At 43.7% G+C, this 240,384-nt stretch overlaps 2 protein-coding genes and 1 long non-coding RNA gene across 15 annotated transcripts; 1 reads left to right on the top strand and 2 right to left on the bottom strand.

The window, feature by feature from the left end:
* Positions 1–1,177: 1,177 nt before the first annotated feature.
* On the top strand, positions 1,178–31,866 carry mrpl37 (mitochondrial ribosomal protein L37; the record flags this gene model as incomplete). Its single annotated transcript, XM_085978064.1, has 7 exons — positions 1,178–1,358; positions 10,192–10,375; positions 17,762–17,877; positions 24,431–24,616; positions 25,058–25,212; positions 30,691–30,894; positions 31,515–31,866. Coding segments are annotated over 7 exons (1,104 nt in total), but the record flags the coding sequence as incomplete, so codon positions are not given.
* Positions 31,867–59,415: 27,549 nt separating this feature from the next.
* Positions 59,416–226,555, bottom strand: LOC147121931 (single-stranded DNA-binding protein 3). Of its 13 annotated transcripts, none has more exons than XM_085982501.1 (18): positions 226,288–226,555; positions 225,903–225,975; positions 225,617–225,678; positions 221,258–221,342; positions 97,685–97,774; positions 87,427–87,507; positions 84,678–84,737; positions 79,247–79,313; positions 79,092–79,165; positions 77,132–77,196; positions 76,731–76,779; positions 73,314–73,349; positions 72,293–72,347; positions 69,953–70,023; positions 69,414–69,492; positions 69,019–69,047; positions 62,570–62,671; positions 59,416–60,899 (listed from the first exon to the last, which is right to left on the bottom strand). In XM_085982501.1, the coding sequence occupies exons 1-18, from the start codon at positions 226,341–226,343 to the stop codon at positions 60,870–60,872; spliced, it is 1,164 nt and encodes a 387-aa protein (XP_085838627.1). In that variant the 5' UTR covers positions 226,344–226,555; the 3' UTR covers positions 59,416–60,869. The 13 variants fall into 13 exon arrangements, with proteins under 13 accessions (XP_085838627.1, XP_085838625.1, XP_085838624.1 ...); XM_085982499.1 differs by having other exon boundaries at positions 77,132–77,220; positions 226,288–226,547; XM_085982498.1 differs by having other exon boundaries at positions 59,416–60,845; positions 226,288–226,543.
* Positions 137,831–145,455, bottom strand: LOC147121932 (uncharacterized). The gene is made up of 2 exons (XR_015077650.1): positions 139,172–145,455; positions 137,831–137,943 (listed from the first exon to the last, which is right to left on the bottom strand). It is a non-coding gene; the product is annotated as an uncharacterized LOC147121932 (long non-coding RNA).
* Positions 226,556–240,384: the final 13,829 nt, after the last annotated feature.

The raw sequence follows: 240,384 nt of genomic DNA, 5'->3' as shown, positions 1-240,384 counted from the left end.
CTCGATCTTTGGCCTCTTACACTGTTCCAACAAAGGTCAAGGAACAGCACCTCATCTTTTGATTAGGCACTTTACAGCCTTCTGGACTCAATATCGAGTTCAACAATTTCAGACCATAACCTCTGCCCCTATTTTGTCACATGGCAGCTGTTGATTATTCTGCCATTCCCATTTACACCTCTTCCAGACCCATCTTTTGTTTCTTTACTTGTCCCATTACCATCTTCTTTTGCTTTGTACTATCATACCTTTTAATCACTCCTGCCTTCCACCCGATCACCGCCCTTCCCTTTTGTTCTTTCCTCCCCTCCCCCTTTCCCTGCTCTTGGTTAAAGTCTGTTACATCTCTAAATTTTTCCAGTTCTGATGAAAGGTCATCGACCTGAAACGTTAACTCTCTTTCTCTCTCCACAGATGCTGCCTAACCTGCTGAGTATTTCCAGCATTTTCTGTTTTTATTTTCACATTTCCAGCATCCGCAGTATTTTCCTTCTGTAACAATGAGAATGTAACTTTGGTATAAAGAGCTCGTCAGTTGGGTAGAGTAGAGTTGCAACAGACTGCCAAGGATCAGGTGAAGCATGAAACTGGAGAAAGATGACTGGATGAGGAAACTGAAGTTACTTGCAAACTATCCCTAGAAGTATTTGTTTTTAGATAAAAGCATATCCCGTGTTCAGTAGGCACAATTGTTGCACCATGCTCAGAAAACATTAATATAGTTGTGTGGAGTATGTGTGTACTACACTGCAAATATGTATTGCAGTAGACCAGGGATGCCCAACCAGAATCTCCCAAACCACCTGCAGCTTTTTTTGTGTCTAAATATGGTCGTTAAAGGTCTTTGTAATCCGCTGTCCAGTTCCCTGATGTTTCTCTGCAGTTTGCTCCCTGATGTTTCTCTGTAACCTGTTTCCTGATGGTTGCTACTATACTTAAAACTAAAATTATCGATCAGGTAGTATTTCTGCTTGGAGAAATCAAAACTGAACGGAAACATCACTTAAGTAGACTTCACTATATTAGTTTCAGGAGTTCATATAAGGCATTAGTTTCTCTTGTCCCTTCTGTATTTAATTGGAATAACATTATTGTAAATTGGAAAAATTTTGATCTCGAATAAATTTTACGATATTCGTCCCAGACTGTACCATGATTTAAATTCACCACCTTCTCTCATTTCAACTTAGCGCTTCTACTGTATTTGGTGGAATGCTCATTTTTCTCACTGAAGCTGTGCCTTTTGAGCAAACTACGTGGTGCCAGGGTCAAGGATGTCGCCGAGCGGCTGCAGAACATTCTGAGGCAGGAGGGTGAACAACCAGAGGTCGTGGTCCATATCTGTACCAACGACATAGGTATGGTGTGGAGATGCCGGAGTTGGACTGGGGTGGACAAATGTAAGAAGTCACACAACACCAGGTTATAGTCCAACAGCTTTATTTGAAATCACAAGCTTTCGGAGCGCTGCTCCTTCTTCAGGTGAAGTGGAGAAATGCATAAAGACACAGCTTATATAGTCAGAGAATCATGTCAGATGTTTACAGGTAACCTTTCCAACTGCCATTTATCGCACCTCGGCAGAGAGATAATCACAGCAGTCAAAGGTGTGAATGGTGTCCAAACAGGTCAGTCAGGGAAACATTACATCAAAGAACAATGAGGTGGGGTCACAAGGGGTCAAATATTGCAGATGCTGGGGTCTGTATGAAAAACAAAAAAAGACAAAAAACATTTTTTTTGGCTGGAAATCACAGCAGGTCCGGCCGCATCTGTGTAGAGAGAACAAGCCAATGTCGACTCGAGTCTGGATGACCCTGCATCAGGTGGGGTTACATGTAGCGTGACATGAACCCAAGATCTCGGTTGAGGCCGTCCTCATGAGTGCGGAACTTGGCTATCAGTTTCTGCTCGACAATTTTGCGTTGTCGTGTGTCTCGAAGGCCACCTTGGAGAATGCTTACCCGAAGATCGGAGGCTGAATGTCCTTGACTGCTGAAGTGTTCCCCGACTGGGAGGGAACACTCCTGCCTGGTGATTGTTGCGCGGTGTCCGTTCATCCGTTGTCGCAGTGTCTGCATGGTCTCGCCGATGTACCATGCTCCGGGGCATCCTTTCCTGCAATGTATGAGGTAGACAACGTTGGCCGAGTCACATGAGTATGTACCATGTACCTGGTGGGTGGTGTCCTCACGTGTGATGATGGTATCTGTGTTGATGATCTGGCATGTCTTGCAGAGGTTGCTGTGGCAGGGTTGTGTGGTGTCGTGGTCGCTGTTCTCCTGAAAGCTGGGTAATTTGCTGCGAACGATGGTCTGTTTGAGGTTAGGCGGCTGTTTGAAAGCGAGTAGTGGAGGCGTGGGGATGGCCTTAGCGAGGTGTTCGTCGTCATCGATGACATGTTGAAGGCTGCGAAGAACATGGCGTAGTTTCTCCGCTCCGGGGAAGTACTGGACGACGAAGGGTACTCTGTTGGTTGTGTCCCGTGTTTGTCTTCTGAGGAGGTCTATGCGATTTTTCGCTGTGGCCCGTCGGAACTGTCGATCGACGAGTCGAGCGTCATATCCCATTCTTACAAGGGCGTCTTTCAGTGTCTGTAGGTGTCCATCGCGTTCCTCCTTGTCTGAGCAGATCCTGTGTATTCGCAGGGCTTGTCCATAGGGGATGGCTTCTTTAACGTGGTTAGGGTGGAAGCTGGAGAAGTGAAGCATCGTGAGGTTGTCCGTGGGCTTGCGGTAGAGTGAAGTGCTGAGGTGTCCGTCTTTGATGGAGATTCGTGTGTCCAGGAATGAGACTGATTCTGAGGAGTAGTCCATGGTGAGTTTGATGGTGGGATGGAACTTGTTGATGTTATCGTGTAGTCTTTTCAGTGATTCTTCGCCGTGGGTCCATAGGAAGAAAATGTCGTCGATGTATCTGGTGTATAGCGTTGGTTGGAGATCCTGTGCAGCGAAGAAGTCTTGCTCGAACTTGTGCATGAAGATGTTTGCGTATTGGGGTGCGAATTTGGTCCCCATGGCTGTTCCGTGTGTTTGGGTAAGGAACTGGTTGTCGAAGGTACCAACGACATAGGTAGAAAGAGGGATGAGGTCCTGCAAGCAGATTTCAGGGAGCTAGGAAAGAGATTAAAAAGCAGGACCTCAAAAGGTAGTAATCTCCAGATTACTACCGGTGCCACACGCTAGTGAGTATAGAAATAGGATAGCGCAGATGAATGCGTGGCTGGAGAGATGGTGCAGGTGGGAGGGCTTTAGATTCCTGAGGCATTGGGACCTGTACAGGCCAGACTGGTTGCATCTCAACAGGACCAGAACCAATATCCTCGTGGGGAGGTTTGCTATTGCTGTTGGGGAGGGTTTAAACTAATTTGGCAGTGGGATGGGCACCAGGATGTAACATTAAAAAGGGGAAATAAAGTGCTCCAAGGATTGGGAGAGGCAGAGAGCACTAAAGTAAGAAATTGTAAGGTATAAGGTGGGGTCAAACTAAGAGAATACAGGATGGTCTAAGATGGGTTTACAGTGTATGTATGTGAATGCACGAAGCGTAGTAAATAAGGTAAGTGAGCTGCAGGCACAAATAGCCACATGGGAATATGATGTGGCAATAACTGAGACTTGGCTCAAAAAAGGGCAGGATTGGGTATTAAATATTCCTGGTTGTAAAGTGTGAAGGAAAGATAGGAGGTGGTGTGACAGTATTGGTCAAGGAGAATGTTACAGTGCTGGAGAGGGAGGATGCCCTGGAGGGGACAAAGACAGAATCTAGTAAGATAGCAAAATACTGCAAATGCTGGAAATCCGAAATAACAACAGAAAATACTGGAAAAACTCAGCAGGCCAGGCAACATCCGTGGAGAGAAATTGGTGTCGACGTTTCGGGTGAACCCTTTTTCAAAACTGGAAAGGAAATGAAATAGATCGAAGGCAGGGCTGCGATAGAACAAAAGAAGTAAAGAGACATTAAGAGGTATTCAAAGCCAGACGAGATGGTAATGGGACAAGTGGAGACAAAAGACGGCTCAGATTAGGTGTGAAGTGTGCTGGCAGAAAGAGAGACAGCTGCCATGTGGGAGAGAGGGGGGGAAAAAAGGAAAGTGGGGGGGGGGGGGGGGGGGAGAGAGAGGGGGCCTTCCGGACTCAATATCAAGTTCAACAATTTCAGATCATAACCTCGGCCCCGATTACATTTTTACTTATATATTTTTTTCCACCTCTTTGTTTTGGGTTTTCCCTCCTCCCCCCTTTTCCTTTTTTTTCCCCCCCTCTCCCACATGGCAGCTATCTCTCTTTCTGCCAGTACACTTCACACCTAATCTGAGCCGTCTTTTGTCTCCACTTGTCCTATTACCATCTCGTCTGGCTTTGAATACCTCTTAATGTCTCTTTACTTCTTTTGTTCTATCGCAGCCCTGCCTTCGATCTATTTCATTTCCTTTCCAGTTTTGAAAAAGGGTTCACCCGAAACGTCGACTCTAATTTCTCTCCACGGATGTTGCCTGGCCTGCTGAGTTTTTCCAGCATTTTCTGTTGTTAAAGACAGAATCTATATGGCTAGAGTTGAAAAATAATAGAGGTGCCATTACACTACTAGGTATATTCTATAGACCACCAAATAGTGGGAAAGATATGGAGAAGCAGATTTGCAGAGAAATTAGAGAGGTGCAAGAACTATAGAGTAGTAATAATGGGGGACTTCAACTATCCTAATATAGACTGGGATCGTAAGAGTGTTAAGGCCAAAGAAGGGAAGAATTTCTGAAGTGTGTTCAGGAGAACTTTCTTGATCAGTATGTTTCTGGCCCGACGAGGGAGGAGGCATTGTTGGATCTGGTTCTGGGGAATGAGGTAGGTCAAGTGGAGCAAGTGTCAGTAGGTGAACATTTAGGGAACAGTGATCATAATATCATAAGGTTTAGATTAGCTATGGAGAAGGACAGGGAGCAAGCGAGAGTAAAAATGTTTAACTGGGGGAAGGCCAATTTCAATGGGATGAGAGCGGATCTGGCCCGGGTAAACTGGAATCAAAGATTGGCATGCAAAACTGTAATGGAACAATGGGCTACCTTTATAGAGGAAATTGTTGAGGTACATTCCCACTAGGGGGAAAGGCAAGGCAACTAAAGTCAGGGCTCCCTGGATGATTAAAGAGATAGAGAATATGAAGAAGCAGAAAAAGTGTGTATGACAGATGTCGGGTTGCAAATACATCTGAGAATCAGACTATATATAGAAAGTTCAGAGGAGAAGTGAAGAAGAAAATAAGAGGGGCAAAGAGAGGGTATGAGAATAGAATGGCAGCCAACATAAAAGGTAATCCAAAAGTCTTCTAAAGGCATATAAATAGTCAAAGGGTAGTAAGAGGAGGGGTGGGGCCAATTAGGGACCAAAAAGGAGACCTCTGCATAGAGGCAGAGGGTATGGCTGAAGTACTAAACAAGTACTTTACATCTGTCTTCACCAAGGAAGAGGATGCTGCACTAGACATAGTAAAGGAGGAGGTAGTGGAGATACTTGATGGAATAAAAATTGATAAAGAGGTATTAGAAAGGCTGGCTGTACTTAAAGTAGGTAAGTCACCAGGAGCGGATAGGATGCATCCTAGGATGCTGAGGGAATTGCGGGAGGAAATCGAGGAGGTACTGGCCATAATATTCCAATCCTCCTTAGATATGGGGATGGTGCCAGAGGACTGGAGAATTGCAAATGTTGCACCATTGTTCAAAAAAGGGTGTAAAGATAAACCCAGCACGGATTTGTTAAAGGCAAATCGTGTTTAACTAACTTGATTGAGTTCTTTGATGAAGTAACAGAGAGGGTTGACGAGGGTAATGCAGTTGACGTAGTGTACATGGATTTCCAAAAGGCGTTCAACAAAGTGCCATATAATAGGCTTGCCAGCAAAGTTGAAGCCCATGGAATAAAAGGGACAGTGGCAGCATGGATATGGAATTGGCTAAGTGATAGGAAACAGAGAGTAGTGGCGAATGGTTGTTTTTCGGACTGGAGGAAGGTATACAGTGGTGTTCCCCAGGGGTCGGTTCTAGGACCACTGTTTTTCTTGATATATATTAATGACTTGGATGTGGGTGTACAGGGCATAATTTCAAAATTTGCAGATGACACAAAACTTGGAAGTATAGTGAACAGTGAGGAGGAGAGTGATAGACTTCAGGAAGACAGACAGGCTGGTGAAATGGGTGGACACGTGGCAGATGAAATTTAATGCAGGAAAATTGTGAAGTGATATATTTTGACAGAAAGAATGAGGAAAGGACATACAGGAAACTTTGTGCTATCCGGCACCGACGAGACCGAGCTACTGCCGTTGCCTAAAAAGTGCCGTACACTCCAGAGTTAATGTTGAGAGATACGGAGATTCCGTATCTGACAACAATCACTGTTGCTTAGCAACAGCTTCTAAACACTGGTGTGTGGCTGCAAGGGTCTGTAGCTAAAGCTGTTGCTATAGCTACAGACCTTGCACTGCTTGACTGGAGAAAAAAAAGCAAAGAAAACAAACAAGAAGAATAAAAAACGGCACCTGATTTCTGCCGGTGGCTCCAGTTTGCCGGATAGCTTACCTCCGGATAGCACAAAGTTTCCTGTATAAACTAAATGGTACAATCCTGAAGGGGGTGCACGAACAGAGAGACATGGGGGTATGTATGCACAAATCGTTGAAAATTGAGAAAGCAGTTAAAAAGGCTTATGGGATCCTGGGCTTCATAAATAGAAGTATAGAGTACAAAAGTGTGGAAAATATGATGAACCTGTATAAAACACTGGTTCAGCCCCAACTGGAGTACTGTGTCCAATTCTGGGCACCACACTTTAGGAAGGATGTGAAGGCCTTAGAGAGGGTGCAGAAAAGATTTACAAGAATGATTCCGGGAATGAGGGACTTCAGTTACGTGGATAGACTGGAGAAGCTGGGATTGTTCTCCTTGGAGCAGAGAAGATTGAGAGGAGATTTGATAGAGGGGGTCAAAATGATGAGGGGTCTGGACAAAGTAGATAGAGAGAAACTGTTCCCATTGGCGGAAGGGTTGAGAACTAGAGGTCACAGATTTAAGGTGATTGGCAAAAGAACCAAAGGCAACGTAAGAAAAAACTTTTACGCTGCGAGTGGTTAAGATCTGGAATGCACTGCCTGAAAGGGTGGTGGAGGCAGATTCAATCACGGCTTTCAAAAGGGAGTTGGATAAGTATCTGAAGGAAAGAAATTTGCAGGGCTACGGGGAAAGGGTGGGGGTGTAGGACTAGCTGAAGTGCTCTTGCAGAGAGCCGGCACGGGCTTGGTGGGCCGAATGGCCGCCTTCCGTGCTGTAACCATTCTATGATTCTATTCTATGATGCGTAGACATTTCTTGGAAACGTTCCCTGCTTTTTCTAGACACCACAATGAAAAGTGTAATGATGTGTCCTTTGTTTTAGTCTGCATAATAAATTATTAATTTACCTGATCACTGAGTTGTAAACTCAATTTAATAGCTGCTACTGTGTGTAGGTTGATACAGGATGCTTCCTGTATGAGGTGGGAAATGCTCTCACGGTATTGTTTTTGTTGCTGCCTACCTACATTTTCATAGATTAATCAAAATTAAGTAAAATAAATTTTATGTGCTTTGCAGCAATATTTTCTGATTTACAATAATTAAAGTAGGGGTTGCTGGATTAAGTGACATTAATGCAGTACTTACTGCATGTTCATATAAATTAATTTACAGTTCCATTTAATGCCTATTATCATGGTGCACTTTTGTAATTTAAACACCATCCTAGAGTAGGTTAATAAAACATTGAGACAACTAATCATCTTGGGAAAGAAATTCATTGAATGAAATGTGGGAGAATGCTTGTTTTTTTTCTAGTTAATGACTTGCCAACAATCATGGGTACGCATACTTTGAAAAGCTGAATTTTTAAGAATATGACCTTGTTAAGCTGTTAATTATGGAGGAAAATGAGCATTCTCCTGTTATTCATAGTGAATTTCAATATTGTGAGGTGGGTTAGTGAGAGCAGTGGAATCCTTCTCTACTGGTTACTTGCTCCAAAGGCTGCCCGTCACTTCGGTCCACCTGCCCCAGACGGAATAGCCATTGCTTTTTACTTACCCGAAAGTAATACTTATGCTGATGCACAATGTCCCACTGTTTGGGGCCAGAGAAGGGTGGTTTGGATACCAGAATGCCCAGCTACAAATGTCACTATGATGGTGGTGGAGATGTTTTGGCAGACTGTACTGTCTGTCAGCACTGTAAGAAGCTGTCCAGTAGCAAGGAATTCCATCAAGGAAATCCCAGCTCAAATTTGGAAGTAAAACAGTGGAACAACATTATTTATAACTGCATGTCATAGAGTCATAACAGCACAGAAGGAGGCCATTCGACCCATTGAGTCCATGCCAGCTCTCTGTAGTCTCTCTCCCATCAGTCCCGCTCTATCCCTGTAGCCCTGCAAGTTTATTTCCCTCAAGTGCCTATCCAATCTCCCCTTGAAAACATTGAGTGTCTCCGCGTCCACCACTTCCGTTGGCAGCGAGTTCCAGGTCCTCACTACTCGCTGCGTAAAAAAGTTTTTCCTCACATCCCCCCTGTCTCTCTTGCCCAAAACCTTAAATTTGTGTCCCCCTAGTCCTTGTACAATCAACTAGTGGGAACAGCCTTTCCCCCATCTAGCCTATCCAAAGCCGTCTTGTACACCTATCAAATCACCCCTCGTCCTCTTGCTCTAATGAAAACAAATCCAGCTTCTCCAACCTGTCCTTGTAGTTAAGATCCCCATCCCTGGAACCATTCTGGTAAATCTCCTCTGCACCCTTTCAAGGGCCTTCATATCCTTCCTAAAGTGTGGTGACCATTCTGCTAACCTTTCTAAGTCCTGTTGCAGTCGATTGGTATCATCCTCACTGTTTGCCACACCCCCAAGTTTGGTGTCATCGGCAAATTTAGAAATTCTACTCTGTATTCCAATGTCCAGGTCATTTATATAAAAAAGCAGTGGCCCCAGCACTGACCCTCGGGGAACACCATTGTCTACCATCCTCCAGTCTGAAAAACAGCTATTTACCACAACTCGCTGTTTTCTATCCTTAAGCCAATTCCTTATCCAAGCTGCCACTGACCCACCTATTCCATGAGCCTCAATTTTGTTAACCAGCCTTCTATGTGGTTCTTTGTCAAACGCCTTCCTAAAATCCACGTAGACAACATCCATTGCAGTTACTTCATCAAAAAATTCAATTAGATTCGTCAAACACAATCTGCCTTTTACAAATCTGTGTTGGTTCTCCTTAATTAGCTTAAACCTCTCCAGGTGCCTGTTAATTTTTTCCTTGATTATTGTTTCTAAAACTTTACCCACCACTGATGTTAGACTAACCGGTCTGTAGTTACTAGGATTGTCCTTACACCCTTTCTTGAACAATGATGTTACATTTGCCATTTTCCAATTCTCGGGCACCTTCCCCGCATCTAGGAAAGATTGGAAAATTATGGCAAGCCTTTCCACTATCTCTTCCCTCAATTCCCTTAGCAGCCTGGGATGCAAGCCATCTGGACCAGGCGGCTTATCCACTCTAAGCATACCCAACCTTTCTGGTACATCCTGTCTATCAATTTTCACCCCTTGCATTGCTTCTACCTTTTCCACTTCTACTGATATTTAGTAAACACCGATACAAAGTACTCATTGAGTATTCTAGCCTTGCCCTGCACCTCTAAGCATATATCACCTTCTTTGTCCCTAATAGGCCTCATCCCGCCTCTTACTACCCGCTTACTGTTTACCTGCCGGTTGATAATGTATGTATCATTAAAAAATCTTGTATAGGACACGCACTTCCTGTCCATAAACCTTACTTCCTGTTGTAAAATTTTTTGGCCATTTTATGCTACTGCAACTATTACAGTTGTAAATTGCTATGTCTATATTTCCCATATGTCAACTGTCAGTGTAGTTGTAGGCTCAGGCCACTATGTGGCTCTGTAGAGCAACTTTTTGAGTCTCTCTGAACTCTGTTGCCATTTTGTGTATAAAAAGAACCTTGTATTCATTACCTGACTGTGGGCAATGGTATGGGCAATTTACTGGTATTTATATAAGTAAAAAAAAATTGAGTTTACTGTTCCACTACAGTAATGTTACCTTTAAATTTGCACACATTAGAATTTATTTGTGTTTCCAGGTGTTAAACAAGCTCTTTGGCTGACCAAGTCTAAACTGATAGAGGGCCTTCCTAAGCAGATATTAAGCATAGCTGAAGATCCTGCGAATCGCATTGAAGACCAGGACGAGCGCGTTAAGGCAGCTATCAGTCATGCTCGTTTTTGGATCACCACTGAAATTCGTCCCAAAAGAGATCGGTTTTGGTGAGCAGACGTGCAGCTGTTAAACTTGTTAAAGTTAGGATTTTACTAGTACTGTTCTTGAAAAATGCTGCATGGTAAATGATAAAAGGATTTCATCTAAAGTGTGGAAAATATTAGGATACCTTTTTAAGAAAAATGAGATATTGGCCCAGAAATTCCAGAACGGGGCTTGCAGCGCGTGCAAGCCCCGTATTTACACTTACCCCGCGCTACTGACGATCAGCTCCAGGGACGCCTGGACTTGGTGAATGAAAAAGAAGAATCCCGGGCAGCGTATGACGTCACGCCGCCCAGGAGTGCAGCCAGCGCGAAGCCAGGAGCGTGCAGTGTAAGTGAGACACGCCCCTTGAGGTCTCAGTTTCACTGGACACGCCCCCAATGTTTCTGTCAAGCTGCTAAGGATTTTTACATGCAAAGCAGCAGTTTAAATAGGTTTTTGGAAGTTTTCTGAAGATTTTGGTAACTTTTATAAACTTTTTAAAATGTTTACATTATTTTGAGTAATCTGAAGTAGTTTTAAAGAGAATTAAAGCAATTTAAAGACTTTTAAAAGCCCTAAAAGAATTTTTTTAATTCCATTTATTTATTTAGCAATGTCGTCGTCATACGTGTCTTCACACTGTTCCCTTTGGGGAACTGTATGAAGTGGTGGAAGGATTTATGGCCGTGATTAACGCTCATTCCGTGACCGTAACCATCTTTGAACCAGCCATTAGGGCGGTTAGTCCTATGGCGGGAGGGTTTTACGGGCTCCCACAAGCTATACAAGGAGGGGGGGCCACCCACACCCACGGACGCAAATATCCCACTGGATGTCAACCCAGAATTTAGAGCCGGAGCTCCGACTCCACTTGCCGGGACTGTCTGGAGCGGGGTTCGAAACCCTACCCTGATCTGGTCCAGCGGCGGGGATCCTACCGCTATGACAAAGGCCCAATCCGATTAGCAACGTGAAATGGCAGCATAGGGCTCCAGTCACGGGGAGGGAAAAGGCGCAGGAAATGTATGGGTGTCACCTTTTGTGCGGAGTGGGCCTTTTGCGTAGCAGTAAGCACCCCCGCCGCTGGGCCAGAAGGAGTAGGGTTTTGAACCCCACTCCAGACAGTCCTGGCAAGTGGAGTCGGAGTTCCAACTTTAAATTCTGGGTGGACATCCAGCGGGATACTTGCGTCCGTGGGTGTTGGTGGCCCCCCCCCCCCCCCTCAGATGGGTTGTGGGAGCCCGTAAAACCCTCCCGCCATAGGACTAACCACCCTAATGGCTGGTTCAAAGATGGTTACGGTCACGGAATGAGCGTTAATCACGGCCATAAATCCTTCCACCACTTCATACAGTTCCCCAAAGGGAACAGTGTGAGGATACGTACGATGATGACCTCTTGCGCAATGCACCTCCTTGGACCCTCAGTCGCAGATGCGAGGGGGCAAGTCGTGCAATTGTTAAATTTTTCATTTTATTGACATGTAAAATGTTGGCCCAGTAATTCCCTTCCAACTGCGCGAGTACGGTCGGGGTACTTACGCATCTGGCCGGATGAAATGCCGGTTTTCAGCATGCACAGTGCTTTTGGGGAAAACCGGCATTTCCTGTCCTCTGAACGAAGGGGTTCAGAGGCAGAACGCGTGCGACTGCACAGGCAGCGCGTGCGCAGTATAATTCGCCGCTTTCATTACTGCTTTCAGTGAGGTCAAGTCCTTACAACTTACACATGAAAAAAGCATGGGTACAGTTGCTCCAGAGGCTGCGGAGGAAGATATTTCTTATCGTGGAGCTTCTGAAAGTATGTATGTCTGTATATATTCCTTTGCGTGTTATGTATATATTCCTTTACTTATGTGTATGAATGTATTATTTAATTATGACTTTCAGAGAAAGTAACTTATTTGAAAATCATAATTAAAAACATACATACATATACGTAAAGGAATATATGTGGACATACATACATAACTCATTCTCACATTCCATTCACACAGCCACAATTGCTCCTTCTACCTACCGTTCTGAAAATCCTTTTTAAAAAAAAAAATTTAACTTTAAAACTTACTTAAAATTTCTTAAAATAACTTCCCTCCCTTTCCCAAACAAAAATATTGCATTTCAGAAGCTCCACGATAAAATGTTTCTTCCTCCGCAGCCAATGAACCACTTTACACTTGCTTTTTTCAAGTGTAACTTCTGAGGACTTACCCTCACGGATTTCATGAATGAAATCTACGAAGTTCACTGCGCAAGCGCTGCCTGTGCAGTCGCACGCGCTCGAGGTCTGGAAATGCCGGCGTTCCCCGCATGCGCTGTTCATGCTGAACGCCGGCATTTCCAACGGCCAGATGCGTGAGTACCCCGAGCGCACTCACGCCTTTGGCCGCGAATTTCTGGCCCATTACCATAGTATTCGAAGATGGACCAGCCTGCAGAACCTTACTTCATCTCGAGTCAACACCTTCAAGAGGGGAAGGAGAAAACTTGGAAAGCAAACCCAAAGTAATACTCACTGTAATATGTTTGCAGTGCAAATTAATTATAACCTGGATGGTTTGATAGAAGTTTGGGTCATTTGTATAGATCATGTAAATTAAAATAGAGAAACTAGGGAGTTAATGATGTTATAAAGCTTAATATTGCATTAGGAATTCTTAACCTACTGCAGCTTCCCTATTCCACTCGAATACCTGCATTTAGCCCATTATCAGACTGTGATATTAAACTCTAACAAGATTAGTGTCTGATTGTCCAATCAGAGGTTGCCAAATGTGTAGTAATTGGTCTATCAATTAAGCATGTTTTTTAATTATGTATAGTACAGATTGTGAAACCTGAGCTATGGCATGAATATAGGTTGCGCTTGTATTTAAAATGTTAATTCCTTTTTTATGGTTCCTCATGCTGCACTATACCCCAGCCAAGAGAAACACAGATGGCTGATTATGATGCCTATGTTCTTTATCTTGCTGCTCACGGGGAATCAAGCTGCTTTTATATTGTTATAGTGCCACTGGCAATATTGTTAAACTAACCTCATTGAATTTTTAAGACTAATGGCCAGGAAGACCTTCCTTTTATTTCCTTACTGGGTCTTCTGGGCAGCTCCATTTTGCAGTAACTGCGCTGTTGTAACGACATCATTGTGATCCTGGTAGTTACGTCGTGACTTCAATATGTATACAAGGCACTTTCCTTTTGTGGTAGCATGGCCTTAGTTGTTGCTGACAACGGCAGTCTGTGAATGTGCAAAATGCTGGAACCCACTTTTACAGCGAGACCAGCTACACTTTTCAGACAGAAAAGAGTGGTACATGTGGGTTGCTCGCCCAAGACCCAATGACAATTTAAAGCAGCTATAAGCCAAGTCTGGATCCTTGCTGCCCATGGTACACGGCACTCCTCCACATCTTGGCTTGGATCTTTACGTTGTTCCATAATGGCACCAGTAAATTAATTCACCTGTAGGAATTCAGACTGATTAAAACTGTGCTTCTGATCATTTCTTTTGAATCTTAAATGAATAGACTTCTCAGCAAACACTCTGTAAATGTTAAAACTGGAAGGTTTTCCAGCTCAATAACAATTTTGAAGTAGTAGCAATAAATTGCTGCTGATTTTTTTGTTGTGGTTTATAGTGTCACAATACTTATGCTGGATCTCATTATATGTTCTTAAAAGACTCTTTTATTCTTAATAGATTTTATATATTAACAAATGTACAAAAACAATTTGAAAATAGTGGCAGGCCCATTAGTACACACCGTATCCACTTGGTCAGGGTGGCTTACCTTTCAAATTTAAGAGTGAAACAAAAATTCTATCTGGCAAACAGCCACAAATGTTCAGGCCCTTTTTACGATACAACTTGGGTTCTAAAGAACAACCATAAAAGTGGGTCTTGCTGCAATCGACTCTATAGAGATTGGGTCATTCATGTTCAGGGATATTACGGTCAGCATGATAACCACACATCTATAGTTTGTGGCACTCCAATATAATAGCCCGGAATTTCTGGCTGTAATGACAGCAAAACTGTCAGCGTTTGCCGTCATTACTGTGTAAAACTGAACAACAACAGCTTGTATTTATATAGTGCCTTTAACATAGTAAAATGTCCCAAGGTGCTGCACAGGAGTATTTTAAGACAAAAAATTTGACACTGATCCACATAAGGATAAATTAGGGAAGGTGACCAAAAGCTTGGTCAAAGAGGTAGGTTTTAAGGAGTGTCTTAAAGGAGGAAAGAGGGAGGCGGAGAGGTTTAGGTAGTGTAGGTCAGCGAGCACAGGGGTGATGGGCGAGCAGGACTTGGTGCGAGTTAGGACATAGGCAGCCGAGTTTTGGATGACCTCAAGTTTACGTAGGGTGGAATGTGGGAGGCCAGCCAGAAGTGCGTTGGAATAGTCAAGTCTAGAGGTAACAAAGACATGGATGAGGGTTTCAGCAGCAGACGAGCTGAGGCAAGGACGGAGATGGGTAGTGTTACGGAGGTGGAGGTAGGCGGTCTTTGTTATGCTGCAGATATGTGGTCGGAAGCTCATTTCAGGGTCAAATATGACACCAAGGTTGCGAACAGTGTGGTTCAGCCTCCGACAAATGTTAGGGAGAGGGATGGAGTCAGTGGCTAGGGAACGGAGTTTGTGGCGGGGACTGAAAACAATGGCTTCGGTTTTCCCAATATTTATTGGAGAAAATTTTTGCTCATCCAGAACTGTATGTCGGACAAGCAGTCTGACAATTTAGACTCCGTGGAGGGGCTGAGGGAAGAAGTAGTGAGGTGGAGCTGGGTGTCGTCAGCGACAGCAACTTCTGGCTTCTGCACATGCGCAGTTAAATGCAGAAATCCAGAAGTTGCTGTTAATGATGCCCTACTCCTCCATAGGGTGTGCTGTTGCAGTCTTCTCGGATGCAATCAACACAGAATCAGTGAATTGACCTGAACTTCAACTTTTTATGCACTATTCTCGCTGTAAAAATCATTGAAAATGTTGAGCCTTGTTGAATGAGATGTAACTGAGTTTTAATGTCATAATTAATACTGAACAACCGCTCTGGCCCTGAAAAACTAATTTTATAAGTGGGGAGTCTCATTTCCTCAGAAAAACATAAAAAATTCCATGATTTTTAAAATAATTAATTTATATTTTATTTTTAAACTTTGATATTTCAGCTTCTACCTTAATCCCAGGTTTATGTCCCAATCTTTATTTCGCTTTCTGTAAAAATGATTAAAATTTAAATTATAATCTCTGCTTTTTACTTCTTGCTTTGCTATCTGTGAGAATTCTTCAATCTGAGTGGCTGATCAGCCTGCCTGCACTGTTGTTAGACGCCACAGGTGGTGCCAAATTCAAAGTCAAGTCAGAGATAAAAGAAATCCACGTTCTATAGCCCGCTAAATCTTTGTGAACAGCTTTTTCGAGGTCCGCGGCGAGTGCCATCCCTTTACTGCAAAATCCAGGCCATTGTGTCTTAAGTTAAAATACTACTCGATACTGTTACTGTGACAGAAGTAGGGCTTTGTCTTGTTTCAACTTTGAACATTTCTGTTCTATCATTTCATTTAAATTGTAGTGAGGGCAGTACTCTGGAATTTTTAAAATGGAAAATATGGCTGCTTTGTTTTCTTTTTGTTTTTAGTTTGAGTCTAGGCAAAGCAAATATGTTTCTGTCTTGCTTCTCCCACCCAGGTCGTTCCCTTCTTATAATGTACCTCTTTGACTGAGCTTTGTCACTCATCTTAATATCTCCTCCTTTGGCTTGGTGTCAGTTTTCGTCTGATTTATGCTCCAGTGAATTGCCTTGGGATGTTTTCCAAAGTTAAAGCTGCATAACTGCAAGTTTCTGTTGTTATAGAAGCATTATATCTATTCATTCTCTTGTATGCTTTTATAAAAATCTTGTACACTTCCTGTCAACAAATATTACTTCCCTTTGTCATGACTTTTGGTAACTTTTATGTCAACGCTTACATTTATAATGGCAATTCTGTATTTAAACAGTTGCATGGCGCTGTGGATTCGCAACCTCCCACCACTTGTGGAGTGAGTCATTTCCCTTGAAGATTGTGTATTTTTCCCTTGTTTATTGGGTGTTTAAAATTCAATTTCATGTTTTGCTCAATAAATGGGGAACTCAGGACCCCCTTTGTAGGGGAGGCCTGCAACTGCCTGATTTGAGGCTGTGGTCCACCAGTCCCGTTTGCTTTCCTTTGTGGCATAGTGCAGAGATGTCCAATTGGAGACACGTGGAAAAGCAGTGAGTGGGCTACATCTGTTAACACAATAATGCAAGCCCCAGCATAAAGTGACACACCACGTACACAAAAGAAAGAGACTTAACAAAGACCCCGCCCTCCTTTCTAGCTCATCTACCTTTTATTTTTTGCCACCCACCCACTCATCTTTTTCCTCCATCCTCACATTCTCCTGCAGCACAGTTCTTTTACTTTTTTCTTTCATCCTGCTCCTTTTCTGGTTCCTGGTGCGTGTGATTTTGGCTGGCTATAGGCACAACACCATTCCTTGAAGGATTTGAAATTGAAGAATTCAGTGGTGCAGTGAGTTATTGCACTGTCCTTTCACATCGGTGGGCTGGGCTAGAGCCCATACTGCTAGAAGAAAAGACTTGCATGTATATAGAACTTTTCATGAACGCAAGACGTTCCAAAGCGCGTTACAGCCAATGAAGTACTTTTGAAGTGTAGTCACTGTTGTAATGTAGTGAACGTGGCAGCCCATTTGCGCACAGCAAGCTCCCACAAACAGCAATGACCAGATAATCTGTTTTACTGCTGTTGGTTGAGGGATAAATATGGGCAAGGACACCGGGAGAACACCCCTGCTCTTCTTCAAATAGTGCCATGGAATCATTTCTGTCCACCGGAGAGGGCAGACGGGGCCTCAGTTTAACGTCTCATCCAATAACGTCACCTCCGACAATGCACTCCCTGTACTGTACTGGAGTGTCAGCCTAGCTTTTATGCTCGAGTCTCTAACGTGGGACTTGAGTCCACAACCTTCTCAGGCGAGAGTGCAACACTGAGCCATGGCTGACAACTGATAATTAAACACTCTCTGCTAGCTTAAACTATGCGAAATAAGCTTTCACAGTCTCACTCTAGTTGCTAGTGGGTGTGAGCCTACAGCACAACACTGTCCCCTAATTGACACACGAATTGTTAAGCTCACTTCAAGAGGTCATAAGGATAACTTACGTACAACGTATAAAATTTCACATTGATGTTGTTGGGGATGCTGTTGAGAGTTTGGGACAAAGTGGAAGAAGCTTTCACTCTTCAGCTGACTGGACATATTTGCTCTTGGAATGTATACTGACCCTGAGTGACAAAATGGAGGGGAAGAGAGTAATAGTAACTTTTGTGGTGTTTTTACTTTTCAGCCCTGTGCTGATGCAGGACCTCTTACACTTATGCAGGATCCTGCAGCCTCGATTTCCCACACTTGGAAACAGAATGCTGGCTGAAAATTACCGTGTGGCAGCAATATGGGAGAGAGGTTAGTCAGCAGGACTTCCGTTTAAGTAGCAATGTGTAAAAATGTCTTTGCTCATGGACCAGAAAAGGAAAAGAGGCAATCCTTTTCTAGGATGTATTCTCGTCCACTGAAAATGCAACACTCATCAGCTTCATTTCTAACCAAAAACTAATCTGGTGTTGTCCGTTCATGGAAACTGCCGACAATATATAATCATAGAATCTTACAGCACAGAAGGAGGCTAGTCGACCCATTGTCCATGCGCTGGCTCTTTGAAAGAGCTGTCCAATTTAGTCCCATAACCCTACAAATTAGTCTTTTTACAGGTACATGTCCAATTGCCTTTTGAAAGTTCCTATGGAATCTGCTTCATCCACTCTGAGGTTGTGCGTTCCACATCTTAACAACCCTCTGTGAAAAGGTTCCTCCTCATTTCCCCTCTAGTTCTTTTGCCAATTATTTTAAATGCAAGACCTCTGGTTACCGACCCACTTGCCAGAGGAAACGGTTTCTCCCTACTTGCTCTATTAAAACCCCTCATAATTTTGAATACCTCTATTAGGTCACCCCTTAACCTTCTCTGTTCTAAAGAGAACAATCCCAGCTTCTCCAATCTCTCCACATAACTGAAGTTGCTCATCCCTGGTATGATCCTGATAAATCTCCACTTACCCTCTCCAAGGCCTTGACATCCTTCCTAAAGTGTAGTGCCCAGAATTGTACACACCATTCCAGCTGAGGCCTAACCAGTGATTAGTGATATTTGCAAAGTATCCCATATGCTTTCTTAACCACATTATCAACTTGCCCTGCCACAAATACATTTGCCTACATGAAAATAGTAATTGTACTTAAAGTATTACTGGGAAGCTCAGACATAAATAAATACAAGATTATAATATGAACTGATTTTTCTCATGAGATTAATGTACTAAAAAGAAAAGAAATGTGTTTGTGCTTCATATAAGTTATTTCTATTTTTAATGCTTTGAAGTAAAACCAAAAAAAAGCAATGAATCTCTAAGGAAAAGGTTGATTTGGGCTGTATGTTTATTCCTTTGCAGTGCTTGTAGGTATTTAATAAAAAAAACAATTAGATCAGGCAGTTAGGAAATCTTTATTTCCTGCTTAGGATTCCTGGTTATGTTCAACATAAGTCATTAGTTAATGTAACAGAGGGTACCAGGAACAGCCAGCTAATGATAATTGATCAAATATATTTTATATATATTTTGTAAAAAAAAAGGTTGAACCAGAAACTGAGAACTTAACACCTAGATTTGAGTATACCCTATGTATTAACCATTTGAAGATTCCAAAAGCAATTTTTTCATCAAAATAATTGGATGGGAATTGGATATATACTCAAAGGAAAATTTTGCAGGGCTATGGGGCAAGAGCTAGAGAGTGGAACTAATTGGATAGTTCTTCCAAAGAGCCGGCTGGGCCACATGGCCTCCCTCTGTGCTCTATGAATGTTTTTTTAAAAACTTTGAGCAAGAAGTATTTAATGCGTTTACTGGGCCAAAAAAATTAAATGTAGGACTGTAGATAGGGCTTTAAACTAAAAAGGTAGGAGGGGGCGGGGGAAATGTAGTAATCTAAAAGAGAAAAGTCAAGGCAATAGAGCAGTGTAGTGAATTGGGTAAAGATAAGCAGTGACATAGAAGGGACATAGCGTTTAAAGGTAATAGTGCATCAGCGAATAAGGTGAAAGCAGGGAATAATGGTAAAAAGTTAAAACTAACGGCTCTTTACTTGAATGCACAAAGCAGTCGTAACAAGATAGATGAATTAGTGGCACAAATAAAGATAAATGGGTATGACGTAATAGCCATTTCAGAGTCGTAGTTGCAAGGTGACCAAGATTGGGAACTAAATATTCCAGCTACTTGACGTTTCGAAAAGACAGGTAGCATGGAAAGGGGGGAGGCGGGGATAGCCCTGATAATAAAGGATGACATAAGGACAGTAGTGAGACAGTAGCTCAAGAAGTAGAATCAGTATGGGTGGAGATAAGAAATAAGAAGGGGCAGAAAACAATGGTGGGAGTAGTTTATAGGCCCCCTAACAGCAGCTATACCATTGGACAGCGTATTAACCAAGAAATAATAGGAGCTTGTAACAAAGGTAATGCAATAATCATGGGGACTTTAATCTTCATATAGACTGGGCAAATCAAATTGACAAGGGTAGCCTGGAGGATGAGTTCATGGAATGCATTCAAGACAGTTTCCTAGAACAATACATCATGGAACCAACCAGGGAACAGGCTATTTTAGATCTTGTTTTGTGTAATATGACAGGGTTAATTTGTAATCTCATAGTAAAGGATCCTCTGGGGAAGAGTGATCATAATATAAGTGTCACTCAAACTCAATGTGAAATTCATAAGTCCGAAACTAACGTCTTAAACTTAAATAAAGCCAATTACGTAGGTATGAGAGGAGAGTTGGCTAAGGTAGATTGGGAAATTAGATTTAAAAGGTATGATGGTCGATAAGCAGTTACAAACATTTAAAGAAATATTCCAAAATTCTCAATGAATATACATTCCATTGAGAAATACAAAATTTATGGGAAAAGTGATCCATCCATGGCTAACTAAAGAAGTTACGTATAGTATTAAATTAAGAGGTGGCTTATAATGTGAATAATAGTATTAAGCCTGAGGATTGGGAGAGATATAGAAACCAGCAAAGGATGACCAAAAAATTGATAAGGGAGAAAATATGAGTAAATTAGCAATAAATATAAAAACACATTGTAAGAGCTTCGGTAAGTATGTAAAAAGAGTGTAGCAAAAGTAAGCATTGAGCCCTTGGAGACAGGAGAAATTATATTGGGGAACAAGGAAATGACAGAGACTTTAAACAAATACAGGAAACTCTTTGGTGACCGGGATGGTGCCGGTTGATTAAAAATTCCGGATGACGGAGAGGGTTATCTACTGAGGGTATTTGTTTTTATAAAAAAAAAAGTCAGACTCCTGTTAGAGGTGTTCGGACTTCCGACAGCGCCAAGAAGCCGAGTAGTGGCAGTTTGGAGAACTACCCCCACTGACTAACTCGGCCACCGCGGGAGACTCGGACTCGGCAACATTGCCGGTTATTGAGGTGTTGTTTTCGCAGTATGAATTTTGCCGGTTAATAGAGAATTCCGGATATTTAGGTGCCGTTTAAACGAGAGTTTCCTGTATGTTGTATCTGTCTTCACAGTAGAAGACACAACAAGCATACCAAAAAGTGGCTAATGAGAATGAGGAACTTAAAGTAATTAAGATCAGTAGGGCAAAAGTACTTGAGAAACTAATGGGACTAAAAGCTGACAGATTTCCTGGACCTGATGGCCTACATCCTACGGTTTTAAAAGAGGTGGCTGCAGAAGTTGTGATCTTCCAAAATTCCCTAGATTCTGGAACAGTCCTAGCATATTGGAAATGTAACCCTGTACAAGAATGGAGGGAGAGAGAAAACAGGGAACTACAGGCCAGTTAGCCTGACATCAGTCGTCTGGAAAATGCTGGAATCCATTATTAAAGGAAGTGGTAACAGGGCACTTAGAAAATCATAATGGCCCAGAAATTCGGGTCTCCACTGGTGAGTACGCGCTGGGTACTCACCCGTAAGCCCAATGGAAGTGCCGGTTTCCTGCATGCACTGCGTATGCGCGGGAAACCGGCACTTCCGTTCCCCTGAAAGAAGGGGTTCAGAGGTCGAACGCGTGCGCAGGAGAGGCAGCGCGTGCGCATCGAACTTACGTTTTTTTTGCAGGTTTTCCCGGGAGGGTAAGTCTCCAGAAGTTACACACATAAAAAGCAGCCTGCTTTTCACAAGGTAAGTAGTGAATTAATTAAAATTTAAACTTTTTTCCACAGGTTTATTATTTTTAAATACTTTAAAGAAAGGTAAGTTTATTTTTAGCCCCGTTAAAAAATAAAATTATTTTTTTCCAAAAATTTAAATTGTTGAAAATAGTTATTTAATGTAATTTATAGTTTATTTAAAAAGTGATGTTTTTTAAAAATTTATTTGGAGATTTAGTGATGTTTTGGGGCTTATAGTATTTATAAGTTTGACAGCCCTTCCTGTCAAACTTATGAATGAAGCATTCCCTGCTCCGATTGGCTCCCCATGGCCCACATGATCCCAGGGGATGCATCGAACTAACTGCGCCCCTGGGATGCGCAAGCACTGCGCGCCGGCAGTTGGAGGAGGCCCAGGATCGCAGTTCCAGGGGGGCCCACAGCACAACGGCCGGCGCACAAGGGAAGTGCAGGTCGGGGGCTTACACCCGCGGGTGTAAGCCCCCGACCTGAATTTCTGGGCCAATATGATTAGGCAGAGTCAGCATGGTTTTATGAAAGGGAAATTGTGTTTGACAAATTTTAGTTTTTTGAGGATGTAGCAAGCAGGGTAGATAAAGGGGAACCAGTGGATGTGGTCTCATTGAAACATACAAGATTCTGAGAGGGGATTGACCAGATAGATGCTGAGAGATTGTTTCTCCTGGCTGGAGAGTGGAACTCGGGGGGCATAGTCTCAGGATAAGGGGTTGGCCTTTTAAGACTGAGATGAGGAGGAATTTCTTCTGAGGGTTGTGAATCTTTGGAATTCTTTATCCCAAAGGGCTGTGGACTTTCAGAAGGCTTTCGATAAGGTCCCGTATAAGAGGTTATCATGTAAAGTTAAGGCACATGGGATTGGGGGCAAGGTACTGACTTGGATAGAGAACTGGTTGGCAGACAGAAAGCAAAGAGTTGGAATAAACGGGTCTTTTTCCGAGTGGCAGGCAGTGACTAGTGGGGTACCGCAGGGATCGGTCCTTGGACCCCAGCTATTCACTATATATATTAATGATCTAGATAAGGGAACTAGATGTAATATCTCCAAATTTGCAGACAACACAAAGTTGGCTGGGCATGTGTGCTGTGAGGAGGATGCCAAGAAACTCCAGGATGATTTGGACAGGTTGGGTGATTGGGCAAAAGCATGGCAGATGCAATATAACGTGGATAAATGTGAGGTTATCCACTTTGGTGGCAAAAACAGGAAGGCAGATTATCTGAATGGCAATAGTTTGGGAGAAGGGGAAGTGCAACGAGACCTGGGTGTCCTTGTGCACCAGTCGCTGAAAGTAAGCATGCAGGTGCAGCAGGCGGTTAAGAAGGCAAATGGCATGTTGGCCTTCGTAGCGAGAGGGTTTGAGTACAGGAACAAGGATGTCTTGCTGCAGTTGTACAGGACCTTGGTGAGACCACATCTTGAGTATTGTGTACAGTTTTGGTCGCCTTATCTGAGGAAGGATGTTCTTGCCATGGAAGGAGTTCAGCGAAGATTCACCAGGCTGATACCTGGGATGGCAGGAATGACGTATGAGGAGAGATTGGGTCGATTGGGCTTGTACTCGCTGGAGTTTAGAAGAATGAGGGGATCTCATTGAAACTTATAAAATTCTGACAGGACTGGACAGACTAGATGCAGGAAGGATGTTCCCGATGGTCAGGGAGTCCAGAACCAGGGGTCACAGTCTAAGGATAAGGGGTAGGCCATTTAGGACTGAGATGAGGAGGAATTTCTTCACCCAGAGAGTGGTGAACCTGTGGAATTCTCTACCACAGAAGGCAGTAGAGGCCAATACATTAAATATATTCAAGAAGGAGTTTGATATATTTCTTAAGGCTAAAGGGATCAAGGGGTATGGGGAGAAAGCCGGGACCGGGTACTGAATTTGGATGATCAGCCATGGCCTACTCCTGCTCCTATCTTCTATGTTTCTATGATGCTCAGTTGTTGCGTATATTCAAGGCTGATATAAATAGATTTTTGGACTCTAGGGGAATCGAGGGATCGGGCAGGAAAGTGGAGCTGAGGTCAAAGATCAGCTATGATCTTATTGAATGGTGGAGTGGGCTCGAGGGGCCGTATGGCCTACTCCTACTCCTAATTCTTATATTTTCCTGCTAGCTCTGTTGACAAGTGCACTTTCTAATGTGGAGTTGAGCCATATCACCAGGAAAGGTCTAGGTATGAACCCCCATTTTTGCTGATTCTGATCACTGCCAGACAGGCATTTTATTGGCCACAACCCAGTTGAAAAACAGCAAAGATTCCTGTCATTCAGCAATTCTAATTGTAATTTAAAAGCAAAGAGAAAAGCTAGGTTCAGTTCTGATGAAGGGTTTATACCTAAATTTATGATCTGTCCTCTTTTCAGATGTTGATGGACCTGCTGTGTATTTCCAGCATTATTCAGAGTTTCACAATTTGCGGTGTTTACTTGTTAATCTGGACTCGTATTGGAAAATGTGTGTGGATAATGGGTATGGGGTTATGGTTGGTTGCAATGTTTCCTACAGTCAAATGATATCTATAGGTTACCGCATGGACAGTGGACCTCTGTGCAAGATGCCTAAAGATGACTATCACCATGAAGCTGTACCCAGCAAAGAGTCAGCATCCTCAGGAGGGGGACTCTGGATGAGGGAAAATTATGGGGCTGCTGATTGGACAAGACTGTAGCCTAAGTCCTTCAGTCAGTGTGCTGTTTAATGAGCATTTTATTCTCTTTGCAGAGTCTGATATATTCCGGGTTTGTGGTTTGAATGGAATCCTCTTGAGTAGTAAGCAGCCTTTACCAGCAGTAGCAGGAAAAGAAGAAATATTAAGCACTGAAAGCCAGGCCCTCCCGACCTTCTATCCAATCTCTCCTAACATTGATCTGCAGCAAACACATGTCTATGAAGTACGCAATGACACAGGTGGGTTTTTTGATAGGTTCTTTGGTACAAGTCCTGTAGTGTGACTGGCAGGACTCAGTTTCTTATCCATGATTCACCAATTAATGGGGAAGGAGAAAAAAAAAGCAGTAGTCTACCAGCACGATACATGCAACTTAGTACCCATTTAGAGTTAAATTGGCAAAACCCTGAGCACACCTTGCTTGTTCGTGCTGTTAATGGGGTGGTGAAAGGACTGAAGGAAGGATAGATCTCAAATGGTGCAGAAAAGGGATAAATGTCAACTAAAATTTTTTGAAAATTCACTTTAATGGAATGTTATTTGTGATGTGTATTTTAATTTTGGGGCATCAAGCACTCCCAAGTCAGTGGGGTTTACCTGCAGTGTTCTTTATGTAATTAGCAATTCTACTTTTGTAATCCTCTCACTCATTTACAAATCTCTTAATTGTTTCTACACAGGTTTCTGTGATAGGTATCCTTTTCCTCACGCGCACACACTGTATATTACAGAGTCTGCTGCTAACATGGCAAGGTTCAGACCAGAACCACTGAGGGCCAAGATGATCATGTTCACATTTGCAAATGCCCTTGCAAGGGCCAAGCTGCTTTATGGTGTAAGTGTCGGTGTCTCTGGTACAAATATTGCGATGGGCATCTGTTGAAGTAGAAATTCCATTTACACTTAATATGTTTGTGGTTAAATGTACTTGAATTTTATAAAAAGAGAAGTGAAAAAGGAAATGTGGGGCAAAGAGACAGTACGAGAATAGATTGGCAGCTAACATAAAAAGGAGTCCAAAGGTCTTCTATAGGCATATTAACAGTAAAAAGGTTATAATAGGAATGGTGGGGCTGATTAGGGACCAAAATGGAGCTCTATTGGTGGAGGCAGAGTCATAGAAATTTACAGCACAGACGGAGGCCCATCGTGTCTGTGCTGGCCGAAAGAGCTATCCAGCCTAATCCCACTTTCCAGCTCTTGCTCAGTAGTCTTGTAGATTACAGCACTTCAAGTGCATATCCAAGTACATTTTAAATGTGATGAGGGTTTCTGCCTCTACCACCCTTTCAGGCAGTGAGTTCCAGACCCCCACCACCCTCTGGGTGAAAAACATTCTCAACTCCCCTCTAATCCTTTACTTTAAAACTATACCCCTTGGTTATTGACCCCTGAGGTACTAAATGAGTACTTTGCATTGGTGTGTACCAAGGAAGAGGACTTTGCCAAACTTTGGTAAACAAGGAGGTTACCAGGATACTGGATGAGATAAAAAAATAAAGAGGTACTTAAAGTGGATAAATCACCCGGTCTGGATGGGATGTATCCTAGATTGCGGAGGGTAATAATGGTATAAATTGCAGTAGTGCTGGCTACATTCTTCCAATCCTTCTTAGATACAGGGATGGTGCCACCAGACTTAGTGGATTGCAAATGTTACATCCTTATTCAAAAAAGGAGTGTAGGATAAACATGGCAATTACAGGCGAGTCAGTTTAATGTTGGTGGTGACGGGGGGGGGGGGAAGCTTTTAGAAATAATAATCTGGGAGAAAATTAACAGCCACTTGGACAAGCATGGACTAATAAAGGAGAACCAGTATGGATTTGTCAAGGGCAGATCGTGTTTGACTAACTTGATTGAGTTTTTTGATGATGTAACAGAGAGGATGGAGGAGGGCAGTCCAGTTGATGTGTATACGGACTTTCAAAAGGCATTGGTAGCAAAATTGAAGCCCTTGGGATAAAAGGGGCAGCAGCAGCATGGATATAAAATTGGCTAAGGGAAGAGTTGTTGTGACTGGCTGTTTTTTGGAGTGCGGGAGGTATACAGTGGAGTTTGCCAAGGTTCAGCACTAGGACCACTGCTGTTTTTGATATACTTTAATGACTTAGACTTGGGGGTACAGTGCACAATTTCAAAATTTGCAGGTGATACAAAACTTGGAAGTGTAGTAAACAGTAAGGAAGTTAGTAATAGACTCCAAGAGGACATAAACAGGCTGGTGGAATGGGTGGACATATGGCAGATGAAATTCAACAGTGTGAGGTGATACAATACATGCTAAATGGTGCAATTTTAAAGGGGTTGCAAGAAAGGAGAGACCTGGGAGTGTTTGTGCACAAATCTTTGAAGGTGGCAGGACAAGTTAACAAAGCAGTTAATAAAGGATATGGACCGCACGGACTGCAGCGGTTCAAGGCGACTCACCACCACATTCTCAAGGACAGTTAGGGATGGGCAATAAATGCTGGCCTTGCCAGTAATGCCCACATCCCAGGAATGAATAAAAAAAAATTCTGGGCTTTTTAAAGAGGCATAGAGTACAAAAGCCATGAAGTTATGCTAAACCTATATAAAACACTGGAGTATTGTGACCAATCCTGGGCACCACACTTTAGGAAGGGCATGAAGGCTTTGGCGAGAGTACAGAAGAGATGTACTAGAATGATTCCAGGGATGAGGGATTACAGTTACATGGATAGACTGGGGTTGTTCTCCTTAGAGCAGAGAAGGCTAAGAGGAGATTTGATAGGTATTTAAAATCATGAATGGTTTAGATAGAGCAAATAAAGAGAAACTGTTTCCAATGGCTGAAGGGTCGATAACCACAGCGCACAGATTTAAGGAGATTGGCAAAAGAACCTGAGACGACATGAGGAAAAACTTTATACAAAAAAAGTTTAAGATGTCTAAAAATGTTAAAAAGACAAATCTAAAGGCACTGTACCTGAATGCACAAAGCATTCATAATAAGGTAGACGAAGTAACAGCGCAAATAGATGTAAATGGATACGATATAATTGCGATTACTGAGACATGGCTGCAGGGTGACCAAGGCTGGGAGCTGAATATCCAAGGATATTCGATATTTAGGAAGGACGGGCAAAAAGGAAAAGGAGGTAGGGTGGCGTTTAGTAAAGGATGAAATCAGAGCAATAGTGAGAAAGGATACTGGCTCATAAAATCAGGATGTAGAATCAGTCTGGGTGGAGTTAATAAGCACCAAGAGGCAGAAAACATTGGTGGGAGTTGTCTATAGGCCTCCAAACAGTAGTGGTAGTGTAGGGGATGGCATCAAACAGGAAATTAGAGATGCATGTAACAAGGGTACTACAGTAATCATGGGTGACTTTAATCTACATATAGACTGGCCAAACCAAATTAGCAATAATACTGTGGAGGATGAATTCCTGGAGTGTGTACGAGATGGTTTTTTAGACCAATACGTTGAGGAGCCAACTAGGGAACAGGCTATCCTAGATTGGGTATTGTGCAATAAGGGGTTAATTAATAATCTTGTGCGGGGTCCTTTTAAGGAAGAGTGACCATAACATAATAGAATTCTTCATTAAAATGGAAAGTGAAGAAGTCCAATCCGAAACTTGGGTCCTAAATCTAAACAAAGGAAACTACGATGGTATGAGGAGTGAGTTGGCTATGATAGATTGGGGAGCTTCATTAAAAGGCATGACGGTGAATAGGCAATGGCCAACATTTAAAGAACGAATGCATACATTCCTTTCTGGTGCAAAAACACAAAAGGAAAAGCGGCCCAACCATGGCTAACAAAAGAAATTAAGGATAGTATTAGATCCAAAGAGGAGTCATATAAAGTTGCCAGAAAAAGTAGCAAGCCTGAGGAATGGGAGCAGTTTAGAGTTCCGCAAAAAAGGACCAAGAGATTGATTAAGAGGGGAAAAGTAGAGTATGAGAGTAAACTTGCAAGGAACATAAAAGCAGATTGTAAAAGCTTTTACAAGTATGTAAAAAGAAAAAGATTAGTGAAGACAAATGTAGGTCCTTACAGTCAGAAACGGGAGAATTTATAATGGGGAACAAGGAAATGGCCGAGCATATTAAACAAATCTTTAGTTCTGTCTTCACGGAAAAGGACACAAATAACTTCCTAGAAATGCTAGGGAACCAAGGGTCTAGTGAGAAGGAGGAATTAAAGGAAATTAGTATTAGTAAAAAAAGTGCTGGAGAAATTAATGGGACTGAAAGCCGATAAATCCCCAGGGCCTGATAATCTGCATCCCAGAGTACTAAAAGAGGTAGCCATGGAAATAGTGGATGCACTGGTTGCACTGGTTGTCTCCTTCCAAAATTCTATAGATTATGGAACAGTTCCTGCAGATTGGAGGGTGGCAAATGTAACCCCAATATTTAAAAAAGGGAGAGAAAACAGGGAACTACAGACCGGTTAGCCTAACCTCAGTAGTAGGGAAAATGCTAGAGTCTATTATAAAGGATGTGATAACAGAACACTTAGAAAATATCAATGGGATTAGACAGTCAACATGGATTTATGAAAGGGAAATAGTGTTTGACAAACCTGGAATTTTTTGAGGATGTAACTGGTAGAATAGATAAGGGAGAACCAGTGGATGCGGTGTATTTGGATTTTCAGAAGGCCTTTGATAAAGTCCCACATAAGAGGTTAGTGTGCAAAATTAAAGCACATGGGATTGGGGGTAATATACTGGCATGGATTGGAAAATTGGTTAACAGACAGGAAACAGAAAGTAGGAATAAATGGGTCTTTTTCGGGGTGGCAGGCGGTGACTAGTGGGGTACCTGCAGGGATCAGTGCTTGGGCCCCAGCTATTCACAATATATATCAATGATGTGGATGAGGGAACCAAATGTAATATTTCCAAGTTTGCGGACAACAAAACTAGGTGGGATTGTGAGTAGGATGCAAAGAGGCTTCAAGACGATTTATACAAGTTGAGTGAGTGGGCAAATACATGGCAGATGCAGTATAACGTGGATAAATGTGAAGTTATCCACTTTGGTAGGAAAAACAGAAAGGCAGAGTATTCTTTAAATGATGATAGATTGGGAAATGTTGATGTACAAAGGGACCTGGGTGTCCTTGTACACCAGTCGCTGAAAGCAAACATGCAGGTGCAGCAAGCAGTTAGGAAGGCAAATGGTATTTTGGCCTTCATTGCAAGAGGATTTGAGTACATGAGCAAGGATATCTTACTACAGTTCTACAGGACCTTGGTGAGACCACACCTGGAGTACTGTGTAGTTTTGGTCTCCTTATCTAAGAAAGGATATACTTGCTATAGAGGGAGTGCAGCAAAGGTTCACCAGACCAGGGGGGGGGGGGGGGGGGGCAGTTTAGAACGAGGGGTAGGACATTTCGGACTGAGAAGACGAGAAATTTCTTCACTCAGAGCGTGGTGAACCTGTGGAATTCTCTACCACAGAAGGCTGTGGAGGTCAAGTCACAAATATATTTAAGAAGGAGCTAGATAGATTTCGAGACACAAAAGGCATCAAGGGGTATGGGGAGAGAGCAGGAATATTGTATTGAGTTGGAGGATCAGCCATGATCATATTGCATGGTGGAGTAGGCGCGATGGGCCGAATGGCCTACTCCTGCTCCTATTTTCTATGTTTCTATGCAACGAGTGGTTAGGATTTGGAATGCACTGCCGGATTGGGTAGTGGAGGCAGACTCAATAGTAGCCTTCAAGAGGGAATTGGATAAATATGTGAAGCAGCAAAAATTGCAGGGATATGGGGAAAGAGCAGGGGAGTGGGACCAACTGGGTTGCTCTTAAGAGTCGCGCAGACTCAGGCCAAATGGCCTCCTTCAGCGACGTACTGTTCTATGATTCATACCTGGGCATTCTAGGCACCTAGTGGCAAACGGTTACAGGAAGCATGGCTGCAACCTGCGAGCAGGCTGTGGGTGACTGAAACCCTTTGCCTGCGAGTTGTTAAGCTTGATGGAGAAAGAGGAAAACATTTACTCAGACAGTTCCATGGGGGCAAAAAGAAAATTCAAATTTCCTAAAACCACAAGCTATATCTAACTGTACAGGGTTTTAATGTACTGGACAGCTAAAACATTATGTATAATTCTATTCAATTGTTTATAGTGTGATGTATTACAGGAAACTTTGAGCTAATGTCTGGCTTCTCTTCACAGCATTGAATGTAGCTGAAATGATGTAGAATCTTGTGATTGTTTCATCTGTAATATATCGAATAGAATGAAGCATTGTTTTGCAACAGCCGAGGAGAACGGATATCATGTGAACCTGACCACTTACTGTTTTCTATTTCACAGGAAGAGCCAAAGGTGTTGGACAATCCTATTACAGTACAATGCATTGCTACGAATGGAAGGATTTTCCAGTTCCTGGTGTTGCAGTTAAATACCACAGATCTACAATCAAATGATGGTGTGAAAAACCTAATTTGGTTGGATCAAGATCAGCTGCTGTACGACTATGCAAAGTGTCTTCCAACAATGAGAAAGAAAATGGTCCAGGTAAGTACAAGTTGAACTGTTGTGGAAGCGATGCTTAAGAACATGTAGCAGCAATGGCAGTGAAACGTTTTTCTATCAATGGTTCCCCACCCTGCACGCTGATGTCAGCAGCCTTCCATTACCTCACCCAAATGGATGTGTCTTCTTGTGAGGCTATTCAGTGAATGTCAATGGGCTAGTTCCTATGTGGAGGTAGCACATCCTGTCACACTTTACAGCATGGCCTGCTGAATGGCACTCCAGAGTAGTAACATTGGCTGATTTCTTGTTTTCTCTCCTCCTATCCCACTGGTGGAGAGACAAATTGTATTGTCTCATCACCACAATAACCAAGCTCCGCCTACTCGACTGAGCAAGGATGAACTTGCATTTAACTTAGCAATTTAGGGGAACCTTTTGATCAATTTTAATGATCTACTAAATGTGGACCTTGGTGTAAGAAACTTTCTTCATGACTAGCACCGTATGTGAATATGTGTTGTGCAGTAGATGAGTCCCACAGTAAATTAATTGGATTGTTTGAAAATATTGGATCTGCAGAAGTGTATTTATTTTTTTAAATATTTATATTAAACAACTTACCTGCTTGTGTTCAGAGATTGATGGTTTCTTCTCCCTAGGTTCCTGCTGGGCTGTCTGGATATTGTCCAGCGACATTCAGTAAGTTCCTTGCCTTGTACTTGCACGGAGCTGTATAGAATCATATGGACAACGGTTCACGCTTAACGAACTGTTACTTACCTCGAAATGTCAGGAAAACAAAGAATCTTAGTTCGATACCAGCAGAAGAAATACAGACTGTAAACTGATTTGAAGTACAGTGTAGACATATACAAAATCAATGTTGGTTAGAATTTTATGAAGACTGGAGTGGAGAGATAAATGTATTATGTTCAAAACTATCATTCAAGATGGAGACTTTTTGAATTATTTATGTGGATAATGCTACTTTATTAAATATTTTTTTCACAATCTGTTTAATGTTCATTTGTACCATAATGCTCAGTTTCAGCCCTACAAAACAGCATCTGTACTACAGAAACAATGCACTAACTAAACATAGGAGCAGTAGGCCATTCGGCCCCTCGAGCCTGCTCCACCATTCAATGCGATCATGGCTGATCATCCAAATTCAGTACCCGGTCCCTGCTTTCTCCCCATACCCCTTGATCCCTTTAGCCTTAAGAAATATATCCAACACCTTCTTGAATATATTTAATGTATTGGCCTCTACTGCCTTCTGTGGTAGAGAATTCCACAGGTTCACCACTCTCTGGGTGAAGAAATTCCTCCTCATTTCTGTCCTAAATGGCCTACCCCTTATCCTTAGACTGTGACCCCTGGTTCTGGACTCCCTGACCATCGGGAACATCCTTCCTGCATCTAGTCTGTCCAGTCCTGTCAGAATTTTATAAGTTTCAATGAGATCCCCTCTCATTCTTCTAAACTCCAGCGAGTACAAGCCCAATCGACCCAATCAATCCTCATACGTCATTCCTGCCATCCCAGGTATCAGCCTGGTGAATCTTCGCTGAACTCCTTCCATGGCAAGAACATCCTTCCTCAGATAAGGCGACCAAAACTGCACACAATACTCAAGATGTGGTCTCACCAAGGCCCTGTACAACTGCAGCAAGACATCCTTGTTCCTGTACTCAAACCCTCTCGCTACGAAGGCCAACATGCCATTTGCCTTCTTAACTGCCTGGTGCACAAGGACACCCAGGTCTTGTTGCACTTCCCCTTCTCCCAATCTATTGCCATTCAGATAATAATCTGCCTTCCTGTTTTTGCCACCAAAGTGGATAACCTCGCATTTATCCACGTTATATTGCATCTGCCATGCTTTTGCCCAATCACCCAACCTGTCCAAATCATCCTGGAGTTTCTCAGCATCCTCCTCACAGCACACACGCCCACCCAGCTTTGTGTCGTCTGCAAATTTGGAGATATTACATCTAGTTCCCTTGTCTAGATCATTAATATATATTGTGAATAGCTGGGGCCCAAGGACCGATCCCTGCGGTACCCCACTAGTCACTGCTTGCCACTCGGAAAAAGACCCGTTTATTCCAACTCTTTGCTTTCTGTCTGCCAACCAGTTCTCTATCCAAGTCAGTACCTTGCCCCCAATCCCATGCGCCTTAACTTTATACGCTAATCTCTTATGCAGGACCTTATCAAAAGCCTTCTGAAAGTCCAACTACACCACATCCACTGGTTCTCCCTTATCTGTTTTACCAGTTACATCCCCAAAATTAGTCAAGCACGATTTACCTCTTGTAAATCCATGTTGACTTTGTCCGATCCTGTCACTGTTTTCCAAGTGCTCTGCTATTACATCTTTTATAATGGACTCTAGCATTTTCCCCACTACCGATGTCAGGCTTACCGGTCTATAATTCCCCGTTTTCTCTCTACCACCTTTTTTGAATAGTGGGGTAACATTAGCTACCCTGCAATCCATGGGTAACTGTTCCAGATTCCATCGAATGCTGGAAGATGATCAGCAAAGCATCAACTATTTCTAGGGCCACTTCCTTAAATACCCTAGGATGTAGATTATCTGGCCCTGGGGATTTATCGACCTTCAATCCCATCAATTTCCATACAAATACTGATTTCTTTCTGTTCCTCCCTTTCATCAGACCCTATGTTCCCCGACATCTCTGGGAGGTTATTTGTGTCCTCCTTTGTGAAGACAGAACCAAAATATGTATTTAATTGGTCTGCCATTTCTTTGTTCCCCATTATAAATTCCCCTGATTCTGACTGCAAGGGACCTACGCTTGACTTCACCAATCTTTTTCTCTTCACATATCTATAAAAGCTTTTACAGTCAGTTTTTATGTTCCCTGCAAGCTTACTCTCATATTCTATTTTCCCTTTCTTAATTAATATCTTTGTCCTCTTTTGTTGAATCCTAAAATGCTCCCAATCCTCAGGTTTACTGCTTTTTCTGGTCAATTTATATGTCCTCTCCTTGAATCTTTTGTTAGCCACAGTTGAGTCACCTTTTTTGTTTTATTTTTATGCCAAACTGGGATGAACACATTCTGTAGTTCATCCATGCGGTCTTTGAATGTTTGCCATTGCCTATCCACCGTCAACCCTTTGAGTGACATTCCCCAATCAATCCTACCCAACTCGCGCCTCAGACCATCGTAGTTTCCTTTATTTAAATTTAGGACCCTAGTTTGAGTCGACTACTTTATTCTCCATCTTAATGAAGAATTCGATCATATTATGATCGCTCCGACCCAAGGGGCCTCGTACAAGATTGCTAATTAATTCTCTCATTACATAATACCCAGTCTAAGATGGCCTGATCTCTGGTTGGTTCCTCGACATATTGGTCCAGGAAACCATCCCTTAAACACTCCAGGAATTCCTCCTCCACAGTATTGTTACTAATTTGGTTAGCCCAATCTATATGTAGATTAAAGTCACCCATGATGACTGCTGTGCCCTTATTGCACGCTTCTCTAATTTCCCTTTTAATGCTGTCCCCAACCTCCGCATTACTGTTTGGAGGTCTATATACCACTCCCACTAACGTTTTCTGCCCCTTGGTATTTCTCAGTTCTACCCATACAGATTTCACATCATCAGAGCTAATATCCTTCCTTACAATTGTGTTAATCCCTTCTTTAACCAGCAATGCTACCCCCCCCCCTTTCCTTTTTGCCTATCTTTCCTGAATATTGAATACCCCTGGATGTTGAGTTCCCAGCCTTGGCCACCCTGGAGCCATGTTTCCGTAATCCCAATCAAATCATATTAGTTTACCTCTATTTGCGCAGCTAATTCATCCACTTTATTACGAATGCTTCTCGCATTAAGACACAAAGCCTTCAGGCTTGTTTTTTTAACGCTCTTACACCTATTAGAATTATTATTTACTGTGGCCATGTTTGATTTAAACCGTTGATTTAAACCGTTTATTTCTCTGACTGCCACTTTTGTTTTTCTCCTTCCTATCTTTTGCTTTTACCCTTGTTTCCCTTTCCTCTGTCCCCTTGCTCAGGTTCCCAACCCCCTGCCATTTTAGTTTAAACCCTCCCCCAGAGCACTAGCAAACATTCCCCTTAGGACATCGGTCCCGGCCCAGAACCGGTTCCAATGTCCCAGGAATTTGAATCCCTCCCCCTTGCACCATTCCTCTAGCCACGTATTCATCTGAAATATCCTTCTATTTCTACTCTGACTAGCACGTGGCACTGGTAGCAATCTTGAGATTACTACCTTTTGAGGTCCTATTTAAAAAATTTACCTCCTAACTCCCTATTCCGCTTTTAGGACCTCATCCCGATTTTTACCTATATCGTTGGTACCTATATGTACCACGACAACTGGCTGTTCACCCTCCCCTTCCAAGATGTTCTGCAGCCGCTCTGAGACATCCTTGACCCTTGCACCAGCGAGGCAACATACCATCCTGGAGTCTCGTTTGCGGCCGCAGAAATGCCTATCTATTCCCCTTACAATAGAATCCCCTATTACTATAGCAATCCTCTATTACTGTAGCTCTCCCCCTCTTTTTCCTCCCGTCCTCTGCAGCAGAGCCACCCCTGGTGCCAGGAAGTTGGCTGCTGCTGCCTTCCTCTCGTAAGCCATCCCCCCAACAGTACTCAAAGTGGTGTATCTGTTTGAGAGGGGGATGTCCACAGGGGACCCCCTGCACTACCTGCCTGTGCCTAGTACTCTGTCTGTTGGTCACCCGTTCCCTTTCTGCCTGTCCAACCTTTGCCTGCGGTGTGACCAACTGATCAAACGTGCTATTCACGACCTCCTCAGCCTTGCGAATGGTCCAGTATGAATCCAATCGCAGCTCCAGCGCCGCAATGCGGTCTGCCAGTAGCTGCAGCTGGACACACTTCCTGCGCACAGTTATCAGGGACACAGGAAGTGTGAAGTGCCAAGATTAATGTATTCCTTTTATACATTGCAAGTAAAAAATCCATCTCTAATTTTTAAATTTCAGTTGCTGAACAAGACTACAACTTCGTTCAGGTTGTGTAAAACTCCAGTACCTCGTATAATATCTCATCTATAATAAAATTCATATGTAGGCTATGTGCTCTATTGATTTGCCTTTTAATGCTAAAGTTTCTACTTCAGCCTCTCCCAAAAGACGATTGTACCTTTGCAGCAGCTCTTTATCACTCTGCTGGGCAACAAAACCTGTTCCAAAGGTAGATGATGATGCAGGGCTACTGTGAGGCCAGGAGGGATCGGAACCTAACACAATGCCGAGTTGGCATCCAACCCAATAAGCTGTAGTAAGACCCAGCTGCATAGAGATTAGAAAAATTGGTGGAGTGTGCTGTACAAAATGTCTTAACTAGTTTGATGGAAGGAAGTGGACTCTGCACTGTGTTGCCGAATGGTATTTCGATTAAGATGCTGTAGGCAAAAGGTGAGGGAAAGCAGCAAATGTCTTGGAGAACGACACCAGGAGCCACCAATGTGCATTGTAACTGCCTTTCCGAGGCTCAGTAAGAGTATGCATGTCTCAAACAGTGTCGTTGTGCTTTCATCCCAGTGAGCTGAAAATTACCATGGAATCTCTGATGCAAGATAGGTCTTTGAGTTATGACGCATATCAGATGATTTGGAAGCCTGCCAAGTAATCAGCAAAGAAACATGCTGGATTTCAGTTGAGGAATTCATAAGGCAGGTGGTGACTTTATGCAAGATCACAGAATGTTTTAAGTTTCAAAGGAAACCCACTTTCATCAATTTTTGAAAGGTTTCTGACCTCGTGCCTGGGAGCTATGGGAATACATTGCCAAATCTTGCATTTTATCCAGATATGTACTTGAGCAACCAAGATCTAGCCAAGGGTAGCTGAGACACTCACTGAACCTCTCTCAAGAGGATTGCCTTTCCAATGTAGATGACAGCATAGAGGACAGATTTTCAATTTCCCAGGCATTTCTAGAAATATTCCTTTTCATTGATATCCTCTCAGCTGGGGCTCTGTGGGTGCATACTAGGAGGGACTGTCAAAGGTATGGATGGGATAGACATCCTTGCACTGAGAAGGATAGATATTTTTCTGTTAACGTAGGTTGTTCGTCACATATAGGACATATGTGCAGGCAATTATCTTCATGTTCAAAACTACTGGGTAAGCAACAGCTCATGAGATCCAGGACCAAACTGTGAATGGATTTGTGGTAAAAAGGGGAAGTGGCTCTGGCCTTCACTTGAGTAACCTTGAAGGAAGGGATGGGGGCGGGGGCAGGGGGAAGTCAGTCTGAGGGCAGGTGTTTGACGACTCAGATGAACTAGTTGGTGATGAGCGAACGGTGTATGCACCACCAAACCTGGACATCTAGAACAGAAAGGTGGCTGGCCCAGCACAAGCTGCTTTGTGTAGGTCCTTCTACCAGTGAAGGCAGAAGTCCACTGTATAACTGATGAGGAAACTCAGAGTTTGGACAACAGCTACTGGAAGATATTATCCAGAGGCTGACTATAAGAACATATGCTTAAGGATCAGTACTACTTATAATTGGGTTGCAGAGAGTAAGCAGCTACTGAAACTCCACACCTCTAACTGGTAGAATCACCATGTGATAAAGTAAGTGTGTGCCTATACTGTGGTTGGAAGGCTGCTGGCAATACATCTGCATATTTTATGGTGAGGTGTGCTGCTTATGAGGAGCACTTGGTATCTGCCGTCCATCTATGCCTCCGCCCCCTCCTCCGAGAATACAAACCAGTCGTCGTCTTTCGTATGGTAGTAACAAAGCAAATCTAAGTTGGATATCTTGTAGGCTGCCTGCAAATTTCCTCTGAGGGCAGCACACAATGATGGGCTCCAGGGTCGCATGATGGGGATACTTTAATCTTCATCTATGGAGAAGGTGGCAGCATCTACCATGACCAGTTCTGAGGCAGTTGATGGTTGTCCGCTGTTTGCGAGGAAGGTTTGATCCTTCAGGTTGTACTATGGGGTCCTCTTTAAGGAATCCATTCCGTATGTCACAGTTCTTCCAAGCATTTTGCCATCGGTCATCAAGGCTGACGGAAAGATCGCTGAAGGGCCTTGGCGATGGTCCAAAATGGCCTTCCAGATTAGAGATGGGTTGCTGGTAGGTTGTTCAAGTCGGCCTGGATTGGCATGTCTTTGCTGGTGTAGCGGTTGTGTTCTCTGGAGACTGCACATTCGCGGTGTAGGTGTGGTGGTGCAATGTTTCCAAGCACAGGCAGCCAAGGTGTTGGTGTCAACAAAAGCATACCGATGATGATTCTCCTAGTAGAATTCAGCTGGCCATCAACAGATTTGGAGAGTTTCTGGATCATGTTGACCCTACTTTTTAGTTTCTTCCCAAGGTACTGGAGATGTTCTCTATATGACAGGGTGCGATCAAGTGTGACTCCTAAATAGGAGGGTTTTTTTGGCATGGTTTACCTCTGCGCTGCAAAAGGAGACTTTCAAAGCTTGGTTTGCTTGATGGGTGTTGAAGTGACTGCCTTTCAGTGTTTGGGCAAAGTTGCCATCGGCGGAAGTAGGCCGCCATCCTCTGTAAAGCACTAGTTAGGGTCTCTTCGGTGATGGACAGATTCATGTTTTGCGTGGCCAAGGTAATGTCATCAGCATATACAAACTTGCGGGACTCTTTTGGGCATATTACTGGTGTAAACGTTGAATAACATCGGTGCCAGGACAAAACCCTGTGGGAGTCTGTGTTCAATGCAAAAAAGATGGTAGTTGTCAGTTGTGTAATAACAAACTAGAGCCATCTTTATGGGGAAAGGTGGGGCCTCTTTGGGGTCCAGGATGATATACCTGGCAATGGCAGTTCAGAACCAAGTCGTCCAATACCTGAACCAGGAAGTACTCCAAGGTTCTGTTGATCGACCAGCCAACCTGAAAGGTAGACCCCTTATGGAGGCCAGGATTCCACCCACTTTGCTCCACATAACCCTGCTGGAAAAACTAATCAGTATTATACTCAAAATCAATCAGCTCTCTGGATTTAGTCAAGTGGGGTGACCCTCTCGGGGATTGTTTGTACTTTGTGTACTCAACAGACAAACAGAAATTCTACATGTATATTTCTAAGTACCTTGGTTTGAAAACTCAAACAGGAGGCTAGGTTTCTACATGTATGCTGTCTCTACTACCTTTTCATGAAAAACTTTACAAAACATGAGAGATATCTTTTGTTCCAAAATACAGCTGCTATTTTTGGCCTGTGTGATCTACAAACTGTAAAGTGTCTTTTGTAAGCTAACAGAAAATTGCATTTTACAATGTTAAGTCTGTGAATTATTTAGTTAATTAAGACACAGACTAATGAGTAACAATAAAAACAGGTCTTTACTGGTTGGAGGTCGGGACTATACTGAATACAAGATTACTGCACAGTGCTTATATACCGGTGTGTTCACCCCCGGTATAACGTCTACAGCAGCCTGAGAAAGTAGTACATCTCTTAAGGTGGAACAGGTTACATACACAACATACAATAAATATGTATTAAATATCCAGAGTTAACCAGATCAATGATGTCCTAGATTTCAGGAATAAGTGCTTTTTTTCCTTTCTCCCTCTTTCTTCACCCCCAACCCCCATGCAACTTTCTCATCTTCCCATTGAAGGCACTGACTCAATCTGAGATATGTTTCCACAGGTGCTCGTAACTAGTACCCCATCCAAATGGCAATTCTTCATGTCTGAGCTTACACAGCAAGAACACTCATCAATTGTCCTATTACCACTACCCCATCTGAAGTCAACTAACCCAGCAGGCCAGTGAACCTGGGTCATCCCTGGTCAGTGTGGCTTAACACCACATTTATCCACTAATCCAGCAAGGGAACTGAAACAAGAGGTGCTACATTATACTAATGCTGGTTTGCACCTCAGCAGCATCTGCTAGAGGGTTTTCTCACACAGAATAAGGAAACATATACAGATTTACAGGAGAGGCACCATGTTAATCCAAAGTGAATATTATAGAAATAGTCCCGAGTTTGTCTTTGAGAACCAAGCTACCTTGGTGCATGGTAACTGTATGTTTCATCAAAGCTGCAAAGGAACCTTTGCAAGTCTTGCTGGTGCCATCTGATGTTTGCTGCAGGATACTACATGGTGCCGTGTGTAACCAGCTGCTTTATTCAGCTCCTTTCCTCTTGTCCCACTACACACTATAATCTCTTTAGTTGCTGTCACATTCTGCACCTTTATCCTCTCCAGGTATGGCTAACTTCAATGACATCAACCACTTTGTACAGAAAGCATGAATTTAGGAAGAGAGAAGAAATGCACAACAGTTCATCAACATCTGAAAAGGCTGGTTAATGTTAATCTTCAGAAATGAATGGAAATAACTTTTTAAAGTATATTATAGATATACACACATACATAGAAGATAGGAGCAGGACATTCGGCCTCTCGAGCCTGTTCTGCCATTTAATGAGATCATGGCTGATCATCCAAATTCAGTACTCTGTCCCGGCTTTCTCCCCATATCCCTTGATCCCTTTAGCCTTAAGAAATATATCTAACTCCTTCTTGAATATATTGAATAAGTTGGCCTCAACTGCCTTCTGTGGTAGAGAATTCCACAGGTTCACCACTCTCGGTGAAGAAATTCCTCTCATCTCTGTCCTAAATGGCTTCCCCTTATCCTTAGACTGTGACGCCTGGTTCTGGACTCCCCTGCCATCGGGAACATCCTTCCTGCATCTAGTCTGTCTAGTCCTGTTAGAATTTTATAAGATTCAATGCGATCCCCCCTCATTCTTTTAAACTCTAGCGAATATAAGCCTAATCGATCCAATCTCTCTTCATACGTCATTCCTGCCATCCCAGCTATCAGTCTGGTGAATCTTCGCTGCACTCTCTCCATGGCAAGAACATCCTGTGGTGTATGTAACCGTTCCACCTTTAAGAGAACTATTTTAAGAGTTGCACTACTTTATTCTTGGCTGCTGTATACTGTAATACCGGTGGTGGCCACACCGGTATATAAGTGCTGTGTAATGATTTATTGGGCAGTTCCGCCCTGACCTTCAACTAGTAAAGACCTGTTTAAGTTTACTCTTGTGGTCTGTGTAGTAATTCTCAATATAACACACAGACTTAACAGTGATCCCATCCTCGTCGCCACTGTTAAGTCTGTGTGTTATATTGAGAATTACTACACAGACCACAAGAGTAAACTTAAACAGGTCTTTACTAGTTGAAGGTCAGGGTGGAACTGCCCAATAAATCATTATCTACCTCATGTTGTAGATTTATGTCTTCATTACCCATGGCCTTTATGGCCTTCTTGAAGGTCTGGACAAACCTTTCAGCCAATCCATTGGTGGCGGGATGGTATGGGGCGGACATGTAGTGCTTAACCCCATTGTTTTTTAAGAACTTCCTGAATTCTTCTGATAATGGACCGCAATTTGTGTCCGAACAGATCTGTTCCGGCAGCCCATTCCTGGCAAATATGGTCCTTAATACTGTGATGGTTTTTTCCGTGGTGGTGGAGGACATCTTTATTACCTCCGGCCACTTGGAGTGTGCATCCACCGCGATTAAGAACATTGAGTCCATAAATGGACCAGCAAAGTCGATATGTACCCTTTGCCATGGAGATGAGGGCCACTCCCATGGATGTAGAGGGGCTTGTGGTGGGGCGTTTTGGACCTTCTGGCATCCTAGACAGCTCTTGGTCATTTCTTCGATGTCTCCATCGATACCTGGCCACCACACAAACGCTCTGGCTAGGTTCTTCATTTTTACTCCACCCAGATGCCCCTCGTGAAGCTCCTTTAGCACTTTATGCTGGAGTTTGGGTGGAATCACCACTCTGGATCCACACATCAAAGTTCCTCGGCACACTGACAGCTGCTCTCTTCTTTGCGAGAATGCTGGCAACAGTGGTTCGCCATGTGCTGGCCATCCCTTCACCGTTAAATCGTAGACTCGAGAGAGAGAGTCGGGTCATTTCTCGTTTCCTTTTCGATGGTAGAATTTGTTACTGGCAGACATTCCACTATGGTTGAGTGGAACATGTCCACTGTAGGCGCCTCTTCTACCGTTGGCAATGGTAGGCGCGATAAACCGTCAGCATTCCCATGCTGTTTTGATCCTTTGTATTCTATGTCATATTGGTGTGCCCTAGGAAAAGGGACCACCTCTGTAGCCTTTGCGCTGTCATAATGGAAACGCCCTTTTTAGGGTTGAATATGGATACCAACGGCTGGTGGTCTGTCAGCAGTGTAAACTTCTGGCCCTGCAGGTAATGGTTAAACTTCTTTACTCCCCACACCAGGCAGAGAGCCTCCCTATCTATCTGAGCATAGTTGCGCTCAGCGGAGGTCAATGATCTGGATGCAAATGCGACTGGCCTTTCCGAGCCATTTGGCAACTTGTACGAGAGTACTGCTCCAATACCATAAGGAGAAGCATCACAAGCTAAACGAATAGGTAGCGTTGGGTTGAAGTGAGCCAACACTTCCTGAGGTGATCAATGCCTTGCTTTTGCGAAAGGCCTTCTTACAGTCCTCGCTCCACTTCCATGGTACTTCTTTCTGCAAAAGAGCATTCAGCGGGTGCAGCACCGTGGATAGATTTGGCAGAAACTTATGGTAATAGTTAATCAACCCTAGGAACGACCTCAACTGGGATACATTTTCTGGAGCGGGAGCCTTCACAACAGCTTCGATCTTGTCAGGTGACTTGTGCAGCCCCTCCTGGTCAATGACATGACCACAGTACGAGATCCGTTTCTGAAAGAACTCACATTTCTGGCGATTAACTCGAAGGCCATATTCCTTCAACCTGGTGAGCACCAGTTTCAAATTTGCAAGGTGTTCCTCATCGTCATCTCCTGTAATCAGGATATTGTAACATTGAGTGCTTGGAATTCCCTGTAATACCTGCTCCATGGCCCTCTGCCAAATTGCTGGAGCCGAAGCCACTCCAAAAACCAGTCTATTATATCGATACAAGCCTCTGTGCGTGTTGATTGTGAGATACTGGCGCGACTCTTCCTCAACTTCCATCTGTAAGTATGCTTGCGCCAGGTCTATCTTGGTGAAGTGTTTCCCACCAGACAATGAAGCAAAGATATCCTCAATCCGCGGAAGTGGATATTGCACCGTGTGAAGCACTGGATTAACTGTGATCTTGAAGTCTCCACAGATGCGGACCTTCCCCGGTTCCCCTGGCTTGTTACTCGATGAACGCTTCATGACGGGAACAATGGGCGTGGCCCACTCACTCCAGTCCACCTTAGACAGTACTCCTGAACGTTCAAGCCCTTCCAGCTCAGCTTCCACAGCAGGTCGTATCGCATAAGGTACCGGTCTGGCTTTGAAAAATTTTGGGTTTGCATGTTCTGCAATCTTGATTTTTGCCTTAATTCCTCTCAGTGTTCCCAGTCCCTGTTGGAACACCTCTTTAGCTTCATCCAATATTCTGGACAATCGTTCAGGTTTGACATCTTTTTTTCCGGAATCTACCGTTATTGCATTTAGGGAGTGCCAGTCCATATTTATTTTCCTGATCCACTCCCATCCCAGAAGTGGTGGACCTCCCTCAGGTAGTACATATATGTCCATTCCTTGGTGTTCTTTGCCCTTGTGTACCACCTTGACTTTTATCTTTCCGATGGGGTATACTTTTTGCCCCGTGTATGTCTGCAATACTATCTCCGTCTCCCGTAGGGGAATATGTGTGAATAACTTTTTGTAATCTTGCTTATTCATGACCGTCAACGCCGATCCGGTGTCCAATTCCATCTTCACTTGGACTCCTGCTATCTGAAGTGTGACCCAGATAGTTTGTCAGTCAGCTTCCTTACTCACATTGTGAATTCTCAAACTACCCAGTTCCTTGCTGTTGGAGTCTGAATCCGAATTCTGTTCATCCGAACTCTTCTCAGCCACCTTATGTACCTTTATGCACTTTTCCTGCGGTGACTTTTTGTTGCTGGTCTTCTTTCCTGACCGGCATACTTTAGCTATGTGACCAAGCTTGCCACATTTTCTACATTCTTGGTTTTTAAACCAGCATTGGTTCTGATCGTGTGTTGTCTTCCCACAACGATAACATTTCGTTGTACCCAAAGCCATTTGATCTACGCTGAGTACCGCTGCCTTCAGCTGCATTTCCGCAGTGCCTCTCGCTGCGGCTTCGTGCGATGCTGCAATAGTGACAGCCTTATCCAGTGTAAGATCATTCTCTTCAAGCAGCCGCTTTTGTGTTCCTTCTTTCGACAATCCACACACGAATTTGTCTCTCAGTGCCTCTGTCAGGCTTTCCCCAAACTGGCAGTATTTCGCTAGCTTACGCAGTTCAATTAAATACTCCGTGTTGCTTTCCTCTTTCAGTTGTGTTCTCGCATAAAATTTAAATCGTTCCGCTAACATCAGCGGTGTGGGGTTCAAATGATTTTTCAGGACAGCCACAATTTTAGCGAAAGTCTGATCCGCCGGTTTAGCTGGTGATAGAAGATGCTTCAATAGCCCGTATGTCTTCGCACCCATTGAGTTTAGTAAGGTTAGTGCTTTATCTTCATCTGATATTTTATTTGCCTTACAATATATCTCTATGCGTTCTACATACGTGCCCCAATCTTCAACATCGGGATCGAAATCGTTGATGTTACCACGCTTAGGCATCTTCGCAACCTTCTTGAGAAACACACAGAAATTTTTCTTTTATTTTTTTTTTCAAAATGGTGGTTTCCCACGCTTGCCTTTCTCCCCCGCTGGCTGTAATGGCGATTGCCGTATTGCTGCGTTCGCCCTCCCCAGCGGTTTTCAAATCGTGCCTCCCAGCCCCTCTTGCAGTCCGGTCCTTTCCCCCGGCTGCGGCTGAGTTCTCTGCGGTTTTTTAAAAAATTTCTCCCGCGCCTTACGCTGACCCGGTCGCTGCGCCTCGCGGCCTCGGTAGCTGCCTGGCCTTTTTCACCGGTCGCGGTCGAGCTCTCTCTCGACGCTGTTGCGTCTCCCAGCCCGCTTGCAGCCCGGTCTTTCGCACCGGCTGCACGTACATTCACCGCGGCTCCCGTGCCTTACGCTGCCCCAGTCTCAGCGCCTCTGGCCCCGACTTCTGTCCGGCTCTTTTCCCCGGCCGTGGTCGAGTTCTCCGCCCTTATATTCTCCGTTCTTCCCTCCCCTACTTCACAGTCAACGTTGCCGACTGGCTGCTCGTCGCTGATCGGCTTACCCACCACCGTGATAGAAGGGATGATCACTGCCTGTTGCTGATGGAAGGCTTCATGTCAGAATTCTTCCTTTGCTCTGCAGACCCGAGTCTTCTCTCAGCAGAATGAGGAGGGCGGATGCCTCCTCTCGACGCCCGTTAAACTGCCTTGGATGTATCTCTGCCGCAGGGTAAGATCGTACTCGTCGCCACTGTTAAGTCTGTGTGTTATATTGAGAATTACTACACAGACCACAAGAGTAAACTTAAACAGGTCTTTACTAGTTGAAGGTCAGGGCGGAACTGCCCAATAAATCATTACACAGCACTTATATACCGGTGTGGCCACCACCGGTATTACAGTATACAGCAGCCAAGATAAAGTAGTGCAACTCTTAAAATAGTTCTCTTAAAGGTGGAACGGTTACATACACCACACATCCTTCCTCAGATAAGGCGACCAAAACTGCACACAATACTCGAGATGTGGTCTCACCAAGGCCCTGTACAACTGCAGCAAGACATCCTTGCTCCTGTACTCGAATCCTCTCGCTAGGAAGGCCAACATACCATTTGCCTTCTTAACTGCCTGCTGCACCTGCATGCTTACCTTCAGCGACTGGTGCACAAGGTCACCCAAGTCTCGCTGTACGTGGCCTTTTCCCAATCTATTGCCGTTCAGATAATAATCTGTCTTCCTGTTTTTGCCACCAAAGTGGATAACCTCGCATTTATCAACATCATCATGCATCTGCCCAATCACCCACCCTGTCCAAACCATACTGGAGTTTCTCTGCATCCTCCTCACAGCACACAGGCCCACCCAGCTTTGTGTCGTCAGCAAACTTGGAGATAGTACATCTAGTTCCCTCGTCTAGATCATTCATATATATTGTGAATAGCTGGGGTCCTAGCACCGATCCCTGCAGTACCTCACTAGTCACTGCCTGCCACTCGGAAAAAGACCCGTTTATTCCAACTCTTTGCTTCCTGTCTGCCAACCAGTTCTCTATCCAAGTCAGTACCTTACCCCCAATCCCATGTGCTTTAACTTTGCACGCCAATCTCTTATGCGGGACCTTATCGAAAGCCTTCTGAAAGTCCAAATACACCACATCCACTGGTTCTCCCTTAAATACCAGTTACATCCTCAAAAAATTCCAGAAGATTAGTCAAGCATGATTTACCTTTTGTAAATCCATGTTGACTTTGTCCGATCCTGTCACTGTTTTCCAAGTGCTCTGCTATAACAATCTTTTATAATGGACTCTAGCATTTTCCCCACTACCAATGTCAGGCTTACCGTTTTCTCTCTACCACCTTTTTTAAATAGTGGGGTTACATTAGCTACCCTCCAATCCATGGGAACTATTCCAGAGTCTATAGAATTTTGGAAGATGACCAGCAATGCATCTACTATTTCTACAGCCACTTCCTTAAGTACCCTAGGATGTAGATTATCAGGCCTTGGGGATTTATCGGCCTTCAATCCCGTCAATTTCCCTAACACCATTTCCCTACAAATACTGATCTCATTCAATTCCTCCCTCACATTAGACCCTATGTTCCCTGACATCTCTGGAAGGTTATTTGTGTCCTCCTTTGTGAAGACAGAACCAAAGTATGCATTTTTTTGTTCTCCATTATAAATTTCCCCTGATTGACATATACACATTTATAGAGAGAGAAAAAAAGAAAATGAGAAGGGACAAAGCCTATGGCAGCGCATCATTGATTGGAAAGAGTAAAAACAAAGAAATAAAGAGGAAGTATTGATGAGATGATGTCAAGCTTGTGTTTTAAAAATGATGATTCTAGGAAGAAGGAAAGGGGGTGCCCCCAGGAAAGAATAAGTTACAGTAGGAGACTCTAGAGTTAAACAATAGTAGGAGGAGGGTCAAAGACACTGTATTTGGAGTATAAAGGGAATGAGGGTGGAAAGTTTAGAGCAGCACAGACTACAATAGTACTAATAAAACAGATATGCAGAGGCTGGAAGCTACAGAGAAGGCAGGGAGGGGTCACTCAGACAAGCTTTTTGTTGTATCCTTTCCAGATCAATAAAGGGGTCATAAGATCTTCCAAATATGGAAGCAGTATTTAAATCTTCAGCAGACTTCAGTTTGAAAGTATTTAGCACAAAGGAAAGCAAACTTCTTAGAGGTAGCTGTCGCAATGCAGGAGATGGTGAGAGACCCACAAGAGATATTAAAGGACAAGAATGTCCATCACTGATGATTAAGATGGAGCCAGAGTGTTGAAGAGTTGACCGAATCAAAATTTGACTGTCCCATCAAAGGACATGACGGTCAAGAGGGTAGTAATTCAACATTGCATGGAGGATGAGAATTGCGAGAAGTTGGTAAATGTAGAGCATAAATGAACCAACAAGAGGGAAAAACCTACTTGACCTCGTCCTCACCAATCTACCTGTCGCAGATGCATCTATCCATGACAGTACTGGTAGCAGTGACCACTGCAGTCATTGTGGAGACAAAGTTCCGTCTTCACACTGAGGACACGCTCCATTGTGTTGTGTGGCATTACCACCGTGCTAAATGGGATAGATTCAGAACAGATCTAGCAGCTCAAAACTGGGCATCCATGAAGCGCTATGGCCATCAGCAGCAGCAGAATTGTATTCCACCACAATCTGTAACCTCATGGCCCGGCATATCCCTCACTCTACCATTACCATCAAGCCAGGGGACTAACCCTGGTTCAAAAAGGAGTGTAGAAGAGCATGCCAGGAGCAGCACCAGGTGTACTTAAAAATGAGGTGCCAACCTGGGGAAGCTGCAACACAGGACTACGTATATGCTAAAAAGCGGAAGCAGCATGCTATAGCAGGGCTAAGCGATCCCACAATCAACGGATCCGATCAAAGCTCTGCAGTCCTGCCACATCGTCGTGAATGGTGGTGGACCATTAAACAACTAACGGGAGGAGGAGGCTCCATGAATATCCCCATCCTCAATGATGGTGGAGCTCAGCACGAGTGCAAAAGATAAGGCTGAAGCGTTTGCAACCATCTTCAGCCAGAAGTGCCGAGTGGATGATCCATATCAGCCTACTCCTGAGGTCCCCACCATCACAGAAGCCAGTCTTCAGCCGATTCGAATCACTCCACGCAATATCAAGAAACAGCTGAGCGCACTAGATACAGCAAAGGCTATGGGCCCCGACAACATCCCGGCTATCGTGCTGAGGACTTGTGCTCCAGACCTAGCCATGTTGTTCCAGTACAGCTACAACACTGGCATCTATCCGACAATGTGGAAAACTGGCCAGGTATGTCCTGTCCACAAAAGCAGGACAAATCCAATCCTGCCAATTACCGCTCCATCAGTCTACTCTCAATCATCAGCAAAGTGATGGAAGGTGTCATCAACAGTGCTTTCAGGCAGCACTTACTCACCTATAACCTGCTCACTGATGCTCAGTTTGGGTTCCGCCAAGACCACTCGGTTCCCGACCTCATTACAGCCTTGGTCCAAACATGGACAAAGGAGCTGAGTTCCAGAGGTGAGGGGAGAGTAACTGCCCTTGACAACAAGGCAGCATTTGACCGAGTGTGGCATCAAGGAACCCTAGTAAAACTGAAATCAATGGGAATCGGGCGGGGGAAAACTGAAATCAATGGGAATCGGGCGGGGGGGGGGGGGGGGGGGGGGGAGAACTCTCCACTGGCTGGAGTCATACCTAGCACAAAAGAAGATGGTTGTGGTGGTTGAAGGTCAATCATCACAGCCCCAGGACATCGCTGCAGGAGTTCCTCAGGGCAGTGTCCTAGGTCCAACCATCTTCAGCTGCTTCAATGACCTTCCCTCCAACATAAGGTCAGAAATGGGGATGTTCGCTGATGACTGCACAGTGTTCAGCACCATTCACAACTCCTCAGATAATGAAGCATTCCATGCCCACATGCAACAAGACCTGGACGACGTTCAGGCTTGGGCTGATAAGTGGCAACTAACATTCGCATCACAGAAGTACCAGGCAATGACCATCTCCAACAAGCCAGAGTCTAACCACCGCCCCTTGACATTCAACGGCATTACCATCGCCAAATCCTTCACCATCAACATCCTGGGTGTCACCATTGACCAGAAACTTAACTGGACCAGCCACATAAATACTGTGGCAACAAGAGCAGGTCAGAGGCTAGATATTCTGCGGCGAGTGTCTCACCTCCTAACACCACAAAGCCTTTCCACCATCTACAAGGCACAAGTAAGGTGTGTGATGGAATACTCTCCACTTGCCTGGATGAGTGCAGCTCCAACAACACTCAAGAAGCTCAACACCATCCAGCACAAAGCAGCCTGCTTCATTGGCAGCCCATCCACCACCTTAAACATTCACACCCTCCACCACTGGTGTACCGTGGCTGCAGTGTACACCATCTGCAAGATGCACTGCAATAACTCGCCAAGGCTTCTTCGGCAGCACTTCCCAAACCCGCGACCTCTTCCACCTAGAAGGACAAGGGCAGCAGGCACATGGGAACACCACCACCTCCAAGTTCCCCTCCAAGTCACACACCATCCTGACTTAGAAGTATATCGCCGATCCTTCGTCGTCGCTGGGTCAAAATCCTGGAACTCCCTACCTAACAGCACTGTGGGAGTACATTCACCACACGGACTGCAGCGGTTCAAGAAGGCAGCTTACCACCACCTTCTCAAGGGCAATTAGGGATGGGCAATAAATGCTGGCCTTGCCAGCAATGCCCATATCCCATAAACGAATATTTAAAAAAATCAAAGAAGTGGATAGGGCTAAATGATGAGTTGAGAAAATCTTTGATATGAAGGGTGAAAGAGGGAACAAAGCCTCGCAGAACCCAGAGAGTTAAAGCAACAAGAGCTAAATGATAGAATTCTAAATAGTCATGACCATAGATGTAGTGCTGGCTAGGCCAAATGATGCCAACAAAGTGGATGGTGTCAGACCCATCAAATGCTTTGCAGATGCTGATGGCAATAATAGATTCATCAATATATTCAAAAGCAGAGTAACAAGGTGCATAATACAGGTAACAAGAACACTAGTGGCAAGGTGAAAACAATAGTGGTGATCTTTGATTACACCAGAACATTCAATGCGATACGTAATTGAAAGGGAACGAGGAATCACTTAGAAATAAGGGAACATGAACACATTTCCAAAAATGAAAGGTAAACCAGCAGTAAAAGATTGAAGAGATAGAATAGGGCAATGGTAAATTCAAAAGCACAGATGTTGAAGGTAATGGGGGTGAGGATATGATCAGGGCAGGAGTGTTCCTAGAACTGAAAAAGCAGAGGATCTGATTGACTTGGCAATGATAAAACAATATTTATCATAATAGCAGAACAGAATGGAGCAATGGAGAGGGTTTTTTTTTTTTTTTTTTTTTAAACCAAACTTTGTTTTTTCTTTCAAATACCAATTGACTTAGTTATCTCCTCCCCACTTGGAGCAGAATAATTGCAGTTTTACCCCTCCACTAACCAGTGCTGTACTTGACCTGGGAGTGCATAAAGCTGCCACTGGATGCAAAGTGTTCCATTCCCTACCTTGGTGAGCAGAAAACAATGAAAGTCATCAAGGGCCAGCACAGGCAACAATACACTGAATTCAAGAACATTGGGCCTGGGCCTGAGCTGAAATTGGAGTTTTGACTGATGCCTAAAAATGTAGTTGGCCATCATTTCCAGAGTTTCACCACATGTTAGGTGACTACCAACTGGAGCACTCCATTTTGGGGAAATTAGCTGAAGGGAAGAGATATAAAAAAACTAACTGCAAAGTTGCGCCTTGTGGATGTCAGGCTTTTCGCTGATTTAAGAATAGTGCAGAATAACTGGTGTAGAATCACAGCCCTGATTGCCCATCTGTTTTAACAGGAGAAAACATTGTGACAGGCAACAATGAAGAATTAAAGAGCAAGACAGTTGAGGTGAATAGCGCAGATGCATTTAAGGGGAAGCTAGATAAACACGAGGGAGAAAGGAATAGAAGGTTATGCTGATAGGTTAGGTTAGGTTAGAGTTAGAAGAGGGGTGAGAGGTGGCTTGTGTGGAGCATAAACCCAGCATAGAACAGTTGGACCGAATGGCCTGTTTCTCTGTTGTATATTCTAGGAAATTCTATGTAAAATGTATTGATGATTCACAGCGGGATTAAACAGTAAATTACACAGACCATTACATGACACGACAATTCACGTGAAAATTAGAGGTTGCACAAAATTAAATTTACCTGGACATTACATAGAGTAGGACCTTTTCTCCTCTTTTCCTTTAGCAATTTTTTACTCTTATGAAGGCAATGCCTAGTACTGGGGTAAAGTTTCACAGGCGCCAGTAACCCATCTAGTACCTCACCCAAGTGACCATTCTTCATGGGTGAATCTGGACAGTAAGTGATTCAAATATATGGCAACACAAGGGTCCCTGGGCTAGACAGATGAAAAATCAGGCAGGGTCTTTGCTCCTGAGCTAGACATTGCCCTCATCGGACATCCACACAAACAACTACCAGGATAGTGACCATGAGCAAAGACCCTGCCTGATTTTTCACCTCTAGCTCAGGGAATCCTATGTTGCCATAGGTAATACCTTTACGCTAACCTACATGAGATTAGCTAACTCAGCAGAGACTGGGGTTGGGATATTCCTGTAGCATATGGATCAGTGCCACACAAGATAGTACTTTTACCAACAAAGTCATTGGGGTGCAAGAGTACTATAGCTTCTTAAAACAGGAGCTCTCTCTCTTACACCTGCTCAGAGTGCAAAACGATCAAGCAATGGAGAACTTCAAGGGTGCACAGACAAGACATAAATGGTAAAACATCCTTACATATTGATTTTAAATGGAATCCCTCTTCTCCTTCTCTCCACCGCACAACAAACTGACAAAGTAATGTTCCTAATATAGGACAGAAAATGCTAGTATCTTTTTGCATCCTTGTAACAGATTGCACATTTAAGCAGGTAAATTCACTTCAATGTAAAATTAAAACATTTCTAGACAACTCAGTACTCCGTGCTTGTCAGTTTGTTTGAAATAATTCACTGTCAAATCCAATTTACCTTCAAAAAGCAACTCTAAGTGTTACATAAAGACTTTGACTCACTCCAGCTAAGAGCATTAATTATACAACTGCAGCGCACACACTGTTTAAAATGTCAGTCATCAGTATGCAGCAACTTACTTTACACAATGACATTTGAAAGCAAATGTTGGAGTAGAATTAGGCGGATAATACTCCTAAGTATCACAAATCCACCTGCATTAAAGTTTTATTAAGGAAGCCTTATTCACATATAAAGTGATATATGAAAAGCAGATTTAATCAGTGATTGCAAATTAATATTGGAAGCATGTGCTACTAATGACAACCTTAAAAACACAGTTGTGTGAAAATAACTGCAGTCAGAAGAGAAGAAATTGACGGTGAAAGCAAATTGAATTTTTTATATATACCTGTAATCTAATCATATAATCTAATCAGGATTTCTCAAAAATCACAGATTTATCCAATTTGGATGCAGTTGATCCTATTATGTTTGAGTAGTTTAATAGCAAATATTCTGTTAAAGCATAATGATCCTACCATCCGGTACACACCTTTAGACGTACCTGTAATTAGCTGTAGGCATCACCATGAACACAGCCCTCTTTTTTCATCTGTGGCACTCGCACATTCCTAGGTTACTATTTTAATGCATCACGCAGTCTTGTAATAGATTCAATTTTTAAGATTGGATTCCACAAACCTATCACTATCAGTCCAACTTCCAAACTGGTTTCCTGATGCATTTTTATGCTATTCAATTGTAGCAATGTAAGAATTTTCAACAAGATTCCAGTTGACCCAATAAGCCTGGTGGGAGGAGGCTCTTGTGCAGCAGAAACACCAGCATGGATCAGTTGGACCGAATGGCCTGTTTCACATTCTATGTAATCAACCCCTTCGACCAGTCTTTGCACCCTACTCCTCAATTCCTTCTCTCCAGAAATGCATTAATTATCTGTTGAACAAATTTACATTGTCCCCTTCAGTGTCTTTCACTGGTAATGTATCCTACAACTTTGGATGAATAAATTGCATCTCCTCTCACTCTTCACTTGGCACCTGTTATTTGACCATTTTGCCAGAGAATAATTTAACTGGAAAATCTACTTCTATACAATTACAAATCACACATTTCTGGTGAATTTTCTAAATTAAGTTTTAAACAAAGAATTTCAGGCCCAACACAACATCCTGGTCAGACAAGACTTTAAAACTATTAGGATTACAGGAATCTTTGTAAAGTACATACTGTGGTGCCTTTGATAGCCTGTATCGGTTCTGAATCAACTTATGAGAAACCCCCAAGTGCAGTAAAGCTAATGACTGCTGCCAATAAAGATCAGGATGTGAGGAAACAGCTAATTACAGGAATAGAAGTAACCGAGAGGTAAGAGAGTCTCAGCAATGCAATTAACATTTTATACATTACAGCAAACATTTTAGAACAGCTCAAGTTTCCTTTTTACTTATTTCAAACACACACATACAAAAGGAAAGTTCAGACATCTTAGAACTGAAAGCAGTCCAGTGCCACCTAGATATATTTCTCAATATTTGGCAAGAGATACAAGGGTATCTAGCGTTTGTAGACATAGATAAAATTACAGCACCAGTTATCATTAGAAATTAAATTATTTCTATATAACATATTGGCAATCTCTTCCAAAACAGACAATTCAACACAAGTCATACTTTAGTAGTTCAGGGATAAAATAAAGGATATCACTCGGGTCAGAACCATTGATTGCATCACATTAGGACAAAACATTCTTAAAAGCCTCATCACAGTTTTAAAAATCAAGAATTAGAAACATATATTTGACCTAAATACATATTTTTCCCCCCACTAAAGCTTTTCTGAGTGCTATACCAAAGGTAATTTGTGGGAGAGTTACCAGACACAGCAAGTCTGAGAGACAGACTGTCTGACAACTGACATCTTATATTTATCAGCTCGTACGAGTCATTTTTACAATTCCAGTAAGTTTGGTTTTTTTTTGTAAAAAGACATTTTTCTAGTATCTCATCTCCCTCAGTTAACTTCTCGGTCCCAATAAAAATCAGCTAGCATTTATCATTCTCAACGTACCAATCAGCTCTGCCGAATTGCTAAGTAGTTACTGTGGATAGGTCATGATGGACAGTGAGAAGGTCCCAGGTTTGATTCCTGTTCTGTGCAGAGTTGGCTGATCTCAGCCAAGGTGGCAACTGAGCTGCTACAATTGGGCTTGGCGTCTCTGGGCTAGGGAAGTGGGCGGAAGGGGTTAATAGTAAATGACTGCAATGCTGCCTGCAGTTGAACAACCTCACAGATGCGTTACCCTTACCCACAAGCACCAGCATTAGCTTCGGCCCTGTATAATCCAAGACAAGCACCGTCAAAGGGCAGTTTTGCTACAATAAAAACTTATTTGCCACACATCAAAAATTATCACTGGACAAGTTTCTGGAAAGCTGCCGGCAACCATGAAAATGTACTCAGCATGAGTCAGCATCTTTAGGAGAGGAAAATTAAAAATCACATCGTTTAAGGGTTTACAGCCTATAGCACAACAGCAGAGAGGAGGGACATGGGTTTCAATTTCTTCCACTGCCCAGAATTCCTGATCCCAGCTATGCTGCTATGGGGAGAGAGTTATCGACTGACGGCACATTCATTGAATCCCTAGTTATTAGCTGAAGAGTAGCATGGATAAAGGGCTTGGAGATCATCATTCATTCATGCCATGAACCTCAGGAGAGGCATGGAACGATAAGAGGAAAAAGAGAGGCAGGAAAGCAAGAGAAAATATGATTTGGTATTTTCAAAGAGTCAAAAACTCAAAATCCTATGTAACAAAATTAAACTACATTGTTAAAATATTTCTCCCCTCTTTTAAAAGTTGTTATTTTAAGAACAGTTAATGAGTTTTATTAAAAGACAAGGCAAACACCATCCAAGGGCAACACTGCTATAATACAAATTATTTGTTGCCACATTTATACACTTAATAGTGTAACTATCTTGGAATTTCATCAAGACCAACACCAAAAGGAACATTTCAAATCAATTCTTTCACTTCTAATGATAACACTTCAAAACTGAAACTTCTTGGTCTTGGTACTCTCTTTCCCCCAGTAATCTAACGGTTATTAATACCCAAAATTGGCATAATCTAATTATTTCTTGATTTTTCTTCAGTAATCTAAGAACATAAGAAATAGGAGTCGGCCATACGGCCCCTCGAGCCTGCTCCGCCATTCAATAAGATCATGGCTGATCACAGACCTCAACTCCACTTTCCTGCCCGATCTCCATATCCCTTGATTCCTCTAAATCCAAAAATCTATCTGAGCCTTGAATATACTCAAAAGAGTCAGCATTCACAGCCCTCTGGGGCAGAGAATTCCAAAGATTCACAACCCCCTGAGTGAAGAAATTCCTCCTCATCTCAGTCTTAAATGGCCTACCCCTTATCCTGAGACTGTGTCCCCTAGTTCTAGACTCTCCAGCCAGGGGAAACAACCTCTCAGCATCTACCCTGTCAATCCCCCTCAGAATCTTATATGCTTCAGTGAGATCACCTCTCATTCTTCTAAACTCCAGAGTGTATAGGCCCATTCTGCACAATCTCTCATCATAGGACAGCCCTCTCATCCCAGGAATCAATCTAGTGAACCTTAGTTGCACCGCCTCCAAGGCAAGTATATCCTTCCTTCAATAAGGAGACCAAAACTGTGCACAGTATTCCAGGTGTTGTCTCACCAAGGCCCTGTATAATTGTAGCAAGACTTCCTTACTCTTATACTGCAACCCTCTTGCAATAAAGGCCAACGTGCCATTTGCCTTCCTCATTGCTTGCTGTACCTGCATGCTAACTGTGTTACTTGCATGAAGACACACAAACCTCTCTGAACACTAACATTTGAAAGTTTCTCACCATTTAAAAAACTGTTTTTCTTCCTACCAAAGTGAATCTCACATTTCCCTACATTATACTCCATCTGCCACCTTACTGCCCACTCAGACTATCTATATCCCTTTGCAGACTCTCTTCTCCTCACAGCTTACTGTCCCACCTAGCTTTGTATCATCAACAAACTTGGATACATTACACTCGGTCCCTTCATCTAGGTCATGAATACCCAAATTGTAAATGTTTTGTCTTAAAATACTCCTGTGCAGTGCCTTGGGACGTTTTACTACATTAGAGGCGCTATATAAATACAAGTTGTTGTTGTAAATAGCTGAGGCCCCAACACTGATCCTTGTGGCACTCACTAGTTACAGCCTGCCAACGTGAAAAAGATCCAACTCCGTTTTCTGTCCCTTAACCAATTCTCTATCCATGCTACTATATTACCCCCAACCCCATGAAACCTAACCTTGTGTAATAACCTTTTATGTGGCACCTCATCGAATGCCTTTTGGAAATGCAAATATACATCCACTGGTTCCCCTTTATCTACCCTGCTAGTTACATCCTCAAAAAACGAATAAATTTGTCAAACACAATTTCCCTTTCATAAAACCATGTTGACTCTGCCTAATCAAGTTATGATTTTCGAAGTGCCCCGATACCACTTCCTTAACAATGGATTCCATAATTTTTCCGACGATTGATGTCAGGCTAACTGGCCTGTAGTTCCCCGTTTTCTCTCTCCCTCCTTTCTTGAATAGCGGTGTTACATTTGCGACCTTCCAATCCGCTGGGACCGTTCTAGAATCTAGGGAATTTTGGAAGATCAAAACCAATGCATCCACTATCTCTTCAGCCACCTCTTTTAGAACCCTAGGATGTAGGCCGTCAGGTCCAGGGGATTTGTCGGCTTTTAGCCCCATTAGCTTCTCTAGTACTTTTTCCTCTACTTATATTAATTATGTTAAGTTCCTCACCCTCATTAGACCCTTGGTTCCCCACCAAATCTAATGGTTATTAATACCCAAAATTGGCATAATCTAATTATTCCTTAATATTTCTTCACCTCCTATACTTTCCAACCTTGGTAATGTTCTGCACTAATGGACCGTGGCTCTACAACTAGAGTTCCCCAACAAAATTAAATCTTAGCATCTTTTTGTATTGACCTCATCAAAGGAAATCACCAACATGCCGAACACTAAAGAAAAATCTACTGAATTTCACCAACTTCAACTACACTACTCACATATCCCCAAGTTTTCATTAATTGCACTGTTACAGTGATGGCTCCATTGGGTAACTGAAATTACAAAAGAATGTTTCACCATACTATTACAGTAATCTAAATAATTCCATGCAGCAATGTGCACAGACAAGAGAGGCCCAGGCTTATTTACATTAACTTCAACACTGTCGTCCAGTCTCACACTGCACAGAAAACGTATAAGCTTAACATTTACTCACTTTCCATGTCCATTTTTTTCTTGGCTTCATTATTTTTCATGCATGAGACTTTCTAGCTTTCCGTAATATTTATCTCTTTTGTGTAGATTAGAAGCTAATTTGCTTTGTAACCAGCTCTCATTACTTTAACTCTATTCTTACTTTATTTTAGCATGTTTTGTATTTATTTTATTTTCTGCCTTGCCCTTTTTATACTTTAGACAATTTCTTTTGGTCTGTCTTCTTGTCCATAATTTATTTACCTTTTTAGCCCTTTAAATTCATAAAATATACATACATATATTCAGTGTAGTTGCTGTACAAACTGGTCACCTGCAGGAGAATGCATTGACACACTGGAGTTTTAGTTTGGTTAGCACATGCTATAACAATGCATTATTTTGGGGTCCTCTTTTTTTTATTATATAATCATAGACAAAATATATAGACAACATCTTCTTGTTCACTTAATTCTCATTCCTTTTTCAACTCCCCTATTCTTTCGGACCAGTTCTGTCACATGCCCTTCTCATGGTCGATGCCACTTCATATCCTTGGAGATTTCATTTGTGTATTCTGTCTGGGTGAGGCTCTCCACCTAATACCAAGAGATTTTCAAAGTTATGAAAAGTTGAGGGTAAATGATGGAAGACTGGTTCCACTGGTTGACAAATAATTAATGGGGTGGAGGTTCAGCATAATCACTGGAACAATGAAGGCAGACAGTTAGACGTACTTTTCTTTAAATTAAAACATGGAATACTTTACGACAAGTGGCTATTGAGGCAGAGTTCATAACGTAACTTAAAATGAATTGGATTTGAAAAGGAAGAATATAAAAGGCTACGAGGAAAAGGCAGGGATATTGGATAACAGTAGATGCTCCAGGTGAAATACCAGCACAAATATCGACGTGATAGGCCAAATCCCCATGCAAAAATCTGCATTTCACCCAAAGAATGGGAAATTTGAAATACCGAATGGAACGGATACTAGTTACCAGTCCATTTTAAGCTGGTTTCTATTCCTAATTTCTGTATTTCAATTCATTTTAAATTCTCTTCCAAATTCTGCCTCCCCATTCCATTCAATTGCACCTTCCCATTCAAAAAAATATCTCTGTATTCTAGTTAAGATCTGTTAGCCTTTCACTAGTGTTTTGTGAAATTTTACATTCCAGGTGAGGAATGTTAATGCTCGAGAATGAAATACTTCTCTATTTCAGGCACCCAGCATCAACAAACACACCTACAACAAGCTAGTAGAAAAGGCAAAATGCATTTATATGGCACCTTAACAGATCTCTCAAACATCTCAAAATGCTTCACATAAAATGGATAAAGATTCTGATTACAGCTACTTCTGTTCTGCTCATACCTCTGAACACCATCCCCTACTGCACCAATGTGGGATTTCCATTTCCCATACCATCCTGTGCTCTTTGAGTGTGCCAATTTGTGCTGCAGGCCCACACCCCTACAAATTGAGCCGAGGCTTCCCAAACACTCTTGAGCAGACAGGAAAGGTTTTGATGGCATCATCTTGGTCTGGATTCAAACCCAGGCTACACCGGTACACTGTGCTGACCTTACCCACTGTGCACATACCTGACTGTTCAATCCATGCACTTTCCACCATTTGCTACTTTCATAACTAATTTCCTTTGCCCTCTTCAGGTGAAAGTTCCAAAGAGTTTTCCTGATGTGACACAGAGCCTTCCCATCTTGCATGAGCATCTGACAGCATGCTCCCTTTTCAAACAAACATATCCATCTCTGCCACATTTCACTTTTCTACACAATACAGAAGGAAATTTATTTCAATGGTAACTTCTAATTTTGCTAAAATCCTTTTAAGAGGAAGAACAGCAATTATCAATACTTCTTCAAACAATCTTTAAGGTAGGAAAGGGTCAACAAGTTAGCAGAAAAGAATCAAAATTAAGTTTTATGTTTATATTTATTACAGCGTTGGAGAAAAGAACCGTTTCATTCAAAACCATCCCAATGAAGACAATAATTTAGCGAATTTGTAAAATTACATTTGCCAGACTTGTCTCTTTTCTTTTTTCTCAGTTTAAAATGCACGATTTCCTGGAGACCGAAATCTACAGTAAAACACCAAAATTTCATCAGTATGTTCCAATCTGACTGCAAATAGGAGATTTACATACTCGTTCAGCGACTCTACAGCTAAACAGTTAGAATGATTTTAAACACATCTAAAAAGGCAATTCATTTAGAAAGATCTTGCTATTCCCCAACCCCCACCACCCCCCAAAAAACAAAAACAAAGTATGTTAACATCCCATAACCTGCAGTCAGCACAATAAACACAGTTGACGTTCCTGAAAACTCTGTAAAGGGGTGCAGAAAAAACATCCCTCAATAAAACATTAGCAACAAATATTGAACACAAAACTACAATGTAGAATTTTTTCTTTTTTATAACCAGACTACAAGGTAAGAAACACAGAACAGCTACAATGTTATCAAGAATCAGCACAAGGGTTGTCCAGGCAAGATAATATTTTACATAACTTGATACACATTGTATAGAAGTGGGTTTAAACAAAAGACCATCTACAGGTAGTGTGTAACTGTACAGAGATCCCAGCACGATTGTAGTGCCACTAAAACTGTTTATTTTCCTCTCTCTCAATCACGTGTCTGCAGTTGTCTCTTTCTTGCGTACAGAGTTTTCCTCTGGATCGATAAAGGTAAGTAACAGAGGAATGAACCAATCCAGATTCGAGGTGTGCATGTACGTGTGGGTGCGGGGAAGGGGCGGAGGGGGGATAGCGGGAGGTGGGAGAAAGATATACGATCCTCTCAAACTGGAACCCACTGCGCAAATCATCGTTCAGCTACACAGGTATGGAACAAGCCACTGATTAACACCTTGCACCTGGAGGGGAAGGCTCACAGAAGCAAGAAAAAATAATTTGCGCCACCAAAAAAAAGGGCCTTCGAAAGTAAACCACATTGTGTAAACGTCCCAGATAAAATGGCTACAATATGGACAACATCGGATCTTATACCTAGACTAGCGCCTTATTCAGTTCAGCACAAAGATACACGGGTTCAGAGGATGAAGCGGAGGAGGCCTGTTCGGGTGCTAGAGGCGTTTAAATTGTTTTCTTTGCTTCAAAAAGATGCGATGTGTAACGTACAGTCCTTCCAGGAGAAGGGTATTATGTCTTGAATCTTTTTTTTTGTCCTTCATGTTTATGGAATAAAAGAAGTTCAGCCTTTTTATTGCGTGAAACTCAAAATTGGGGTTTTGCCCCCAGTTCCTCGTCAACACGTTGAACTGCTTCTTGCATACGTTCTTTAATCTTCCAGAGGGCAGCCGTCTCGTCATTCTGGTCCTGGAGAAGGGGGAAGGGGAAAAATCACACGCTCATCGTCATGCTGGGGGAATACTGAAAGAAAGTGACAAAGATTACATGGGTTGGAACCATACATCTTATACCAGACCAATTCAGAAAATCTGGGTTCTATTAAACATGACAGACCTGCAAATATAGTTTGCTGAGATTGGCTTAACCTACTCGACATGACAATTATTCAATCTCCACTGCCATGGAGGGAGTAACTCCATCTTTTCCTCTTTCTTTGTCACCGAGAGAAAGCTGAGCAACCGAGATATGGGTCTCCGCCAATGAGTAGCAAGAGCTCCAAGCCAGCAGCATGAGAATAACTCCTAACCTTCTTATAACCCCCTCTCCCATTCTCTATCCTTCTGCCCACTCACCCAAGGTTGGGTTTCCACTCAGAGCTCCCTGTAGGGACATGCTGGAGATCAACAATTTAGCATATTTTTACTAAAGCACCTGGATCTTCAATTTCTGAAACTAAAAGTCACTTCTTTTCAATTAAAGTTTTGCTCTCCAGCTGACTTGTTTTTGGGAATTTACTCATTTCGACCTACAGCTAAGTAATTCCCAGCCGATTCACCTAGGAACAGTACTGCCTTTTGTGCTTTAAGAAGGGGGAACTAGCAGCATTTAAAGAATTAAAATAAATGCCTATTCATAAAGGAATTTTTACCATCTCCATTTTATTCTTTCCTTACTCTTTCTTCCCAAGGGCAATGACTCAGGTTGGGCTTTGGTTCATCAGGCACCAACAGCCCTCCAGTATTTCATACTTAGTTATGGGAGGTACGATAGAAACTGGGGGTTATTTTCATTAGAACAAAGGTGGTTAAGAGCAAATCTGATAGAAGTGTTTAAAATATTGAGTGGTTTTGATAAAGTAAATCAGGAAAAACCATTTCCACCAGCCAGTCAGTAAGTAAAAGATTACACGGGTTGGAAACATCCATCTTACTTAAGAAAATCTGGGTTCTAATAATCATGGCTAAACTAGAATTTGCTGAGATCATCAAAAGAATGGAGAGAAAGGTTAGGAAACATTTTATTTATGAAAGCAGAATCTGTAATAGCTTTCAAAAAGGAAGTGGTTACATATTTTTAAAAGAAAAAATTAGAAGGGATATGGGGAAAGGGACTAATTGGATGGTTCTTGCAGTGAGCAGACATGGGCTCAATGGACCAAATAGCCTCATCCTGTGCTGTAGAATTCTATGATCTATTCAGTGGTGATGGGGTAACACAACCAAGCCCAATCCTGTTCTTGCCTAACGGCCACACTCACATGCTTTCTCTCCTCTTTAACCTGGGGATTCTGTGGCCGATTGCAGCTCTCCTTTTGTTACCTAGGCTGAGGTTTGCGACCTCTGCACAGACTGAAAAATCAAATCTGGGGCCTTCCTGCTCTGCAACTGCTCAGTTTTAGGTTTTTCAGTTGCAAGAATTTTATATTGGCCCCACAGTCAAGAAGTGTTCAAGGAGACAAATGTTTTGTCACTTCTATCAGCTAATAATTTTGTGTGAAGCCACAGTAGGTATAATCAACCCTCAAACACTGTTATCTTATAACTTTAAAGAAAATATATTTTAACGACTATGCCAGAAAAGGAAATATGAATGATATAAAGCTTTTCTTTTCTTCAAAAGAACACCAAGCAAAACCTGCAATGGTTATTTGTGTTAGCAAGTACTTGTCTATGGTATTTACACATACTCACATTATCATTTTGGAAGGAGTGGAGAAAATTGCCTCCTAATTCACCGTCATCTCTTGGAGTGCCTGGAGGATTAGTAATGCTGCTCATGTTGTTGGGAGAATTCTGGAAATTAAATAATTTCACTGTCAATAAAACAAGGGGAGTTCTCCCCTGTAAAAATACAGGTGTACCAGCTATAGCAAGTGAACCTAAAACCACACAGCTGCTATATGACAACTTTAAATTTCAGTGACTAGCACAACTTGTTAAATTCTAAATTTATGCCTTTAACATGACGTGTGTTGCTCCCGTTGTTCTCAACTTATGGGGTATCTATCGACCTGCTTTAATCTCATCACATGGCACATCAGCTCACAGGGAGAGGGGAGCAATGCCACTCAACATTTGTGTTTTTAATAAGCGGCTGTGGGTGAAAATAAAGGTCGGTGATTTTCAGGCCAAGTTGAGCAGCGGGAGCGGCGGACCTGCGAGGGAGCAGCGGCTGTGGGTGAAAATAAGGGTCGGTGATTTTCAGGCCCAGTCGAGCAGCGGCAGTGGTGGACCTGCGAGGCAGCGGCGGCAGAATTCGAGAGTGACGTCACAGTACAGAAAGTGATGCCGGCACAGGGGAAGCAGCTGATTGGGTGAGTGCGGGGCCAGGTGAGTATTTACACTACTCTATAGTTTGACAGTTAAGGTTAATAGTTTATAAAGTTTAAAAGGTCTTAATTTTGTGGTTTATAGTTGCTAAGGGCTCTGTTGTGTAGCGGGGCGTGCTAGGAAACAAATGTATCATTTAATTGTAGTGTAATTAGTGGTATTGATTTGATTTAATTTAATTTGAATTAAAGGGCAAGTCATGGCAGGACAGCTCAGCCCCATGGCATGCTCCTCCTGCACTGTGTGTGAAATCAGGGACACTTCCTGTGTCCCTGACGACCATGTGTGCGGGAAGTGTATCCAGCTGCAGCTACTGGCAGACCGTACTGCGGCGCTGGAGCTGCGAATGGATACATACTGGAGCATTCGCGATGCTGAGGACGTCGTGGATATCACGTTTAATCAGTTGGTCACACCGCAGGTAAAGGCTGCACAGGCAGGAAGGGAATGGGTGACTGCCAGGCAGAGTAGTAGGCGCAGGCAGGTAGTGCAGGGGTCCCCTGTGGCCATCCCCCTCTCAAACAGATATACCGCTTTGGATATTGTTGAGGGAGATGGCTTATCGGGTGAAGGCAGCAGCAGCCAACTTCCTGGCACCGTGGGTGGTTCTGCTGCACAGGACAGGAAGAAAAAGAGTGGGAGAGCTATAGTAATAGGGGATTCTATTGTAAGGAGAATAGATAGACGTTTCTGCGGCCACAAACGAGATTCCAGGATGGTATGTTGCCTCCCTGGTGCAAGGGTCAAGGATGTCTCAGAGCGGCTGCAGGGCATTCTTGGGGGTGGGGGGGTGGTGAACAGCCAGTTGTCGTGGTGCATATAGGTACCAACGATATAGGTAAAAACTGGGATGAGTTCCTAAAAGCTGAATTTAGGGAGTTAGGAGGCAAATTAAAAAAATAGGACCTCAAAAGGTAGTAATCTCAGGATTGCTACCAGTGCCACGTGCTAGTCAGAGTAGAAATAGAAGGATATTTCAGATGAATATGTGGCTAGAAGAATGGTGCAAGGGGGAGGGATTCAAATTCCTGGGACATTGGAACCAGTTCTGGGGGAGGTGGGATCAGTACAAACTGGACGGTTTGCACCTGGGCAGGACCGGGACCAATGTCCTTGGGGGAGTGTTTGCTAATGCTGTTGGGGAGGGTTTAAACTAAAATGGCAGGGGGTTGGGAACCTGTACAGGGAGACAAAGGAAAGGGAAACAAGGATAGAAGCAAAAGACAGGAAGGGGAAAAGCAAAAGTGGCAGTCAGAGAAATCAAGGGTTTAAATCAAACATGGCCACAGTAAATAATAATTCTAAAAGGTCTAAGAGTGTTAAAAAACAAGCCTGAAGGCTTTGTGTCTTAATGCAAGGAGCATTCGTAATAAAGTGGATAAATTATCTGCGCAAATAGATGGAAATGGATATGATATGATTGGGATTACGGAAACATGGCTCCAGGGTGACCAAGGCTGGGAATTCAACATCCAGGGGTATTCAATATTCAGGAAAGATAGGCAAAAAGGAAAAGGAGGTGGGGTAGCATTGCTGGTTAAAGAGGAGATTAACACAATAGTAAGGAAGGATATTAGCTCTGATGATGTGGAACCTGTATGGGTAGAGCTGAGAAATACCAAGTGGCAGAAAACGTTAATGGGAGTTGTATACAGACCCCCAAACAGTAATGCTGAGGTTGGGAATGGCATTAAACGGGAAATTAGAGACGCGTGCAATAAGGGCACAGCAGTTATCATGGGTAACTTTAATCTACATATAGATTGGGCTAACCAAATTAGTAACAATACTGTGGAGGAGGAATTCCTGGAGTGTATACGGGATGCTTTCCTGGACCAATATGTCGAGGAACCAACTAGAGATCAGGCCATCTTAGACTGGGTATTATGTAATGAGAAAGGATTGATTAGCAATCTTGTTGTGCGAGGCCCCTTGGGGAGGAGCGATCATAATATGATAGAATTCTTCATTAAGATGGAGAGTGAAGTATTTGACTCAGAGACTAGGGTCCTGAATTTAAATAAAGGAAACTACGATGGTATGAGGCACGAGTTGGCTAGGATGGATTGGGGAATGTTACTTAAAGGGTTGATGGTGGATAGGCAATGGCAAACATTTAAAGAACGCATGGATGAACTACAGAATTTGTTCATCCCCGTTTGGCATAAAAATAAAACAAAAAAGGTGACTCAACCGTGGCTAACAAGGGAAATTAGGGATAGCATAAGATCCAAGGAGAGGACATATAAATTGGCCAGAAAAAGCAGCAAACCTGAGGATTGGGAGCAGTTTAGGATTCAGCAAAGGAGGACAAAGGGATTAATTATGAAGGGGAAATAGAGTATGAGAGTAAGCTTTCAGGGAACATAAAAACTGACTGTAAAAGCTTCTACAGATATGTGAAGAGAAAAAGATTGGTGAAGTCAAGCATAGGTCCCTTGCAGTCAGAATCAGGGGAATTTATAATGGGGAACAAAGAAATGGCAGACCAATTAAATACATAGTTTGGTTCTGTCTTCACAAAGGAGAACACAAATAACCTTCCAGAGATGTCAGGGAACATAGGGTCTAATGAGAGGGAGGAACTGAATGAAATCAGTATTTGTAGGGAAATTGACGGGATTGAAGGCCGATAAATCCCCAGGGCCTGATAATCTACATCCTAGGGTACTTAAGGAAGTGGCCCTAGAAATAGTAGATGCATTGCTGGTCATCTTCCAAAATTCTATAGACTCTGGAACAGTTCCCATGGATTAGAGGGTAACTAAAGTTACCCCACTATTCAAAAAAGGTGGTAGAGAGAAAACGGGGAATTATAAGCCTGACATCGGTAGTGGGGAAAATGCTAGAGTCCATTATAAAAGATGCAATAGCAGAGCACTTGGAAAACAGTGACAGGATCGGACAAAGTCAACATGGATTTACAAAAGGTAAATCGTGCTTGACTAATCTATTGGAATTTTTTGAGGATGTAACTGGTAGAATAGATAAGGGAGAACCAATGGATGTGGTGTATTTGGACTTTCAGAAGGCTTTCGATAAGGTCCCGCATAAGAGATTAGCGTGTAAGGTTAAAGCACAAGGGATTGGGGGCAAGGTACTGACTTGGATAGAGAACTGGTTGGCAGACAGGAAGCAAAGAGTTGGAATAAACGGCAGGCAGTGACTAGTGGGGTACCGCAGGGATCGGTCCTAGGACCCCAGCTATTCACAATATATATTAATGATCTAGACGAGGGAACTAGATGTAATATCTCCAAGTTTGCAGATGACACAAAGCTGGGTGGGCGTGTGTGCTGTGAGGAGGATGCCGAGAAACTCCAGTATGATTTGGACAGTTTGGGTGATTGGGCAGATGCATTATAATGTGGATAAATGCGAGGTTATCTACTTTGGTGGCAAAAACAGGAAGACAGATTATCTGAACGGCAATAGATTGGGAGAAGGGGAAGTGCAACGAGACCTGGGTGTCCTTGTGCACCAGTCGCTGAAGGTAAGCATGCAGGTGCAGCAGGCGGTTAAGAAGGCAAATGGTATGTTGGCCTTCGGAGCGAGAGGATTTGAGTACAAGAACAAGATTGACTTGCTGCAGTTGTACAGGGCCTTAGTGAGACCACACCTTGAGTATTGTGTGCAGTTTTGGTCGCCTTATCCAAGGAAGGATGTTCTTGCCATGGAGGGAGTGCAGCGAAGATTCACCAGACTGATACCTGGGATGGCAGGAATGATGAGGAGAGATTGGGTCGATTGGGCTTATACTCGCTGGAGTTTAGAAGAGAGGGGATCTCATTGAAACTTATAAAATTCTAACAGGACTAGACAGACTAGATGCAGGAAGGATGTTCCCAATGGCAGGGGAGTCCAAAACCAGGGGTCACAGTCTAACGATAAGGGGTAAGCCATTTAGGACTGAGATGAGGAGGAATTTCTCCATCCAGAGAGTGGTGAACCTGTGGAATTCTCTACCACAGAAGGTAATTGAGGCCAATTCATTCAATATATTCAAGAAGGAGTTAGATATATTTCTTAAGGCTAAAGGGATCAAGGGATATGGGGAGAAGGCAGGGACAGGGTACTGAGTTTGGATGATCAGCCATGATCTCATTGAATGGCGGAGCAGGCTCGACGGGCTATCTTCTATGTTTCTAATAGAGGCCAGTAGTTCGACCTTTAAAAGTCTGTCACTGGATTCCATCAGCAGCTCTTAACCCGTGGGTTGTGATCCCCCTAGAGTTGCTGGTGCTCCACTCCCCAATCGGATGGTCCAAAGGTACAAAAACACAAAACTCTTGCAGATGCTAGAAATCAAAATAAAGAGAAAAATATGCTGGAAACACTCAGGAGTTCAGGCAGCATCTGTGGCGATAGGGAGGTAGGGTTAACATTTCAGGTCGATGACCTTTCGTCAGAACTAGAAGCGGTTACAGATAAACAGCCTAATAGGAGGAACAGAGGCAGGGAAAAGGGAGGGGGTGGGGAGGGGGAAAAAGGGAAAGAGTGGTCTACGATGAGGTGGAGGACAGGAGATGACAACATGATAGAAGTGATGACGGTGAAAGACAAAAGGAGGCAATAATGAGTGAGAGAAATTAGAGAAACAAAGATAAACAGGAGACACAGAGGATGTGTAAAAGTGGAATAGCAGAGGGGGAGGGAAGCATAGGAAATCTGGTGCTTTACCACGTTAATTCTCTGTCTCACTCCCATTCCGATCTCTCTGTCCTTGGCTGCCTACACAGTTCCAAAGAAGCTCAATGCAAGCTTGAGGAACAGCACCTCATCTTTCTACTGGGCACTTTACAATTCTTCTGGCCGTAACATTGATTTTAACAACTTCAGACCTTTACCACAGCTCCAATTTACTTTCAGACAGTAGGTGCTGTTGATGCAGGGTAGGTGCACCCGCATTTCCAGGGATTGGGGAGGTTGTAGGCTGATGCTCGGGGTGATCTGCACCTGTGACATTTCTCTGCCTTTTACTTCCACCACATTCCTGGGCCACTGGAGCTTTCTCCACATTGCCAGGTTTCCCATGCTTGCCTCCCCTTTACTATTCTGTTGTAATCATTCACACATCCTCTGGGTCATGTATACATCTTTTATTTCTCTAATCTCTCTCATTCTTGCCTCCTTTTGTCACACCATTATCGCTTCTGTCAATTAATCACCACTGCTCCTCCACCTAAATCACAGACCTCTCTTATTTTTCTCCCCACCCCCTTTTGCCGTCTCTGGTCCAAAGGGAATTTTGTGCAGACTTTATACACCCAAAGTCTGCTCCGACTCAGATTACACACGGGAAGCCTTGTCACCAGCCCAGCACGTGGTCAGGGGAAAGGAAGTCAATCAACATGAGGTCCTTTTAGGGGATGAATTTGTTTGCACATTTAAAGAAAACCAGATGGCAATTATATAGGCAACTGTAATGTGTTGGCATGATCTGAAAAATAAATGTATGTTAAAGCAACTGACATGATATCTGCTCTAGATGATGCAAAACAAATAGTAAATTTGCTGATTAACTGTTCAATTCATGTGCATTATCAGCTCTCCCAAATGTGTTTGTTGCACTTAACATTATACACTCATGTAGGAGATTAAATGAGTGCACCCAAGAACCAAACTTCTGCTTGCGAACTTTTCCACAATGTGCAGCCTTTATCAATATGGAACAAGTAATATTTCTCCCCCACCCCGCAACCTACTGATTCCAGATTTGATCAAAGAACCACTTCATCTAGGAGCTTCTGTTAGATTCTTACTTTATATTCAGTATTATACTAAATTAATGATTAAAGCTAGACTCATACCTTAGGGATCCCGTCCATATCTCCTGATCCTGAGGGAAGTAACAAAAATATATTTAGCTTAAAAAGTGCTTTCCCCCCCCCCCTATAAATCACCATATATGTCTGACAATACAAGACCACATTGGAAAAACATTGCTGAAAAATCCATCATTGTTTGCAACTCATCATACACAAGGTTCACTAAGATACACTGTGACTGTACATTAATATTTCACTCTTCCATGTAAATAATTCCAAATTCTTCTTGCTTACTGATTCCAGTACCTCCTTCCTACCCAAGGCCTCGGAAGCCCTCTTAGTTACACTTATTTCTATTCTCCTGAGCAGGCTTCAGTTTGAACACTGATTGTTTAGACTTCCCTTTTATCATTATTTCTGGTAGGAAGGCAACTTACCTAATGATCCATTCATGTGATGTGGCTCAATTCCTCCCATTCCACCCATGGGACCCTCGGAGCCAGGCCCCAGTGGGAACTGGAAGGAAAAAAAATGAAGGAAAATGAAATAAAAATACCTGTTCACTATTTCTATGGCTGATGCAGTTCAGTGGCAAATGGCAAACAATCTGCTTAAGATGGCCACCCAAGAGTACAATGAGACTCTGGCAATAAACAAGGTTGAGGAGCCACAACCTTGAAAGCACAATTAATTGTAGTTTCTGATGAAGAGGCTATACCCAAAACATTCATCTTTTGTCTATTCTCTTTCCAGATGCTAATGGACTAGCTGTGCAAGTCCAGAGTTTTCTATTTTATTCTTTTTATCATTTCAATTCATTGAATTATTTTAAGCCTAAATGTCAATGGTGTGCTTTAGGTCCCATACTTTAAAGCAAAGAAAAAGTTGGCACTTTTGTTTCTGTTGTGACCTGAATTGTGATGAATCAAGGGGTTTTCCCTAGTTGCCGTTTTTTTCCTTGTGGAAACTAACTTACATTTGATCGGCTTCCACCGGGTGGCACTGGATTAATCATTGTGTACATGTTGTCACTGGAATTCGTTGAATCTGTATTTGAGAAAGACAAAAAAAAGTAAACGTAATTAACTCAGCCTCCATTCATTCAGGTTAAACGTGCAACACTTGCATGGGAAGCTCTCTGGGTTTCTTGGCCTCAAGCGCCCTTTAAAACCAAGATTTTCCTTTATCATTTGTTGATAAAGTCATTTGATGTTGAAATAGTTTGTTTTAGTTACTTTGTTCATTACTTAGTATTTACAGCACAGAAACAGCCATTCGGCCCAACAGGTCCATGCTGGTGTTTATATTCCACACGAGCCTCCTCCTACCCGTCTTCATCTAATCCCATCAACATAACCTTTTATTCCTTTCTTCCTCATGTGTTTATCTAGCTTCCCCATAAATGCATCTATGCTATTCGCTTCAACCACTCCTTGTGGTAGTGAGTTCCACATTCTAACCACTCTCTGGGTAAAGAAGTTACTCCTGAATTTCCTATTGAATTTATTCGTGACTCTCTTATATTTATGGCCCCTAGTTCAGGTCTCCCCTGCAAGTGGAAACATTTACTCTACGTCTACGCTATCAAATCTTTTCATAATCTTAAAGACCTCTATCGGGCCACTCCTCAATCTTCTCTTTTCTAAAGAAAAAAGAGTCCCAGCTTGTTCAATCTTTCCTGATAGGTATAACCTCTCAGTTCTGGTATCTTTTTTGCACCTCCTCCAGTGCCTCTATATCCTTTTATAACCAGAACGGTTCACAGTACTCCAAGAGTGGTCTAACCAAGATTCTATACACATTTAACATAACTTCTCTGCTTATCAATTCTATCCCTCTAGAAGTGAACCCCAGTGCTTTGTTTGCTTTTTTAAAAATTGAAGTATTAATCTGCGTCGCTATTTGTAGTGATTTGTGTATCTGTACCCACATAATTCAGCTATTTTCACCACACTTGTAGCTTAAATCTGGTTTAATTAAAGCTTGCCACCAGCTCAGTCTCTAGTTGAATTACACATGATTACCCGTGCTAGTGTACAGCAATGTGTGGATTAACTTTCTATTTAAGGAGAGATCAGGATCTCTCAAAAACGTCATGAATTGTGTTCAATTTTAGCATTTCATTTTTTTTTTTAATTGTTTAACTGAGTGCTGATGATAACTAGCTTCTAATTGTTACTGAGCCCCACAGCATAAGGGAGCGCAGCTAAAAGAACTCAATCAATGAAGCATCTCAAATTACAGTGAACTGCCAAAGCCTATTCATTTACACTTTGACTATATCCTCCTAGCCTCTCTTACTGAGACTAACGGATTTAAAAGAATAAGGCATCTTAAAGTTAATCATAATCCTTGAGGAAACAGAAGTTGTAAAATTCAGTCTCTAATGTAATGGATTGAACTTGGTGTAGCATCTTGTCATTTGTTCCCAATGTTCTTAGTACTGAAATGTTTCAAATAGGTTCGTGGTACAACGAATGAGGGGTGCAGTCTTCCTACCAAATCATTGTTTCCCTACCATATAATTACAACAGATCAGTGGTTAACCAGTCATTTATGAGAATCTCATCACTGAAACCAAGCACCAAAACCCTCATTCATGAATTTATTACATTGAACACAGAAAAAAAGAGACTATGTAAAACCAGGCACATTACACCAAAAGCTCTGGACTTTACAATCTGGTTAACAAAGTGATTCAAACACGCTCTGGTTGTAGAAACCAAAACCCACCCATTATGATTTTTAAAAATAATCTAAATCTAAATGTTCAGAGACTCACCAGAACAATTTCATATACAATTCATTCGGTATAAACGTTAAACAGGCAGCTCCGAGAAAAATATAAAATTTATCAACTCATTTCTGAATTGTGTCAAATTTAAGTGTGATTGCATTGTGCTTTTAAGAAAACATTGCTTATGATCAGAAGGTTAATTTATCCTAACTGCAATTAAACAGGTAATTAAACCATGCGGTGAGTGCTGATGCCACAATTGAGGGAATTAGCTTGGAGTACTTACTGAGTCCAACACATGGGGGAACCCATCAATAGAGAATTATTAATCTCATACTGTTGGCCTTCTCCCAGTCAGTGACAAAATTGTGTGATCAGCACTTAGTGTTTGAAGAAAAACTACTGGGAGAAAAAGCAGGCAAGGCTCTGATTGTTATCAAAGGATTACTGACTGGATATTCATTGGGTTAAAATGTGGCACCTGCACATGTTTTCACTTGAAATCTTGGAAAGTAGTTAAGACTAGCATGTGTTTTAAGATTTTAACATCAGTACTGAGACTCGTGGGTAAAGCTGTACCTGCTGGACTTGGCATTATCGGTGTTCCTGGAGGACCTCCACCACCAGGGGGCCCCTGTGAACAAAATACACAAATCAGCCTCACGATTGAATTATTACAGCCGGCAGTGGGTTATGCTGCTGTAAGCAAACTGGTCCAAGCGCTTGGTGCATGGCTAAATATTCTCAATACAGCGCTAGAAAGCTGAATGTTAAAGGTTTTCTGAGAGCCCAAAGAAAACAGAAGGATCATTCCAAACACACGGTCAAATTTGCCTGCTTCTGGACCATAACCAGCCTTAGTCCCTTGGTCACAGATGGGCTTTAATCTACAATTAAAAATACTTTTGAAACATCCCCTTTTGCTCACTTGTTTTACCTTCATGGCCCCTTTCTGTGAGGCAGACCCCACTGTTTTACCTTCACAATCCCTTCATGCAGGGGATGACACCTTATACCTTTGCAACCTCTCTCTGTGGGAGCCAACTCCAAATATTTTCCAAATTCAGCATTTTGCACATATCACTCACAAAATTAGCAAAATATTAAATGTGCTATGGTCAATTCAAGAATTACGGGTAATTACCTTTGTTTAAAAAATGAATGCAAATTGTATCTTCGAAACTTAACTGAAGCACAGCAGTGTTATATTGTGACAGCTTCTCTTAGATTAAAATAGTCAACATTCAAAATATGTAGTCTTGAGTACTAGGGTATTAAAACTTAAGTGGCAATTTAGGTGCTGGGGCAAAAACCATCACCAAAGCATTCGTTCTCTGGTTTGGGGGGCAGAATAAGCTATCTTCTTCCTTTACCAACTTGATCAATTCCCTCAATACCCAATTCCCAGGTCTGCAGAGAATCCTTTACCAACGGTCCTTCCCTCCGGGACATCCTATAGGGATGGGTCGACACTAACTACAGACACTACAGTTAGAAATTTCCCACAATCATTTCAGGTCAACTCCAGAAGTCTTAACAATTTTTCTTCATCTACAAACATTTGTACTGTGCAAAACATGCCCAAAATACAAATACGCACCCCATATGTACCAGGAGACGAAGAGGAGTATGGAATCTGCAAGTGAAAACATCACATTTTAGAGATTTAAAATTAAATTCACCAACGTTATTAAAGCTGATCTCAAGCTCAAACATTGAATTGCAGGAATTTGCCTCAAAAGCTAAGTTGATAGGAATTTTAAATCTACTTTGTGAATAGAGGTGAATATACTTTCCTTAAGTTTCTTTCCCCCCCCCCTTGTTTTACTCCCCATCTCTCTAGAAGGCACCAATAGCCCTTGTCCATATGGCCATTGTTCACATGCAAGCCTGGCACAAGTATTAGTAAACTATTTAAATGAGGAGGTCTTCAGCGACAATCCCAATCCTGTCATCCACTGGTAAACAGGATTCTCTAGGTAGCAATTAACACACTGATAAAATGCTGACTGATTTTATTTCCCTAACCCTAAACTCTTGGGCACCAAGAAAGAAAGAGTTGCATTTATATAGCCCGAGGATGTCCCAAAGCGCTTTACAGACAACTTTTGAAGTGTTGTCACTGTAATGTAAGAAACTAATGTAAGAAATGCAGCAGCCAATTTGCACACAGCAAGATCTCAAAAACAGCAATATGATAATGACTAGATTATGTGTTTCAGTGATGTAGGTTGAGGGATAAATATTGGTCAGGACATAAGAACATAAGAAATAGGAGCAGGAGTAGGCCAATCGGCCCCTCAAGCCTGCTCCACCATTCAATAAGATCATGGCTGGACTTGTGTCGAAATAGTGTCATGGGATCTTTTACGTCAATCTGAAAAGGGAGACAGGGCCTCGGTTTAATGTCTCATCTGAAAGATGGCACCTCTGACAGTGCAGCAATCCCTCAGCACTGCACTGGAGTGTCAGCCTATATTTTGTGCTCAAGTCTCTGCAGTGGGACTTGAACCCACGACCTTCTGACTCAGAGGCGGAAGTGAGCAGACACCAGGCCAAGTGCAGCATCCTCACTGCCACTCTAGTAAACAAAAACTAACTCAGCAGTGGACCATGGACTGCATCTTCTACTATGTTTTGCTTAATTCCGCCAAGGACATGCATTTACCCACCCAGAAGCAGGGGAACTACCTGAAAATGCTTTTATCTACCGTTACTACTGCAGGAATCATTATCACTACAGAAACTGATGAATCATAAAGGCATTTATTCAACTCATCTTGCAGATAAATGAGAAGCACAGTATGGCTTAAGGAAAAAAAATCAGTTCTTCTGCTAATTGTTATTATGCATTAAATGAACCAAACTTAATGTCCTAGAGCTGGAATATTCAGAACAAGCAGCTCAAAGACATCTGTTATAAAGAGAAGTAATGCTCACAACCTTCCAAGCACGTTATTGATCATTTGGTTTGATAAATCATTCAAAAGTCATCTGACCCACATGTAAATTGTGAACCAAGGAAGCCCTTTGCATAAGGTGTGTAATAGATCACGTGGTTAAATAGGAGAGTGTAAAACATCGAGAGAGATGAGTTTTCCCGCTTCTGAACAAACTAGGCTAAAGGCTCTCCATCCCAGAGATTCCCAGGCAAGTCCCAATTTGAAGCCTGTCAACTTTTAAAATGGGAATAACATACAGATCGACCCAAAACTTTGACTCTGTTTCTCTTTCCACAGATGCTGCCTGACCTGCTGAGTGGTTCCAGCATTTTCTGTTTTTATTTCTGATTTCCAGCATCCGCAGTGTTTTGCTTTTGTACCATACTGGGGGAGGTGGTTGTCATGAAAAAGTGTTAGCTTATGAAAAACAAAACTACGTAAACTGTTCAAAACATGTCATTTCGACAGCTTCCTGAGAATACTTGTGGCTTCCTTCTTGCTTGCAAAAAAAAATTTGCCAGACACATTTTCTTGAAGACAGTGCCCTTTAATTATATTCAAAAAACACAAAGTTCAGGTCATATGAAGCCACAGGTTCAAACGGTCTAGTTTTTTTCCCCCATCTATCTTTCTTCCTTCCCTATTCCAGCAACATTCGATCCTATAGTTTACCAAGCTCTGAAGGTACAACTAAACCCAAATGATTCCACACACAAAGGGATCCTCTTCCCAATTCTTGCAGTAAAGTGGAAAGGTTCTGCAGTTAGTGTTGAGAGGCTGAATACTGGAATATCTAGGACTGTCAAAGTCAAGAGACAGGCCTCCAACAAGAAGGGAGTCAACGCCCAGGTGGAAACATTCCCAAAACATTTTTTTATTTTTTATTTTTATTTTTTTAAACCATTTGCCAGGAACCTTAATGGCCTCAAAGTGGAGACAGTAGTAGTCCTGGCTCCTACCAGAGTGTACTCCCACCCAGTTACTTAGTCAGGCATGGGTCCACAGTTGGCTCCCATCTAGGTTACAACATGAAAGGAGGCCATTGCATCCATTGTATATGTGCCAGCCCACTGCTCTAGAGTCTTCCCATTGCCCTGTGGCTTCCTCTGCTTCAAATGGTTAGCTGCTCTTAAGAGTAGATAAACATTTGGAGTAACTGTGTGTAACAGCTCTAGCTGAGGCACACAGATCAGGACGCCGTTTCAATCCCTTGTCTGCTCAGTTACCAGACTCCAGCCAGGCAGCAATGGTACATGGAAACTAATAAATGAAGAGTTCATCATAATGGGCAGATGCAGGTAATATTTTATTTGTATACACCCTGAATCAATATAGAAAAATGTCCCCAATGATTAATAATCAAAATTTAAGGTTTTTCTACCAAATTCATCAACGACATGCTGTAGACCTAGGTTGATGGTCATCGAAAAAATGTTCATTTCACCATCCATTTTATAAGAGCTAATAAGCCATAAAAAGAGTGGCATCCATTACAATGGAAATGTGCAATCAATACACATGAAATTGTTTAAAAAAGTATGTAGCTCCAAGTTTTCATTCAATTTTTAACTATGCTAACAACTCCTTACTACTATTATAATGGTAATTAAATATAGAACATGTGCAACAAGGAAAAAGACACTCCATACGAGAGGATACTAAATAGAAACAAAACAGAACTTTCCTAGGGGTGATCGGATAGAGGTCTTTAAAGGATTTGATAGGGTAGACGTAGAGAAGATGTTTCCACTTGCAGGAGAGACCAGAACTAGAGACCATAAATATAAGATAGTCACTAATAAATTCAATTGGGAATTCAGGAGTAACTTTGTTACCCAGAGTGGTTAGAGCGTGGAACTCACTACCACATGGAGTAATTGAGGTGAATAGCAAAGATGCATTTATGGGGAAGCTAGATAAACACACGAGGAAGGAATAGAAGGATATGTTGATGGGATTAGATGAAGGGTGGGAGGAGGTTCGCCTGGAGCATTAACACTGTACCTGTTGGGCTGAATGGCCTGTTGCTGTGCTGTAAATACTATGTAATACTATGTAGATTCAGCACTACTTACCGAGTTAGCATTGGAAGGATTAGGCCATGGTCGCCCAGCTCCAGGACCCCTGCAATGAAAATATATTAAAAGCATTTTTCTTGATACATTAACTCGCATAATCCATTTTTGCAGGACTAAATCTTAGTTGTCTTCACTAAATCTTTGTCTTAAAATTCATTACAACTAAAGTCATCCATGGTATTAGAGTTTTAAACTCTTCAAAAAAGCCAAAAAGGAGAAAAAGTCAAAGGAGAAAAACATACTTGGAATTTTTCTCACTTAACATTTAAAAACATGCAACAGAACTCTGCAAAGGAAATCATTATACTTTGTAAAGCAATCATCAGTTTATTACATGTTTAAAACCAACTTTCCCCACTTTTAACAATGGCTTATCTGAACACAGGTAAGAGACTTACATGTTCATTCCAGCCATGCCTGGACCTATTGAATTGGGTGGAGGTCTCATTGAACCGCCGTAGTTCTGCAATGATAACCAAGGATCAGACTACCATTACGAGAAGAAAACCAGAGGAGGGAAGGGAAGAAAAAAAGAATGTTAGTTAGCAAGTTATTGTGCAGGTCCCCAAGACTTGTGCTAAAAAGAAAAGAGTCTCAGTTGGCATCAACAAGCTCGTGCTCAGCTTCAAAAGCATTTTTGGCCAATTTCAAACCCGCTGGATCTTGCAATCCTATGGAGACTATTGTTTCCATCACGCTGCCACCTCCCCCGCCCCCCACCCCAGACATCAGCAGCAGCAGAGATTCAGTTCAATCAGGCACCCAATGAATTAACAATCAGCGCAGCCCATTTTCCTTTAATCCCAAAGTGACTTGTATCTTCCAGGTTATAACACTTGATCAGGTCTGAAAGGGTAACTTGGTGTAAAAGTCAACTAGCTTCAAGATTTGATGCTGGGCATGCCTATCTACAATAAAACTGCATTTTCCAACTCTAAATATGCAATTTCTACCAAATGTTCACTGATATTACCCAAATGTTAAAGGGGTAGCATTGTGGTAATACACATCATTCCTTTTATTCAGGCACTGAATACTTACAAGTGTAAAACAAATCCTAAGAACGAGCAGAATTTAACATTCTTATCTATTACCACTTCTACCCAACAACTTGCACCATATAACACGTTTAAAAACACAAAATGTTCCAAGGCACTTTACAGAGTAGTAGTAAGAGGAAAAGAGCACCAATCCAAGGGAGACATTTTAGGAGGTGTGATTGAAGGTTTGGATGCAAAGATAGGTTTTAAGTTTTTTTTTTAAAAAGGATAAAAAAGTAGAGGTTTGAATAGAATTCCAGAGATTAGGGTTCAGGCATCTGAAAGCTCTGCCACTAGTCATGGGGGAGGAAAGAAGGGTGCACAAGAGGCCAGAGATGGAATACTGAAGGGAGTGGGAAGGGAAATAAGTTTGGAGGAGGTTGCAGAGGTAGGGTGGAGTGAGGCCAGGAAAGTATGTGAAGACGAGGACATCAAATTTAATGCAGACAGGGAACCAGTGCAAGTTTGCAAGGAGGGGCTGACACGAGAATGGGGCTTGTTGCGGCATAGGGTCCGGGCAGCAGCATTTTGGACACTGGAGTTTATGGAACACAAGACAAAGGAAGACCAATAAGGACAGCATGAGCCGACAAACTGCGATGAGATAAATCAAACAGATAATCTGTTTTGGTGACATTAGTTGAGGAATAAATATTCGTCAGGACACCAGGAGGACTCCCCAGCACTTCTTTGAATACTGTCACGGGATCATTAGTGTCCACCTGAGAGGGCAGGTAGGGCCTTGGTTTAACATCTCATCGACAATGCACCTCCAACAGTGCAGCACTGCCTCAGTACTGCACTGAAGGGTCAGCCTAGAATGTGTGCTCAAATTTCTGGAGTGGGGGTTGAACCCACAACCTTCTGACTCAAGCGAGAGTGCTACCCACTGAGCCAAGCCTGAGAGGGGAACACTCATTCTGGCTGATATTTTCTCCCTTCCTAGATTAGGGGTTCTGTGGACAATTGTTGCACCCCAACTCCCGATCAGCTAACTAAGCACAATTTGCAGGATTAAACTTGGGATCTTACTGATCTGTGTGGCTCAGTACCACACTATACGGCACACTTATTAACCAGTGGAGAATTCCAAACACTACTTCATCTGAAAAAAATCAAGTATGTTTACAATTGACCTGCACAATCTAAATGCACAAAATGCAAGACTCATCATGGAAACAGAAAAATTACAAGACAGGAGGAGGCCAATCGGCCCTGCCAGGACGACGCACTAAAAATTAAATTACAGTATTTCAATATAAGAATGTTCCAAGTGTAAGACTAGAAGCTGAAAGGATGCAACCCCTGTGTCGCCTACCTGCTGTCCCATTGGGCCCATTCCTCGTGGAGGAGGATTCATTCTCTGCATTGGCCCACCCATACCAGGGTGCCCTATAAAAGGGAGAAGAAACTCTTAAACGTACACCACAGAAATATTTTTAAAACCTCGGAGGAGCTGTGAACACGTCTCACCTTGCTGTCGTGTGGGATCCAATGTGTTGGGTAGCAATGGCTGTGCACCGGGAACACCACCTGGGGGCTGAAAACAATTGCAGCGTTACTATACAGCATCCAATTTCAGAGCATCTACCATTACTCCAGCTCAGAAGGATGCTCGTGTGCCAGTTGGGCGGTGGGGGAAGGAGGGACGGGGAAGGAGAGACAGGGAACGAGCGAGCATGAGCCTAGACAGTGAGTGTTAGTTGGCTGTTCCAACTGTTGGGAGCATCACAAACCAACCCAAATCCGGTTCTCCTACAATCTCTAGACACACATTTTCCATTAGAGATCACTGGATAGCGATTCGGAGTGGGAATTCTTGCAGGTTTTGTCTCTCCCTCACCCTGGGTCTCTGAGGCCAATTGGAACAGCTCCGGCTGAGATCATTAACTCAAGCATAGACTAGGAATTGAACCTTCCTGGTCTACAGGGCTCAACTCTGCACTGAACTACTGGGGGGAGCTAAGCTTATTTCTTTTGTGTGTTTTGTCATAGTTGAGTTCCACTCTAAGAGAACACACAAATGAAAACAAACTCATGACAAAATGAATAGTTTTGTCTTGGGTTAAAAAATTAAGATAAGGCCCAGGATCAAACATATTCTTCAAAGATGATCTTTTCAAATCTTCGAGTAGTTAAGGTAACACATGAACCATTTATTACATTAATAGAAGACATTTGCCCCACCCACTGTAATTTTGAGAAATTCCCCCCCCCCAAAAACGTTTTTGATTCCAAACCATCGCAAATCAATAAAAAACTGAATAAAGGTTAGAAATTGTGGTGAAAACAATTATTTTGGCGGTATAACAAATAGTGCATTGTTGCAGAATCATGAACTCAGCAACAATTCTGGCTGGGTGTACCTTGCAATTAATACTTTAATAAAAATATCCTCCTATACTACACAACTGGGATTTCCCCCAAATTTGAGGGAGAAAAAATACTTTAATGTTAACCATTGAAAACTGTTTAACCAATTGGCTTTACACAATCACACTGTATAAGCTCCATATCACACTGAGCTCGTCAAGGTCAGTCAGCAATTCTGTTGCTACCAGCCTGTTAGATACACGGGTACACCAGTCAGTGGAGCATGTTCATTTGGGTGCAGTGCAGCAAGGTCATTCCCCCAATGCAACAGCACTCATCATACGGCCTGGAGCCATTTAAGGCTCACCTCAGCTTCACTTGTGGCTCTCAGTAGAATTTCTGCTCCATCTGTCTCGACACCTCTATTCATGGCCTGGCTAGCTATGGGATGGTAGACTGAACTGAAATTCAACACTGCTCCCTCTCCTTTTCTTGCTCTCCAGAAAAACTGAGGCATGGATTATTCCACCTTTTATACAAGGAAAAGGTTCTATTAAAATTGAACTCCTGACTCGGTAATTGCCTACTGTGGCCTGATTGAAATGAGAAGTGCATCATTCAGAGAATCCCATTCTTGTATCCCACCAGTCCACAGTACAGCAAGTTACAGCATTCCAGAATGGCTCTCAAATAAGATATTGGACTGTGGTACTGAACTTTGCTGTTCCAATTTAACAACTAAATTGACAGCAAACCCTTCTGGTTTATACCAGCTTTAGATACTGTTGAGGAGGAGAAACCCATGATATCCAATTCACTTTAGGAAGAAAGAAAAGTGCGGGTTCGAAACGCAGCACCAAAAGTTATTTTATCCTTCCCGGAAGGAGTGTGTTCTCTGGAGATGATGCTCCAGCAATCAGCTGACATTCACTAAAGGAAGAATGAATGAGCTTGGTGCTACACATGGAGAAAATGGAAGCAGCATTTCATCAGGTCATAGGGTGTTGGGAGCAGAGCACATCTCAAAAACTCTGTTCGCGTTCTGGAAATGAAGCTGCTGTCTGACATTTTGGAGAAACCCCCAAGTTAAAAGGATGATGGGAAGAGAGAAAAGCAACATCATTTAAAATCAATTGGGCAAGTTTAATTTCTGATTTGAGTTACTGACAAAATTTAACTTTTCCTTACTGGAAAAAGTTTTCATTCATGATTTTATTTGGGTGGGCAGGGGGTGAGGAGGGAGAGGAAGAGGAAGCTAACTGATTAAAGTAGGAACAGACTAGCACACCCAATAGTCCTGGCGTTAAATATCAAGATAGTGGAGATGAGAGCACTAAAATTGAGCTCGATGCCCCCTAGGCTTTGGTTTGGTGGGAGGGGAGGGCCAAAAAACCAGTGCGATTTCCCACTCCTGATCATTGTGCACACCCAGTAGGAGTCACTGCACAGTGGAGGAGGTAGGACCAGACTCAGTTGTGATGCTGCCACAACTGAATAGCCTATACTTAATGTCTAGGCTCACAAATGAAAAATGGTCACTTGGGAGAGGTACCAGAGGATAGCTGATGCTCCAAGAAACGTGCCTCAGTGAGGGTCACCTGGGGAGGTTGGGGGGTTGAACTGGAGGCAGATAATCCAGGCACTTGGGCACTACAAAGTAGTACTTTAAGTGAAGGAATCGGATGACACTGAAAACCACAAATATCAATACACAGACTTTTAAATCCAAGGTGTACCTGGGCACCCAAATTATTCTCAATTCCCAACTACCCTTCTCAAGGGCAACTAGGGATGGGCAATAAATGCTGGCCTTGCCAGTGACGCCCACATCCCATGAATGAATAAAAAAGTACCATTGCCTTTTTGATGGTTTCAAAGAAATTGTGCATCCAGGGCACATTGTAGAAGCAAATATGCTCTCACTAGCACTGTCCCAAGTCCTAATGAGATGGCAACATCATGCAAGTACTAAAGAGAACCATCTCTGTTACCAGGCGTTCAGCTTGGATTCCCACAGTGGCAGAGATAGGTTGCTATACATTTCAACATATTTTTGCTGTAAGCAATATTCCTCAGTAAAATTCCTGGGATAAAAATCACTACTTTGACAGCTTGTGTCAGAGTTTGAGATTCAGAAGGGAAATCAGCAACACTGATACCAATCTTCATGCAACAGCATGCACAGAGAGCAGCTCCATGTCTCCATAGACCTGACATTCAAACCAACTGAGGTTCAAGCACAATATTTGCACAAGAAGTGCTCTGAGCAAAACTGCACAGGTGGTGTGACACCACGCACAACATAGATCAGCATGTAATACACGAAACCATTAGAACAGTCAATTTTGGACCAATAAAGGATGGATCGAGTATATTTTAAATGGTGAAAAGCTAGGAACAGTGGAGGTCCAAAGAGATTTAGGGGTCCATGTACACAGATCACTAAAATGTGCTAGTCAGGCACAAGCAATAATCAAAAAGGCTAATGGGATGTTAGCCTTTATAACTAGAGGGCTAGAATATAAAGGGGAGGGGGTTTTGCTACAGCTATACAAAGCCTTGGTTAGACCACATCGGAGTACTTTGTACAGTTCTGAGTGACGTACCGTAGAAAGGATATATTGGTCTTGGAGGGTGTGTGGTGCAGAATGTTACCAGGGCTCCAGGGGTTAGATTATGAGGAGAAATTACATAAACTAGGCTTGTATTCTCTGGAATATAGAAGGTTAAGGGGTAATTTGATTGAAGTTTTTAGGATTTTAAAAGGAATTGATTGGGTAGAGAGAAACCTTTTTCCACTGGTGGGGGGAGTCTAGGACAAGGGGACATAACCTAAAAATCAGAGCCAGGCCATTCAGGAGAGAAGCCAAGAAACACTTCTTGCAAAGGGTGATAAAAGTGTGGAACACTCTCCCACAAAAAGCAGTAGATAATTTTAAATCGGAGATCAATTGATTTTTGCTAGATATGGAGCCAAGGCAGGGGGATGGAATTAAGACAGAGATCAACCATTAATAGGACAAAGTCAGCATGGTTTTATGAAGGGGAAGTCATGTTTGACAAATTTGCTGGAGTTCTTTGAGGAAGTAACATATAGGGTGGATAAAGGGGAACCAGTGGACGTAGTGTATTTAGACTTCCAAAGGGCATTTGACAAGGTGCCACACAAAAGACTATTGCTTAAGATAAAAAATCACGGGATTGGGGGTAATATTCTGGCATGGATAGAGGATTGGCTATCTAACAGAAGGCAGAGAGTTGGGATAAATGGTTCATTCTCAGACTGGCAATCAGTAACTAGTGGTGTTCCACAGGGGTCAGTGCTGGGTCCCCAACTCTTTACAATCTATATTAACGATTTGGAGGAGGGGACCGAGTGTAACATATCAAAGTTTGCAGATGATACTAAGATGGGATGGAAAGTAGTGAGTGAGGAGGACATAAAAAACCTTCAAGGATACATAGACAGGCTAAGTAAGTGGGCAGAGATTTGGCAGATGGAATACAATACTGGAAAGTGTGAGGTTATGCACTTTGGCAGGAAAAATCGTAGAGCAAGTTATTATCTTAATGGCAAGAAACTGGAAAGTACTGAAGTACAAGGGGATCTGGGGGTCCTGGTGCACGAAACTCAAAAGGTTAGTATGCAGGTGCAGCAAGTGATTAAGAAGGCCAATGGAATGTTGGCTTTCATTGCTAGGGGGATAGAATATAAAAATAGGGAGGTATTGCTTCAGTTGTACAAGGTATTGGTGAGACCGCACCTGGAATACTGCGTACAGTTTTGGTGTCCATACTTAAGAAAGGACATACTTGCTCTCGAGTCAGTACAAAGAAGGTTCACTCGGTTAATCCCGGGGATGAGGGGATGGACATATGAGGAGAGGTTGAGTAGATTGGGACTCTACTCATTGGAGTTCAGAAAAATGAGAGGCGATCTTATTGAAACATATAAGATTGTGAAGGGGTTGGATCGGGTGGATGCAGGGAAGATGTTCCCGATGATGGGTGAAACTAGAACTAGGGGGCATAGTCTTAGAATAAGGGGCTGCTCTTTCAAAACTGAGATGAGGAGGAACTACTTCACTCAGAGGGTGGTAGGTCCATGGAATATGCTGCCCCAAAAAACTGTAGAAGCTACATCATTACATAAATTTAAAACAGAAATAGACAGTTTCCTAGAAGTAAAGTGAATTAAGGGTTATGGGGAGCGGGCAGGAATTTGGACATGAGTCTCGGTTCGGATCGGTCATGGCCCTGTGGGTAGCGGAGCGGGCCCAGGGGCCGTGTAGCCTGATCCTGCTCCTATTTCGTGTGTCTAATTCTGTTAGATTCAGAAGATGGTTCTGTGATAGTGGATTGGCGGTTAGGATCAGATCAGCCATGATCTTATTGAATGGCGGAGCAGGCTCGAGGGGCCGATTGGCCTACTCCTGCTACTATTTCTTATGTTCTTATGTTCACTTAATCCCGGAACAGGCTCAAGGGGCTGAATGGCCTACTCCTGTTCCTATGTTCCCAACAGTCACTCGGTATTAAACAACCTCGGCAAGCCAGTTTACTAAATACTGTTACAGGATGGGTACAGTACCTGGCTTCCCATTCTGATGGGGGGCCTTGGACCTCCTGCGTATCGCGGTGACATAAAAGGCTGCAATCACATAGAATTGATTAAATCTACAATCTGCTGAAATTATAACATTTTTACCTCGTGCAGTTTGAACTTTTTTCATAAAAGTGGAAAACTTGTAAATTCATGCAACAGTAAAAAATGACCATAGCCAAGGCAAGTGATTTGGTGCTGTGTGGCACAGTATCTCAACAAATCCTACGAATTCCTGCACTTGCTGTGTGTGTAGCACAATTTGCTACCAAAGTGTTGTAATTTTGCATAAAAGGTCCTGGAGGAAATGAAAATAGCGGTTTCGGAGTGATATATCACTTGCAGCAATAAATCACTTGCCCTAGCCATTGCTTGTATGCTGGATCGGGACCAAAATGATGAGGACTTTGAAATGACATAAAAGGAAATCACAACTCACTTTTTAAACAACATGCTATGCTTTTAAAAATAATTCCCCTTCAAACGTCCCAATGAACAGCATCATACTAAAGAAACAAAGTTAAACAGAGACTGGGTACTCTACCCTGCAACTCAACTTCCCTGACCCTCCAAAGAGGGGAGTTTGTAGCCTTAACATTGAACCATCTTCGTTCACACAGTAACAAACCAGTCAAGATAATTAAGCAACATATTCCACTTGCAGTGGCGTTTGAAACAGTAAAAGGGCTCATGCATCGATATACTACAAAATAAGGGATCTGTTCACTGCCGAAGATACTCCTGTTCTGTTGCAGCTACACTTTAGGAATTAGAGACTCGGCTCTGTAAAAGTTGCGGAGAAAAACAGATCAAATGTAACTCAATCGCTGTTCAGTTACAAAGAACTTGTTTCACTTTACAAACTTAGTGGAAACTAAGCAATTTTACCAAAAAAATTATATATTTACACACGTTATTTTCTCCCAGCAAATGAAGCTACGATAAACTTTAAACAAAAGCAAAATACTGTGGATGCTGGAAATCTGAAGCTTAAGAAAAATGCAGGAAAAAATTCAGAAGCCCCTGTTGAAACATTTGAGACATCCACATAAGAGGTAAATCTCATCATATACAAGACCAAGATTTACAATTTCAATACTTGACAATTTTCTTGTGAAATACTGTTTTTTGGAAATACAGTCAGTCATCTCCCAGAAAGGGAAGGGGAAATTTGGAAAGAATTGCCTTGACTTTGCTGGGGTACCTCTTACTGGCTAGTTTGAAGCAGGGGGCGGGGGGGTGGTCAGAAGAGGAAGGGAGCACAAATTTCCAGTCAGAGGGGAAAGGGAAAATCAATATGAAAAATGTCATCCAGACTTTCTTTTGGAATAAAGCGACCATGTTTATTAGTAACTACCAGTATTTTAAAACATTAAAGCATGAATCTTAGCACAATAAATTTGGAGTCTTGCAGGATAACAGGTCGTCGGGAGTATCAACGGTTTTAAATGTTTTCTCATCTGACTTGTGTGTTTAAAGGATTCAATACATTGAGTAAAAATACACAAGTTTGCAGGCAGTGAGCTCACAATATAATGGACGCTGTGACTGAGGACTCGATAGCAAGAGTTTGATGGCATTCCCCAGCACTGCAGTGTAATGTGATAGAACAATCATGCAACAAGGCTATTAACAGGTCTTGCACATTTTAAACGTACGTACAGATATACACAGACACATATACACACACACACACACACACACACACACAGGTAATCACCAATAACGTAACTCAGCTATCAACACTTCCAACACGTGCATTTTTGAAACACAGTCTCAAAGAAATGAAAATGCTCACAGGCCCAGTATCAGGCCAGTGATCTGCTCACTAAGCGGAGTACATATAAAAGCATTTACAACCACAGAAGGAAAAATTACAGAAAGGCTAATCCGGTTATCCCATGAGTGAACCTTCCTAACCCCCATGGATCGCTTAGTTTTAAACATCAGGCCACCACCCTACAAAGATTCCAAACAAAAACTGAGGTAATTGGCCCTTCTAGTTGAAGTTCCACATGTTCCTATGATGCTAACATGCCAATCAAATTGACTTAACCTATCAAGTTTAAGACGGGGGCTTCACCCTGCCTAATGGCTCAGTGGATTAATGCACCATATGGGAGGATACTGAACCATGTGGACACAGAGGTCCAAGGTTCAGCTCATGGTCTGTGCCAAATTAGCCTCTCTCAGCTAGGGCAAAGCCTCAGGTACTACTAGCTTCAGTACTCCTGGACCTGAAAGGGGTGTTTGGGGGATGGGAAACAAAATTAGCCAGGGTTCCTGCTTCTGTTTAATATCCATCGGCTATTGTGGAAAAGTGTGCGCGTGCCTGTGTGGATGGCAGGACAGGACTGGGCTTGGCTGTGATGTCTTCCACAGGCAAACAGCCTCCTTGCATTCACCGACAAGGCTCACATATGAAGAATGGCCACTTGAGCACATTACCAGAGGGCATCCAATACCATGGACCCATACCCCAAGGAGAGGACAAGAGACCATTGGGGAAGAAAACGTGATTTCTAAACAAAGTAGGCGTGAACTGTGGGCTGATAGAAGCCAAAACAAAATCCATCTCATTTAGAAAAAACCTAAACGGAAGTTTCACTGCTGGGGACAACCCGATCAGGAGTCTCGTACATAAGACAACAGCAAGCAAAGTCAAATCATTAGTCAAATGTAGAAACTCTTGCCCCTTTTGAATTAAAGAACCCAAGCAATTGCACCAGCTCATTACCTGATTGTGGGGTCCCATCATGTTGTTAGGATTGTGAGGAGGCGGCTGTGTATGTGGCGAGGGCTGAGAACCTGGGGGTCCCTGCGAGAGGTTAGAGAGCAGAGGAGGGGGGTTACAGCGTCAGTGCATCAAGTTGCAGGAGGCTCGGAGAATTGTGGAGCCACTCAAAAGATTGTTTAAAAAAAAGAAAAGTATAACAGCTGTTGCAGACCTGCCATGTTTGTGCTTTCAACAAGTGTTAGTCTCTAGGCTGCTGCCAGCGACAATGTAGTTTGTTACCACGAGCAATTTTCTTAATTAACAGACATTAATTAGCCATTTAGCAATTCTGCAAAGCAGCTTTACCAAACATGAGTACCACTGTGATAAATAGCACTGATTAGAGGGTGCCCTAATTAACAGCAACGAGCGAGAGAGAAAATGAAATTACGCAAATTAAAAGGGAGTGGAAGTTAATGAAGCCGGAATGCATTTGCACCTGTAGTTCTTTTGTGTTGGTGAGAGCAGAACACACTACAGAATTTACATCTCATCATTTCATTAAAAGATTCATGGTGAAACACAGTAAATAAAGCTTTTGAACCAATTAGTTTGATACTGAGCCAATCATTTCCATTTCTAGACTTACGAGAAAAAGCTTCCCAGTAAGTCACTGCACTCACCGGCAGTTCTGCATTTTTTGAATTCTGGGATTCAGGTTTTACATCTTAAACTTTGTAGAGCAGATGGGAGAGAGAAAAAAATACAAGACACAAGGGAGGACCTTGCTCACAGATACTCCTCGTCAACTAAGCCCAGTTTGCTTTCAGCTTGTGCAAAACCATGAAATACTTCAAAATTAAACATGTTCCACCACATTTTTTATTTACAGGTTTAATTCTGGAAGGTCAACTCATTTAAATGGTGGGTTAGAAGTGGAACTCATGAGCTGAGGGAACAGGAGCAGTCACTGGGCTGCAGGCTTCCATCACCTTCAACAATCACATTAAAACTGCACTGCTCCAAGTTAGTTCAGTCAGGAGTTCTCTGATAATTAGCTGCCTAAAGAAAACAATTTCTTCCTCCTTCTTTCCTCTCATGAAGGCATGGACTTTTCCTGGGATACAGTTCCATGAAGCACCAATAGCATTTCACATAAGCCTGATATGCTATTCAACCAAGAAGCTTAATAGCAAAACTCAGCTCTGTCCTGCCCACACTTTCCATCAGAAATCCCTGCATAGTGTTCAGAAGCAAAAGCCTGATTTTTTTCCAGCGTTGCCATTCTAACACTGCAACTACTGCCCTAACCGAGGTCGACTAAGTCAGCACAGACCGGTGATAGAACCTAGCATATTCCTGACCTGTACACCTCAGTAACACAAGAGCTAGTGCATTTACTCACTGAGCCATTTGAGGAGCAAGTTTAAAAAAAATTATTGTAGTTATGAAAAGGCCAACCTTGCCTATCCCAGTGTAATGGAAGGAAGCCCACTCTTAGAATGAACAGAAGATGGAGAAAAGTGTTCCCACTGAATGGGAGCTGGTTATGTGAATTGAAGAATCAGAAAGCAGAAACATCAATGTAAAAAGTTAATCTCACTCCACCAGGACAGACACGTTTTAACTATCAATGTAACCACAACATATTTTACTTGAAATGTTTTCATCTTCAAAGCTCAAACAGAATACTTTTTTGCTTCAGGATTTATTTTGAGAAACTTGAGTATCATGAAGTACTCTCCAAGACACTTGGATTACAAATAAATTTCCCCTTTGTCTACAGTATCTCTGGCTATGCTCCCATCAGTCAACATGCTCATGTGAGGGTTAACTGACTGGCAGCTCCAATAAACTTGAGGACTTTTCTGCGAGAGCTACTGTAACACTAATGCATCTGCTGCAAGCACTTGGAAAAAACTGTTAAGACACTCCCAGGAAATCCAAGACCTTGCAAAGCCTCCCAATTGGCAGCATTTTTCTCAGACATGAATCAAATCCTCACAGCTACTGCAACCTCTTGCACTAATGCTTCTGACAGATACTTTCTGGATAATGTAACTGCAGATGCAGCATCAATGTAAACATTTCAACAAACATCACAACCCCCTGCCAGCTCGCTACGCAAGAGTGGGAGGGCCCAGCTGTCTGCATAACAAAAGCATTTTAAAACCATGGCTGTCCACTTCCTCCCAACCTCCCTAGAGACGCTGTATTTAAACACACTGCACCTCAATATTCTTGTAGCAACTGAGAAACAGGATGCACGCGAGACAAGCAGATTTTAGAAGGAGTGCTATTGGTTTCACATTACAGGAATATTTGAGATCATAAATTAAGGACAATCTGCTTCTTTTAAAAAAAAAAAAAAAAAATTCTTAACCATGTTTTTAGAAGTTAAGCTAACCCTCCAGTTTGGAATATTGGAATGTGGGGGAGCATGGTCAGAAATACATTTAGAAAAACATTTTAATCCAGGACTAGTGATGGATAGGGAGGATAGCTGGAACTGATCACATGACCCCTGCGTCCATTTTGAAATCAGCTCGGCGTCTAATTTCAAACAAAGTACAGCACAATCTGGCCCATGCAGTAGCTGGGGCACACAGCACAATGTACACACAGAACCCAACATACAGCACAATGTACACACAGAACCCAACACACAGCACAATGTACACACAGAACCCAACACACAGCACAATGTACATACAGCCCTGCATACACAATGTAGACACAGCCCAGCACATAGTATCCAACGGACAACAGGACATACATGTAGCCCTATACTTGCAGTACTAATTAAATTTTAACATCTGTGCCACCTTTATGAAGTGCATTATAGTAAAAGTATGGGGCTGGTGTCAGGTGAAAGTGCCCCAAAGTGTAGTCAATATCTTGCTGGCAGCATCAAAAATAGGTACATCAACCCACTTATTAATTACGGTACCTGTTCAGGTTTGTTTAAGCAGTACTCTATCCTGAAAGGTACAAAGTGTCTTGAAATAATCATATATGGATGAATTGCAGTGTACACTCCTGCAGAAATTCTGCCCAAGCAGTTTCAAATCAGAGCCACTGCTAGCAATAACAAGCAGAGTATTCCAGTCCAGCGTGCTCTGGTACTGTAGTACATTTTGCAGCAACTACAACACATACACAGCATTAATATAAAGTGCAAGCATGTGTGTGATAGTGGAACAATAAATCTTTACGAGGTAACAACTGAACAGTCAAGTAGACCCACTGACCCTTCCTCTAGTGCATGCAGTGTGTATACTACCGAGCATTACATCCAACACCTCTTTCTATAGAAATCATTCTGAAATTCCACCTACACAAGGGTTGGTGCAAAATCTCATTTGAGGATCTGCACAAATTTAGATAATGTATCTATTGTTCACTTTTTAGTAGTACATGCCAAAAAGCACTAGGGGGCAGTGTTGGCACACGCACCTCTCTGCTTTGTTATTCAACAAGCTGCAGAGTAACTGCTGATGCATAGCAAACACAGCAGTGGACATTGATTTATGAGCAACTTTCCATTTCATCAGTGGAGGTTCGAACTCTACATGGCTAGTTTTCATAGAAAAGAAAACCTGATTGCTGCAGCCTAAAAGTTTCCAATTTAAGGTGGAACAGATATAAAGCTTCCATGAATTATAAATGAAAAACTATACCTTAAAAATTAGATAAGTATTTGGTTCATAAAGAATTATCTTTTCGACAAGAAGCGAGATAGAAAGCAATCGCACCTACCTTGCAAGTTTAAAAAAAACAAGCACCAAGACACTTCAATGGTGGGGTGCTACAACTGACCCGAGTGTACGCTTCTTTTTTGGGGGTTGGGGGGGGGGGGGGGGGAGGGAGTGAGGAAATCAGTCAGGGCTCCCACTCCTGATCAACATTTAATGACAGTGTTGGAAGGTGCATGTACACGTGTCAAATGCATCATCTGAAGACCAAATTGTCTGCCGTGCCCTCACATGAATGAATAACTTGTGCCAACCCTGGCTACACAGTGTCAGCTGTGGCTCAGTTGGTAGCATTCTCGCCTCTGAGTCAGAAGGTTGTGGGTTCGCGTCACACTCCAGGGACTTGAGCACATAAATCTAGGCTGACACTCTAGTGCAGTGCTGAGGGAGTGCTGCACTGTCGGAGGTGCCACCTTTCGGATGAGACGTTAAATCGAGGCCCTGTCTGCTCTCTCAGGTGGATGTAAATATCCCATGGCGCTATTTCTAAGAAGAGCAGGGGAGTTATCCCCAGTGTCCTAGCCAATATTTATCCCTCAATCAACAGTTTATCTGGTCATTATCACATTGCTGTTTGTGGGACCTTGCTGTGCGCAAATTGGCTGCAGCGTTTCCCACATTACAACAGTGACTCTACTTCAAAAGTACTTCATTGGCTGTAAAGTGCTTTGAGACGTCCGGTGGTCGTGAAAGGCGCTATATAAATGCAAGTCTTTTTCTTTTCTTACTATTTCTTTTCTTTCTATCTAAGCTCACAAATGAAGAATGGCCTCTTGAGCAATGTGATGCAAAGCAGCCAACACTGCACCACAATACAAGTCAGTGACGTCAGATGAGGAGAGAACAGTAGGAATTCCAGAGTTTTGAAGTACTGAGGAACTAACCCGAATGTGCATGCGACAGCTGAGCTGCTGTGCCTACTGCCAAAGATGCTGATAACTCAATAAATCTCAAATTCTCAAAGGAACACCAATTCAGAGTCCACACTAGCTCGGTGCGTGAATGCACTGCCCATTGTGCTGTTATATCCGTCATATTTGGAATATCAGGTTCCACCTTTGGTTTGTCTGGAGTTGGCTCTAAGCTGAGGTAGCAGTATAGGTACAACTGTCCTTGGTGTCACTCGCCTGGAGGCGAGGATTAAATCAGCAGGATGCCTACTCTATATCACTATCCAATGGCCATTGCTGGAATGAGAACATACACTAGTCAATCTGCTGCACAAGGGGAGTCAAGACCAAGCATTTTCTTAAGGTGAAGCAGAGTTACTCGGGGTGGGGGGGGGGGGGGGGGAGGAAGCGGTGGAGAGAATAATTAAGACCAGGGCGCACACACAATTCAGTCCTCCTTTTAGAGTCATGCATTCTGTCCTTTTTTTAAAAAGATATTTCTATTATGTATTCCTATGTCCATTGTTATAATGGGAACTACCTATGTAAACTTTTCGTGCTTTAACTAAACCTGGCGGTATTACAGCATCTCCACTGGCAGGAGGGTGTAATTACAACACAACAAGTTCACACAGGCAATTTCCATTATAAATGTGAACATAGGAACTTATAATGGAAAGAGTTGACAGGATGTCCGCGCAGACTTAAGATTTTAAAATATATTAGAGAGCGAGATGGATACCTGGGATGGCAGGAATGATGTATGAAGAGAGATTGAGTCGATTAGGCTTATATTTGTTAGAGTTTAGAAGAATGAGCGGGGATCTCATTGAAACTTATAAAATTCTAACAGGACTAGACAGACTAGATGCAGGAAGGATGTTCCTGATGGCGGGGGAGTCCAGAACCAGGGGTCACAGTCTAAGGATAAGGGGTAAGCCATTTAGGACTGAGATGAGGAGAAATTTCTTCACCCAGAGAGTGGTGAACCTGTGGAATTCTCTACCACAGAAGGCAGTTGAGGCCAACTTATTACATATATTCAAGAAGGAGTTAGATATATTTCTTAAGGCTAAAGGGACAAGGGATACGGGGAGAAAGTAGGGACAGGGTACTGAATTTGGATGATCAGCCATGATCTCATTAAATGGCGGAACAGGCTAGAGGGGCCGAATGGCCGACTCCTGCTCCTATCTTCTATGACATGGTCATGCTCCATTACCATGTTCCCCACTGTTGAATAGCCTGCCAATATTTATCACCTAAGCTTGCAAATGGGAGCTACCAGAGTGTTACCAGTGTTCATGGAACTATACTCCAGCATGATCATTCAGCACCTCTAGAGGTGGAAGAAACTAAGATTGCATTCTTTAGTGGACAGTTTCTGTTTACCATGCAGTTAGAACGAGTCAGGCTGCATTTAAATGAAAAACACTTCTCTCAAAGTCATCTATGATCCCTCCTTTAAACCCTCCCACCCAGAAGAATAGGTAAGCAACTTTCTCACAAGGCCTCTGGAAACAGCCTTCAGAAAGGTATCCAGCAGTGGCTGCAGGTGAGAGCAGCTAACTTTCCCTCCCTACAAGGAATAGATATCTCATGTTAAGCAGCTAAAGACTGAGATTGCAACTGTGAATCTGCATACTTCGCCTTCCCCATCACCATTGGTGAATGCATCAATACCAAACAGTATTGTCTCCAAGTTTTAGTCTATGAGCACAAATATAGTACTGAAAAATAACACTTAAGGCAATACATTTCCGATGTGTTAATTTATTACCCTGAATTTCTCCCAGCACGACAAGCCTATAATTCTCGAGAATTACCGAAATATTTAACATACGCGGTATGAATTCTAGATCATGGTGCCCTCCATAAATTATTCTGCTGTTACAATGATGAATTGTTGCCCTCTCTTTTGCTGTAAGGATCGTACAGGAAAGGAGTCTGGGCCAGTTTCTAGTGGCCAGGAGCCACAAAGCAAATTAAGAACTTGCATTTATATAGCGCCTTTTGTGACCTCAGGACGTCCCAAAGCACTTTACAGTCAATGAAGTAGTTTTGAAGTGCAGTCACTGTTGTAATGTAGTACTGTCATCCATGGTGTGGCACCAAGTTGCCAATCTCATTTGGACACTAGAGAATGTTTTATTCCTTCCCTGCTTTCAATCTCTCTGCACATCCATTAGTTTAGACTGAGGAATAATTTCTGCTGGTCCCGGTCCGGGACTAGTGGAATTTCTGACCCGAGTGAGATTAATACCAATTTACATATTTCCTGTGCTTGCATAATTAACACATCTGCCTGCTGGCTTTGTGCTGAATGTCATTTTTCCTTTTCCATTATGTGGCCCTATTAAGCCTGCTCTCTGGTGAGTTGACTGCATGTTTGTTATAAAATCCTCCTGAGGTTCAGACATGATGCCTATCACAACAAGCAACATCTATTCCTTCAAACGTCATTAGGCCGTGATGATGAACATAGCTAAAAGCTGCACAAAGAGGCCCTAATTAAAATTTTCAATTCAAGGAGGAAAATAACATCTTTAACAAACTTAACCCAAACAAACAGTCTACACAAGGTGATGTAATACGGTTCACAAATCACTTCATTTTCCTAATTTTCTTTTCCCTTTTTTTGTTCCCGGATGTCAAGGCCTTGGAGAGGGTGCAGAGAAGATTTAACGGAATGAGGGACTTTATGCAGACAGACTAGAGAGCTGGGATTGTTCTCCTTAAAGCAGAGAAGGTTAAGGGGAGACTTAAGGATATGTTCAAAATTATGAAAGGTTTTGATAAAGCAAATAAGGAGAAACTGTTTCTGCTTGCAGGAGGGTCGGTAACTAGAGGGGACAGATTTAAACAATTTGCAAAAGAACCAGAGGGATGATGGAGATTTTTTTTAAACAACACATTATGATCTGGAATGCACTGTCTAAAAGGGTGGTGGAAGAAAATTTAATAGTACCTTTTAAAAGGGAATTTGATATATACTCGGAAAAGGAGAAATCTATAGGGCCATGGGGAAAGAGCAGGGGAGTGTGACTAATTGGGTAGTTCTTTCAAAGAGCTGGCACAGGCACGATGGGCCAAATGGCCTCCTTCTGTGCTGTAAGATTCTATGACGCAGGCTTATGGAGGAACATGGCTCTATGGACACTTGCTGCTCTTCAATATCTCATCCAACAGGGCATTTTTCATGTGAGCTAAAAGGAAAGTTAATGACTGCCTCTGCGATTCAACTGTGGAGGGCACCATGGCTGAGCCCAAGCTATCCTCTACGGTCATCTACATGTGCAAACTTCCCAGTAGGTGCCATTGGACAGTCATCAGGAGTGGCTGATTTTTCCCCTCCCCAGCCCAAGGGCACGGAGATCAATTATAGCTCTTGTACTGCCATCCAGCTGAGAATAGTTAACAGCACCTACCAGGGATCCAATCTGGAATTTTCCTGATTTCCATGGCTCAGTCACACCAGGCAGCAAGATTCACCCACTAATCCATCTACAGGAAACTCTTGCTTAAACAGCACCTAAATATCCTAAATTAACAGGCAAAATTCATACTCTGAAAACCACATCTCAGTAACCGGAAATGTTGCTGAGGCCGAGTCTCTCGCGATGGCCGAGATAGTCAGTGGGGGTAGTTCTCCAAACTGCCACTACTCGGCTTCTTGGCGCTGTCGGAAATCCAAACATCTCAGTAACAGGAAGTTGAAGCAGTGAAAGTGCCTGGAGAATCTGTTGAAGTGCATGATCCTGATGACCCAGCTGGCATGAATATTCCTGATGAACCAGCTGACTTGGAATAAGTGTACAGTAAACTACAGTACTGTATACAGTCATTTACTGTATAAGTTTTGTTTTACTGTTAAGTAATTAGAGTTATGGATTACCCTCAACTGGCAGTACTGTACTTAATCAAGCATCTTCCACCATCCATTTAACACAACATTCTGTAGGTGAGTACCCAATCACTGTATACTGCACATTTCTTGATTTTTAAATTTTTCTTTGTTAAAAATAGCCTCGGTAGATAACCCTCTCCGTCATCCGGAATTTTTAATCAACCGGCACCATCCCGGTCCCGTCGGTGCCGGATACCAAAGAGTTTCCTGTACTTGACAAAACTCAATACTTCTGAGCTACAGTGACCTGCAGAAACCATCAATGACAGATGGCAACATGCGAGACAACATCTGCATTCATATAGCGCATTTAAAGTAGTAAAATGTCCCAGCTACATAAGGAGATATTAGGACAGGTGAAAGAGGCAGGTATTAAGGAGCGCCTTAAAGCAGGTGAAAGAGAGAGGTGGAAAGGTTTAGGAAGGGAATTCCAGAGCTTAGGGCCTATGCAGCTGAAGGCACACCCGCCAATGGTGGAGCGAAGAAAACTGGGGATGCACAAGAGGCCAGAATTGGAGGAGCGCAGAGATCTCGGAGAGTTGTAGGGCTGGAGGAGGTTACAGAGATTTTTTTTTGGGGGGGGGGGGGGTGGGGCGAAGCCATAGAGGGATTTGAAACAAGGGTAAAAATGTCAAAATTGAGGCATTGACGGATCAGAAGCCAATGTAGGTTAGGATATGGGCAGCAGTGGATAAGCTCAGGTTTACGGAGGGTGAATACCAAACATAGCAAAATACTCTCCTTCCCAACGTTGATGTAGCTAGTGTGTTCTAAATTCAGTAAACAAAAGAATTCATAGGAAGGAAGCGAATCATCACTTTTACCGTACTCAACATACTCAATTCTTTAATGAAAAATAAAATCGGCAATTACTGATCTGGACTGAAGAGGCATATACATGATCACATACCCCTTCACCATGCGCTTCTAAACCATTCGGGACTGACCACACAAAGAGTACATCCCATCATTACAACAGCGACTACACTTTAAAAGTACTTCATTGGCTGTAAAGTGCTTTGGGTCATCTTGCGGTCATGAAAAACGCTATATAAATGCAAGTTCTTTCTTTCTTACATTCAAAGGAAACACTAATGGCCAATAAATCCAAGGGCCCTTGCTCAGATTCGACAGTCACTTCCCCGATATGAGATTCCAATGTGGAATCTGTTGACAGAAATCAGTGTGCAGTCAGCTTTAGCTGGACATCTCCTCTAAACCCATCCGCATCTTTAGAACTGCAAATACTTCACATTCCCAAATGTAGAAATCACAACAAAAAAAACCAAGATTAAAAACCAGCAATTTAAAAACTGCAATTAGACTGTGATTTGGATATTGGGTGCACTCGACTGATAATGAAGGAGTTTATGTTTTGGGTCTGCCTGAAACTCTTACCTGCTCATTTGACTCTGGTCCACTTTATATCACCCTGTGGAATGCAATGGTGCAGCAACGCATGGCTCACCACCTTGTGTGTACAGGGTCATTGGGCAGACCCCCATCTAATTGGGAGCAGGTGGATCAACTGATTAAAAATCAGATGAAGAGCGAGGGGTTCCAAATCTCCCCCAACCCCCCTCCCCCCAAAAAACCTTGAAAGCACAAAATAAGCAAAGAAATAAATCTCACATCAAGACAGTAAGGATGTATTAATTCAAACATTTTTTGCAAATCTGGTACAAATCGTTCAAAACATTTTCAAGTAAAGATAATAGGATTTGTACCTGAAAAAAGCCTGGAGGAATGGGGCCTCCTGATATCCCATCATTGGGAGGAATGTTTCCAAGCACTGGACTTGGAGCAGCAGCTGCACTCTGTAACAGAACAAATACACATTAAGATTCAAACCTCCATTATATCGACAAACTTCATTTGCCTCAGTTAGCCTATGGGCAGTTCAGCTGCCAAAATGCCAAAGATGCAAAGGCTAGGCTCAGTGGGAATCAGTGGCAGAATTCTACCTAGTGTTGAGCTTTTCGTTCAAACTTTCAAATTGCAAGCTCCTCCCTTCTTTGCCCCATCCTATAATCTTCCCATCGTCTCTCCAGAAGGGTCCCAATTCTTCTAGGATACAGTTCACTCCAGTACCTCACATAAGTGGCCATTCTTCTATTTGAACCTGGATATTGTGAGTCTACTGGCTATTTGACCAGGAGGAGCACCACAGCTGATCCCGAGCCTGTCCACACAGGAATTTTCCAGCAGGGGTCACTGGAAATTAATTGATAGCGGGAGCCCCAAGTGATTTTTTTCATCTCTCAGCAGAGAAAAGGATTCAAACCTGGGATATTTGTGGTCTATACAACTCATTACCATACCGAGTGGTCTCCTTACAAAACAGAAAGAGGGATAAATCTATGTCTAATTACCATAGTTCCTTTTCACATTGTTCTGGAAACTCAACATCCACTGATCCATTAGCATATCAGAGTTCTTTTACCCGAATAACTGGCCATTTCCCTCACACACTCCGATGTTGTTAAACCAGTCAATCTTTACCGTGATCCTTTTTTATAAGCCCCTTGGTATGCCAAAAACTTCTGCTCCTCCTCTCCCCACCCCATCACTTCCCAAACTTGGAATGCTTACTCCTTCCCAAATACCCTCTCCGATTCCATGCAGATCTGACAGTTGTGCTACTGAATGGTTCCTAGGAAGTGTGGCAGGTGCTGATCTTCTCTCCTTCGGCTGGTTTGACTAAAGTTGGACTGTCAAGTGCTGAAATGTCTTGAGGACAGCCAGCAGCTGGGCAGAATGAAGGGCATAACTTGAATAGTTTGTGGAGTTGCATCCCTAACACATCACTCCAAGTTCTTAATAGCTCAATGGGCAAAATACTTTATTTGTGGAAGCTCCATCCTTCACATTTCACTCGACATCTCTCTATTTCATCCCCCCGCAAAAATAAATTCTACTGATCTTGGGCATAAACAATACAGGAAACTTCGCGATATCCGGCACCGATGGGACCGAGCTGCTGCCGATCTATCAAAACTTCCGGATAGACCAGCGCTAATGTTGAAGGATACGGAGGTTTTCATCTCCGTATCTGACAACAAACACTGGTGCTTAGCAACAGCTTGTAAACACTCGGCCCGTACCTTGGAAGCGTCTCTGAGGCTGTTGCTAAGCTACAGAGTCGCTTTCCAGAGCCTGACTGTTTATAAAAAAAATTTAAAAAATGCTAGAAGAAAAAAAACCTAAGCAAAACGGCTGCTGATTTCTGCCGTTAGATCGAGGTTTCCGGACATACAACCTCCGGATAAACCGAAGTTTCCTGTAGTTAACACAGAGTACGGTTTAAACAGAGCGCTGCGAGTTGGGAATTGGTTCTTACTTTACACCAAGAAAAGAGTCCGAGAGCGGGAGCAGTCAAACAACAACAACTGCAAAACCGCTAAAGTGACGTCACAACCAGGGAAGGAGCTGGTTGGTAAGTAGGACCTGGTGAGTATTTCTACAGTCCGGTCATTAAAGTAAGATCTCTAGTTTAGAGTAAGTAGTGTTTAAAGGGAAGTAAGGTCCCTAGTGTATTTACTTCCTTTAAATTAAAGAATATTAAAGGGAGTAAGTAAGGGTGGGACATGGCAGGGCAGCTCGGCAGCGTGGAGTACTCCTCCTGTGCTATGTGGGAAGTCAAGGACACTTTCGGTGTCCAGGGCGAACACATGTGCAGGAAGTGTCTCCAGCTGCAGCTACTCGAAATTCGCATTTCGGAGCTGGAGCTGCGGTTGGAGTCACTGTTGAGGCTCAGGTAGGCCTCAGTGCGGCATCGGGTGGAGGCGGAGCAGCGCGACTACAAGAGGCCCCAGAGGCTCAGGTAGGCCTCCGTGCGGCATCGGCAGCAGGTGGAGGCGGAGCAGCGCGGCAGAGCGACTACAAGAGGCCCCAGAGGCTCAGGTAGGCCTCAGTGCGGCATCGGCAGCGGGTGGAGGCGGAGCAGCGCGGCAGAGCGACGACAAGAGGCCCCAGAGGCTCAGGTAGGCCTCACCAATCTCCGGCAAGGAGAGAGGTAAAAAGTATTCAAGGTGTGACGTCACCACAAAACAGGTAGGTGATTGGTTGGAGTATTTCTCTCGTTTTAAAACTTTAAGTCTGTGGTTTATAGTTTTTAAGGTTGCTGTGGTGTACCAAGGCCTTTCAAATCAAATCAAATCAAAATCAAATCAACTTTTGTCATTGTTAGTGCACAAGTGCAGTACAACGAAATGTAGGCTTGCGGCTCCCGAGAGTGTACATTTGGATTAAGACATTTAAACATTCAACATACATTTGGCTTGTAATACATTAACATAAACATAACCATAATAAAGTGCATTGGCAGATGTGCAGGCTTTAGAGTTTATTTGTGGAGTTCAGTAGGATGACAGCCCTGGGAAAGAAGCTGTTCCCAAATCTGGTCATACGGGTGCGAATGCATCTGTAGCGTTTCCCAGATGGCAGGAGGGCGAACAGACTGTGGCTGGGGTGGGTAGGGTCTTTGATGATGGACCGTGACCTCCGTAGACAGCGTTTCTGGTATATATGCTCTATGGTCGGTAGCCGGGTGCCGGTAATGCGTTGGGCAGTTTTGACTACCCGCTGCAGGGCTTTCCGGTGATAGTAGCTACAGCTGCCATACCATACTGTGATACAGTTTGTCAGGATGCTCTCTATAGTGCATCGGTAAAAGTTAGAGAGGGTCAGGGGTGACAGGTTACATCCCTTCAGCCTCCTTAGGAAATATAGGCGCTGCTGGGCCTTCTTCACCAGAGAGGTGGTGTTGAGGGACCAGGAGAGGTCTTCCGTGATGTGGACTCCGAGGAACTGGTGCAGGGTGACTGTTGGTAAACCATTTAACTGGTGTAACTAGAGGGATTGATTTAATTTAAATCCAATTAATTAAAGGGGATACTAGCATCTAAAATCGGGCAGAGGGTGTCCATAACTAACAATAAAAAATTTAATTAATTAAATAGAATGGAACAGGTGATGTGTTACTGTTGCGAGATGTGGGAGCTGGTGAACCCCACTGAGGCTCACGGTGATTACGTCTGTGACAAGTGTCTGCTGCTACAGGAACTCCAGCTCCGTGTTCATGAGCTGGAGTCTGAGCTTCAGACACTGCGACACATCAGGGAGGGGGAGAAGTACCTGGACTCTGTGTATCAGGAGGTGGTCACACCTATGAAGTTAAGTAATTCAGATGTAGCCCATGGTCAGGGACAGGACGGTGCGACTACGAGTGAGGCAGGTACGGGGATCCAGGAGGTAGAGCTGGAGGAGCCGCAGCCCTTGCTCTTGACCAACAGGTTCGAGGTTCTTACTCCCTGTGGGGACAGGAGCAGGGACTGCAGGGAGGATGAGCAACCTGGCCACAGCACCGTGGAACGGGGGGCCATTCAAGAGGGGGGAGTAAATAGAAATGTTGTAGTGGTAGGGGATAGTATTATTAGGGGGATAGATAGAGTTCTCTGCAGCCGAGAGCGAGAGTCCCGAAGGCTGTGTTGCCTACCCGGTGCCAGGGTTAAGGACATCTCCTCTGGGCTGGAAAGAAACTTGCAGTGGGAGGGGGTGGATCCAGTTGCCGTGGTCCATGTTGGTACAAACGACGTAGATAGGACTAGGAAGCCGGTTCTGTTAAAGGAGTATGAGCAGCTAGGGGTCAAATTAAAAAGCAGAACCACAAGGGTAATAATCTCTGGATTATTACCTGAGCCACGAGCGAATTTGGCTAGGACAAATAAAATTAGAGAGTTAAATGCGTGGCTCAAAGACTGGTGTGGGAGAAATGGGTTTTGCTTCCTGGGACACTGGCACCAGTACTGGGGCAGGAGGGAGCTGTTCCGTTGGGACGGGCTTCACTTGGCCAGTGCTGGGACTAGAGTCCTGGCGGATCATATAACTAGGGCTGTAGAGAGGGCTTTAAACTAACTAGTGAGGGGGAGGTTCCTAGAGAGCAAATAATAAAAATGACAACAGAGAAGGTCATAGACTTAGGTAGCAGTGGGGAAATTAAAAACCAGAGCGTGTCAGGAAGGGGCAGAAGGTATGGAGTAAAAGGTAAAGTAATAAAAAGGGCAAAAGCAGGAACTAAGTGTCACAAAACATATTTGAAAGTTCTCTATCTGAATGCACGTAGCATTCGTAACAAAATAGACGAGTTAATGGCACAAATAACTACATATGGGTATGATCTTGTGGCCATTACAGAAACATGGCTGCAGGGTGACAATGCCTGGGAATTAAACATACCAGGTTATTTAACGATCAGGAAGGACAGGCAGGAAGGAAGGGGAGGTGGGGTGGCTATGTTAATAAAAGAAGGAATCACTGTAATACAGAGAAATGATATTGGGTCAAAAGATCAGGATAATGAAACAGTTTGGGTGGAGGTAAGGAATAATAAGGGGAAAAAAACACTAGTGGGCGTAGTCTATAGGCCTCCGAACAGTGGCAACTCTGTTGGACAGAGTATCAATCAGGAAATAATTGAGGCTTGTAATAAGGGAACATCTATAATTATGGGGGATTTTAACTATCATATTAATTGGACAAATCAAATTGGGCAGGGCTGCCTTGAGGATGAGTTCATTGAGTGTATTAGGGATGGGTTTCTTGAGCAGTATGTAACTGAACCGACCAGGGGGCAAGCAACCTTAGATCTGGTCCTGTGTAACGAGACGGGATTAATTAAAAATGTCCTAGTAAAGGATCCCCTTGGAATGAGTGGCCATAACATGGTTGAATTCCATATTCAATTAGAGGGTGAGAAGGTTGGATCTCAAACAAGCGTGCTAAGCTTGAATAAAGGAGACTATGAAGGTATGAGAGCGGAATTGAGTAGAGTGGATTGGGAAAATAGATTAAAGGGTAAGACGATACATGATCAGTGGTGTACATTTAAGGAGTTATTTTACAACTTCCAAAAAATATATATTCCACGGAGAAGAAAAGGGTGTAAAAGAAAAGACAGCCATCCGTGGCTAAGTAAAGAAATTAAGGATAGTATTCGACTAAAAACAAGGGCATATAAGGTAGCCAAATCTAGTGGGAGGATAGAGGATTGGGAAAACTTTAAAAGACAGCAAAAAGTAACAAAAAGATTGATTAAGAAAGGGAAGATAGATTATGAAAGTAAATTAGCACAAAATATAAAAACAGACAGTAAGAGTATTTATAGTTATATAAAAAGAAAAAGGGTGGCTAAAGTAAATGTTGGTCCCTTAGAGGATGAGACCGGGAAATTAATGGTGGGAAATATGGAGATGGCAAAACTGAGTGAATATTTTGTATCAGTCTTTACAGTAGAAGACACTAAGAATATCCCAACACTGGACAAACAGGGGGCTATGGGGGGGGGGGGGGGGGGGGGGGGAGGAGCTAAACACGATCAAAATCACTAAGGAAGTGGTACTCGGTAAAATAATGGGACTCAAGGCGGATAAATCACCTGGACCTGATGGCTTACATCCTAGGGTCTTGAGGGAAGTGGCGGTCGGGATTGTGGATGCATTGGTAATAATTTTCCAAAACTCCTTGGAATCAGCAAAGGTCCCGGCAGACTGGAAAACTGCTAATGTAATGCCCTTATTTAAAAAGGGCAGTAGACAGAAGGCTGGAAACTATAGACCGGTTAGCCTAACATCTGTGGTAGGTAAAATATTGGAGTCCATTATTAAGGAGACAGTAACAGGACATTTGGATAATCATAATTTAATAGGACAAAGTCAGCATGGTTTTATGAAGGGGAAGTCATGTTTGACAAATTTGCTGGAGTTCTTTGAGGAAGTAACATATAGGGTGGATAAAGGGGAACCAGTGGACGTTGTGTATTTCGACTTCCAAAAAGCATTTGACAAGGTGCCACACAAAAGATTATTGCTTAAGATAAAAAATCACGGGATTGGGGGTAATATTCTGGCATGGATAGAGGATTGGCTATCTAACAGAAAGCAGAGAGTTGGGATAAATGGTTCATTCTCGGACTGGCAATCAGTAACTAGTGGTGTTCCACAGGGGTCAGTGCTGGGTCCCCAACTCTTTACAATCTATATTAACGATTTGGAGGAAGGGACTGAGTGTAACATATCAAAGTTTGCAGATGATACTAAGATGGGAGGGAAAGTAGTGAGTGAGGAGGACATAAAAAACCTGCAAAGGGACATCGACAGGCTAAGTAAGTGGGCAGAGATTTGGCAGATGGAATACAATACTGGAAAGTGTGAGGTTATGCACTTTGGCAGGAAAAATCGTAGAGCAAGTTATTATCTTAATGGCAAGAAACTGGAAAGTACTGAAGTACAAAGGGATCTGGGGGTCCTGGTGCACGAAACTCAAAAGGTTAGTATGCAGGTGCAGCAAGTGATTAAGAAGGCCAATGGAATGTTGGCTTTCATTGCTAGGGGGATAGAATATAAAAATAGGGAGGTATTGCTTCAGTTGTACAAGGTATTGGTGAGACCACACCTGGAATACTGCATACAGTTTTGGTGTCCATACTTAAGAAAAGACATACTTGCTCTCGAGTCAGTACAAAGAAGGTTCACTCGGTTAATCCCGGGGATGAGCATATGAAGAGAGGTTGAGTAGATTGGGACTCTACTCATTGGAGTTCAGAAGAATGAGAGGCGATCTTATTGAAACATAAAAGATTGTGAAGGGGTTGGATCGGGTGGATGCGGGGAGGATGTTCCCGATGATGGGTGAAACTAGAACTAGGGGGCATAGTCTTAGAATAAGGGGCTGCTCTTTCAAAACTGAGATGAGGAGGAACTACTTCACTCAAGAGGGTGGTAGGTCCATGGAATATGCTGCCCCCCCAAAAAGCTGTAGAAGCTACATCATTACATAAATTTAAAACAGAAATAGACAGTTTCCTAGAAGTAAAGGGAATTAAGGGTTACGGGGAGCGGGCAGGAATTTGGACACGAGTCTAGGTTCGGATCGGTCATGGCCCTGTGGGTAGCGGAGCGGGCCCAGGGGCTGTGTAGCCTGATGCTGCTCCTATTTCGTGTGTCTAATTCTGTTAGATTCAGGAGATGGTTCAGTGATAGTAGATTGGCGGTTAGGATCAGATCAGCCATGATCTTATTGAATGGCGGAGCAGGCTCGAGGGGCCGAATGGTCTACTCCTGCTCCTATTTCTTATGTTGTTATGTTCTTATGAGCATCCGCGAAGCTGAGATCTTCGTGGATAGCACGTCTAACGAGGTGGTCACACCACAGGTAAAGAGTGCACAGGCAGACAGGAAATGGATGACCGCCAGACAGAGTAAAAGAACTAGGAAGGTAGTGCAGGAGTCCCCTGGGTCCATCTCCCTCTCCAACAGATTTTCCGTTTTGGATACTGCTGGGGGAGATGGTTTCTCGGGGAATGCAGCAAGAGCCAAGTCCATGGCACTACGAGTGGCTCAGCTGCACAGGAGGGGAGGAAAAAGAGTGGGAGAGCAATAGTGATGAGGGATTCTATTGTAAGGGGAACAGATAAGACGTTTCTGTGGCCGCAGACATGACTCCAGGATGGTATGTTGCCTCCCTGGTGCCAGGGTCAAGGATGTCACTGAACGGCTGCAGGGCATTCTGAAGGGGGAGGGTAAACAGTCAGAGGTCATGGTTCACATTGGTACTAACGACATGGGTAGAAAGAGGGACGAGGTCCTGCAACAAGAATTTAGGGAGCTAGGTAGATGATTAAAAAGCAGGACCTCAAAGGTTGTAATCTCTGGATTACTCCCAGTGCCACGTGCTGGTGAGTATAGGAATAGGAGGATAGAGCAGATGAATGCATGGCTAAAGAGTTGGTGCAGGAGGGAGGGCTTTAGTTTCCTGGCTCACTGGGTCTGCTTATGGGGAAGGTGGGACCTGTACAAGTCGGACGGGTTGCACCTGAACCGAAACGGGGAGGTTTGCTAGTACTGTTGGGGGGGGGGGCGGGGGTTTAAACTAACTTGGCAGGGGGATGGGACACGGAGTGGAGCTATAGTAGGGGGTGATGCACAGCCAAATATAGAGGAAAAAACAAGTCAGCCTGGAAGGCAGAACAAATATGTAACGGCACAAGGGAGTATGGCAAGGCTGGATGGCATTTATTTTAATGCAAGGAGTCTTGTGAGAAAGGCAGGTGAATTGAAGGTGTTGATGAACACATGGGAATATGATATTGTTGTTATCAGAGACATGGTGAGGGAGGGGCAGGACTGGCAGTTCAGTATTCCGGGGTATAGAATCTTCAGGCGAGACAGAGGGGGGTGTAAAAGAGGAGGGGGTGTCGCAATATTCATCAAGGAGTCAATTACTGCTGTAAGGAAGGATGATATCTTAGCAGGCTCCTCTAATGAGGCTATATGGGTAGAACTTAAAAACAAAAAGGGGGCAAGCACTTTGCTGGGAGTGTACTATAGGCCCCCAAACAGTCAGGCGGAGATAGAGGAACAGATATGTAGGCAAATCTCAGAAGTGTAGAAATAATAGGGTAATAATAGTAGGGGATTTCAACTTCGCCAATATTAACTGGGATAGTCAGAGTGTGAAAGGCTCAGAGGGTGTGGAATTCTTAATGTGCATCCAGGAGAGCTTTTTGAGCCAGCATGTGGAAAGTCCTACAAGAGAGGGGGCGGTACTGGACCTAATTCTAGGGAATGTAGCCAGGCAAGTGGTAGATGTGTCAGTAGGAGAGCATTTTGGTGACAGTGACCATAATTTGGTGAGATTTAAGGTAGTCATGGAAAAGGACAAAGATGGACCGGAAATAAAGGTTCTAAATTGGGGGAAGGCCGATTTTAATATGTTAAGGCAGGATCTGGCCAAAGTGGACTTGGATCAGCTACTTGTAGGAAAATCCACATCAGAGCAGCGGGAGTCTTCCAGAATGGAAATAGAGAGAGTACAACGCCAACATGTTCCCGTAAAGGTCAAGGGTGGACCAACAAGCCCAGCGAACCCTGGATGTCAAGGGATATACAAGAATGGATTAGGGAAAAAAGGGAGGCTTTTGGCAGATACAAAGGTCTAAAAACAGTGGAAGCCCTAGAGGAGTATAGAAAGCGCAGGTGGGTACTTAAAGAAATTAGGAGAGCGAAGAGGGGGCATGAAAAAACATTGGCGGGCAAAATAAAGGAAAATCCCAAGGTGTTTTATAAGTATATCAAGGGCAAGAGGATAACCAGGGAAAGAGTAGGGACCAAAGTGGCAATCTGTGTGTAGAGCCAGAAGATGTAGGTGAGGTTTTAAATGAATATTTTGCATCTGTGTTCACCATGGAGAAGGACAATGTAGGCATAGAAATCAGGCAGGGGGATTGTGATTTACTTGAACAAATTAGTATTGAGAGGGAGGAGGTACTAGCGGTTTTAGCAGGCTTAAAAGTGGATAAATCCCCAGGCCCAGACGAGATGTATCCCAGGCTGCTGTGAGACAAGGGAGGAGATTGCAGGGGCTCTGACACAAATTTTCAGAACCTCTCTGGCCACAGGGGAGGTGCCAAGGGTCTGGAGGAAAGCTAACATAGTACCATTATTCAAGAAGGGTAGTAGGGATAAACCAGGGAATTACAGGCCAGTGAGCCTAACATCAGCGGTAGGGAAATTATTGGAAAACATTCTGAGGGACAGAATTAGTCTCCACTTGGAGAGGCAAGGATTAATCAAGGATAGTCAGCATGGCTTTGTTAGGGGGAGATCATGTCTAACCAATTTGATTGAATTTTTCGAGGGGGTGACTAGGTGTGTGGATCAGGGTAGTGTAGTTGATGTAGTCTACATGGACTTCAGTAAAGCTTTTGACAAAGTCCTGCGTGGGAGACTGGTCAAGAAGGTAAGAGCCCATGGGATCCAGGGCAATTTGGCACATTGGATCCAAAATTGGCTTAGTGGCAGGAGGCAGAGGGTGATGGTCGAAGGTTGTTTTTGTGACTGGAAGCCGGTGTCCAGTGGTGTACCGCAGGGATCAGTGCTGGATCCCTTGCTGTTTGTAGTGTACATTAATGATTTAGATATGAATGTAGGAGGTATGATCAGTAAGTTCGCAGATGACACAAAAATTGGTGGAATGGTAAATAGCGAGGAGGGAAGCCTCAGACTACAGGACGCTATAGACGGGTTGGTTAGATGGGCAGAACAGTGGCAAATGGAATTTAACCCTGAAAAGTGTGAGGTGATGCATTTTGGGAGGACTAACAAGGAAAGGGAATACACAATGAATGGTAGGACCCGAGGAAGGACAGAGGAACCTTGGTGTGCATGTACATAGGTCCCTGAAGGCAGCAGGACAGGTAGATAAGGTGGTTAAAAAGGCATATGGGATACTTGCCTTCATTAGCGGAGGCATAGAATATAAAAGCAGGGAGGTTATGATGGAGCTGTACAAAATGCTAGTTAGGCCACAGCTGGAATACTGTGTGCAGTTCTGGTCGCCACACTATAGGAAGGATGTGATTGCATTGGAGAGGGTGCAGAGGAGATTCACCAGGATGTTACCTGGGCTGGAACGCTTCAGCTATGAGGAGAGGCTGGACAGGCTGGGGTTGTTTTCCTCAGAGCAGAGAAGGCTGAGGGGGGACCTGATTGAGGTGTACAAAATTATGAGGGGCATAGATAGGGTAGAGAGAAAGGAACTTTTCCCCTTAGTAGAGGGGTCAATAACAAGGGGGCATAGTTTCAAGGTAAGGGGCAAGAGGTTTAGAGGGGATCTGAGGAAAAACTTTTTCACCCAGAGCGCGGTTGGAATCTGGAACTCACTGCCTGAAAGTGTGGTAGAGGCAGGAACCCTCAACATTCAAGAAGCATTTAGATGAGCACTTGAAACGCCATAGCATACAAGGCTACGGACCAAGTGCTGGAAAATGGGATTAGAATAGACAGGGCTTAATGGCCGGCGCGGACACGATGGGCCGAAGGGCCTCTTTCTGTACTGTATGACTCAGTGTAAACCCCGCTTAATTTCCCTACACTTTCTTCCCCACAAACCTTGAAATGCCATTCTCAGCCTTACAATTAATTAGAGCAATATTAGCACTTTGTTGGATTGACGCTGTACATCATGCTGGCCTGCTGGGTAAAGGTACAGTTCTGTTTTCTACAGAGACATACAAACAAAGAGGTCTCGCGTTGGATTCCTGATCTATGCAGAGTTAGCTGATCACAGCTGGGGTATGGTTGGTTTCAGCACCTCTGGGCGAGGGAGGAAAGAGGGCAGGGGAAGAAATGTTCCCTGTTCCTGATTATCCAGTGATCCATTGCTAGGAAGGCACATGTGTAGGAATGGCCTGTTGACATGAAGAATGGTCACTTGGGCGAGTACCAGAGATTTGCCATCAACCCATGGAAACCAGCACCTTTGGGAGAGGAAGAAACTGGAGAAAGAGACTGTTGGCACCTCAGCCCAATGGTCTTTCATGGCTGATCCCAGCGCATGTTGGCAGGCTTACTTGGGACTTGAGAAGTGGTGTCATATTTTTGCACTGAAATATTTTGAAATTGTTTCTAACCAAGTTACTGATATTTAATACCCTCGTACTTCACGCAAAAAAGAAAAGCCAATTCTCTATCAAAGAAAAAAAACCTTTGCTGGCAGCATAATCTTACAATTGGGAGACAGATTTGTTCCTCAATTGATTTTTTATTAAATAAAACTGTAAGCTGGTCAGCAACGTTGCTTTTTTTAAAAAAAAATGGGATGTGGTAAATGTACAGTATTGTGTACTGTGATTCTTTGCTAAATCGGCACCACTGCACTCCATAACTTTTAGAATTACATTCACAACATTAACTCTTAAATCAGTTAATGATGGATTTGATATCTTTTTAAAATGCCTGCTTTGGTTTAGTTCTTGTTTAATGTCGATATTTTTTTCAAAATGCTTAGACCCAACAGCCTAAATGAGCAGAACCAACTTACTGAGAAAGTTAATATTTAAAACAAAAACAAAACGTTATCAACAGAGATATCCACATGATCTACAGAAACCCACAGAAGAAACTTGGGGGGAAAAAATCATAATGACATTGGAATTTGGTGGTGGTGGGGGGCGGTGGTGAGAGAAGAGAATGACATCCTGTACATTGGAGGCCAAAGGTGCAACCATGTATAAGGAGCTACCGTGTATAAGGAGCTTGGTGGAGGGGCGGAAAAAAAGGAGAAAACAAATATTAGGTACAATTTTTGGAAGGGGGCGGGGGGGAGGGAGACATGCAAATGTCAAAAGAGAGAGAGGAGGGTGGGGAACAGGACACACCTTCCTCATTTTTCCATCCAATCCCTGAGTGATTGCACCCATGTTGAAGCCAAAATGTTCTTTTAAAAACATGGCCTCCACCCTTGGTGGCTCAAGTTTGTAAATGACGACAGTCATGGGTACTGAGCCAGATGGATTGGGCTGGGGAGGAAAACAAATCAGCCAGAGGTCTTGGTCTTTGCCATCATCCAGCAACTCCGGCCAAGGACAGCTTCAGGCTCCGCTTGGCTGGAATGGCATCCAGTCAAATAGCTTCACTTTCTAGAATCAAATTTGTGATGGGATACCAGAGAGGCTAGCAACTGTGGAATTGCATCTCAGCAGAGTTAAGTACCTTCAGGAGAGGTGGGAGATGGTTTGTGGGAAGGAGGTGGGAGAATAATGGAATGAATGGTCTTACTTCCACTCTGCGAAACCACAAAACGATCCAGAGATGGATTACAAAGTTAATAATAATTATTCAGGAATCTGTGTAATCTTTTTACACTGTAGTAAAGTCCAAAACAGATGTTTAATTGCAATGAAAGAATATTCCTGATTGATGATCAAACTCAAAAATGAATTGATTAATCTTTCCCTCCAATAACTCAATTGTCACCACAAAAATCAATAACCGATCATTTATAACCTCACAAGCAGCATCTAACTGTAACCATAGCAGCTACCATATTAAGACAATATGCATTCAATCTTATCTTGGTTTAGTGCATACATTTATTTTGTATATAGTTTTTCTAATTTGTCAGGAAAACCTCGTACTTCATTTTTTTTTTAAAGAAAATAAAAATTCTATACTATAGTAAAGAATTTTAAAGACTTTCCCGATGGCTCAGCAAATGTCGCTTGTGAGCAGACAAGACAAGACCACACAGACAAGGAAGATCCCATACACTGCAGATCTGAAGGGCTCCAGCCCCAATTTCTCAGCTGGCAAGTGCACTACCTGGTGCGGTATGGAGTCATACAGACTTGGGCAAGTCCCCAAATCAATCCCTAGTCTCTGTTCAGTTAGCTAATTGCAACTGGGCGATGACATGGTCGCTATAATTTGCCTCAACAGTCGTGGGGTTAAGAAGAACATTCAGACCCTTGATTATCCAGTAATTTCTACGTATTTGGATACTTTGAGGGGATAGAACTGGGCTTGGGTGTGATGACCCTGGCAGTCAAATAGTCTGCCAACACTCTCTAGCATCAAGTATGAATGCCAGCCACTGAGACAAGGTTCCTCAGGCACAGGGGCCCTAACTCAACAAGAAGCCTTCAGGAGAGAAAATACAGTACAAGCTTAAATTTCACATTTAAGCTGAGTGAGATTTCCAAGTAGAGTTCCATTACACGCCACGCTCTGACACGTACTGCTGTATCTGAAGTGGCATTAACAAGTCAAGAGGTCAGAGTGACACCCTAACAGGTTCTCACTGCTCTCAATAAACTTCCAGCAAATGGAGGGTCACCTCCTCCAACTACCCTGCTGGAGGGCAAACCACAATGTACACTCATTAGTACATGCTGAACTTGTACTGAGGTGTCACATCTCAAACTACAGCACAATATAGTAATCCTCATACCGTAAAACCAATTGTTCAATGACTGATTCCTCGCTTCCTTTTCTCTCCCAGGGGTGCAGATCCATGCTAAAGTACAATCTCAGAGGCACCAACAGCACCTCTGGTACCTCACCAAGTACTCATTCTCCACGTGTTAGCCTTGACAGTGAGGGTTGGCAGATTAACCGCGAGTATCACAGTCAACTGCAGGTACTGTGGTGCAGTGGCTATGAGTAGCAAACCAGACATCGGGAGTTCAAATTCCACCATGACAACTTGTAAAACTGAATTCAATAAGTCTGATATGGGCTGGGACCAGAAAAAGTTCCTATGAAAGCTAATGTGAATCTGCCACCATTACGTGTGACCCCAGTCTCAAAGCCCCACTAAAATAGTTGTCAAATAATGGTTGGAACAGCACCTCATCTTTTGATTAGGCACTTTACAGCCTTCTGGACTCAACAGAGTTCAACAATTTCAGATCATAACCTCAGCCCCTATCCTATATATATTTTTATCCACACTTGTCTTTTTTCTTCTCTCCCACATGGCAGCTGTCTTTCATTCTGCCAGCGCAATTCACACTTCATCTAGAGCCATCCTTTGTTTCTTAACCCGTCCCATTACCATCTCCTTTTGCCCTGAATATCTCTTAATGTCTCCTAACCTCTTCTATCCTATCAGACCTTCCCTTTTGTTCTTTCATCCCTTCCCCAGCCCCTAAACTTGCTTAAAAATCTGTTGCATTTCCTGCTTCCAGTTCTGACGCAAGGTCATCGACCTGAAACGTTAACTCTGTTTCTCTCTTCACAGATGCTGCCTGACCTGAGTATCTCTAGCATTTTCTGTTTTTATTTCAGATTTCCAGCATCTGCAGTATTTTCTTTTTTGTGTTAAATAATTGTTACAAGGCCCATCAGAGGCAACTAATGATGGGAATAAATGTAGCCTTGCCAAAGTGACCCACATCGAGGACAAATTAAACAAAAGCACAATCCTGTTCACACATATACAGGAAGCCTCCTTGGTTTTTTTTCTAGCCCAGGGACATTGTGGCCATTGTAGCATCCCTACTGCCATCCTAGTCGAGAGTCAGTAAACTCAGCGCAGACGATGTTTCAAAGCTGGTAGCTTCCTAGTCTGTATGGTTTAGTATTACTCCATGCACCATGTTTATCCAGTGAACCTCCAGCAGAGCTGAGTAGAGTTTTTTTTTTAAAAAGCCACTTTCAGGAGGTGAACAGTTCTAACTGTCTCTTTCTACCTTCCTATTTGTGGTCTGCCTTCAATCAGTCGCTTGTGAGCATTTTTTTTGCTAACTGGCTTTGTCCCTCCATTCTTGTCTGAGAAAGTGCTCTCACTTGTATCTTCGGTCACTCATCTTATTAAAACTAGACGTTTTTAGAGAGTTCCATTTTAGCAGACTACCCATCCCCCATTACTTCCTCTCGGTGGCTTGCAAGAGCTATGATAATCTCCAGCTGGGTCACACATGCCCTCCATAGCTTAGAGGCAATAAAGAACGGAGAGACATAGCCTCTTGTATCAGGAATCAAACTAACCAACCCCACCTTTAAACCAGCTTGCATTCACAAATGTAAAATGTCTCTCAACAGCTACAGTTCTGTTAGCTAGGCAAATAACATTAAAAACTACACAGGAAATTACTGCATCATTTTTTTCTTTGCCTTCCTTTGCAATCTTATAAAGCAGCCAGTACTCAGCCCATTAAATATTAAACACACTTCAGGAGACTGCAGCAGATACTGGAGGTAGAATTCCCAACTGGTCAGACAGCGCATTGCCAAGAACACAAAAAATAGACTCGGATACCAGAACATGCAATTCAGAAACCAAGTATTGCAAAGCTTTGACTCCTTTTGTGAATTGCCATCTTCCTTCCACTCAGTGAATATATTTGAATTTATTAGAGAAAATATCAATTTCACTCTTCATTCTAATAGCAAACAGGTACAACAGTGAGGCATTGGCAAAGAAACTCCAAATGCTTAACGGGAAAAAAACCTTGAACTTGTAAGTACAGCAGACATTGTTGGAGAAATATACAGTGAAGTTAAACAGCCTAAAGTTTAAGATAGTAATTAAGTAAACAATGCCAATCACACAAAGTCAGAACAACCCCCAAAGTAAAGAGAGCAGAGAATCCAGAATTTTCCACCAACCCAACCCAACTTTCGCCTTCCTGTCACTGAAGGCACACGTACCCGCACTGCAGTACAGCTCCATTACCTCACCCAAATGGCCATTCTTCATACCCTGGCAGTGAATGTTGGCAGACTATTCAACATTGGAAGGGATGGGGGGGGGGGGGGCAGGGGGGAAGAGGAGGAAGAGAAGAGGGTAGAAATTACAGCCAAGACCAATCGCATCCTCACAGAATGACCATACATGTGTACTTTCCAGCAAGTGTTAATGGACAGTGACCAGGATCAAGAAACTCAGTAAATGTATTTGCCCCTGCCTACAGCGAGAATACTGAGGCCAATTGCTGCACCTCCATTGCTGCATCACCAGGCTAGTTCAACACAGACACCTCATCAATCATTGTTGGAAACCTGGTTGGAAAAACAATTGGCCTAGTTTTTTAAAAATCTGGTTTTCTGCCTCTCCCGGGAGATTACATGACGACTAGTGAGAGGGAACACTGGGCGTCACTATTCTTTGTTGCATCATGACTGTTTGGGACAGGCTTGATGGACCAGCTGGTCTTTTCCTTTCCATCTTTTCTATGTTCATATACTGAAATAGCTTCAGTTAGTCTCCCAAATAGCTTTGCACAGATCTTAGAGCTGGAGTGCACATCCAGATAAAATCCAAGATGTGACCATGTACTCCCATAGTTTCTGGCCTCAGAGTGTCCGAGGCACAAGGTGGAAAGCCTTATGAATAATCAATGAAAGCAGTAAATGGGGTGGCCAAGCCTAATGATGTCACTTCAAATAAAGCCACAATCTGTCCTACACAATACTCAAATGCCAACAGTCTGTTCATTTTGAATCCCTTCTCTCTTAGGCAGTCCCTCGGAACCGAGGATGACTTGCTTCCACATTAAAAATGAGATCGCAGGTGACTGTCGAGTCCAATGCGGGATCTACAGTCTCTGTCACAGGTGGGGCAGACGGTGGTTTCAAATAGTTCCACCGTCTACCACAGCATTTGTGACATACATACTGCAACATAGAAACATAGAAGATAGGAGCAGGAGTAGGCCATTCAGCCCCTTGAGCCTGTTCCGCCATTTAATGAGATCATGGCTGATCATCCAAATTCAGTGCCCTGTCCCTGCTTTCTCCTCATATCCCTTTAGCCTTAAGAAATATATCTAACTCCTTCTTGAATATATTTAATGAATTGGCCTCAACTGCCTTCTGTGGTAGAGAATTCCACAGGTTCACCACTCTCTGGGTGAAGAAATTCCTCCTCATCTCAGTCCTAAATGGCTTACCCCTTATCCTTAGACTGTGACCCCTGGTTCTGGACTCTCCCGCCATCGGGAACATCCTTCCTGCATCTAGTCCTGTTAGAATTTTATAAGTTTCAATGAGATCCCCTCTCATTCTTCCAAACTCTAGCGAATACAAGCCCAATCGACCCAATCTCTCTTCATAAGTCATTGCTGCCATCCCAGGTATCAGTCTGGTGAATCTTTGCTGCACTCTCTCCATGGCAAGAACATCCTTCCTCAGATAAGGCGACCAAAACTGCACACAATACTCAAGGTGTGGTCTCACCAAGGCCCTGTACAACTGCAGCAAGACATCCTTGCTCCTGCACTCAAATCCTCTCGCTATGAAGGCCAACATACCATTTGCCTTCTTAACCGCCTGCTGCACCTGCATGCTTACCTTCAGCGACTGGTGCACAAGGACACCCAGGTCTCGTTGCACTTCCCCTTTTCCCAATCTATTGCCGTTCAGATAATAATCGTCCTTCCTGTTTTTGCCACCGAAGTGGATAACCTCGCATTTATCCACATTATACTGCATCTGCCATGCATCTGCCCAATTACCCAACCTGTTCAAATCATACTGGAGTTTCTCTGTATCCTCCTCACAGCACACAACATTTCAAAGAACCATCAAGAGCCACCAGTGAGATTCTTGGGTAGTTTTCAGGCTGACTAGGGTTCCCCCCCACTGTGGGCAGACCCACAACTGTGCTCTGGAGCACGGAGGGTTTGTGTGCCTCAAGCAGAATCATATTCACCATTCTCAGTGGAGCAGTTCCAATGTTAGTTGCCAATTTCTGGCACTGTTCTCCAAGGCCAGTGTCATTCCCTACTCCCCCACCTCCAGCTAGAACACCAGATGTCCTGCCATTATTTAGAAATTACAACACGGAAACATGCCATTTAGCCAAACTAGTCCTTTTGGTATTTATCCTCCATGGGTAGTACTCTTAATTCCATATGCCACACTGTTCCCACATCCTTTTATTCCCCTTTCCTTCAACCACTTATCTAAACCATTTTTAAAACGTTAACATTGTCTCTGCTTCAATCACTAATTCCGACAGTGCATTCCACTGCCCCACAACCCTCTGCAAAAGCTCTCTGTCCAAAATCTGAAATTCATGTCCCCTTGTTTCGGGCCCCACAATTACTGGAAAGATTCTTTCTATCCATCCTGTCCCACCTCTTCATAACTTTAACACCTCTATCAAATCATCTCTTAATCTTCCCTGTCCAATAGATTTTTCAAGTCAGTCTTTTATTTGTATTTCTTCACACCAGGCAGCATCCAAGTGAATGTGCATTGCACCCTCTTTACTGCCTCAATATCCTTCCTATAGTGCAGAGCCCAAAACTGCACACAATAATCATCTTACTATGGTCATTAGATAGGTGACAGAGTGCAGAGACCACTTCCTTCTGTCAAACTAGTTCACTAAGGTCTTCAATCTCTGCACCGCCTTTCCCTAACTCCATGCAGATAGGGCCTTGCTTGTGATTGCGTATTCTATTGGTTGCTGTGACTTGGCAGACATGACAGCAAATTCAGCAGCCATGCATTTGTGCTGGCTTCCAGGGTGTCCCAGTTGGTGATCGTCAGAGGGGCAAGTTCTAGCCCAGGCTTTGGATCATCAGCTGTATGAACATTGGTGAGTTGCTTCCAGTTGGTGGGATTGGGGGGGAGATAGCCGCTGTTGAGAGCAAGTTCAGCATTTTTCCTGGTATCTTGGCAGATCCCAGTTCAGGGAGGCAGGTGGCAAAGAGAGCGCGTGCGCCCGAGCCCGCCAGCGAGAGCGCGCACCCGAGCCTGCCAGCAAGAGCGCGCGCGCGCCTGAGCCTGCCAGAAAGCGCGCGCATGCGCCCGAGCCCAACAGAGCGCGCGCCTGAGCCCGACAGAGCGTGCCTGAGCCAGAGCACGTCAGAGACAGAGAGCGTGCACTAGCCTGACAGCGCGCGCCCGAGCCCACCAGAGAGCGCGCGCGCCCGAGCCTGAGCGAGAGCGCATGTCAGAGACGAGAGTGTGCACTAGCCCGACAGAGAGCGCCTGAGCAAGAGTGCGTGTCAGAGGCAGAGAGCGCACGCCAGAGACAGAGAGTAAGAGAGAGAGAGAGAGACAGACACAGACAGACAGCTGCAGTAGCCACTGTACGCTTGCTATGTATGTTCTCAATATACAGGTACATGGCAGTTTTGTTTGCAGCCTGGCAGAACTGAAATAGGCTCCTTCTATTGTCTATGATGGCTGCACTAACTCTAACATGGGTTTGGTTTTGAAGTGGATTGTTAGGGTGCATTTATAATTTGGAACCACTCAATTTCTGCATTCAGTTCATGTACACAGTACTCAATTACGGGAAGTGCTCAGCTCGCAAAATCCCAGCCACTAGATCAGCTGATTTTTTCAAGCCTTGAAACTGCCAGTTGGATTTTAGAAGCTGAATCTTCCCATTTGCAGTGCTCAGCTGGAGAATTGTAATTCATATTAAAGAATACTGTGTACATGGATTGAATGTAAAAATTGAGTAGATCCAAATTATAAATGCGCCCCAAGCAATTCATTTTAAATCCAACCCCAAGTTGGAGTTAGTGCATCCCTCATATACAGCAGAAGCAGCTTTTCAGATCTGCCCGAGGGGAGTATGATAAAACCAGTGAACAAAAATCACGGAGAGGGTGAAAAGCACAGAATCCCTGACTCTTGCAGCAAAAGTACTGCCTTGGTTAGGACTCAATTTCTTGAGCATTAATGCAAATCCTAGTAAATACTTCAGCCTGTAAAGTGATACTAAAAATGTTTAATTTTTATTTTTAAATGTAGACAACAGATGCTGCTAAAACCTAGCAATGATCCTTAGAACAATGCAGTCAGTTTGTTTGGCAGCCCATCTACTGTACCACCTTAAACATCCACTCCCTCCACCACGGCTACAATGTGTATTATCTACAGGATGCACTGCAGCAACTCGCCAAGGCTTCTTCGACAGTACCTCCCAAATCCGCAACCTCCACCATCTAGAAGGACATGAGGACCAGGTGCATGGGAACACCGTCAGCTCCAAGCTCCCCTCCAAGTCGCACACCATCCTGACCTGAACATGCATCACCGTTCCTTCACAGTCGCTGGGTCAAAATCTTGTAACTCCCTACCTAACAACATTGTGGGAGTACCTTCAACACATGGACTGCACTTCAGGAAGAAAGCTCACTAATTTCTCAAGGGCAACGAGGGGATGGGCTATAAATGCTGGCTTTACACGAGGCACACACATCCAGAGAACAAATTTTAAAAAGGTACTAGCGAAATATTTTTTATTGAATTTCCACAAGCAAGATGAAGAAATACTACTTTTTTTGATTATGCTTGTGTGAAATGCATTGGGATGTTAGAGGCACTATTATAAATGCAGGTTGATTTTCTCTTTTTCCCGGCAGTACAAGCAAAGCCAATATGCAGGTATTCCTGTTCCACAAACAGAATTCCAAAGCGAATGACTCAAAAGCACTTACCACAGAGCAACCTTATTTTTTTTTTATAGAGAAAGTCAAGTCTCCAAAGGAATAGTACACCTGGTTGGACTTCACATACATCCGGTAAAAAGGAGAAATTATCTGGCAGCACCTCAATAATACAAGAGCCAAAGTTACTAAATGAATCCACAAAGGAGAACAGGACTATCCCAGATGGACATCCCTTAGCCGTCAATGAACACAAACACCAATCAGAGGCCACTTATAGCCACCATTAATATTTAAAATGTCATGTTAATATTTATAGAGCATTTAATTTAAAAAAAGGAATGTTTGAACTAAAAAGATACAAGCAAAGCCAGTGCACTTTCACTGTGCTGAAACCCTGTTACATGATACTTTGCTCCACTCTGCTGCCACACTATCCACAGAAATGGTTTTATTCACCCCAACCCGAATTTGGTGACCAGTCATGGGTGATCTCATGGTGCTGCAAGGGGTGATGGCTGCAGGGTAAACCATGCAGCAACATCTCCAAACCCATTTTGAAGCTCAAATCAATGGTCTTTATGGTTGAACAGCAGGTCAATTAAAAATGGAATCAGCATCTTTTAGTTGCGTGAACAGGCATGTTCTTTCTTGTTATAGTGATGGGACAATAACAAAATGCTAAAAACTTGCTAAGTTTGTATTAATCAGGAGGCAAAAAAGCACCGAACACAGGAATGGCTCCTCCCACACATATGGAGTAAAGGGGTAAAGTGAAGAGTAGAGTACAGAGGCACAGAAATAGTGCATTCTTAAGCCATTGTTACACATCTCCAAACTGCCAGTTCAGAACAGAGTTGGAGGAAGCTGTGGAGGAAGTAGTAGCTGTAAAAGTCCTGGAGAAGAAAGAAAGACTTGCATTTATATAGCGCCTTTCATGACCACCAGACATCTCAAAGCGCTTTACAGCCAATGAAGTACTTTTTGGAGTGTTATCACTGTTGCAATGTGGGAAATGCAGCGTGCCAATTTGTGCACAGCAAGCTCCCAAAAACAGCAGTATGATAATGACCAGATAATCTGTTTTTGTTATGTTGATTGAGGGATAAATATTGGCCAGGTCACCGGAGATAACTCCCCTACTCTTCTTCGAAATAGTGGCATGGGATCTTTTACGTCCACCTGAGAGAGCAGATGGGGCCTCGGTTTAACATCTCATCTGAAAGTCGAAAGTCTAAAAATAGTATAGAATGACAAAATGTAAAGTCAGTGTAAATTAAAAGGCCAACCACTTCAGTTCTCTGCAACCTCCTCCAGCCCTACAACCACCCCCACCACCCACCCCGCCCCCCAAGATCGCTGCGCTTCTCCAATTCTGGACTCTTGCTCATCCCCGATTTTCATCGTTCTACCATTGGCAGTCGTGCAGTCAGCTGCCTGGGCCCTAGCTCTGAAATTCCCTCCTTACAGACAGCACTCCGCTTCCCTACCACTCACTCCTCCTTTAAGAAGCTCTTTAAACTCTACCTCTTTTGACTGAGCTTTTGGTCACCTTTTGTACTATTTCCTTATGTAGCTTGTTGTCAAATTTTGTCTGATATGAAGTACCTTGGGACGTTTTACATTAAAGGCACTATATAAATGCAAGTTGTTGTTGATATTTGGCAAAGCAGAAGAGATAAAATGTACAAAAATAACAAAGCCTGGAATCTGTGCTGTTATCGAAAGTCTGAACCTTTTTCTCTGATGAAGCAGCGTGCAATGCACCTCTTTTGCAGCTCCCCTTTTGTTGAATGCAAGCTCGATTTTGAAAAGATAACCTAGACAGCTCGCTCCAGTCATAACCTGCACTATACAAGACTGGTTCCCACACATCAGCAAAAACTACTTATATTAGGAGGATAAGTGATTTCGGTCCCTGCAGAAGCCAGTCACTCACTGTGGGGCACACTGTGCTAGAAGCTCTCTAGTACCTTACCAAGTAGCCATTCTTCCTGAGTGAGCAGAGCTAGTGAGAGTTAGCAAGCTGTTTGACATGTTGGGAACGTCAGAGTCAAGTCCAATCCCAACCTCATACAACGTCCATGCACTCACTTCCCTGCAGGGATCACTGGATATAGATCAAACACAAAGCTTGGCCTCATTTTCTGACAGTAACCCTGTGCAGTACATGATGGTATCTGAGGCCATCTTCACTAACTACTAAAGGAGTGATATACAGATCCTGTTGAAATACTGCGTGAAATTTGCAGAGTAGATTCTGCACACATTAGAGTGCAACAGCAGCTCTCTATAAAAAGAGAATTTTTTAAAAAAAGGTTAGAGCATTTGTAATTGAAAATTCAATAATACATCAACATATCAGAATGTCCATTAGTCTAATCAGAACTCAGCCCCACAAAGTGCAAAATGCACCATAGTTTCGTCACAAAGAACGCTACTGTTCCTATGTACAACCCAGTCTCTCAAAGCACATATCTCTTTGGATTATACCACATCAGAATTTTTCAAGGTCCAATTCACAACGAGCAAATGTTTTTACTGGAGATCCCTGAACATCTGCCCATTTAACACAAATTCACATGCGTCAAGGAACAGAGGCAACACAGCTTACCATGTATTCATTAGAAATTTAGTATCAACGTGCAGCTGTTTTGACTTCATACAGATAAAAGTGCGGCGTGTAAATTGGGTGTGAAGGCCCAAACTGACTCTGAAACAAACCAGGGGTGTCATTCTGCTTCCAGTGTCAAACTGGGCCCCCAACACCAGATTCAAGCTGCATTCACACTATAAATACAGCGTCAGTGTAAAATCATTTCCCACCAACAATCAGCAACACAGTTCATTGGAGCCCCAGTACACCACAACATCACTTAATTAGATCGGACTTTATATTTCCGAACTTTCTTCCGTCCTCTCCTGAAGGCATCAAGTCATGATCACGGACAGTTCCAAAGGTGCCAGGCACCCTTTTGTATGTCATCCAAGAAGCCATTTTTTTCTAAAATGTTTAGGCTAGAGAGCACATGACTCCAAGGCATCAAAGCTGAGCCCCTGACAGACATACATAGACAGATTCCAGTAGGGGTCACTGGATAGCAATACAGAACACTGCCTGGATTTCCTATGGGCACCAAGAAAAATTTTAGCATCCCAATCACGAAGAGCGCAAAACTGGGAATTAACCCCGGGGACTTATACATTTTGGTACCTCAGGACCACAACATGCCATTGTACCATTTACCAACTGAGCCAAAAAGATCAAAAAAACTTGAAACATGATTTGATTTTGAGGCTGACAGCAAAGAATGAGTGATCCATTAATGAAAGATAACCCTCCTGAGAAGCAACTTCCAAGTGCTCTGAAGGATGCTGCAAGGTTTAAATGGCACAATTTAACACTTTTCATTGCGTGTCTGTGTGCATGTATTTTTTTTTGATCAGGTTTGGCACGGATGCCAAGTGTTGAGGTGTTACATAGGGCCGTATTTTCCGATCGGAGGCCTCCTGCGTGCGGAGGCCTCCGATCTGGAAAAATCAATGAACTTACCTGAGGGCTCCCGAGTGCTTATACTTACGATCCTGGGCCTCTCCAAACACCAAGTGCGCAGGGCCCACGTATCCCAGGGGCGCAGGCAGTTTGCAAGCGTCCCTAGGATCACGTGGGCTATGGGGAGCCAATAGAAGATGGGAATCTCCCTTCATACACTTGACAGATAGACCTGTCAAATATATGAATGGAGATCACCCCAAAAACATAGTAAAACTTTAAATAAATTTTTAAAAAACCATCACCTTTTTAAAATTAGTTGAAATTACAATAAATTAAATATTAAACAAAAATTAATTTTTTTGAAAAAATTTGTTTATTTTTAGCCCTGAAAAAAACCTAAGTATTTTTAAATGATAAATGAGTCAAATTTAAAAAAAACTTTTTTCAACTCTTATCCTGGTAAAAACAGGCCTTACGCCTGCTTTTACCAGGCGTAAGAATTCCAAGGGTTTTCTGCAGGCGGAGGGTCTCCAGAAAGCAGAACTGTCCGCCTTCTCCAGGGCAGGCAGCCGAGCTGTCAAGAGCATTCTTGACAGATCGGAAATGCTGGTTTTCAGCGCATGCCTGAAACCGGCATTTCCGATGTCCCTACGGGTGTGTACACAGTGCGTACCCACCCGTAGGGATCGGAATATACGGCCCATAGTATTTACAGCACAGAAACAGCCAACAGCTCTATGCTCTTCACACGCCTTCTCCATCTAACTCCATCAACATATCCTTCTACTGTATTTCTTTATCTAGCTTCCTCTTAAATGCATCTATGCTATTTGCCTCAACAACTCCTTGTGGTAGCGAGTTCCACATTCTAACCACTCTCTGGGTAAAGAAGCTTCCCCTGAATTCCCTATTGGATTTATTAGTGACTAACTTATATTTATGATCCCTAGTTCTGGTCTCCCCAGTGATAAGGAAGTATCACAAAAAACATGACCATGTCCTACAGAGTCACACTGATTAGAAAGATGCCTGACTGGCAGTGGCACAGGCAGCAATCACAAAGCCATTCAGATGCAGCCAACAAGTAGCATAAATCTAACGCACCCATCCGCCTTCTGTGAGAAAGGATATATGTACCTTGAAATATAAACAAACATCATGCCCAGTCTTTGGTCAAAGATTTTAGGTGTTCACTGCATCTATGAAGAGGACGCCATAATCAGGATCACTGGTGCATAGTGCACGAACAAGTCAAATGTTATTTTTGTGACATGGGTTTCCAGGATTTTTGTCAGTGTTTTGGGAATCCTCAATTCCACTATTCCATCTATTTTTCATTGAAAACAGTGAATCAGTGGCCTTGCTCAAAATAATTCAGTCTTTACCCAATAATATGAGGTGAAAGTCTGGATTCTACTTCAAACATTTTTGGGTAAAGACAGACATGGATGAGCTATGGTGCCCAAATTTTGCTTCTCAACAGAGAAGCATCTCACCTTCAGATGATGCAGTAACACCCCGCACCCTACCACTCCATGACATCAAAATATTTCACCCCCTCCGACAGGCTCTTTAAGATTTCTTTACATCTCTTAAAACAGCTTCCAATAGTGTGCAAAATTCCATTAACTATTTGATCTCAAGATATGGCATGTGTCATCTGGATGAGTGCAACATCAAAATCCCATCAGTTTACTGCCCTCCTGGCAATGACATTGACACACACTGTTATATGCACCAGCTGCTTTCCAATACCCCAACCAAGGGGCGATTCTTCACAGGTGAGCTTAGTGCGCTAGCAAGCTGTATGACCACGAAGAGCACTACAACTGATTTTACTGGACATCTGCGCACCGGAGTTAGTGAATTGCAAGAGGAGCAAGAAACCTAGACCCTATTGTCTTCCTGGCTGAGAACCTCAGGCCTCCTTGGTTGGTATGGCTCAGTTCCATAACAGGCTAGTACACTTACCCATTGAGCTACTGAACAAGGGCTAAATTATAAATCTTTGATTAAGATAACTAGCCCTATTGCATATTGAAGGAATCCACAAAATTATTCACTGCCTTGTTGTACAGTATATATTTTCCAAAACAACCAGAAGTTATACATTTAGCTACAAAAGCTAAAACGATGTTAATGTATCTTCTGCACTAATCAGTAAAATCCAAACGCAGCAAACAACAGGGATTCTGAGCAATTTGTTCCTCCTCCCTATACCTGAACATAAATTTAATCTCATTACTTTGGCCTTCCACACTCAATAACCCGTTGCCACTAGTGTGGCATTTTTTCTTGAGTAAATGTTTTTGGGTACAAGCAACAAGCATTGCTCACACATTACCATATTGTGTCTGATAGATAGATCACTACTATCCATAGGCTGTGCCAGTTATACGACAGAACTGCAGAGAAAGGTTTATACATTTTTCATTTACGTGGTTTCTCTGTATAACATATACTTTTAAATATTAATTGTAATATGATTCAGTACAAGTGCCACCAACCCAGATACACTTTACTTTGATGAGCGTAAAAGTTAGGTAATTTTACTTCCAGTTTGATTTTTCCTATGGGGTAGGGATCAAAGCTGCCCAGACAGATTGCAGCCGGAGGAGAAAGGAGCCTTCAATTCAATGAAATAGACTGGGGTAGTTTCAACCCTGTTCATAATGAGTGTGAGCCCACAACACACAACTGCCGGTATTTTGGCTTAAAATTGGCAACCTCAGAAGCCACAAGGATTGAGTGGGCATGTGAATGTGAAATCACACTGGTGCAGTTAGGGGACACTCTTCTGAGGCTGTGGTTAAGGGATAGTGTTCAAATACAGTACAGGGAGCTTTAAATTGCATCCAACTTATGTTGTATCTGACATGTTCGTAGCTGAATGAACAGTGCAGAGCTACATCCAGGCCATATCCAAATTGGATAAACTTGAAATAACAGAAAATGCTGGAAAAACTCAGCAGGCCAGGCAACATCCGTGGCGAGAAAATAGAGCAAATTAGATAAATTTGATACAGGTACACGAATGGAACAACCCAGATCCCTTTTCTTCCACGAGCTTAAAAATTAGGTAAATTTTATGTCAAATTTGCTTATTTGTCCGCAAATACACTGTTGTGATGCCACTTTGTTACAGTTCTTTGTGACCCCAGTGTGATGCGACACATGTGTCGTGGGGGCCACTTTTGTTGCATAAATAACATTTGCGAACAGAACTAGGTTCAAGCAGATGCAGTGTAAAGCCTGCATTCAAATCATACACTAATTGTGCTAATTGAGATAACGAGCACTGTTGAGCTCTCTACTCCAGTCAACAAGCGGTCTCTAATATTACTGCAGAGACACAAGCTGTTGGCTTTCATGTTATTGTGTTAGCCATTAAATGATTCAGAGTCATTAATTGATTTATTACTGTTGCCTGGAAGTACAGCATTGCAAATCGAGAATGGTGTAGGTCGCAACTTGGATGAGAAAAATGAGACTAGAACGGTGTACTTAAATTATCTGTAGGACTCCACTCACACAGTCCCTCGACACTAGGGTACAAATGACAGCATGTTGATTTGGCTGCACAGCCAGAAACCTGCTAACTAGACTGGCATGCCAGCAGAAGGAGCAAGCATTAAATGCCAGTTCTTCTTTGCACAGGGAAACCTATCAAGGCCTTCATCTGCGCCAAAGACTAATGATGCGCTCACATAATGCACTGCTCCGACCACAAATGTGTATTCTCTCAATTTTTATTACCAATTCATTGGAAACCCTTTTACCGCAGTCTCTCTGTGCCTGACAGCAGCTGAATGAGGCCAGAAGGAAGGCATCCTCCTCCACTAGGCCCCCATCACACCCTGGTCCTTTCTCCTGTACTCATCGCCTCTGCAAGCCCAGATTTGATTTTAAGTAATTTCTATTTGTTAGTTCCAAGCGCAATTGTTTTTAAATTAACTGACATAGAAGAGAGAAGTTAGATGCAAGACCATATATTCCCAAGCAATATAACATTCAAATAAAATCAAGATAATTATGGATGAGTGAGGCCATTTAGCCCATCTTAATTCACCCATCTAGATGACCCTAAAGTCCCCACATTGCAGTATCCAATTGGTTCTTAAACTATTGCAGAGTTTTTGCCTCTACTAATCTATCCACGAGTCCATTCCATGTGTTGGTTAATTTGTGTGAAGAAAAACTTCTTGATATTAGTCCTTGATGGGCCTTCAATAACCACAAAACTAGAAGTTATAGACTTAAACAAGTTGGCTTTTAATCACTAAGATCAGAGCTAACATCTCAACACGCCGACTGGTTCACAGGAATGAGTCATACAGATCCTGGGATCTTTATGTAAGAGAAGTCAGGGGCGGAGCCAAGAGCCAAGACCTGGAACCTCCCAGGTTAGTCGGGAAAGAGGAAGTGAAACTATACACAGTGGGGGAGGGTAATATACATGAGTGCAAAACGAATACAGGATCAAGACAAACAGATTTCATTACATTCACCCCTTCTATAGATTTAGTCCATCGGGGTGATGTTTCTTAAAAGTTGGTATAAGTGAGTCTGTCAGGAGGTTTTACAGTTCTCAGTGATCGGCGCAAAGCCGGTTGGGGTGCCTCTAGGGGAGTGGATTCTGGTTCCTCTGCTGTCCGGGCCTCCGCAGTGTCTTCCAGGTTATCTGCAGTGTCCTCCAGGTTAAAGTTGGGTATTGATACCTCTGGGCGTCCTGTCTCTTTGTAGTGTAGGTCTTCATCGGGTAGTCTCCCATCGTTCTCTCCGCTCCCCGAGGGAGCGAGGTCTTTTATGGAAACAGTGTCCTCTCGCCCGTCAGAGTATTCGATATAGGCGTACTGAGGGTTTGCATGGAGGAGCTGTACCTTTTCCACAAGGGGGTCCGTTTTATGGCCTCTCACGTGCTTCCGCAATAGTACTGTCCCCGGAGACGTCAGCCACGCGGGTAGAGATGTGCCCGAGGTGGATTTCCAGGGGAAAACGAACATCTTTTCATGAGGGGTAGCGTTAGTGGCAGTACATAACAGAGACCTTGTGGAATGGAGCACGTCTGGGAGGACTTCCTGCCAGCGGGAGGTCGGAAGGCCTTTTGACTTTAAGGCTAACGTGACAGATTCCAAACAGTAGCATTCTCCATTTCCACTTGCCCATTACCCCGGGGGTTGTAGCTAGTGGTTCTGCTAGTGGCTATCCCCTTCGAGAGCAAGAACTGGCGCAGCTCGTCACTCATGAATGACGTCCCCCTATCGCTGTGTATGTAGTTCGGCATGCCAAACATGCAGAATAGATTACAGAGACACTTGATGACCGTGGCACTGGTCATGTCTGGGCAGGGAATGGTGAAGGGGAAGCGGGAATATTCATCAATGATATTGAGGAAGTATACGTTACGGTCGGCAGAGGGAAGGGGTCCCTTGAAGTCCAGACTTAGGCGCTCGAATAGCCGTGTGGTTTTGATAAGGTGTGCACGGTCAGGCCTGTAGAAACGAGGCTTGCATTCCGCACAGATGCGGCAGGCTCTGGTCATTGCCCTGACCTCCTCGATGGAGTGGGGCAGATTGCGGGACTTTATAAAATGGTATAGTCGGGTGACCCCTGGGTGACAGAGGTCGTTGTGGAGACCCTGTAATTTGTCCGCATGAATGCTGGCACACATTCCCCGCGATAGGGCGTCTGGGGGTTCATTAAGGGCTCCCGGCCTGTACATAATATCATAGTCGAACGTGGATAGTTCGATCCTCCACCTGAGTATTTTGTCATTCTTGATTTTCCCCCTTTGTTATTAAACATGAAAGCCACCGACCGCTGGTCGGTGAGCAGGGTGAAACATTTGCCGGCTAGGTAGCGTCTCCAGTGCCGCACTGCCTGCACTATAGCCTGTGCCTCCTTCTCGACAGAAGAGTGCCTGATTTCAGGTCCCTAAAGGGTTCGGGAGAAGAAGGCCACAGGTCTCCCAGCCTGATTGAGGGTCGCAGCTAAGGCAAAGTCTGACGCATCGCATTCGACTTGAAAGGGAATGCATTCGTCCACTGCACACACTGCAGCCCTTTCAATGTCCTGTTTAATACTGGTGAAAGCCTCCCGGGCTTCAGCTGATAGTGGGAAGGACGTCGATTTAATGAGGGGTCGGGCCTTATCAGAGTAATTGGGCACCCATTGGGCATAATACGAAAAAAATCCCAGGCACCTTTTTAAAGCTTTGGGATTGTGTGGCAGGGGCAGTTCCTTTAGGGGGCGTAATCGGTCAGGGTCCGGTCCAATTACCCCATCTTCCACCACACAGCCGAGGATACAGAGACGGGTTGTGTTGAAGACACATTTGTCTTCGTTGTAGGTTAGATTCAGCTTTAGGGCAGTTTTTAAAAATCTCGCAAGATTTAGATCGTGGTCTTGCTGGTTGTGCCCGCAGATAGTGACATTGTCCAGATAGGGGTAGGTAGCTTGTAGTTTATTCTCGTCAACCATGCGGTCCATCTCACGTTGGAAGACCGAGACCCCATTTGTTACTCCGAAGGGCACTCTGAGAAAATGGTAGAGGCGCCCGTTCGCCTCGAAGGCGGTGTATGGGCGGTCCTCCGTTCTAATGGGGAGCTGGTGATACGCAGATTTGAGGTCGATAGTCGAAAAGACTCGGTATTGCGCAATCTGGTTGACCATTTCTGATATGCGGGGTAAAGGGTAGGCGTCCAGCTGGGTATAAATATTAACAGTCTGGCTGTAGTCAATTACCATCCGTTTCTTTTCGCTATTTTTAACTATGACTACTTGGGCACGCCACGGGCTGGTACTGTATTCAATAATGCCTTCCCGCAGGAGTCTGTCCACTTCCGCCTTGATAAAGTGTCTGTCTTCCAGACTGTACCGTCTACTTTTGGTCGCTATGGGCCTACAGTTCGGAGCGAGATTAGCGAATAAAGAGGGCGGGCTGATTTTTAAGGTTGATAGGCCACAGACTGTGAGTGGCGGCTGGGACCCGCCATATGCTAGCGTGACACTTTCGTGGTGGCACTGGAAGTCCAGGCCCAAGATTACATTAACACAGAGTTCTGGCATCACGAGGAGTTTAAAATCCTTGTAGTCCGTGCCTTTTACAGTCAGTGTTACCACACAGTAGCCCAAAATGTCCGAAGTGTGGGGCTTAGCAGCCATAGCAATTCTGCTCCGTGTAGGGGTTACCGTTAATGAGTGCCGCCGTACCAGGCTAGGGTGGATAAAACTCTCGGTACTCCCACAGTCAATTAAACATTTAGTTAAATTCCCGTTTACCTGTATGTCCATCATGGATTTTGTCAACGGGTGTGGCCTGGATTGATCCACCATGATCGAAGCCACTGTTGGGCCCTGGGCGGCCGTTGAGTCGGGAAAAGATGGCGGATCCCAAGATGGCGGCCCGCACGGCACGCACGAGGCGGTGACGGAGTTGGAAATCGGATTCCCCCTGCAGACTTTGCTAAAATGCCCCTTTTTCTTACATTTGAAGCATGTAGCGTCCTTCGCTGGGCATCGTTGTCTGGGGTGCTTGGCCTGGCCGCAGAAGTAGCATTTCGGGCCTCGAGACATTGCCGCTGTAGTAGGACTCCTGGATGAACTTCTGTGTGGGGACTCCGGCGGCGTAGAGCTGGTCTGAGACCTGGATGGGGAAGATGGCCGATTCCAAGATGGCAGCCCCCTCGGCGCGCACGAGGCGGTGAGGGCCGCATGGCCGGAAGAATAAGAGTCAGAGTTTCTCTGGGCCACGTCCAGCGATCGCGCAGTGGCCACTGCCTTTTTTAAGTCCAGGACCTCCTTCTCCAGCAGTCTCTGCCGGATATAATTCGATTTGAGGCCCGTGATGAAGGAATCGCGGACCAATTCGTCAGAGTACGCGTTGGACGTCACAACCTTGCAATTACAGTCCCAGACCAGGTCCTTTAGGCCCTGTAAGAAATCGTCCATTGATTCCTCTGGTCGCTGCCTGCGTGTAGCCAGCAGATGTCTGGCATACACTTCGTTTACCGGCCTCTGGTATTGGGCCTTCAGGATAGTGATGGCCTCCGTGTAAGAGGTGGCGTCCCGGATGAACGAATAAATCCGATGACTTACGCGAGTAGTCAGTAGACTCAGTTTATCTACCTCGCTAGTGGATGAGGCCCCCGCGAAGAGTTCGAAGCATTTGAGCCAGTGTCCAAATTGATTTGATGCTTCAGCAGAATGTGGATCCAAGTCCAGACGCTCTGGTTTTAAGAGTCGATCCATCCTAGTATTCTTTAGTGATTAAAATTGATGGGCCTTCAATAACCACAAAACTAGAAGTTATAGACTTAAACAAGTTGGCTTTTAATCACTAAGATCAGAGCTAACATCGCAACACGCCGACTGGTTCACAGGAATGAGTCATACAGATCCTGGGATCTTTATGTAAGAGAAGTCAGGGGCGGAGCCAAGAGCCAAGACCTGGAACCTCCCAGGTTAGTCGGGAAAGAGGAAGTGAAACTATACACAGTGGGGGAGGGTAATATACATGAGTGCAAAACGAATACAGGATCAAGACAAACAGATTTCATTACAGTCCTAAATTGACCATTTACTAGTAAGAGCCTGTGACTATTTGTCCTATTCTTGCAATTAGATTTCAAGTATACTCCAGATTTACCTTTTCCGTATCACTTACAATCTTGTATACCTCGAGAATAACCACTCTGATGCCTCCTTTTAAGACTCAAAGGACCAAATTTCTCCAGCCTTTCCTGATAACTCAAACTAGGAATCATCCTTGTCCAGGGAGGGGGTTCTTGGCACTGCTTTCAACACTAGAATATTGCCATTATGTCGTGCTGGCCACAACTGGGCACTGTACGCAAGGTGTAGTCTGACCCGAGCACTGCAGTTTGATCATGACTTCCTCTGACTTGTATTCTGCTGCTTTGGCTGTTAGTTCAACACTGTATTGGCTTTGATGATTGTTACTCTACATTAGTTGGGCATGTTGAGTGTCCCCCACCCCGCCAATCTTTTTCAACTTCCTCTTTTTTCAAACACCATTCAGAGAGTATACATGTTGTCCATTTTTCCATCCTTCATCTTTACAGTTGTATTAAATTTCATCTGTCATTGTTTTGCTGACTTGCATATTTAGAATAATTCATAGAATCAAAGAATGGTTACAGCATGGAAGGCGGCCATTCGGCCCGTCCCGACACTCTGCTAGTCCCACTCCCCTGCCCTTTCCCCATTCGGTAGTTTGAGCTTTTTCCTCAATTTCATTTTGGAGCCCAATGGTTTCCCCATTGAGTTCAGCTGAAGCATTAAAGTTTGAAATTGCACAGATGATGAATTACCTTAATTACTGAATAGACTTTGTCCTGACTCCATTTACAATATGGAATGCAAAAAGGGACTGGGGGAAGGAGAGAAACACTATGCTCACAAAAAACCCTCATTTCACAACTGTAGACATCTTTCATTGCAAGAGCAGCTTCTGCCTAGACAACTAAGAGCAGTACTAACAGCTTCTCTGGCGACAATCAATATTTATCATGGGGTGAAATATACAATACATATAAAAGTGGTAACAAGGAAACGTTGGGGAGGATATGACCAATCCACCTTAACTTGCACTGGGCTACCGTGGCAATAATTAACATTTGATTTACAATGTGGCAGAACTGATCACCGGTGATCTGTCCGGTTTGGAAAATAATTTCAACAGAAGAATTAGAAACCAAAATGTAAACAGACTGATCATGGGAGGAGTGGAGGGGGGGGCAAAAAACACCAAAGTGTAGCCACAAAAGTAGTCTTTGATTTACAAACTGGTCATCGTGGCCCGGGATTTGCGGTTGGAGGTGTACCACCTCCGACCTGATAAAAAAATACGCACATACCTTCAGGCTCCTGGGCTTCATAGACTTCGGGTCCTAGGCCTGCAGGTGTACGCCTGCGTAAAGGCCCACGGATCCCAGGGACGCAGGCGGTTCGGAAACGTCCCTGGGCTCATGTGGGCCAGGTCCTCCAATCAGAAAGGAGGATTCCTCATATGAAACAGAAATCCCCATGAGCATATGAGGAATCCCCAAATAATTAAATAATTTATACAATTGGAATAAAAATAAATGTTCCCACTTTCAAATTTAATTAAAAGTCCCTTCAATAAAGCATACACAATAAAAATGTAACTTTTTGAAAAACAACTTTAAACATTTTAATCTAGGTCAAAATTTACATCAACTAATTTTAAATGTTTGTGCATGATTTTTTTTATTTTATTTAATTTTTTTTAAAGATTTATATTAACCCTTACGCTGGTGAAAGCAGGCCCTCCACTTGCTTTTGTCAGGCATTAAGGGTTTCATGGGCATTTGCTGGGCAGTAGTTGGGCAAATAGCCCAACTGCGCCAGCGAAAGTGATTTTTGGGTCGGTGCGGTAGATCTGTCAGGGCGAAGTGCATTCAGAGTTTTTAAGTAAAAGGCCTTGCTCCTGCGCTATCTTGGGGCACTTTCTGGAACTGACTGCTCAGGCCTGTTCTACCGGTTCTCCAGTAAGTGAATCAGTAAAAAAAAAAATCAAGGTCATTTAGGACTTCAGTTTGTACACAGCAACAAGTCATGAATTTGAACTAATATTTTATCTAATCAAGGCAAGACGATTAACAACAAGAATCTCTGTAGGTCTTGTGAAGCAACATTAGGAAACTCCTATAGTCATAGACAAAAAACCTTCTAATCTCTGTCACACAACACTTACTGGAATCAAATGCGCCCTTAAAAAAAAAATCAGTGATAGTAAGGTAACTGATGATCAGCTTGCTCCCTTCAAGAATTTTTCTCAAATATTTTTGCTCAGTATAGGTTCCTCCACTGGTGAAAATGAAACCCAGCTTGATTTCCTGCATAAACAGAGCTACAGGCCATCACCCTGTTCAGCAAGATTGCCGTTTACTTTGGCAATGATAATCAGATTCTTCGATTGCTGACTGAAGGTTAGAGGTTGCTCTGTTTTAATAATGTTTTTCACTTTACAGAACCTTCATTGTATTAAAAAAAAAATCTATCAACCCTGCCCTGACCTTCTGACTTTAAAACGATGTCAGCCATCTTGTATATCGCTAACAGAGTGTACTTTATTACCCACAAGTTCATATCACAATCAAAGCACCAAGACCGTGTCTATTTTAGATACCATCTTTTCATGTTCCTTTTGTCATGTTATATTGAGCTCTCAATGCTGTAATGTTTACCTCCCCATGTGTCTCAGTGGATGTGGTACTGACCTGTAAAGTCCCCAGTTCAATTCTCAGTCTGTATTAAGTAACCACTGTGCTACAATTGGCTTCAGCACAGCAGAGCGAGAGAGGAGAGGAGGGAAATTTGCTAATGTTCCTATTTCTTTGCACTATTCAATTCAATTCAAATCGCTTTATTGGCATGATAAGGTACATCTTATGTTGCCAAGCATCGAAAAACATTTATGGTTGAACACATAAATGCAGATCTATTCATACATTGTATAAACAGATATATCCCTGAGTGTATAAATATACATTCGTACAATTTGTATATACTCTTTTCTTAGGTTTACTGGTTGTCCCTCTGTTTATGGCAAGCTGTAACATAGTGTGCCGCTAAGGTTACACAGTTTCTCTGTTCCCCTAGTAGGTATGGAAGTTTTTGGTCGTCATTCAAATTTCTGAATTCAGGGCATATTTGTGTGAATTTTTGGTAGAAATTCTCCCTGATGCCCTGATATTTTCCACAAGCTGTGAGGAAGTGCATCTCTGTCTCCACCACTTCCTGACTGCAGTGAGAGCATATCCTGTCCTCTCTTGGCAGCCGGGTCTGTCTGTGTCTGCCTTTTTCGATGGCCAGGCTATGTTCACTAAGTCTGTACCTTGTCAAGGTTTTTCTCAGTTTGCTATCCTTTACCATGGTCAGGTATTCAGCCATATTGTATTGTCTGTTTAGGGCCAAGTAGCAATTGAGTTTGTTTTGGGTTTTTGTTGTTTCTGCCCAATATGACAGGTATTTTTCCTTTTGCTTAGTGACAATTGTGTTGGGTCGAATTCTCTGTGCTACGATGTCACTGTCCTGGGGCTGGTTATTGTTAGTAGTGTTAGTGGTTGCTTCACTTAGTCCCAGGACTAGTTGACTGAGGGTAATTCTTCTTTATGGTCCTCTCTTGGCATTTCAGGGCTTCGTAATGATAGCAGTGGAGGTTGCTCATTTTTAGGTGTTTCCAAAATTTGGTGGCTCTTTTTTGGATAGTGATTATTAATGGATATTGGCCTAGTTCTGCCCTGCATGCATTGTTTACGGTTTTCCTTTGAGTCCGGAGGATACTTTTACAGAATTCTGCATGTAGGATCTCAATTGGGTGTTTGTCCCATTTTGCAAATTCTTGTTGTGTTAGCGGTCCCCACACCTCACTTCCATAGAGTGCAATTGGTTCAGTTACTGATTTAAAAATTGAGCCAAATGCTAATTGGGATTTCTATTTGGATTGATCTTTTAATGGCATAGAAAGCCCTTCTTGCTTTCTCTTTCAGTTCATTCATAGCCAGATGGAAATTTCCCGTAGAGCTGATTTTTAAGCCCAAGTATATGTAGTTAGTGGTTTGTTCAATTTTAGTTGTTCCTAGTGTGAAATTTATTCTGGGTCCCTGATGTCTGGATCTTTGCTGGAACACAAGGACTTTGGTTTTTTGGTGGTTTATTGTCAGGGCCCAGGTCTGACAGAATGACTCCAGCAGATCCAGGTTCTGTTGTAGACCCTCCTTAGTTGGTGACAGCAGAACCAGGTCATCTGCATAGAGGAGGAATTTAACCTTGGATTCATATAGGGTGAGGCCGGGTGCTGTAGATTGTTCAAGTAGTTTTGCCAATTCATTTATGTAAATATTAAAGAGTGTCGGTGAGATGGGCGAGCCCTGCGTCACACCACGCCCCTGTGGGAAGTATTTTGTTTGTGTGTCGCCAATTTTAACTGCATATTTATTGTTTGTATGCATTGATTTAATTACATCATATGTTTTTCCCCCTACACCACTTTCAATAAGTTTCAAGAATAGACCGTCGTGCCAGATGGAATCGAAAGCCTTCTGGAAATCTATAAAGCAGGCAAAAATTTTGCATTTGTTTTGATGAACATGTTTGTCAATTAGGGTCTGTAGGGTGAAGATATGATCTGATGTTCTATAGTTTGGTAGGAATCCAATTTGGCTTTTACTCAAGACATTGTGCTCCTCAAGGAAGTTTAAGTCTTTTGTTTATGATACTACAGAAAACCTTCCCCAGGTTACTGTTTACACAGATGCCTCGATAGTTATTTGGGTCAACTTTGTCCCCACTTTTGTATATGGGCGTTATGAGTCCTTTGTTCCAAATATCAGGGAAGTAACCGACACTCAGAACCAAGTTGAAGAGTTTCAGTATAGCCAATTTCATTTTATCGTCCGTGTGTTTAATCATCTCACTTAGGATGCCGTCTGCACCGCAAGCTTTTCCTGGTCGCAGGTCCTTGAGTTTTTCAATTAGTACTTTTTCAGATATTATGGGGTCTATCGGGTTTTGGTTATCTTTTATGGCAAATTCTAGCTTTGCCAGTTTTTCGCATATTTGGTATTGCTCTGGGCTTAGTGTGTTTTTCTGGTATAATTTTTCAAAAGATTTTCCCATGTGTCTCCGTTTTGAATGGCCAATTCGTCGTGTTGTTTTTTGTGTAATGTATTCCAGTTGTCCCAGAAACAATTGGAATCAATGGATTCCTCAATGGAGATGAGTGTATTCTTAATATACTGCTCTTTCTTGGTTCCGAGTGTGTTTTTGTATTGTGTTAGTGCCTGACAATAAGTAAGGCGTAATTCCTCGTTTTCTGGTTGTCTGTGTTTTTGGTTTGATATTTTTCTGAGTTTTTTCCTCATGTTCTGGCAATCGGAGTCAAACCATTTTTCGTAGTTTTTTGTTTTGGGTTTGTTCTTGCGAACTTTCAAGTTCGACATTGATGCCAAATTATCAAAAATATTATTTAGGTTATTCACTGCCCGGTTTACGCCTTCTTTATTGTGTGTGTATGTATTTTCCAGAAAGGTGTCCAAGAGAGCTTGAGTTGTTTGATTGCTAATTGCTTTCTGGTATTTTTCCGTGCTGTTTTTGGCCCGTCTGTAAGATTTTTTAATGTTGTACAGCTTACTGGGTTGTGTTTCTGTGTTGGTTGTTTCTGTCCTTTCAAGATATGCAGTAATTTGACTGTGATCTGACAGTGTTGTTTGTGGTTTGACTGTGAATGTTCTGAAAGAGGATGGGTCCAGATCCGTAATCATATAGTCTACGGTGCTGAAGCCAAGAGGTGAGCAATAGGTGGATCTTCCTAGGAAGTTTCCCAATAACCTACCATTGACAATGTACAGACCCAGGCTTCGACAGAGCTGCAGGAGCTGTTTTCCGTTAGCATTTGTCTGTTTGTCGCAGTTATGCCTGTGTGGATGGGGAGATCAAAGTGGTTATTCCCAAATATGTCTTCCAACAGGGGTCACTATTTAGTGACCCCTGTTGGAAGACTGGAAAATGTGAACATCAGGTGGTGAACACAGAATTAGATTCGTTGGCAATATCTCCACCCCCCACTCCACCCGCCCCCACACCCAGAATTGAAATGTCTAACACTCACTGCCTAGGCTCACCCATGAAGAATGACCACTTGAGTGAGCTACTGGATGGTAGCCAGCAATAATAGTTGCCGTCACTTGCTTCAAGACTGAAGGAGGGAACTTGGGAAGATTTTTAAAAAACCAAATTAGATCTGATCGCTAATATTACAGCAGCATACATTTAAAAGGGAAGGGAAACTATTTGCAAGAGATACCACATTACATTTCTACCTTTTAATTTTTCACAATAGGCAGCCCCACTCCACTGGGTCCCTGATAGGTAGCTGCTTTTCTCTCTTAACCACCTCCACTGAATTACAGCTAATATATACGAACAGCAATCAGTTTACACAACAACTGTAGCATCTGTGCAAAGCAGTTTCCTCCTCTGGGGAGTTTCGCACCAAAATCAGGTCAGGTCCGAGCTCTGTATTTACATTACAAAGCTTAAACTACAGTTATGGTAATAAATGCAGCATAAATCACCAGGCAATGCATAGGGTCAGCAATCACGGAACACACAATGTTCCTTTTCAAGTCTGTGGACAGAACACTACTTTCAAGCGGTCAAAATAATGGGAATGAGGTGGGAGAAATAATGGGAAGGAGGTGGAAGGTGAAATGAGGTGCCAAGATGTCCCATTAGTCGGATCATCTATCCTCAACAGTAAACAATGCAGGCCACTGAACATGGTGACAATTCCTTTTCTCTAGGGTCCTGTGTTCACACTTCCAGCAGGGACACCCAATAATCAGGAGTGGGAACCCAAGCTGATTTTTCCATTCCATAACCCAGACACAGCACGTCTTTATTTCCTTGGTTGAGACTGCCCAAGATCTGCACCAGCCCGAGATCGAACCATGGCGCTTCCTGGTCTATGTGGCTCAGTACCACACTGTGTACATTTACCAACTAAGGCATCGAGGGAGCCCCAATATCAACTCAACCCTGCCTGCTCTTTCAGGCACAGACAGTATGCAGTACAAGAGATAACAAAATTACTTAGAAACGTGGGTGGGGTGAAGAGAAGAAATAAGATCCACACCCTTAAATGTTTGTGGCACCAATCCAGGTAGGTTGCAGTTTTAATAGAGGCTTTGGACTCTGCCCTCAAATTTGCTTGCTGATGTTCAGAATGGTTATGCTGATGTTCACATATCCTGTAAAGACAAGTGGCTTTAAATTTTCTTTACATTGTTTCCAGGTTAACACAAAGTTTTAAATTGGCCCCAGAGGGTAACCAAAGCACTTAAATCCTCAAACACAGACAGGATATATACTTCAAAATATTTTGCTGTCTTGTTGGGTATATTACTGAATTGATACCATGTCAGGGGAGTAAACTGCAGTAGAGATCCTCAGATACAGAGTCCTAGACAGAAGATAAACCTTCATGCTTCAGAATTCAGCAGTTTCTTTTCATATGATCACCAAGATAGTTATGAATGAGAAAAGCCATTCGGCCCAACTTTGCTCATGTATCCAGAAAGACCCTACACCTTCCCCCTCATCCCGCCCCTCTGTAGCACTTATTTTTTTCTTAAATTCCAGGGTTCTGCCTGCATTACTCTGAAGTAAATTCCATGTATTTGACAATTCAGTGTGAAGAATTTCCTGATATCTGTCCTAAATTTACCTTTTACTAGTTTGAACCGTTGTCCTACTCTTGCAATTTGGATGGTAGCATTCTAAATTTACCTTCCCATAAGAACACAAGAATTAGGAGCAGGAGTCGGCCATATGGCCCCTCGAGCCTGCTTGCCATTCAATAAGACCATGGCTGATCTTACACCTCAACTCCAATTTCCTGCCTGATGTTCATATACCTTGATTCCCCTAGAGTCCAAAAATCGATACCATTTGCTATCTTGCATACTTCCATATAGATCACCTCTCCACACCACCTTTCAAAGCTGAAAAGTCCAAGTTTCTATAGATTTTCCTCTTAATTTATTCTTCCAACACTAGGGATCAGCCACATGGCTCTTCTCTATATTGTCTTCAGTGCTCAAGCATCTATCTTGTGGCTTCAGGGACCTGAACTGGGCACAGTACTCCACGTGTGGTGTGACCAGAGCAGTTAGGTCATGATTTTTTTCTGACTAATACTCTACTGCTGTATTTTGGTGAAGTAGTTCACCATTCCATTGGTTTTGCTGATTGCTGCTCCACGGTGATTTGACATACTGCCATAAGCTCAAGTTCTTTCCTTGGCATTCTTCAGGTTTGCATTTGGATGGATTTTGAGGCAGAGTTTTACATAATTCAATCATCTTGGCTATTAGAAGTTCAGCACTGCATCATAAAATAGTGCGACCTTGAGCTGACCACATCACATAGGGACGCAAGAGAGTGCATTTATCATCATATCTCTTAGATTTTCCTTACTTAAACTCAGATGTGGGGAACCCTGACAAGGCTGCAGTTAATGCCCAGCCCTAATTGCCTGGAGGTGGTGGTGATGGGCTTTCTCCTTGAACTGCGGAGGTCCTTTTCCTGATGGTGCTCCTGCAACAGTGGGGAATTCCAAGATCGTAACCAAGCCTGCTAGAAGCATCAATGCAAGACCCCAGTGAGTGACAACAAATTAAACATCTTGAAATGCAGTGACTAATGTAGGCAAACTTTACCAAATTAACATTGATGTTTAAAATATGGTGGCTACAGCCGTTTAAAAGAAAAGTCTAATTAGTGGAGGAAAATAAGTGGGTACTGTTTAATTTTTTATTTGGAAATAACAATTAAAGCCCTTGAAAAGGGACACAGAAGTAGTGATTTTTGTACTGATTAACCGATCTTCAGGGAGAATACCACGTGCCAATTTTAATGATAAAACTTTCTCACAGCAGAAATACTCCAATACCCTGACTCAGTAATTAAGCACACATCAGTTCTGATCAAGGGTGCACACCCGAAGCATCGTGATCTGTCTTTTCTCTTTACTAGTGCAGACTGAACTGCTGTGCATTTCCAGAATTTTCTGTTTTTATTTCAGATTTCTAGCATTTACAAATTTTCCATTTTATTTAAACACCTGCTCTGGATCCAATTGCTGAGGAGAGTGCAACGCTGTCACCAAGCATTTAAAGCAGAATATTGGGCCCAGTACACTTTAAAAGGACAGTAGCCTGACTCACTTTAAATGCAACTCAATTCCAGGTGTACAGTAGCACTCCCGACAGAACTTGCATTAACCAGAAGGTAATCAAAGCAGAGAAAGCCAATGGGAATTCTACAGAGTGGGGTTAACAATGCAATTACACAATGTTGCAGTTGCCAGGAAGAAATATAGATATATTGTAACCAGTATATTAAGTCAGTGGAACAGATACCAATTGAAACTTCAGAATATTTTGATATTTTAAAAAAACTGCTAATTTCAATAGATATGTTTTGAATCCTCAATTAAATTATTCCAGAACTTAATCAGGAAATTAAGAAAAAAATCAGGCAAAATACAAATACCAGTTGCGTGGAATGAGCAACACCACATACACCTATTATTATGCAGTAACCCAGGTCCTGCCGACAATCATGATAGAGATCACAAAAATATAGCTCAATTGCTGGGTTTCAGTAATCAGATCCTCTTCACCGCGCCCCCCCCCACCCCCCTCAACACAAAAAAGATACCTATACAAGTAAACTATGTATATATAGCATACGCAAGGGCAACTATGAATGCATAGCCCATACCAGGCCTGTTAATAGTATGGGACCCAACATGCAATAGTCAATATTATGCATTCCTTCAATGTGCTTTAAACAGAAGTATGTAGCACCACTGCTGCTTCTGCAGGTTGACGGAGTGCAAGCTTCATACTAATGCTAATAGAGCTTACCTATACTGCTTAGCGATAGCGAAACCCCTTAAAGAGCAGTTTCCCTTCTGCTCGTTAGCACGAGTTAACTCCATCTTCTCCAGTGCAAAATTGACATGCTATGGAAGTATCGAGAGAGGCAACAAATTTCAAGAAAAAGACTAGAAAAAAAGTAAAAGGTAATGAAGGGGCTTCATGTTAAGTGGTGACTCCCACTGGGGAGCAATGAGCACCATTACACCATGAGAATCCTCGCCAAATCGGCTCCTCTCGAGTCACTACCAAATTTAACATCTCAGGCTTTCTTCTTCTCTCAATGGAGTTTTTACTACAAATCACCACATTCCAGCACGAGTCAGCACCTTCAGCTGAGTGGGGAGAGAGAGCAGTGAAATTGGAGGGTAAAAGGGAGGGGGAAGAATCTAGCGTAAAGTAGAAACACTGCATATTTACATTCAGTCTCTCTGTCGGAGCCTTCCCTGGGTACAAGTGCCAAAAAGGACTTTTTCTAAAAATGTACTCTTTAAGGTCGATTGTCATTCAGCATCCTACATCAGTACTCAAACAAATAACAGACTCACCCTGCCCCAAAGCAGAAACCTGGTATAAAAGTGCTAACCTTGTGTGTAGAGGCAGCTAGCTCGAGCTGGCAGCAAATCTTTCATCTTTCCTGCAGGTTTCCTGGTCACAGCAATGGAAACCCCTTTTCTCTTTTTAAAAAAAAGAGATGATTTTGTGACCAAAAGATATGGGGCCAGTGAGTAATACAAAGCCTATGATGCAGTAACTAAGGAAACTGTTGGTGGGAGGGATTAGAGAGAAAAATGAGTGTATTTGGAGAACTTGGACCCGGGTCTGTTACCTTCACTGAAACTAACACAAGCTGCTTTTAATGGCGACGGGGAGGGGGGGTGGGGGATGGTAGCGCCACTGGTTCCCAATATGTGGGTCTTGCCCAGCCATCAGCAGCCCCAAAGCAAACTTGCTGATTTGTTACAGTTAGCAGCCTGGGAAAGTGGGTCTGCCTGCCCGCCAGCTTTACTTTGGGATTGCCACCAGCAGGGCGAGGCTCACGCGTCAGGAGCCAGTGGCCCCAGCAGCTACAGAGATAGTAAAATTTGGAATTGCTCTCCAGCCTGCTAGTTAATTACAGTTCACTTCAAGTGACATGCAGGTCACAGAGATGGAGTTCTGATTAACAGGCAGCGATCAACACCTTCAGGGACCATAAGACACTGCTGGTGACAGACACTAGAGAGGCTTTAATAAAGCAGATTACTTAGCCGGCTCAGACTTTATGGACTGTAAACAGGTAAGAGGAGTACTTTAATGTTTAGGATCTTTATCTTGTTATAACTGCTCTTACGGCCTGTATTATTGGTTTCAGTCGGATTGAGTGGCACAGCTGACCAGGTGAGCTGGCTTCCAGTAGCAAATGGGTCACCAGACGCTGGACCTAAAATTGTCCCCATTTCCTCACAAGTTCGACTTTCCTGAAGTAACAGTTAGATTGAACGCTGAATTTCTATTTTGAAAAATGAACAAGGCACCTGAAGCGAAGAGCTCCCGTCGTAGGCAAGACTTGTCACCAGGCTGCCCACACACATCTCCTGGCAGCAGTTAAGAGAAGCTGCCACCCACCCACTGGGCCACAGCTGTGAGCAGTCACCAGCAAAAAAAAACCAGAGGGAAGGCATGCAAAAAATGTACAGCCGAACTTAGTGTTGAACTAAAAGTACTTCACTCAGGGGGGGAAATGCCACACAAAAGGACTATGGCAACTGGAGTATATTTTTACTGAGGGTTAAACTGCTAGCCATTTTGCCCCCTTCCTACAGGAAGCTATCCAGCTGGTGTTTTGATTCATTCCAAGACAACAGAGATGAATTTTTAAATTGACCACATCAGGAGTCAGAGGTAAATCAGTGTCCGATCACCTGCTTAACAATGTCGGATCTCTAAATACAGAACTCACGCTGGGGGCACCTTTGCTGCCCAGCACGTGTTTTTTATGGTGTACGTTACATAATGTTCAGACATGAGTTAGGCAGTTAAAAATTGAAAGCCTCCAACGATCATAACCTGCAGTTATATAGCATCTTTAAACGCAGTAAAAATCCCAAACCACTTCGACAGTTTAAGGACCAGAACTCGAGCACAGGCTGGAAACTTCGCCACTATCTTGTAGAAAAGTACAGCGCTCCACCATAACCAAATATGCAAAAAAGGAAACGTTCAATAAAACAATCCCATACTTATTTATATCAAGTGTGGATTGATAAGAGCAGTGTTAACCATTTTTTTCTTCCTGAAAGCCAACAATTTTTTCCCCCAAGAGGTGCTACTAAAATTGAACACAAGCTATGATTTCCCACAGAGGCACAATACACTCAAAAGGATTATGGACATCAACTCGGTGTCTAATTCACGTCATTTGAAACAAAAGATGGGACATACTTCTCTCCTCCCCCACCCCCAATTCAAGACCCAACAGTGCTGCTGGGATATGACCTTCCGTTGGTGCAGTCACAGCTAACAATGCTTTTAGCCTGTTCCAAGACTTCCTCCCACACCCTGGGTAAGGCTTTCACCACTCGGAATCTTATCAACCTCCCAAAGCTGAAGAAAGGAGAGATCTTCCTGTTTCACAGCCTGTATTTTGGACACATACTTTTAGCAACGAGCAAACAGTTTTACACCATTCTTCACAGCAACTGGATCCGATATCACACTCTGACTCCGATTACACGCACAGCATCTCAATAAAGCTTAAATATTGCAGCTCACAATTCAATAATTTGACAGTTTCTTGCTTTGCCTCTCAAACGTCTACAAAGTGTATGCGTGCGTTTGTGGACAAACCCAATTGATTTTGCAAACAAAGTTTTTCACAATCAATTTCTCTTTTTGGAACAGCTTAATTCTCTCTATTCTAGGTCCCTTCTGGAAAACGGATTGTATATCTGAAGGTATCTTCTGCAAATACAACTAACCAAATGCAGGACGAAGACTTGTGGCCAAAATAAAGAGGGATCCCAGAGTTCAGGGCTTGTTTCTTTTTCCAAGAACAGGGAACCCTCTCCAACAAGTCATATACAAGAGAAATTTATGATGAAGGGTTCAAGTACCAAAGAACAGAAGTTAAAATTAGGAAGTCAACAGTAAGGGAAGTCAGGTTCATTTTTTTTTTTTTTTATAAATACAAAGAATACTAGATCTGGGAATAAGTTATCTGGAAAGCCCACTAACGCAGAGGCAATTAGATGTGTTTCTGAATGGGACTGAGGAACATACTGTGTTGTGACGAAGGGTCCAGACCCGAAACGTCAACTTGTGCGTTCTCTCCACAGATGCTGCCTGATCTGCTGAATGTTTTGAACATTTTCTGTTTTTGTTTCAGATTTCCAGCATCTGCAGTTTTCTGAGGACTATGGTGAGGTGGATAAAGAGGGATTGATCAAAAAGGGACAGACTTGTTGGGCTTAAGAGACCTTTTTCTGTTCCTAAAAAGTTCTTATGTTCCAAGACTGTAAGAACTGCAACGAGGCCCAAAATGTGTGTTCTGATTGGCGAGGCTCTGCTGGTGACTATTACAGGCATTTCACTGCAAACAGATCTTTAATCTGCTGATTTGGCTTAATCTAAATGCATCGCAGTGAAATTGCTAGCCACTACTGCAACATTAGTAAATACTTTAAAAAAGTTATGGGGGGGGGGGGGGGGGGGAAGAGAGAGAGAAAGAGGAACACAAAAAAGCTTACTAAAAGAGCTGCAGCTTTCGTACAGCAAACAGCAAGGTGCAAGAGTAAGTCCACCGCTCCCACACACACACCAGGAGCACGAAATGTGGTCAGCAGCTGTGGTCAACCCAAACAGGCCTATGGGTGCAAACTAGAAGAGGAATTTAAGCAATAGCACCATCGTTCATCCACTCATTCATTTTTGCTCTACCCACATACTAGTAAGTTGCTTGACTATGGAGGCCATCATAACTGACCCTGATCTTGTACTCATTCAATGTGCAGTTTCTAGAAGGGGTCATGGGATAACAAAAAAAGCTAAGCCTGTCTGATCTGGGCCTATCCATTGCCATGTAGTGGCTATGGTTTTGAAATCTAATTGTTTCCAACATCAACACTACAGGCACTCATCCCCAACCCACACACAACAGCCACCAGTCAACAAACTAAAGTATAGAGAAAACAATCTTCATCACCCTGCTGAATGCCTACTCACAATTCTACACTCAATTGAAAAGTGCGGCAATAGCGAGTCAGTTGGGGAATGCACTACTGAGCCAGGAAGTCATGTTTGACGAATTTGCTGGAGTTCTTTGAGGAAGTAACATATAGGGCGGATAAAGGGGAACCAGTGGACGTAGTGTATTTAGACTTCCAAAAGGCATTTGACAAGGTGCCACACAAAAGATTATTGCTTAAGATAAAAAATCACGGGATTGGGGGCAATATTCTGGCATGGATAGAGGATTGGCTATCTAACAGAAGGCAGAGAGTTGGGATAAATGGTTCATTCTCGGACTGGCAATCAGTAACTAGTGGTGTTCCACAGGGGTCAGTGCTGGGTCCCCAACTCTTCACAATCTATATTAACGATTTGGAGGAGGGGACCGAGTGTAACATATCAAAGTTTACAGATGATACTAAGATGGGAGGGAAAGTAGTGAGTGAGGAGGACATAAAAAACCTGCAAGGGGACATAGACAGGCTAAGTAAGTGGGCAGAGATTTGGCAGATGGAATACAATACTGGAAAGTGTGAGGTTATGCACTTTGGCAGGAAAAATCGTAGAGCAAGTTATTATCTTAATGGCAAGAAACTGGAAAGTACTGAAGTACAAAGGGATCTGGGGGTCCTGGTGCACGAAACTCAAAAGGTTAGTATGCAGGTGCAGCAAGTGATCAAGAAGGCCAATGGAATGTTGGCTTTCATTGCTAGGGGGATAGAATATAAAAATAGGGAGGTATTGCTTCAGTTGTACAAGGTATTGGTGAGGCCGCACCTGGAATACTGCGTACAGTTTTGGTGTCCATACTTAAGAAAGGACATACTTGCTCTCGAGTCAGTACAAAGAAGGTTCACTCGGTTAATCCCGGGGATGAGGGGATGGACATATGAGGAGAGGTTGAGTAGATTGGGACTCTACTCATTGGAGTTCAGAAGAATGAGAGGCGATCTTATTGAAACATATAAGATTGTGAAGGGGTCGGATCGGGTGGATGCGGGGAAGATGTTCCTGATGATGGGTGAAACTAGAACTAGGGGGCATAGTCTTAGAATAAGGGGCTGCTCTTTCAAAACTGAGATGAGGAGGAACTACTTCACTCAGAGGGTGGTAGGTCCATGGAATATCCTGCCCCAAAAAGCTGTAGAAGCTACATCATTACATAAATTTAAAACAGAAATAGACAGTTTCCTAGAAGTAAAGGGAATTAAGGGTTACGGGGAGCGGGCAGGAATTTGGACATGAGTCTAGGTTCGGATCGGTCATGGCCCTGTGGGTAGCGGAGCGGGCCCAGGGGCCGTGTAGCCTGATCCTGCTCCTATTTCGTGTGTCTAATTCTGTTAGATTCAGGAGATGGTCCTGTGATAGTGGATTGGCGGTTAGGATCAGATCAGCCATGATCTTATTGAATGGCGGAGCAGGCTCGAGGGGCCAATTGGCCTACTCCCGCTCCTATTTCTTATGTTCTTATGTGTTCCCCTACAATACATGGACTACACTGGCTATAAAGCGCTTTGGGATGTCCCGAGGTCATGAAAGGGGTGCTATATAAATGCAAGTTCTTTCTTGATATTGGGCACTTATATTCCAGCAACGATCATGAAGAGCAGCAATCAGACAAAGACCCACAGCTTGTGTGTGCTGCTCCCCCAGATTTGGCTTACGGCTTACTGCTACCGGAAGGAGAGACCCCCATACTCTCAAAACATCCACAATTTTTACGACAGCAGATATGCCGACTGTGCAGCATACATCATGACACATGGATATGTGGGATGGAACCAACTGTCTGCATTTAAGATAAGTAGAAGAGGCACTGAAATCAGACAGCAGCCCACAAAAATGAGCATCTCCATGCGGTTTGTACGGTGCAGATGGTAGGAACACCTGCTGCCAATGACACCCCTGCAATATAAATTGCCTGTAGAGTAGAAAACAGGAAAGGGGTTAGGTGAGAGTGCAAAGCAAGGTCACTGTACACTACTCCACCCATTAAAGTATACATTGGTGGGAGGTGATAAGGGCCTGTACTGTGATTTCCATGTAAACTTCTGCCCGTCATCCAGCTTTCTAACTTCTCTGGGGGTTTTTTGGGGTGGGGGCTGGGTTCAATTTAAATGCAAAGAGATACATTTTTTTGGCTATGAGCAGTCATCCCAGCTTCCTTATTTCAGGTTTCTTTGTCATTTTCACCTGTTATTAAAGGAACGCCTCTCTCACCGTGAACCTCAAGATACAGCGGTCCAACGCGCAGTGACAAGAGGAGCATGGTTTGTGTACCTGTGTTAAACACAAACCCTAAGAGGGCGTTAGCTGTGCAAAATAACATTCAAATCATCTCCAGTTCTCCACTGGCTGTTACACAGTACTGTGGTGAGCTGGATGAAGAGGAACCAAATCATTTCAAGCCATATGAATGATTCATAGTGTTCTGCACCATTGCTCGAAGCTTCTTTTTTGCATAATTTTAAATATTTGTCATTGTCCTCTGTACTGCTGCAGCTAAATATTAGCGTCAGTTTATAAACATCCTCCACTTTCTGGAAATATTTAGTAATATTGTTCTTCAGAAGGACCAAGTTCCTTTATGAAAATAATTTTAACCCCATTCTTAAGGGCCATCATTACGGCATACAAAATGAGCTTCTTAATGCCACAGTGTATGAATGCACCACCTGTCGGGTATTCAGCTAAACAGACCAGAAGATCCAAGCTCATTCTCTGGTCTTAGTTCAATTAGATGGTCTCAGCTAGGATGGCAGTAGGGACACTATAATTGGCTTCAGTGTCCTGAGGTACAATAGATATATTTATAATCAGGTTCCTGCTATTGATCACCATCCATTGAGCCCTCCTGCAATGTTCATGCAGGTGAACGCTAGGCCACAAGAGGATCGAATCCAACAGCGACGTACCCCAGAGTTGAATTCTATTGACACAATACCTGAAGATCTGCTGCTTAATATGTTCAAAGCTTGCTGGCACCCATGGAACTATACCACAGCAAGGGTCAGGGCCTTCAGGAGAGTACATAAGAAAATTGGATCCCAAAAAAAATCTGTAAACAATTATTGCAAACAATGCAGGAATTAGTAAACAGGAATTCGTACTCTGACTGGATCTTATTTCCTCCAATGCTAACTTGCTGTAGTTTCTTGCTGTAGTCTCCAGACACAGGGGCTTCAAGAGACTGTCTGCAAGTTTCTTTTGGAATGATGCCAATAGCCGATATCACTGCCTAGAGCATTAGTCACACTTGCACAGTCCCACTGGTACAGACAGTACAAATACTGTAAGTACATAACAAATCTGCATTAGGCTGGTCTGTAACACTGTTACTACGACAGCCCACAAGAACATAGCATCTGATAAGGGTAGCAGGAATCGGGGAGCAGCTATTTCTCAGAATGCATTGCAAAAAGTTGCTATACCAGCAGGAAGTGACACAAAGGCTTAAGTACTTTAAATGTGTAGCATTCCCACTGAGGCTTGAGCAGTTCCTTGATAAGACTCCTCAAACCCACGATTACCAAGAGCCCCTCAATATCCCCCTCCCCAGAGGCAGCGACTTTGGTGATCTCTACCTCACCAGCCCTGACTGGATTTGTTAATCATTAACTCTGATCACTTCTCCCTCTAAAGGAATTACACTGGTTGTTTTGCCTTCAGCGATAACGAAGAACCTCCTGCTTTCAGTAACAGGTTACAAAAGGACAAGTGAACTGGAGCATGCCGTCCCTTTTCTTAAATTCTGCTTGAAACTGATGAACTATTTTCAACTTGTCTGCTTAGTAGCACATCTATCACAGGATGGCTGAATATATCCAAACTCACAAGCCAAACTTTGGCTCCCAAAATATAAAATGCCCCCTTTAGACTTTTCTATGCCCCACACGCCAACACCCTGCTTCCCCCATAGCAGCAGTTCGACATCACACGGATACCTTGAGACAGTCACCAAGATGGCAGATGATACTCTTCCCCCATCAATTTAACGCCAAACAGATTATGCCCAAGTACAGTATTTAGCAGCACAATGGCGCTCTACGATAGCATGGTAACAAGCAGCGTATGGCTGCTAACATGTGGTTGGGACTTGCAATTCCCCAAAGGTCAAATTTTAAGACCTCAGCTGTACCATCTGGGCCAAACACCATGCAGCAGTCCTGTTAGTTTTAAGTCCTGGCTCAAGAGTCTTGCTGGTAGAAGGCTGTACGGCTGAGGTAGTTCAAGCAACAACAAAAAATAGTTTGAAAGAAAAAAATTGCCGTACAAGTATAATAGCAAAAGATTCAATGAAGCTTTAGGATTGAGATATTGCCAAGCAACAGAATGCCCACAATCAGGGCTGTGGCATTCCCCTTTGTTGACAGACTGGACAACTATGTGAGGTAGGTGCACTGCACTTTGAGTAGAGACACAGGTCTCTGCTAAGTGCAGTGCACCTACCTCGCATAGTTGTCCCTCTCAGCCAAACCCAAGCTGGTCTTCACCCAAATCCATACACAAGGTATTTTTCAAGCAACAGCAAAGGAGGGGGAATCATAACTAATTTTTTCCCTCTCCATGGGCACAAAGATAAATGGTAGCTTTGCAATTGCTGACTTGCCCGAGATCAGTTAACTCAATGGAGACCTTTGAAATCAACCTCAGGGACTTTCTAGTGGTATTGTGCTTATTACGCCAGGCAGTACCTATACCATTACATCACTGCGTAACACACTCAACAGGTACTATTAAGCTGTAGCCAGATTTAAAAACAAATTCAACTTGTATCCACTAAACTGATTCTTGTGATCTTCGGGTGATATCGCAGCTTCACCATTTTTCAACCCGCCACACCCCTGTTCCAGATTCAGCACTAAACACTCAAGAAACTCTACATCATCCAGGACAAAGCAGCCTGCTTGGTTGGCACTTCACCCACTAGCCTAAACATCCACCCCCTCCACCAGCGCACCGTGGCTGCAGTGTGTACTACCTACAGAAGGTACAGCAACTCGCCAAGGCTTCTTCGGCAGCAGCTCCCAAACACGTGCCACCCACCCACCCCCGCCACCTAAAAGAACAAGGGCAGCAGGTGCAAGGGAACACCATTAACTCCAAGTCACACACCATCCTGACATATTCTGCCATTCCTTCAACAACGCTGGGTCAAAATCCTGGAACTCCCTACCTAACAGAATTGTGGGAACAACTTCACCCCACGGACTGCAGCAGTTCAAGAATGCCCACCAACACCTTCTGAAAGGCAACTAGGGATAGGCATGGGCAATGTAGACCAGCTTTGCCAGCAACCACCACATCCCAAGAATGATAAAGAAAAATGGATCTCTTCTAATTTAGTAAGTTGTGCTACGAAGGGAACTCCAGGATTTTGACCCAGTATGTCATCCTTGGCTCAGTTGTGGATTCAGGACTTGCGCACATAATCTAGGCTGACATTACAGTGTAGCAGAGGATTGGAACGTTAAACCAAAGCTCCATCTGCTCTCTTATATGGCAATATTCAAAGAAGTACTTCATTGGCAGTAGCGGATGTGAAAAACACTATATAGATACAAGTTATTTTTTTAAGTTACTATCTGGTTACTATAGAGGCCAAGTACAAATCATTTATATTTTCACAAATTATAAAATTGAGTTTAATTGTTCGAATGAATTCTCTACTTGGAACAATATCAATGCAACATTTTTCAAATATTTATACTTTAACTTGCCCATGATGCTGCTTATATTTTTCTGCCACCAATTCCTCCATTCTCACCATGACTTTGCACACTCTGACACTCAGCATCAAGTCAAGGCTTGCCATAATTTTCCAATCATCCCTAAATGCGGGGGGGAGGTGCCCGAGGATTGGAAAGTTGCAAATGTGACACCATTGTTCAAGAAAGGGTGCAAGGACAATCCTAGTAACTACAGGCCTGTCAGTTTTAACATCAGTAGTGGCTAATTTGATCCTGTGAGAGACAACATCATTCATGTCCGAGGCCGGGACCCAGGAACGAGGACGAGCCCAGCAGCGAGGTCAAGGCGCAGGAGTGGCGCAGCGTGGACCAACAGCGGGGTCGGGGCCCAGGGAAGGTGCGGCACGGGCCAACAGCGATGTCGGGAGGACCACAATGCATCCTACGAAACCCAAGCAGAGAGGACCTGCGGGAAGGAGGAAAGAGGACAGTAGCAGTATGTTTGTGTGTGTGTGTGCTAGGCCGATATAGTAGAGCCTGGTCTCCAATCGTCTTGGATTACCTTGCCATTAGACCAAGACCTTGCTCTGTCAAACCCGTGTGGTAGCTGGTGTGCAACGGCCACCCCACATTAAAAGAATTCACGCACAGGCATCTTCCACCCTTTAAAATGAAGTTCGGGACCTGGAACGCCAGGACCCTCATGGACAACCCCAACAGTGACAGACCGGAACGCCGTACTGCTATCGTTGCCCGGGAGCTCAGACGCTTCGATATCACCGCCTAAGTGAGACCCAGCGGGCAGGGGAAGGCCAGCTCAAGGAGCAAGGCGGTGGTTACACCTTCTTCTGGAAAGGCAAACCGGAAGAAGAACGCCACCTCCATGGGGTAGGCTTCGCCATAAAAAATGAACTGGTCGGGCGTCTCAGGGACTCCCTGATATACCTATCAATTCATCCAATGAAAAGCGACGAGTTAAGAAAGTAACTATAGGTTTTTATTGGCTAAATAACAGAGCCCACCCTCGTGGGTGATCGGATACAACAAGGAGGAATGCCAGCCAGTCGACTACCTTTATACCTGGGCAGGTAGGTGGAGTCATGGGCGGAGTCAGCAGTGGTCAGCCCAGGTATAGCAGCGTGACAAGAGGCGACCTCGTATAGTGATACAACAGTGTGAACAGTGATAACCATAGAGTAACGATATAACAGTGATAACTATAGTGTAACGATAGTGAACGATAAAAGTGGTTTACCACACTCCCCTAGTGGTATAAACGAGCGCCTCATGACTCTTCGACTCACTCTAGCCCGAAACCAGTGCACTACGGTCATCAGTGCGTACACCCCAACACTGGAAGCCACAGACGAGACCAGAGAGGAATTCTACTCCAGCCTCGAACAATCCCTGTCCCGAGTCCCAACGGGCGACAAGCTGATCCTCCTTGGCGACTTCAACGCCAGAGTTGGAAAGGACACAGACCTCTGGAGAGGTGTGATCGGCAGAGACGGGGTAGGGAAAGCCAACTCCAATGGTACCCTCCTCCTGTCGAAATGCTTAGAACATGGCCTCGGCATAACCAACACCTTGTTCCGTCAGAGAGACAAGTACAAGGCTTCATGGCAGCACCCTCGCTCCAAGCATTGGCATCTGCTGGACTACGTCATCATCCGAGCGAGGGACAGCAAGGACGTCTGCATCACCCGCGTCATGACAGGAGCTGATGACTGCTGGACAGATCACTGCCTAATCCGCTCTGTCATCTCCATCAATGTAGCCCCAAAACAGCAGCGGCAACAGAAACAATGCCGCACGAAAATTAACGCTGGAGCACTCAAGGACCCCGCTAAGAAAGCCCTATTCAGCCTGCGCCTCACAAACAACCTGACAACTCCCAGTGATGCAGAGACACAGAGTGCCCACAGCGTCTGGTCTGCACTCAAGGCCTCCATAATCAGCACCTGTGAAGAGACGCTCGGTCACTCAACCAGGAAACACCAAGACTGGTTCGACGAGAACGACCAGGAGACCCAGGAGCTAATAAGCCGCAAGCGCAAGACCTTCCTGATCTGGAAACAGCAACAGAACTAGAGAGCAAGAAAGCAGCTCTACAGGCACCTGAAAGCCGAGGTCCAACAAAAAACTCGCGACCTAAAGAACAGATGGTGGGTGGAGAAAGCGCAGGAGATCCAGCAGCTAGCCGACAACCACGACGTACGTGGATTCTTTAGCGCAGTCAAGACCATCTACGGCCCAAGCACCCAAGGCCCTTCCCCACTGCGGGCCAAGAACGGAGAGGTACTCATCAAGGACAGGGAAGCAGTCAGTGCCCACTGGAAGGAGCACTTCGAAGATCTCCTTAACCGAGACTCCGTCTTCGACACGAGTGTCCTCAACTCCATCCCACAGCATGCTACCCGCCACCATCTCAGCACAACCCCAGCCCGGCATGAGGTTGAAAAGGCCATCCGACAACTGAAGAACAACAAAGCCTCAGGAGCAAATGGAATCCCCGCCGAGGCACTAAAGCATGGCGGAGAAGCACTACTGGCACGAATTCATGAACTCATTTCTCTTATCAGGAAGGAGGAGAGCATGCCAGGGGATCTCAGAGACGCTGTAATTGTGACCGTCTTCAAGAAAGGTGACAAGTCCGATTGCGGTAATTAGAGGAGTTTCCCTGCTATCTGCCACAGGGAAAGTCATTGCAAGAATCCTCCTCAATCGCCTTCTCCCAGTGGCCGAAGAGCTCCTCCCAGAGTCGCAATGCGGATTCCGCCCACTAAGGGGCACAATGGACATGATCTTCACCGAACGTCAATTACAAGAGAAATGCAGGGAACAGCACCAACCATTGTACATGGCCGCCTTTGATCTCACAAAGGCCTTCGACACTGTCAACCGTGAGGGATTATGGAGTGTCCTCCTCAAATTCGGATGCCCTCAAAAGTTTGTCACTATCCTCCGTCTGCTTCACGACAGCATGCAAGTCGTGATCCTGACCAACAGCTCCACCACAGACCCAATTCACGTACGAACCGGGGTCAAGCAAGGCTGTGTCATCGCACCAACGCTCTTCTCAATCTTCCTTACTGCAATGCTCCATCTCTCCCTCAGTAAGCTCCCCACTGGAGTGGAGCTAATCTACAGAACAAACAGGAAACTGTTCAACCTCCATCGCCTCCAGTCCAGATCCAAGGTCGTCCCATCCTCTGTCGTCGAATTACAGTATGCAGACGGTGCTTGCGTCTGCGCTCACTCGGAGGTCAAACTCCAAACCATCGTAAACACCTTCACTGAAGCATACGAGAGCATGGGCCTTACACTAAACATCCGTAAGACAAAGGTCCTCTACCAACCTGCCCCCGCCACACAGTGCTGCGCCCCCATTATCAAAATCCATGACAAGGCCTTGGACAACGTGGACCACTTGCCATACCTCGGGAGCCGACTGTTAACAAGGGCAGATGTCGACGACGAAGTCCAACACTGCCTTCACTGTGCCAGTGCAGCCTTCGATCGCTTGAGGAAGAGTGTGTTTGAAGACCAGGACCTCAAACCCGGCACTAAGCTCATGGTCTACAGGGCAGCAGTGATACCTGCCCTGCTGTATGCCTCAGAGACATGGACCATGTACAGCAGGCACCTCAAAGCACTGGAGAGGTACCACCAACACTGCCTCCGCAAGATCCTGCAAATCCATTGGCAGGATAGGCGCACCAACGTCAGTATTCTTGCTCAAGCCAACATCCCCAGCATCGAAGCTCTGACCACGCTCAATCAGCTCCGATGGACGGGTCACATTGTCCGCATGCCCGATACGAGACTCCCAAAACAAGCGCACTACTCGGAGCTCCGGCACGGCAAGAGAGCCCCAGGTGGGCAGAGGAAACGCTTCAAGGACACCCTCAAAGCCTCCTTGAAAAAGTGTAACATCCCCACCGACACCTGGAAATCCCTGGCCCAAGACCGCACACAGTGGAAGAGAAGCATCCGGGAAGGCGCCGAACACCTCGAGTCTCTTCGCCGGGAGCAAGCGGAAGCTAAGCGCAGGCAGCGCAAGGAGCGCACGTCAACCCAAGCACCCCACCCACCCGCCCCTTCAACCACCGTCTGCCCCACCTGTGACAGAGACTGTAGGTCCCGCATTAGACTAATCAGTCACATGCGAGCTCATTTTTAATGTGGAAGCAAGTCATCCTCGGTTCCGAGGGACTGCCTAAGAAGCAGTAGTGGTGGGTAAAGTTTAAGAAACAATAATCAAGGAAAAAATTAATGGGCACTTGGCGAGGTTTAAGCTAATTAAGGAGAGCCAACACGCATTTGTAAAAGGCAGATCGTGTTTGACTAATCTAATTGAATTTTTTTATGAAATAACGGAGGATTGATGAAGGGAATGCAATGGATGTTGTCTACCTGGATTTTAAGAAAGCGTTTGACAAAGTACCACATAGAAGGCTGGTTAACAAAATTGAGGCTCATGGAATAGGTGGGTCAGTGGCAGCTTGGATAAGGAATTGGCTTAAGGATAGAAAACAGCGAATTGTGGTAAATAGCTGTTTTTCAGACTGGAGGATGGTAGACAGTGGTGTTCCCCAAGGGTCAGTGCTGGGGCCACTGCTTTTTTTGAGATAGAACCTGGACATTGGAATACAGAGTAGAATTTCTAAATTTGCCGATGACACCAAACTTGGGGGTGTGGCAAACAGTGAGGATGATACCAATCGACTGCAACAGGACTTAGAAAGGTTAGCAGAATGGGCAGATGAAATTTAATACAGAGAAGTGTGAGGTGATGCATTTTGGCAGAAGGAACAGGGCGAGGCAATATACACTTAATGGCACAGTTTTAAAGAGTGTGCAGGGACAGAGGGACCTGGGAGTTAATGTGCATAGGTCCCTGAAGGTGGCAGGGCATATTGAGAGAGCATATGGGATCTTGGGCTTCATAAATAGAGGTATTGAGTACAAAAGTCAAGAAGTTGTGCTGAACCTTTATAAAGCACTGGTTAGGCCACGAATGGAGTATTGTGTCCAGTTCTGGTCACCACACTTTAGGAAGCATATGAAGGCCCTTGAGGGTGTGCAGAGGAGATTTACCAGAATGATTCTGGGGATGGTGGATCTTAGCTACAAGGACAGGCTGGAGAAGCTGGATTTGTTTTCATTAGAGCAAAGAAGGTTGAGGGGTGATTTGATAGCGGTGTACAAGATTATGACGGGTTTGGATAGGCTAGACAGGGAAAGGCTGTTCCCGCTAGTTGATGGTACAAGGACTAGGGGACACAGATTTAAGGTTTTGGCAAGAGATAGAGGGGGGACGTGAGGAAAATCTTTTTTACGCAGCGAGTGGTGAGGACCTGGAACTTGCTGCCAACGGAGTGGTGGAAGTGGAGACACTCAATGTTTTCAAGGGGAGACTGGATAGGGACTCGAGGGAAATAAACTTGCAGGGCTACAGGGATAGGGCGGGGGAATGGGACTGACTGGATTGCTCTACAGAGAGCTGGCACGGACTGGATGGGCCGAATGGCCTCCTCCTGTGCCATTATGACTCTATGATGCCTCTCCCTTGGTGTGCATGGTTCTCTTAAAGCAAAGCTTCAACTCACAACAAAATGAAGTGTTTCGATTCTGATGGAAGGTCATCGGCCTAAAACGTTAACTTTCTCCACAGATGCTGCCTGACCTGCTGAGTCTTTCCAGCCTTTTTTGTTTTTATTTAAAACAAAGTGTTTGCTACCCTCATGGATATTTACTGAGATGCTGATTATAACATGCCAGCTTTGGGGCAGGAAGGGTTACATTAGAAAAAATAAGTCAAAGAACTTGACACAATTCCAGTTTGTACTAAAGCCACAACTTTTCATGGCATCATCTCACTTGCAACTTTTTCCAAATCTTTAAGTTTTGGCTCACATTAAGCTTAGCATGGTCATTTACAGATTCAGCTCAATCCAGATACAATGATAATACATACAACCAGTTCAACAGACATCATTAAAAATTGAAGAAAAAAATTAGTGGCATATACAACAACTTGCATTTATATAGCACCTTTAAGGTAGTAAAACGTCCCAAGACGCTTCACGGGCGTTTTCAAACAAATTTGTCACCAAGTCACCTAAGGGAGGTATTAAGACAGGTGAGAAGTAGGTTTTAAGAGCATCCTAAAAGGAGGCGAGGTAGAGGTTTAGGGAAGGAATTCCAGAGCTGAAGGCCTCGACAGCTTGAGACACAGCCACCGATAGTGAAGCGATGATAATTGGGGATGCGCAGAAGACCAGGTTTGGAGGAGCACTGAGATCTTCAAGGGTTGTAAGGCTAGAGGAGGTTGGAGAGATACGGAGAGGCGAGGACATGGAGGGATTTGAAAACAAGGATGAAAATTTTTTTATATATAAAAATCGAGGCGTTGCTGACCAGGAGCCATGTAAGTCAGCAAGCACGGGGGTGATGAGTGAACTGAATAGGTGCAAGTTAGGAAACGCATGTATAAATGGCGCTGTCAAACTAGTTACAGGTGAAGCTGAAAACAGTGATATTAGTAGACTCAGCACTTAATCCAGTCACAATTGAGCAGCAAACAAAGCAAATACAATGCCACATTATTTTGCTGCATCAGTAGTGTAAAATTCGAGAGACTGTCATGGTAAAGTACTGATCTCTGTCACACTGTGCCTCAATTACCAAGTCTGGTGTTGGTCATCAAGATACAAGAGAAATAATCAAACCCTAGAAGCATTACAAACATGATCCATGAGGCTGAACCCCAGGGTCAGAGGAATGAATTGGGAGGAAGATAAGCTAGTCAGCCTTGAAAGGAGGTGAATAAAGTGCTCCTTATAGAGGCACACCATGTATTGTGATATAGAAAAGGTAAATCAAGAGCAGTAATTCAAAGTAATCCATGAAAAGCAGACACAGGACCATATATCCTAATTGGTGAAAAACACATTTAGCTCTGATGCCAGGAAGCTCTGCTTTATGTCAGGAGTAATCAACACTGGAAGCAAACATACAGGGAGGATAACAGAGGCAAAAACATTGGGAGTTAAAGTTGCTTTTACATTCGTTGTGCAAGTGCAGCCAGCTCCCAACATGTGATCCTCAAACAGCCTGCAGCAACTTCCAAGTAAACTTGCCAGATTTGCCAAGGCCAGTTGCTGGAAAGGCACAGTTTTTACAAAGTGGTACAGGTACAGTACAAAGCAATAACAGCCCGAGAGATAATTGGACGCTGCAATACAGGGGAAAGGGACTGTATGAGTTTCTGGATGGCTGGGCCAAATTATATTTCTCATCTGTATTTACCATGTGACTTTGTGAAGGCTTTATTCAAACAAACATTTGAAAACAAAATCAAAGAAATCAACAACAGCATCTCACAGGTACCAGTGTGAAAGGCATTCAGAGACACGATGATCCCTTCATGGTTTGAAACCGGAAGCGAATACCAAAATTTGCAGTGCTTAAAGATGTGGTAGGATAATTATCCAGCATGCCCACATTAAACTACACCCGTCACCTGTCAGGCACCCTTACAAGTTTAGATATTTGGTAAGATTCATCCCTTCTTTCTCACTATAGTGCAATGACAAGTATGGCCATACCAGGAGATGGGGCTCGGTGTTAATAAGAACATAAGAAATAGAAGCAGGAGTAGGTTATTTGGCCCCTCGAGCCTGCTCCATCATTCAATAAGATCGTGGCTGATCTTCTACCTCAACTCAGAGTCAACATGGTTTTATGAAAGGGAAATGGCGTTTGACAAATGTATTCATTTTTTGAGGATGTAACTAGCAGGGTAGATAAAGGGGAACCAGTGGATGTAGTATATTTAGATTTCCAAAAGGCATTCGATAAGGTGCCACATAAAAGGTTATTGCACAAGGTTAGGGCTCATGGGGTTGGGGTACTATAGTAGCATGGATAGAGGATTGGTTAACGGACAGAAAACAGAGTAGGGGTAAATGGATCTTTTTCAGGTTGGCAGGCTGCAACTAGTGGGGTGCCGCAAGGATCAGTGTTGGGGCCTCAGTTACTTACAATCTATATTAATGACCTAGATGAAGAGACCGAGTGTAATGTTTCCATGTTTGCTGATGATACAAAGTTAGGTGGGACAATAAGTTGTGAGGGGAACACAATGAGTCTGCAAAGGGATACAGATAGACTAAATGAGTGGACAGTATTGTGGCAGATGGAGTATAATGTAAGGAAATGTGAGGTTATTCACTTTGGTAGGAAGAATAGAAAAACACTTTTTTTAAATGGTGAGAAACTTTCAAATGCTGGTTTTCAGAGAGATTTGGGTGTCTTCATGCAAGAAACACATAGCTAGCATGCAGGTACAGCAAGCAATAAGGAAGACAAATGGCATGTTGGCCTTTATTACAAGGGGGTTGGAGTATAAGAGTAAGGAAGTCTTGCTACAACTGTACAGGGCCTTGGTGAGACCACACCTGGAGTACTGTGCACAATTTTGGTCTCCTTATCGAAGGAAGGATATACTTGCCTTGGAGGCGGTGTAACAAAGGTTCACTAGATTGATTCCTGGGATGAGAGGGCTGTCCTATGATGAGAGGTTGTGTAGAATGGGCCTATACTCTCTGGAGATCAGAAGAATGAGGTGTGATCTCATTGAAACATACAAGATTCTGAAGGGGATTGACAGGGTAGATGCTGAGAGGTTGATTCCCCTGGCTGGAGTGTCTAGAACTAGGGGGCACAGTCTCAGGATAAGGGGTAGGCCATTTAGGACTGAGATGAGGAGGAATTTCTTCACTCAGAGGGTTGTGAATCTTTGGAATTTTCTGCCCCAGAGGGCTGTGCATGCCGAGTCTTTGAGTACATTCAAGTCTGAGATAGATAGATTTTTCGACTCTAGGGGGAATCAAGGGATATGGAGATCGGGCAGGAAAGTGGAGTTGAAGTCAATGATCAGCCATGATCTTATTGAATGGCGGAGCAGGCTCGAGGGGCCATATGGCCGACTCCTGTTCTTATTTTTTACGTTCTTATAACTCCACTTTCCTGCACTACCCCCATATCCCTCGAGTCCCTTAATATCCAAAAATCTATCGATCTCTGTCTTGAATATACTCAACGACTTGAGCCTCCACAGCCCTCTGGGGTAGAGAATTCCAAAGATTCACCACTCAGTGAAGAAATTTCTCCTCATCTCAGGCCTAAATGGCCTATCCCTTATTCTGAGACTGTGACCGCTGGTTCTAGACTCTCCAGACAGGGGAAACATCCTCCCTGCATCTACCTTGCCAAGCCCTATAAGAATTTTGTATGTTTCAATAAGATCACCTCTCATTCTTCTAAACTCTAGAGAATATAGGCCAAGTCTACTCAATTTCTCCTCATAGGACAGTCCCCCATCCCAGGAACCAGTTTGGTGAACCTTCGTTGCACTCCCTCTATGGCAAGTATATCCTTCCTTAGGCAAGACCAAAACGGTACACAATACTCCAGGTGTGGTCTCACCAGAGCCCTATATAACTGCAGTAAGACGTCTTTACTTTTATACTCAAATCCTCTTGTAATAAAGGCCAACATACCATTTGCTTTCCTAATTGCTTGCTGTACCTGCATGTTAACTTTCAGTGATTTGTGTACAAGGACACCCAGGTCCCTCTGAGCACCAACATTTCTCAATCTCTCACCATTTAAAAAATACTCTGCTTTTCCTACCAAAGTGGATAACTTCACATCTCTCCACATTATATTCCATTTGCCATGTTCTTGCCCACTCACTTAGCTTGTCTACATCCCCTTGAAGCCTCTTTGTATCCTCCTCAAAATCTACATTCCCACCCAGCTTTGTATCATCAGCAAACTTGGATATATTACATTGGGTGCCTCATCCAAATCATTGATATAGATTGTGAATAGCGGAGGCCCAAGTACTGATCCTTGCGGTACCCCACTAGTTACAGCCTGCCAACCCGAAAATGACCCGTTCATTCCTCTCTGTTTTCTGTCCGTTAACCAATCCTCAGTCCATGCTAGAATATTACCCACAATCCCATGAGCCCTAATTTTGTTTAATAACCTCTTGTGTGGCACCTTATCAAATGCCTTCTGAAAATCCAAATACACTACATCCACTGGTTCCCCCTTATCTATGCTGAGGACATTTAGGGAGTTGGTCACACCGCAGGTAAAGGCTGCACAGGCAGGAAGGGAATGGGTCACCGCCAGGCAGAGTAGTAGGCACAGGCAGGTAGTGCAGGGGTTCCCTGTGGCCATCCCCCTCTCAAACAGATATACCGCTTTGGATATTGTTGGGGGAGATGGCTTATCGGGGGAAGGCAGCAGTAGCCAACTTCCTGGCACCATGGGTAGCTCTGCTGCACAGCACGGGAGGAAAAAGAGCGGGAGAGCTATAGTGATAGGGGATTCTATTGTAAGGGGAATAGATAGGCGTTTCTGTGGCCGCAAACGAGACTCCAGGATGGTATGTCGCATCCCTGGTGCAAGGGTCAAAGATGTCTCTGAGCAGCTGCAGGGCATTCTGGAGGGGGAGGGTGAACAGCCAGCTGTCGTGATGCATATAGGTACCAACGATATAGGTAAAAAACGGGATGAGGTCCTAAAAGCTGAATATAGGGAGTTAGGAGGTAAATTAATAAATAGGACCTCAAAAGGTAGTAATCTCAGGATTGCTACCAGTGCCACGTGCTAGTCACAGTAGAAATAGAAGGATATTTCAGATGAATACGTGGCTAGTGGAATGGCACAAGGGGGAGGGATTCAAATTCCTGGGACATTGGAACCGGTTCTGGGGGAGGTGGGACCTGTACAAACGGGACGGTTTGCACCTGGGCAGGACCGGGACCGATGTCCGAGGGGGAGTGTTTGCTAGTGCTGTTGGGGAGGGTTTAAACTAAAATGGCAGGGGGTTGGGAACCTGTGCAGGGAGACAGGGGAAAGAGAAGCAAGGATAGAAGCAAAAGATAGGAAGGAGAAAAGCAAAAGTAGAAGGCAGAGAAATCAAGGGTGTAAATAAAACACGGCCACAGTAAATAATAATTCTAAAAGGACGAAGAGTGTTAAAAAAACAAGCCTGAAGACTTTGTGTCTTAATGCGAGGAGCATTCGTAATAAGGTAGATGAATTAGCTGCACAAATAGATGTAAACGGATGATATAATTGGGATTACGGAGACATGGCTCCAGGGTGACCAAGGCTGGGAATTCAACATCCAGGGGTATTCAATATTCAGGAAGGCCAGGCAAAAAAGAAAAGGAGGTGGGGTATCATTGCTGGTTAAAGAGATTAACATAATAGTAAGGAAGGATATTAGCTCTGATGATGTGGAGTCTGTATGGGTAGAGCTGAGAAATACCAAGTGGCAGAAAACATTCGTGGGAGTTGTATACAGACCCCCAAACAGTAATGCCGAGGTTGGGGATGGCATTAAACGGGAAATTAGAGACGCGTGCAATAAGGGCACAGCAGTTATCATGGGTGACTTTAATCTACATATAGATTGGGCTAACCAAATCAGTAACAATACTGTGGAGGAGGAATTCCTAGAGTGTATACAGGATGGTTTCCTGGACCAATATGTCGAGGAACCAACTAGAGATCAGGCCATCTTAGACTGGGTATTATGTAATGAGAAAGGATTGATTAGCAATCTTGTTGTGCGAGGCCCCTTGGGGAGGAGTGATCATAATATGATAGAATTCTTCATTAAGATGGAGAGTGAAGTAGTTGACTCAGACTAGGGTCCTGAATTTAATAAAGGAAACTACGATGGTGTGAGGCGCGAGCTGGCTAGAATGGATTGGGGAACGTTACTTAAAGGGTTGACGGTGGAGAGGCAATGGCAAACATTTAAAGAGCGCATGGATGAACTACAGAATTTGTTCATCCCTGTCTGGCATAAAAATAAAACAAAAAAGGTGACTCAACTGTGGCTGAGTTAAAATTAGGGATAGCATAAGATCCAAGGAGAGGACATATAAATTGGCCAGAAAAAGCAGCAAACCTGAGGATTGGGAGCAGTTTAGGATTCAGCAAACGAGGACAAAGAGATTAATTAAGAGGGGGGAAATAGAGTATGAGAGTAAGCTTTCAGGGAACATAAAAACTGAATGTAAAAGCTTCTATAGATATGTGAAGAGAAAAAGATTGGTGAAGTCAAGCATAGGTCCCTTGCAGTCAGAATCAGGGGAATTTATAATGGGGAACAAAGAAATGGCAGACCAATTAAATACATACTTTGGTTCTGTCTTCACAAAGGAGGACACAAATAACCACCCAGAGATGTCGGGGAACATAGGGCTTAACGAGAGGGAGGAACTGAATTAAATCAGTATTTGTAGGGAAATGGTGTTCGGGAAATTAACGGGATTGGAGGCCGATAAATCTCCAGGGCCTGATAATCTATATCCTAGGGTACTTAAGGTAGTGGCCCTAGAAATAGTAGATGCATTGCTGGTCATCTTCCAAAATTCTATAGACTCTGGAACAGTTCCCATGGATTGGAGGGTAGCTAATGTAACCCCACTATTCAAAAAAGGTGGTAGAGAGAAAACGGGGAGTTATAGACCAGTAAGCCTGACATCGGTAGTGGGGAAAATGCTAGAGTCCATTATAAAAGATGTTATAGCAAAGCACTTGGAAAACAGCGACAGGATCGGACAAAGTCAACATGGATTTACAAAAGGTAAATCGTGCTCGACTAATCTACTGGAATTTTTTGAGGATGTAACTGTTGGAATAGATAAGGGAGAACCAGTGGATGTGGTGTATTTGGACTTTCAGAAGGCTTTCGATAATGTCCCGCATAAGAGATTAGCGTGCAAAGTTAAGGAACATGGGATTGGGGGCAAGGTACTGACTTGGATAGAGAATTGGTTGGCAGACAAGAAGCAAAGAGTTGGAATAAACGGGTCTTTTTCCAAGTGGCAGGCAGTGACTAGTGGGGTACCGCAGGGATCTGTGGTAAACCACTGTTTGTATTCCACTGTGTACATGTCTGTACATGCCTTGGCTGACTCCTCCCACGAGTCCAGGTATAAAAGGTGACTGCTCCACAGTCCCTCTGTATTCTGGACTGGTCGACCACTCGAGGCACACCTTCATTCTCTTGTTAATAAGAGCCTGTTAGTTACTCGCTTAACCTCAGTCTTTTGAGTAATTGATAGCGCATCAATTTTATTAACAAGATTTTTTATAATGGAGAAGATCCTCACACCAGCATGCCTGGACTTAGACCATCGGGAGGCGGATGCATCCACCAAGTTTGCTCACTGGCTTAAGTGCTTTGAAAAATTCCTGATCGCCTCCGCTGCAACGGTCAAGTCGGATGAGGACAAACTGGATGTCCTGATCTCCAAAGTGAACCACCGAGCGTACTCGGTCATCCAGGACACGACCTCGTACACGGCTGCTCTCAAGCTCAAGGACCAGTACACGCGCCCAGTGAACGAGGTGTACGCCAGGCACCTCCTGGGGAGTCGTAAACAACAACCTGGGGAATCGACCGAGGAATACCTTCAGGCACTGTCTGTGCTTGGCCGGGCCTGTGGTTGTAAGGATGTAAAGGCCGCCGTGTACACAGAGGAACTTATCCGGGACGCTTTTGTGGCGGGCCACAGGTCCAATTACACCCGAAAGCGACTGTTGGAGCAGTGTGACCTCGACCTCAACAAGGCCTCTGAACTCGCACGATCATTGGACGCAGCCTACCGGGGCATGGATGCCTATTCCTCTGCACCGTGGGCGCCGCGGGGAACGACAGCCTGGGACACGGTAGGACCGTCTCATAGCGCCGTGCCACCCCAGCCACATCCCAGCAACGGCCCAACTACCGCAGCAGTGTCCCAAGGCCAGAAATGCTACTTCTGTGGCCAGGCCAAACACCCCACAGCGTGCTGCCCGGCGAAAAATGCGACCTGCTCGGGCTGCGGGAAGAAGGGACACTACGCCAGCGTCTGCAGGGCCAAAGCCACCCCGAACCCCAGCAGCGCCACGTGTGGGCCGTGCAGGCCGCCATCTTGGGCCTCCCCAGCCATGTGCGAACCACCGGAACAGCAGCCATTTTGGACGCCCCCAGCCACATGGGGATCATGGACGCCGCCCGCCATCTTGGCCCCCAACACCGCCTCATCTGATACCCGCAACGACACACCGACCCCTACGCTGGCCTCCGTTACGTTGGACCAAGCGAGACCGCACCAACTGGCCCGGTCCACAATGGACATTAAGGTAAATGGTCACGAAACAATCTGCCTTTTTGACTCTGGGAGCACTGAGAGCTTCATCCACCCCGACACGGTGCGGCATTGCTCTCTCCCAGTCCTGCCTGCGCACCAGCGGATTTCTATGGCCTCCCGAGTCCCAGTCGGCGGACATTGGCGGCTACTGCGTGGTGACACTCTTAGTAGACGGGACTGTGTACGATAATTTTAAACTTCTGGTCCTGCCCCACCTCTGCGCTGCCGTCCTACTGGGGTTAGATTTTCAGTGCCACCTTAAAAGTGTTACGATGGCGTACGGTGGACCCCTCCCCCCACTCACAGTCCGCAGCCAGCAGCTTCCAAATTGCCCGCCGCGCACCAGGTGCAACCTCGCCACACTCAGTCACCCCCCCCACCACTGTTTGCTAACCTCACCCCCGACTGTAAGCCCATCGCCACAAAGAGCAGGCGATACAGTGCCGGGGACAGGGTTTTCATTAAAACCGAAGTGGAGCGGCTCCTGAAGGAGGGGACTATTGAGGGCAGCACCAGCCCCTGGCGAGCCCAGGTTGTGGTCGTTAAGACCGGCGAGAAGCAGCGCCTGGTCATCGACTACAGCCAGACAATAAATCGCTACACCCTGCTGGACGCTTACCCACTCCCCCGCATAGCTGATATGGTCAACCAGATCGCGCAGTACCGCGTCTTCTCGACCATTGACCTGAAATCAGCGTACCACCAGCTCCCTATCCGCCCTGAAGACCGCCAGTATACTGCCTTTGAGGCAAACAGCCGCCTCTATCACTTCCTTAGGGTTCCCTTTGGCATCACCAACGGGGTCGCCGTCTTCCAAAGGGAGATGGACCGGATGGTCGATCAAAATGCGTTGCAGGCCACTTTCCCATATCTGAACAATGTGACCATCTGCGGCCGTGACTTGCAGGACCATGACGCAAACCTCGAAAAATTCCTCTGCACCGCCCAACTCCTGAACCTGACGTATAACAAGGAGAAGTGCATATTCCGCACAACCCGCCTCGCCATCCTTGGCTGTGTTGGGGAACACGGAGTCATCGGTCCCGACCGGATGCGTCCCCTTATGGAACTCCCACTGCCCCACGGCCCTGAAGAGGTGCCTAGGGTTTTTCTCCTATTACGCCCAGTGGGTCCCCTACTATGCGGACAAGGCCCGTCCGCTGATCAAGTCCACCTCTTTTCCCTTGACGGCAGAGGCCCGTTTAGCCTTCCACCGTATCAAGGAAGACATTGCCAAAGCCACCATGCACGCAGTGGACGAATCCATCCCCTTCCAGGTGGAAAGCGACGCGTCCGACTTTGCCCTGGCCGCTACCTTTAATCAGGCAGGGAGACCCGTGGCCTTCTTTTCACGAACCCTCCAGGGCCCGGAGACCAGACACTCCGCTGTTGAGAAGGAGGCCCAGGCTATTGTGGAGGCTGTGCGTCATTGGAGGCACTACCTGGCCGGAAAACGATTTACCCTGCTCACTGACCAGCGTTCAGTTGCTTTTATGTTTAACAACAAGCAGAGGGGCAAAATCAAAAACGACAAGATCTTGAGGTGGAGAATCGAACTTTCCACCTACAATTACGAGATCTTGTACCGGCCCGGGAAGCTCAATGAACCCCCGGATGCACTATCGCGTGGCACCTGCGCCAGCGCGCAGATTGATAGACTGCGGGCCCTCCACAATGACCTCTGCCACCCGGGGGTCACCAGGTTCTTCCACCTCATCAAGGCCCGCAACCTGCCTTACTCCATTGAGGAGGTCAGGACCATGACCAGGAACTGCCAAGTCTGCGCTGTGTGCAAACCGCACTTTTATAGACCAGACAGGGCTCACCTGATAAAAGCCACTCGCCCCTTCGTGTTGATTTTAAAGGGCCTCTCCCCTCCTCCGACCGTAATGTGTACTTCCTCAACATTATTTATGAGTACTCCCGTTTCCCGTTCGCCATCCCCTGCCCGGACATGACCAGTGCCACGGTCATTAAATGTCTAAACGACCTCTTCACCCTGTTCGGTTTCCCCAGCAATATCCATAGCGACCGGGGCTCATCGTTTATGAGCGACGAACTCCGCCAGTACCTGCTCGCTAGGGGTATTGCCACAAGCAGGACCACCAGTTACAACCCCCAGGGGAACTGACAGGTGGAAAGAGAGAATGCGACAGTTTGGAAGGCCGCCCTGCTAGCCTTAAAGTCTAGGGGCCTTCCGACCTCCCGCTGGCAGGATGTGCTCCACTCTATTCGGTCACTGCGCTGCACTGCCACTAACGCCACCCCTCATGAGAAAATGTTTGTCTTCCCAAGGAAGTCCACATCGGGGACATCGCTACTGCCATGGCTGACGTCCCCAGGGCCGGTCCTACTGAGAAGACACGCGAGGACCCATAAAACGGACCCCCTGGTCGAGATGGTCGACCTCCTCCACGCCAACCCCCAGTACGCTTACATTGCGTACCCGGACGGGCGGGAGGACACAGTCTCCATACGAGACCTCGCACCCTCGGGGGCCCCAGTAACCCACTACCACCACCGCCCCCCCCCCCCCCCCCACGATCCAATATCCAACCCCAGCAGACGGCACGCCTGGGCCCCGCGACCCGTTCGACACCCACGAGGACTACACACCAGTGCCCCAGCCTACGCGGGACTCGACGCCAGAAGCTTCACTACCCCTGCCGTCGCCACGTCGATCACAGCGGCAGACAAGACCTCCGGAGAGACTCCAATACACAAACTTTTAATACACTTCACCCCACCGGACTCATTTTTAAACAAGGGGTGAATGTGGTAAACCACTGTTTGTATTCCACTGTGTACATGTCTGTACATGCCTCGGCTGACTCCTCCCACGAGTCCAGGTATAAAGGTGACTGCTCCACAGTCCCTCTGTATTCTGGACTGGTCGACCACTCGAGGCACACCTTCATTCTCTTGTTAATAAGAGCCTGTTAGTTACTCGCTTAACCTCAGTCTTTTGAGTAATTGATAGCGCATCAGGATCGGTGCTAGGACCCCAGCTATTCACACTATATATTAATGATCTACACGAGGAAACTAGATGTAATATCTCCAGGTTTGCAGACGACACAAAGCTGGGTGGGCGTGTGTGCTGTGAGGAAGATGCAGCGAAACTCCAGTACGATTTGGACAGGTTGGGTGATTGGGCAGATGCAGTATAATGTGGATAAATGCGAGGTTATCCACTTTGGTGGCAAGAACAGGAAGGCAGATTATCTGAATGGCAGTAGATTGGGAGAAGGGGAAGTGCAACGAGACCTGGGTGTCCTTGTGCACCAATCGCTGAAGGTAAGCATGCAGGTGCAGCAGGTGGTCAAGAAGGCAAATGGTATGTTGGCCTTCATAGGAAGAGGATTTGAGTACAGGAGCAAGGATGTCTTGCTGCAGTTGTACAGGGCCTTGGTGAGACCACACCTCGAGTGTTGTGTGCAGTTTTGGTCGCCTTATCTGAGGAAAGATGTTCTTGCCATGGAGCGAGTGCAGCGAAGATTCACCAGACTGATACCTGGGATGGCAGGAATGAGGTATGAGGAAAGATTGGGTCGATTGGGCTTATATTCGCTGGAGTTTAGAAGAATGAGGGGGGATCTCATTGAAACTTATAAAATTCTAACAGGGCTAGACGGACTAGATGCAGGAAGGATGTTCCCAATGGCGGGGGAGTCCAGAACCAGGGGTCACAGTCGAAGGATAAGGGGTAAGCCATTTAGGACAGAGATGAGGAGGAATTTCTTCACCCAGAGAGTGGTGAACCTGTGGAATTCTCTACCACAGAAGGCAGTTGAGGCCAATTCATTAAATATATTCAAGAAGGAGTTAGATATATTTCTTAAGGCTAAAGGGATCAAGGGATATGGGGAGAAAGGAGGGACAGGGTACTGAATTTGGATGATCAGCCATGATCTCATTAAATGGCGGAGCAGGCTCGAGGGGCCGAATGGCCCACTCCTGCTCCTATCTTCTATGTTTCTATATTCTGCTAGTTACAACCTCAACAAAAATAACAGATTTGTCAAACACGATTTCCCTTTCATAAATCAGTGTTTGACTCTGCCCAATCCTATTATTATTTTCTAAGTGCCCTGTTACCACGTCCTTAATAATAGATTCTAGCATTTTCCCTACTAGTGATGTCAGGCTAACTCTAGTTAAACTGTGGTCTGTGATTCCCCATTTTCTCTCCCCCCTTCCTTAAATCGTGGGGTTACATTTGCTACCTTCCAATCCGCGGCAACCGTTCTAGAATCTATGGAATTTTGAAAAATGACAACCAATGCATCCACTATCTCTATAGCCACCTCTTTCAAAACCCTAGGATGTAGGCCATCAGATCCAGGGGATCATTTCTTTTACTAATACTCATTTCTTTCAGTTCCTCATTCTCGCTAGACTCTTGGTACTCCACTATTTCTAGGAAGTTTTTTGCATCTTCTTTCGTGAAGGCAGACACAAAGTATTTGTTTAATTTCTCTGCCATTTCCTTATTCCCCATTATAATTTCTCCTGTTGCAACCTGTAAGGGACCCACATTTATTTTCGCTAATCTTTTTCTTTTTACATACCTATAGAAGCTTTTACAGTCTGTTTTTATGTCTCTCGCTGGTTTACTCTCATTCTATTTTCCCTTCCTTTATCAATTTCTTGGTCCTCCTTTGCTGAATTGTAAAATCCTCCCAATCCTCAGGTTTACTACTCTTTTTGGCAACATTGTAAGCCTCTTCCTTTGATTGAATACTAGCTTTAACTTCTCTTGTTAGCCATGGTTGGACCACTTTTCCTTTGGGATTTTTGTGCCTTAAAGGAATGTATATTTGTTGTAAATTATGTATTAATTCTTTCAATGCGAGCCATTGCTTCTCTACTGTCATACCTTTTAATGTAGTGTCCCAATCTACCTTAGCCAATTCACCCCTCATACCTACTTAGTTTGCTTTGTTTAGATTTAAGACCCTAGTTTCAGATTTAACTAAATCACTTTCAAACTCGATATAAAATTCTATCATATTATGGTCACTCTTCCCTAAAGGCCCCTTTACTACAAGGTTATTAATTAACCCTTTCTCATTGCACAATACTAGATCTAAAATAGCCTGTTCCCTAGTTGGTTCCTCAACATACTGATCTAGAAAACTATCTTGCATACATTCCATTAATTCGTCCTCCACCCTATTACTGCAAATTTGGTCTGCCCAGTCTATATGTAGATTAAAGTCCCCCATGATTACTGTAATACCCTTGTTACATGTGCCTCTAATTTCCTGATTTATACTCTGCCCTACATTACAACTACTGTTTGGGGCCCTATAAACAACTCCCACCAATGTTTTCTGCCCCTTGCTATTGCTTAGCTCCATCCAAACTGATTCTACTTCTTCATTTTCAGAGCCAAGATCCTTTCTCTCTACTGTCTTTATCCCATGCTTTATCAGGGCTACCCGTCCTCCTCTTCCATTTTGCCTATCTCTTCTAAAAATTAAGTATCCTGGAATATTTAGTTCCCATCCTTGGCCACATTGCAACCACGTCTCCGTAATGGCTATTAGAACAAAGCTATTAATTTTCTATCTGCGCTATTAATTCATCCATTTTGTTGCGAATGCTTCGCACAGATATAATGCCTTTAGCTTTGACTTATTTCTATTTTTCCCTGATGTCACCTTAGTCACTGATGCCTTATTACTTTTGTTACTCTATCCCTTCCTGACCCACTCTTGCTTATTTTTACCCAAAACTCTACTCTGCTCCAGAGCCTTGACATTTCTCTCGCTACTTTTAAATTTACTCTTTCCTGAATCCTCCCACCCCCGCTTCATTCCTTTAAAGCCCTGTCTACTGCCCTAGTTATTCGGTTCGTCAGGACACTGGTCCCAGCCCGGTTTAAGTGGAGCCGGTCCCAACAAAACAGTTCCCTTTTTCCCCAGTACCGGTGCCAGTGCCCAGTGAACTGAAACCCCTTCCCCACCCCACACCACTCTTTGAGCCACGCATTTAAACCTTTAATCTGTTTGTCCCTATGCTAATTTGCACGTGGCTCAGGTAACAATCCAGAGATTACCACCTTTGAGGTTCTGCTTTTTAATTTGGATTCTAGCTCCTCAAACTCCCTCAGCAGAACCTCATTCCTAGTTCTAAATTTGTCGTTGGTTCCTACGTGGACCATGACAACTGGATCATCCCCCTCCCACTCCAAGTTCTCCTCCTGTTGTACTGCAAATCCACGAGTCTCCAATGAATGCTGTTCCACTGCAGAGTACAGCAAGTGTCGAATAAAAAGTCTGACATTGCACTGTTTACATTAACAGCAATGAAATTTGATGAATTTAACACAAAGGAATACTGGATTAGCTGGCATAACCACACAAGTTGGTTTTGTCCATCTGCTTAAGAGTGACATGCAACTGATCATTTCTTAACCAAGTTGTAAATCACCTTTGGGCTTTCAGAGCTAGTCCCTTGCAAATGATTAAGATTCAGAGATATGCACTTCTCATGGAATGAATAGGTGGAGCCCTTCCAATTGTAAATGTAGGATTTTGACAGACCAATGATTTAAGTGATTCACAGAACCCACAAATAAAAATTCAGTCCAGCTTAGATTTGGACCATTAAGGATATGCATCTTAAAACACCCTTTCCAAGAAAGTTCAACCAGTTGACCACAACTACATCTATAAACCTTGGAGTCCTGCTCAATATGATCAACTTCCTTCCCTGCATTCATGTAAACAAAGCCACTTATTTCTTCCTACAAAATATTTCTGGCCTCTAATCATATCCTTTTGCTGCCAAATCCTTGATCCATGGCTTAGTCACCTCAAAATTTGATTTCTCCAATGCCCTCCTATCTGGCATCCTTTATCAACTCATCCAAAATGCATCAGTCCATGTCCCCACCCACACCAGGTCCAACACTCTCATCACCCCCAACTCCTGGCTCCATGTCCATTTCAAATTCTATTATTTGCATTCAAATCACTCCATCGCGTCACAGCTCCCTAACTTTTGGTAAACTGCTGTGTCTCCCCTGTATGCACCCTCTTGACTTGTCCTCACCACTTGTTCCATCACCTCCTCTGGCAGTCGTCCATCTAGCCACTGCGCTCCTGCCCTCTGGAATTCTTTATCCGGTTCCCTCCATATTGCCATCTCACTCCTGTGTTCAAAAGTCTCCTCTTTGACTGTGCCTTTAATTCCCCATTCTAGCCCCTTCATTTTTTCCCCCCATCTTATGCCATGCTTTGTGTCCACTGTATCCCTTTTTGCCTTATTGAAAAGAGCTTGTAGATGTCTTACACACAAAGATAAGGTGTGCTATATAATTGCAAATTGTGTAGTGTCTGCTGGGTCTTACTAACAATCTTACTGCACAGCATCTCTCCCCACCCACACCAGTAAATATCAAAGAGAAACTCTTGTCCTTTACCAGCACTATACAGCCTGGAGGCCAGGTGTGCCTGATTCTGCAGTGGAGTACTGACTGCATTCAATTTAATGAATTGATATCCTAATTGTAAACAAATCCAAATTCCTCATAGATGTACTATCCCAAACACATCTGAAAGAATTTCTTACTGATTCCAGTAACCAGATTACTGTTGTACAGGCAATGCTCTAGTTAGCAACCTTCACTATATTCCAAGCAGAGTTTATGAAAGGTTTGTCTATACCTCAACAGAGATGGATTTTTTTTTTTTTAATTACATAAAAGCCCTGGGTTTGTTCAATCCTCATTTGTCCACATGCACATGGACACACTTCACAGATGATCTCTGGAATAGTATGTCATTGGGAATAGAATTTATTCACTCAAAACATTGATGCAAACAACCTAATCGAGCAAAGTGAGCAAGAATAAACTTGCATTTATATAGCACATTTCATGTCCTCAGGACGTCCCAAAATGTTTCACAGCCAATAAATTACTTTTGAAGCATAATCACTTAAACCAATGGAGCAGCCAATCTGAGCACAGCAAGATCCTACAATGTTCCACAAAACAGCCATGACCCAGGGCAATGTCAAATGCAATGGCCCCACTACTAATCTCAACAATGGTCAGCTAATTTTCAAACTAAAGACTGAACCTGAGATCTCCTGCTCTGTGTGGCTTCGTAGCACAAAAAAGATCAACTGTAGTCATTTTTCTAGGTTAAAGGTGCTTTATAAATCCAAGTTCTTGTTGGTATAGCTACACACCTCCAGTTCCCGACAGAGGAGGCAATTCCACTAACAATGGCTTGTTGGGTAGGTTAGTTGGTGGAGCAGAGAAGACACAGGAATAAAGAAATACTTCCAGGAAAAATAAGTTTTTTTTAAATTAAACACACCAATAAGAAAGGTTTTCAAACTACGACAGGAATAGTGATTGGGGTATTCAGATATGTGCCAAGAAATAGAAGTGGCATCAATTCACAGAAAACATACTGTTGTCAGAAAATACAAACCTGGGAACAGATTCATCAGAACTTTGAGAGAAACCCTGGCAGAGTCCAACAGATCTTGATGAGGCTCATGCCATGTTGAAGAAATCAGGAGAGAGTCAATTTATTGAGCACCAACTCTGGGAGGGGAGGGGGATTATGAACACCCTGGAGGCACATTTAAAAGACTGAGCAATTTATTTTTCAACCAAGTTTGAAAAAAAAAAGGAGCACAATGTGAAGTCTCAACCTTTGAGGAATGAGTCAAAGAGGCATAAAGAATCTAACTAGCACCAGATTTATAACCATATAAGAGTAAAAATAAATTTACTGCACTACTTAGAGCAAACTTGACTGTCTCATTCACAGCTTCTATCATGTCAATCACTAGAAGAACAAGACATCTAATACTTTCTGGTTAGAAAGATGGTTGGTAGCTGAAATTGGTTGCCATCCCCAATGAGTGCTGAATGCATCTGCTCAGATACCTTTTGGAAGTGACTGGGATTTATAAATTGTGAAGACTGGGATGGATCCTCTGGTGCTGGTAACATAAAGAAAGGTTCTTATATATATCTGCAACTATGATTCCAATAGAAACTGTAAATGGCCAAGTTGAAGTGTACAGTCAGTTCTAATATAGCCACAACCACCATGGAAACAGTAAATATAGGAAGGGGTACAAAGGACATAACATGGAGTATTCATGGTTCCACCCACCCCCCACCTCTGGAAGTTAGAGTAATGCTGGGTCATGGTTTCATGAGGTACCTCAGCCAGGTGGCCATTCTTGTGACAGCATCAAGCAGACTATTTCACCAGGCATAGCATAACTCTCACCTAACTGCACATGCACTATTTTCCAGTAGAATTATCAGATAGTGATCAGAAGTAGGAATATTGGCTATTTTCCCCCTCCTAGGCCAGAGACACTAAGGACTATTGCAGCTCCCTCCCCACCCTAACTCAATACAGACCCAGGATCAGACCAACAGCTACGGCTACTACAGTAGGGCCTGAATGCCAGTAGGCTTGCCATCCAGGCAGGCATCCCACTCAACTTCAAACAAAATTCAAAACAAAAAATAGTTAGCTTGTAAAGCTGCAGATGTTGCACACCCTGTCTGTACATGCTCTGTGAAAGCTGTGAGACAGAGCATATGAACATTTATCCAAAAAATCACATATGCTTTCTAAAAAGGCAGTTTCTAATCCCCATCATGCCAAATATACATCACATTTAAGCTGGGTAGGTAAATTCACCCGCAGACAGAAAATAATTACAATTTGGCTTGTGCTCACAATAGCAAGAATTTTAGGAACAGGAAAAGGTGCTTAGATCTAACAAGCCTGTTCTTATGACAGAACTCAACCCCACCTACATAACTTCTTACCAGATCCTTCAGTCAATTGCCTCTTGAACCCACAAGTGCTGTCCGCTCCAAGGGCTTTACCTGGTAACTCATTTCACAACTTTAACTCTTTGGGTAAGAAAAATATTCCATCTGATTTCCCTCCCTACTCCGAGCCATCCCATTTTTAACTTGTATCCAACTGCTAATCAATCCTTTGCCTTTCAATTCTTTTCACAATTTTGAAAACTTCAGTTAGGTAACCTAAAGGATCTTCACTTCTAAAGAAAAGAAGAAAGGCTTTATTAGGATCATGTGTTCACTCTCAATCTTAAGGTAAAACAGTACACGCCATCCACTTGCTCATTCATACATCATCGATTCCAGGCAATGTTGAAAATGTACTGTATACAAGTTTTTTTTTTAAAATTTTCACAAATAATATTAAACCCCCCAAAATGTATTATCTTTACAGAAAACTCTGCTTCAAAGAGAAGCAAGTCCTCAGGTTTTGCCATTTACTGCCTGCTATCTCAGGGGCAATGCATGTCAAACAGCAAGGAGCTGCTACCTAGGCATTTTCTAGGCAAATTTTGGGTGAGGGGAGCAAAGGAGGAGGAGGCCAGAGTTGTGTCGTTGGCTAAACACTGCCCTATTACCTCTGGAACCCAAAGTCAAATCCAATCGTCTCCTATGTAAGATAAGCTGTCAAGACTCGACCCAGTCCCCAGTGGATGTGTGCCCACTGCACAAAACTCTGCAAAAGTTGGCAATTACATTCAGAGAAGCCACAGGATGGCTTGTGCTGCTACAGAGGGCGGGGGTGGGGGAGAAACGACATTCTATTTGGGGCAATAAAGAAAGCTTTTTTTAGGCTGGGACCGAATCACTTTGTTAGGATAATGTAGGAGGAGCTTCAAGTTTACATCTAACCCACACTAGTCAACATGCGAGTGCTTGAGACAGTGCAGGGAGGACTTTGCATTGCATCAAACCCACATTCTACTGAACTGGGAAAACTCAATGCTGACTGGGTGCTTAAAAGTAGGAAGATGTTTAACTTCCCCATGCAAGCATCACTCACCTTCATGAGCACCCAAAGGGGAAAAACAAAATAAGGTTATACAAGCACTTCCTGTGTTAAAAAACCCCCCATTAAATATGAAATAAAACAACATTTTGAACACTTCATTTAACTGGCCTAAAATTCATGCCAGCAGGTGTTTGAACTTTCGGACACTGGATATTTTATGAGCAAGTTATTTTGAGAATGATCCAAGTTAATTTGAGACATAGTAGCACAAAATATTGGAGCTCCATATCATTGAAGCCATCTCAGCCATATTGCTCCTTCCTTCCCTCAAAGCAGCACTTCAGGAGGCATGGAAATAGAGTAACCAACCCTCCACCCCCCACGCTCATGTGGTACTTAGCCAAAGCTTCCCTTCCCAGGTGGCACATAATTCAACCCTCCGTCAACTCCCCCCCACCCCAGCTCAGGTGAGGAAAGGATTTTAGCTCAAACAATTAGATTTGCAAGGGGGAAAAAAAAATTGCATTCACTTTTTCGTCAATCTTTCCCAGTCTTCCTGGACATCTTGATTAATGTATCCAACATGAAGATATCTGAAGCACTTGCTTTCCTTCATGAGCACGGTTCTGCTCCAACAAATAAAGCACCGTAATACATTGCTCAAGACAGAGGAGTGCTCCCATCTGCTGTTTCGAGTGCAGTCTCTGTGTCATATGGAACACACAGCCCAGCATCTGTTGTTCTCCACCCCTCACAATCTGCTAAACCGGCAGTTTGACAGGCATCAATCACATGACAACACTGACCACAAGCCCCAGAGGGATGCCATTTTCAAGTCAAATGCAGCAGCCAGCATCAATAAATCGGACTTCAATCTTTTATGGTTCTACAGCTGCAACAAGACAAATCACAGTACACCAAAGGAGGCCAGGAGGGAGCGGGGGCAGCAAGCAACTAGAATGCAATTCTGTTTTTCAGCTGCAATAAGCATTCACGATAAGAAATATTTCCAATGAATTTTAAATTACTGGAAATCCCTTCTTACAAAGGCCAAAGGGGAATTGAAAAGAGACGACAGCCTGACAGTTCACATTCCGTCAAATATGTACACACAAAACTACCACATTTAACCATTCTTGTGTTCGTACTCTTAGTTCATTTTATAGCAGCCTCATGCCGAAGTGCACCAAGAGTTTTCTTTGTTGCAATACCAGTTTGCAAGAATCTCAACTGTTTTGTGATCTTCCTGTCACTCATTGATCTGACGTGGAAAGTACCGGTTAAACATTTAATTCTTTATCTTTAACTGTCACTCCAAAAATACTAGTAAATGCAAATATGGTCTCAGTTGCAGCTGCTCCACTTCTGCCTGTGCCGAGGCTCTCCTTCTTAACCCTTTCGCGGGCACCAAGCAGCAGCTTTCTCTTTGCTCAGTTGGTAGTTGCAGTGATGAGTCAATTCTTAAAATGGTCTAAACTGAGCTTCAGTAACTTGCACAAATACAGTTAAAAGAATACACCATCTTTATTTGAAAAAGTGTTTCACAAACACTCCGATAATGTGTTGAAACGCATTATTGCTCCACAAAAAACATTGACGCAAACGGCAAGCCTGCTGCAACTCCTCTCTCCCTACAGCATCTCCTTAAATAACCTAATGCTTTTTTAAAAAAACAATTAAAATAACCTGAATCCATTCTGTAATATTTACCCACTCACCGACCACCCTTGCTTACCTTTGAATAATGCCAGTTTCTGTTAATAAAGCAGATGTGCCATACACCCAGGCAATAAATTGGGCACTGACCCATTCAATTAGAACAGACTAGGAGTGCTTCATAGAACAGGCAGGATAGCTAGCAAACATGCTCAACAGGATACGGTAGCTGCAAGATCGAGACTATGGAGCACCAAAACAATCAACCCACTAAAAAAGCTGACTGATGTAACGAATTAGTGGTTGAATTCTGACCCACCCCGCTGACACAAAAGCCTATGGGTTGTAAGGTTCCTAAGGGAAATTAGATTGAAGGTGTCACACAGTGGGTGCAAAACGGTTTATAATTTTGCACAAATTCAGTGTCTCAAAAAGGACACCAGGATAATCAAGAATGGGAAAAGAAAATGTCATGGTGGTGCAATAAGGGATGCGCTTCTGAAAGTGGGGTTGAGTTAAAGCTGTGGTATGGGCCCACACCCTAAAGTGGATTGTGTCATGGCTGCCCAAACTCATTTCACATGCAGCCCTTCATCCAGAGACATCAAACCAGGTCAGGACTTGTTCTGAATACTAGTCAGAGGTGACAGGAAAGTATCTAAACCACTGCACCACCCAGTCTCTCAAAAGTCTTTTTCAGTAGCACTGAGGAGGCCACCTAATTTATTCCAGCTGAGCCTCATTACACAGTCGCAATTGCCCAATTTACAGGCTAGAAGATGACTTGCATTTATATAGCGCCTTTCACGACCACCGGACGTCTCAAAGTGCTTTACAGCCAATGAAGTACTTTTGAAGTATCGTCACTGTTGTAATGTTGGAAACGTGGCAGCCAATTTGCACACAGCAAACTCACACAAACAGCAATATGATAATGACCAACTAATATGTTTTTATTATGTTTGTTGAGGGATAAATATTGGCCAGGACACCAGGGATAACTCCCCTGCTCCTCTTCAAAATAGTGCCATGGGATCTTTTACGTCCATCTGAGAGAATAGACGGAGCCTCGGTTTAACATCTCATCCGAAAGACGGCACCTCCAACAGTGCAGCACTCCCTCAGCACTGCACTGGAGTGTCAGCCTAGCTTTATGTGCTCAAGTCCCTGGAGTGGGACTCAAACCCACAACCTTCTGACTCAGAGGCGAGTGTGCTACCCACTGAGCCACAGCTGACACTTGAAGGAAACTCCATTTCCTGCTCCTAGACTTGGTACAGCCCAAAGCCATGAAGACCGTTGGATTGGATAAGGATGACTGATCCATAGCAGTACACTCTCCCCAACACCGTCAGTCTCCTGCTAGGTGATGACTGATGCAGCACCAGTTAACAGTGCTTAAACCAGACCGTTGTATGTGCCAAGAACGCAAGAGCGGTTACAGCTGCACCTCCACGTTCCACATCACTCCCAAGTCGTCTACACGGAATACCAGCAGCCAAGCCTGATGCACAGCTCCTCTTGCCTGTGAAACACTCCCTCATACAGCATTATCAAGGGTTTTGCCCATTACAAGCAGAATTGCAATTATCACTTAGTTTAAAAAAAAGAGTTGCTGGGACAAACATCAGGTTATGAGAAATTTGCAACTTGCCCGCTATAGAAAGTGTACCACATTATTCGGGGCCACTGTTTCCCTAACTGTGCACAAAGCCCTGCAGCCACCATTCCTATACCAAATGCAGTAAAATAAAGACTAAAACATCAAATTTCAGGGCTGAACTGTAGAGGGTCCAGCATCTCTACTCCAACATTAGCTGCAGCAACAAGAAAATGAATGGAATAAATATCCTCCCACCCATATATATTCCAAGTAACAAGATGATCAAAGGATTTTCAAGCAAAACACATCTCACTGCTCAAATCTTTAACTGCTGCTCTCATCACCATTTTAAAAGTTACCTGAACCTGTGTGTGTGTCAGAGCTTGTGTCCTTCTGTACAGTGGGTGCTTGTACATAAATATCAGTGCCAAGAAATACAATATTTATCCAGGTACTGAGAATGCTGTTAATTCTATTGGAACATTTGCACTATATATCAGTAACTTCCCCTTACTTGGGCAGGGGGAGGGGGGTCAGTCAACAACACAGCTGGATGTGATGCATTGCTTAATTACGCTCAGGCAATATAGGTCCAAGCATTTTTCAGCATTATTTCAATGGCATAAAAGTTTATTTTGCTGAGCTTATGTTTTCGGAGTAGAATATTTTATATGTAGCTGTTTTGACATGCATCGTTAATCATCAGTATTTCAAACACTACTTTTATTTAAAAGGACAAATCTAAAGTTCACCCTTTTCTGATCTAAACTACAGGAAATAATTATACAGACACTGAACTGAAATGCCTGGAAAATTAATTTAGGCCAGCACTTTATACATTCAACTCTCTCTCTCTCGGCTTGGAGCAGAGAATCCTTCCGATAGCTTGTAGTTTAGGAGATGTTCTAACAAACATTATTGATTCAACATTTCTTGTGGTTAAAAGGTGGCAATTGTTATAGCTCCAATGTGAACAGGAATGATCTGTCAACCTGTAGTGTGGTTTAACATATTTCAACTGGTACAATTAGCATTAGGCTGTTGAGCTAATGGCAAGTCTTGATCTGGATTAGTTTCCCCCTCCTCAACCCCCTTCCCCCGAAGGTCATGTTAAGATACATAGAAACATAGAAGATAGAAGCAGGAGTAGGCCATTCGGCCCCTCGAGCCTGTTCCGCCATTCAATGAGATCATGGCTGATCATCCAAACTCAGTACCCTGTCCCTGCTTTCTCCCCATATCCCTTGATCCCTTTAGCCTTAAGAAATATATCTAACTCCTTCTTGAATATATTTAATGAATTGGCCTCAACTGTCTTGTGTGGTAGAGAATTCCACAGGTTCACCACTCTCTGGGTGAAGAAATTCCTCCTCATCGCAGTCCTAAATGGCTTACCCCTTATCCTTAGACTGTGACCCCTGGTTCTGAACACCCCCGCCATTGGGAACATCCTTCCTGCATCTAGTCTGTCTAGCCCGGTTAGAATTTTGTAAGTTTCAATGAGATCCCCTCTCATTCTTCTAAACTCTAGCGAATATAAGCCTAATCGACCCAATCTCTCCTCATACGTCATTCCTGCCATCCCAGGTATTAGTCTGGTGAATCTTCGCTGCACTCCCTCCATGGCAAGAACATCCTTCCTCAGACAAGGTGACCAAAACTGCACACAATACTCAAGGTGTGGTCTCACCAAAGCCCTGTACAACTGCAGCAAGACATCCTTGCTCCTGCACTTGAATCCTCTCGCTATGAAGGCCAACATACCATTTGCTTTCTTAACCACCTGCATGCTTACTTTCAGCAACTGATGCACAAGGACACCCAGGTCTCATTGCACTTCCCCTTTTCCCAATCTATTGCCGTTCAGATAATAATCTGTCTTCCTGTTTTTGCCACCGAAGTGGATGACCTCGCATTTATCCACATTATACTGCATTTGCCATGCATCTGCCGAATCATCCAACCTGTCCAAATCATACTGGAGTTTCTCTGCATCCTCCTCACAGCACACACGCCCACCCAGCTTTGTATCATCTGCAAACTTGGAGATATTACATCTAGTTCCCTCGTCTAGATCATTTATATATTGTGAATAGCTGGGGTCCGAGCACCATAAGTGCTGGCATCCCTCTGCTGCCTTATCCAGATAGCTTTTCTCGTCTTCACCTGACATAGAACCTGCACTGGTGTCAGTGGGGTGCTTGCACTAGTTATTCTCTACCTATGGGTCTCTCAGCTGGCAACAACCTCACTTTAAACACACAGGATTGGCTGAGACTGGCTAGTTTTCCCTCCACACCCACCCCCCCCTCCCCCCAATCGTCTCTTTCTGTACACCTGCCTTAACAAATCTGGCAGGTTTACAACACGGCTGCTGAATGAGATACATTTGGGGAACCAGCAGTACACACACCCCCCCACTGACACCAACACCTATACACATCCACACAAACTCCAGCAAGAGTTGGATAGCAACCAGGAGCGGGAACCCCTGCTGCTTTTCCCTTCTCCTGAATCTGGATGCCAAAGCCAATCTTTGCACCCATATTGATACCTTAGTTGGTAACCGCCAACACAGCACAGACCAAGGATTGAACCTAGGATCTGCCTGCTATACACAGAATCACAATGATATAGCGCGGGAGGCCATTCAGCCCATCATATCTGTGCCAGCTCTTTGGTAGAACGATTCAATTATTCCCACTCCCCTACTCTTTCCCCATAGCCCTGTATTTTTTCCCCTTCAAGTATTTATCCAACTCCCTTTTGAAAGTTACTATTGAATCAGCTTCCATGACTCAGTACCACAACAGAAAGACACATTCACCCACCTACGGATGAGGGGAAGCTGCCTTCATATTTCTTCAAAAGGTGCTGAATTGCTGCTGCTGTCGGAAATGTTACAAGACAGAACTTTCTCTTTGCCTACTTCCTCAGCCAGGTGACTCTGCAACTACAGCTCTCAGTATCTTGATCACGTAAGCTTCATTGATCTCTTGCTGGATCTATTGTTCTGGACAACTACTCGTCACGTATATTCATACCACAAACCACCAGAAGTAACCTGCTGAATACTGAAATTTCTTGAGACAAAACTAGAATTGCAAACTATTCAGGGCTTCTGCTGGGGAAAAAGAAAAGGGAGCAGAAATGCTTCAAGGCCATAGGATGCCCTGCCAACTCTTTATTTCTGTCTTAACAGGAAGCCTGTGCATGTTTGTGGTTCTGCCTTTATTTTTTTCTTGGGGGGGGTGGGGACTAAGTTTTCTAAACTTCTTCCAATCCCGAATACAGGCACCGGCAGAAGATTTTTTCCAGAACAGGAACACACCAACAAGCCTGTCTCTTTTTGCTAGCTTTCAACCTCATCTACCTGTTTTCTCACCATAGTCCTCAATGCTCGTTCTCTTCAGAATGTCATCCAATGGTCCCTTGAACCCATTTATACTCCAATAGCCTTCTGTTACATTTTATTCCTTGGTTGGAAAGGCTCCACCCAACTTCCCTTTGCAATTCTCCCAATTTATTTTTCAATTCAAGTCACGTGGTATTTTAATCTTTTGCCATAGTGAACAATTTCCCGGAATCAACTTGTTCAATCCCTCTTCACATTTTTGAAACTTTCAATTAAGTTACCTGGAAGTCTCCTCTTCTCCCAATGAAAATCAGCCCAATTCCATTATCTTTTCCTCATAACTTAAGATCCTGATACCTCATAATTGCTACTGCTCACCTCTATCCCCTCAATGTAAAAACATCTTTATGATCAGGTTATTAAATGGAATATATACTCTGGCCTTAGTAACTTCTGATTTGTACCAGTCTAATCCGCTGCTAATTTAATCCAGTACCTTATTTGCTTTTTTAACTACAATTAAAGCATTACAATGATTGATTCATAAATGTATCAACTATAACCCCTAGATCGGTTTCCTGAAGCACACCAAATATCTCTAAACGGAAAATAAAATTCTAATATTCCTGCAGAGGTTCTAGGACTTTACTATATAGTAGAAGCAGCTCACTGTAGGCAACTTGAGACTGAGAGATGCATTGGAGTATCTGGTTAATGGAATAACCAGAATTAAGGGTCATTAAACTTGCACGCTGATTACTACGTCTTGTAGTAAAGGCAGAGAGGGATTATTTCCCTGAAATGATAGTTAACTAGTTTTGTTACTAGGTTGGTACCTGGACACTATAGGCAACACATTTAACTGTGGTTCAATATTCAATTATAAAACAGGGTTGTTTTACCAATGTCTGGGCCAACATTCATCTTTCAACTAAACATCACCAAAATCAGATTAATTGGTCACTCATGTCTCAACTGCTTGTGTGACTTTGATGTACACAAATAGGCTGCTACACTTGCATACATAATGGTGACTACACTTCAAAACTACACTGTGAAACACTTTGGAACATGCTGTGGACATGAAAATGCTATATAAATGCAAGCTCCTCATTATCTTCATCACTATCACTGATAGGCATGCAACCAATATTTCATCCTACTGTTATATGGCTCAAAGTTCTCGCAACACAACCTAGATTTGGAAAGACAAAACCTAATAATACCATTGAATGTTTTTTCCCATAGGTCAAATCGACAACAGTATAAACATTTTTACACACCCACCATTACGTCTTTACTGAAATCCTAGCATCAAGAGAGGCATAATTCTGACATTAATCCTGTGTGCTCATAAATGTGAATGAGAAAAATAGGGAAAGGAGGCTCTATTCTATTTTACATTCAGTTATTGTTCGAATAACAGACAATGCACCACTTAAAAGATCAATACCACCACTGAACTTAACTGAGATGATACCGCTGTTCAGGTAAAGGGAATGCAAAGGTACATTTGAATATCATTTAAAATTGAAGTTGAACCTTTTGTACAGTGTTAAGCATGCCCCTACTAATTGGACAGAGCAAGACTGCAGTCCTAAGGCTGCCTACCCGGTTTCTACTGTACCTCAGTAAAATCACCAGGAGACATCACAGTAGGGGGTAGCAATAGGGGCTCTATAATTGGCTTTGGTGCTTTGGCGGAGGGGAAGGAAGAGAGGGAGGTCACATATCAACCACAGTTTCCACTTTATGACCCCAATCGGAAAGTGTATGCCTATGGATATTGCATAAGGATGGGATTAAGCTAGTTTATTATACCCTCCACCTCCCCCCACAGTCAAGCAGCCAGCTGATCTCCATCTAAGCACACATGAATAGCCCACCAGAGAACCTTAGTAACCATTGTTCTATACCCCAGTAAAAGGAACCACCTTCAAGAAGAGAAGAAAATATTTATTAAAAAGGTGTGCAATTGGAGGAATAAAAGGAATAATTAACACATTAGAAACACTACAGATGAATTTTAATGTAGGTCAATCATAATTCAGTTCCTAAATCAACCCAGGGTAGGGATGGTCCAGCACACTCAAAACTGAAAGGAACTGCAGAGTCCAATTTTCTGTTTTGTAGGAACCCAAAATAATTGAAGCGATGAGTTCACAGACAACAGCAACACAAATCCTTGCCTGTGGGCCAGCAACACTTAAAAAAAGTGCGAGTTTTTTAAAAAGTACTTATTTACAGTTTACTCCTTTCTGTTCCTTGAGCCTCATTGAGGGTTGCACCTGGAGTTTGTGCATCTAACATTGAATTGCCTACAAGGTTCAACAAAACAATATTCTCCACTCTTGCCCCTCAATTTCCTCCCTCCATCACAAGGGGTGGGTAGATTAAGCTTCTGATGACTCCCAGTGGCGATACAGTGGGTTCTTCTCCAAAAAAGGGCACAGCACTTCCCTAATAGTGGAGAGCTTCTTGGTAGGAGAGGTTGAGTGCTTTGAATTTTAGGGACTCACTTGTGCAATACAGCACAAAAGCTGAACAGCAGATCCAGAGCTCAAGCCAGACCTCCAATAGTCTCTCTTCTTGGCAGCCACCAAGTATTCTTACTAAACCCATTGGCTTCAAAATTCTATTGGTTCTGTTTACACTACCCTGGGTGCTGGCAACTGTCTGAAAGACCAGTGCTCCCATCATGTCCTTTAACCACCACATGTTCTCATAAGCATGGAAAGGCCAACTGATCTAAGAAGCCCAGCACTTTTTGGTCAGGTCAACCCTACTTCTCATTGCAAGATTAAATTCTTTCTCCAGAAAGGTATCCAGTTGCTCCTTAACACTTCTTTTATTTCTCCAAATCATCCACACACCACCAACCACCACCCCCTCCCCCTGCCAGGACAGTGACTCGTGTTGGAGTGCAAATCCACATGTGCCAGTAACTTTCCAGTGCTTCACCCATGGAGTTATTCATGACAATGAGCCTAGGTAACAAGTGTTGGCAAGATATTCACGGCCATGACAGCAAGCCTGTTCCCACCCACTCCACATGTATGTCCAGCAGGGAGCCACAGGATAGCGATCAGGGGAGGAAGAAAGTAAACATCATGAATTTAGGATGAACAACTTGTAGATGGATTTCACACAAGCAAGTGATGATTAACATGGGTAGTAACACCCACACCCCACCCCTATTCTGTCCCAGCCACCCTACAAGTGTATTTAAATAAGATCTATATCTAAATAACAGTTTTTGCTGGCATGTTTGGAGAAAGCTGTAGAAGAGATTTACTTAAAATAAGAACTGCACGCTAATACCCTCAACACCTGCTTGCTATAATTTCTGAAACGTACACAATCAGCAACTTGGGTAGAAACTGGGGAGAATTTGCATGATAAACTGAGCAGCCAGTTTATGAAGCTAGCTGGCTCCTCCAATGGCAGAGTGTCTAAATGCACAGGTTAAATGGACATTCAAAAGGAAACACCAAAGAGTGGCGGGAGTACATGGAACTATATCCTAGCACAGTAAGAATTTTTGGTGGGAGGTGGGGGTGGAAAGAGACAGCTAGAAAGCCAGACAGAGAGAAAGAGAAGATAGGAGAGAAGGCTAGAGGACTGGAAAAACAAAGTACACAAAAAACTTCCCTCAGGGCATTCATACCAAGACTGAATTGAAATTCTACCAAAATCTGGCAATTTTAATTCAATGAACAGTCACTAAAATATTCAAAGTCAACATGAATGAACTGCAGGTTGAAAATGAATTTACAGAAACCAGCAGGGCAAGGGTTATCAGTCAGTGTGCGGTGGGATCGGTGAGGTCTTCCTGCTGCTTTGTACAGCTGGGAATCTGAAGTGAATTACACATTCCATCAAGCAGGATACACATCTCACCTTTACCCAGTTCTAAGCACTTCTGATCGTTTCCATGTCCAAGGATTCACCTCAGATCTGCAACATACCAGGCAGCTTGTGCTCACATCTCAAGATCCATCAAATCAAAGCTAGTCTCAGAATATTACATTCAATCTCACATTTCACAATAAAATAGGCTCATCTTGAAGACTAGTTCCTCTATTACACATTATATGAATGTAGTCAATCCCTCAGAAAACTTCTACAACCTTCCATTATCAATTTTACAATCTCATCTGCATGTTTACACTTTCCATAACCAGTAAGTACACACCCGCAAGACAGGATTGTGCTCAAGCAATATTAATTTACATCCTACAAGGATTTAAAATTATGATAGCTTATTGCAAGCTGTTAGATTGTTACAGAAGAAATCCTGAACATGTGTGTCAAATGGCAAGAACAAACCACCCAAATATTCCAAAATCTCTGGCACAGCTTTAAAAAATGTTAAAACTCTACAGATGATTTGGCACCAAATTCTGTTTCAATAGGAAACAGACATGACCGGCGCCCAGTACAGCAGCTGCAGAAAACACGAGTTCAGCGAGAGATGCTACAGCCGCTGCATTCCAACTCCCATCTCTATGGGCTGAATGGTGCAATAACATGGATATGTGTTTCCAAAAAAATACAACTGCAGAGCAGCAGTTATAACTGCAGAGCAGCAGCAGCAAGCATCTAAGTGATTATATGTATTTACTAAAACAGATATACAGAAGTATTGTGACAGCCACCACCACACAGGAATTCTCCGGTTGCTGCAGTCAACTACAAGTAAAAGTTGAAGAACCTCAAAGCTTTCACTGAACCCAGCATCGACCAGAAACCTGCCTTTTCGTATCTGTTTACGCATTAATGTTTCAAAGGGTGTGTAGCACAAATATGGAACGCAAAGGAAAAAACATCTAGCTTTCAGAGATTTGGTTTCCTGTGTATTAAAAAAAATGATTTTAGCCATTTAACAATTTCCTGATATTCAACTTATTCAGCACAGATCTGTTCTTCAAAACAAAGGAATCAAACCTCAAACACAGCACAATCACTCCTCTTTTCTCTCAACCCACTCTCCATTTTAGAATACTTCACACCACTGACTAGTGACCTGCTCCCAGGGCCGTCTCATCAGGTCTTCCCCCTTACTCTGAAGAACAGTCTTACCTCCACTTGACATCAAGGTTAAGATCAGGAAATCATCTCATGGGCAACTGTAGTCAGGGGCCCACCATTTATCACTTTGCTCTCTCACCTCTCCCCCCTGCACTATTAAATCAATTTGAAGAAAGCAAAATCTCATTTCTGGTTATCACTAATAGTTTATTACTTAACCAACACCTGTACTGGCCATACAAACAACCTACATTGACGACATACATGTTGCTTTTCCTCATCAACACACTTTTCAACCCCCTTTCCCATAAACATTCACCGTCTCCAAAACTCTATTCTTTATCAACTCTCAAATCGCATTTCACCACCCTGCAATTCTTCAGGGGTGTAGCACTTTCAGCATTGAAGTGCCAATGTTCCACGCCATTTTCTGGCTGCAATTTTATCCATTGAACTCTTAAAAGCATTTTTTTTGGGGCATTCTGTACAGTCCCCTCCAGATCTTCATGAGCTTGCGCTCAACCCCAGTTTCTAACTCTACTATTCCCCAGTGACCTACCCTGACCTTCCACTTCATCCTCTTGGACTTTCTCCTGTGTCTCTGTATCTTAGTATCCCACAGAGATAAAATCACTCAAAGACATCGGTCCAGTCTTGGTGTTTTAAGCGCTGACAGTCAGTGTGATTTGCGCTCTTTAGCCAGGAAAGCTTTGCATTCCCTTCTTTGTAATAAATGGCATCAAAATTACAACAAAAATCAGGAACAGTGCCAGAGACATGCTTCTGACCAAATTAAGATAAATAATTATAATGGGCTGTTATCAAGTGAACTGAACAAACGCTAAAGAGGAGGGCAAACATGTGGGATGTGCAAGTTTTCTACACTTCCCTTCTCCCGTAACAATTCAAAAGGTCTAGTATCGCCTAAAATACAGTTCCATTCTCTAGGTGAAGTAGCACATTAACGTTCAGCTATGCCAAGGTGTGGTAGGTTTCAGGGCTACTGTGCCCTAGCCATACCCTCAACATGGAGAGGATGTGATCATGCATTTGCAATTTCCTACACAGCAGGGTCCTGATCTCAGCTGTGCAAGAGAGAGAGAGAGGCACTACTCCATAGAAAGGAAAAGACAAACTGTAATGGGACCACACCCACCCACCCGTGGACAGCATTCTTTTCACACTCTATTTTGAAGTTAGAATATGGGCTTCCCAGACATGTGCAATCTCAAAATACAACTTCTAACGCCACTTCATAGCACGATTAATGAATGGAGGACCACAATGTATTCCCTGAAGCAGAAAGAGAAAAACTATATAAAAGTCACAGATATGATTCTTATGTAGCATTAAATTACAAATTAGAAAATAATTTGCCTCTTCAAGTGTGATAATTTGTCAAAAAAGTTGATCATATGCTAATAGCTCCAGATCTATTATCACAGTCATAATTACAAGCAGAGCTTTGAGAACCTCACACTTACACAAAAAGATCACACACTGGTGTGCAGATAGCACACAGACTGCTCAATCACCACCCCCCCAGTAGAAATTTAAAATAACTTCTCAGCATTTGCATTACTGAACAGTCAAGCGATTACACATCAGCCAAGCAGCAAGTAAATTCCATCTGCCATTTCTGAGAAAAATCATGCAATTCCTACAAAAAAAAAATCAAGAGCAAAATTCTCAATAATGGAGCACAGCCAGTCAACAAGCACACCAGGAATTGCTACTTAGGTTCTTTTTAAAAATATATTAAAAAAATATATTTTTTTTTAAATTGAAGAATTTGTTTGCAATCATTCCGTATGGCCATCAGTTACAAGATCTATACTTATTTGTTAAATTTTCAGCTTATTCCATTGAAACTTTTGATCTTGGTTGATGTGTAATCGCTTGACTGTTCAGTAAAGTAAATGCTGAGAAGTTATTTTAAATGTCTACTGGCGGGTGGGGGCGGTGGAATTGAGCAGTCCGTGTGCTATCACTTATTAGTGATGAAAGGATAGAGAGCCACATATCCAAGTTTGCTGATGACACAATGATAGGTGGCATTGTAAGCAGTGTAGATGGAAGCATAAAATTAAAGATATTAATAGCTTAAGTGAATGGGAAAAACTGTGGCAAATGGATTAAGTGTGAGGTCATCCACTTTGGACTGAAAAAGGTTAGAACAGGGTGCTTTCTAAATGGTGAAATGCGAAAAATAGTGGAGGTCCAAAGAGACTGCAGCTATGCAAAAGCCCTGGTTAGACCACACCTGGAGTACGGTGTTCAGTTTTGGGCGCTTTAGGAAGTATATATTGGCCTTGGAGGGAGTGCAGCGTAGATTAACTAAAGTGACACCTGGACTCCAAGGGTTAAATTACAAGGAGAGATTACATAAACTAGGGTTGTGTTCCCTGGAATTTAGAAGATTAAGGGGTGACTTGATCGAAGTTTTCAAAATAGGGTAGAGAGAAATGATTTCCGCTGGTTGGGGAATCTAGGGCTAGGAGACATAGCCTAAAAATTAAAGCTAGGCCTTTCAGGAGTGAAGTTAGGGAACACTTCTACACACAAAGGGTGAGAATTTGGAACTCTTTTCTGCAAACGGCAGTTGATGCTGGGTCAATTGTTAATTTTAAATCTGAGATTGATAGATTTCAGTTAACCAAAGGTATTAAGGGATATGGGGCAAAGGCGGGTAAATGGAGTTAGATCGCAGACCAGCCACGATCGCATTGAATGGCGGAACAGGCTCGTGGGGCTAACTGGCCTACTCCTGTTCTAATGAGGGAGGAACTGAAAGAAATCAGTATCTGTAGGGAAATGGTGTTAGGGAAATTGACGGGATTGAAGGCCGATAAATCCCCAGGGCCTGATAATCTACATCCTAGGGTACTTAAGGAAGTGGCCCTAGAAATAGTAGATGCATTGCTGGTCATCTTCCAAAATTCGATAGACTCTAACAGTTCCCATGGATTGGAGGGTAGCTAATGTTACCCCACTATTCAAAAAAGGTGGTAGAGAGAAAAAGGGGAATTATAGACCGGTAAGCCTGACATCAGTAGTGGGGAAAATGCTAGAGTCCATTATAAAAGATGTAATAGCAGAGCACTTGGAAAACAGTGACAGGATCGGACAAAGTCAACATGGATTTACAAAAGGTAAATCGTGCTTGACCAATCTACTGGAATTTTTTGAGGATGTAACTGGTAGAATAGATAAGGGAGAACCAGTGGATGTGGTGTATTTGGACTTTCAGAAGGCTTTCGATAAGGTCCTGCATAAGAGATTAGCGTGTAAAGTTAAGGCACATGGGATTCGGGGCAAGGTACTGACTTGGATAAAGAACTGGTTGGCAGACAGGAAGCAAAGAGTTGGAATAAACGGCAGGCAGTGACTAGTGGGGTACCGCAGGGATCGGTCCTAGGACCCCAGCTATTCACAATATATATATAAATGATCTAGACGAGGGAACTAGATGTAATATCTCCAAGTTTGCAGATGACACAAAGCTGGGTGGGCGTGTGTGCTGTGAGGAGGATGCAGAGAAACTCCAGTATGATTTGGACAGGTTGGGTGATTGGGCAGAAGCATGGCAGATGCAGTATAATGTGGATAAATGCGAGGTTATCCACTTTGGTGGCAAAAACAGGAAGACAGACAGGAAACAGCAATAGATTGGGAGAAGGGGAAGTGCAACGAGACCTGGGTGTCCTTGTGCACCAGTCGCTGAAGGTAAGCATGCAGGTGCAGCAGGCGGTTAAGGCGGCAAATGGTATGTTGGCCTTCGTAGCGAGAGGGTTCAAGTACAAGAACAAGCTGCAGTTGTACAGGGCCTTGGTGAGACCACACCTTGAGTATTGTGTGCAGTTTTGGTTGCCTTATCTGAGGAAGGATGTTCTTGCCATGGAGGGAGTGCAGCGAAGATTCACCAGACTGATACCTGGGATGGCAGGAATGATGTAGGAGGGGAGATTGGGTCGACTGGGCTTGTACTCGCTGAAGTTTGGAAGAATGAGAGGGGATCTCATTGAAACTTATAAAATTCTAACAGGACTGGACAGACTGGATGCAGGAAGGATGCTCCCGATGGCCGGGGAGTCCAGAACCAGGGGTCACAGTCTATGGGGTAAGCCATTTAGGACAGAGATGAGGAGGAATTTCTTTACCCAGAGAGTGGTGAACCTGTGGAATTCTCTACCACAGAAGGCAGCAGAGGCCAATTCATTCATTAAATATATTCAAGAAGGAGTTGGATATATTTAAGGCTAAAGGGATCAAGGGATATGGGGAGAAGGCAGGGACAGGGTGCTGAATATGGATGTTCAGCCATGATCTCATTGAATGGCGGAGCAGGCTCGAAGGGTCGAATGGCCTACTCCTGCTCCTATCTTATGTTTTTATGTCCCTATCTTCTCCCTCCTGTATTTTTAAGACAAACTCTCCTTGGCCTTCAGCGGCAGAGGCAGCCAATGGCTTTCTTCAAGGTTGCTGCCAACGCTCTGAAATTGTACAACTGGAAAGAAAGAAAAGCTAGTCCAGCAACTAAGGGGATGTCATAAGTTTGTTAAAAATCAGTCATATTTGACAGGGTCACAAATTAATACAATTGGAAAGAAGTGTCAAATGGTCTCCTTCTGTGCTCTATGATTTGAGTACTTTAAGTCTTTCTTTTACTCTTAGCCCTGCATCATATCAAAGAGTCCCTCTGAATCCTCTATGCAGATTAACAAATCTATGTGTAATTAATATATATTGGTCCAAATCTATGTGAAGCTCTTTACTTTTCACACTCTAGTCTGGTTAGAAAATGGACTTCCCAGACATGCGCAATCTCAAAAAACACTCAACTTCATATAGTTATTAATGAATTAAGGACCATAATGTATTCGCTGAAGCAGAAAAAGAAACTATATAAAAGTACAGGTACGATTCTCATATGGTCTCACAAAGCAAGCCAGAACCAAGAAATAAACCAAGATAAAAATCCAAAAGTGCTGCAGCACTGAGTTGAAACGTTAATGGTGTGTGCGTGTGAAAATCAGAGATGTGAACTCAATCACTCACAAATAGAATAGGTGTTTTATGAGATGGGGAATACACGAGTTTTGATTTAAGAATCTATTTTACATTGGCTCGTTTAGTTCCAATTTGTGAGCCTGCTCCCTGGATTTATATTACCAAATCTGTCTCCCATATCCTGATGGCAGAACCAAAGACCCACAAAAAAACTGGGTATCAAATTCTGCTGCAGAGAAACGAGGCAGATTTATTAGTGTAAATGGAGGGAAGGAAGAAAAGGGAGTGATGAAGAATTTGATTTTTATAATTCAGATGGCACCATGACTTCCAACTGTGTCCCATAACTCTGCCAACCTTTAGAATGGAATCAAAAACAAGCTCATCTAACCAACACAAATAATTTGAACTAGATCAGAGAAAATAAGGAGATAGGGAGCAGGAAGGAGTAAGGTTAAGCACTTCAATGACTGCAGTAGGTTTTACCGACAGGGTTATAGCAAACACAGATACACTTGGATTTGTAGCCAGTAAACCCTGGACCATCACAGCTCCCCCTTTTATACACAATTTTCTTCTTCCTTCCCCCATGTGAAGTTAGGGTGGTGTGATGGGTTTGGGCAGTGAACAGTGCGACAGCCATCTTCACCCTCCCACCCCACAAGTCTGCAAATTGGAGCCCCACATCCAAGAGGGAAGACTACCAAGTGTCCACACAAGGGTCTGTTAGCTAAAATTAAAGCTCATGGAATAGACGGCAAATTATTGACCTGGTTAGGCGGTAGAAGGCAGAATAGGGATAATGGGTATGTACTCGAATTGGAAGGAAGTGACTAGAGGTGTCCCACAAGGATCTTTGCTGGGCCTTCACTATTCACTATATTTATTAGTGACTTAGATAACACAATAGAGAGCCAAGTTTGCCAATGACACAAAGACTGGTGGTATAGTAAGCAGTGTAGAGGGGAGCATAAAATTACAAAGAGGCATTGATAGATTAAGTGAGTGGGCAAAACTGTGACAGATGGATTTCAGATAAGGGTGAGGTCATCCATTTTGGACCAACAAAGGATAGATCTGAGTATTATTTAAAGGCCAGGAACAGTGGAGATCCAAAGAGATTTAGGGGGTCCCATGTACGTAGATGACTAAAATGTAGTATTCAGGTACAAAAGTTAATCAAAAAGGATAATGGAATGTTAGCCTTTATAACTAGAGGGCTAGAATATAAAGGGCAGGAAGTTTTGCTACAGCCTATACAAAGCCTTGGTTAGACCACATCTGGAGTACTGTGTACAGTTCTGGGCACCGCACTTTAGAAAGGATATATTGGCCTTGGAAGGAGTGCAGCACAGATTCACCAGAATGTTGCCAGGGCTCCAAGGGTTAGTTTATGAGGAGAAATTACATAAACTAGTTTTCTATTCCTTGGAATAAAGAAGGTTAAGGGGTGATTTGATTGAAGTTTTTAGGATTTTAAAAGGAATTGATAGGGTAGATAGAAACTTTTTCCGCTGTTTTGGGGGTGGCAGGGTAAGTGTAGGACAAGGGGACATAACCTTAAAATCAGGGCCAGGCCAGTCAGGAAAGAAGTCAAGAAACACTTCTTCACACAAATGGTAGAAGTGTGGAAGACTCTCCCACAAAAAGCAGATGATGCTAGCTCAATTAATAATTTTAAATCTGAGATAGATTTTTGTTGTTAGAAATAACAACAGAAAATGCTGGAAAAACTCAGCAGGCCAGGCAACCTCCGTGGAGAGAGAAACAGAGTCAACGTTTCGGGTCGAAACCCTTCCTCAGAACTGAGGAAAAAAAGGCAGGAAATGAAACAGATTAAAAGGCAGTTTGGGGGCTGAGAAATGGGGGAGGGGATGAAAGAAGAGACATTAAGAGATATTCAAGGTGAGACGAGATGGTAATAGGACAGGTAAAGAAACAAAGGATGGCTCTAGATGAAGTGTGAAATGCGCTGGCAGAGTGAAAGACAGCTGCCATGTGGGAGAGAGGGAAAAAACCAAAAAGGCACAAACCAAGAGTGTGGATAAAAAATACAAAAATAACAGGGGCCGAGGTTATGATCTGAAATTGTTGAACTCGATATTGAGTCCGGAAGGCTGTAAAGTGCCTAATTGGAAGATGAGGTGCTGTTCCTCGAGCTTACGCTGAGCTTCCATGGAACAATACAAGAGGCCACAGATGGTGAGGTCCGAGTGGGAATGGAACGGTGAATTGAAATGACAGGCAACCGGAAGCTCGGGGTCACCCTTACGGACTGAACGGAGGTGTTCCGCAAAGCAGTCACCCAATCTGCGTTTGGTCTCCCCAATGTAGAGGAGACCGCATCGTGAGCAGCGAATACAGTATACTAGATTGCAAGAAGTACAAGTAAATCGCTGTTTCACCTGGAAGGGGTGTTTGGGGCCCTGGACAGTGGGAAGGGGGGAGGTATCTGGGCAGGTGTTGCATCTCCTACGCTTGCATGGGAAGGTGCCGGATGAGGGGGAAGGGGTGCTGGGGATGATAGAGGAGTGGACTAGGGTGTCTCGGAGGGAGCGGTCCCTACGAATGCTGAAAGAGATGGGGAAGATGCGTTTAGTGGTGAGATCACGTTGGAGGCGGCGGAAATGGCGGAGGATGATCCGTTGAATGTGGAGGCTGGTGAGGTGAAAGGTGAGGACAAGGGGAACCCTATCGTGGTTCCGGGAGGGAGGGGCAGGGGTGAGGGCAGAAGTGCGGGAGATAGAACGGACCCAGTCGACCTTGAATATCTCTTAATGTCTCCTCTTTCATCCCCACCCCCATTTCCCAGCCCCCAAACTGCCTTTTAATCTGTTTCATTTCCTGCCTTTTTTCCCCTCAGTTCTGAGGAAGGGTTTCGACCTGAAACGTTGACTCTTTCTCTCTCCACAGATGTTGCCTGGCCTGCTGAGTTTTTCCAGCATTTTCTGTTGTTATTTCGATTTCCAGCATCCGCAGTATTTTGCTATCGTATTAGATTTTTGTTAGGCAAGGGTACAAAAAGTTATGGAACCAAGGCAGGTGGATTGAGTTAAGATACAGATCTGCCATGATTTCATTGAATGGAGGAACAGGCTCGAGGGGCTGAATGGTCAACTCCTGCTCCCACATTCCACTGGGCCTCGGACAACTTTGCGACAATCGAACTTTACATCAAAAGCAGAAACAAACCAACAATGAACAATCTACTCTGCCAAGGCAACATCAGCCATACTGATGGTATCTTGTTCTGTTGATACCAAAAGAAGCAATGGCGAAGATTAAAACACTGGAACCATCACCACAGGTCAAAAGGAAGAGGCACGGCTCAGAACACCATTAACCTCCAAGCTTAGTCACCATTAAGTCCAATGTTATCAAATCACAGCTCAAAAGGAAGAAGCTCCAAGACAAGGCTTCTCTATGCAAAAAACCAAGCAGCAAACCACATATTCTGAACTGTAACCAGATTTAATTACACTGCTACAGAGGAGCCAACAGCACAGTCCAAAGATCACATGGAGGGAGGCCTTCCTGCTCACTTTGCCTAATTTACCCAGTGAGCCCTTCACCTCCCAAAATATTTAATCTTAACATACAGCTGGGAGCCACCACACACCAAAAACACCTCGCATCCAGACCAGTGAAACAGCACTGAATTTTCATAGCTCAGCCATCTCGCAGCCAGCTTCCTGGAGCAGCCCGGATACAGATAAATCTATGGAGCCACTCACTTGACTAGTTCTAATCACTTGATGTTTACAAAGCAGCTGCTGGCTGCATACAGAGACCAAAAAAACAGCAGCAGGCCTCAATGCAGATGGGAAATAAATTAAATAAATTCCTTCGATCAGACCAGACTGGGATTTTTTTTTAAATTTTAACAGTGCAGGTACTTTACATTGAAACCCTCTTTACAGTTGGATAAAGGAGTTAAAACAAAAAATACCCCACCTGTTATCTCAGATGTGTAATAATTTGTTGCATGCACTGGAGACAACAACCTAAACAGAACTACTTTCCTGTGAGCCAACAGCAGTTTTAAACAGCTGGCAGCTTCATCTCACCAACAATACCAACTCCCTCAATGTTGCAAAGCACCAACAAATAAAAATATCACCAACACTACAGCCATTGAAAAAAAATGTAAACATCAGCACAACAAAACCAAAGAAATCTCTAAATAACTAATCATCACACATTCCAGACACACAAACCCTCCCTCCATCACTGCTTCCTCCAAAGACAAATGTCATTTGCGGTGCTACAATTTGTCAGCCTTGACTCAGTGGTAGCACTCTCGCCTCAGTCAGAACGTTGTGGGTTCAAGTCCCACTCCAGAGACTCGATGACATAATCTGGGCTGACACTCCAGTGCAGTAGAGGGAGTGTTGCACTGTCAGAGGTGCTATCTTTCAGATAAGGCCCAGTGTGCCCTCTCAGGTGGACGTAAAAGATCCCACAACACTATTTTGAAGAGGAGCAGGGGAGTTCTCCCCAGTGTCCTGGCCAATATTTATTCCTCAAATCAACATCATTAAAAAACAGATTATCTGGTCATTATCACATTGCTGTTTGCAGGAGCTTACTGGGCAAATTGGCTGCCGCGTTTCCTACATTCCAGCAGTGAGTAAACTTCAAAACTACTTCATTGGCTGAAAAGCGCTTTGAGGCGTCCTGAGGTCGTGAAAGGTGCGACATAAATGCAAATCTTTTTCTTTACAATATAGAAGCACTTCACTCAACATACCGGTCAGTTTCTTTTCAGTTTTAGCACACAAGTTGTACAATCCAATTATCTCATCACTCACGTGGTCTCCCTTGACATATTTCTACAACTTCCCATGCAGTCTGCTCTATACAAATCAATACATTTTGAAGGGAAAGCCTAGTATCTACAAGGGTCTGCAGAATTGCCATCACTGCTGCATTCCAAATCAAGGCTCATGCCCATTATTGGAAACAGTCAAAAGGAATATTTCCAAGTGCTTGGGACCATTTAAACAGACATCGGGAGGGACGTAGATTCAACGGTTCATATGGATCAGTCTATTTAAACTCTTGGTCTGTAGAAAGTTAGAAAAAAAGGGAAACAGAATGTTCCGATTTGGATCTAGGTCCCTCACATCAGGACGTCACAAAAAAAAGCAGGGTTTTTTTGCGTGATTGTGGGCAGTTTGAAAGATCAAGTAAAAAACCTGCTTTAAAAGCAAAAAACAATCAGGGAGAGATTTGGAAGCAACTTTACTCAAGTAATAGTTTACTAGTTAGAATCAACTCCCCATCAAAAAATAAAATCACTCACAATTGGGAAACAGTTAAACACAGCAAATTAAAGACACCTAACCAGCAGTCGGATATATATACCTCTTTAGACTCAAGAATATAGCTGCAAAAACCATGTGATTTTAAATTCACTCGAAAAACGTTACTGATCGGCAGGGTGTTGGTTCAGAGACAGCCTGAGAACAAGGGGGTGCAAATTCATCGTTAAATACACCAGCTAACTGTAGTAGAGACCTGCCTGGCTGACTGCAGAAGGAAAAGCCCAAACCTAGTGTGAAGTTTCTGTGCCCATGCTTTCATTTGCCGCTGTGGTCACACAGCACTTCAGTGAGGCTTTTTCCAAATCATTTTTGGTGCTTGCATTTTTTTTTAAACTGCCGCCTATTAATTTAGGATCAACTTCAGATAGCAGATGAGAACCAGTGCTCATCGGGGGGGGGGGGGTGAAATAAATGAGAGAGAAAAAGAAAGCAAGCACAAAACAAAATCGGAGCAGGAAACTTGGAACCCCGTCCTGCAGACTGCAACATTATGCTTCGGGAATGTCAGCTCTGAACCTAAAGGGAAGAGGGGCCGAGCCAAAAGAAATGCATGCATAACTAAAGAGCCGCAACTTCCCAAAATGGTGAAATAAAGAAACCCTACCTCTCCTCTAGTCACCTGCCAGTTGCTAAGGCAATGTTATCTTGTACTATCAAAAATGTGTGTTTACACGTGCTGAAGTGACTGCACCACACCAAGGTTGACAGAAACTCGTACTGCGCTAGAAATGCGAAACCAAAGTTATGAAAGCAGATTTAATTCTGCAGGGGTTTGCTTCCAAGTTTATTCTAAAGATGTAAAACTTAGGGACTGGTGGGTACTGAGTTCATCTGCTCACTCACATCTCCCCTTACAGTTATAGAACATTAACAATTTTACAACCTCCCATGACACTGTTCAGAGTAAAGAAAAGTGCAAGTCGCCCTCCTGTTAACTGTCTCCGGGTTTGTGTTCCACCCTCTAATTCTGTCACTCTCACTAGCTCTGCTCAAAATAGAATACATTCTGTTGGCATTGGCTGTTGTAACAGAGGGTCACTATTTCTAGAATCTGTTTGAAAAGTTGAATTTTAAAATTTATTCCATAGCTTCCATCAGCATTTCTGAAAATATGAACAAATTAAATGCTGGTTAAACATTTGTAATTAGCATTTCTTTTAATGCCAGGATTTCATCACCACCCCCCCCCCCCCAACCGCCTCAATAAAAAGACACTGGCCATTAGCTGGGGGACAGGATAGAAAGAGAAAGAAAAAGCGTTAAAAGAGGCTTCTACTGCCTACTTGTCCAAAGCCAGTTAGACAGAGGCATAGAAAGTAACACAGAATAGTTCTTCGAGGTGCATTCTCAGCCTAGGACACGTTGATGGGAAGGTGGGAGGAGAGAGAGAGAGAGAAATAACCTTTTTTTTTTTTACAATTTTCATCCCTCTACTTTAGGTGCGGACCCTTGCTGGGGCTCAGTTCCACAGTGCTGACCATCCTCCGGGAACACGCCCAAGTGGCTATTTCTCATGCGAGGGCATACATCCCAGCTGGCCAGCAGTTCAATTCGAGCATCATGGAGGTGTGGGGGGGGGGGGGGGGAAATTACAGCTGAGCCCAATCCTGTCCTCACCCCAACATCTACAAGCACACTTTTTCCAACACAGGTCACTAAACCATGTACTCCGGTTCCCGAGTATTATCCAGTTACCTCAGCTAGAACATGCAACCTTCGTATCCCATCTGACCCTGAACTGAGCTTCAAACTTCATCCTCCACACGAGCAAGACCATTTACTTTCACCTTTCCAATACCGAATTCCTTCACCGCTACCTTTAAACCCATTGCCGCTGAAACCCTCATCCACACCAGCTTTTGACAACTTTAACTCCCTCCCTACCAGCCTCCAAAGTGTCACCTTCCACAAGCTCCAACTCATGAAGTACACCAACACTCACTTCCTATCTCACATAAAGTCCTCACTTACCACCTCAGTCTCACTAATGTACAGTCTCCCCATGCGCTCACACAACGATTACAAAATTCTCATGCTAGTCTATGAATTCCTCCATGGCCTTTCTCCACTCGGCTCCTGCATCTTCCTCAAGACCCATTCCTCAGCTCGCACCCTTCGATTTTCTGACATTGGCTGTCTTTACGTCCCTCCTACCTTCCATTCCATCGGTGGCAGAGCCTTCAGTCATTCCACCCCAGCTCCCTCCCTTCCGCCTTGTGACAAAGCCTCAACAACTATCTCTTCAAATGCATTTTGGGTCACCTCCCCAATTCCTGCTTAGCCTGAAGTCTCTCTTCACCACCACCCCTCCCCAATTAGACACCTAGGGACATCGCGCTACACTCACTACCATACCACATGGTCCATTTACCTACAGATAACTTTATCCATGCTTAGCCTGTATTTTGAAAGAAGGAAAAAGTGGAATTGGCTGTAATGAAGACTCTCACTTCAAAGCATCTGAGGTTATATGACCCAATCGGAGTTGAGGCAAATCAGATCTGTTTCAGTGCAACTCCACAGGGGTACCAATCTTTCTGCCTGCCAATATATTCAGGCGGAGGAATGGGTCTTGAGAAACCGCATGTCACCTCTGTGCTTAACAAGTTCATCTATTCTACGCACTAAGTCACCGCCACATAGAACACCTCTGTAATGCACACCACAATCTACTTCAGTTGAAATTTTCTTCATCATGAGGATTCTGTACGAGACCAATTTGAGTGCCTGCTTTCAGAAAGCAATATTTGTGAAACTATCCCAATTGATTGGATGAAACTATACACTGCCTAATCGTGGGCTTAAACTATGCCTCCACAGAGCAGCTCATTATACAAGAGTGAGTCAGTGTACAGAAACTCCACGAGCAATGGGCAGGAAGATTCTTCTCTTTCATGTCCCTGCCTGGAAGGTGTCCACCAACTTGCACATTGTAGCATTTATACCTGTCAAATTTTGTTATTTAAGCCTGTCCCTGCTGAGATTTTACTGGTTCCTCAATAAAATTATTTATCCAAAATTTCAAATTCCACACATTCAACAGATCACACAATATAGCAAACTCATTTCGATCCTACTCTCAGTGGCAAAAGAACTTGACATTAAATGCAACTTTATGGAATTTAACAAGATTAAGATAGTCAAATGTTAAAACCAGCGGGAAAGCAAGAATATGAAATAAAATGGTAAGTACATCACTACTGGCCATAGTTTGGTGCAGAGTCCCAACAGAAGTCTGGGAAACTCAAAACACCAGCACTGCATTATAATGCAACTATTGTCATAGCTGAACAGTGCAAAGGGATGGGGAGGGCAGACGGGCAGAGGACATGAAGTATGTACATTGAGGGAAAATATATTTGCTGTCATTTTTAAAAGAAATGTAAATTGTTTAAAAACTCAAAACATATTACGTCAGATGCGAATCAGTCGGGTGTCTCTCCCTTTGAAAAACAAATGCATTTTATATAAAAAATTCTAATTTTGGAAATTACAACTTCATGCAAATATTGCCAAACAATAAGAAACTTGCTCTCAATCCTCAAAATTGTTTCTCATAAAAAAAAACTTCCGAAGTCTGGCTCCTCTCAAATAACAAAGCAGACATTTTTCTGAAGACACAAGGTGGTATTCTTTCAACTTTATCGACAACACTCGAGGCTACAAAGCTGGTGTTGAAATAAAACACATCGTGAAGTACTGTTCAGTCTAATTCCCTTGGCAACCCCTATGGCCCTGCTCATGCCCTTTTAGCAAGAGCAGAACCAGATGACAGATCGAGTACCAAGTAGCTGCATGTGTCAGCAGGATGGAATGAACAACCCGCGTGGGCTGTGAAGCTGCAGAACAGTCTAGTGGTGACAGCCCCACCGCAGCAGGAAGCTGGCCTCAGATCCACATTCACCACCTCCCTGGAACTGCCTTCATTTGCCCGTCCTCCACGGCAGCAATCATCATTCATCCAAATAACAATCCCCCTCTTCCCTTTCTGTCCCCTTCCTCTCCTCCTCCTCCCCCCACCCCCACACACAAATAACACACACACACAAAAAGCAAATTGCACTGCATCTGCTCTCAAACTACTGAGACACACTGGATCCCTGTGCCAGACAACACAGTGTACGAGGTGCATGTACACAGTACCCCTTGCACCTAAATTAATCTTGAAGAAAGAGTATGTTTAACAAGAAACAAACAGCTGGGATCCTCCTTTACCTGCGATCTGTATACATTTAGGAAATTAAATGCAGGTTAAAAATGTTAATAGGATTTTCTGAAGCATCTAGATACTCCTAGAGTTCACTTTCTTTGTTCAAACTGTTTATAAACAACTCTTCCCCCCCCGAGGTTTTTCAGTGCACTGCGCGATGTGTATTGGGACTTTGCTGGTTTGTGTGGTTCAAGTTCTGTCCCCGGTCCTTGCTGAGCCCGCCAATTTTGACCAAGTGATGGTAGGGGGTGCAATTGCCCTGAACGTTCCTGGTTAGGGAACAACTATAATTCCTCCTGCTTGCTATCCAACAACCTTGCTGGCAGGTGCATATATGGGAACACCAAAGGAGGGGAGGATCAGGCTCACTTGTGATGGCTCCCACAGTTGAATAACCTGTCAATGATCACGGTCAAAGCTCACACATCAGGAATGGTCAAGTTGCTCCCTGTGTAATAGGTCAGCTGGTTAATGCAATCAACAGCGGAGCCATAATTCTAGCAAGGCCCCAGGCTTGACTTCTAATCCAAATTGGCTTTTGTCACCTGGGGTGACCGTAGAGGCACTACCATTGTCCTCAGTATACACTTCTGGCTGCTGTGCAGCATCTTACAGAAGTGAACATGTAGATCTCCGGCAATGACTGGGTTGGGTTTGGCTGTGATGTTCCCTTGTAGTCCAATGGCCTGGCAACCAATGTTCCCTCTAAGCTGCGCGCGTGCGCAGGCGCGCTGCAAATCGGCAAGGAACTGCGCAGGCCACTCAAGCTTTTCCATTTGAAATACCGCACATGCGCAGAAATTTAAAGGGACCGCTCACTGAAATAAACAGGCCCTGCACAACAAAGACAATTTAGAGGGAACATTGCTGGCAACACTAGCCCATCTAAGCTCTCACAAGAAAGGCCTTTTGGGCAAAATACCGGAAAGCAATGGGCTGCCATGGAACTATATCCCTCCAAGTAGTCAAAGCCTTTGAGTGGTGGGACAAGGAGGAAATGGGAACAGGCAGAAAAGAATATCCACTTAAGCGAGGTACCAGAGGGCTACTGGTACCACACCCCATCATAAGTCCATGCCTTTGAGAGAGGGTTTTAGCTATTTGGGGAAGGGGGGACGGGAGGGGGTAGAGGGGAAAGTGAAAGGAGAGTGAAATTAAAAAACAATGCAGATGTACTACACAGAGATCCAGGCAGACCAGAGAGAGGCTGCAGCACCAACAGATGTCAACTGTACTGGCCAACATTACTCGACACACTGGCATGCACTGAGGGTCTTTTGTGCAAGGTAGTGTATGGTTGTCTCACTGGCATGCATTCATGGCCTTGCAGACATTACCTTCTTTTTGCACAAGCGCCAAGATATTCGTCCAATGGGGGAAGCAGAGCTAAGCCAGTCCTGTCTGTGGTCCAGAACCATGGCCAACTTTCCCCCTCCCTAGCTCAGGGGCACGGAGGGCAAATGTACAGATTACTGCATGTTTAAGACTAATATTACAATTAAGAACTACACTCGTGAAAGATGCACATTGTTTCAACAATACAGTGTTTGTATGAACCCCACCTGTAATTTAAGCCAGTCATGAGAGTGGGGCACACCCCCTTCATCTAGTTTGTGAGGTAGCCTGTGTATGCACAAGTATTTCAATTCAGTAGACAGCAGCAAGCTACCTGCGTTGACTTAAAGCATAATTAACTTCAGCAAAATAATCTTCCCGCAATTATAACCTGCATGGAACATTTATTCCCCAGCTTTAGAACCAAGCAAGTTTTACATAATTAGCAATGTCTTGCACACAATAATTCAGATTGCAGATTTCCCAATAGCTCAGTGGGTAAATGCAACATATGGTGTGGTACTGAACTGTACAGATCATGAAAGTCTCAAATTTGATGCCTCATATGTGCTGAATGAGCTCATCTTAGCCTGGACAGCAGTGAGAGTGATACAATTGGCTGTAGTGCCCTTGACAAAGGGTAGGGGGGAAATAGTGCTCCTACTAGCTATCCAGTGACACCATCTGCAAGGGTCGACACTCTGATTTCCCAAAATATTCAAAGAGTGAAATCATGTCCAATACCAAGAAAGCAATTTTGCCAACTAGTTGAACTATTGCCTCATCTTTATAACACGACTGTCTGTGCTTATAGTCTTTGATCTCGTTAAATGATATGGACCCGATGAACTAACCCTGGAATATTTTTACTCAGAGAGCCAAAGATCCCCTGCAACAGCTAGAGATTAGTTTTTAAAACATCAAAACCGTTCCCTCAATGGCACATTGGGATGTGGGACTGAGTGAGCCCCACAGTGCAGAAATGCCCAATTTTCCATACCTGCACTCTGCTGAGTTAACTGGGTTTCTGCCTCCATGTCCCCAGGGTGTGGTTGGGGCGGGGGGAGGGAGGAGATGAGCAACAAAAGAAAAATCGGCCTAAATTCCCACTCCTGATTACTATGCAGTGACCCCTGTTCGAAAGTACACATGGGAACATTTGAGTGAGGACAGGATCTGGTCAGGTTGCTACACTCCCCAGTTAAATATCCCTCTGGCACTCGGCATCAAGAGCTACATGCGAAGGAAGGCAAATTTGGGCAAGGTACCAGAGTCCAGCAGCCACGTACTTCAGCGCCTTCAGGAAAGAGAAAATCGGGGGGGGGGGGGGGGGGGGAAATCAAAGCCCTGTGAAAAGTCAGTAAAAGATGAGAAATAATTACACCCAAATTATAATAACTGCAGACAAGCTCAAAAGTCACCAATGACCATTTATTCCATGCACCGAATCCGGTTGGCAACAGATACACCTGCAGCTAACTTGGTTCGGAGGACAAGGTCACCTCCATTTTGCTGGCTTTAAGTACTCCTGGCACCAAAAAATGCACATATTTACTGCTGCACAAGCCAACCTGTGTGCAGCAGGAGGCAAAGGCAAGCAACAAGTTAACTTCCCTGCTTTACCAGCAACCCATGGGTAGGTTAAGCAAGACAACAATTTACTTCAACCTTTGAAGAGCTGTTCCATAAAATATCAAATTACTTTATGCAGCCATGTAGAATATTAAAGCACCAAGACTTTGCATTTCTGACGAGGGTCTCCCCATGAAACATTAACCTCTTTTCTCATTTTATTGCATTATTTTGCTTTTATTTAGCACTTCCGATTTACCAGACTGTTTATAGATAGGGAAGCTTCCTGTCCACAATTCCATCATCGCCTCACTGTGAATACAAAGGAACCACTTAATTTTCCAAGGGCCTGGTCCTCAGCATCAAGGAACATCTCAAAGATCATCAATTTACATCTTATTTTTGAGATAAGCTTGAGAAAAGAAAAACACTTGAGTTTACTATATAAAAATGAAGAAACCTACCAGCTCAAAAATCATTTTGCAACACAGCTTAATTTTTAATTTACGATTATATGTTCTCTCTCCTCTGAATATATCGCAAGTCAATGTATCCTCTATAATTAATAAATAGATCCAATCCTACATGACCATTTCTAGTTTTCACCCCCCCCCCCCAGCCAAATACAGGTCAATAGCAATGCATCTGCTGACAAAATGCTGCTGCTGATTTCTCAAAGTTAATGGTCCTCTGGGTTAAACAGAAAGCATTCATTTTGTAAGGTATTTTTGCTCCTCTTTGCAGATGCAAGGAAACCAAATATTGGAGTTTACAATTATTTGGTGCCTTAGTTTTCTCCTTTCACAACATGTTTACTATTGACAAGTACCAGAAACTCATGGCTGAATGAGGTATTAATGCTCAGAAAACTGTGCCACCAAATTACCACCTCACAAACAGGCAACGGTTAGCACCGTGCTCTGGCAATTCCCTCCCATCTCGCTCTTTTGCAAGCAGGTACTGACTGAAAAAAATCCAAAGCCAAATTGAGGGTTACTTCAGTTATCATCCACACTGGGGAGAAGGCAGGTTGAGGGAATGTGCATGTCGACAGGAATAATGGGACTTTTAGCTTCAGATCTGAACCCATGCCAAGGTGCAAGTTTCCTCTTCATCGCTCCAAATTGGGCCGAGTTACATCCTGGGCCAAGCCGGAAATTGGGAGCTCACCACATTTACCAGAGAGAGAGAAAAAAATCACAAGGTTCATCTAAATTATCAAGGCAGACATTTTTGTAATAAAGGAGGGGTCTGATTGATTTAGTCAGCATAAAAAACAACAGGAAAATGTGCAAGTCTCCCCCTCACCCACCCCCTCCAGATTTGGCCGAGAGTTTTTTTCAATGACTTTTTTGCCTCTCCCAGGAGATTGCATGGCTGTTGGGTGGGTAATCAGATGGGGGTCATGGCATGCCTAAGTTGCACCATGATGGTATGGGACAGACTTAATGTACAAGTTGGTCATTTCCTGTCTGTTGTTTTTGCACGGTTGTAAAATGTTAACACTGAATTAGAACAAAGTATTACTGCAGAAAACCCTGCAAAAGAAACCCCAACCCTGCAGAGCTTTTGAAAGAAGTGTCATTATATAAACTTGTAAGCATTTAATCTGCGTATTTCACGCCCTGAAACAAATAACGTGCATTATTATAGCGCCTTTAACATAGAAAGATGTCCAAAGCTGCTTCACAGAGGTATAACCAGACAAAATTGGATGCCGAACCAAGGAAGGAATTAGGAACGGTATTAGGCCAACATCCCCAGCATCGAAGCTTTGACCACGCTCGATCAGCTCCGATGGACGGGTCACATCGTCCGCATGCCCGATACGAGACTCCCAAAACAAGTGCTCTACTCGGAGCTCCAACACGGCAAGAGAGCCCCAGGTGGGCAGAGGAAACGCTTCAAGGACAGCCTCAAAGCCTCCTTGAAAAAATGCAACATCCCCATCGACACCTGGGAATCTCTGGCCCAAGACCGCACAAAGTGGAGGAAAAGCATCCGGGAAGGCGCCGAACACCTCGAGTCTCTTCGCCGAGAGCAAGCGGAAGCCAAGCGCAGACAACGCAAGGAGCGCACGTCAACCCAAGCACCCCACCCACCCGCCCCTTCAACCACTGTCTGCCCCACCTGTGACAGACACTGTGGGTCCCGCATTGGACTCATCAGTCACCTGCGAACTCATTTTTAATGCGGAAACAAGTCATCCTCAGTTCCCGAGGGACTGCCCAAGAAGAATTAGGAGCGGTGTCGAAAAGCTTGTTTAGAGGTGGGTTTTAAGTAGAAGAAGAATGTGGAGGGATTCAGGGAGGGAATTCCAGAGGATGAGTCTCGACCACTGAGGACACTTCTGCCAATAGCTGGACGATAAAAAGAGAGGGCTGCGCCATATTCGAAGCAGTGAGTTCTTGGGAGTGGTGGAGGGAAGGGGTGCAAGGTCGGAGGAGATTACAGAGATAGGGAGGGGGAAGGCCATGAAGGGATTTAAACACAAGAATGAGAATTTTAAATTGGAGGTGTTGGAGGGCCGGGTGCCAACGTAGGTCACCAAAGGCAGGAGTGAAGGGTGAGTGGCACAGGATACGGGCAGAGTTTTGTATGAGCTGACAGTTACAGAGCATGGAGGACGACAGGCCAGGCAGGAGAGCACTGGCATCATTGTGTCCGGAGGCAACAAAGGCATGGCTGAGAGTTTCAGCAGCAGATGGGCAATGTTGTGATGGAGAAGATAGAGTTGGAAGCTCAGCTAGAATAGAATGCCGTGGCTGCGAACAGTCTGATATAACCTGACACAGTGACCATGGAGGGAAATGGAATCGGTGGCAAGAGCATAGAGTTTTTGCAGGGGGGGTCAAAGACGATGTCTTCAGTCTTCCCAATGTTTAACTGGAGGAAATTGCAGTTCATCCAGGACTGGATATCAAACTACAGAGGCGCAGCGGAAGGGTTGAGCGAAGTGGAGGAGACATAGAGCTGGGTGTCATTAGTGTACATGTGGAAGCTAACCTCATGTCTGTGGATGATGTCACTAGGGTAGCATGTAGATGAAGTTGTCGAGGGGGCCAAGGATAGATCCTTGGGGACTTTGAGGCAACAGTGCAACGGCCAGAAGAGATGCTGTTGCTGGCGATGCACTGGCTATGACTTGATAGGTAAAAGTGAAACCAAGTTGGACAACAGAGGAGAGGCATTGGCCATGATTGACCATGTCAAAGGTTGCAGAGTGGTCAAGGAGTGAAAATGCACCATGGTCACAGTGACAGATGATGTAATTTGTGACTTAGATTGGTAGTGTTTCAGTGCTGTGGCAGGAGGAGAAACCCGAGAAACTCAAACATGGAGTTGCAGAAAAGGTGGACATAGATTTGGAAGGCGACACATTCAACAACTTTGGAGAAGAATGGGAGGTTGGGGATGGGGTGTTAGTTTGCAATAATAAAGGAGTTGAGGGTAGGTATTTTGAAGGGGGGGTGGTCGGCTGTTTTAAAAGAGAGGGAGCTATTTACAATGTCAGCCAGCATGGGGGCCCAAGAAGGGAAGTTGAGTGGTCAGCGGTTTAGTGGGAATGGGGTCAAGGGAACAGGAGGTGGAACTTAGACAAAATCAGCTTGGAGACCGGATGAGGGGAGATTGGAAAGAAACTTGAGAAGGATGCAGCATCAGGGCTTTGGCAAAGGGAAGCTTTAGCTCCACCACTGGCGGCCGTGCCTTCATCTGCCAAAGCCCTAAAGCTCTGGAATTCACTCCCTAAACCTCTCCGCCTTTCTTTCCTTCTTTAAGACGTTCCTTAAAACCTACCTCTCATCTACCCTAATATCTCCTTATGTGACTCGATGTTAAGTTTATGTTTGATAACGCTCCTGTGAAGCGCCTTGGGACATTTCACTACATTAAAGGCACTATATAAATACAAGCTGCTGCTGCTGTTGTTGGAGGCAAACGGAAGTGGCGGGAAGCAGCAGTGGCAGCTGATGAGAGTCTCAATCTTAGTGACAAAGAAATCCATGAATTCCTCGCAATTGGTGGAGGGCGGGGGGGTGGGTGGGTGCTGTAAGAGGCGTTTAAGGAGACGGTTGGTAGTAGAGACAAGAAGCCAGGGCACAAGAACATCAAAGGTGGAGGTGAGGCAGTGGTTAATTTAGATATCTTAACTTTTTTTAAACCGTCAAAAATGCAGATAAAATTTGTAGAAATCATTCAGGAAATAGTTAAGATGTCAATAACATTTAGAGTGGCTGCAGGTCAACGTACGATTTTCAAATGTGAGAATTACATTCCAAGTTATAATTGTGGTACAAACCAAATACAAATGAAACATTTCTGTGTTTCGCCTGAGGTGAGGGAATTTGTGCTGAAGTACAATATCTACAGGTGCAGTCTGCCTGATGATACACCAATGCTGTCCCAGATGAGTTCCATAAAGAACAGACAAAAGGAAGTCATTTGTCAGGTCTGGCAAGAATCTGGGAAGGAGGAACATCCCTTCCTACAGACATGTAAACAGAGCACAGGGCCAATACTGAACTATGAGAAAGGTACTTACAACAGTTTGGTTAAGATCTGATGAAGAGCTTTTGAAGTGATAATTTAGTGTTTGCTGACAAACCAGGCAGCAATGCAAGATAAATCCTTGGCATCTGGCGCAGCTCTGGGGGAGGGAGGGGGGGGGGGGGGGGCGGTGGGGGAAGGGGTTAGCAACAGAGTTTAAAAATGAAGTCCTAGCTTCTAACAAAGAAACCTCCTGAATGGCAAAAAATCTCCACAATGTCACAAAGTAGGCATAAGACCAGATAATTTTTAAGTCACTCCTTAAGAAGTTTCAAAACTCGAATATTTTTAGGCCCACTATGAAAACAGACCATAGGGATGCTGCAGTTTAATTTATTTAGCACCTTTCACGAGTCAGCTGCTGGACCCTACGAAGGGTTCAGTAGGTAAATGCCCTGCGTGGAGTGGAATGGAGCGGAATGGAGCCACACAGACTAGGAAGGTCACAGGGTCTGCGGAGTTAGCTGATCTTAGCTGGGGTGACTGTAGGGGCGCTGCAACTGGCCTCTGTAGTACAGTCTGGGAAGGGGTGGGGGGTTGAAATTAGCCAAGATTCCCACTCCTGATCACCATCCAGTGACCTCTGCTGGAAAGTGCACATTAGGCGAGGACAGAATCAGCCTCAGTTGCAACATCTTCTATAGTCAACAGTCTGCCGACACTTATACAAAAGCAAAATGCTGCGGATGTTGGAAATCTGAAATAAAAACAGAAAGTGCTGGAAATACTCAGCGGGTCAGGCAGCATCTATGGCGAGAAACTGCTTCTCTCTACAGATGCTGCCTGACCTGCTGAGTATTTCCAGCATTTTCTGTTTTTATGTCTGCCAACACTTGTTTCGGGTCCACCTGGATAGTCTAAATTTGGTATTTTGGTGGCAAACAGGCCAAACCACAGTGTTTTTTAAATCTGACTCACATTTGTCAAAATTAAGTACACTTAATAACAAACCAACATGTGCTTTAAGGTTAGGTTTATTGTGCTGATATACTTATTGCAATTAAATAACCGAATACAAATATTAGGTTAATAACCTAATATTTAGTATCCAGCAATCCTTGCTAAAGCCATTCGCTCCTCTGCTCAGCGAGTGAATGTTTTACAAGTGCCAAAACAAATCCAATCTCAGTAAAGATTGTGAAATTCTGGGAGGTGGAAAGTGCCTTACACTCCACTTCCCCCTTCCTCCCCCCCCCTCCACCCCACTGTGCATCAGGGTTTAACATTGAGCGCTCGCTAGAAATCTCAGCAGGGTCATGGCTAACTAACCCTCCCCCAACATTCTAAACTCCAAAAAAAGCAAATAAATCCAGATACAACACCACTTCAGAAAGCAAGGATCGAGTTTACGATGTTTCACCAAGAGCACATAAGGGACAGATGCCCTGTTTGAATAGAAGAGCCCAAATAACTGGAGGGTTTTTTGTGGTTCACAAAGCAAGTCATGCTGCAGCCCCCGATACGAATTGCAAATTTCCCTCTTTTGTCTTCCTTTTGTCCTTTAGAAACAGAGATTGTGGAAAGAAGCTGGACTGAGGCCCGAACACCATCAAAAGCTACAAATTTGTTGTGAGGTCTTTTACCCTAGGAAAGGCTGCTGACCCCACCCTCCAAAACCCTACCCTTCTCCCCCAGCGAGGGTCAGACACCTCAGGGTGCAACTGAGCCAGCAATAGCTGCCCCCAAGCTAACACAAAAGCAGAGCAGAGTGCTGGCCCCTATTACACGTGGCTATGTCATCCTGGGAGCACACCATGAGCAACATTCTACAAACAAAAGGCAGCTCGCACTGGGCAGCAGCTACGCACAGCTCTGCTGCTGCGAAAATCAAACAAACACTCATTTTAGCTCAAAGTGTGGGTGGTGGGGGGGGTGCGGGGGGGGTGATTTCTTGCACCGTTAGCAATATTTTAAATCAGTGGGGGGTGGGGGGAAATCAAGCGCTGGACTGTGTCTCTTCAACCAGTTGTTGCACTGTGCTGATAAACAACACTACCACCCAAAGCTCAGAGGAGGCCGGTCGGTCTTGACATCTCACGTTGAGTGCCATCGCCATGCAGAAGACTAATCCAATGGGTCGTTCTAATTTACTGTTTTGATTAAGAATTGTTTGGAAATAATAGGGTTGAATACGGCAAACATTTTCCAGTAACTATTAAGGCCAGAAATTTCTCAAATGTATTAAATGTACACACTTATCTGTGTGAAACATCAGCTAAAACTCGGGTAAACCAGGGAAGGCGGGATGGGTAAACATGAGAATCACCGCCAGGGCTTGTCTCTAAACACTGGTACATAGCTATCCCAGGATCGTGGAGGAGCAGAGCTGAAAGGAAACCCTAGGTTGTTGACACCCCAGTGCGTCTGTGCCATACATCTTGCGTATCACAGCCTTACTTCCGAGGGCTGCTGGATTAAATCTAGAACCACCCAGGAACCTGTACAGAACGCGTGACTTTTATAATCTGACTGTGGTGGGAGTTCATATATTGTCTTTCCAGTTCTAAAAAGTAAAAGGATTCCTTTATTTAATAAATAAGCATCATTTAACACAAGTGTCAAATTTCTATTAGATTCCCGTAGTTTTATTTGTGTAACTTTATGGCGAGGAAGGAGGGAAACAGATTTTCGGCTGCAAAAAAGCCTCAAAATGTAGGTTTCTGCAAGATTTTTTTTTAATAAAACAGATACGCACTCCTTTTTAAATTTTACTCCCTCAGTTCTATTATCTGTCGAACGCCCCATCCATTTTAGTGAATAATTGAGGTTCCACTACTCCTTGTATTTGACTACTAATGTGCAATTTTGGGAGCCGCTTTTAAAGAGAGCCTAAGAAAGGGGCCATTCCTCTTGGATGGAAAAGATTTGTTTTTAAGTTATCGTTTACAGGACCTATTTTCCCATCCTTCTGCCTTGTCCTGGAGGCGGTGTTGGAGATCCTGTTGTACTTGGATATTTCTATGTTCCTTCCAGTGAAACTTCATCAGAGTTCTCAAACTCTTTAAGGAAATTAAATAGTTGCTTAAAAGAGAGAAATTAAAGAGAGTATGGGAAGCTTGGGATTATACTAGGTGGCATAGGGAGAAAAACACTGGCACAGACTTGATGGACCTAATAACCTATCTCTATGATTCTTTCGCCATTAAGAGCACTGACTGTATTATAGCAACATACACAGTATCCACTGTTTGCATTCATTTTAATAACAGTAGACATTTTGTTGACATGAATGTTGATATTTGCACGGGTCATTCAGGTTTCAAGACAAACGAAAGATTCCTACTCATGTTAATTCTGGTGCAAAATGAGCATTCCAAGCTAACTGGTTGCTGGAAATCCGAAATAACAACAGAAGACGCTGGAAAAACTCAGCAGGCCAGGCAACATCCATGGAGAGAGAAAGAGTCAATGTTTCAGGTCGAAACCAAGAAGGGTTTCGACCTGAAACGTTGACTATTTCTCTCTCCACTGATGTTGCCTGGCCTGCTGAGTTTTTCCAGCGTCTTCTGTTGTTATTTCCAAGCTAACTGGTGTTCGATCTCAGCTGTGGTAGCAGTTGGACCACTACTAGTGGCCTCAGCACCTTTGAGCTAATGATGAAAAGTGTCAGCCAGGGTACCCACTTCCAATCAATACCCAGTGACATACGAGCACATCAGTTGAGGGCAGGGTTGGCCTCTCCTGGGATGCCATACATGGTCAATTAGCCTGCTGACACTCTCAATCTGGGATCACACGTACAAAGAATGGCCACTTGGATGATGTACTAGGAGGTCCTCACAGAACAGGATTCCAACACAACTCAACTCCTCCAGGAAAGAGAAAAATATTTTTGAAGTTCAATAGTAAAAGCTCTGCGGCTACATGACGTTAAATGCACTGAAATGGTGCACTGTACTAGTTTTGTTTTGCTGGGGTAATGAGTTTTAAGACATTTGTCTGCATAATTCTCCACATACCATTACCAGTGATTGGGCAACACCTTGACGCAGTTGGTTAATACTTTAGCTTCTGAATCAGAAACTTCTGGATTCAAGACACACTCCGGGACTTGAGCTGATAACCAAGGCTAACACTCCAGTGCAGCACTGAGGCAGTAACTGCATTGCCAGAGGTGCTGCCCTTCAGGTGAGACATTAAACTAAGGACCAGGTAGTTACTTGTTCCAGTGGTTCAAGTGAACGTTGAAGATCCAATTGAATGACTTGAAGAGGAGGAAAGTGTTCTAGCCATCTCTACCACCAAAAGTAATTAATGGACCCATCATCTCACTGCTGTTTGTGGATTCTTGCTGTCCAGAAAATGGCTACGACGTTTGCCCTCAACAGTAACTGCACTTCAAATTAATTAATTGTCGGTGAAGCCCTTTAGAACATGATGCACATAAGATGCCATATAAGTGCAACTCTTTTTTTTTGATAACTATACCATTTCAGGGAGGTGCTCCTCAGGGGCGGTGAATCCACAGAGGCGCAGTACAGCCACCACAGCTCCTCTCGTGCATCTCATGCCAGCCAGTTACAGCAGTGTCAACAATAGTATACAATCTAGTGTCAGCAGGGATGGCAAGTGACAGAGGTGCCTGGTGCTTGGGGTGGGGGCAGGGGGGAAATGAGAGCAAAGGATTATGTATTTTGTAAATTTAATGCATCCCAACATTTAGAACACGCCTGCGGTAAAATACGCAGACTATTTTCAATGTTCTGCCTGACATTTAAATGCAGTTATCAGAGTTACACCCAAGTCAGCTTCTGTGTACTGTCAGCAAGCCATTAGTCAGCAATTTTCCTCACAGAACACTTAACTGTACCTCCTTCATACAATTGAATCTATTCATCCACAAATTCACACAGAATGAAACATCTCACAAAAGTTTCAATTAAGTTCACTACAGAAAGGTTTCAAAACAATTTGCATTCAAATCCCGATAAACTGACACCATACTTTAACCCACCAACCTGAGCAATTCCTTATGCCACATCAGCACCTGCACATTTGAGGCACTCTACGAGTTCCAACAATGATCAGTTATAAATGATCTCAGAGCACAAATTTGAAACTTTTGTTCCCAACATAGGACTTATTTCCTTTAACCATCCAGTTTAGACAAAATAGTACACAGTCCCAATTGTCACTTGGTTTCACACACTTTTTTTTGCCCTCTTTTTCTTGCCATTTTTGCTTTCCTACCTCTCTTGAAGATGATTTGTTACTGGGTCACAGTTCCGCAAGTGTTCAGGTACATTTCCCAAACAGGCAGCAGTGATGGATCAGCTTTGCCGATGTTGATTTTAGTGGGTTCCAAAACTGACCCAGATCAAGTTCTCACTGAAGATCCACACATATGCACTTTCCAGCAAGACCCATGTGGAGCAGAAAACTTGGCTCATTTTCCCCTCTCTAACTCAGGTAAAAATAAGGCCCATTACGGTGACCCCCCACCCCAGCACCCACATCCCAGCTGAATTCAGCCGTCAGCTCGAGGATCAAATCTGGGATTTCTGGTTTGTACAGCTCAGATACTTGCGGAGCTATTGGGGGAGCTGTAAAAAAACACATCCAACCATCTGTTGCATGTGTAACACCAGAGTATCAGCCATACAATGCTGTATCAAGTGTTTACTTGTATCACTGATACCATTTCCAAGATACCAGGAGTATAAACATACTGGCTGGTTGCCTGGGACGGTGTGGCCATTCAGCGCCTTTTACATCCCTACCTTAGGCTTCAGATGATGCAGTCTCGTTTGCACTATGCAGCCCACTTCTGACGCTGCACTGTAACCTAGGATCAGTACTCAAATCTGTACAAAAACTTGGCAGAACTGCTCCCCTTTCCTCCACAGGCAAAACATTAACCTGTCCCTACTCTTTCCAATGCTAATCCACCCACAATACATTTCCACCATTCAATGCTTTTATTCCAAAATTGTTTTTTTTTTTTTTTTTTTAATTTTTACTAAAATCTGCAAATATGTTTAAGCCAAATTAATCTGATGCATAACAAATGCTGCTCAGCCATGACTACAGTCCACTCTAGGATACTGGGTTAAGGAACCCGAGGGGTTGATTCTTCTCAGTTTACTCTCCGTTTCTTCCCCTACTCTACAGTTGTATGCAACTGTCCCGTGTTTTAGCAAGAGACAGCTATTTATGATGTATGTGACGTCAGTCTAACTTCACTGCTCTGCTTAGCTTGTGTGGATTCTGATAGTACAGATTGGAGTGGGTTTAATATACCCATTTATTAGTGTTTCAATAATCTCTACACACCTACCTTGTCTGCTCCCTACATTAGAAATTTCCAGAGTATAACTTCCACAACAGAAGTCTCCTTTAAAAGTTGATTTCAAAGCTCGCCTTGTGGCGCAGACGATAAATGGGTTACTCCACACGGTACTGAGTCAAAAAGACTTGCATTTATTGCACGCCTTTCACGAACTCAGGACGTTCCAAAGCGCCTTAAACCCAATGAAGTAGAGAGCAGAAGGCCGCACGCACGTTCGATTCCCGCATCTGTGCCGAGTTAGCTGAACTCAGCCAGGGTGATAATAGGGTCACTAAAATTGGTCTCAGCAACACCAAGCCAGGGAAAAGGAAATTTAACGGCCATCACTGGAAAGTGCATGCTGAATGACAACAGCATCAGATTCGTCTGGCATACCTTCCACAGTCAAATAGCCTGCCAATAATGTCTGCTGAGGCTCACACAGGAAGACGGTCCACTTGGGCGAGGTACACAAGTGCTGCTGTTACTTGTGGAACTGAGCAATGACCTGTCCGCACCTTCAAGACCGGAGGGGAAAGGCAGACAAAGAGATTCTACCTGCTGCTAACCCCTGGGAAGGTGCTGCTTGGACACATGGAACAACTGACAGGAGGCCATCAACTAATAGGGTGGAAATGCCACAACTTCACATTCTCAAAACAACATTCCCTCTTGGTCACTATATACAGTATTTTTTAAATTAAATCCAAGCAGTACAGAATATAGGGAAACTTATAAGCATTCTAACAACATTTTAGTAATATCGCCCATTAATGCACAATGAAAATGAATTATAACCAGCTAACGAGTCCATCATTTTCACTAGTTTTCAAAGTAATTTTTACTGAACTGTGTCTAATGATTCAAAACAATGCAAAGCCAACTTGGCGGTCACCCGTCACATCTGAATGTCGTACTCCAGCCAAAACCTACAGCAATACTAAACCGCAGCAACTAACTGATCCATTTCTAGTCATTATGGTTAAAGAATTCCTTCCACAAAATGAAGTTCAAGCCTCAGAAATTTAAAGTCTCAATTACACACTCCTCACACGAGTAATGGTATAGTTGGTGCATGTTACAGAACGCAGTACACCAGGCTGCACCCACAATGACCATTACAGCAGAACTCCAACAGAAAACTGGTCAAGACAAACAAGAGCTTCTCGATGCTGCACAGTTGGCAAATGCACCACTGGTGTGGAACTGAGCAATACAGACTTGGAAAACCCACAGTTTGACTGACGATTTGTCCTGACTTAGCCGACCTCAGCCGAGACATCAGCAGGGCGCTTCCATTGGTAGCACGACTTCAGAATTGCCGATGGCAAAAAAAAAACAAGTTCCCGTGCTGAACGCTATCTAGTGACCCTTGCAGGAAGAGATCGCATGCAGACAACTGGCAAGCCAGGACTAGCCTCAACCATCAGTGTCTCATGGTCCCGTAGCCTGCCAATGCTCGCTGCCTGTGATCACTCTTCGTGAGTATATCCTTGGACCAGAGGGAGCCTGGTAGCTGCACCCCAGCTTAAGTCAATGGCTTTGGGGCTGGCAGCAAGAAAAAGAACTGACATATAATAATTGCACATTTCAATTTTGAACCAAATGGGTGCTCTGATTAAATGGGTATATTAAACCCACTCCAATCCGTACTATCAGTAATCTACACAAGCTAAGCAGAGCAGTGAAGTTAGACCGACGTAACATACATCATAAATAGCTGTCTCTTGCTAAAACACAGGACAGTTGCATACAAGTACAGCAGACAGGACAAAGCGGTGATAAACCTCAGCAAACTGCATCTCCTCCAATGGCCGAGTAGGTAAACACATCATCCAGTAAAGTACTACCTCACCCAGACTAGAGGGTCTCAAATTCAAATCTCAGTCAGGTAACCTCTGCTGGTGTAGCAATTAGGATAATTGGTTTTATGTTCCTAGGCTGGAGGCAAAAAACAAAATCAGAACACGTTCTTGCTCCTATTCATTATCCAGTGATCCCTGCCAGAAAATGTTCATACATATCAGGTGAAAACTGGCTCTGCTGCTGCTCCCACAGTCAAATAGTCCATCGACACACACAAGAATGAGCACTTGGGGAGATGTTGACTTCTGTTGAACCACACCCTTTTAGCTGGAGATGTACTTGGGTCCCAATTTTGAGGGTCTGAGAGAAAGCAAAACAGGAAATCGCTTGCAACGGAAATTTGATACACACAGAAGTTATGCCATTAATTTATAGCCAGATGTATACAAACCATTGAAAATATGCATAAAAACATTATTTGGTGCCAATTGTGATATTAACACGTGACCAGATTTTAACTATTAGGATGATGGCATAATGAGGACTTGTACAGTGGTTCTGGATACCTGAAACAGGCAATCACTTAAAAGAACCTTGAGGGAGAATGCAAGCATCCTTACAGCAAAGGTTGATACTGCACTATTCAACTGTAGAAGTGAATGCTCTACGATGTAATCTACTCACGCGTAGACATACAAGCAAACTGTAGTCCCTCTGGGCACACTTACGGCAGAGACACAGTACACCCGGTCTTAATTGCAATCTCTATTATAATGTATATCCAGTCTATAAACAGTCATTGGAAAGCCACATTTTCATCGATCTGGCAAGCTGCTGTCGAGTACTTTGATCACAACTGAATCTCAGAGCTCCAGCCTCGAGTAGACTTTCATTAGAAAGGCAGCTGCTTCTCAGGACCTCCTTAGGACAATGTAAAGATGCCTTCTGACATTCTTAGAGAATCAAAGGCCAAAGGGCCATGACGGTAACCACACCAGCATTATGCAAACTCTGGTTTAGAATGCTATCAGCATTGGGCACCAATGCTGAGCAATGATCTTTCAATTCTGGGCACTTTCCCATTTCTTCCCAATATTCTCCTTGTAGGCACCAACTTCATCTTCATTCTTTATGCAGAAGCCTAGACAGTGAGCACCAGCATCATAGCCAAGCCCAATCCTGCTCTCAACAAATGCCCAATTTCCAGTAGGAATCACAAGATCAGGAGCTGATTTTACACAGTTCCAATCCAGAAGTGGGCAGCCCAGTTGTAACACCCTAACTACTACCTCAATCGAGAGCAGCTAACCCATCACAGACCACGATTAAACCTGGATGCTTCAGGTTTGGCTTTGAGCAACTCCAAGCAATGTTTTTATTTTAAAAACCTACCAAGTCATCAAGAAAGGTCTGAGCTAACCATCAAGTTCTGACTGCACACATGTCTGCTTTACATACAGGGAAGTCTAACCTTGGGACAGAGGTCATTCATAGAAGATTCTTTATTCTTTCAATTTTTCCTTTCTCTTGTTGGCAGTGACTTATAACGGTACACAGTTCCATGGGTACCAGCACCCTCTTGACTTCAAGGGTTTTGTATTCTTCCTGTGCTCATCAGCCACCCATCACTGGATAGCAAACATAATCAAGACTTTCAGCCCATTTCCTCCTCTTAAAAAAACATTCCAAGGAGTATGGAGGTCAATTGCAGCATCCTAACTGCTGTTCTGGTTGAAGATCAGCTAACTCACCAAGAGGATCAAAGCCAACATCATCCAGGTCTGTATCACTCAATACCACAGAACCAGCGCCTTTAGCCACTGAGCCGCTGGGGATCAGACAAGGTTCTTTCACCTAATGCTTTCTTTGCTCAAAACTGAGAAGTCTTGTCTGTAATTACCAACTCTTGGTCAAAATTAGTCAGGTTAGACGCTTTTACATTGCAAAGAAACAGGTTTCCATGATAGCTGCCCATTATAAGCCATCCAATACTTACAGCAGACTAAACACAGAGGCTGCCAAAATATTCAGATAAGTTATGATTTACATAAGCAACTTTAACAATGAAGGTTTTAAAACTTAATGTGACCTGGAGTTCTATAGACATCTTCCACTTATATTGGGGTAATTTAAATCTATTTTTTTTAATTTTTTTTTTTTTTTTTAAAAAGCACAAGAAATGCAAAATACTCAATTTTATCCCACTGAAGGAGTGTCTATACAAAAGACCAGAAACACAGAATAATTCAGTGTCAAACTGCATTTTCTAGTGCGTTGCAGAATATTGCAGCATTGCAACATTATGCGGCATATATGCTTCAACGCCTTTTCCTAAAAGTTTGGTAAACTATCGTTACTCAACTGGTCACTTTAGCCTGGCTCCAACCACTCAGTTCCACCTGCAGTACAGTTAATCATAAACAGGTTGTTGTCACCTGGCCAACACATAAAACCTTGTGCCAGGGTTATAAATTTTCTAGGCTCTAGCACAGTCACGCTGGGGAGGTGCAGCTCTCACTCTTACACAGGCACATTGAGTCTACTTCATGTTCCATTAGCAAGCAGATGAGAGAAAAGAGCCCAACTCGGAGCTGAACCATACAAACAGTCATCATTAGACTACAGAGCACACCCAAACAGCAGCGGCAGTATGATGACCAGGCTTTACCTACTAAAAAGCATCACATAACATCTGTTGACAGATATTCTGTGCATTCCGAGCTTCGTGTTGGTTGTTCCATTTTTTTAAACTTCTGTCTGCATATAAGCATCTGTCCAGACCAAATTATTTAATTCGAAATAAGAGCAGTTATGTGAAACAAATTAATTCTTGAAACAGCTTTACACACACTAACGTGATAATGTTTTCCAAAATAATTGACTCCCACAAAGGCAGCTTGCTCTTGTAGCGCAAGCTTTACACTGAGAAAGCAGTTTGCACTATTTATCATTCACTATCACTGACATACTTAGTTATGACACCCCAGTGCCCAAGTGTTAACTATGCAGAGCATGTGTCAGCAGCCAGTCGAACCCATCTATGAAAACAGACGTTCACCAGGGAAGAACAGCAAAGCAAACTAAAAAATCTGTTACACTCTGCTCCAATACGCATCTCATTCTCACTCAATCCACAATCACAAAGTGCCTTCAAAGAATGCTCACATTAAAGTCTATTTCTGTTAGGTTGCCAAACTATAAAAGTTTCCATTTTCTTTTTTCATCACAGGGGTCTACTTAAAAAAACTTTATTTTTGATCTGCTTAAAAATTATTTCCATTCTGTGACAAACACATTCCCATAGCTTGTTCTTAAATTATGCAGAACAATTTCCAATATATGATACTGAAAGTTTTGATGTTCGATCTTAGATACAAAGCAGGCTGATCCGGGACTCTTTCACTGCATTGATGTGCTCCAGCCACCTGCTGAAAATCATTACATGTAACAGTACGCAGGCAAGACAATAACCAAAAGGCAACAGTGGCAAATAATCCTTCCCATGAGCAAACCAGATTTCAAGGTTTATGCAAAACTATAACAAATCCACAGTAGCTCAACTACCTTTAAAAAAAAAATGTCCACAAGGAATCATACCAACAGTGTTTTAACATCACTGTAAATTTTTCTCAATCCTTACTATGCATTTGCTTTTTGTTACACACCCAACAAAGCCAAACCAAATCTCTTACTAGTCAACCAATGTTCATTCAGGCCAGAAATCCATAATCAATCATTTTTGAACTGTATACCAGTAAGTTCTAGAACAGGATTTGTATTTGATACAGATTTATAACAATGAAATTCCACCCCAAAATAATTAAGAATCTGCAAACAAGCATCAACACTGTCAACTCCAGAAATTACACACCATTTGGCAGCCACTCTCTACACAACATAATTATTTAACCCTACAATTATTCAAAGGAATTTTTAAAAAACTCACATAATCATGGAAGGCTTTTGCTTCACTCGAATGTTCACATGTATCTCGCCTTTCAGGAGCTGCACAGTAAAGGTCCCAAAATACACTGGGGGAGAAAAAAAAAGTTGTTACACTAATTATTTCTCTTATTCTAAAATGCTTAAGACAATCATCTACTCCAGGCATGCACATGCAAAACACACACGCACAGTGTTCAGTTAACAAAGATCATTAGGTTGCAATGCACTGTGCTCATGTGAATAATACACAGCTCTCAATGATAAGCTGTATAAATACAGGATGTATACAGGCAACCAAACCACAAGAACAGCTACAATTTTCAAGTAGTAGTTAATAAATTCATGGCTTTAAAAAGCAGCGGATTCAAGAAAATATAACTCAGTTCATGTTGATATTTATAACAACTGAGTAAAAAAAGTAATATTACTTAGGCTGAGTATCAAGTAAATTGATGCTCATAGTACTTGACTGCAAACACTAACTGCGAGGAAACAGTTACAATTCCAACCCATCAGCTTCTCAGTCTGCTTCAAGGCATCTGCTCAGTCCCATTCATGCTGTGTGCTGCGCATTCACAAATCCCCAGGTTCCACCCCGGGCCTGTACCTGCAGGTGCTCAACTAAAACATTTACCTGACTGAACCTGTAAATTTGCAAACTAGTCAGTCATTATTCCATATAATTAGTGTCCCGTTGACATCTCTCCAACTCGTACTATATATACACACATCACAGTCCTCAAACTGAAATCCTGCCTTATTTTAACAGACCTACTTGGAGCAGTTCCTAATTACTAGTAATTAGGGACAGCAGATTATTGTAAACATGATCAAAAAATCATGATTTCACCCCCCACCAACTTTTTTGTCAGAAATTCTACCCCCACTGAATCCTGTCCTGAAAGCAGATACATGTTGAAATACAATTCCACAGGCATCAGCAGCCTTCCAAAAGACTAGACAGTTCGTCTAAACAGTGGCAGCAGGTTATTCCACCATAGCAGCATCTCGGGTAAATCTCATCTTATGCTTACCCCACTCAAACACAGATTCACAGATAAATAGAGAGAGCAGCCATTTGCCCCATCTAGCTCATCCATAAAACTGACAATCTCCCATCTGGCTGCCTCTTGAATGACTCCCAAGCTTTGACCTCCACCACCACCTAGCTGGAAGACCATTCCAAGTACTGATTACTTTTTATGTGCAGTGCTTCCTGATGGTCCAAAACTTGGCTTTTGTCGCTTTGTACTCACGGCTCAGTCCTGCAGCTGCGGTTTAACTACAACCTTTTCTATTCCACTTGATATTTTATTGACACCTCTCATATCCCCTTTCATGCACCTCCATTCAACACACACACCCTTCCAGCAGGAGTCAATTGATAACAATCAGTAGCTCTAGCTAGTTCTTCCCCTCCCTAGCCCGGGGTCACTGAGGACAACTGTAGCACCCCACCACCCAGGCTGAGATTAGCAGAGACACAGATTGAACCTGGAACTTCCCTGGTCTATATGGCTCAATCTTACACTGGACAGTGTATCTAACCTGCTCATCTTTCAGGAAGCTTAGAAGTATTAATCACTAAAAATATTAAACATTGCTCTTTTAGACCACTTGCTCCCAGGCCTAAGCTTCCTTTTAGCTGGCTCCAAGGTCATAGGCCATCAGGCAAAGCTCACCACCTTCACTCAACTCTTCCCCATAACAGTGCAGATGAGATCACAAACAATGTTTGTGGGGGGGGGGGGGGGGAGGGAAAGAGGGGGGTTTAAGATCGAACATGCATGTCTTGCGCCGCTGTGGCATTGTGCATTAGTGCTTAGCCTGTCGATAGGTTTTTTTTGTACAGTAACCAAAAACATGAACCTTTACACCAGAACTTTTAGGACAGAAGCAAAATACAATCATGTGATTACTATTCATTACTATTCTCACAATTATGTGCAAGACATAATTACATAGACTCGCGGAAGTCCGAAGGGACTTTAAAACCTATATAGAAACCCAACAGGTTCCAAACATTAGGTGGTATGCACCTGGGATTGCATAAACACAATTTCAAGTCATCAATCACTTTTCTAAAAAAGCGTAAGCAGACAGATCAGTAGCACAGTTAGAAAATCAGAATAAATAAGTACACCTTCTAGTTGCCGTTAGATGATGAACCAGGACAATATTTATGAACGCAACACACAAACAGCCAAATCACAGTCAGCATGCTTCACAATCTGTGTCCCACTGAAGACCCAAGACTGTTAGCAACATTTACAAGGACCCTACCACTGAGAGCCTAGAACAGGGGTGGAAAAACATTCAAACGTTTGTACTGTAGATGCTCCCAAAAATCAAGGCAAACATCAGATCAAATGTTACAAAAAGAAAGCAATACTAAAATGACACACTTAGCACATTTCCCTACCAACATTCCTGGGAAGTCTTATTACATCCCAATTTACATATAATCAGAAAAGTAAATGATCTTTTTTGGGTGGGGGAGTGGGAAGACAGCGCTATTAAATTCTATAAAGTGCGATATAGCTTGCATTTGTGACATTCAGTACCAATACATCACACCCTATGAAGAAATGGGCCCCAAGTTTGATTTGCTACGTAGCGAAGAACATTGGTACAGTATGGAGGTGCCAAGCAAAAGCACATGTGCTTCCCAACGTTTTTTCAACGATGGAGGTGCTGAAAATGGGAAACGCATCCCCTGGGCTTCCTTCAGGCGCCTTAACTTCCAGCCCACAGTGACGGATAGAAACCTGCGAGCAGGTTGACTACAGTAAATAACTTAAGACCGCCCAAAATTTTACATGTAAACAACATACAAATGCAAGTACACGAATGAATAAATGTTTACCAACACTTTAACTCTATAGCAGTTTACACAAATACAAATTGCTGCACACCAAAAATCTGTTTATTCAAAAGACAATTTTACACATCCCAGTCTGGTATGTACAGACAGCAGTCCTGTTTATGCTGTGGAATTTCCAATTCACTTTAAATATGTCCAGGTTTAAATGACAGATTCCCTTGCATCTTTCCCACACCCATATATCCCCAAACAGCTGCCACTTCCTCTTAGTTTCAGCAGGACTGTGTGGGTGGATCCGAAGCTGCGATCAGCATCACTCTGTAATCAGTTAATAGGAGGAATACCACTGTGGGGACTCCTCTCAGTTTTTCACTCCAAGACGATGCACTAAAATGCCACCCAGCTGAAAAATTCAACAGTTCTCCCTCATCCCACCACCCTCAAAGCAGAGGGACCAACACCATCTAGCTCTATCCTTCCAATTACCCAACAAGCCAATAGACAAAACTAATCCCAATAAAGTTATCCTGGTGTGAACTGAGCCACAGAATGCAAAGACCCCAGGTCGGATTCTTCAGTCTGTACTGGGTTGGACCTCAACCGGGGGGGGGGGGGGGGGGGTTGGAGAGACGTTAATTAGCCATGGCTTCCATTCACCTTCTTGAAAATGGGCATGTGTGGACATCAGGCAAAGACCCAATCAGACTCATCTGCAATACCCTTCATGATTAAATAGACTGCCAACACAAGTCTAGGTTCCCACATGAAGAATGGCTACTTGGATGAGGAGCTGGATAACTGCTATCACCTGTGGAACCACAACTCCACAAGAGGCAAAATGTTCATTAAAGGAGAGAAAATTGGAAGTTGCTTTTTTTCTTAGGGATAAAAAGCAAGTCCTCATGACTGGATTCAACCTCCAAGGTGAAGATAAGCACTGAAGCTGCATAATTACCCAACAGCTCTAATAACCCACCTAAACACAGGCAAACACTTTAACAAAGTAACGATAGATACAAGAGCATGAGGTTTTTTTCAAATTTAAACCCACATAATAAACTGGTGTAACTGTACACAGCACCAGAGAGGCTTAAACCCAACAGCAAAGCAATGAGAGTTTGTGAGCACTATGCAGTACAGTAAGGGGGTGGGGGATGATACACAGGTGAAATTTCTGTCACTGCAATTGCTACAAAATGATCTCATGTACATTTGAAATCCTAACGTGTGCCTGCATGGCTCAAAATGTAATTTTGAAAACAACCCATGAAAGCTATTTAAAAGAAAACACAGCTAATAAACTGCAAACTATTTAATGAAAGGATGTTTAATCAACACCAAAACTTCCGATTTTATCAAGGAGATGCCTGTTGCTACTATAGCCCATTGTTGATCTCCATTATCAGTATTTTTTGGTACAATGTTGCCAAGAAGTTCCAGGAGAAAACACAATCAAAGTATCTACATTTATCACTGGGAGCGATGATGGGAACTCTACACAAGCCCAATGTGGGACACTTAAAATTATCTACTTACCACCACCAGGAGTGTAAAAACCCAGGAGGTTCTCCTAATGTAATATTTTTCTCCCATCGTATCTGCAAAACATAAACAACAAAAAAAACACTCAGAATAAGTACAGAAGAAAAAGGGGGATAGGGAGTCGGGGGCAGGCTGCATTCAGAACTAGTCAGTTGAATAGAATTTTTTTTTGTTTTGTAGCCACAATAAATGGCAAAAGGTTAACACAATTCAAAATGGAGGCGAGATTGTCCGCCTGAGAAACAAAGGCTAAAGCGGAGTGATGGAGATATGCAGTTACCTCTGAGAGGAAGGTCTGTGCAGATTTCTGTGCCCCGACATGAAGCAGATATTCGTACACGTACAGAGCCAACCTGCGGGCGAAGGAGACACAAAGGAGCCGGTTACAAGGCTTTCTATTTATTGCAGCGGGAATGCAGAGGGAGAGAGAGCAAGAGAGGAGCTGGGGGGTTGTCAGCGAGCGGCGCTGCACCCAGCCCGCCCCGCCGGACACAATGTTTCATTCAGTTTCTTTAAAGAAGCGGAAACGCACAGCGTGCGAGTCAAAAACATAATAATGAAAAGAGATTTAATCCCCGGGATTTGCAGCGGCCGCTGTCCGGCCCCGGGGAGCCAGTAAACGGTGAGAAATCTCTCATTTTTTCAAGCACCAAAATTAAACTTACTTTTCTCGAGCCTGCCCGTCCGAGGGCACCGCCGAACCTTTGCTTTTGGCGAACATGCTTTTTGGGGAAGGAGCTGCCTGGCGTCGGGCACCTGTCAAACCATCAAACCCGGGGCGACCCCATCGCCGCGTCCGCGCACGCAGCCCAGCCCCGGCAGCGGAAAGGGCGGCCTCGGCCCCGCCTGCGGCGCGAGAGCGGCAGGGGGCTCGGCCAATCGACTGCCGGTGTCATGCGTCAATCTCTCCCGCTGGCCAATCGGTACCTTCCTCGCCGCGTCAATCACCCGCAGGCCGCTCTCCCCCTGCGCCAATCAAACCCAGGCAGGTGGGCGGGAGTTTCCCGCTGGAGTGACTGGCCAGTTTGGTTACAGAGACGGGCTGCGCTGATTGGTCGACTGCTGAGATACATCGACAGGGGGAGCCTGGAAACTGTGCCCAGGAGTTTCTAACACCCCCCCCTTCCCCTTACGCTATTCCAGGCTAGGGCGGCATCCCCCCGCTTGGCGGCAGCTGTAAAAACCTGGGACGGAGTCGTGCATTCGGCAGAAAGTCCAAACAAAAATTAAACAAAATCCCATTGTTTTAACGCTCAAATCTTTTTCTCTCGCATTCATTTTTGTTTTGGTTAAACGTTCTGGATATTACATTATTTTCTAGTTATTTTCCCATAGTAATTGATGTATTTTCGTTGCTTATCAAAAATGCAATGTTTCTGCTTTAACAAAGTCGACCGCCCCCCCCAACCCCCTCGGGCAGTGAAAAGGAGATGTTAGGTTCATACAGAGTTAAGTGCAGAGCTGTACAAAACCGGATTCTGATTACTCGGTTTTAAATCAATGTTGCAAAACCCTAACGCACATGAACAAAAGCGCATGCAACGCAAAGCATATGGTTCAGGTAAAAATATAACGCGTGGAGAGGTAGTTCAGAATAGAGCTGCACAAAAGTGACTGCACTGTCATTAATTATTCGCGCGATGCTCTAATATCTTTATTTTTGTGTGGTAGAATATATTTTGCCCCCTTTTAAGGCTCCCTGGTGCGAATAGGAGAATGAGAAATGCAACAGTTTGGAACTGATCGAAACCGGTTTGCATGCACGTGATGTGCAGTAGTTTTCCATTCAATTGGATCGGATCCTATAGACTGCAACTCATTCTGGAACAGGCACTGGGAGCGGTGGCGTTTACCAGTTTGCTAAATCCTTCTAGTTAGTAACAATATCAGACCCCCCCCCCCCCTCATTCAACAGCAGTGAAAAAGCCCGAGCCATCCTGTGCACAATCAATGCGAGGCTTAACCGTCTAGACCCAATGTTTAACTTCTCCAGCTTCCAGGATGGTTTATAGTAAATTATTCAGAACCGGCTTCCTGCGTGCATGAAGTATAAACATATCTAGATTAATCGGTAATTTCTGTGACCACAACCAGAATTATTGTTCGAATCCATGCATCTTGCCTTAGGTCGATTTTAAATTACGTGTGTGTGTGTTTATACAAGGTCTGTTTGTTTGTATATTGCAGTACATATAACCGTGTAACCACAAAGAAATACAACCCATTTTAAACGCTTTGCGAATACTATTTCTCAAACAGACAGAACCATCCCTTTTTAAAGATGTTACAATTTTCAGTTCAGAACTTGAATTAATTACCTTTGTGAACAATGACTTCACTGATTTTTTTTTAAGGGAAAAAAAGTAGAAATCTTAAACCATATCCGGGATCTGTATTTTAAACCTGGCATCAGCATTAAATGTACCGCACAAAAACGCTCCAACTCACCACGACTTGGCTTTTAGGTGTATTGTATAGGTAACTGAACTTAAAAATGCTCTATTTACTGTATTTTAATGCCAGCCTAGAGTCTGAATTCGGGGACACTGAGAAGTGTACATGCACGAGCCTAAAAATACCGGCTGTAATTTGCATAACCACAGCCCATGCAAGCTGCAACTGAATACTAGTACAGTACTGTCATGCTTTTTTCCAAACTTGCCTATTAAAGTCGTCTAGCACCACGTTCTACTGAGCTATAGGGGCAGACGATCTAGGTTCAATTGCTACTCTGACAAAGGCTTTACATCTAGAACTTAATTTGCTATTCTCTTTTCAGGTGCCTGCAGACTTGCTACCTGTTTCCAGTATTTTTGGTTTTATTTCAGATTTCTTGTATTTGCATTTTTTTCATATTCGAATTAACTGATCTCAACAAGGTTTGCTGCAGTCCTTTAAAGTCATCAGAAACAAACTGCTGCCTCCTTTTGTTTTAGTGTTTTATTTTTTAAAGTAGGCATATTATTTCATTAAAAAGCTGTCATTTAAGCATACAATGTAATTGCAGACTTGAAGTCCAATCATTAAATAAGGGGTGTTTCACACAAAGCATTTTCATGGTTCTTGGGTCAGCTAAACAATCTTCAAAGTCCTCCATTTGTCATTATTGCTTCATTGGGTTCTTGTGATTTCAAGCAACTTCTGTGTAAGTGAGGTCTCTTTGGGGTTGAGTCAGCGCAAAGGTTGCACACCTAACAATGGGAGATTAGAACTGAGCCGATCCTCTCTGGCAGACTCAACAATTTGATACTTGAGACAGATACAGTATGCCAGGGCACTCTTTATGATTGGTGAACTTGGTTGGCTCAGCGCTGGGACCTGGAAGGATACATGTCACTGGGGCCTGAGACTCTTCACACTTGCTTCCAGATAATCTCTAAAGTAGGGAGGCTGTAACTGGACAAGCAGTTCACTGGTGCTCTGTATGCAGTTTTAGCTGGTTAAACTCCAGCAGTACCCCATCACAAGATTGGGGATCCCTAACTCTAAGTTTTATGAACTTAAGTAAATGGGTGTATGCTTATGGGAAGAGAGTGTGCACTCCAAATGAGACAAATGGAAACTATACTTACATGGATTTCCTAATAGTTTAGTTTGGAGATTCTTAAGCATGGTGATGGGATTCCACATTTAATAGGCTTGTGACCAAGTTAAAAAAGAAATATGTGATCTGCAGAATGAATTTATTGGCCAGCAATAAATTCACAAATGATAGTGGCTGAAAAAGTTTTGCAGGTTGTCCATTAAGTTTCACACACATATGGGATGTGAGTGTAGACACATGGATAGACAATCATATATAGATAGCAATATTGTTCTTTGGACTAAACCTATACTTGCAATCCACATTCATTGCAGGCAGTGTGTCTATGCAAATAAAAAAGCTTTTCAGACCTTCAGGACACCATTTTGTCCTCAAATCCCAAAACTGCTTGTGTAGATACTGAAACTTAGAACAGAGTTCCTGAACTTCTCTTTCTCCATACAAAATTAATTATTCACATTTGGTGAGATATTAAAGATGGTAATTAGTCCTTTGTCTGCCTCAGGAACACAGTATTTATCTATGTTTCCAGACAGGTTTCAAAAACGTTTTGGCAATGAATTGACACATATGTTGCAATGCCTCCTTTGTAAATGAGAAAAAAACAGACTCTATACTGTTGCTTTCTGAGCTTCTGAAGCAAAACCACATAGCTGTTCTTTCATTGCCTGGAAAATTGCTGACTTGCCAAAGTAAGAGATTGTGTACAGTCATGATGTTCATGTTTTTTTTCTGTTAAAGCTTCTGATAAATCTTTCAGTTCTAGAAGTGATCTGTTCATCACACATTTTTTACAGATGCACTAAAAGTAATCTTCAAGCCCTTGCACTTGCTTCTCTCCGGTGCATCTCATAATGTATCTTTGAAAGTCTCTTCAAAGTGTTTGCATAATGCAGGGTGGGAGTTCCAGGCAACATTGGAAACTTAGAATCACCCAATGAGATTCAACAATTTTGCCAATCTTTTGCAGTTTGACTCCTAGCTCTCTTTTATTCTTGTAGTCATGCTGTTCAATGAATACAGTGATTCAGTAAAAGACTTGAAGCAATTGATGCCATAAACCTCTCCAATTGTGGCCCCTACAGCCAGTTCAAGATGATGAACTAAGCAGTCCCAGGTAATGACTGAGCTTGGAAACTCATTCTTAAACAGCCACAGCTTCTTTGTTTTATTCCAAACATCACAAGCGCACTATCACTGCGCATTCTTGTCCAAATTTCTTGCAGATCTCTTATTATCCCACAACTTTCAAAGTATACTGGAAGATCTAAGTTGATTATAGTGGCTTTGGCTCTACTAAGTTCAATCAAGCCAAAGAAGACAGTGATCAGTTTATCATTTCAAAACAAGCCATGCAAATACAAAATCAATGTAGACAGGTTACAGGTGAATGTGCTTTCATCAATGAAAACAGTTGTTGATATTCATTGACTTTTTTCAGAACTTCCTTAGCTGCCAAATGTGCTCTAGGATTTTTTTTGCAAGTGTTTCATTATGAAAATTGCTTTCTTCTCTGATTTTTCCTTCAGCCCATTCTTTTGACAAATGCAGTCTCTACACATTAGCTTACACTTTCAATGGAGAGGTCCTCACAAGCTTTGATATTTCTGCAGACTGAGCATTCCAGACAGGAACTCTTCAAAAGTAGCTATGGATATGCCTCTTTGAAATACTGTACACCTATTGCTCACTGCTCCTGGAATCGGGGAGCTAAGCACAAACCAGAGATTCAGCAAGGCACCCCAAGGTCAGTCCTGGTTCGCATCTCTGTGTTCTGGCATAACCCGCCTATCTTGTTCAGAAATGTGTTCGTTCTGGCTGTCGAGGTCAGATTTAGTCACAATCAAAGTTTCACAGACACATGCTCTCAGCAATTGGTTGCTTACTGTGTAGGATGTTTCGTTTCAAGGTTTGTAATTTACCCATGTTGTTTCTTTGCGTTAGACAGGTATGAGAACAGAGTTGTTTGTAAGTGGTTTTCTGCCATCTTGAGTTACATGCAAAAAGTAGAGGTGTGGCAATGTTCATTTTAACTTTCACTGCCTAAATTTAATTTAGATAATTTTTTGTTCATTTGAGTTACTGAATTTTCAATGATTGAAATAGTGAATTATAACTCAATTGCCATATTTTTCTGGCGTATCTCCCAGCCTCCTAACTACAATGTGGGGCAAATGCCCCTAAATTGTGACAATGAGACACAAAAACCAAGTAAGTGCATAAATTAGAATACAGGTATATATCACTTTGAACTGTCCAATACTGCTCCCTAATGCATGGATATAAGGCAGACAACACGGTGAAACTTATAAAGCTATTACTGTTCAATGATGAACTGAGGGCTGACCTTTTTGAAAAGCCCTGTGTGATCAATAGTTGACCATCTGCTATATTTTCAAACTAGTATGGCATTATGTGAACTGTGAGGTCTTCCCTTACATGGAAAACAACACAACAACAGACCTAAGATAATGATGGAGAGCAAGCTAACGTCGGATTTTGCAAGCCGCTGTTGGTTATTGGATTGTAACTTTTTGATTCTGCTTACTTTTTGATGAGGTGCAAGGTGCCTTGTTTCTTCTGTGCACCCTTATCTGCTGCGTAGAAAGTGAGCGTTCATACTGCTCGATATCCTGCCTCCACCTTTGGCTGTCATCACCATCTTAAATTTGTCAGTGGGAGCGCTCCACCACTCTGCATGCACTGTGCTAAGGCACCCATTGGCAGGCATTAGCATAGCCTGCTTCCACCCATTCGCTAACACCACTGAGAATACAAAACACTGTTCCGACTACTTAATGGGTAGTAAGAGAACTCTGATTGGAGGCCTAGTGTGATCCACTTCAATTTGCCATAAAAACAGTTCAAGTCTCTGAGACATGGTGTACATTACACACAGGCAGGCAGTATAGGTGCTATGATTGGCCTCAGAAACCTTGAGCTAAGGAGGGAAAAATCAGCCAATGTTCCCACTCCCTTTCATTCTCCACATTCTGAAAAGTGTGCAAGTGGATGTCACTTGTGATGCCCTCACAGTTAAATAGTGTGCCAACACTCATTTTCTGGGCTTGCTCACACATGAAGAATGGCCACTTGAGCACGGTATCAGAAGGTGACTAACACCCGTGGAACCATATAATTCCACAGGCACATGTTTCCTTCTAGCATCGCATCTAAGGATCATTCTTGATATGTAAACCAGCCTATTCAACTATGGGATCATCACAGACAACTCAATCCTCTTCTCACCTGATATACCCCAACTTGCACTTCTCAGCAGGTGACACTGGATAGGGATCAGGAGTCAGAACCGTAGATGATTTGCCCTTTCCCTAGACCAGAAAGACTGAAGTAATTTGAACCAACCCTAACTAAGTTCAGCTATCTCAGTGCAGACGAGTGATCAAACCTGGGACTTCCCTGGCCTGTATGGCTCAGTACCAAACCAGATAGTGAAATTTCTCATGAAACCACTGAGCAGCCTTATTTTCAGTTTTTATGAGTTGTATTTCCTCATTTTTGTTTAAATGCCATTTTGTGTTGCCTTTAAACCTGTTCAGAAGAAGAGTTTTTTTTTGTTTGGATGGATAAGATTGTAGCATAATATGTTCCTCGAAGTTTCCTTTGATCAGTGACTATGTAAAGGGCAGTTTCAGGATCAGGATGCTTCATTAGTTACAGGATGAATGTTCCTTTATATTTCCAGTTCAATGTATCATACTGAAATTAACAAATTGCTTATTGCAGTTGAGACTCAAGCTAGTGTACCTGAAGACCTGTGATCATCTGTGACAATGCTCAAAGTCTACACTCTGCTTTCAGTTTTTTAAGGAAGGTCCATGATACTGAATGTGTTCAGAATTTTACATCTCTGCTGTCTCAGCCAATACAGATCGGCTCAAATCCATTAAAATGTGGGAACAGGAATGAAATCTCACCTGAGTTCAATCAATATTCCCACAATGTTTCAGGGTTTATATAAAATAGAGGACAGAGCACAGGAAGCAGCAGGATGTATGGAGACTGGAAGGTTATATAAAGGATACACTGTGGGGATCCACTGGGGATGCAGAGGGCACAACATGATACACAGAGTATAATGTAGTAAAGAATATACTGGGGGAAGATGTTCATTTATTATTTCCCTACCCCCAAGGTGTGTTCTTCTTAGGCTGCGGTGTACCCTTTATTTGCCATTCTGTAACCTCTATATCCCACAGTGTAACATTTATACCACCGCTTCTGCTGCCCCCACGGTGTATCCCTTGTGACTCCATTCCAGTTGTGCTGACTCAGGCTGCGGGCAGGGAAGCTGTGGTATTAATGAGCTGTTACAGGAAGTTCCCTTTTAACAGGATTGCCTTTGAGGTTACTGCAATCTAATAGCTGCCATGATCAAAACAAACAGTAGCAAATTTGTGTTTTGAACAAACCTAAATGTTAAACAAACCAACATTTGCAAAAATTAAACAAATTAGTGAGTAGCATTGTAACCTACATCTAACTATGTGGTTGCAATTGAGAATCTCATTCAAGAGGAAATGTACTGTACCACTGTGGAACTAGCCATGTTGGGAGACCATACACATTCATTTTAAAATAAAACTTAAACTATTAAACACTGAATTTATTTTTGAATTATCACCCCCTTCCCCGAAAAGGTACTGACCGATTCTAAGGGTGTCCTGCCAATGATAGTTCTCCGTACTTTACTTAACTGGCCGTTCCTCAAGTGGGGAAGGTGGTGTGTGTTGCCAGGCCATTCAACTGCCTGGGCAGCTGAGCCTGATTGTATTGCTATCTGACACATTGTGTAGCAGGAATCACTGGATAGTGATGAGGATCAGACAGAAAACTTGATTCATTCTTACCCCTCCCTAGCCAGAAGTAGAACCCTGTTCAGCTAATTCAGCACTTACTCGGAATCAAATCTAGGATCTCCTTGGTGTGCATAGCTTGGTATTTACACCAGGTGATGCATGTTTCCACTGCAGTCAGGAGGGCATACACCCTGCAGATTGACTGCCTGCCTTTGGGATTCACTGTTAACAGATGTACCATTGCAGAATCCTGCTTGAATGGACATTTTGTACTTTGATGATTTCACAGTACACCCACACATGCACCATGAATCAACAATGATTAAACCAGAGGACATATGTACAGACCCCAAATGCTGTATTATTAAAGGTCATTGTTGCAACACTAACTTTCCGGAATAGCAAGGAATACTATGTTGACCAATGAAGTAACTGTGCTGTGCAGCATTTGTATCCCTGCAGCTTGAACTTGTGTAATTCCTTTCTTTATTTTTTTCAGTCACACTCCTTGAACCATGCATTGATTATGGCCACAAGGACAGGCAGCTCACCTCAGTATTCTGCCAATATTGTCCTGAGTGAGCTATTAGAAATTAGACACAAAGCTGGGTGGGCGTGTGTGCTGTGAGGAGGATGCCGAGAAACTCCAGTATGATTTGGACAGGTTGGGTGATTGGGCGGATGCATGGCAAATGCACTATAATGTGAATAAATGCGAGGTTATCCACTTTGGTGGCAAAAACAGGAAGGCAGATTATTATCTGAATGGCAATAGATTGGGAGAAGGGGAAGTGCAATGAGACCTGGGTGTCCTTGTGCACCAGTCGCTGAAGGCAAGTATGCAGGTGCAGCAGGCGGTTAAGAAGGCAAATGGTATGTTGGCCTTCGTAGCGAGAGGGTTCGTGTACAGGAGCAAGGATGTCTTGCTGCAGTTGTACAGGGCCTTGGTGAGACCACACCTTGAGTATTGTGTGCAGTTTTGGTCGCCCTATTTGAGGAAGGATGTTCTTGCCATGGAGGGAGTGCAGCGAAGATTCACCAGACTGATAACTGGGATGGCAGGAATGACGTATGAGGAGAGATTGGGTCGATTGGGCTTATACTCGCTGGAGTTTAGAAGAATGAGAGGGGATCTCATTGAAACTTATAAAATTCTAACAGGACTAGACAACTGGATGCAGGAAGGATGTTCCCGATGGCGGGGGAGTCCAGAGACAGGGGGCACAGTCTAAGGATAAGGGGTAAGCCATTTAGGACAGAGATGTGGAGGAATTTCTTCACCCAGAGAGTGGTGAACCTGTGGAATTCTCTACCACAGAAGGCAGTTGAGGCCAATTCTTTAAATATATTCAAGAAGGAGTTAGATATATTTCTTAAGGCTAAAGGGATCAAGGGATATGGGGAGAAGGCAGGGACAGGGTACCGAATTTGGATGATCAGCCATGATCTCATTGAATGGCGGAGCAGGCTCGAGGGGCCGAATGGCCTACTCCTATCTTCTTATGTTAATAAGGCAGGGGATATCACACTTTCCGATTTTCCTATTCCACCCCACTCCCATACCTAGCCTCAACAGGATCCCTCTCCACAGTAGCATGTCAAGATCAGAAGCTCTGCAGAATGGAAGAGCTGATATTGCATTTTCCCATTCCTTTCCTCCACGCCCTATAATACTGCACTATGCTGTTTCATTATCGGGGCATGCATGGCCAGTGAGGTGACAACATCATGGCATTGACGATCTCATTATGCCTAAGGCAAGAAAAAACTTGCATTTATATAGCGCCATTCGCAACCCCAGGACATCCCAAAGCACTTTACAGCCAATGAAGTACTTTGAAGTGTAGTCACTGTTGTAGGAGGAAGACAACAAAGCTTAGCTCCCTGGATGATTTATCCAATGAGTTATACAGACCAGAAGATTTGGTCTTCAATCTGTACTGAGCTAGCTAATCTTAAATGGGGCAGCGGCAGGGACACTACAATTGGCTTCATCATCTCGAGGGTTAGGGAGGTGAAAATCAGACAAGGTTCCTGCTGCTGAGCTCTATCTAGGGACCCCCGCTGCAAGTGCTTGTGTGTGGACACCAGGTAAGGACAGAATCAGGTATGGCTATGTTGCCCCCATGGTAGAATCCCTTTAGTACAGCTTTTAGCCACCCACAGCTATTGCGATTCTACAGGTGATTCTAACCATCTCTTTGACTACTTGCTTAGGCTAAACCCAGCTATGCACAACCTGTCATTTGATAATGAGTATAACTTCAAGCCCACATCTACTCTATCACCAAGACCACATCCAGTCTATCACCAAACCCACATCCAGTCCATCACCAAGACCAGCTTTTTTTTTTACCTCCATATCACCTACCTCTATCCTTCCCCCACCTCCATCACTGCTGAAACTCTCAGCTGTGTCTTCATCATCTGTAGGCTCAACATCTCCAGTGCTCTTCTCACTGGCCTTGCAAGCTCCATCCTACAAAAACACCAATTCATCCAGACTTACTCCTGCTCACTTATCACCTTGGTCTTTGCAGACCCTCACTGGTTCCCCACCCCAATGCATTGATTTTACAATCATTGTCGTTGTTTAGAAACATTTTCATCGTCTCCTTCGACCCTACACCCTAGCTGATACCTTCTACTCTTCTGGGTCTGGATTATTGTGATCCCTCACCACCACCACCCCCCTTCCACCATCAAAGGCGGAGCCTTGACATCAGCATCACTATGCTCTGGAATTATCTACCGAAACCTCTCCTCCTTACAACAGTGACTCCACTTCAAAAGTACTTCATTGGCTGTAAAGTGCTTTTGAGACGTCCGGTGGTCGTGAAAGGCGCTATATAAATGCAAGTCTTTCTTTCCAACACCTTTAAAAGCCTCCAACACCTTGAAAAATCTCGTCTTGCGAAGTCTCACTATATTTTATTTATATAAATGGAAGTTCTTGTTGAGTAGCCTCAGTAGAAAAGCTCACACATTAAAAAAACACCCACTTGAACCAGGTACTGACCAGAGGCTGTGGAACCACGCACCAACAAACAAGTGGGGAGAAAATTAGCCCCAAGAAAGTCACTAAAAATAACGTAATAACAACAGAAAATGCTGGAAAAACTCAGCAGGTCAGGCAACATCCGTGGAGAGAAATTTGAGTTGACGTTTCGGGTCGAACCCTTCTTCAAAACTGGAAAGAAAAGAAAATAGATTGAAGGCAGGGCTGCGATCGGACAAAAGAAGTGAAAGAAACAAAAGAAGTAAAAGAGACAATAAAAGGAATTAGAAGCTAGACAAGATGGAAATAGGCTGAGATTAGGTGTAAAGTGTACTGGCAGGGCAAGAGATAGCTGCCAGGTGTGAGAGAAACAAAAGGAAAGGGGGGGGAAGGAGTGGAAAATTACAAGAAAAAATGTAATAGGGGCCGAGGTTATGATCTGAAATTGTTGAACTCGATACTGAGTCCGGAAGGCTGCAGAGTGCCTAATCGGAAGATGAGGTGCTGTTCCTCGAGTTTACGTTGAGCTTCCGTGGAACAATACAAAAGGCCAAGGATGGTGAGGTCCGAGTGGGAATGGAGCGGTGAATTAAAATGACAGGTGACCGGAAGCTCGGGGTCACCCTTACGGACTGAACGGAGGTGTTCCGCAAAGCGGTCACCCAATCTGCGTTTGGTCTCCCCAATGTAGAGGAGACCGCATCGTGAGCAGCGAATACAGTATACTAGATTGCGAGAAGTACAAGTAAATCGCTGTTTCACCTGGAAGGGGTGTTTGGGGCCCTGGACAGTGGGAAGGTATAGGGGCAGGTGTTACATCTCCTCCGCTTGCACGGGAAGGTGCCAGGCAAAGGGGAAGGGCTGTTTGGGGTGATAGAGTGGACTAGGGTGTCTCGGAGGGAGCGGTCCCTACGGAATGCTGAAAGGGGAGGGGAGGGGAAGATACATTTGGTGGTGGGATCACTTTGGAGGTAGCGGAAATGCCGGAGGATGATCCGTTGAATGTGGAGGCTGGTGGGGTGAAAGGTGAGGACAAGGGGAACCCTATCGTGGTTCCGGGAGGGAGGGGCAGGGGTGAAGGCAGAAGTGCGGGAGATAGAACTGACATGGTCGAGGGCAGTGTCAACCACGGTAGAGGGGAATCCTCGGTTGCGGAAAAAGGAAGACATGTCTGAAGCACTGGTGTGAAAGGTGGCGTCGTCGGAGCAGATACGGCGGAGATGGAGAAACTGGGTGAATGGAATAGAGTCCTTACAGGAAGCGGGGTGGGAGGAAGTGTAGTCCAGGTAGCTGTGGGAGTCAGTGGGCTTGTAGTGAATATTGGTCGATAACCTATCCCCAGAGCTGGAGACGGAGAAGTCGAGGAAGGGAAGGGAAGAGTCAGAGATGGACCATGTGAAGGTGAGGGAAGGGTGGAAATTGGAGGCAAAGTGAATGAAATTGTCAAGTTCGGGGTGAGAGCAGGAAACGGATCCGATACAGTCATCAATGTATCAGAAGAAGAGGTGAGGGAGGGGACCCGAGTAGGATTGGAACAAAGATTGTTCCACATAGCCCACGAAAAGGCAGGCATAGATAGGACCCATGCGGGTACCCATGGCAACACCTTTGATTTGGAGGAAATGAGTGGAGTTAAAGGAGAAGTTGTTCAATGTGAGAACAAGTTCAGTCAGGCGGAGGAGGGTCGTGGTGGATGGGGACTGGTCGGGCCTCTGTTCAAGGAAGAAGCGGAGCGCCCTCAGGCCATCCGCGTGGGGGATGGAGGTGTAGAGGGATTGTACGTCCATGGTGAAAAGGAAGCGGTTGGGGCCAGGAAACTGGAAACTGTTAAAGTGGCGGAGGGCGTCCGAAGAGTCGCGGATGTAGGTGGGAAGAGACTGGACAAGGGGAGAAAAGAGTCAAGATAGGAAGAGATAAGTTCCGTGGGGCAAGAACAGGCTGAAACGATGGGTCTACCAGGGCAGTCCTGTTTGTGGATCTTGGGAAGGAGGTAGAAGCGGGCTGTGCGGGGTTGGGGAACTATGAGGTTGGTGGCAGCGGGGGGAAGGTCTCCAGAGGAGATGAGGTCAGTGACAGTCTTGGAAACGGTGGTTTGATGTTCGGTAGTGGGGTCATGGTCCAGGTGGAGGTAGGAGGAGGTGTCGGAGAGTTGGCGTTCAGCTTCCGCTAGGTAGAGGTCAGTACGCCAAACAACAACAGCACCACCCTTGTCAGCGGGTTTAATGACAATGTCAGGGTTGGATCTAAGAGAATGGAGTGCTGCAAATTCAGAGGGAGGTAGGTTGGAGTGAGGGGAGCAGAGAAATGGAGATGGCCGATGTCACGGCGGCAGTTAGCGATGAAAAGATCTAGAGAGGGTAAGAGGCCAGGGGGAGGGGTCCAGGTAGAACGGGAATTCTGCAAGCGGGAGAAAGGGTCAGTTGTGCGGGGGGAAGACTCCTGGCCAGAGAAGTGGGCACGGAGACGAAGGCGGCGGAAAAAGAGCTCAACATCATGCCGAGCTCGAAATTCATTGAGGTGGGGCCTCCATGAATAATGTGCCTTTGAATTTGTTAGAAATAAGCTCAGCACCACAGGAGCAGAGATTTATTTGCATTAAACATTTTTCTCCCCAAACAGCTTTACCATGAAGGTTGATTGTGGAACTAAATGTTTTGAAAACATTGGAGCCCAGCATGTTGGGATTGGGTCCGAGAGGGGAAGATTTACCACTCTTCCAGAGTTTGCAAAGCACCGGCTGCATAGTCGGTCCGTAACCCTCCAGCCCCGGGGGTCCCGGTATAGTAACTCCCACCACCTTCACCCCGGGAGAGACGGCACCGATCCCAGCAACACGTCCCGCAGCCCAGATCGACCCCAGGAATAACCCGGGGTGGTTTCCGAGCAGAGGCAGGCGGTCGGACCGGCCCGGTGTGGCCACCCGTCCACCCTCCCATGCGGCCGATTACCGAGTCCCGGCCGCTCCGTGTGTGTGTGTGTGCCAGCCCCTTCCCAACCGGCCGGCCTGACCATCCCAGCCCCTCCCCAACCGGCCGGCCTGACCATCCCAGCCCCTCCCCAACCGGCCAGCCTGACCATCCCAGCCCCTCCCCAACCGGCCGGCCTGACCAACCCAGCCCCTCCCCAACCGGCCGGCCTGACCATCCCAGCCCCTCCCCAGCCGGCCCAGTGGGAGGGAGCCGCTCGGCCGCTGTGGTGTGACCGAGTTCAGACCGCTCCTGCCAAGCACACAACAGACACAACTTTCTCCCTCTCGCCCCCTCCTCCCCGCACTCCGTCCTTCCCTCTGATTCTCCCAAGTTCCTCTCTGGCTGTTTGTCTTTTTGATTTTTTTCTGTCCCTCCCTCTCCCTGTCGTTTCGCTCGATCTTATTCTTCTCTCACCTTTTTTCTCCCTATTT

The sequence above is a fragment of the Somniosus microcephalus genome, chromosome 3, assembly GCF_052327205.1.
Source record: "Somniosus microcephalus isolate GS21.2 chromosome 3, FLI_Smic_1.0, whole genome shotgun sequence".
Taxonomy (NCBI): domain Eukaryota; kingdom Metazoa; phylum Chordata; class Chondrichthyes; order Squaliformes; family Somniosidae; genus Somniosus; species Somniosus microcephalus.
This window is presented reverse-complemented; position numbering and strand designations above follow the sequence as displayed.

What these genes read in the sequence shown, in the direction of transcription:
- LOC147121931 (XM_085982497.1), bottom strand. Translation starts at nt 226,343, where the DNA reads ATGTTCGCCAAAAGCAAAGGTTCGGCGGTGCCCTCGGACGGGCAGGCT. An exon ending in CACAGACCTTCCTCTCAGAG is followed by an intron (nt 225,679 to 225,902) that starts GTAACTGCATAT and finishes TATGTTTTGCAG; the next exon opens with ATACGATGGGAGAAAAATAT. An exon ending in TCACATGAATGGATCATTAG is followed by an intron (nt 69,048 to 69,413) that starts GTAAGTTGCCTT and finishes TACTTCCCTCAG; the next exon opens with GATCAGGAGATATGGACGGG.